A 288,358-nucleotide genomic window follows, 5' to 3' on the forward strand; every position below is an offset into this window, starting at 1 on the left:
CAATATTACATTCAGTTTATTCGCTAACAATACGAAACCCTGACTACCAGTCTACCGCACATCAACAGCACTTTTCATTTCCGCAATATTTGCGGTGCAAGTTTTACGTGATTCACTCTTCGAAGCCTTTGAATCAAACGTCTATACGTAAAAGATCGCGTCGCTGGGAACATTTCCGATAATACGACGTTCATGTCAAACCAAATAATGACATGCTTACAGAAAATCATGTGAGCAATATCAAAAGAACCATTTCTGGAAAAGAATTTAATCAATCTTCGAAAGAACGCACAAACCAAGTCAGTCCGTTAATTATTGGCATGATGTGTTTAAAAAACGGAAGCTTCTGGTTAAGCATGTCCATCACAAAAAGAGCTGAACATGCCGCAAATGTATTATGCACGGTAAATAAAAACAAAAATCTCAAAATCACTTTTGTGCGTTTATTCCTAGACGAACTCAATATCTGAAAATATGATATGGAGCGTTTTCGTATCTGAGCTGTTCAGCGAACGTAATGAACAGAATATTCTTGTATTTTCAGAGAGACATCGTAGTATTTGCTGATGGCACAGAGTAATAACTGAGTAGTGTCACTAAACAGTAGTTCAGTTTTACATTATGCGATTGTTTCCTGAAAAACGTATGTACAGCTGTGTATTACTAATGTTTACTTTCGATTATTTTACAAACTTGACACATTTTGGTAAACAAGTGCGTAAGGAATATATAGCACAGCAACCGACATTATCACGTTTTAGTGGGAAAGGAAAATAAGTGTTTTTCACCTTAATGACAAAAAAAAATGTTCACGCGCCATATACAGATTGAGACGAAAGAGCGGAAAACCTACCGAAGGCTCAATGAGTTAAAACAAGAGTGCAGAAGAGGACACGGTGAATGCCATGTGAAGGACGAAGCGGAAGAAGAGAGGGAGAGTATCAGCGGGTAGAGGGAGAGAGGGAGGGAGTGAGTGAGAGAGAGAGAGAGAGAGAGAGAGAGAGAGAGAGAGAGAGAGGGGGGGGGGGGGAGAGAGAGAGAGAGAGAGAGAGGGATGGAGACGGAGAGCGACTGCGCTGAGACAGCCTTGTTGGGGTTCAGCGCACTAAACGCACGGAATTCAAAATGGCGGCTCATTTTATGCGAAATATGCCGCTCTAAAATGAATTTGCTCTCAACTGGTCGTTTTAAAATTTTGTTGTCTTGCATACCCACTAAATTATTTTAATTCTAGAACGAGGTATCATTCATAGAAGCAAAATAAATAAATTTCACCTACACAAGAATAATTTCTTACAATGTGTTTCAGTTCTGTGAATTGACGCAATTAAATAAAACGAATTAAGTAAGCATAGTGTAGTCATCCGCTCTGCTTCCCTGGAATGTTTATGTTCATACTGTTACGGTATTATATTGCAAGAAGTTCGACTATCAATACTTGTACTAATGACGTAATTAAGAAACTGTCTTAATCTGATTTCCGTAAGCAATGAAATATGTCACTGAACTTACCTGTCGCATTAATTGAATCCCAGTGATAAGATTTCATAATCTAAATCACACATATGCCGATCAATGGAGACGTTGACGCATTTTTTTACAATTACTCTCAAATGGCTTTTTATTTTCACGCAAAAGTCAGTATAGCAAAAGATTGTAGAAATCAGGAACCTTAAACTCAACCCACAAGATGTAAACATCACAGGGACCATTGCCTCTATATAACACGCAAGTGTTTCCAGTTGTTACATATCATAAGTTGTTTACATCATAAGTTGTTTGGATACAAGTATAATACCTAATGTCCATTATACCCCTAATGAAATCGAATAATCCGCTAACTGTAATTAATAACTCTGATGTAAGAGATTGTTAATCATATTGAGTCACCTACCTGGCTGAGGTTGTTCCGGCACGCTGAAAAGACATCTAGAAAGCCACGAAATGCTATATCAGTGAGGAGGAATCTGATTTCGTTGTGAAAACAGAAGCCTCGATAAGCGCGCGTTGCCCCAGCTAGGCCTAAAATTTGTCGCTGCCGCCCGCCGTACGTTCACACGGCTACTACAGCTGCGTTACGAATTTTTGCCTATAAAGTGCTAAGATACATCCAGTACTTAGTTTCACGCTTTTGCTAAGTCTTACTGAGACATGGAATGTCTCTCTGTTAGTCGTCATTACGGAACTGATACCGCAAAATAGTGGCGCCGTTTTCCTTCCAGCTGCCCTATGCAGCACAAAAATTTCATATTCCTGCCACACTCGTTGCAGTATGTTCTGTTCAACACATAAGTAAATATCGAGATGAATAACTTCACCGAAATCGATTTATCGCGTAAGAATGATAATGACATAATAGGTAGAACGAGGAACAAATAAAGGAAACAGAATTGAAGAATGATTTGCCGCGGGAGGTAATTGGACACACAGTCTATGGATTATTAAATAAATCAAAGGAGAAATAAAAAGAAAACAATTGAACACAAGTCTCTCGTTAACACCGACAATGCAACATATCGTGGTAGTGTGTAAATTTATTATTGTAGGCGACGGTCGTGGACGGTCGGTTTTATTTCCTATGCAAAATATTTAATACTTTATGTGTGATAAGATCTTTGGTTAAAGATGTAAAATAAAGAAAACAGTGGCCACAAGAAAGCGAAAACAGGAGTTAGCTGATAACAGAGCGCAGGAGTTTATAATTATTGTAAAATATTCCCAAAGATTCTGTTAGAGACGATGCAGAGCGATGGATATAGTTGACATATGTTGATAAATATAATACTAATGAAGACGTTGACCAGTGAAAAATGTTGCAATAGCGCGTTTAAAGGTGCCTGAAAATTAATTATTACAAGACTAAAATAACGTATAGCGTGCATAGTGAGAAGAAAACAGTACAAATTAACAATTAAATAATAAAAACAGTTGGCGACATTTCATCGCAGTGACGTGACTGACAGTACAAGAAGGGCAAACAAGGCTAGGAGGAGTCTAGGAAAGCTAAATAGCGCATTTGAAATTAAGCATCTGGACCTTAGCATCCCTCACATTCGAAGAAATCAGACAAATAATCCGCAAGTTGAAAAATTAAAAGACATCTGGAGAATACGGAATAGTTTCCAAAGTGTTGGAAACAGATGGGCAGCCAACTCACTCTCAGTCTTACAGAATATTTGGTGAGTGAAAAAATCATCAGAGAATGAGAATGTGGATTAATTACATAAAAAGGAATTTCTTTACTTTCAGTCGGCTATAATATCCACAACATAAAAATTATCCTCCAAATTCGCAAAAGCAAACAAACAGTAATCATATTTGTCGGTTTCAAAATAGGCATATGATTTGGACAGACGAAAACTGTTTAACATCCTGAAGAATTCCAGGTTGGACTGATCAAGCAGTTTATGTTCAACACAACATCAAATGTTAAATTTTTGGGAGAACTTTTTTAACTGTTCGAAACTGAAACGGCGGCCATACAAGAAGATGAGTTATCGGCATTACTGTTCATTGTGGTTCTCGAAAAAGTGACCACGAAATGCAAAATGAAACTAAGAGTGTAAATATTGATAGAATTCTCCTAAATAATATTAATCTCCAGTGTCCAGCAGTAGTGATGACGTTCCATCTCTCTCCAATAACTGACCAGATGCGACCCATCCTGCAGACGAACTCTATGAAATAGAGCCAAAAACTGTGTCCCGTATTTCATAAGAGAAGACACACTGTAGGGAACGAATCATATCAAGATTCAGCAAGCAACATTGCACCAGTGTGAGGTACTAGCATGGCTGAACCATAGGTTGAGGACAGTAGGTTCTCTCTTTGACTTAGCACAAACTTGTGTCTGATTGTGTGGACAATGCAACACTTCTACTTAAAGCTCAACAAGAATTCACTTTGTACCTGGGTATCGGAGGCAGAAGGTTGTCCTCCAGACAGAGAAGAGGTCTGAATGTGACTGGGCACAAGTGAAGTGAGGTTAGGTTGTGTCAGAGTTCTGCTCTGGATCGATTATTTTTCTTGATGTACATCGATGAACCGCCACTAAACGTGACGTATGAATCAAATGTAGTTGCCTTTGCAGATCACGTAAGTGTTATTGTGTAAGACACGGGGCGTAATATAAACGATGTTGCTAACGGGGTAGTCAGTAATAGCAGCCCTTGTAAAAGTGAAGTTTAATTGTCCCAAGTTGATCAAACAGTCCTTGAAGTCTACCATTTTCATTTCTAAGGCCCGAGTGTAAACGGTTGGCTTACGCTTGGAAGTATCACATTGAAGATCATGTTGCAGAAACTGAATGCCGCTGTCTCCGCTACGAGTATGAACTCCATAGTCTACGAAACTGAAACACGAAGGCTTGTTTACGTTGCTTGCTTTCACTGTGTTGTCTTGTGTGTTCTTGTTTTTTGGGAAAACTCTGTGCACTCAGAAAGAATATTTTAAGCTCAGGAATAGCGGTTTCGCTGCTCTGTGCCCTTAGTACACTACACCGTTTAGGACGTCACTCACTTCTCTCAGGATTGTAGCATGTACTCCATCACTGGATTCGTTGTTAACAAACTGACTCATTCAGAGAAAACTACAGCATTCATTCTGTGTACGCTACACGGAAAAAGATAACTTGGATAACACTTCCTTAAGCAAGGTTGGCACTATTGATCAACTTTCACTTTCAGTAAGGTTCCAGCAGAACAGGAAAAGTTAAGTCACGAAACCCAAGTATTCAAATCCAACTTGAAATGTTCCCTTTTGGCGCAATCCTTCCATTATGTGCAAGAGTTCCTCGCTGTAATTGTAGTATGTTATTTATCTCTATACCATTTAACAATTTTTTTCCTGTTTTCCTAATTGCTTATGTCTTTTGCTTACAAATTTTCTACTGAGCATTCTGTAAACTATTTTCTGACTCGTTCCACGACTAGGTAGCTTTTCCTCGGATGGTCTCACGGAACCTCATTCTTCCATAAATAAATAAAATGAAATAAATCAACAGATCTGGAAAAATCTCCCATAAAGAAAGATTCAAGTATCTAGGAGAACCTGAAAAATTACGGGTCTAAATTGGAAAGCTAACAAAAAAAGCACTGAAAACTTACAAACAGCATACAAACTCACCAGTAATACGGACAAGAAATAATATACATCACAGAAGAGAAAAATTTGACATTATGAGACAGCTTTCAAAACACAAGACCTTTACACAACTGAAGCTGTGATAATTGGCGTCAGATCACAAATAAAAATCATTGAAAAACAAGAACAGGGAATTCTCGTCAAAATCTTAGCATTTAATTCCTAAAAGCAATCTGAATCAAAACGAAATTACTAAATCACAAACTTGCAGAAAAAGCACACCTGCTATCAGGAAACAGCTATTACTGTTTACGACCATCTGTGTCGTTAGCCTAATCGACGAAAACCAGAAAAACCCACAAGTGACTAGCAGAAGTTAATGAAGACTTAAATGAATTGACGAAGAAATCATTCAAGACAGAACTAGAACCCCATTTCACAAACACAAATTTGGTGAGAAACCCACCCAACAAAGTTCAGGGTAGACAAAAGAACGTAAAAAGAAATACAGTGCATTAATGAAAAGATACTGGAAAGGAAAGAAGAAAAAGCTGCTAAATTTGTTAAAATGCGTTTCTTAGTTGCAAAAAAAAAAAAAGAAAAAAACTTATAATGTGGAAAAATCTTATCAGGTGAAAGGAAGGGACACTTTCCCGTTCCGCATGTGTTAATATGTCCAGCACGAGCGAATGGTGCGGCAAAACTGAATGGTCGGATGAATATTGGAATTTGTATTATGATGGTTTCAATGGTGAGTATGAAGAGGCGTAAAGATCGTCACAAGACAGTAGTTAAAGACTTACTTGAATTGGGACTGATGACAGAAAATAATTATGTTATGCTTACTCCTACAGATTTTTACGCTTTGGCGTCGAGATGAGTAAATAAAGTCTCAGTGTTACTATGGTAACGGTCGTGAAAATGCGCAACCAGTATCTACGAAACTCAGAGTTGAAGAAAGATGAGAAATAAGAATTGAGAATCAAATGTTCAAAAAGCACGTTTGATGTTTGGTAGCAGCGGACAAAAGGTTTTCATGGAGGAATCACTGAGTAATCATCAGCTCCCTATGTGTACAGGGAGTGTGTAGACCACTTGCCTGCGAAAGGCAAAGGACACGAGTTCGAGTCTCGGTCCGGCACACAGTTTTAATCTGCCAGGAAGTTTCTCTATGTGTAGCTCACACAGGGACCTCGAAAATAGAAATAGACCAATAAGACAGTCATCTATCACCCAAGAAAGTGTGTGAAAAACTGTAATATACTTTCTGCCCAGTACTTTACACAGAATACCACTAATTCTGTTCTGTCAATCATTATTTTAGTTTCATTTTTTTGGACACTACACATTTCGAATGCATACACTCATCATATCTTTCGATGCTTATCGCGGCCGTTATATACAATTTATAATATTAAAATACTAAACTAAAGAGATACAGAAAGATAGAGAGGCTATGGGAGAAACACTGTTCTGAAGTTCATTGAAGAAAAAGTAGCATTCACCTACTCCTTAATCGTTAAGCAAAGAAATAAGTCCTTGCTTGGGGAAACAGTTGTTCACAAACTGCCGACATACATGTAGGATGATAGCAGTTAATGAAGATATTATCGTGCATGTGAATTGAAAGAACACTATTTGTCATATAACAGTAATGGTGAACGAAGGGTCAAATATGTCAATTGTGCCACGTCCAGGTGTGCCGAAGTATATTGTAATCATGCATTAGAAATGAATCTTTAATGCTCGTTAGTAAAAGTAACATACATTGGGTTTTCTTTTTAAAAAAATATAACATTTAAGGGACACAAAAAGATGAGCAATGAACAGAATTTAAGGATGAAGACTATTTCCAGTCGAAGAGTATTCTGTAAATGTGAACAATTTTAGAATTTATATTATCTTCAGCATTTAAATTTACGATGGTTTTGCAAAAGAAGCTCCTCGATGAATATTAACTACAAATGTTTTGTTACTTTTCCTCATTATAAAAGATTTGGTTGCTATTTTGCTGTAGGTGTGTGTCTCGTTATACGAGGTACAGCAGTGAAAAATCTTTTGTAATCTGTGGGATTCCGAAATGTCCTTTAAGTATTTTGCCATATTAGTAATAATTATCACACTAGAAAAATAAAAAGAGACCTACAGTAGGTATTCCTAATAAATGTTTTAAGCTCAGTGTTTACTGGTGAGTCGAATTAAACATATATGTGTCCATCACTGCTATTGTATGAAGTACATGCACGTCGTAGTCAGAAAAGGGGGAGGAGGTCAGTACAAGCTGTAACAAATCTGTTCATTGGACACTAAACTTTCTAAATGTAACCATTACTTCCATCTAAGATCGAGATAAACACATAGGTATTCTTTATTGTGCTCGATCTGTAGGTATGATGATGTTACAATACACTGACATCATATTTATACTGTACATGGAAACAATTTCATCCCACTGAAAAACATAACCGTAAATTATTTATTAGTATTAGGCAGTAGTAAACCTGAACTGAGTGAGGTGAAAGCAGTTGGTTCAAAGTACGTCGACCATATTGAAGGAATGTTCTAAGAGTTGTTTACAGTTACCAGTAAAGAGCGGACTGTACGATGGCTTCCTAATCTTTTGCATGGCGAGCTGTTATTCGTGCTTATGAACTTAATTTTAATGTGATGACTTTTTTTATATAGCTCTTACGTGAATTGTTTCACAACGGTTTGTAACCGATGTAACAAAAATAATTCCTGGGGCAAAAAACGTCAGTTGCGAACTATGAATTTTACAATGCTCGAAGATGGCTCAGAATATCATGTATGTGTTTAACATAGGAACATTAAACTCAGTGTTATCATTGATTAATGAGAGGCTATGTGTATTGGGTAATAAAGCCCTCTCCCGAGTGACAAGTGAGAGTAAAGATGATGTTCTGTCCATCATGAACGTCTTATTTTATGACATCCCTTCCTCAGTCTACAATAGTCCAAAGTTTACGGACATACCAGGAAACAAAAGTTTCCATCAGTTAAGGTCCTGAATGACAGACTCTGACGCACCTAATGAACATAACACAGACGTTCGTAAGTGACATCACCTTATAAACTAATCACTCCATAATTAAAACACAATTCCATTTGCAAGTCTACAAGGGTCTGTCTTCACATTACAGTTCCTCATATAAACTTGGAGAACTGAGGAAATACGCATAGTTGCAACACAGCTGAAACGTAAGCTACCAACATTATTTCAGTCGTCTATTCACCATTAACGGAAAAATGTTTTCGGCAGTTGATAGAATTTAGATTGAGATATCCCCTTAACTAAGAGAGAGTTTCGCATTAGGCCAGTACGTAGTTTTCCCTCTGAATGGCAGTATGCAAAATGGACCTTAGATATTACAAAGCTTCTTGTTGTTTGCGTGTCGCAGTTAAAAAAAAAGTAATCGGAAGAGCCTCCCCGTAACGCAATAGTAACGACACAGAGTCAGAGCCTCCACTACTATTAGTTTGTACATAGTTTTGTTCACCTACATGTTTAACAGCAAATGCAATTTGCAGTTATCAACGTACTGACAATAATCGATGTTCTCATGTTTGTAATCCGCTAAGAAAACGTATAGTTACTTACGCAGTAGCAATGCAACAGAACTATCTGATTTCTTACTAGCTGAGGAAACTTGTAACTATTTCTATAACATGGAACTTCCAACTGTTCGTCAGAAAGCAGTTAAAATCTTCATATTTCTTGACGTGTAAGGAAACTAACAAATGTTAGTGGGAATGCAGCAGACTCGTATTATTCCCCAAACCGATAACGCACCATCAACTATATAACAGGAATGCAAGAAAGTCCTCATTATATTATATTAATAGTTGTTCCATATATCATGAATACGACATTTCGTAATGATGTGGAACATGTTAGTTTAATGTAAGTTTTCTTTACGCAGTACATCTGTTTTTAGTTACTACTTCATAGCTAAAAATTCATCTATTGAGTGGAAGGAGTTGTCATTCATAAATTCTTTTAATTTGTTTTTAAATGTCGATTGGCTATCTGTCAGACTTTTTATCCTTTTTGGCGAATAACCAAAGATTTTTCTGGGAGCATAATTCACCCCTCCTGTGTCAAAAACACATTTAACAGAATAATGAAGATCATCCTTTTTTCTGGTGTTGTAGCTATGAAATTCACTAATATTTTGAACTGGGATGGATTATTAATAACCAATACAGTGAATGCTGCAGTGAATATCCCGAGTTCCTTAAATAAATGTCTGCGAGGTGATTATGGGAGGGCTCCAGTTATTATTCTGATTACGCGCTTTTGTGGAATGAATACTTTTTCTCTTAGTAATCTATTACCCCAAAATATGATGCCATTTGGGAGCAGTGAATGAAAACAGGCATAGTAGGCTAATTTACTGTTATGTTTATTACCAAAAGTTGCAAAACTGACTAGCATGTCACTGAACCTAACCGTTAAAGTAGATCATCAATGTGTTTCTTCTAATTCAATTTCTCATCAGTGCACACACACAGAAATTTTTAATATTCTGCCTTAGCAACAGACTTCTATTCGAAGTCCATATTCATCTTTGATGTTATGTCATTTCCTGTAGAGAAGTGTATGTACTGTGTTTTCTCGAAATGTAATGAGAGTCCGTTTGCAGAGAACCTCTTAACAATTTCCTGAAAGACATTATTTACAATTTCCTCAGCTGATTCTTGTTTGTTGGGTGTAATTAATATATTTGTATCATCAGCAAGAAGAACTAGCTTTGCATCGTGTATAGGGTGGCAAATCATTCATATATATTAAGAACAGTAAGAAACCCAAGACTTAACCTTGTAGGACATCTTTCTTCATACCCCACCAATTAGAGAAATGTGCTGAATTTTTAAGACTATCTATCCTGTTAATTTCAACCTTCTGCATTCTTCCAGATAACTATGAATAAATCATTTCATGTTTAACAACCTTTCACAAATATTGTATCTGTTATTCTGAAGTGAGTATGCGACAACATTAGCATCCACAGCATATTCAGCAAAAGTTTATAGTCTAATAATGGAGACTATTCACATGTACACAATGCAGCAACAGACTGTTAATACGTTGAGTCAACGGATTATTTTTACATTAAAAAATTAAGTCCCGTTTAAGTACGCTACCTTGATGTAAAGTACGACATTGTCACTTTACAACACGTGGAACTGTTATCCCAATCACCACCGTTGTTGACGATCAAACATTACACTGTAATACACTGAACACTTTCGGCACACTATGTGTGAGGTATGATTTTGTTTTACTTCACTAGACACACTGCACAGCACTATTCCTTCCGTCATTAGTATTTCAGATTTGGACTTTCCACTCACTACGTCTTTGCAGGTCCTAATGTGCCATGAGTCCTACCAACAATACACTCGACTTTCTGGTCACACTGTTATTTGCATGTATTATGTATAACTGGTGACAGCTTTGTAGTTATGGATCATCATGTGACACTCAACACCACTCCCTACCCTTGCTAGTTGGAGACGTAGATCCCTGTTTCCCTGCAAGCACTGACATACAACACTCTTGCATGCGTTCGTCTCTCACTAATTCACAGAAGTTATTCTATTGGTTATAAGTGCTCCAGGAATGATACGAGCCGCTTATCGCCATAAGATCTTGATGGAACCACACAATAGCACTTCGAACGATATGAGACAGCTTTCACGACGCACGCACTTCCACTGTGTGTTTGTCGTAAAACACCGCACTTCGTGTTTAGGGAACTCGTTAAGTCAGTCGTTTCTGTTCTTGATCCTCTTCTTTCTTCGTGACGTGATTCGGCGCTGCACCGAACATATTTCCTGGAAATGACATTGAGAAAGCATACAAACAAACATACTGTAGTCATATTACATTGGGTAAAGGAATAACAATTTTCAAACAGTGCCTTAATTTATAGTTAAATGTAAATATTTTTAACGGAGAGAATGTTGCGTCTAATGCCTCATTGAGACAAGAAAATCAGGACCACACTACTGTGACTGGGCCACACAGGTAGGCGTGGCTATTTCTTCTTGACATGCCAGCTTCTACTCACACGCGAAATATTCCCGTAGCCGTTTGATTGTTCATAGAAGAAAGCAGATCGTCGAAATTCCGTTGCGGGTCAGTATAGATCGCACAAATGGTGTGTGAAAATATGTTAGAGTGTTTGCTGCGATTTGTAAAGATTTTTACGTATGTACGTGTTTTGTGACTATAGTCTGTTCCTGATTTAGCAATATAGTACTGCACATTTCGGCAAAATTGTTGATGTTTGTGTTGTAGTGAGAATGGATGGTTAGGAAAGCTAAACCTTCCTTAGTGCATGTACACCATCACCAAAATGATCTATGGAAATTAACAATAAATTAAAAAAAAAACACACATCCTTTGGTGCAGATATGCCATCACTGGCGCCGGTCAGTGGATGTGTCAATACCAAACTATTAACGTTTCATCCAACAATAATACCATACGTCGCCATGAATATAATTATCGTTAGTTAATTATTGTTATTTTATACAGCTGTTCAAATTCTTCAAATGGCTCTGAGCACTATGGGACTTAACATCTGAGGTCATCAGTCCCCTTGAACTTAGAACTACTTAAACGTAACTAACCTAAGAACATCACACACATACATGCCCGAGGCAGGATTCGAACCTGCGACTATTAGCGATCGCGCGGTACCAGACTCACGCGCCTAGAACCGCTCGGCCACACCGGCCGGCTATACAGCTGTGCGGCTATGGTTGACAGGAGTGCAGCTATGATTGAATCTGTGAAGTTCTACCAACATCTTAGAGAGGAACGAGAAAACTCCAATTACTATTCTGTCTTCATGGACAGAGGAAAGTACGACTCACTTAGCAGCAAGGTTAAATAATTAAAATCTGGACGAAAGAGGCACGGAAACAATCACAAGTATTTGAAAAGGTATGAAATGAAGTGTTCGAGGTGAATGGAAAAAGTAAATAAATACAGTTACTAAAGAAGACAAGATTAAGTACTGTGTTTATGATGAAGAGCTGTATGATATTCTGCATAGTGCTGATGTAATGGCTGGCCACGATGGACGCAACCGATTGATAAAATGCTTAAAGTCAGATTACCATAATATGAGATAGACACATGTCCAGGTTTACCTCAGCTTATGTGAGCCTTGTTTACAAAAATAAAAAGGTCAGAAGAAAGGAACAGTAGTGAAGCCCATGCTGTTCAAAGAGTTAAGTTCCGGATGTCAAGTTGATCTCATGGATTTCCAGTCGCAACCAGATGAAGGCTATAAATTCATAGTGTTTTATCAGGACAATCTTGCGAAATTTGTTTTCTCTGGCCACTGAAGTCCAAAACAGATGAGGCGGTATGCGATAATATTATTGACATTTTCACATTGTTAGGTGCTCCCTCAGTCCGTTAGAAAAATAATGAGTAGCCTGAGCTATGCATTCCGGAACTGAAATGTTCCCGTACGAAGTGACGTTTGGATGCCCTCCTAAAAGTGGTTTGTCATTACTAAGTTTACCTCCTGGAGTACTGAGGGACGTTCCATCTGAGGATGACCTTGACAACTTAATTAATGAAGCGAGTGTTGTTAGTGAGAAAGCAAATGTCCAACAGGATAAATAACAACAGGAACAGAGGTTGAGAGGAGGAAGAATATGTGCCGGACAATTAAAAATACTGCCTGACTGATTTACACGACTCAACTTGAGATACAAAAATATACAGAACTGAGGAGTGCAAGTAATTAGAAGAAGAGCATAAAGAATGCAGCAATGCTGATATCGTCGTTTGCCAGCAGTGGAAAAGGGATGTATAGAGAGAGTTCCGGATTTGATCTTGGGTACTGTCTTCGAGACAACGCTTGGTGGCTTCTACCGAATGGGGACGAGAGATAGTATGCTGAGCCAGCTTTACAGAAGATAATAAAATGCAACTTCCTGTCAGATTAAAGCTGTGTGCCGGACCGAGACTCGAACTCGGGACCTTTGCCTTTCGCGGGCAAGTGCTTTGCCAACTGAGCTACCCAAGCACGAATCACGTCCCGTCATCACAGCTTTACTTCTGCCAGTATCTCGTCTCCTACCTTCCAAACTTAACAGAAGCTCTACTGCGAACCTGCCAGGAAGTTTCATATCAGCGCACACTCCGCTGCAGAATGAAGATCTCATTCTGAATAAAATGTTTTTAAATATTTCGGGAAGTGATAATATCATACGCGACTGCGACTACAGTTTAGCACTTGCCCCGTTAGAATAATCTCAGAGGAGGATGTTCCAGCAGAGTAGACTGTTACCCTGAGGACAGTTGAAACCTCTAGTCGACATGAAGCAGCCAAGGATTCTTCACATAGAACTTCCAGCACGAACGTCAGACTTTGAGACGATTTTGCAAAGAGAAAAACGTATTGTGGAATTATAAGTGTCATTGTGCACGTTCTTGCTGCAATAAACAAATTTTATATAATATGACTATGTTATCAAATTGCAGCTTTCTAAACATGACCACGTTTTGTTATAACAATCTTGGTTCACACTCCTTACCACGTGACTGTGGACGTTCACCTCCACTAGCGATGGTGAACTATCCATAGCGAATGTGTATCATTTGGCAAAACTGTAATCAGTAATCCACTTTCACTAAAGAGGTCACTGAAAGTGTACCATCACCAGAGATAGTGTACCATCCCTGAAACTTCCAGTTTCACTTTAACATACACATGTCATATTAACTTTGCAGTTGCATAATGTTGTTTGTTTACATCCTAAAAACTAGAGTAATTTCCAGTAAAATGAGCTGCATATTGATAATAACATCAAGTTTCAAGGGAATTTGTTTATTTTAGTTATTCATTTGCACCTTGACATGAAAAAGCAGACTAGAACACAATGTTTCTACAATGTCATATTTACGGATATTGTAAAGTTTGTTGTAGCTTCGAACTGTTTGTGACGTACATTTTCAGTGGAGTTTTCGTTAAGTTTTTTCCCGCTCTGACAATTTCTGCGTCTTCACACACGTGGCCATGGTTCAAAAGACTCCATTTAAGAAACTGGGACACATATTCGTATCAAAACTTCAGGTTTTAGTCTCTGTATGTCCATCTTTATTCAGACGCATAAAGGACCTCGTCTGTTCAGGACAAAATGGCGAATTAATACATTTTCAGCCATCTAAATATCCAGTTATTGTTTTATCTGTGCAACCAGTTTCAGTGCTACGTTAAACCATTTTCAGGCTTCTTGACCGTCATGTAGGAGCGATCCCACCTCTGGTCCAGCCAAAATAGGGTCCAGCATTCAATGACTGGTATCCCTGTATTTCTTAAGAAAGGGATCCCTTCGATCATCACTCGAGTCGACAAGTGGACGCTATTTTGACTGGAGAGAGCCTGAAGATGGCTTAAAGTAGCACTGACACTGGTTGCACAAATAAAACAATAACGGGACATTTAGATGGCTGAAGATGTATTAATTCGATATTTTGTATATTATTTTATTTTAATTTTTTTAATTTTCGTGTTCTTCACACATTGTTTTGCCTGTTTTATGTGCTGTGAAAAACGTCGCCAGTGTTGTGGAAGTTAGTTCATGTTGATAACACAAGAACAACAGCGATGTTTCTAAAGGAACTGTTTGTTTATTTGGCGTCTGTTGTCTCGTTTTATTTCTTGTTCATTGTTTATTTTAGAAAACGAATAGTAATATATTTGCTGCGGAAAAGGGCCGTACCATCAAACTTGATTTAATTTTCTCTCATCACGACCACTTTCTATGCTACAAAGATAAGCTGATCTCCCACGTGAATATCCACATCAGACAGTTTGAAAATATGAAGCTGGAACGACAGAAATTCGAATTCTGCGGGGAAAAAATGAGAAAAATAAGACAGCAGAAAAACGTAGTTAGGCGATACGTATTCGTTATGTTGCAGGACTAATGAAGCTAAAAGAAGGGAGACGAAATCCTACTGCTTATACTTTTGCCGTCTTATAATAAGGAAAGCATCCGAGAATAAAATAGAATAATTATGAATAGTAACTTAGAACACAAGCCAACATGCTTGTTCATACCGATGGTGTCATAGGCTGGAAGAGTCAAAACAAAGTGCACGAGTACCTTAAAATTCGAGCAAACACCTAAAAAGGAGATAAAGAGCTTGTACGTATGGAACAATGATATGTGGAAACTATTTTCGGCTGGTAAGGTGTTATTGTTAGACATTTTAGGCTAGAAAAAAGAATGAGAGATTTTTAGTAATTCACCATGGCGTGTTGTGACACGTTTCAGCGAGTTACTCTTTCATTCATTCATTTTCATTCTTTCAGTCATCCTTTCATTATGTTCTGCACATCCCGTAAGAAAAGATAATCCTTAGGAAACCTGTATGTGTCAAGGCATATATAAATAACGTGGATCAACTGTTCGAAACTGCATTGGTGTTTACGCAAGCTAAATTTAACATAGTAAAAATGCCTGGACTGGCGACCTTCGAAAAAGATGTCGTTTACGTAGTTCTACTGAGTAAGCGCTGTCTGTCTCCCTTGTGTAGCATAATGCCTATATGGGCTCACTGATGTTTATTATAAAACAGTTGTCATCTGTATGTCCTACAGCAGAATCGCGCGAATCGTCCGTGTAATGAGCATTGGTGTGTCTAAATGTCTTAACCTTGAATGTAGGTGACCAATAAATTTGTAGAAGTGAAGGCTAATGAGCTAAGTCTTAGATTTTCTCTCGTATTGGCGGGGTTTCCCTATTTACTGCTTTGCATCAGACGTATCACTCTTGAAGACCTTCTCACTAGAACACAGAACCCCACTCTGAACTGTAGATAATGAAGCAAAGTGTTCAGTATGTACTTGTTTGTCATTGTAGTAGCGATAAAACTGTGTGGGACTTAGAACACGTCTACATGATAATCAGGCATCTACTTCACCCAGAATTCTTACTGACTAAACATATTTTTTACAATATATGTACTGTACCAGAAGATAATTACGTAAGATTCTACGAGGGACGGCGTGTGTAACTATTTAAAATGAAGTACCAATCTAGTCTCTAAGTCGAAAAATTGGAAGGTACTTTAACGTGGTAAATATACTGAACTGAGTAACGCATTTCAAAGATATAATGAATTTGAGGTTTATCGTCATCTCTTTATGTGAATGCAAGTTTCCGGAACACTTTGTTATGTTATCCATTATGGTTTACGAGCACCGTGACTGTTTTCATTAAATATCACTAAAGACAAAATTGCGTCCAGCCAAGCTTTTTGAATTATGATTTATTTCGCCGTATTGTTACTTTCCGGCCTGATCGCATCGTTCGGTTGCAGCGAGAATTTCTCGCACAGTTTTGTAAGATACAGGGAAGGTAAGGACGCCCACGGGACAAACAACTTAAATAAATTAACTTTTGCTGCTCACATAGCCAAAAACGGAAGCACAACACGTTAACTATGTATGTTGCTTGCTAGGAGTGACTCAGCTACATCAAACTGATCGTACCAGCTTACACTCTTTTTAACCTTATCTCCTTGAACATAGGCGTTTATGACAAAAAAAGCTTTAGTTAACCTCACGATTAACTGGAACACTACTGCACTTAACTAGCCGTTGTGTCGTGGGTAGTTCGCACTTCCTAAACCCCTTCCCGAAGACTAACCAATTTAATTTACGCCAACGAGGAAATGAGGAGTTAAAACGGACTGCTTACTTCCCTCAAAGTTGCAAAATTATTTGGCTGATCGCTACTGATCATCTCAATCATTTCTAAACCGTAACTGAAATAAATTATCGTTTTAATAAATACAAGTTTACAGCATTTCCAGGACAGGCTGTGACATTAAATGGCAGTGAACAAAATTCAAGGAACATCGTAACTGGAAAATGAATCCTGAAATGCTGATTTTTCGTTCACTTAGCAGCTGCAAACTCTTCGCGACATTTCCTGCCTCTAACGTATTTTCAAGCAAATTATTCGCCATATACCACTTATAACAAATCTGTGTGTTGATTTGTGTAGTGTTGGACCGGTACTTCAATCAACTCGTTAAAACTGTGCCTAATACTAATCTCTAGTCTATTGATTACTAGTCTGTCTGAAATACGTTTGGCGTTGGATCTGAAGGAATATTGTGGGGCAGCCAGACATTCGTAGATAAAACGTCGCAATGTGATGTAATTTTATAAAATTATCGAAGCGATGTCGATCATGTCACCCAACAACAGTCTCTTTGAAACAAAAAAAAAAAAAAAATTATCAGGTGAATTCCGTTTACATATTTATGAAAATAGTACAATATTGATGATACTATTCACACAATACAATCCTTTCGAAATTGTATTTTAGGATTTCTGTAAGATAACCATATTTTGAATGTTGAAGCTAGTTTGAAACGGTACCCCGTATTTTGTTGCCATGAATCGAGCATCCGATAACTGGTAAAGATCTTAGCAGAATAATAGGTGTCATAGGATATCGACTCATTTTACTAATTTGAAAATTACTATCCCATATGAACAAAGGAAGACGTTGCGCAATATTCAAATTCAACTAAATGAGTGTTTTGAAAAGTATCGTTTATTGAGCAGATCCTGGAAGTTAAAAGATCTTTATTAAGACGTACAACTGTAATACATTCGTATCGGCTGAATTAATATTACTAGAATATAAATCTGATTATTAAGTCTTCAATAACATCGAAAATATCACAGGCTAGCAAACTGAAAGTGCTCTTTTGAAATCAAAAAGAAAGAGCGTTTAAGATGATGAACTTTATACGTAACTTCTGTTTCTTTAAATTTCCAAAACTTTTTGTTTATTTTATATTCCTAAGATAGTAGACAGGTTTCAGGATACAATAGTGGATTGAGGTATGGCTGCTATTACATTAATGTACATTCAAACAGATTTCATATCTAACAGCAAAATTCTAATTTTATTCTTCTTTAGAACAAGATACAGCTAGCCTTCAGGTAGCGTATTTGAGTTATTATATACCTCTGTGTACCTATTTTTGTGACATAACATGCGATAAACTGTCGGGTAAAATGTTACCTTTAAAACATTTTGTATGTTCAACAAGCGTCAATGTTGTGGTACGTCATGGAGATCTACAGTGCTTTTATTTTTGAGACCCAACCAAATGTAGGTTGGCAACAGTGTGGAAACGGGCAGGATGAAAGCCACGTGCTACTTCGATCAGCGGTTTAGAAGCTAAATGCTGAATTATGAAGGCATATTCTATTTATCAGTATTTATCTTCCATATAGCTATAAAACGCAATAGCACAGGTGAATTTCAGGATCAGAGATCTGGAATGAACTGCAGCCATCAAAGTCGTCGTGCTTAAATAATGAAACCCACAAGTTGGGTTTGCATCGCACTAGTGCTGTACCGGGCGGGCACTCAGTCTTATCAACCGAACCCACGCGTCGGTGACGTCACGGGCCGCTATTTAACTAAAATTATCCTTAATTTATGGTTCGACTAGTACGATCTATCTATAATTTCCAACGTCCTAAGTATGTTGGTTCTTTATTAGTAATCTTTCTACTTCTTACTCAGAGGAAACAAACATTTTCCGTAATGTCTTGTGTTCTGTTTTGTTTCTGTTACCTATTTGATGTCGTTGGGAAACGACAGCTAGGTTGTGCAGTGCCCTAGTCCAGCCTCTAGCAGGCTGTTCTACATCTCCGATTTCTCTCATTTCATTGCTCCCGCAAAGTGTTGTACAAAGCTGCCGATTCTTTGATACATTATGTCAAGACGTCTTCCCATACTTATTCACTATATTTTATCGATATCTGACACTTTTCAGGCTAATTTGCGAGAGAATTTTCTCAGAATTATTTCTTGCCTTTACTTAGTTTTTGAGGCGATTTCTCTCAAACACCGCTTTACTAGCAGAAAATTTCATTCAGACTACTTTTGCAGCAGTCCTGCCACTGTAGAAGAAGGAAACCTGTTATAGAAAGCGTTGCACAACTGTACATCACATCTTGTATTATAAAAACTCTGTAGATTACCCTTTGTCTCGTTTGTAATAAGCAGCGACCTACTTCATGCAACAGTAAAACTGCCTGTGTGCGAGGTTTAATGGTTATTTACACAGTCGAATAACCTTGGACTTTACTTGGAACAATGGTAAGGGACACCAGATTCTACCAACTGATGATACGTAGTATCACATTACTGAACATAGCATTTGGAAATAAGATAAATTATCACATAAACATTATCCCAGTTCTTGCTGTTGTCGTAGGAAGTGAATGTAATTTAATAACACGGAGTCACATTGATATGCTGCTTATGTTTCAGGAAACTTTCCACCTTCACGTGCCTAGGTTATTGTGCATTTATTAGAATACACCGTGTTAAAGTAAATCGGAAAATCATTTCAGTTGCATCCACAAAAGAAGAGTCACTATTTGTACAACTAAATAGCAAAAATAAACGTTGCTAATTTTGCCTTAAGTCACAAAAATCTGTAATTACAAGACATATCGTAACTAAGAGCTAACGATTACTATGACATGCGTAAACGATGGAACGAGAAGTAATAATACTTGAGTGCTACGTCATCTCACACCTTTAAAACCGAGCGAGGTGGCGCAGTGGTTAGCACACTGGACTCGCATTCGGGAGGACGACGGTTCAGTCCCATCTCCGGCCATCCTGATTTACGTTTTCCGTGATTTCCCTAAATCGTTTCAGGCAAATGCCGGGATGGTTCCTTTGAAAAGGGCACGGCCGATTTCCTTCCCAATCCTTCCCTAACCCGAGCTTGCGCTCCGTCTCTAATGACCTCGTTGTCGATGGGACGTTAAACACTAACCACCACCACCACCACCACCACACCTTGAAACGTGTTGAAGAGATATAAAGAAGTTCTTATATGTGTTACTGTATGTGCAGAGTTTGCTGCTAGAGTGTCTGTGATTTGGGGTGTATAGTATACTTGGACAAGTACCATATATTCAAGACTTTCCATTATGAATACTATTGGCTTTTATATGGACGAAGTGTATCATGTACAATCTTTGTGTACACCGTTGAAGTTCACCAGTCACTTAGATAAATGTGAAACTTCACCAGTGTTCATGTAACCTATCGATCACATTGATATTCACCCAGGGACGTTAGCCATTAACGTGAGATTAGATTATTACAGGAAACGATTTCAGTCTTTTCTATTAGAGACATCATTTGGAATTTTTATTGTGTTGTATGGTGGTGTTATTACTACAGTGACGTACTACAATGGCACAAATACTTAAAGCACCAGACGGCTCGATCTCTTGCGTACGGAATGTTTGTAACATTCGGTTGTTTGACCATAATCAGCCCTTTCTGTACTCAGGAGGGGAATACGGCAAGTGTCATCACCCAATTTTCCGGGAACTTTGTTCAGTGGTAGAAAAAAAAGAACATGTGTCACGGCCTATCCATAGATACTCGACCGTTTTTGAAAAGAAAACTATGGTCAAAGATTTCGACGTCTTTAAATGACCCTTTTACCGGGCGGTCTCCACAGCCGAAACGGTGGATTACTGGTTAACGAGCCGGCTTATTAATTTTGCGCCCCGTGTTAGAATCTCGAGTACTGTTTTTATTCATATTATTTTATATTGCTTTTATTGTTTTCATTTACAGGGTCACAATTATTGAACTATGTGAAATAAAAACGTTATAGCTTCTGAACGGTTAGGACGTGCAAACTGCACGGTTGGCCGCGGGGCATGATGGGAATTATATGGTTTAGTTTAGCGGCGAAGCCCACTTTCATTTGTATGGGTTCGTCAAAAAGTGATCCGGCGCATTTGGGGAACTGAGAATCCGCATTTCATGATCGAGAAGTTGGGAAGGAAAACATAGGTACAAAGAAGGTAGCTGCAAAGAAACCACGGGTAACAGAAGAAATACTTCAGTTGTTTGATGAAAGGAGGAAGTACAAACATGTTCCGGGAAAATCAGGACTACAGAAATACAAGTCGCTGAGGAATGAAATAAATAGGAAGTGCAGGGAAGCTAAGACGAAATGGCTGCAGGAAAAATGTGGAGACGTCGAAAAAGGTATGATTGTCGGAAGGACAGACTCAGCATACAGGAAAGTCAGAACAACCTTTGGTGGCATTAAAAGCAACGGTGGTAACATTAAGAGTGCAGCTGGAATTCCACTGTTAAATGCAGAGGAGAGAGCACATAGGTGGAAAGAATACATTGAAAGCCTCTATGAGGGTGAAGATTTGTCTGATGTGATAGAAGAAGAAACAGGAGTCAATTTAGAAGAGATGGGGGATCCAGTATTAGAATCGGAATTTAAAAGAGCTTTGGAGGACTTACGGTCAAATAAGGCAGAAGGGATAGATAACATTCCATCAGAATTTCTAAAATCATTAGGGGAAGTGGCAACAAAACGACTATTCACGTTGGTGTGTAGAATATATGTCAGGCGACATACCATCTGACTTTCGGAAAAGCATCATCCACACAATTCCGAAGACGGCAAGAGCTGACAAGTGCGAGAATTATCGCTCAATCAGCTTAACAGCTCATGCATATATTACAAGAATAATATACAGAAGAATGGAAAAGAAAATTGAGAATGCGCTAGGTGACGATCAGTTTGGCTTTAGCAAAGGTAAAGGCACGAGAGAGGCAATTCTCACGTTACGGCTAATAATGGAAGCAAGGCTAAAGAAAAATCAAGACACGTTCATCGGATTTGTCGACCTGGAAAAAGCATTCGACAATATAAAATGGTGCAAGCTGTTCGAGATTCTGAAAAAAGTAGGGGTAAGCTATAGGGAGAGACGTCATATACAATATGTGCAACAACCAAGAGGGAATAATAAGAGTGGACGATCAAGAATGAAGTGCTCATATTAAGAAGGGTGTATGTAAGACAAGGCTGTAGCCTTTCGCCCCTACTCTTCAATCTGTACATCGAGGAAGCAATGATGGAAATAAAAGAAAGGTTCAGGAGTGGAATTAAAATACAAGGTGAAAGGATATCAATGATACGATTAGCTGATGACATTGCTATCCTGAGTGAAACTGAAGAAGAATTAAATGATCTGCTGAACGGAATGAACAGTCTAATGAGTACACAGTATGGTTTGAGAGTAAATCGGAAAAAGACGAAGGTAATGAGAAGTAGTAGAAATGAGAACAGCGACAAACTTAACATCAGGATTGATGGTCACGAAGTCAATGAAGTTAAGGAAGTCTGCTACCTAGGCAGTAAAATAACCAATGATGGACGGAGCAAGGAGGACATCAAAAGCAGACTCGCTATGGCAAAAAAGGCGTTTCTGGCCAAGAGAAGCCCACTAATATCAAATACCGGCCTTAATTTGAGGAAGAAATTTCTGAGGATGTAGTCTGGAGTACAGCATTGTATGGTAGTGAAACATGGACTGTGAGAAAACCGGAACAGAAGAGAATCGAAGCATTTGAGATGTGGTGCTATAGACGAATGTTGAAAGTTAGGTGGACTGATAAGGTAAGGAATGAGGAGATTCTATGCAGAATAGGAGAGGAAAGGAATATGTGGAAAACACTGATAAGGAGAAGGGACAGGATGATAGGACATCTGCTAAGACATGAGGGAATGACTTCCATGGTACTAGAGGGAGCTGTAGAGGGCAAAAACTGTAGAGGAAGACAGAGATTGGAATACGTCAAGCAAATAATTGAGGACGTAGGTTGCAAGTGCTACTCTGAGATGAAGAGATTAGCACAGGAAAGGAATTCGTGGCGGGCCGCATCAAACCAGTCAGTAGACTGATGACCAAAAAAAAAAGTCTCTTCATCCTCTACAAGTGACCATGTCATGTGCGATCTCCATTTATGGAATAATCGGTGCGATATTCCTTGATGACATGGTAACTACAGAAATTTACGTGAAGGTTTTGGAAGATGATTTCATCCCAAGCGACCTTCAATTCCACAAGATGTGGTTCATGTGAGACGGAGCTCGCCTCCATTGAAGCAGCAGAGTGTTTGATATCCTGGATGAGTAATTTGGCCCTGGGGTACCCAGAGGCGACTGGTGTGGGCCTCGATTGGCTGACATATTCTCCCATCTGGACACATGCGACTCCTTTTTGTAGGGCTATATTAAAGGCAAGACGTATAGTAATAGCCTCAAAACCATTGCTGAGCTGAAAACAGCCATTCAGCAGGTCATCGACAGCATCAATGTCCTGGCACATCAACAGGTCATCAGAACTTCGTTATTCGTCTGCGCCACATCATCGTCAACGATAGCAGGCATATCGAAAGTGTCATAACCTAAATCTGAATATCTGTAGTGACCTTTACATGCTGAATAAGGTGTTTGCAAGCCATAGGGGAACTACTTTACATTCTTTTTGATATAGTTCAATAATTGTCACTCTGCATCTACCCATGTCCGTAGAAGGTTGCTACACAATGTTTCTTAACAAATTGTGGAATACAAGGATGTTATATTAATGGAAAAATTACAGCTATTTTTCACAATAAGTATCACATATTTACTATACAGTGTGTCCCATTCATCGTGACCACCCTAAATGTTTCCATCGTCTCTATGCTCGGCATCGTACAAGGTAATGCACCAAATCTTCCTGAAGGATAAATATCTGAATAAAATGTAAGGACTGAAGAATTGATATAAGAATGATATATCATAATATCAAAATTTAAAAACATTTTAGCCCATCAACATACCATACAAACATATATTAAACAGGGTGTTCCATTTATCTTGACCACCCTAAATAACTGGTGTCCAGATGCAAATTACAAATGTTTCAAGCAAATGTTCTTTAGCCGTCAAGGGGACATCAATCAGCATGATTGTCTTCGCTCTAGCTTTGTTTTTTTACAAATATATGAACAGCGGTATTACTTTTTTAAATGGCACCCTGTATTTTTTATTCGGGAATTCAGTTCCTCTCCTGAAGACCTATTCAAAAATATATCACAGTGTATCATTCACTGAAACAAAACGTTTTCAATTACATAACAGAACATTCACTTTGAGACCGAAATTACATACTCGCCCTCTTGCTGGAGTTGTCAGAAAAAAAATTAAAACCAAGAAAAACCCTACACAAAATTAACTTTGACTCTCCTGTATCATTTCCCAGGAGTAGAACATTCAAAGATGCTCAAAGTGATGACCCTGGTGACACTGGTGCACTCGTTGAATGAACGAATTATTTACTGTTTCCAGTGTTTCCTGCTGAAGAGAATTACAAGCAAGCACGATACGTTCCTGCATGTTCTCTGGAATTGTTGGAATATCGCGATGGAAAACGTCTCCAATGCTTCCCCAAAGAAAAAAAAGTCCAGAGGATTTAAATCAGGAGACCTAGCAGGCCAAGTAGCTGTTGCTCCTCGTCCAGTCCACCTGGCAGGACGCCTTCGGTTCAGAGCACGACGTGCACTCAAGGCTTTATGTGCTGGACATCCATCGTGTTAATACCACATAGGCATTCTGGTTCTTAGCGACACTTCATCCAGAAGAGGAGGAAGAATTCGTTTGAGGAAGTTGACATACGCTGTCCCGTTTAGACAAACATTGATGAAATAAAGGCCAATAATTGTAGTACGAGGCATCCCACACCAGACGTTAACTCTCCATTGACGCTGATCTTCTACCTGTTTAAGCCATCGTGGGTTGTCGCTGGACAAATAATGTATGTTCAATGTTTTACCTGTCCTCTGTTTGAGAAGGAACATTCATCGGTAAATAGAACTTTGGAGAAGTAGTTCTGGTTGGCGTGGATTTACTGCTAAGCCCACTGGCAGGACTGTACACGATTCTGGACATCATTCCTTTGCAACTCTTGATGTAGTAGGTGTACATGGTGAGGATGGAACCAGTGACGTGTAAGAATAGGATGTACACTGGTTTTAGGAATGCCAATCTCGTGTTCAAGCTGTCGTGTGCTCAGATGTGGATTCATAGCAACGGAAGCGAGAACAGCAACTTCGGTAGCTTCTTCTGTGCGAGTGCTACGACGACTGCGTTCTCGTGGTTTGAAAATTCCCGTTTCCTGAAGCGTCGCAAAAAGACGAGAAAACATCTGTCGGGTAGGTGGGTTCTTGTCAGAATATCGCTCCCTGTACAGTTCCGCTGCCTGTGTAGCATTTCGCCTACCTTCAACAGCAATCAAACAAACATTATGTCGATGCAGTTTCTAGGAAGGACAATCTTTACTGTATGCCTATTCTACACAACAGTATTTAAAAGGACTACACTACTGGACTAAATGTACCCTTACATAAGAAAACAGTATTGCAATTACTTTCCTCCTAACTTATATTCCGCATAGATGAGAAGCACTTCTACCTTCTCTCCGTTGGTGTACATTCCACTCACACGGCTCTCCAACTGACGATGGTTGACGGAATGACGGGTGTGCATTCTACTTATGTTTACATTTGTCTTCTGTCAACGTCAGCACGTGGATGTGTTCCATTACCCCGAGTACCTGCGCTAAGCGCAGGGAGCGTCAACGTCAGTTAATAACGTTGTGTTTCAGTGAATGGTACACAGTGATACATTTTTGACTAGGTCTTCAGGAGAGGACCTGAATTTCCGAATAAAAAATACAGGGTGCCATTTAAAAAAGTAATACCGCTGTTCATATATTTGTAAAAAACAAAGCTAGAGCGAAGACAATCATGATGATTGAAGTCCCCTTCACGGCTAAAGAACATTTGCTTGAAACATTTTGTAATTTGCATCTGGACACCAGTTATTTAGGGTGGTCAAGATAAATGGAGCACCCTGTATAATATATGTTTGTATGGTATGTTGATGGGCTACAATCTTTTTAAATTTTGATATTATGATATATCATTCTTATGTCAATTCTTCAGTCCTTACATTTTATTCATAAATTTATCCTTCAGGAAGATTTGGTGCATTCCCTTGTACGATGCCGATCGTAGAGACGATGGAAACACAGATATTCCGATCACGTGAAGGCAGGTTTGCGACAGTGACATTTCTTCGTATGAATCTCACCCGGGAAAGATTTGACGTTAACATTGCTGAAGATTTCACTTGTTGGCAATAAGTTCGCGGAAAACCTTGCGTAACAGGCCTCTTTCCTGACTGACACTTACAATTGATTATCAGGAATTTCACCGAAAAGAAATGAAAATAATTTACTCATTCTTTTTTCGTTTTTTTTTTTATTTCATTCATCTGACATACAATTAGCACACGAGTAGGGATAACTTTATGTCGTTATATACCAGCCGGGGTGGCCGAGCGGTTCTAGGCGTTACAGTCTGAAACCGCGCGACCGCTACGGTCGCAGGTTCGACTCCTGCCTCGGGTATGGATGTGTGTAGTGTCCTTAGGTTAGTTAGGTTTAAGTAGTTCTAAGTTCTAGGGGACTAATGACCTCAGATGTTAAGTCCCATAGTGCTCAGAGCCATTTTGAAAAATGAAAGTAAAAATAAGAATCTGGTTTCGAACACGGAGCTCAAAATCAAGAAGCCGCGACGATAACCACGTTGCCACCATTTTATCCGATGATATCAAGCTGCAAAAGACACGAAGTACCTCGAAAGTACCTCGAAAACTTTGACCGTCTTTTTTTTTTCAGAAATGGTCGAGTATCTACGGATAAGCCGAGGCACGTGTTGGTTTGTTTTTGGCTCCTCTTCCGCTGAGCGATGTTTCTTGGAAACCAGTTATGACATTTTCCGTGTTCTCCACGCCCGTTAGCGAGGATGCGAGCGATCAGAAGGGGCGGTTCTCACACGCTCTGTTTACTTCGTCGATTCCTTAGTCATTGGATTCTTCAGTACCTCTCATCATATACTAGGTATACGTGAAATGGAAGGGGGGGGGTGATGAATAAAAAGAAAGTGAAGGGATTACTGATGTCAGCGGCGTAGGGACATAACGCGGAATCAGTGGCTTTCAACCCAGGATCTCCTTCTTACTAGGCAGGTGCATTAACCATAGCCCCGTGTGTGTGTGTGTGTGTGTGTGTGTGTGTGTGTGTGTGTGTGTGTGTGTGTGTGCGCGCGCGCGTGCGTGTGTGTTAACAGAAATTATGATCTTCGTGGCCATCTTCAGGCCTGAAATCGAAAGTAATGTAAAAATACGACCCCTAAGCGGAGATATTGTCAACAGAAAATGTGGGTATATGAAGAAACGCTCCCCTTGGATGAATTTATAATAGGAAAATACCTACAGCTCTGAAAATTAGTAGTCTTGCATATAATGGTATTTTAGAAATGACCCACACTCCCACAGACCGCCACCTATCCGCAGTCCCTGTCAATTTCCTGCACGCCTTCTACCTGCAGAAGGTCGGACGTATCTGAGCATCCGCACTGAAGAAGGTGGATCCATTTCTCATCCAGGAGAATCAGTTATATGAGTACGTTGTGTCTGTTCTTTCGGACATGTCAAGAAAGAATACTTTTAATCTTGCATAACTACGGTGCCAGATCAGATACGTCCAGCTTCTTGGCTGTACCTTCGCGAAACACCACATATTTATCCATCTGCCCGGTAAACTACACCTCATCAAAAACAACTCTGCAACCACGAGAAAATTAAACATTACCTGTTATCGCCGGCGTAGCGTCCCTCTCGACACTGTTTCCGTTCAGCCTAACATGGAACCATTACGTATGTCACACTGTAAATTATCCATATTCTGTTTCTGATTAAATCTACATCTATACTCTGCAAGCCACCCTACGGTGTGTGGCAGATGGGTCACCGTGTACCAGAATCAGTCCCCCTTTTCGTCTTCCAGTCGCGAATGGTTCACAGCAGGAACGATTGCTAGCAAGCCCCTGTGTTATCCCCCTAATTTTATCTTCATAAATTTTTCCCAATATATACTCACGATAATGCACGATATTGAAGGAATATTGTAGAAGCGTATATTCTCGGAACTGTAACAGTAAACCACACAGTGGTGCAGACGGCCTCTCTTGCAGTTTCAGTCTATGGAGTTGGCTGCTCATCTCTGTGACGTTTTGCCACTTACTACCTGTAACGAAACGTGATGCTCTTCTTTGGATCTTCTCTATTTCCCCCATCAATCGTATCTTCTACGGATCTCATATTGACGAGCGATATTCAAGTATTGGTCGAACGAGTGTTTTGTAACTTGCATCCTTTCTTGATGGTTTAGATTTTCAGTTAGTCTGATATTCAGTACGTCCGTATTTTGTTCATTAGGCGGCTGTGCGGAAGTCAGTCGAACACCTTCCGGAAGTCTAGGAGCACAGCGTTTACCTGGGTGCCTTTATCTATTAGTGTCTAAGTTTCGTGGACGAAGAGAGCGAACTGTTTCACTTGATCGTTGTTTGAGGAACACAAGTGGATTCCAACAGAGAAGATTTTCAGTCTCCCGAAGTGGAGCAATACGAGAGCATAAAAAATGTTCCAAAACTCTGCAATAGACCGATTTCAATGATATAAGCCTAAAGTTCAGTGCGACTGCCCGACGGCACTTTTTGAAAATGGGAATGACTTATGCTTTTTTTCTAACCATTAAGCACGCGTCGCTCCTCCAGAGATCTACAGCACACTGCCACTAGAAAAGCCGCAGTTTTGTAGAATAAGGTTCAGAGGCCTTTCCTGTGTTGAGATTTCAGGTTGCTTTTCTATACTTTGACCCGTTAATTCAATATCTGTCATTTTTTCGTTCTTGTGACGATTTAAAAGAGCAACTATAGTGCGATATTTCTATGTTTCAGTTTTTTTGTGTGTCATCCAACGTTTTTTGTGCCAGTTTTACTTTCCTTCTCTGAGAGTGGTCTCTTTTCCCCTCATCAGACCGAGCTGTTCCGTTAGTCTTCGGTTTTCTTCCATGGAGTTGTCCAGCCGTGAATTTTATTCCCAAAAGTTCTCCTTTCTTGTGTATTAAGTTCTGTTATTCGTGCTTCTTTCACGTATTATTTTATGGCACCGTTCCATTTTACTGTTTCAGTTCTGGATTTACTGCGAGTTTTGAAGGATTCCATAACCACTCTAGTTAATCTGGTTGGTTCCATTCTTTTAATGTGCCCATATACTTTAACTCAACACTTTTTTATATATTCAAATATCGGCAGGTGTATTTTATAATTTCTTTATTACTTCTTGGTCTGTAGTTCCTTCTTCGGTTAACCTGGACATTAAATTTTTCTGATCACTTTTCGTCCTCTCTTTCACATTTCTCCTGTGTCTCTCTATGTGTTTACAGTTGGTATCACAGTCCTATAGTGACGTTCCAGATTGCTGAACGTGTTTAAGTGCTTCAGTTTGGGGCATTTTCAGAAGCCTTTTTGTGTTGATAAGATAACCTATGAGAATGCAGCCGGTTGCATTTTTTCATTTTTTTCATTCCCTTGCGCATAGCTTGCTTGCGGCAGGTTTGTCTTGAAAATGACAGGTGGACACCAGTCGAAATATTGGCAGTAGTCGATGACGTCACGCGACTGCATTCCCGTAAGTTATTTCAGCGTTGTATACACCGGGAGAGACTCTGGTCTGACGTTTTTTGTTGTTGTAGATATTGGTGAAAGCTGCTTCCGTTCTGCGTCAACGATTTTCCGAACCAGTCTATTCCAGGCCAGTTTTTTGAATGCCTTCACCGAAATATTTGAATTGCGATTCTTTCTCGATTTACCCGTGTTTGGTTTCCAGAACTTTTGGTACCAGGTTGTGCCTCGCTATGTATTTTGTTTTTGCAGATGACATTTGCAGCCTTACTCTGTCTGCCGTTTCTTCAAGAATTTAAGTTTGTTTTTGTGCTGTTTAAATGCTCTGACAACGAACTGTCAGGTCGCCTGCGAAAGCTTAGTAGCCTGTCCTAACACTTGCTCTTTCTTATTTGATGGTTTGTCAGTTTCTTGCTCTGATTTTCGTTTTAGTCACTCTTGGATTACTTTTTATAACACAGTTGAAAAGTAACGAAGCGAGTTCATTTCTTTGTGTCAAACCAGATTTAACAGCAAAATGTTCCGCATTTTGTCCCCTTATTTCACACTGGATTTTGTGTCATTTAATTTTTCACTGATAACTCCAAGGGCATTGAGGACCAGACTACATTGTTTAATAATTTTAATTCGAGAGTTACGTTTCATTGTGTTATACGTCCTAGTGTATTTTTTTTAAGTTACGAGTTCATTGTTATCATTTATTGTTCATGTAATTAATTTCGAAGTTATTTTGCAGTTTCTGGGGATATATTACATGCAATTTCTGATTTGTTACTACTGTACATTTTGAATGACTTGAGTGGTTGTTGTGGCGCTTGTTCACAATCTTCTCTCTACTACGGATGTTTTTTCCGCCTTTGTAAAGGAACTTGGTTTTGCACAGTTTTAAAGCGCCTGTGTTTTGAAGTTGTTCTCAATTCTGTGTCTGCGTTTTGTCGACTTCGTCTGCCAATAGTAGTAACTGGCATCAAATTTAGGAAAATTTAACATCAGATGACCTTCTGGGGCTTTAAATGTACTTTCACTTGAGTTAGATAGTAATCTGTGTCAATATACTCTCCTTCGGGCATCTGAATATTTAATGCCTTATTATTATAATTACAAATTGGACATGTATTATACAGACTGACCTGATTCGCTAAGGATGTCTGTGTCGTTGTATCGAAAGGCACAGATTTCCTACATTTCCCAATATAAATAAATGCATAAATGAATAAATAAATGGCATTAAAAAGCTTGAAAAAAAAAACATGTTTCGAAATTGAGAAAAGTAGATTTAACTAGATTAAATCTTTAATTTTGAGGGGGAGGAGCGCAGTTATATAACGATACTGAAGGGAAAATACGTTGAAACAAAGGATAAGATTGTAAATGTATGATCGGACAGACATTTAAACTTAAAAGAATGATCTGAAATATCAGCTAGAAAAGATACAAATGATTAGTTATTATCGCATAAGGAGAACTGAAAAACAGATTTACCTGCTTGACCATTTAGAAACGTCACGTATTGTTAACTAAAAATATTTGTATGACGTCGCTCAGGGCAATTGGGACTCATCTTGTAGTCAAAAGCTACTACATATGTTAGTTTCTTGAAGTACGGCACAGTTTTGGTTTTCCAACATATGAAGATTGCCGCAGGTCGCCGCAGTATGACAACTGGTTTAGAATTACAGCACATAACGGTGCCTTTTGTGAAGAAACTGAATTTTAGTCCCATGTTATCGGTCAGATTTTTAACTTTCAGTGTGCAAATACACATCCCTGGGACAAAGCCGAAGCTATTTTCATGTTGATGGCACTCTGCATATAACTGTCATGAAATCGAAAATACAGTCAGGTATCTCTATTTCAAATTGACTGTATGGCACTCATAATAAATATTTTGGAAACTCAATGACAGGGTAATCCAACTAATTAATACTATTTATATTCTCCGGGATGTATTTTGTGAAGAGCGTGGTTTCTGCATGGTTGGTTTCCAGCACTGAAATTTATTACTTGTACGAATACTTCAGCTAGTAACAGAGCAATGATTACTACGAACTTTCGTTGGGAACTATCCACGTTTCCCACTGTTGGTACGCCGTGACTCCCCACCGCTTACTGTGGACTAAACCAATTAGTGGAAAATGGTTCAAATGGCTCTGAGCACTATGGGACTCAACTGCTGTGGTCATTAGTCCCCTAGAACTTAGAACTACTTAAACCTAACTAACCTAAGGACATCACACACATCCATGCCCGAGGCAGGATTCGAACCTGCGACCGTAGCAGTCGCACGGCTCCGGACTGCGCGCCTAGAACCGCGAGACCACCGCGGCCGGCAATTAGTGGAAAACAGAGGGTTCTCTATAATGGACAGTATAGCAAGTTGTAGAGTTTTGAGGAAAGCACATGTAAGAGATTTGCGAAGTTGTGGCTGTTAAACAGTTTTTGTTCCGATAGTCTAGAACAGAAGGACCTGCAGATTTTGCATTCGCTAAGAGATATTTATGTTCAACTGATTTGTGGTACATTATGTTTGACAATAGTCATTTCTCATTCATAGACCTAGATCTGAATCAGAATCATTTCACAGTAAGCTTTTTAAAATATCTTGTGTTGATGGTGATAATATCATTGGGTCTGAAGTAGATTAAACGTAATTTACTTTCATACAAAGAGCTTTAACGACGTTTACAAGTGATTTTAATTTGCTTGTTAATGTCACGGAGTGTTTTTCATTTATCTGATGAATTACGTTTATCAGGAAACAAATCCTGGACAAAGGCGATATCAAACTCTGTTCACACTGTCTCTTGCTTGAAACGAAAAAAATAGTACTCTGGAAGACGATTTATGTAACTGGCCGGAACAGTGAACAAACAGAAAGTCGCAATCATGGACTATCAGTGACTAAATTTTGACCCAAACTAATACTAATCAAGAACGACTACGCTGACATTTAGAAATAGAGTGATTTTCTATTATCATTTACAAAAATCTTAGGATACTTGTTCCTGTCATAAATAAAACGCTAAAAGGTCTAAAGAAACGTCATATACGGACATAATTCAGCACGAGAGTGTCAAGACCGTACTAGGTGAAGTCCTGGTCCCTTGTTGATTAGGTTAGCGCCTCCTCAGGTTATGTGGAACAACAAACAGCAGTTAATACGTAGCTTGGAGAATTATTCCTCAAAGTGCGATGCTTACATAGAGAGAATTTTAGAAACTAGCTGATGAGGAAGAAAAACAACGAAGAAAATGATGCTGAATATACACATGCGGTTCTTGGTAAGTGAAATGCACGCCTGGTCGAGATTTCGGCAGCATGATGGTTGACACCATAAATAAGTTCAGCACTGGATTTCGAACCTTGTATGTGCTGAGTACGTCTGTGATCTTATTGGAACAGCCGCTTTAAATATTAGACAAAACAGTTCTTCATTGAGGACAGTCTCTCCTGTGCCAGACTCTTCATCTCAGAGCATTTGATGGATATATTTAGATCTCTGTCTTCCCCTACAATGTTTGCCCTCTACTCTTCCATTCAGTGGCACGAAAATTATGCCTTCGGTATCAGAGAGCATTACTCCTGGAGGTCAGTGGTCTGACAAAAAGTGCTAAAAAAAGTAAAGATAAGGTTGACGTTCATGGAATTACAACATCCGCTCTATTCACGACCACCGCCTACCATCTTGGTATGAAGTCTGAAGATGGTCAAAAACTAACAGGAACCGATTACCACTAAATAATTTTTTTTTAATTTCGCGGTCGAGACTGTCTGTGTCCATTTTTAAAGCATTATCTTTATGTCTTAACAAGTGCTGTACCACCTTGTACCGCGTATGTCTCGCATGGAGTGTGGCCATGTGGAACAATTGTTGTAATGTGTTTGTCCTTAAGCGCTCTTCGACAGTTTGGATCCTAGGGGTTCTGTTACGAGCTGCTCATTTGTTGTTGTTGTTGTTGTTGCGATCTTCAGTCCAAAGGCTGGTTTGATGCAGCTCTACTCTATCTTCTGTAGCCTCTTCATCTTCGAATAACTACTGTAACCCACATCTATTCGAATCTGCTTACTGTATTCGTCTGTGCAATTTTTACCTCCTACAATTCCCTTCGAATAGTTGACGATTCCTTGATGTGTCAAAATATGTCCCATCAACCGGTCCCACTTTTATTTAGTTAAGTTACGCCACAAATTTAGTTTCTCCACAGTTTTGTTCAGTGTCTCCTTATTAGTTACGCTATCTACTCATCTAATCTTCAGCATTCGTCCGAACCACGACTTTCTCTTCTTGTCTAAATAACTTTTCGTTAACGTTTCACTTCCGACAAGACTTCCTGAAAAATACCCTCGGAAAAGGCCTCCTAACGCTTAATTTTACATCCGACATTAACACATTTTTGTTCTTCAGCAAAGCTTTTTTTGCCATTACAAGTCTACATTTTATATCGTCTCTACTTTGACCGTCGCCAGTACAACACTCACCTAATAATTTGTGTCACATCTCCTAATCTAATTCCCTCATCATCGCCTGATTTAATTCGACTATGTTCAATTAGCTTTGTTTTGCTTTTTTATGTTCATCTTATATCTTCCATTCGAAACGTTGTCCATTCCATTCAACCATTCTTCCAAGTCCTTTACGTCGCCGACAGAATCATACTGTCATCAATAAACTTCAAAACTTTTATTTCTTCTCCTTGAACGTTGATTCCATGTCCATGTTTTTTTTTGCTACCTTTACTGCTTGCTCCATGTAACAGACTGAATAACATCGGAAATAGGCTACATCTTGTCTCACTCCCTTCTCAACCATTGCTTACGTTTCGTGGCCTTCCTCTCTTAAAACTTCTGTCTAGTTTCCGTAAGAGTTACAAATAGCCTTTCGCTCCCTGTATTTTACCTACGCTACCTTCAGAATTTCAAATAGTGTGTTCCAGTGAACACTGTAAAAATCTGTCTCTAGGTCAACGAATGCCACAAACGTAAGTTTGCCCTTGTTTAATATATCTCCGGAGATAAGTCAATACTTTCTTGAGTGTTCCATCATTTCTCCTGGACACAAACTCATACTGCCTCTGAATCTCTCATCAGCCTCTGGTTCTTTCAACGTGTCGAGATCTCATCTCGTTAATTTCCGGCCTTTTTTGCAATTTCTTCGGTTTTAATATACAATTCATAACCAATAAATTATCGTCGAACTCCTCCTTTGCTTCTGGAAATGTCTTTAAAAATATCTAGTTCTGAAATTCCTGTCTCGCCATTATATTATAAATCTGAAATCTTCCATTGTCTCATTCTTTTATTAGTCTCAACACAAATATTAGCGAGGATTAAATTATGCTTTGTGCAAAATTCTACCAGGCGACTTTATGTTTCACCCTTTCCCAAGTACATATTATCCTACCATTTTTACTTCTCTTCCTTTTCCTTTTATAGGATTCCAGGCACCTATCACAGTTAAATTTTCCTATCCTCCAATTATTTGAATAACTTCTTGTATCTCATCGTACGTTATTTCTATCTCATCATCATGTGCGGAGCTAGATGTCATATAAACTTATGCTTTTGCGGAGGATGTAGACTTCGTGTCTATCTTGGCTACGATCAAGCGTTCACTACGCTGTTTGCAGTAGCTTAACTGCATTTTCTTGTTCATTATATGATCTACTTCTGGATTATCCCAGTTTATAATCCTGTACTCCCCTGACCAGAATTCCTGTTGCTCCTACCAGCGAACTTCACTTATTCGCACGATATCAAACTTCAACCTACCCATTCCCTTTCTAAATTTTTTAACCTACCTACCCGATTAAGGGATCTAACATGCCAAGCTCCCATCCAAATTATGCCAATTTTCTTTTTTTCCTGATGATGCGATCCTCATGACGACTCCCCGCCCAGAGATCTGAATGGCGTACTTTTTACCTCCTGAATATTTTACCCAAGACGGTGCCATCATCATTTGACCTTCCGGTGAGCAGCGTGCCTTCGAGAAGAATAATGTAGTTTCCGTTTGGTTTTAACTGTTCGCCGTACAAGTACAGCAAGGCCATATTGGCTGATCTTATAAGGCCCCAACATCCAATTACCAAGACTGTTCCCCTGTAACTCCTGGAAAGGTTGCTGCCCCTCTTCAGGACCCACGCGTTGATCTGGTCTCAGCACAGATACCCCTCAGCTGCGGTTGCACCTGTGATACTGATAGCTGAATCATTGAGGCACGCAGTCCACACCATCTCGGCAAGGTCCGTGGTTCGCCATGTACTTAGTCGTATCAGGGGACCGTTTGTTTATAGACCTAAGTTTCATTGTCCTCTACTCGCACTTTTGTTTGAAACTGTAATAGTCAAACAGCTTGTATAGAACGGTTTGCGTCACAGTAGCTTTCATAGCATTGGGTAATTTACAGCCTTCAAACATGTATTAGAAGTACAAAACAGTTTTCTCCTAGTGGCACACCATTCCTTCCGTATTCCAAGGAACATTTTTTGACCATGAATGGCTGGTAGAGAGCCACAGTAATCTGCTGAATAGGACGTTAAAGGTCTAACTGTTGCTGTTAGGAGAGAGTTCGATAGATACACTCACTCTAAAGACTTCACAACAATGATAATGTGTAATACAAAAATAGGAAAACAGTCATTGGCACTACTGTAACAAGATCGAGGAGCAAGCCCAGTTTTCTGTGATATTTCACAAGGATCAGCAAGTAACTACACACTTTCACGAATTATCGACAACTCTGGAAAAGCGATAAACGACAGGCAAATGAAGTAAGGATGGAACGAAATATTTCATACTTGTTTGTCACATTCCGTGACGGCCACGAGAAAGACATATAGGACTCTCTACGTTGGTCGCAGCGGTAATGTATAAGATGAATTGGTTGCAGCTTCAATTTTACTACTGAGTAAGATTAAACGAATTTTTTCCTAGTTAGAGGGCACGCTGCATATTTCGGCAATGACAGTAGAGTGCAATTGACGATGAATGTGAGAGGACACTTGTCTATCAATGAAAATAGCCAGAATTGCTCAAGTCGAATAAAAATATTTTTAAAATTCGGACACACTATCTGTTCAACCAGTCATCACGTTTATTCGTCTATAAAACTATTGTGTACGATCGGTGTTTAAAGGTTTACCAGAATAAAGACAACAGAAGAACAAATATTATGTCTAGGTGATGTTTTACAGCTTTAATGATGGTTGAAAATTTGCATTATGAAACACAGTTGGATCGGTATTTTTTATTAAAGACGATGGATCTCGTTCTAGGTTCAGACCATCACCGGTTCCATTGGACCAAAGAAGAAAAGACACAAATAATATTGTCAGTGATATGCTGCGTGACTACTGGTTCGTATTAGCTTAAACAGATAATCAGACAATATAGTAACACTGTGGATTGGGTGAGGTTAATCAGATCAGACAGTGATAATTATTAAATTATGGAATATGTGTGAGAATAAGCCTATGTCGTCTCCTTAGACAATTTCTTTTTTATTAAAAAAAACAAATATTAAAAAGATTAATTAGGTCGATGCTATATAGGACGACGATGTTATACAGTATGACTAGTGTCTTTATTGCTTTCATTGAATTAATTGTTTAGGTATACCTCACAATGTTTTTGTCGATGTTATGCAGTGGCCACAAAATAAAAATGGTCTGTTATTTAATTAAAAATGTTGTAAAGACTAGTGCGCTCACTTAGTAGTTGAATTAGGTGTATTATTGGTATCTGTGATATACTGACAACAGTTTTAATCAGTAATCATTGTGTCTCCGCAATGTTTTCATTAAATGATGTTTGAGCCATTGGGGTTCAGGATATGATAACGAAAACAAAAGGGTCTTTGAGGTTGACAAAACATATTTGTGACGCATATATATCCACTATTAGTAATGGAACAGTCTGCGACTTACAAGCGCTATACCAGTCGTGTAAATGAATAGCAAAGATGTTTTTGTACGTTCTGTGTGATGTGACACATGTGACACATGTAATGTCTGTTTAAGTAATAGCTATGTTTTGTAATGCTACAAGCTTCTTTTTTAATTTATTTCTCTTCTTTGGTACCATGAACCCGTTGATGATCTGATCCTAGACTGAAACCTATCGTCGTTAATAAAAAATACTGATACAGCTGTGTATTTCAGAAGACCAAATCGCTTGAGAAACAATAGTGCATAACAGAGAACTATGACCGGCAGATTCGCAAGAGGTATAAATGAGTTACTAGCTAGTGGAAAATTAAACATTTGATTGAAACAAAATGTGTTAACACGAGCAGTATTTAAAGAACAATTTTCCCAAAATAGAAGTTTATTTTTTGCGCATTATTCCTTTATTCGTCGTCGAAAATGCAAATGTTATCTGTGAGGTGATCAAAACAGCGGAACGCCACATTATGTACACATGACAAACGACCACTTATGGACAAGCTACAAGATTTTTGGTGTATCCACGCTGCAGCGGTACGTGTCGAAGGCGCAGTGATAACGCTGAACAGGGTGGTTCTGTTCCTCGATCTTTATGAAATTGGCAATCTCTTCTTCAAAACAATTACCCGACATTTGCCTCCAGGTAATGGAAACGACGGCAAACCTTAACGTGAACGGCAAAGTATGGTTGCGGAGGTCAAATTTGCCTGACAGGATGTAGTATCGTTGCCAGTAAAAACGCCCTTCCAATCGCGGGAGAATCGCATTGCGTCAGGACTGGTGAATCACCAGATACGTTGCCGAACCAAAACGTGGGAGTATGTTCCAAAAGTATATGACTGCAGTTGATAGCGATTCCACAAAACACTGATTTTGTACCTCTAATGGTACAGTACTTGTTTACAGTTCAACAGCTCGTTTGTACAGGTGGTAGTAAATTAGTGCACATCTTGGTTGACAAACGTCTGTTACAGTCTCTCTAGTCAATGCAGTTTCTTCGCTTTCAAAGAATTTTGGGCCGTTTCAACCGTCCCGACTCCGATAAATACCATCTCATTCTTAGTACTGTGACGCTCCTTCAACCCACCGACTTGCAGTTGCGAACAATGTTCAACATTCTGCTATTTAAATACTCCTCCCATTTCATTTTCCCCAGCTTTTATTTTTTATTTATCCTAAATCCTTAAGCTCTTGCCTATATCTTTTGTGTTTTTGATAATTACGTATATTTCGCTTCCATAAAGATTTATTGCCGTAGATACCATTTTTAAAGGTTGAATTTTGGTCCCAGTCTAGTTTTCTCTTTCAGATTATCTTTAATTGTCGTAATATGTACATCTTTATCTCTACATCGTTCTCATTGTTGTCGTATCCGAAATAGATGAAATGAGAAATTTGTTCCACTTGTTTATAATCAATAACTACTTTTACCTACAAGGGCATTTCCAATGAATGCCATCACTTTTATTTTACTTTTTGAGAGCAGACGATTCAGTTTATTAATAATGAATTGCAGCCAGTATCGCCTACAACTAAAATATTGTATGCAAAAATTAGCACTTGTAGTATCCTGCTGTCATCAAATTTTACACGTTTCGTTTTAAATAACCCTTCCGTGTCCACATGTTAACTCGACGATTCGTCAATTATGATTCTAGTGGGCACGGGACCTTCAGGATTAGACCGTCGATCAATGGAAACGTGTCGGTTCTCTGGGTGAAGCACATTTTTGCTACACTACTATGATGGTCGTCTCCACAAACGGCGTCATAGAGGTGGATGGCGGCTCGAAATGTGCAGTGCGCCACGGACGCAGGCTGGTGGATGCAGTACTATGCTGTGGGAAAATTTCTCCTACGCTTGCATGGGACCTGTGTTTGTAATCGAGGACGCGCTGACAGCTGCATCCCTTCAGGCTTGATATCTTTCACGACGGCGATGTGGTCTTTGAACAGTATAACAGTCCATGTCTCGGAGCCATAACTGTGCTACAATGGTTTGAGGAGAATTATAGTGAACTCATGTTCATGTGTCGGCAACCAGATTCGACCAATGTAAATCCTATGCAACTCATCTGGTTCGCAATCGGATGACATCACAGATTACGCAGATCAGCGGCCCGTTAGTTAGGCGAATCACACGAACTGTGCGTACATGTCTAATGCCACAAATCTCCACAAACTTACCAAAAAAGCTGCCGAATACCTGACAAACAGAATCAGTGTTGTATTTTTATTCCAAAGGCGAACAGACAAATTATTAATCAGGTAGTCATAATGTTTAGGCTAAGCTCTGCATTTCTTAAAAACGTAGGTGATAGGTTCCAGCCTTGTCGGACACCTTTATTCGTAATCATTTGTTTATCACTTGATTTTTGCCGATGTTAACTGTTAGCCGTAATCTGTGGAACAGAGAACAAATTGGCTTCGTCATTACTATACTTCCTTCGCTCCAGAACTGAAAATATGCTGCAGCGTTGTCTAGCCCTGATGTTCAGAAAGCACAAAAATCTCAATTAGGGCTCCTCTTCAGTTACACCAGTTCGTGGCTCTATGCGTACCAAAATGTGTTTCCATCTGGAGGCGCCGAGTTCTCATTGGTACACGCGGCTCCGTCTGCCCACGTGTTTCCCGTGGCGTGATCGGTCGCGGCGTCCAGAAACAGCTCGTTTTAATCGATGCAGGACACGCGCACCGAGATGCAAGTCTGTAGTGAAAGCGGACTTCTATAGACCATTGACGTCATCAGTTTGGAAATCAGAAGGGCATATATGAACAATTCATTTTCAGACATCAGGTCGTTGCGTTTTTCACCTGCATATAATCCTTATTCTAAATCTTTTCAGCTCGTTTTTGACAGTACCGTATGTTTCTTCCTCGTGGCTTACAAATGTACGTAAAATGTTTTTATTTTTTATTTACACACCTAGTTTCTTAGGACAAAATTGAAGAGCAAACCTCCAAGTTCATGGAAGGCGTCAGTACATGAAATTACAACATAAAAGTAATAACAGATCAAAATAAAATGTTTATGAACCCAAAAAACGAAACTGAGCGCATGCTACGGTCGCAGGTTCGAATCCTGCCTCGAGAATGGACGTGTGTGATGTTCTTAGGTTAGTTAGGTTTGCGTAGTTCTAAGTCTAGGTGACTGATGACCTCAGATGTTAAGTCCAATACTGCTTCGAGCCATTTGAACCATTTGAACCCAAAAAAGGCAAGTCATAAGTATAAGTAAACGCAATCAAGAATACAAGAAGAATCAGCTTATTTTTTCAAGGAATACCTCGACAGAATAGATGATCCATGAGGAAACGCTTCAGTTTCGATTTTAAAGCGCGTGGATTACCGCTAAGATTTTTGAATTCTTGTGCCAGCTTACTGAAAGTGGATGTAGCAGTATACTGCATACCTTTCTGCACAAGAGTTATGGAAGACCAATCCAAGTTGATTTCTGCTAACAAGAAATGCCAGTAAAGAATATATATATATATATATATATATATATATATATATATATATATATATATATATATATCGAGAGGCCAATGTTAAAGAACCCAGAAAAGTGAACACAGGTCGACAAGAGGTAGGTGGAGCTCTCCTCAGTCAAGACTTCGTAGCAGCTGAGGAGAGCTCCACCTACCATCCTAAGGGAGCCATGGGGCTGAGGATGGTTATGTAAAAATAACCTAAACCGGATACCTATGCCCTTGTAACATAAATGGTGTGATCAAGACTGAACTTTAGTCAAAATATAATAATCTATTGATCACTGTATTCCAAAAATGTTTACCAGATTTCCTTATGTTTTTCCTGTCAATTCCTCCTACCACCCTTCAAAAATTTTCGACTGCACGAATTATTTCCCGCGCTCCATCCTATCTGGTCTTCATATTCCGGCCTTATTACGCTACCGGCTTAGTCGAGCAATTATAAATTGTAAAATTGACGTTTCAGTGAATTTTACCCAACAATTTTTTGAATTTTAATAGCATAAAAGGAACAGTTATATCGTGAGACCTCGGTTTCTCCTGGTGTACACGTTGATCAAATCACTTAGGGCAATGCAGCCGAGCGACATCATCGGTACCAGTCATTATTTCGGCAGGACCACACATGCCATTTTGAAAACAGAACTGCAGCAAGTAAACACTGTGCAGGGGAATTTCAAACCGCGGTTTCCAGGGAAGCTCCGGAAACATATTACTCACACACAGTGTAAACACTGGCGCCATCACAAACGAAAGATGACCGACGTCAGAAGCTATAGATGGTGAAGTCAATAATCAACGGCTCAGGTAGCATAAACTCTGCCCCTCTGTTGTCTGACATGACGGACAGCAGGATTCCCCGCAGAATTTAAACAAAAACCACCATTTCCAAGTTTACTTGCTAATTAAATTTCAGCAGCACCCTTTGTAACACTATCCCAATAGCTGGAACTGCATGCAAAATCTCCGTATTGTGTTGTTATATTCCGTACATTTCCTCGGCAGTTATGCTTAGTACATCGGTCCTGCACAGCCCTGGTAGTATGACCAGCACTTGATCTGTCAGAACTGCAAGGAATACTGTGAACAGCCAGCTTACGTAAACCAAGATCAGCCTCTACGGATACTAAAAGGACCCTGATCTTAGATGGTGGTCGAAAGACACGCTTCACCTCATATTTCCGCTAAATACGACCGATACAGTTCGAAATGCTCGCTGCGTAAGACGAAAGGCCTTAGACGTTGGTGTCACCTAGGTATTATCATTACCCACCCACTGCAGAGTTGGGCGACAGCGCAACGCACGTCTAATCTGTCCTTCACTATAACCAGTCTGACGACAGGTGACTTCGAGATGGGGTAACTGAACTGGAAAAATTTGAGCGTCTAAGACGACATCTACCCTGTGAACCAAGGTACTAAGTACCCTGTCATGTTGAGACGGATAGTAACTAGTATCAGCTTTCAGATACAAGTTAGTGTGAGCTGCTGTGCTATAAACCTCACATCCCAACATACCATTAACCTTCCTCTTGATCAACTCATCAAGAAAGGGAAGACAGCCAGTCTTCTCCACCTCCACCGTGAAACAAATATTCGGGTGGACGGAATTCAGCTTTTGTAAAAAGTTGTTCAATTTGTCACCGCTACTGAACAAAACAGTCCACTCAGGTTTCAAAGCCGCAGAGTCCAAGGCACGTTCCTCGAAGTCTTTACTGACAATAGCAGGTGACAACAGGTTTCCCATCACAACTCCACCTGTCTGATCTAGTACTGGTAGTTGAATAAAATGTAAGCGAAAGTCAACACATATCGAAACAGATTCCTTAATTCGTCACCAAACCAAATATCAATCAACCATAGCTAAGAGGAACACGTTCGAAGAGAGAAACTACATCAAAACTCACTAGAATATCAGTCATTCAAACTAATTCCCCGTAATCTAAGTAAGAAATCCGTCGAGTTCTTACATCGTGCTCACACTGACGTGCTATAGGGCTCAACACAGTAGCATGGTGTTTTGCTAAACGATATGTCGGAGCACCAACGTTACTCACAATCGGACGAAGAGGAACCCCTTCCTTGTGAACTTTTGAAAGGCCATATAACCTACGTGGAACATAACAATAAGAATTAAGACTCTTTATTGTCTTCTGCGATAAGGAATTTTTCTTCAGGAGGCTGTTAGCCTTTCTCTCAATCCTTTTTGTGGGGTCAGCACTGATCATGCGATACGCTGAATCAGACAATAAACACTCCATCTCTTAAAAGTAATAGTGCATGTCCAGAACGACGATAGCATCGCCTTTGTCCACAGATAAAATAACAATAACCGGATCAACTCTAAGGGAAAGTAAAGCAGCGTTTTCTGCTGTTGAGATGTTACTCTATGGTGGACTTACCTCAGTCAACACCCGACCTGCCTCCCTCCTAGCCACCTCTGCAACATCAGCATGTTAAACAGAAGTAATAAAAACAACCACTAACTGAAGCTTGGAGTTGTGCAAAATTTAATTCTTTCCCAAGTGCTGATAAAGCTGCGTTGTCAAAAGCTTTATCAAAGAGGGTTGAGATGTAGTATCAGACTCCGAGCCACGGAAACGTTCAGACTTCGCCAAATGCTGGGCAGTTATAGAGCAAAATTCCCCTGTCCGACTGCGACAATGAAGAACCACCCAGCCAAAACCAATAAAAAACCAAAATTTTTGAAGCAGTCATTAAATGAAGCCGAAACAAATCCTTGGAAACAAAATCCAAATGTGTACAAGTGTAATGGATCCTTTCACGGACAGAGGCTAGGCCAGCGCGCTATATGACGCGATTGGAAAAAGGAGAATTAATATCTTGCACAACTTTGGCAAATGTTGGAACAATATTTTGGTCACAACACCTCAGCAAAAATGAAAACGCACACTGCAGTCTCACTCTGATACTGCGAAGTTTATGCAGCATCCGCAAGTCACGTTTCGTCAGAATGGTTACAGTGAAAGACAGATCAGACGTGCCTTGCGCTTTCGACAAACTGTGTACTGAGTGGCTGATGATAGTACCAAGGTGGCACCATAGTCTACGGGATTTATTCCTTACGCAAGGAGGATTTCGAAAGGGATTGGTCATATTTTCCGGAAATATGATCTGAAGTGTGTTTTTCGACCATCTAAGATCAGGGTCCTTTTAAGTTCCATTAAAGATGATCTTTGTTTGCGTAAGCAGGGTGTCTACCATATTCCTTACATTTATAACACTTCATATATTGGTCAGATTATTAGGCTGTGGAGGTCCTGTGTAGAGAGCATAAGCGGCATACACGCTTGCAACAGCAGAGGAAATCCGCCATTGCAGAACATTGTCCTGGCACCGGTGAGTCTACGGAATATAACAGCAACGAGTTTCGGGCATGCACTTTCTGCTATTGTGATAGTGTTGTTAAGGGAGATGTTGAAATTAAATTGGCAAGTGACCTTATAAATAGAGATGGTGGTCTTTGTTTAAATTCTTGTTAAAAAGCAGAGCGACAGAGTAAATGCTACGTCACCCCGCTGATTATTAATTTCACTATCGATAACTTCTGAAGTCGGACATCTTTGGTTTGTGCTAGTGTTTATACTGTGTGTAAGTGTTATCTTTCCGGAATTTCTCTGAAAGCTAAGTGTAGTGTTGGCAGAAGAGCCAACACCGTGTTACGAGAGGAGGCCGAAATGCACGCGTCTTACCTCACGCAGGCTGGCGTGAGTTGGGAAGAACTATACTGACGTGACGTCTGGAACGTGACAAGGAATAAGTATTCAGAAAGCGGACGTAATTAATTTGATACTTAACTTTAATCCATTAATGATGAACGTCGCTGTTGACGGTACATGATTCATAATATTATCAGTTCAGAATACATTCTTGAAGAACATGGCGCCTTGCTAGGTCGTAGAAAATGACGTAGCTGAAGGCTAAACTGTCGTCTCTGCAAATGAGAGCGTATGTAGGCAGTGAACCATCGCTGGCAAAGTCGGCTGTACAACTGGGGCGAGTGCTAGGGAGTCTCTCTAGACTGGGCCTGACGTATGGCGGCACTCGGTCTGCAATCACTGATAGTGGCGACACGCGGGTCCGACGTATACTAACGGACCGCGGCCGATTGAAAGGCTACCACCTAGCAAGTGTGGTGTCTGGCGGTGACACCACACTAAAGTTTTAAAATCCTTTGCACAGCGCTCACTTGATGTTGTTATGCCGTGAAAATGGCAGGATGTGCTCCTGTCGAAATATCGGCCGTTGCGAATGACACCATCCGGCTGCATTCGTGTAAGTCATTTGAACAACAAGTATAAAACCACTGTACTTCAAAGAGTTAAATTTGGATTAGATTGTCAACGTAATTAACTTTAGTGTAACATTACAAAAAATTTATTTCAGTTCCCTCACGGGTACCTTTAAATTAATGATATTAAAGAAATAGCCGCGCGGGATTAGGCGAGCGGTCTAAGGCGCTGCAGTCATGAACTGTGCGGCTGGTCGCGGCGGAAGTTCGAGTCCTCCCTCGGGCATGGGTGTGTGTGTGTTTGTCCTTAGGATAATTTAGTTTAAGAAGTGTGTAGGCTTAGGGACTGATGACCTTAGCAGTTAAATCCCATAAGATTTCACACACATTTGAACATTAAAGAAATAGACGACTATGATGGTGGCGTAAAAGCTCATTCAATAAACAGGAGCCGGCCGCAGTGGCCGAGGGGTTCTAGGCGCTTCAGTCTGGAACCGCGCGACCGCTACGGTTGCAGGTTCTAGTCCTGTATCTGACATGGATGTGTGTGATGTCCTTAGGTTAGTTAGGATTAAGTAGTTCTATGTTCTTAGGGGACTGGTGACCTCAGATGTTAAGTCCCATAGTGCTCAGAGCCATTTGAACCAATAAACAGCAAAAACAAATCGAATATCGGGGATCGTTCGTGTAGTCCCAACGTTTTTCAGAGTGCAAGGGGGAAGTGGCACGAACAACAGACTAAAAATATTGTCTGGTAAGGAATGAATGCGTGGAAGGAGGTGCATTTGACAATAATTTTTTAAGCGTCTGAAAGTCAATTATACGCAGGTCTGAGGAAACCAGCGCCACTTAAACTTACCATGCTCAGTAACTAGATCAACAGGGATCACGGAGTACATATCAAAGCTAACACGGTAGTAAATACGGATTTGCACGCTGTCAAAACCTAGTGGGACTACGACTTGTATATTAAATTTGTAATCTGAGTGAGTTACGCTTACCCTCTGTCGTAGCAATCGTCGAACAAAGGAAAGAAGAAAAGGATGAGCGCATCTGTGAGTGCTACTCGATGTAAACAGCACTAAGACCAGGAACTCACCTCGCTCAGGCACGTCCTTCCAAGAGCGACAGCAGCCTCATGTCGAGATGCAGGCGATGCGGTGTTTTCGACAGTACTACGACCGTTCTACTGCCTCCTCACAACGCACGCCTCAGCCCCAAATACATTCGGACCTGCTGCCGAAGGTGCAAAGTCCTCATGACGAGGTAAGTTTTGGCGAGCGCGTTCACCTCGGCCAGGTTCGTCACGTCACGCAACCGTTGCACGCTGCTTAGTCACTGGACTTGCGTTAGCCACAGCCGGCTCGCAGCACGGCCGTTACAAGGTCGCACGTGCTCTTCCCACAACCTGAGGCTGCATCCTTTCATGTGTAGGCCTATCAGCTCCACCAAAGGCATGAGCGTCCGCTGTAATTTATCCCGCGAGGAACGGGCTGGGGGAGAAGACTAAAACTGCCATTTATTGTACAAATGAGTTGATCAGTTTCGATAAGCGCAGTGTTACAATTGGCTCTTGGAAAATCACCTCTAGTCTCGTATGAGAATTCTGTATTACAGATTCCCGGGGGTGGCAGGGGTGGGGAGGGTAGGGGAAGTATTCCCTCGTCCCCCCCCCCTCTCGTCTTATGTACTGCTGAACATGTTCATTCAAATGGCTCTGAGCACTATGAGACTTAACATTGGAGGTCATCAGTCCCCTAGAACTTAGAACTACTTAAACCTAACTAACCTAAGGACGTCACACACATCCATGCCCGAGGCAGGATTCGAACCTGCGACCATAGCATTTTCGCGGTTCCGGACTTAAGCGCCTAGAACCGCTCGCCTACAACGGCCGGCGAACATGTTCATCAATGAAGGTAAAACTTCCTAGGCTGTCAGGCAACGAAACGCTCCTTTTCAAATTTCTTCTCTCCCAATTGACGCTCGACATCTCTTTTGGCATTTTCTTCAGGATCTTCTTAGATTCTGAACACTACCAACCACCAATGCCGCCTTCACTTATAAAAGGAAGTTTTCCTGCACTTCTTTTGAAGAAGTGAGGTTCTTGGATGAAGTTTATTCGCGGTGAAGATCGGATTTTGGAATCGCCCCTTCTGTTTAGCGCGCCTTCTATCTGCAAGTGTGTCCCACTTCAAACTTTTTATGAGATTTGCAACGCTCTCGCGATGGCTAAATGTACCAGTCACGAATCTTGTCGCTCTTCTTTGGACCTTCTCAATCTCTTGAATCAGACCCAATTGGTAACGGTCCCATACAGACGAACAATACTCCAAGACTGGACGAACTAACGTATTGTAAGCTATTTCCTCTGTTGACGGACTGCATCGCTTCAGGATTCTACCAATAAACCGCAATCTAGAGTTCGTCTTACCAGTTACTTGTGTAATCAGATGATTCCATTTGAGATCATTTCGAATAGTCACACCCAGATGACGGATGTCCGCTTCAGAAGACTGGGCATTTATTTTGTACTCGTACATTAAAGGGGATTTTCGCCTTGTTATACGTAGTAGGTTACACGTACTAATATTGAGAGATAACTGCCAGTCATTACACCACGTATTTATTTTCTGCAAATCCTCATTCATTTGTTCACAACTTTCGTGTGATACTACTTTCCTGTAGACTACAGCATCATCGGCAAACGGTCTAAGGCCGCTGTCAATACAATCAACCAGATCGTTTATGTAAATCGTAAAAAGCAGAGAACCTATTACGCTACCCTGTGGCACACCTGAAGTTACTCTTGTTTCTGTAGAAGTTACCGCGTTCAGGACGACGTACTGCTACCTGTCTGTTAGAAAACTTTCTATCCAATCGCATATGTCATCGGATAGACCGTAAGCGCGCACTTTTTGTAGCAAGCGACAGTGCGGAACTGAGTCGAACGCCTTTCGAAAGTCGAGAAATATGGCATCAAACTGGGAGCCGGTATCTAGAGCCCTTTGTATATCATGCAGAAAGAGGACCAGCTGTGTCTCGCGTTACGGCTGTTTCCTAAAACCGAGCTGGTTTCTGCAGAAGAGCTTCTCGGAGTCTAGAAAGGTCATTGTGTCTGAACACAAAATATGTTCCATGATTCTACAACAAATCGATGTCAGTAAAATTGGCTGGTAATTGTTTATCCGATTTTCTACCCTCTTTACAGATTGCTATGACCTGGGCCTTCTTCCAGCTCCGTGGAACTTTCCGCTGTTCCAATGGTAGATGACGGATAAGAATGGTGCTATATCTGTAGCATAGTCATCATAAAATCTTACGGGGAAACCGTCTGGACCAGATGCCTTCCTGCCGTCTAAGGATCTTAACTGTTTAACAATCCCAGACACACTAAACACTATGTCAGTCACCCTTTCGTTTGTTCGATAATTGAAAGGGGGAATGGTACTGCAGTGCTCTACCACAAACGAGGTTTTGAAAGCTAGGTTTAGAATTTCGTCCTTCTGTTTATCATCATCATCAGTTACATTACCCGCGCTGTCAGCAAGAGCCGGTATTGAATTATTTGTAGCGTCGATAGATTTTACGTACGACAAAAATTTTTTGGGGTTACTTTTAGAATCTGCAGATAAAATATTGCTTTCAAATTCGTTAAAAGAATCTCTTATTGTCCTTCTGGCAGCTGCTTTCATTTCGCATAATTTCCGTTTATCACTGGATATGTAGCGATAACAGCCCGAGGACGAGAGTGGTAGTTTTTACTAAAATACAGTGTAATTTTGAAGTCTTCCAAACATAAAAAAGAAATCGTTAGAGGTAAATGGCTAAACGTAACTTAACAAATGAATGCCAAGTCTCGAAGTTTCTTGTGAACGTGGATAATTTATAAAACCATCCCCAAGGGCGACACCGATTGTAGTTGCTGAAAATGGCGGCTACCCTGGCAAAAAAAGGCGTTTTGAATGCTAGAACATATCCGTTGCCAATCGGTAGTGAGTACTGATGTTGCAAAGTCCCGTGAAGTCTAGCTATCCAACCAGTGCGCAATTAAATATCCCTCAGGCAACAGTGTAGAAAGTCCTTCGTAAGTGATTAAGAATGAAGCAACACACACATCCAGCTCCTGCAAGCCATGACAAATTGCGCCGTCTGCAGTTCTGCGTTGATGCGCAGAAACGATTTGAAAATAACGACTCCGCAAAAAATTAATCTTCGGTTAGGAAGCCCCTTTTGATCTGTCGGTAAAGGTCTGCCGACATAGTACTCAAACATGCGGGACAGGGAATCCACACGTAACAGTCGAACACGTCCCGGATTCTATGCCGTGTCCAACAAGACAGCCAAAGGACTATTATTAGTCGCTGACAGAACTCTCAGTGGTATCACATACATCGACATGCTGCAGTTGTAGCTCATGCCACAGCTTGACACCGATAGCAGGGATTTCATCTACCAACGAGACGGCGCCCCTCCACATTTGCACGACTGTGTTTGAGATAACCTGCGCTAGACGTCTCCACGTCGTTGGATGGGCCGTCTTCGTACCACGACCCGACGGCCACCAGGGCCTCCGAACTTGACGCTTTGCCATTTTTTTTCTTTTGGGGTTACATCTAGGAGAGTGTCTATGTTCTATCTCTGTCAAGCAGCTCGAAGACATGCGAAGCCACATTGCAGCACACGTTCTTGCGCTACTCTTGATATACTGAATCGTCCAGAGTTGCGTGACACGACGGGTGGACACACAGAAAATTTATATTCTTTCGTTGTTCTTTGTCATTTATCTGTACAGATTTTTTGAAATATTTCATGGACTTTACAATTACACTGTATTTGTCATGCGGTAGATTATGCTCCATAATAGTCTGAGAATTTTATTAGAGGACATTTTCTATATACCATGAGCTGCACTAGAAATGTTTTGCCAAACCGATTTCGGGTTTATAATCCATCATCAGTGACATGTATACAGAAGAAAAAAACAACCGTATGTACATCGATTTCTACAAAATGATAACTGTGCATGTATTGTAGCAGTAATACAAGTCTGCTTAAGCCTACGCTATGTATCTCTATAGCAGCGGTATGAGTGTCAGTTAATACAACACGCTCTGAAATCCATCCTAGCACATAGAATACAGCATGTCATGTAGGTTCCTTTGTCAAAACTCAAGCAATGACAATTCTACATCTACATTTTCATGGATACTCTGCAAATCACATTTAAGTGCCTGGCAGAGGGTTCATCGAACCACCTTCACAATTCTCTATTATTGCAATCTCGTATAGCGCGCGGAAAGAATGAACACCTGTATCTTTCCGTACGAGCTCTGATTTGCCTTATTTTATCTTGGTGATCGTTCCTCCCTATGTAGGTCGGTGTCAAAAAAATATTTTCGCATTCGGAGGAGAAAGTTGGTGATTGGAATTTCGTGAGAAGATTCCGTCGCAACGAAAAACGCCTTTCTTTTAATGATGTCCAGCCCAAATCCTGAATCATTTCTGTGACACTCTCTCTCATATTTTGCGATAATACGAAACTTTCTGCCTTTCTTACAACTTTTTCAATGTACTCCGTCAGTCCTACCTGGTAAGGAACCCACACAGCGCAGCAGTAGTCTAAAAGAGAATGGGCAAGCGTAGTGTAGGCTGTCTCCTTATTAGGTCTGTTACATTCTCTAAATGTCCTGCCAATAAAACGCAGTCTTTGGTTAGCCTTTCCCACATTTTCTATGTGTTCCTTCCAATTTAAGTTGTTCGTTATTGTAATACCTAGGTATTTAGCTCAATTTATGGCTTTTAGATTAGACTGACTTATAGTGTAACCGAAGTTTAACGACTTTATTAGTCGATAAACGACAGCGTCATATACAAACAACCGAAGACGGCTGCTCAGATTGTCTCCAAAATCGTTTATGTAGATGAGGAACAGCGAAGGGCCTGTAACACTACCTTGGGGAACGCCTAAAATCCATTCTGTTTTAGTCGATGACTATCCGTCAGTTACTACGGCCTGTGACCTCTGTGACAGGAAATCGCAAATCCAGTCACATAACTGAGACGATATTCCATAAGCACGCAGTTTCACTACGAGCCGCTTGTGTGGTACCGTGTCAAAAGCCTTCCGGAAATCCAGAAATACGGAATCGATCTGAAATCCGAAATCCGTTGTCAATAGCGCTCAATACTTCATGTGAATAAAGAAATAGTTGTGTTTCACAGGAACGATGTTTTCTAAACCCATTTGATTGTGTGTCAACAGACCGTTTTCTTCTAGGTAATTCATAATGTTCGAACACAATATATGTTCTAAAATCCTGCTGCATATCGACGTTAACGATATGGGCCTGTAATTTAGTGAATTACTCCTACTACCTTTCTTGAATAGTGGTGTGACTTGTGCAACTTTCCAGTCTTTGGGACCTTTCGTCGAGCGAACGGTTGTATATGTTGTTAAGTATGGACCTAATGCATCAGCATACTCCGGAAGGAACCTAATTGGTATAAAGTCTGGACCGGAAGACTTGCTTTTATTAAGTGAGTTAATTGCTTCACTACTCTGAGGATATTTACTTCTGCGTTACTCATGTTGGCAGCTCTCCTCGATTCGAATTGTGGAATATTTACTTCGTCTTCTTTTGTGAAGGCATTTCGGATGGCATTCCTGACAACATTGGGCAAAACTGTCATATAGCGTAAGCACGGAACTGAAAGTTGAAGAAGTCTTTGTTATTTGGAGCTTTTTATATCGAAGATCATATTTATACGTATCTGTGACTTGCACTCATATATGTAAATTACAATTTTTTGACAGTTGATTTCTGAAGGTAGATTGCACAAGACGCATAAAATTGCAAAATAATCCAACATATCACGTCCAGTTTCGCTCTTTTACATTCAGGATATAGACTCCAAACCAAATTATTCGGTTGAAACACTGTTGAAATTTTGTGTACACATATTATTTTGTAGCTCTGTTTGTTCATTAGGTATGTTGTCTTTTTTTTATGTCATATGGGTATATATTTCGATTTCTTCGAGAATATTTAATAATCTGCCTTTCTCAGCTTTGTCAACAATGGTGATGTTTTTGTTGATGCCATTAGCAAAATGATTGTATTCTCTTAAACGAACATTGAATACTGAGAGTCTGGCTTCACTAACATCGATATGGACTCAAATGCTGTTTCGAAGTTTCTCCCTGTTCATCCAGCACAAAATTTTGATATTAAGTACATGTTATTTTATACACAATTCGCCCTTATCAATAGTGTGTACAGGACGTGAACTTACATTGTTCTCTCTCCTGACGCCAATTTGGAACCTAGTTTTTCGGAACAGCTGTTTGTTCCTTTGTATCAGATGCCACTGATAACTCGTTATACACCCGAAAAGCGGTTTTGGCAAATAAACATTCATATAACACCTCATGATGTATAGAATATGTCCTTTGATAAACATCTGAAAGCTATGGAGCACCAAGGATTCAAGATTTTTAAATCCGCGAAGTGGTTAACATTTTTAACAATGAAAGTAATTTCAATATAAATAACGGCTATGGGCTTCCAAATTTATGGCTTCTCGCCTTCGGGGAAGTGAATCCAGACAGATACCAGGAATCTACCTTTGCGCCACAATAGTAGTTGGTAAACATTCCCCCCCCCCCCCCCCCCTCTCTCTCTGCTTGTTATCGCTAAGTATCCATTGAAGATGGCTCACCAGTACTAGCCGGAAAAAAGTTTACCTAACAACCTAACTCCTTCAGGCAAAGCTGGGGAAAAGTCCCTTTCTGTAAGTGAAAGGGACACGTGTCCTCGGCAGTTTCAGCTAATCGGCGACACCAAGAGATTCTGAAGAAGGTCCCGGCAGGAAGGTCGAAACTTCGATTGCCCAAAAAGAAATTTGAAGAGGAACATGACGTGGCGTAATAACGTGAACATTTCATCTGCAGCGACAGTGGCTACAGAAGCCTGGACACTTAGAGCCTCATTAATTTCACTTATCACTGAACTGCATCTAACAGATGACACGACGATGGCTGAACCTTACAGTGTTCCATTTAAAACTACCAGACGCTTTTCTTGAATAGTTGGTGTGGAAAACACTCCATTTCGCCTCAAGACATCAAGTTACCTACTAATTCAGTACCATGTGCGCCTTCAAAATCCAACGTGCACTTAAAATACTTCCGCCCATGACAACTTAGAGAATGTTGTAAAGATCAGTCTGTTGGCTGTAGAGATTAATGACATAACTTAGTTTAGTTCTGCACCAGTCTCAGCGTTTTAGCAAGAAACATCTTGTACGACGGCGTACACAGGACCTCTGAGGTTTTGAGATTTTACGAGAAATTTCACTGCTTACACTAGATACAAGTCAATATCTATTACGTGTTCCTGCTTTCTTCAAACTTAGTATGAAATTCTGTTTGTCTGTGAGGGCTCGCTGTGGGCTCAGTATGTGGAAAAAATTTTCAGGGCTTACTAAATGAAACGGCGACTAAATGCACCGCTCTTCGTAAGACAGTACTCTATCTGTTCTGCTAACCCAATTTAGAAGGCGATGAATGCTCAAAACTATGTGCCACTTGTGTTTTGCGAGGAATTACATGTCCTTAAAACTCACACATCGAACCTAAGCCAGGAATTTGCTTTCCCTACCACTACTTTCGTATGGTCGAACCACTTGAGATACACTGTGCTCAATCAGATTTTGCTCTACTTTCTGTTACGGAGTAAAGTTAAGCGCCGCCACGTCCGTCGGGAACGACAGGTAAGAGAAGGCTGTAAGAAGAAGTCAGCCAGTCGCACACTGAGTGGACCTCCCTCCAGGACGACAACGCGACAGCAGCGGTCCCTATGCAAAGAGGACGTAAGCGCCGCGACCGACTGGTGAGAGCACAGTTCAATAGCAGCTTCACAATTTTGCGGCTTGGATAGCAGCGTCCACTCTAGTCACTTCCCTTGTACTTTCTATGTAGCACAGATTTGCGACTGACTGTACTGAAGAAGATTAATTATTTTGTAAGTCGCCCTTTGCTTGTGTAATTGTCAAAGTTAAGTACTGTACTTTTCTTTTTTGTAAAAAAATTCATTAATACGACTTGTTTGTCTAGCGAACCGAGTAAGCAGGCTTCCTAGACACTACCCTTTCGTTGCTAGAATACACTACTGGCCATTAAAATATGCTACACCACGAAGATGACGTGCTACGGGCGCGAAATTTAACCAACAGGAAGAAGATGCTGTGATATGCAAATGATTAGCTATTCAGAGCATTCACACAAGGTTGGCGCAGGTGGCGACACCTACAACGTGCTGCCATGAGGAAAGTTTCCAACCAATTTCTCATACACAAACAGCAGTTGACCGGCGTTGCCTGGTGAAACGTTGTTGTGATGCATCGTGTAAGGAGGAGAAATGCGTATCATCACGTTTCCGACTTTGATAAAGGTCGGATTGTAGCGTATCGCGATTGCGGTTTATCGTATCACGACATTGCTGCTCGCTTTTGCCGAGATCCAATGACTGTTAGGAGAATATGGAATCGGTGGGTTCAGGAGGGTAATATGGAACGTCGTGATGGATCCCAACGGCCTCGTATTACTAGCAGTCGAGATGACAGGCATCTTATCCGCATGGCTGTAACGGATCGTGCAGCCACGTCTCGATCCGTGAGTCAACAGATCGGGACGTTTGCAAGGCAACAACCACCTGCAGGAACAGTTCGACGACGTTTGCAGCAGCATGGACTATCAGCTCGCAGACCATGGCTGAGGTTACCCTTGACGCTGCATTACAGACAGATGCGCCTGCGATGGTGTACTCAACGACGAACCTGGGCGCACGAATGGCAAAACGTCATTTTCGGATGAATCCAGGTTCTGTTTACAGCATCATGATGGTAGCATCCGCAATTTGGCGACATCGCAGTTAACGCACATTGGAAGCGTGTATTCGTCATCGCCATACTGGCGTATCACCCGGCGTGATGGCATGGGGTGCCATTGGATACAAGTCTCGATCACCTCTTGTTCGCATTGACGGCACTAGTGATCACCGAACGTTACACCTCAGATGCGATCCCTGCGAAACCCTACATTTCAGCAGGATAATGTACGACCGCATATTGCATATCCTGTACAGGCCTTTCTGGATACAGAAAATGTTCGACTGCTGCCCTAGCCAGGACATTCTCCAGATGTCTCACCAACTGAAAACGTCTGGTCAATGGTGGCCGAGCAACTGGCTCGTCACAATACGCCAGTGACTACTCTTGATGAACTTTGATATCGTGTTGAAGCTGTACCTGTACACGACATCCAAGCTCTGTTTCACTCAATTCCCAGGCGTATCAAGGCCTTTGTGACGGCCAGAGGTGGTTGTTCTGGGTACTGATTTCTCAGGATCTATGCACCCAAACTGCGTGAAAATTTAATCACGTCAGTTCTAGTGTAATATACAATCCTGGAAATTGAAATAAGAACACCGTGAATTCATTGTCGCAGGAAGGGGAAACTTTATTGACACATTCCTGGGGTCAGATACATCACATGATCACACTGACAGAACCACAGGCACATAGACACAGGCAACAGAGCATGCACAATGTCGGCACTAGTACAGTGTATATCCACCTTTCGCAGCAATGCAGGCTGCTATTCTCCCATGGAGACGATCGTAGAGATGCTGGATGTAGTCCTGTGGAACGGCTTGCTATGCCATTTCCACCTGGCGCCTCAGTTGGACCAGCGTTCGTGCTGGACGTGCAGACCGCGTGAGACGACGCTTCATCCAGTCCCAAACATGCTCAATGGGGGACAGATCCGGAGATATTGCTGGCCAGGGTAGTTGACTTACACCTTCTAGAGCACGTTGGGTGGCACAGGATACATGCGGACGTGCATTGTCCTGTTGGAACAGCAAGTTCCCTTGCCGGTCTAGGAATGGTAGAACGATGGGTTCGATGACGGTTTGGATGTACCGTGCACTATTCAGTGTCCCCTCGACGATCACCAGAGGTGTACGGCCAGTGTAGGAGATCGCTCCCCACACCATGATGCCGGGTGTTGGCCCTGTGTGCGTCGGTCGTATGCAGTCCTGATTGTGCCGCTCACCTGCACGGCGCCAAACACGCATACGACCATCATTGGCACCAAGGCAGAAGCGACTCTCATCGTTGAAGACGACACGTCTCCATTCGTCCCTCCATTCACGCCTGTCGCGACAGCACTGGAGGCGGATTGCACGATGTTGGGGCGTGAGTGGAAGACGGCCTAACGGTGTGCAGGACCGTAGCCCAGCTTCATGGAGACGGTAGCGAATGGTCCTCGCCGATACCCCAGGAGCAACAGTGTCCCTAATTTGCTGGGAAGTGGCGGTGCGGTCCCCTATGGCACTGCGTAGGATCCTACGGTCTTGGCGTGCATCCGTGCGTCGCTGCGGTCCGGTCCCAGGTCGACGGGCACGTGCACCTTCCGCCGACCACTGGCGACAACATCGATGTACTGTGGAGACCTCACGCCCCACGTGTTGAACAATTCGGCGGTACGTCCACCCGGCCTCCCGCATGCCCACTATACGCCCTCGTTCAAAGTCCGTCAACTGCACATACGGTTCACGTCCACGCTGTCGCGGCATGCTACCAGTGTTCAAGACTGCGATGGAGCTTCGTATGCCACGGCAAACTGGCTGACACTGACGGCGGCGGTGCACAAATGCTGCGCAGCTAGCGCCATTCGACGGCCAACACCGCGGTTCCTGGTGTGTCCGCTGTGCCGTGCGTGTGATCATTGTTTGTACAGCCCTCTCGCAGTGTCCGGAGCAAGTATGGTGGGTCTGACACACCGGTGTCAATGTGTTCTTTTTTCCATTTCCAGGAGTGTATTTTACCAATGAATACCCGTTTATCATCTGCATTTCTTCTTGGCGTAGCAATTTTAATGGCCAGTAGTATAGTTCGTGACAGCTTGCAAACCACATAACCAACACTAAAATGTGAATTTATCTTTGGTAAATCCCACGGTTTAATGCTTGAACTATGTGATATTACCTACATCTACACTCCGAACGCCACCATTCGGTGTGTGGCGGAGGGCACTTTGCGTACCAGTGTCAGTTTCCTCTTTTTTCCTGTTCCAGCAGCGCATGGTTCGCGGGAAGAACGATTGGTCGCAGGCCTCTCTGCTTTCATCGTCTTCGCCTTTTCGCGAGATACAGCGTCTGCCCCTGGAGTCGACAGAGAATTTCCGGGACGCTTTCGCGCTAACGAATTGAAACTATAACGAAATCTGCGGCTCTCCTTTGGTTCTTTTCTATTCCCTACGTCAGTTCCATCTGGTACGTATCCCGTACTCTCGAGCAGTCTTGAACTATTAGTCGAGCGAGTGTTTCATACGCTGCTGCCTTTTTTGATGCACTACATATCCTGGGAATCTTCTGATGAATCTCAGATTAGCATCTGCCTCACCCGCGATTAATTTTATGTGATTGTTCCACTTCACATCGCTTTTCACGCGCTCTCCTAGGCATTTTATGGTAGTAGCTGCTTCCAGTGACTGTTCTGCAGTTGTGTAATCATACAATAAAGGGCATTTCTATGTGTTCGTTATGCGCTACATTTGTTTATGTCGAGGGTGCACTACCGTTCGCTGTACGAACATTCGATTCTCTGTTCGTCTTCCTGTATTTCACTACAGTTTTCCGGCGTTGCGACTTCTCTCTATACAACACCGTCATCCGCAAGAAACCTAATGGAACTTCGGATGTTATGGATTAACTCATTTATACGAGGGTGAGTCTAATGAAAATGTTAAATTCGTAGTAACAAATCGAAATTTCGCGCCTTTATTCTGTAAGTTGGTAAGCGTGCTACAAACAGCGTGCAGAATGGCCTGTAGGTGGCAGCATAGTGCAGATGCACACATACCGTCGCAGTATCTGTATAAAGATGGCTGTCCCACTTGCGACTTGCACCAGGGAAGAACAGCGTTCTGTTATCCGGTTTTGCGTAGTAAAATTGTGAAATCTATCGAAATTCATCGACGAATGAAGGTTCAGTACGATGATGCATGTTTGTCACAGCAGCAAGTCTACGAACGCAGTAGAAGTTCGCAAATGGTGTGACTTCAGTGGAAGATGCTCCTCGTCCATGTCAGGCACAACGAGTTGTGACTCCACAGAACATTGCAGCAGTTGAAGCCATAGTGAAGGAAAACAGCCGAGTGACACTGAATGACATTGCAGCATGTTTACAGATTAGTCATGGGTCAGCACACCACATTGTGCATGATGTGCTCCAGTTTCACAAAGTGTTTGCAAGATGGGTGCCACAGCAGCTGACTCCTGAAATGAGAGAACGACGTGCCGATGCTTGTGAAGAACTTCTTATGCGCCTTCAAAGAGAAGGTGATGGCTTCCTTGCAAGAATCGTTACTGCGAACGAAACCTGGGTTCACTTCCACCAACCGGAAACGAAGAGAGCGAGCAAGGAATGGGACGAAAAAGGCGTCATTTTGGAGCGTTACACGCCTAGAGGGACCACTGTCACCAGTGCATCATACACAGATCTCCTAAAAATCATCTGCGACCTGCAATCAAATGAAAGTGACGTGTATTGCTGTCAGCAGGTGTCCGTTTGCAACATGACAATGCAAGACCCCACACTGCCCGTACAACAGTTGCAACTATCACAGACCTGCATTTTGAGTGTCTTCCTCATCCACCATACTCACCAGACCTTGCCCCAAGTGATTTCCATATGTTTGGACCACTCAAAGACGTAATGGGAGAAAAGAAGTTCCGTTCTGATGAAGAGGCACGCTACACGGTGCACGAGTGGTTGCGCGGACTACCAAATGAATTTTTTCCTAAAGGAATTTAAACACTTTGTAAGCGCTGGAGGACTTGCATTGAGCGTGGGGGAGATTATGTTGAAAAGTGATACAGATTTGTACAACTTCTGCACAATAAATAATATTTAAAAAAATTTAAGGTTTTCATTTGACTCACCCTAGTACAGATTTTCAAACGTCACGGGCCTATAACATTGCCTTGGGGTACACCCGAAGTTATTTTTACTTCTAAGGACTTCTCTCATTTACGGATACTGTCAAAACTAACCCTTGGAATACCCCCGAAGTTATTTTTACTTCTGAAGATTTATCTCCGTTCAGAATGACATGCTGTATTATGTTTGCTAGAAACTATTCGATTGCGTACGCTTGTTTATTACGTGGCAGCACGGAACTGCAGATGAAGTCTCCCCTTAGTTAAGGACCACGGCGGCTACCTGGGTACCAGTACCTCCATCTTTCTGGGTCTTGTGGACTAACAGAGTTCCTAAGGTTTCACACTATAACCGGCCGGTGTCGCCGTGCGGTTCTAGGCGCTACAGTAGGGCGCCGAGCGACCGCTACGGTCGCAGGTTCGAATTCTGCCTCGGGCATGGATGTGTGTGATATCCTTAGGTTAGTTAGGTTTAATTAGTTCGAAGTTCTAGGCGACTGATGAGCTCAGAAGTTAAGGCGCATAGTGCTCATAGCCATTTGAACCATTTCACACGATAGTTGTTTACCGAACCCATGTTGATTCCTACACAGGAAATTCTCAGTCTCCGAAAATTTTATAATGCACGAGCATAAAACATGTTCCATAATTCTATAACAAGCCGACGCCAGGGATATAGGCCTATAATTCTGTGCGTCTGATCGACGACCCTTCTTGAAAGCGGGAGTGACCTGTGCTTCCTTTTTCCAACCCGTAGGAATGCTTCGCTCCTCTAGAGATCTACGGTACACTGCTGTTAGGACAGCAGAAAGTTCTTTCGCATACTCGTGCAGAATCGAACTGGCATCCCGTCAGATACAGTGGCTTAGTCAACGATTACAGTTGCTTCCCTATCCCTTGCTCACGTATTTCTACAGAGCTCATTTTGTCAGTAATGTGAATATTTAAAGGAGGAACTACAGTGCGATCTTCCTCTGTGAAATATTTTTACAAAATACGTCTAGTATTTCGGTCTTTTCTGTGCCATCCCTTGCCTGCGTTCCTTAATGGTCACCGAGTGTCTAGACAGGTGCCCTTTAAACGTTTTCTGGTTTAATGTAAGACCGAAACAGTTAAGGATCTTCTCTCAAGTTGACAGACAAAATGTAGCTTTCCACTCCGTCGAACCCTTCGAGTATAGCCCTCCTTATGCTAATTTTGGTCTCATTTGGGGTTTGTTTGTCTGTGAAGCTTTGACTATGTCTGAATTTGCAGTGAAAATCTCTTTGCTCTCGTAGCACCTTTCTAAGCGGTTATCGAACCACGGGGGGTCTTTTCCATCCCTTACCAGTTTGCTTGACACGTGTTTGTCGTAATCGTATTGTACGACGCTCTTAACTGTGTTCATTGATGTTCAACGTTGTCAGTGCTGAAGATGAAATTTTACCTGTCATATAATCTAAAGACTTATGTAGATTCGTAGTCTTCTATGGACAGTGTCACTTTGAATAAAATAATTTTGGATGTTAGGCTGCATCACTGAAAACACAAGAGCACTAAAGCAACTAAAGAACCAACTTTTCGACGACTAACATCCAAAATTATTTTATTCAAAATCTGAAATCTGTCTCTTGTCGCTCTTCTAAAGAGAAAGATCTTCATACCTTTCTTTCTATTCTTACTTACAAACGTATTCAATGATGCAGTGACGGCCCTATGATAATTGAATCCCAGTCCTACGCTAACTGAATCGAAAAGTTTGGGTCTCTTTGTCACCAGCAGGTCCAATATGTTATCTTCGTGGGTCGGTTACCTGATAAACTGCTCAGGGTAATTTTCGGATAAGGTACTTAGAACAATTTCACACGATTCTTTATCCTTACTACCGTCCTAATCACTTGAGTCTTCCTGTCTGTAGCTAACAAGTTAAAATCTCCACTTAAAAGTATAAGACGACCACGAAATTCAAGCGAAAAATTTTCCAAGTTGCCTCCCACACGTTTCGCTACTACTACTGCTTAGGTAGGGATCCATAAAAGCATCCAGTGACCACGTTCAATCTACCTTTAACACTTATCTTCACCAAATTTATTTCACATTCTGAATCTGTACTAATCTGCTCAACAATTCTGTAATAATATCATGTGACTACATCCACGTCCACATACATACTTTGAAAAGCCACTTTAATGTCCTTGGCAGAGGCAACTTACTGATGTATCACATACATGAGGGTATCCCCTTAAATGCCTCTGTGTGCACTGTAATTAGTCTGGACTTGTCTTCGCGGTCCCTGCGACAGCGATACGCAGTAAGTTGTAGTACAGTCCTAGATCTCTACTTAATACTGGTGGTCCTATTTCGTAAGCAGGCTTTCATGGCGAGCATTGGCGTCTATCTTCCCACCAGTTCAGGTCTTCAGCATTTCCGTGATGCAGTCCAATAAGCAAAATAAACCTAAGACAATATGGCCGCCGTTTTTCGTGTAACGGCTCTGAGCACTATGGGACTTAACATCTATGGTCATCTGTCCCCTAGAACTTAGAACTACTTAAACCTAACTAACCTAAAGGTCATCACACAACACCCAGCCATTACGAGGCAGAGAAAACCCCTGACCCCGCCGGGAATCGAACCCGCGCGAACGCTACCGCACGACCACGAGATGCGGGCTTCCGTGTAATTTCAGTATACATGTCAGTCTCATTTGATAAGGACACCACACACTTGAGTAGTGTTGTGACTGCATTCTGCAGTATCCGAGCAATGAACCGTAGTTTGCCACCTGTTTTATATATAATTAAGTCTCTGCGATGATTGCTCTCTAGATCCCCGCCGTTAGTCATAGAGTCTTTATGGTTTTATTGTGGTTTTCATTCGCAAGACAGTTTTGATCCAGCTCTGCACGCAAATCTGTTCTGTCCAAATCTCTTCATCTCTGCACGGCCAATGCAGCCTACATTCATTTGTTACCTGCTTCCTGTATTCGAGCCCTGCTCTCCCTTCAAAATATTTACACACCAAGCTTTCTTCAATTGCTAAATTACGATTTACTTTATATCTGAGAATGTTTCTTGATAGAAACGATCCCTTCTCTTAGACAGGCTGTGCCACAAATTTCTTTTCTCCTCAGTTCGAATCAGCGCCTCCTGATCAGTTACTCCACAGATTCATCAGATTTTCGGAATTCTTCTATAAGAGCAAACTTCATTGTCTGAACTGTTATCGTTCACCTTTCGCTTGGTTCAAGGGTACGCTCCAGGCAGAAACAATGGAAAAAAAATTTCTAACCTCTTAGCCACAAACAATCCAAAGCTGATAGAGAGCATCATGACTGATACAGGGATTAGTGATCACAAGGTCGTTGTAGCTAGACTCAATACCGTTTCTTCCAAATCCACCAGAAACAAACGCAAAATAATTTTATTTAAAAAAGCGGATAAAGTGTCACTAGAAGCCTTCCTAAGCACAATCTCCATTCCTTCCGAACTGACTATGCAAATGTAGAAGAGATGTGGCTCAAATTTAAAGATATGGTAGCAATAGCAATTGAGAGATTCATACCTCATAAATTGGTAAGAGATGGAACTGATCCCCCGTGGTACACAAAACAGGTCCGAACGCTGTTGCAGAGGCAACGGAAAAAGCTTGCGAAGTTCAGAAGAACGCGAAAGCCCGAAGATTTGCTAAAATTTAGAGACGCGCGGAATTTGGCACGGACTTCAATGCGAGATGCCTTTAATAGGTACCACAACGAAACATTGTCTCGAAATTTGGTAGAAAATCCGAAGAAATTCTGGTCGTATGTAAAGTACACAAGCGGAAAGACGCAGTCAATACCTTCGCTGCGCAGTGCCGATGGTACTGTTATCGACGACTGTGCCGCTAAAGCGGACTTATTGAACGCAGTTTTCCGAAATTCCTTCACCAAGGAAGACGAATGGAATATTCCAGAATTTGAAACACGAACAGCTGCTAGCATGAGTTTCTTTGAAGTAGATACCTTAGCGGTTGTGGAACAACTCAAATCGCTTGATACAGGCAAGTCTTCAGGTCCACATTGTATACCGATTAAGTTCCTTTCAGATTACGCTGATACAATAGCTCCCTACTTAGCACTCATATACAACCGCTCGCTCACCGATAGATCTGTACCTACAGATTGGAAAATTGCGCAGGTCGCACCAGTGTTTAAGAAGGGTAGTAGGAGTAATCCATCTAACTACAGACCTATATCATTGACGTCGGTTTGCAGTAGGGTTTTGGAGCATATACTGTATTCAAACATTATAAATCACCTCGAAGGAAACGATCTATTGATACGTAATCAGCAAGGTTTCAGAAAACATCGCTCTTGTGCAACGCAGCTAGCTCTTTATTCACATGAAGTAATAGCCGCTATCGACAGGGAATCTCAAGTTGATTCCGCATTTCTAGATTTCCAGAAAGCTTTTGACACCGTTCCTCACAAGCGACTTCTAATCAAGCTGCGGGCCTATGGGGTATCGTCTCAATTGGGCGACTAGATTCGTGATTTCCTGTCAGGATGGTCGCAGTTCGTAATAATAGACGGCAATCATCGAGTAAAACTTAAGTGATATCAGGTGTTCCCCAGGGAAGCGCCCTGGGACCTCTGCTGTTCCTGATCTATATAAATGACAATCTCAGCACTTATCTTAGGTTGTTAGCAGATAATGCTGTAATTTACCATCTAGTAAGGTCATCCGAAGACCAGTATCAGTTGCAAAGCGATTTAGAAAAGATTGCTGTATGGTGTGTCAGGTGGCAGTTGACGCTAAATAACGAAAAGTGTGAGGTGATCCACATGAGTTCCAAAAGAAATCCGTTGGAATTCGATTACTCGATAAATAGTACAATTCTCAAGGCTGTCATTTCAACTAAGTACCTGGGTGTTAAAATTACGAACAATTGGAAAGACCACATAGATAATATTGTAGGGAAGGCGAGCCAAAGGTTGCGTTTCATTGGCAGGACACTTAGAAGATGCAACAAGTCCACTAAAGAGACAGCTTACACTACACTCGTTCGTCCTCTGTTAGAATATTGCTGCGCGGTGTGGGATCCTTACCAGGTGGGATTGACGGAGCACATCGAAAGGGTGCAAAAATGGCAGCTCGTTTTGTTTTATCACGTAATAGGGGAGAGAGTGTGGCAGATATGATACGCGAATTGGGATGGAAGTCATTACAGCAAAGACGTTTTTCGTCGCGGCGAGATCTTTTTAAGAAATTTCAGTCACCAACTTTCTCTTCCAAATGCGAAAATATTTTGTTGAGCCCAACCTACATAGGTAGGAATGATCATCAAAATAAAATACGAGAAATCAGAGCTCGAACAGAAAGGTTTAGGTGTTCGTTTTTTCCCGCGTGCTGTTAGGAAGTGGAATGATAGAGAGATAGTATGATTGTGGTTCGACGAACCCTCTGCCAAGCACTTAAATGTCAATTGTAGAGTAGTCATGTAGATGTAGATGTAGAAATGTACATTCGATGTCAACAGATTTGTTGGTGAAGATCGCAGCCAGCTACAAATACTTTTAAAAAGCTTTATTTTAATTTCATTGTCTGTTGCACGCAATCCGGCCTACCTTCAGATGGCTAACGTTTCCATTCATAGTAATATATTCTTCAGAAGTATACCTTCCATTCCAGCACTACACAAGAATATTTGTATATATTTAGGGCATATGTAGGTGCTGTGTGGATCGCAAGAGACATGTGAGAAGATATGGATTTGTGAACACTTGCACATGTTCAAGTTGACGACGTTTAATTTGGTCCTTATGCTTATTCAGGATGCTGAACAAAGTGTTGCAGTCTATACAGCACACATATTCTTCATAAATCTTTTTCTGAAATGATTTTTTTACTATTGGCCGTCCATTTTCAGTTATTTGATTTCCTAATCTAGCTAATTCAACATTGCTGGTTTAATAACACTACATCTCATTATCCTTGTTTTACTTTTGTTGATGTTAACTTTATGACCTGTTTTCAAGAAATGTCCTTTTCATTGAACTGTCCTTTCAGGTCTTTTATTATGACATTTCCACCTTTATTATAGTCTTGCCTGACTACAATGTTGATCCGGTCATTAATCCTAAGCTTCGTTTAATGTAGGTCTATTGCCTGCCAACTATCATTATCTTCGTTTCAGCATAGCTAAGGTATAACAAATTCTAGACGATTTGCATTATGTAATCGTATCTAGACTTGTCCTTGCGACTCGTTTCGTATATCATCCTCCCAGCTACTGTTTTCAACAACGACAACCACCACATTTCACTAGTGCAATGTCCCATTCAGCTGCATAGAGTTTGATTGTTCCTCACATCCTCTCTTCAAGTACCTTGTCATTTACCGTTAGTTATCAGTTCATCAAAACGTCTTTCTCCTAACCACCAACCTGTGACAGGTTTCTTGTACCATTATAAACTATATGTCACAATCATACTGTGCACCACTGTCTTTCGAGCAGGTGAGTGTTCGTGAGTTCCGCGCCATTCCTCGGCAGCTCGTTCAATAACTGAACCCTGTGAGCGGCAAATACTACTCTGCAAAGTCTGATGACTGATTCGTATAGAATATTTAAAGTTCTTGCTGTCGTTAAGATTGAATTTCTTCTGTCTGCCAAAACCATGAGTGGGATCTGAGCTTCTCTGCCGTCACATTAGAATAAGATGATTGACCTTAGACGCCTCTAACCTATATAAAATCTGTTTTAAGAAATGTGGAAACCTGTGAACCTCTACAATCATTGCGTATTGCAACTCATTTAATTCTCCTCGTTCGCCCTCTTTGACGAGAAGTGTGCCTATTATGTTGAAGTTGTGTTACTACATTATTATATCCCAGTATGTAGAACTTAAGCAGGCAACGCAAAGCGTTCGACGGAATTTCACTAAATTTCTACACTCTCAGATTATGTTTGGCTCATCCCAGAACAAACAAATTTTTATGTGTAAAATTTTTGATCTACCACTGACGTTCATGGAAATGCAAATACGCACTATACATCCCCTACTTATCATAGTCATCATCACCATAATCAGCCATTGCAAATCCATTGTTGACTAAAGGCCTCCTTTTGTCTCACTCAGTAGTTATAATTTTTATCTATGTACATTCACGTTTGTTCTATATTTTACCCAAACCACTCCAAACAACTTCGACATTTTTCTGTCGTCTAGTCAGTATATCAGCTGTCATAAATCCAAAAACCCGAGAAATAGGTCTATGACTTAATTCGTCATTTCTAGTTCATTCAAATGTACATGACTAGTTAACAATTCACGCTTAAGATGTTTGGCAGAAAATTCATAGAAGCACTTCCACACCAATAATTTTTAAGTCATCTCAATCTCTCGAATATCACACGAGAATAGTGAGCACTTAAGTTTTTCCTTGCGAGCTCTAGTTTCTCTTAGTTTATTATGATTGTCATTTCTCCCTATGTGGTTGGACGTCAACAAAATATTTCGGAATTCGCAGAAGAAATCCGGCTATCAAAATTTCGTAAAAAGATAGCGTCGTAACGAATTACGCCTTTGTTTTAATTTAATGCCCGTTTCCTCTACACGCTTATCAGATCAGTGATATTCCGTCCCCCATTTCAAGACAGTACAAAACTAGCTGCCCTGTTTTGAACATTTTCAAGATTATCTATCAGTCGAATCTCTTAAGTATCCCTTACCGCGCATCATCACTACGGAAGAGGATAGACAAGCGTATTTTAGGCCGTCTTCTTAGCAGATCTGTGGCACTTTCTATGAGATCTGTCAATATATTTTTTGTGTAATGTTTTCAACTTAAATTGTTCGTTATTGTGATAGTTAGTTATTTTGTGGAATGCAAGGAACTAAGACTTTTAATTGAAAAGGATCAACAGCCACTTGTAACACCATATGGATATGTTGTCTAAATCACTTTACATTTAATTTTGATCTTCTGATGCCTTTGCTAGGGGCTAAACGACGGAATCATCTGCAAAGAGTTTTCAGAGAGCTGCTCAGTTTGCCCCCTAAATCGTCTATATATATAAGGAATGGCAGAGGATCTATAACAATTGCTCGGGGGACAGAATTTCTGTGGCGCTTCTGTTCCACTAGATGTCATTCCGTTGGTTCTACATATACATCTACATGGATATTCTGCTAATCACATTTAGGTGGCTGGCAGAGGGTTCATCGAACCATCTTCACAATTCGCTATTATTCCAATCTCGTATAGCGCTCTGATTTCCCTTAATTTATCATGGTGATGGTTTCTCCCTATGTATGCCGGTGGCAACAAAATATTTTCGCATTCGGAGGAGAAATTTGGTGACTGGAATTTCGGGAGAAGATTCCACCGCAGCGAAAAATGCCTTTGTTATAATGCTGTCCACCCCAAAGCCTGTATCATTTTAATGACACTCTCCCCCCTATTTCGCGATAATACATAATGTGCTACCCTTCTTTGAAATTTTTCGATGTACTCCCTCAATCCAATCTGGTAAGGATCCCACCCCGCACAGCAGTATTCTAAAAGAGGACGAACAAACGCAGTGTAGGCCGTCTCCTTAGCAGATCTGTTACATTTTCCAAGTTTCCTGCCAGTAAAGTGCAGTTTTTGGATACCCTTCCCCACAACTTTTTCTGTGTGTTCCTTCCAATTTAAGTTGTTCGTAATTGTAATTCTAAGGCATTTAGTTGAATCTACGGCCCTTAGATTTGACTGATTTATTGTGTACTCGATGTTTAACGGATTCCTTTTATCTCTCATGTGGCTGACATGGGACTTTTCGTTACTTACGGTCTATTGATAATTTTCTAAATAGTTTTGAAATTTCTTTTGATCTTCTGATGAATTTATTAGTCGATAAACGACAGCGTCATCTTTAAACAACCTAGGACGGCTTTATATATATAAGGAACAGCAAAGGGCCTATAACACAACCTTGGGGAAAGTGAGAAATCCTTTTTGTTTTACTCGATGACTTTCCGTCAATTACTACGATCTGTGTCCTCTCTGTGAGAAAATCATGAATCCAATCACATAACTAAGACGATAATGCATAAGAATGCAATTTCACTACAAGCCGCTTCTTGAATACTGATGTGACCTGTGAAACTTTCCAGTCTTTGGGTACGGATCTTTCGTCGAGCGAACGGTTGCATATAATTACTAAGTATGGTGATATTGCATGGATATATGGTGATAATCTGAAAGGAACCTAACGGGTATAAAATCTGAACCTGAGGTTTCCTTTAGTTTACGTCTATGGTCAGAAACTTTTTGTTAACAGGTTACCGGTTTCGGACTATAATGACCATCATCAGATCTGCAGCAAAAAATGGAAAAAAACATAAGTACACTCGCAGATTATCTACAGCTTAAAAACAATAAATAGACCATAATGAAAAGTACTACTGACAAATATATGCTTTTCTGCGCTTTAAGTATGAAGACGTATGCCTGTTTTATAAAAACAAAGATTTAAAGAACACTCACAGTCACGGAACAGAACTGCTTTGGGACAGCATTTATCTGAAATTGGCCATTCCATAGGGAGCATTGATAATTGTATGCGTATTCTCCACAGAGTAGTAAAAATCCGTGCTCTTAACTTATTAGAGGAACTCGAAATTAGTAAAGCGCAAAAGAAGGAACCAACAAAACTGATTTAATAGCAAAGCGACTTTGTACCTCATTCCTACCTTGCTTTGTTTGACAATATTGCTTTGTTTGACAATATTTCACTTTAATCACTGAACGCCTCTATTATATACAGTTTGTTGATAGTTTCACCTAGTATTGAGTGCCTCACATATTTACTTCGTTTTTGTACGTTTTACGCATTACTCTAGTATTTTCTTGTTCCTTCTCTATTCATTTCATAGATTGCGTTAACTGTATAATGTGGGTCATGCACTGTTACGGAAGTTTATTATTCTTTTCTTGCAACGGAGTGCCGCAGGATACGAGGTGCCCTCTGCCGGTCACGTTCCTCCAACCACTTCTCGCTTATGCACAATTCCGGAGTTAGCGATAACAGAGGGCGCTGGTTATGTGCAGCACTATGTTTTCTTTCATTGTGGCTTTTATTAAGTGATTTAAATTGTTTCACTACTCCAAGGATATTTACTTCTACGTCACTCATGTTGGCAGCCGTTCTTGATTCGAATCTTGGAATATTTACTTCGTCTGCTTTTGTGAAGGCATTTAGGAAGCCTGTGTTTAGTAACTCTGCTTTGGCAGCACTATCTTCGATAGTATCTTCATTGCTATCGCGCAGAGACGGCATTGATTGTGTCTTGCCGCCAGCATACTTCATATACGACAAGAATCTCTTTGGATATTCTGCAAGGTTTTGAGACAAAGTTTCGTTGTGGAAACTCTTATAAGCATATCGCATTGAAGTCAACGCTAATTTTCGAGCTTCTGTAAATGATCTTGGGGATTTTCGTTGTGTTTAAATTTGGTTGTCTGTTTCGTTGGCCCTGCAACAGACTTCTGAACAGTTTTGTGTACCAAGGAGAATCAGCTCCGTCGTTTGTGAATTTATTTGGTATAAATCTCTCAATTGCTGCCAATACTATTTCTTTGAATTCAAGCCACATCCGGTCTACACCTATATTGTAAGTTTGGAAGGAGATTGTCTCTCAGGAAGGGGTCAAGTAAATTTTTATCTCCTTTTTTCAATAGGTATATTTTTCGTAATTCAGTCTCGCTACGATAACCCTGTATTCACTAATCCCTGTACCTGTTTCGAAATGTGCCCTTTAGAATCATTTATGCAAATATTTCTACAAATCACGAAATAGGGAATCAACTTGATATCCTCTGTCGAGATGACAAATTCCCACCTTTTCTTGTTCGATTTGTCCGTTATACACTACTTTTCATTTTTTAAAATTGCACATGTTTTCCTGTACCAGAGGCAAATATCGACAAACCGCAGGTGACAGAGTATGTACCACTGACACGTATACCTCTTTCATTTCACCAGGTTAAGGATCTGAAGTTTTCTTACAGGTTTCATGAGAATAGTTGGGTGATATAGACTCTTCTTTCAGATATGAACTTCTCTTTGTCCTGATGAACCTAGCGTGACTCAGTGCATAATTCCTCAAGGCCTGTTAGTAGAGTTCTTTGTGAGTCCGAGTCGAAAGCTTCCACAAAAATATGCTGAGTCCTCTGTTTATAATGTCGTTCATAACTTTCTAATGATTAATTATGCTGCAGACACCTGTAAAGCTAAATTACTCTTGGCCGTATTGAAATCCAAGGCCTTTTCCTTTGCCTCAAACATGCACAATCAGAACCTTCATCATTACTTTTTCACGTCCACATTGCAAAAATAAGATCGTTCGGTATGTTGAGCATGACGCAATTAAATGGTGATACCAAAATAATTCTTATACAAATATAATTGCAATAAGACCCCATACAACGTGAAAGTAATTTTCGACGTCTATGTTCCGAATTAGTTGTACACATTTCGTCACTTATATTCACTTTGAACTATGTGCTCGTTTCTGCATACTTACCTCCATGAATTACAACAACGAGGATACATTTGCAATAAATATGTTTCTACTTCCCCATGTGATTTTTCAGTCTGCTATTCTACGCATATGTCCCTATCAAAAGTTAACTATGACTCTGGTTAATTTGTTAAACTTCCACAAAATTAGCTGCAACTAGTTTATTCCTTGCTGTTTTGGAATAGACTCAAGGCAAGCCTGTTTTGGAATCAGGACAATTTTCAAGTGTTTCTGTTGACATTTCATTTATAAAACATTTTACTTGTCGATGTAAGAATACTATGTGTTTTTTAATCTTATATTTACATCTAGATGGAGTACGCATGTGAAATATTTTGGAACATAATATTTTTTATTTACTAGGTTGTTAATGTTGGGCATGTATTTACCTTTTGCAGAAAGTTCGTGTTCATACAGTTCTACTGACACATTGTGTTTACAAGTAAATTATATCAGAGGTTGTTTTTGTTTTTACAAAGATACTTTGCATTATGTGATATGCGAACTTAATCTTGTCTGTTGTTTTTTGTTTATTGTATTGTGTTCATTCCTTTCCTTTTTCTATTGTTAACAAAAATTTTCCAGGTAGTTTTTATGTCTGAGCTCCATTTGTTTGTTTAGGACGTCACTCGGGTATCTATCTGTGGGTGTACAAATTTCTAGTTCATCCAAAATTGTTCGTTTCATCTTTTTGCATCCTTCATAGAATTTTCAGTGCGATTTCGGTTGTGTCCAGTATGGTTTTTATTTTTTAAATGTAGGTAAAAACTTGATAGTTGTTTTTGCAGTCTCTTTTGAGTTCTTTGAATCTTATACTAAAATTTCGTCCTCTTTGTCCTACTGCAATCATCTCAGAAAATTTTGTCTATACTTGGATTAGAAAAGATAGGGACGTCGCTTTTTCCTGATCTCAGCTTTCTTTCTAAATTATTAGTTGTGGAAGTTTTAGCTGAATTTTTGTATTCTTTAACAGTTCGTTTATTTCGTGTGATATATCACACGAAATCAAATAATACGAAAATTCAGCTAACGCTTCCACAACCAATAATTTACAAAGAAAGCGGAGATCAAGAAAACTACTCAAAACTTACAAACAAAACCGAGAACAAGAAAAACCGACGTCCCTGTCATTTCTAACCCACGTACATACAAAATTTCCTGTGACGACTGCAATAAGAGAAAAACAATGAAGATTTAGTATACGATTTAAAGAACACGTGAGAGGCTGCCTAATCAAGTTTTTCCTACACTTAAAAAATAAAAAAAACCATAGATTGGACACAACCGAAACATATTCGAAAATTCTACTTAGGATGAAATAGGTCAAACGATGGACAATTTTGGAAGAACTAGAAAGTCATACTCACACGAATAGATATTCTAATAACATCCTAAACGAACAAATACACCTCGAACATAAAAAGAAAAGGGATGAATACAACACGCCAAACAAAAAATAATACACAACATTAAGATAGTACATTTATGTGACGCACAATATCTCTGGCAAAAAAATGCGAGTCTACCTAAGATATTATTTACTTGAAACATAATCCATCAACGGAACAGTTTGTATTATTTGACAACTGCCAAATGTAACATGAAATTTCTACAGAAGATAACCACATCAGCTTTATTAGCAGCCTAGTAGAATAAAGAAATTACGATCAAAGATTTTTGTGGATGTCACTTCATCTAGACATAAGTAAAACATAAAAATCTCGTAGTATTGTCATACAGAGCAGGAATAAAATGATTTATAAATGTAACGTCAACAAGAACACTTGAAAATGGCACAGATGCTGAAACAAGTTGTCGTAAGCCTATGCAAAAGCAATAAGGAATAAACTATTTGGAGCTAATTTTATAGAAGTATAAAGAAGATGTCGTGTTATAACCTTATGCAAGCTGTGGAACCAGCAGAGAAGAAGTTATTTAGTATCTGGTGACTTTATATAACTTTATTATATTTATTTATATTTTTGGTATTCCTGGTTCGAAATTTCTTTTGCTTCCATCACTGATTGCTAAGAATAGTAGTTTTTGAGAAAGAGGTATGGAACTATTTGAAGGTGCTATTTTTCCTCTAATATCATTGGTGCCTATTTTGTGAATGATTCAATATAATTCGTTTATTTATATAAAATAGAGTTTCAGTTCTGATGTGTGTATGTTAATGAGCCTATTGGAAAATTCGCCCATGTTAGTCAATATCTTACATCAGTTCTTGATTTTTTAATTAGTTCTTTTAGTGTTACATTGATTATTGCCTTTAAAGACATTGACCATTTTTAAGCACTTAAACACACTCATAATCCAGCATCTCGTGGACTTTTCTTTCACTTCAGGGAATCGAATAAAAAAATTAACTACTTACATTTTGTTTCGTGAAATACACAGTTTTATTTGTAATGTACAATTTGAGCTAGTATGTCACTGACATTCACATTTCACATCGCTTACAGTGAAGCTGAATCTTCTTTCAGAAACAGTGCAACGAACTTCGAACAGACGATGTTAGTTTCCTTGCGTTGTATGTTGTTTTCTCAGTTAACAGGCCAGCCTACAGCTCCCTAGGTAAGCACTGCCTATCTTTTCGAACATTAGGGCTGTTCGTGTCCAAGTTGCTTTGAAAGACTACTTCTCATAGTATGTTCATGAACAGTTTCGATATTCGTGATTATTTGATTCAACGTCTCCTTTTCCCGAATTTTGTTACAAGAGAGGTTTTCAACATCACTAGGGACTTTTCAGTCATTGAGTGGAAAGGACAAATGTTCTATAGCAATTTATTGTAAAATATCCAGGAACATCGTTCCCTTTCAGCTTCAATTTCGCTTACCACTTCTATTTTCTCATATATTGATAAAAAAAAGACAAGTCCAGAGTCGTTACATTAGAAAACTCAATAGACAGTCCTCAGTCTGTAGTTTCTCAGCAATATTACTTGAAGGACTTTAGTTTTTCACGAGAATTAAGGCAAAACACAATTCAAATATCATTTTAGTGAAACATGAACATCTTACCTGAGACAAGGGCGCTCGCAAGTGAGACATATTTTTTTTTTGTACTGATCGCTTTTCGTCAAAAATAAAAGTAACAGACTTTCAATGTTACACAAGTCTTACTATGGCCGTTATCAGTTTATTATTTTTTCCACAAGTAACAGTTGCCTCTTATGTAAGACTTTCAGCTTCCCACTGAATTCATAGCAACGTCTTTTCTCTGCGTTCCATGGATTAAAAAATTGTTTTTCGCTGCCTGGTGTGATGCCACATTTGCTGGATTCGAAGTTGGCTCTGTCTTCTGATTAGTTTGATGCAGCCCGTCACGAGTTCTACTGCTCCAACCTTTTCATCCTAGAGTAGCACTTGCGGCATGCGTCCTCAGTTATTTTCTGGGTGTATTTCAGTCTCTCCGTTGCCCTGCAGTTTTACCGTCTACAGTTCCCTCTAGTACCATGGAAGTCATTCCCTGATGTCTTAACAGCTGTCCTATCATCCTGTCCCTTCTTCTTGTCAGTGTTTTCCATATTTTCCTTCCCTCGCCCATTCTGCGAAGAACCTCCTCATTCTTTACCTTATCAGAACACCTAATTTTCAACGTTATTTTGTAGCATCACGTCTCAGCTGCTTCGACTCTCTTCTGTCGCGGTCTTGCTACAGTCCATGTCATTTAACTAAATAAGTAAAAACTGAACCTTATAGGATCAGTTTGTTGTCCGTCTACCCAGCTCTTAAAAACAAGTAGAAGTAACAAGTCGAAATTCATGTCAAAAATTAATGTGTATCCTTTGACAGTGTACAAAATTGAAGCTTGAGAGTCAAAGCAATCGAACGATGCAGGCATTTAAGTCCCATATTTCTGTACTCATTACACTTGTGGGATACTTCCCGTTGACCTAGAATCAAGAATTTTGGTAAGACAGTACAGTAAAGGAAAAAAACACATAAAATTGTTAGTTTGGAATTATATCACACGAAAAACATATTTCTTTCGCCATTTTTTATCCGACTTCACACTTAAAACAATCTCGAAAGGCTTGGAACTCCCAGGACCGATACCTTGCCAGTATCAATATCGATAACAGGCAAAATTCGGCGATTCCTTGGATGGATTAACTGTGTATGTAAGTAATTAAATTTGTACGGAACCGTCACTGCGCGATTCCCACTCACACTTGGCCAATTTTTGCTTCATTCACCAATCATTCCTATTACCTTAAATTAGTGTTTAAGTTAACATTATCCCGGATATTCCTACATGTGTTCCATTTCTTTCTGCATTTGATACTTTTATTTTTTTTCATTATTCAGCTTTCTGCCAAGTGGCCCTAAGATGTACAACAACATTAATTTTCAACGCTTTCTTTCAGATTTCCTTTGTGCTCACATTGCTCTCGCTCTATCACAATGCGCTCTTTTCTTCTCATCAGATCTATATTTTCCGGTCTTATTGAGTTTTTCTTGCAGGACAGCTGTCCAGTTGAGAATTTTCTGCCAATTTTTTTCATTTCGTTAGGTATATTACGTAGTGTTACTACTGCTCCCTTCACATCTTCGTTTACTCTACCAATCCGTTTTACTGTTTCAGTTTTACCTTTACTGAGGTTTCGGAGAATTCGAAAACTTATCTGATTAATCTGGTCCGTCCTGTCCTTTTAAAGTGGCCATAAAATTTTAGCGTGTGTTTTCTCGTATGTGAATAATTGTTGATATACTTTTCAATTGCTTTATTTGTGTATGTGTGTGTGTGTGTGTGTGTGTGTGTGTGTGTGTTCCTTCTTCAGTAAAACTAGGACCTAAAATTTTCCTGATTAATTTTCACTCCATCTTTAGGATTTATTTAACTTCTCTCTTTTTCTTTTAAATGTGTGTTTCAATTCTGTAAAGATACTCTGGTTTGATGACTGTGTTCAGGTGTGTCAGTCTCAACATTTTGAAACGCATTTTTTTTTACAGATGTCTTTTGTGAGACTGAAAACAGTTTTTATTTTAGAGCAGTGAAATAAGTAAACAGTGTACCACAGGCCAGTTTTCTGAATGACTTCGTTTAAATATCTGAACTGAGAAACTCTCTCCATTTTCCCATATTTCATTTTCAGAATTTTGGGTGGCAGGTTGTTGTTAGACATGTATTTTTTCCAAATATATTTACAGGTCTCCTCTTTCTACTGTTTCTGACAGAATTACTATTAATTTCTGCGCTGCTTTAATCTACTCACATCGAATCAACAGCACGTCTGCAAAATCTAAGCAGTCTCTTCTTAATTTCTTTGGTTCACCTATTCTGAACTCTGATTTCAGTTTTAGATACTCTTTGATTACTTCCTCAAAGGCCAGTCGAAAAGAAATATGGAGAATCCTTTCTTTGTCTCACTTCTGCTTAAACTGCAAAATGTTCCGAATTTTCTCCGCGAATTTTACCCTGGATTTTGTACCATTTAATGTTTAACAGGGTTGTACCCTATCCCTGATGTTATTCAATCTGTATATTGAGCAAGCGGTAGGAATTAAAATCCATGGACCATTAATAAAAACTTTGAGGTTCGCCGATGACATTGTAATCTTGTCAGGGACAGCAAAGGACCTGGCAAGCAGTTGAACGGAATGGACAGTGCCTTGAAAGGAGGATATAAGATGAACATCAACAAAAGCAAAACGAAGATAATGGAATGTAGTCAATTTAAGTCGGGTGATGCTGCGGGAATTAGATTAGGAAATGAGACTCTTAAAGTAGTAAAGGAGTTTTGCTATTTGGGGAGCAAAATAACTGATGATGGTAGAAGTAGAGAGGATATAAAATGTAGAATGACAATGGCAAGCAAAGTGTTTCTGAAGAAGAGAAATTTGTTAAAATCGAGTTTTGATTTAAATGTGAGGAAGCCGTTTCTGAAAGTATTTGTATAGAGTGTAGCCATGTATGGAAGAGAAACGTGGACGATAAATAGTTTAGACAAGTAGAGAATAAATGCTTTCGAAATGTGGTGCTACAGAAGAATGCTGACGATTAGACGGATAGATCACATAACTAATGAGGAGGTATAGAACAGAATTGGAGAGAAGAGAAATTTCTGGCTCTAGAAGACGGGATCGGTTGGTAGGGTATATTCTGAGGCATAAAGGGATCACCAATCTGGCATTGGAGGGAAGCATGGAGGGTAAAAATCATAGAGGGAGACCAAGAGATGAATATACTAAACAGATTCAGAAGGATGTAGGTTGCAGTAGGTAATGGGAGATGAAGAACCTTGCACAGGATAGAGTAGCATGGAGAACTGCATCAAACTAGTCTCCGGACTGAAGACCACAGCAACTACCATGTTTAACTAATAACTGCAGTATGTTTGAGACCCAGACATTGTTCTTTCAAAATCTAGAAAAAGGCCTAACGGTCTACTGAGTCATGAGCTTGTTATTAAAATCTACGAAGTCAGACGCTACTACCTTGTTATTGATTTTTTGAAGCCTTAGAATTACTGTTGGAACCAAAAATTTGTTCTTGGCAAGATCTATGTGGTCTGAAATCTGCTTGATATTCACCAGCTAGTCTTTCAGTTTGTTTTCGTAATAGGTTCACGGCACAATGAGATAAAATTTTCTGTGGGACGGGCATATGGTAAATGCCTCTGTAATTATTGAAATCCGTTCTCTCTTACTTTTAATGTAATGGTTGTATCAATGCAGTTGTCAATCATCTAGAATTTCTCAGTCGTTTTGCATTTATTATAAGGTATTTGGGCCAACTGATTTCAGGATTTCTGCAACAGTTACACCTTCCCCGGAGCTTTGTTACTTTTTAACCTTTTAACTTCTCTAACAATTTCCTCTTCATTTGGTACTAGTGAATCAGGATTCACTTTAAGCAGACTTTGTAGTACAAAACTTTCTGTGGGATCAAAGCTATTTAGCAGTTTTTCAAATATAGGCAAGGTACTCTGAATTTTTCTTGGTTTTTAAGTTTTTCTTCTTGAAGCAGAGATTTTGGGGCTAGTACCCGTTAAGCTTCGTTTGAAAAGTTTTATAAAAAGTCTGACGCTGATTTTGTGAAATACTTCTTCAATTCCGCGGGAAAGACCTGATGTTGATGTTGTGGAATTCTTTCTCAATTTTACGGAGTTACCTGCTGTTTTGTCCAATTAATTGTGAATGTTGTCTTATAGTGGCTAGGAACAACTCAGGTGCATGTTGTGACTTTTATTATTCCATATTTTGAATGCCTAAAGTCGATATACTTGACAGAAACGTGGGACATGTGCATATTCGTACTGACAGTTGCAGCCCCCAAAATAAAAATCACAGCGTGGTGCAGTATCCCTAAACACAAGCTTTCAGTGGATCATTCATTACAATAATTCATGCATTTCCTGTTCTCCGTTAAAGCTTTTTATCTGTGACCGCAGCTTTGGGTTACTTGGAAAGGAAAGCACAATGTACTTATTAACGTTCCAGGCTAGGACTTTTATTAGGATATCCTCCTTTTTTGTAATTCTTAGACTCCTCATAATACCCAGTTTCCGTGAAGATCTTATATGTTTCTCCAATTACCTGTTTAGTCATTTGACGTCATATTCATGAAATTGTTTTGGTGCAGGAGAAACAAAGGCCAATTTAGTATAATTCAATTAATATCATAATAAATCTTTGGTTAGTCATGTAATAAGATATTACGGTGCGAAGGTGACTTAAATAAATGCAACAACAATTAAAAACTTTGGCAGGTTGTGAAGAGTTCTATGTGCTTTACTCGAAATCACGTAAACGTGACTTATCTGGTCACTGTACCAACTCCTTCGATTACGAATGGCCCCAGGAGCACACAATACGACACACGCGAGTAAACGGCACCAGTCATTCCAACACTGATGAGGCAGAACGGTAGGAGCTTTTACTCCACTGTAACTTGCGTCACCACGTAAGAGGCCCACTCCATCAAAAACCAACAATAGTTCAGAGCAGGTGCTCTGGAATTTCTCACGACTCTGTATCGTTGTATAAAGTTTTACTTTCAGAATTGCTCATACTGTCGACTTTCAAAATGAGTCTGTCACCTCCTGAAACATCCCATATCAACGACAAAAGACGATTACAAACACACACACACACACACAAAGAAACAGAAGATTGTTCAAGACAACAATTTCGTTTGTGAAGAGAATGTATTCGCATGGATGAAAAACTCCTGCTCGAAATTAAACTCATCCTTTAGATTTCAATATACTCAGACCTCGCATAACAGTCATTAATCTGTGAATGTCGGTTTCTACACGTAAACAGAAAACTGAAAGTGCATTTAGCTGTTGAAAATTACAAGATCCCCGAGGGCTGTTAAGCACTAACCATTATTGACATATCGTACTAGCATATTCGTTTTTAGGCGAATACGTAGTGTAATAAGACTGCAGTCGTAAAGTCAGGTCGCTGGTTTGTGTCTAACCATTTTCCATTCCACAAGTTAAATTAACTGCATAACGTTCATAAGATAACAATACCAGTTACATTAAGGAAAGGTCGAATCTGGATAGTAGCATATTTTCACTTTTATTTAAATTCCACAATTAATAATTATCGAAAATGTTGCTAAACAAACATTGAGTCGCACAGTTTTAATAAAAATAACGTTTTTTTAAATTTTATTACTATAGGTATAAAAATGCGAGTATTCACAATAAATTAAAATTTAGTTAAAAAGTGTGAAACATCAAATAATAAATATTTTTTTTACTTCTAGGTTGTGGACAGACCATTGATATGTGTATGATTCTTTTAGTTTCAAAAAATAATCAGTCCCCATGTCTGCATGTAATTTTAATTTATTTTCGTATGACAAATAATTAAATATAAAAATACGTTATTGTTATTTAAAATTATAATTCAGTATTCATTAAATTGACACTTCCATTTGTTAATAAGTATGGAATTTGAATGAAAGTGAAAGACAACATGCTACTAGCGAGATTTGAACCAGCCACTTTCCAGTTCCTATTTTATTACACTATGCATTCACTTACCGATGAACACATCAATAGGCAAATAATGTTCTATGTAAATCTTGTAATATCCCAACCCTATATGTATGAACTTTTTGAGAATTGTGTCGCAATGCTTCAGCAAGTTTGTCTGAAAGCTGGCTTCCAAATCCGAAAACTATGAATAAAACTGAAGACGGCCATCTTGTAAGCTGCACCAAACATATTCAAATGCCTTTGTGCAAACACTCTACAGTTACACGGTACACACTCTAGAAATATCAGGTAACTTGGTAAGATGATGTTTATCTTCTTCCGCCTGAAGAAGGATACAGTTGAAGCCCAAGGTTAGCTAATAATCTGCGGAGAATCTATGTTGACATTAGTATGCAGAAGCAGCTTACGAAAACGTCACTGTGGAACCTCTTTTAACATTCTTTTCGCCTGTTTCAACACAATACAACTTATTTGAGAGCTCTAATCAAACACGAAAACTTGAAGGGAGACGAACAAGAACTTACTTTGAATAAAATACCTAGTCCTTAGATAGTGATCCTGATCTCTCCCTTCAAATAAACAAATATGTGTGACCAGTGCACATTAGTTCTTTTGTGAACTCAATAGCTACATGTGTTGGATACATTTCAGTTTCGTCTAACTTCACATTGAAGTTCCTGACAAGTTTGTAAAGTAAATCTAGGGCAACCTCTTTACGGAATGTGTTAGTGGATGAATGGAAAATTCACAACTAATTGTACAGATAAAATTAAGCAATTCAATAATGTTCTGAAGATCTGGCTAAAATTGTATTATCCTCCTGTGCTATTGGTGAATATGAGATATCTCTCTGATTTTCTTACAAATGTCATTTCATGAGAAGTATTTTGGGGACTTCATATGTTTATGGGTCTTCTTAAAACTTATGACATTACAGTTTTAATTAAAAACATATCCGCTTAACCTCATAACTGTTTTTAGCAAGTTCACCTGAGTTGGATCACGAATGCTCATTGCTCACGGTCTGAATATGTGGTCCAGAGAAAAATCTTCCTCCTTTAGTGGCTAAAAAAATCGAAGTGACAATTCCACAATTTCTCTTATCCGATAAGTATTAGCCATGGATCATGATATTTAGTAGGAGCTGAAATGGAACGTGGTGGGTTTAGACAGGTCGTTTTGTTAAATCACTCAAGACAAATAAGAATGTGGTATTAAATTCATGAACATTCTTTCAACAAAACGTGCTAAATACAGGCAATCATCTGTAATTGTCTGCCTCAAGACAAGGCGGCTATTTGTCTCAATAATAATAATAATTTTATGCCTATATAACTGAAATAATATTGATGATAACATCTTTGCAGAGCACTGTTGTGTGGGGATCTACACGTAAATTCTTAGGAAGACTTCGCTTTTACTATTTTTATTTTCACAATTTTTACTGTTCTTGTTAAGTATAAAAGTGCTCCACACTTCGGCAATACGATATGGAGGAATACGGCACCTTGTCACCAATATAACGGCTTCCTTTCATGCAAGTTTGGTGGAGAACTGCACATATGAAACAGAAAGGCAATGTGAGAGATGTCTAATATTTTTATTGTAATGGCTATTTGCGGGCTAATTACGACTTTTTCACATCTAAAATTCCAAAATACTGGTAGCTATCAACTAATTCAGTCTATGGACGTCGGAAGAACATCTGTTTCACCTCGACAGATTCTATGTAAAATTCCATTTCATACCCCCACAACTTGTAGTTACGCACAGGTATTTGTATGAGTTGACTAATACCTATTGCTAGATAAATGCTATAGTCACTGCAGTTTGTGGAAAACACAGTTTTACGCTCCTGAATATTTAAAGCACGCTACTTTATCTTTACATGACACTGAAATCTTCTCAGTATCTGACTGTATATTTGTGTAGCTGCTCTCAGATAGTACTTCCTTATACATATCGGCATCATATGCAAGTCGTCAGAGATTTCGTGATCCATACACAGTGTTTCCGTACACATTCCCTATATAGGTACCTAATCTCGCTGGATTAAGTGTGATATATGTGCTGTCCATTTACCGAGGAATCCGTGAGCAGGTATGTTCAACGAAATGAGTTATGTAAAACAGGGTCTGATACTCCACGTGTGGTGTTTCAATGATCTCAACATTTTCAGATCTATAGAGTGGGCATATCCTGGACATGTACTTTGTTGAATGAAACATAGACGTACAGAATCTTGTCATCTGCTACCAGTTTTACCATTACTAGTGCATCTTCGACAGCAGTATGTGGTCATCCAACGAGAAAATAATTATTGTGACTTCGAAGTACGGAAGTTGCTCAAAAAGAATACTGAAAAACATCAGGAGTTGAGAAGTAATTACAACAGATTATACTCGGAAACCTCGTGCAAGAACTCTGCACAATATCGTATATATACGGCGATAGATATGCCAGACGAGCAACAAGTATTGTCGTCTTCACCGGTGCATATCTCGCCAGTGGATGCAGAGCCATAAATAACACCACACTTTAAAAAAAATTAACAATACCCTTTAATTTAAAAGATAGGAAACACAAGTGATAGCATAACAGAAAACGAAACTAATTACCTACGGCGATAGCTGAAACACGTAAAATAAAAGAGAGGTAGTACTGACTATTACCAAAGCTATCGTTAAAAAGTAATTAACAAAATCACAGAAAATGCAATTGCCTGTCTCGAGTAATATGGTCCACTGACAGCTCTGTGTGTCTAGAGAGCGAAGTCCAACATGTTTAGTAGTAGTGATCAGTTAGTAATATAACTAACACTCTAAATGGGCTGCCAGAAATGGTTTCATGTCAGCAATCTGAGGGAGCGTCTATATTAGCTCGAAAGATTTTCGTATCATTTATGCAATACATAGAGGTGAAAATCTTCATACTGTATTAACATGACTTGTTTTTATACGTTAAAGAGCTTGCAAGCAAGCATATTTAAGTACATACTAAAGCTACTACAGCGATTTAAGTTTTACGATGCTATCTTCGGCTGCAGATAGTGGATGGCAGAGTGATTTCTCTACTGTTGAGTCTATTCTTTGCCACCTTCCCTTCAAAAGTTCAGTCTGACCATCAGCTCATTGCCTATTGAACTTAAAACCAAGTGGACTTGTAAATGAAATGGGCTTTGAAAAGACTATCCTTCTAAGTTATTAATTTTATGGGTGACATACATTACTAATTTGATTATAATACATTTGTCCCATATAGAGTAGATTCATTGATAGTGAGACAGTCGTTGCGCGACAGGAGTCCTGAAAAAATTGTAAAATCATTATATCTAAATTTATGCTCGTGATTATCAAAGTTTTTGTTCGTGCTTTGAGCTGAAATGATACATACCAAAAGGAATCAATGACCCTCAAAGTACCAGGATATCTGTAACAAGGAGAATTTGCAAACCTAACATTAAAACATCTCCACCTTTACGTCATGGCGATGGTAACTTCATCTTCGGTAGAGCATTGGACCATTGTAAACATTCATACTAATCACACTCTGAAGATTAGATTTAACGTGAGATACAAAATTAGTATCAGGAATCTAAACAAGATGTACCTTCATTATCTGAGTAGTCTTTGAACAGAATTTAAGTCTCGTTTGTTTCAGACGTCTACGAGTCACAGCTGAAGCACAAAACTAGCTGCATATTTGGCGCAACGTAACAAAAGTCACTTCACAACAAAGCTTGTCATTCTTTCACATGCGACTATTAGTTTTCCAAAGAGCAACCACGTTTTCAGTCTTCTCTTTGAGACGCGTGTACCTACAACACACACACTTAAGAAGAAATTTCTTGGACACCACAGTTCGCACTGTCGTTAACACGTTCACTGATCGGTAACTCCCACATTCTTCTACCGCTGCACTTCTTTCTGTCCTTTGTTACGGTGGTTCGCTCATAACATCGTGGACCTCCTAGTCGCATTCCGCTGCCATAGACCTGGAAAGAAAGAAACTTGTATCAACCTCTTGTTATTGTTTGCTCAAAATTCGTACACTTGCTACAAAAAAGGAAAAATAATTAAAGGAATGACGGAAGATTGTGTCTGAGATGCCGAATGTGGATCGTTAAAAGAAAGCTCAAGGACTGCGTACACACTTTTAACATTACAGTTTTTTCATGACCCTAACTGGCTAATTGCTGTATTTACTGAAATTTACTCTACCACCTGTATTTTGGATAAAATATTATCTACAGCGTCAGTGAAGCATTGCGGCTATGTCGATTCAGGATCATTTTGCAGATAAGTGAGTTACTGAAGTATGTGCTACCACATCCGTCAAAACCCAAGATGGCATCCACTTCACCTTGAAAAGTGCAAGTGTTACTGTTGGTCGTCTATATGTAGGGGTAGGGGCTAGCCTATATGCAGGTGTAGATGTCATCAAGAAATAAGTGTGGGAAATATGAAGAATAGTGGGCAATTTAAAAAAAAACAAATTACAGATGCTGTGGCTGATAAATTTAAACAAACACAAAACACACACACACACACACACACACACACACACACACACACACACACACACACACACATACATACATACATACTGCATAGCGCACCACTTCCCTCCCATCTCCCCTCCTCCCATCAGAGCCTAGTGCTTTAGCCACCATTGAAATGAAAATGGTAATTACAGTGTAGGCCCATCTGGCTTGTGTTCAGAAGTTTCTGAACGACCTGATTTATTTGACAAAAATACGTCACACACTTCCTTCTACTCTACTCTCGTCTGATCAGAGCTTGTAAAAAAAAAAATCACACTTAAATTATCTGAATGGTGTAACAAGACTAAAATGTCTGTACTCAGTTTTCATTACTGACTTCAAAAATTGTATATTGTTCTTTGGAATATTAAAACAAATCTAAAACATAGTCTTTATAAACTACAAAAAACTAACATTTGATTATGGAATGAAATTAACTAATTTATAATATATAGTTGTTGAACATCAGTTTCACTTTAAATACTACTGTGAAAAACTTCAGAAAAGCGAAATAATCAACTACTGCTTTTAGCTTCTCATTACCTACAGATGGTGACATCTGATCTGATATCCGCACTTAGCTTATGACACAACAAAACCTCAAATTAATTATTTTCCTCATCTAGAATTCTTGTCAAGTGTCGCAATGTTATTTCTGTCTAAAATGTCTGCAAAAATACGTCAGAAACGAAAAAAAATCACAATGTTTACATCAAGTATCGCAATGTTATTTTTCACATACACACGTATTCGTGAAATTAGTGCCAAAAACACGATTTTCAACTTCAGAGTGAATACACCAGTGGTGATTCATCGACTAATGCGTTACAAATTACATAAGAAACTAACAGTTTCGATTGGTATCGTAAACTAACCTGACCCAGCTTATGACTGCACATAATACATGTTAGATAAAATACTGCACTAAGCACGCAAGCACAGATTTCCAGACAAGCAAATATTTCCATGTCTAAATTCTTCTCAAGAGCCATTGAAGGAGGAATAAAGATAATGCATCATGTTATACATTAAAAAATATAGTAGATAATACTGATTGGTAATTATTGCTTTTATTACAAATGGCTCTAACTTACTAGAGCTACGGGAGATTATCAATAATAACTTTAGATGAAGGATCAATATATTTAAAATTCGGATATGTGTTGCAAAGGCTCTATAAACATTTGTAGACCGTATTTCCTATATATAAATATTAAATAACACCAACATATAAGAAAAATACACGATGTGGAAACACATACAATATCGTTAAATGAGAAACAAAGTGAGCAAACACCGTATTAGGAAGTGAAGGGGAAGATGTTTTGACGATTTTATAGTGATGTTGCACTTCGACCTCTTCGTAAAACACTATGAGAACATTGCTTATGTTTAGACACATATCACAATCAAAATGATGGGAGTACTGAAATATCCCCAAAGAAGGTGGTGCAACAAGACAGAGACGAATCCCAGAGTAGACTCTATAGTAAAAGTATTTATCATTTAGCAACTGCAAAAGCACACCCACATGCGACTTGCATGCTTATCTTGACACGTAAGTGTAATTAAAGTCTCTACAAAAATTCAAGCAAAAATTTTATTACTTCTCAAAATATGTATGATTTCTGAATCTTTGCAAGCTGTATGTACCCTCTAATTAAATATTTCTGCATCTAAGTCTCCCACATTATTTGTTAAAATACTTAAAATACACACAGCACACTCATTAACGCTATTTCAATAAATTATAATTTAGTAGACGACTGATGTTATGTCTTTGTCCCACACATTAATTCCGTCTCAACACATAAAAATTGTTTGTGTGAACATGTACATGAGCGCTACTCCAGACCTAATTTAGAGCCCACAGCACACTGAGAATTATCTAATAAATATACTCTTCACTTGACTTTGTCTACCAATAAAATTCAGGTGGACATTTGTTATTTGGTCTCTTATGCTCTTTTCTTAAAATACGTAGGTTTAACGAGCAACAGAACAAATTCCACGAGATCCCTTTCTCCGCTTGGTTATTTCTCATTTACGGGGTACATTGAGAACATAATACTTAACTCAGCTGTCGCAAATCAACCGTTGTTTCGAAGTAATTACATTCCATCACATACCTCTTCTGCAGGCAAAATATCTGCTACAGTTAATGCCAGCGATCTGTGAACTACGAGTTTATGGGCATTGTACGGTTGAAGTATAAGGTATGGTCTGAGGATACCGGCCTGTGGCTGCCACTGTAGTGGTGTGTAGCACAGACGCACTTGATTTGAATCCTTCTGCAGGAATAAATGTTTGTCACCAGAATTCTGGAGGAAAATGAGAGGGAGGTGGCGCCACCAAGTGCCTAACCACCCCACTACCCACCAGTACCCTGCGTTAAATTCCAAACCTCTCTGCAGTGTGTTGTATGATAATGCTGATGGCGATCTATTAATCTGAACGACCCTGCCGATGAAACTGGAGAGGAATAATCCAGTGGTCACAGTTCCTCTGGGGACGACTATGCTGCCATAATGTCTAGATTTTCGATTCATGCCAGGAATTTAGATGTCGAGAATCTAGATGTTTCACACTGGTTCAGACAGGCCCTCCTGAGAAAATTTGGTCTTTCACTGTGTCGGCTCCATACCAGGGCGAAGAAACAGTGGAGAAGCTGAAGCTAGTACCGCTTTAGCGGGGCGTTCTATAGCAGTGCGGAGAGTCACCCAGACTTACATACCACCGAAGGTGGGAGGTGTTACAGGGCACACCTGTTGGCTTCTGCCGGTCCCATATCATCTGTAAGACATGAAAGGGACATGATGTGGTGTGGATAGGAGGATCTCGAGACATAGAACAAATACAATCGAATGGAGCTATGCTGAACTTGAGTATTTGTAGTTGTACAGATCAACTCCAGAAAGATACAGAGTTATGGTCTTCATTCGACAGGTTATGATCGAGGCCAACACAGAATGAAATGAAACTAGATTCCAAGATGGCCGCCGAGTGAGATCACAGGTATTTTCTTCGTCCGCTAAAATAACTTATTTAAGAGGAAATAGTGCCAAGTTTAAATATTCTTTGTTTTTATTACTTGCTGTAGTGTCCGTTCTTGTCACACAACTGAATATTAGCGTCCAAGCAGAGCTTATTCTTGAAAAAACTTGTTCTTTAGCTGAGGTCCCGATAATCGCGACATAACCCGTAATTTTGCGTGACATAAACACAACAAATTCTATTCAAGTTTTCTTGATAGTGCAAAAATCGTTTAAAAAAGACAGCTACTAGTTTCATCAGTGTCTATTGTCGCAATAAAAGTGTAATTAAACATTTCTAAATCGTATTTAACTAACACATTTCGTATTGTTTACTAGTTAGATAGACGCGATCTAGGTCTAAATTTTCCGAGTTATAAACGTTTAAAAACCTGACCAAACACGCCTGATAACTTAAATTCTCTAAAGCAAAGTAATTACAAATTCATTCTTCTGTTTTTGCATCTCTAAATCAGTAGAAAAACAACAAACACCGCACATAAGATCTTTGTGTCGTTTTTTTTTTGCTTGCAGACATACAATCTCGCGACCTTGACAAATTTAAAACATTCTTTAAACTTAACTATTCTTTCGAAACTGACCATGAGTGAGAAATGTGGGAGCTGTTATAGGGTAGTGAGTAGAGGGATTTGTTGCCAATCTTGTAGGAAATATTTTCACTGGGGGGGATGCAGTGGGGAGAATGTTGGGAGAACAGAAGAGGCTCTCTCCTGGAACTGCAGAGTATGCAGTAGGAACATTTTGATTGGGGAGCAGGAAAGGAAAATCTGTGCCCTTCAGGCACAGTTGGAGGAAGCAAGGAAGGAACTGATAAGGATCAAGGGAAATAGGGGGGAGGAGGGTGGTTGGGAACTGGCAGCTGGTAGGAGGATAGGAAGAAAGAGAACGCGATCTGATAGTTTTATCATCAACACCAAAAACAGGTATCTGCCACTGCCAGAGTTAAGTGGAGAAGAGCCTCAGGTAGAACGAGGAGCAGGAAATGTGCAGCACACTTCAACCGAGGCCAAGAAGCCTAGGAATGTACAAAGTGTTAGGAAGAAGAAAGTGCTGCTGCTAGGTAGTAGCCATGGGCGAGGTGTAGGCCCTCAGTTACAGGAAAGTTTAGGGGCAGCGTACCAGGCCACCAGTATCTTCAAACCAAATGCAGGGCTAAGTCATGTGATAGAGGACCTAGGGTCTTTATGTAAGGATTTTACAAAAGAGGACCATGTAGTGATAGTGGGTGGGGCGGGAAACAGTTTGGACAGGGATGGGGCATATGAAATAGGTGGTGACCTGGACAAGATAGCTTCCCTGACTCATGGCACCAATGTACACTTTGTTGAGCTGTTCCGGCGTCATGATCAGCCACGCCTTGATGGAGCTGTGAGGCGAATCAATGTGGGGCTGGGGATGGCTCTGAGGACGGCCAACTTTGCTCATGTTTCTCTGGTGCCCGTCGGGACTATCAACAGATGGGGTTTCACTAGGCATGGCCTACACCTAAACAGGACTGGGAAGGGAAGATTGGTACAGCTGATTCATGAAAGTATAGGGGGTGGATCTCGGGCCACACATGGTCAAATACCTGTTGTCATAGGTAGGAAAAGTAGGTCTTTTTTAGGATAAATCCAGACAACAGGTTCCCCTGCCTAAAGAGTATCTCTAGCAGTTCAAAAAATACTGAAACAATCACTCACAAGACAGATTATAACACTCCAAAAATCACACATACCAGATGTCACAAAGAAAAACAAACCATCGGAAAGAGTAACATGGGGCATTTCACAGACTTAACAATCCTCCATCAAAACATGCAATCAATAAAAAATAAAATACAAGCATTAGAAGTTGAGCTCCAATCTTTGAACTGCACAGTAGTTTGTATTACTGAGCACTGGTGTAGAGACACAGAAATCCAACATGTAGTATTATCATTGTATGAAAGGGCAAACTCTTACTGCAGAACTACTTCAAGGGGTGGAGGATCATGCATTTATATCAGAAAAGGAACACAGTTCAAATCTAGACATGACCTCAGTACAGTAAGTGAAGACAAACACATTGAAATATCAGCTATTGAATTATCAGGGCTCGATATCACCAAGAAATTAATTATTTTGTGTGTGTATAGATCTCCCAGTGGTAGTGTGGACACTTTTTTCAATAAATTAACAGAAGTTCTAGATAAAGTCTCAAGTACAAAGGTCAACATAATTCTGTGTGGGGACATAAACATCAACACTAATATCATAAATGAATCCAGCAGCACCTTCATAAATATCCTTCAAAGTTTTGGCATGTCCCTATTGGTCAATAGTGCAACAAGGGTTACTACAATGACTGCATCAGTAATTGACCATGTGGCCACAAATATAGACAGGGAAAAATGTGATGTAGCTGTAAAAGATCTCGGACTATCAGACCATCTCTGTCAAATAACAACAGTAAAATCAGGCATCGAATCATTCCCTAAACTACAAGCCTATAAACGACATCTATCAGAAATCAAAATAAAATATTTTTCAAAAGAACTAGAAAAACAAAGCTGGGATGAAGTGTATAAGGAAACCAATGTGAATATGAAATTCTCCAAATTCTCCACATTGTTTAAATTGAACTTTGAAACAGCATTTCCAAAAGTATGCATGACTGTATCAACATCTCACAAAAACAGATGGATAACAGCAGGTATTAAGAAGTCCTCCCAAACACTTAAACACCTCAGTTCCATGAAAAAGATTCACAATGATCCAGAATTCTTAAATTTCTATCATAGATACAAAAAGATTTATAGGAAGGTGCTGATCGCTGCAAAAAAGTCATTTAATGACAAAATAATATATAATGCAGAGAATAAAAGCAAAGCAGTCTGGGATGTTATAAAAAAGGAAACGGGGAGAGGCAAACAAACGCAGAATAACATACTGCTAAGGGAGGGGGATAAGGTAATAAATGATCCACAACACTTAGCAAACTATGTAAACGAGCATTTTTCAAGTATTGCAGAGAAGTTACAGCAAAAATTCCCCAAAACAAATATAACACCTGCAAAAATTGTTGCACTAGATACAATGATGTTACTTCCAACCACAGAGAATGAAGTCAATAAAACTGTTCAAAAGCTAAAAAATAAAAAGTCAGAAGGCTTAGATGATGTACCAATGTGTGTACTGAAACAATGCATAGGGATTATACAAGGCCCATTAACAAATATAATAAATGAATCCTTCACATCAGGGACATTTCCAGAGCAGCTAAAACAGGCAAGAGTTGTACCTTTGCTTAAGAAAGGTAATGCAGAAGACATAGAAAATTACCGGCCCATTTCCCTGCTGTCAGCATTCTCAAAAATAATAGAAGCAATTATGAAAGACAGATTAATGAATTATCTGAATAAATACAATCTTTTAAGCAAATCACAGTTTGGTTTTCGAAGTGGCAAAAATACGGAGTCAGCCATAGTAGAATTCACAAAAGTTGTACTTAATGCTCTTGATAAAGATGAGTGTGTCACAGGCATATTTTTGGATCTTTCTAAGGCTTTTGATACAGTCGACCACAAGATTCTATTAAATAAATTAGAAGCATTAGGAATAAGAGGGGTAGCTAATGACTGGTTTCGATCATACCTAACAGATAGGGTACAAAGAGTAGAGATAACACATACTTCAAATAGATCTAAACATTTAGTAAAATACTTATCAGAACCAAAACATATTAATATAGGGGTTCCACAAGGTAGCATATTAGGACCAATACTATTCCTGATATACATCAATGACTTTCCCTGTAGTGTTACTCATGGTGAGAAAATTCTCTTCGCTGATGACAGCAATATTATAGTCACTGAGAGAACAAGAGAACTCCTTACCGAGAAAGCAAATGAAACTCTCAAGGAAGTTTACGATTGGTCAATAAGCAACAAATTGACATTAAACATAAAGAAAACTAATGCCATGAACTTCAGTTTGAAGAGGAAAAATGACAATGTTAAATTAAATGTAGATGGCACCTCTATAGACTGTGTAACAAATGCAAAATTTCTAGGAATGAATATTGACTCTCAGCTGAAGTGGTGCGAACACACAAAGGTACTTGCAAACAGAATGTCATCAGCATGTTATGCCCTTAGAATTCTATCATCTGTGTGTAACATGCAGTGTCTTTTAGTTACATATTATTCATATGTACACTCAATTCTTAGCTATGGCATTCTTTTTTGGGGAACAAATCCACAAAATATGAACACAATTTTCAAACTCCAGAAAAGAGCCATAAGAATAATAACCAGAAATAGTAGTCGAGCTCATTGTAAAGATCTGTTCAAAACACTGGGAATTTTAACTGCTCCATGTGAACACATTTACCAGTCAGTTGTACACATCAAAAGCAACATTGGCAATTACTGCACAAACAGCTCTGTCCATGACCATGCAACAAGAGATAGACTCAACTTACATTTACCAAGAAAAAATAAACATAAAACACAAAACAGCATTTTCTACCAAGGAATAAAACTGTACAATAAATTACCAAAAGAGATTAAAGAAATTTCAAAAATACACTTATTTAAGAAGGCAGCTAAAAAGTACCTGTTATGCAATACATTTTATACATTGAAGGATTACTTAGATAAAGCAGAGTAGGGGTTTGATAAAAAAATGTTATACAAACAAATAATAATAATAATGATGATTATAAAACATCCAATATTCCACATAACACCTTCACTTTATTATTTTTCTTCTTTTTTCCTTTCTAGAGACACTCTCCCCTCAAGCTATGCATAGCACAATACTAACACCTCTTCCTCTTTCTGAGCTCAACATCTCACTCATTATGAAGGGATGCTGACTCAGTTTTTCAGGATAGCAAATGGGAACTTGCAGTACAGAAAATGGCCCAAGGATCACCTGTGTGTGTGTGTGTGTGTGTGTGTGTGTGTGTGTGTGTGTGTGTGTGTGTGTGTGTATGTAGTGAGTGAAGTGCTATGAAACAATGTGTGTATAGTGTGTGCAGTGACTGATAGGGAAATATGAGTGAATAGTGTGGCATTACATTATTTAATGTGTTATTTGTAAATAAATTATTGTATACCAGGAGTAAAATCTAATGATTGTCTCTACCTAGAAGTCTGTAAATATATGTGTATACGAATTAGCTTATTGTAAATTGATCTAAGCTTGTAAATACTTTGACATGTCCTATATCCTTGTAAAAAGAGATCTACGGATGAATAAAACTACTACTACTACTACTACTAGATTCACATTCAGGAGGATTGTGATTCAGACCTGTGTGTAGGCTTCCAGAGTTATATTTTCTAAAATTACTTTAAGCGCATGTTTTGATGCTTGTTTTAAGTAGGCCAGTTTTGACTTCATCTTTGTCCAACTAAGGTTAAGATGACTCTCCAATCATCCCAATGTTTTTGGGAAGATACTCAGACTTTTCTTCCTGCTTTCCCATTTCCTCAAATCCTTCCTTCCTTCCTGGTCAATGAAAAGGCTGCCTATCTGATTCAGTCCTGCATATGTTCAATGTAAAATAATTCTCGAGACAAAATAAATGTACATTCAATACTCATTTATAACAAAACTCAGTACATCGCACAAGCCCTCAGCCTATTCATCCACACAACTTATGTATATACATATGATTTACTACACTAAGGGTAACTGAAGGATCTCACCACAGATCCCAGTGTACGACAAATACACATCAAAATATGACATAACTTTCAGGTATAACAAACGATATCATATGCAGTGAGTTGAAGATATGATGGCATAAAAATCTTGCTCCAAATAAACATTATTCCCGGTAAACATTCATCTGTACAGGAAGAGGAACTTATATTCTGTTTGTGACTCTAACAAGTTTCCACGCAGCTGCTTCTTCATTAGTGTTCTTTTCTCTGCAGAATCTGCCCAACGGTGGATCACTTACAATAATTACTCATGATTCCTTATTTCCAGTGTAGTTCTTATTTTTTTCTAATTTTTTAATTATTTCACTCTGCTATTCCTCTGTTCCAGCAGCTACTTCTTGTCTTTCTATTGAAAATACTTGAAGGTTTTAGTATTGATTCTGAAATTTTTGTGTTCTTTTATATTTTCTTCAGAAACATTAATTTGTTCTACTTCCTTTAAAGTTTCAGTGATACAGCTGTTTTTATTCTTTTGGCTCATTCCTTTTACTTCTCTAAAGAAACTAGCACATTTAATTTTGATTTGTGCCTGAAAGGTCTTGGAGTTTCGTGTAACATGTTTCTTTGCACCATCATTTTCAATTTTCAAATGTTTTGTCCCCATAATTTTTCAGTTGGTTCTATCCATTTTTCCCACATTCAGTTAAGGAACGGATTCTACTGCATAGAGTGCTTGTTGCAATGTATAATGTCTTCATCGAGGTCATTTATTTATTGGAGAAGTTCCTTTCAGAATTTGTAGGCATTCTCAATATTTTTGGCTACATTCAATTTGTTTCTTTATTTCATCCACTAGTTTAAATAATTTCTTCGAGATATTTGGAACGAATAATTTTTTTACTAAATGTGTTCGAGAGGTACAAAATTACATGTCTACTCCAATTACACACCTTACACAGTATTAAATGTATCATTTGTCCCTATCTTCAGATCCGAAATAAGCACAATTGGTACTAAATACCCCATTACGAGTAGAAAATCTCTTTATCATTATAAAATGTCCATAATATGAAGTTTCTTGGCTTCCACTATCAAAAGGAGCCACTTTTTCAGAGCATATACAGACACCACACCCAATTTATTGTATAGCCAGATATTCCTAGTCCGTTGTGTGATCTTAAAGTGGGCGCTCACCTGTCTCATCAGAGTAAGCTCTCCAATAGGAGATCAATTCTTTCGTTTTGTTGGTACTTCTTCCTCCTTCGCCTTGATACAAATGGCTGACATGAGGGATGATATGATTTTACTTAAGCGACCTCCAAGTTGAATAAGCGGAGGGGCAAGGAATAAGGAAGGGTTAAATACTTAGGATAATGTGGGGCAGAACGACAGTAATGTTGAAGGTTCGTACAGAGGTATGAAGGAGTTTGGTTCGTGAGGCGGGTGGGAGGAACTATTTTGGGGAGAGAGCCACATCTGGTGTTAAATAATAGAAATGGTAGGTAAATAACTATGATGCTGTTGATAGAGAATTTCAGATTTTGTTATATCTGGAATGACAGGCGTCACACAATATTACTCTCATATAATAGCTTTTGTTCCTCAAGTGGCTGTAATGTGGGACGCATAGCTCGACGTCTTGATATCTGTCGTTATGTTCCTCAAGGATACCATCTGGGTACTCTTGAAGAGACTGAAATTGTTGCAGATAAAGAGAAAACCACCCACAGTAGTTGCCAAAGTACAAGCGATTCTGGAACAAAGATTTCTTTTGGGATATTTTCTGATCTGTTACAGTGTCTCGTGTGCTTGTTTTTCCCTTCGCTGGAAACCTTTTTTCTGGCGTTTCGTCGTTGTTTGGTAATAACTTGTCTAACAGTATCTAATACTTGATGCCTCGTGTGCACTCGCGACAGACGGCAAACAGTTAGCCGTTCGCTGATCGTTCCCATAGCTACTTTAAAATTGTAAGCACTTACTAGAAAGCACATAAACAGAGTCTTCAACTCCGTTAATAAGACAGAAGATGTATTTGCATTATTCATCACTTACCTCGAGTAATTAATTGATATTTGATAATGTTTGCTCTCAGCAAAATATGGCCTACCACACATGACGTGAAGTTACATGACAAATGCAAAACCAAGCAAAATAAAACTGTCCCAGGAAATATTTCATTCGCCTTAAGATAGGTGATGTAAGTGAGGTTGACTATCTGATGGTGCAGCAAATACTGTCTGGGACAGTTTTATTTTTCGCCTTATGAATAAAATATGCTTCAAGAACTTACTTTATCTTATGTTCGAATGGGAGGAGAGCTAGATAAGGGTATTTGATAAGCACTTATGGATCCGTGTTTAATGTGGATGAGGGAGGGGGGGGGGGGGGGTCACAGATGTGGTAAACGTGAGGCTGAATGGTTTAGGTTGGTTAGTTATAGTTACATATTCCATGGATCATTTTCCACAATAGCTCGTAATGATGTAGAACAATTCATTTTACATTCACATCACACATTAATCTGTACATATGGTTACATTATGAACATTTCTAAATGTGTGTTTTGAAAAATGGGAAGAAGTATGTACTTATGTGAGTTAGTAATTCTTATGCAGCACCTTTTGCAACATACAGTAATAGAAATTCTTTTAGGGAATTGAAGGAATTATCAGTTTGTATTCAAATTTTACTTTGCTGTCTGTCAGACATTTTACATCATTGACTAAGTGATCAAATATTTTTTTTGCAGCATTGTACACTCCTTTCTGTGCTAAAGACAACCCTAAAACGGAGTAATTAATATCATTTTCCATGTAAATCATTTTACGTTTTGAACTATAGGGGATTATTTACAACAAAGTTCATGAGGGAATGACAGTACTGCGAAGCAGTAGTCAAAACGCCCAACTCCTTGAACTGATGTCTACAAGATGATTGTGGGTGAGAATCACATATTACTCATACAGCACGTTTTTACACAATGAAAGCTTTCTTCCTTAAAGATGAGTTACCTGAGAACATCATTCCATTACATTAGTGAACGAGAATATCCAAAATTCACTGATTCTAAGTGCAAGTTTTGCTGAACTAAGTTATTTTAGGAGTTTGAAAATGACCTTTTTCCAGTTTAAATTCTCATTAAAATGGACACCTAAGAACTTTTAAGGTCCAATCCTATTTATTATTACCTCACCATGTGTTATGCTTATTATTGGTGTAGTATCCCTAGATTTACAGAACTGAATACCTTGTGTCTCTTTAAAATTGAGCATTAGACAGTTCATAGAAAAACATTCAATGCTGCTTTCAAGAACTTTGTTTACCATTTCTTCTGTTTCTGTAGGTATGTTTGGATTTCTGCTTGTTGTGTGTTAGAGGTATGATCGTTTAAATATATGAGGAACAGTAGTGGACCTAAGATTGAGACCTGGAACACGCCCCAAAATGATTTCTTCCCAGTCAGAATTATGTCCCTGGACTATAATAGTTGCATTACTAACGACAACTTTCTGCATTCGTTTGGCCAGATACGACATTATCCATTGGTTGGCTATTCCATCAAACCTATAAAACTTCAATTTATGTAGCAGAATACTGTGGTTCACACAGTTAAAGGGCTTAGATAAGTCGCAGAAAATAGCAAGTGGCGCTATTTTATTATTTTATGCTTATAAAACCTGATGAGTGAATATGTAAATAGCGTTCTCAGTAGAACAATCCATCTGAAATCCAAACTGTGATTATTGAGGATATTATAGTTGCTAATGTGAGATGTTGTTGTTGTTGTGGTCTTCAGTCCAGAGACTGGTTTGATACAGCTCTCCATGCTACCCTATCCTATGCTAGTTTCTTCATCTCCCAGTACCTACTGCAACCTACATCCTTCTGAATCTGCTTAGTGTATTCATCTCTTTGTCTCCCCCTATGTTTTTTACCCTCCATTGCTAAATTTGTGAACCCCTGATGCCTCAGAATATGTCCTACCAACCAGTCCCTTCTTCTCGTCAAGTAGTGCCACAAACTCATCCCCAATTCTATTCAATACCTCCTCATTAGCTATGTGATCTACCCATGTCCAAACTATTTATCGTCCATGTTTCACTTCCATACATGGCTACACTCCATACAAATACTTTCAGAAAAGACTTCCTGGCACTTAAATCATTACTCGATGTTAACAAATTTCTCTTCTTCAGAAACGCTACATTTTACATCTTCTCTACTTCGACCATCATCAGTTATTTAGCTCCGCAAAGAGCAAAACTCCTTTACTACTTTAAGTGTCTCATTTCCTAATCTAATTCCCTCAGCATCACTCTACTTAATTCGACTACATTCCATTATCCTCGTTTTGCTTTTGTTGATGATCAACTTATACCCTCCTTTCAAGACACTCTCCATTCCGTTCAACAGCTCTTCCAAGTCCTTTGCTGTCTCTGACAGAATTACAATGTCATCTGCGCCCCTTATAGTTTTTATTTCTTCTCCATGGATTTTAATACCTACTCTGAATTTTTCTTTTGTTTCCTTTACTGCTTGCTCAATATACAGATTGAATAACATTGGGGACAGGCTACAACCCAGTCTCACTCCCTTCCCAACCACTGCTTTCCTTTCATACCCCTCGACTTTTATAACTGCCATCTGGTTTCTGTACAAATTGTAAATAGCCTTTCGCTCTCTGTATTTTGCCCCTGTCACCTTTAGAATTTGAAAACGAGTACTCCAGTCAACCTTATCAAAAGCTTTCTCTAAGTCTACAAATGCTAGAAACGTAGGTTTGCGTTTCCTTAATCTTTCTTCTAAGATAAGTCGTAAGGTCAGTATTGCCTCACGTGTTCCAATATTTCTACGGAATCCAAACTGATCTTCCCCGAGGTCGGTTTCTACCAGATTTTCCATTCGTCTGTAAAGAATTCGCATTAGTATTTTGCAGCCGTGACTTATTAAACTGATAGTTCGATAATTTTCACATCTGTCAACACCGGCTTTCTTTGTGTTGGATTTATTATATTCTTCTTGAAGTCTGAGAGTACTTCGCCTGTCTCATACATCTTGCTCACCAGATGGTAGAGTTTTGTCAGGACTGGATCTCCCAAGGCCGTTAGTGGTTCTAGTGGAATATTGTCTACTCCGGGGGCCTTGTTTCGGCTCAGGTCTTTCAGTGCTCTGTCAAACTCTTCACGCAGTGTCGTATCTCCCATTTCATCTTCATCTACATTCGCTTCCATTTCCATAATATTGTCCTCAAGAACATCGCCCCTGTATAGATCCCCTGTATCCTATCCTTCCACCTTTCTGCTTTCCCTTCTTTGCTTAGAACTGGGTTTCCATCTGAGCTCTTGATATTCATGCAAGTGGTTCTCTTTTCTCCAAAGGTCTCTAGTCTGTAGGCAGTATCTATCTTACCCCTCGTGAGATAAGCCTCTACATCCTTACATTTGTCCTCTAGCCATCCCTGCTTAGCCATTTTGCATTTCCTGTCGATCTCATTTTTGAGAAGTTTGTATTACTTTTTGCCTGCTTCCCTTACTGCATTTTTATATTTTCTCCTTTCATCAATTAAATTCAATATTTCTTCTGTTACCCAAGAATTTCTACTAGCCCTCGTCTTTTTACCTACTTGATCCTCTGCTGCCTTCACTACTTCGTCCCTCAGAGCTACCCATTCTTCTTCTACTGTACTTTTTTCCCCCACTGCTGTCAATTGTTCCCTTATGCTCTCCCTGAAACCCTGTACAACCTCCAGGTACCATGTCCTTAAATTCTCACCTTTTTGCAGTTTCTTCAATTTTAATCTGCAGTTCATAACCAATAGATTGTGGTCAGAGTCCACATCTGCCCCTGGAAATGTCTTACAATTTAAAACCTGGTTCCTAAATCTCTGTTTACCATTATATAATCTATCTGATATCTTTTAGTATCTCCGGGATTCTTCCATGTATACAACCTTCTTTTATGATTCTTAAACCAAGTGTTAGCTATGATTAAGTTAAGCTAATGTGAGATATAGCTCTAGAATACGCACCCTTCTCACGCGTGATTTTCAGTCTGCCCCTTTTTTTTTACGCTACCGGCTTAGTCGACTATTTCGTTATCATCATTAATTAAAACTTTACTGTAAAGGTAATGAAAAAATACTTTTGAAAACATTATTCAAGAAGTATGTTAAGAGTTCGATCTAAATTTAACCTTTACAAGCACAGTATTTTGGTCGTAAGGAGATAAGTTAAACTAAACAATTTAATGACTAATTTTATGCTGTCAAATTCACAGTATTTTGAGGTAATATATACACAGTCTTGAATTTTGGATTTTGTAAGTGCCAGAACAGAGAACTTTTAGTACTAATCAACGATTTTTGTCAGAACATCGTGCGGCTCGCATGTGCGGTAGCTTAAACTTTTGCTGGCCAAATTCAGACTTGACACATGTACTGTATGAATCCGTTCGTTTGGACTTTCGGCTACACCCGTGTGGTACGCTGTAAACAGTGATCGTTTACTTCCTGTAGACAGAAATGGGTAACATGCAGTGTGTAGCAGAATCATGAGAGATCAGTAAGACCGAGAGGGAACGACTCAGACCGAGAAGAACGGGAGGCAGGGATGTACTCTTTCTCCTCTACTGTTCGATATGTACATAGAGGAGCCAATGACGGAAATAAAAGAAACGTTCATTAGGACGTCAGTGATAAGATTCAGTGATGACTTTTCTGTTGTCTGTGGAATTGAAGAAGAAACTTTTGACTGTAATGAATAGTCTATTGAGCACAGATTACATAAAACAAAGAGAGACAAAAGTAATGATGAGTAGCAGAAATGAGATTTATATGAGGATGGAGGATGATGTAGCAGACGAAGTATTTCTGCTACCTCGTTCGCATAGAAAGCATGACAGATGAAGAACGAAGGATGTAAGACGTGGACTAGCATAGACGAAGATAACACTGTCGTCAAATGATGCCTTCTGGTACGCAACGCAGTCCTTAACTTGAGAGTGAAATTTTTGAGAATGTACTCGTATGTGTGGAATACAGAACAATATGGCAATTCCCTTTCATATACATAGAGAATTAGAAGACGAAACTTGACCTACTAAAAGCGCTCGAATTTTTAATCCAATACGACAGATTTAACAGCGTCCTTAACGTACATGACATGAATAATAAAACATGTCTGGAAAATTTTTCAAGCAGCTCAAGATAGGCAAACCAACTTACATCATACACTCCAAGCGTGGACAATATAAGCTGGGTTGCCTGTCATAAGGTTAATGAAATACACCCCACGACACAATTATAGGATCATTTCTTCGAAATGCGCTAGTTCACTCCCACTGCCACTTAGAAGTTTGAAATTTGGCTCAAAGGTGCCTACATCCGTCCTCTGTAATGGCACAAAAGCGTGGCGCACTAAGGCATCACCCTGGGTTTCCGCGACGTTTCAAACAGCAAGATGTCCACGCATCCGAAAAAGCAGACCAGAGCTCAGAAGTTCATGTGGGAAGTAAGGTGCGTTAATGATGTAAAGTCGGCACCAAATTTCAGCACCATAGACGTGTCACACAATGGGAAGGTCGTCACACGCCCTCTTACACACGTTTCCCCGCTTCCTTCGACGCCTCTCCGATGGCGCCCAGCGTTCGAAGTCGAGGAAAACATTTCAGACACACTTCCGTTCAGAATCGACACTTTCAGGCCTCAGGTGGTGGCGTAAGGGGCGTTAATGAAACCACCCCTTTCTTTGGGATGTTGATTACCACACATTACAAGGCCGAAAACGGCATTTCGCAGTGTGATCAGCAAGAGGACGACGTACTTGAGAACTTTTCTTACTGCTCACAACCCCTGGAGCGCTCAACCCATTTCGAAACACATCGTGGATCTTTAACCCCACTGAATATGGTCGTACCCATTGGGAGTGCAGTGCGGTGGCAGTCTTTGCTATGGGGTACAGGGTGCAACACTAGGATCGTTTCAAACCCATTCGACGAAATTTATATGGGATCCAAAACAGCAAAGAGTGGTTATTGTTTTTCAGCCGGACGCTACGTTGACATATGCGTGAATAAAACGCAAAGGGTCCCTCTAAGAGCCTCTCCCCCTCCCGCCACCCAGTTCGCCAACACTCTCAGTGCCATTCGGCCGCCTTTTCTGAACACTTTAAAAATGTACCTGAACACAGACACTCTGTGATGAGAATCCTGGCCAGCTGCAGGCAGGCTGGCAGCTGCTCTTGCGCCTGCTCGTGGGCATGCGGAATCGGATGGACGTCAACAGGTTGGCTGTCTGCAACCGTCTATGTCTCCATCACACAACAGCAGATAAAATTAGTGCCCCATAAGGCAAATTGTAAATTTCTTTAACTGCCCAAGAATTGAATAAGGTTATACCAGATTATTATACATTCACAAAGAGACACATGCCAGGAAATGCAACAGAGTTTGTATATTTACCCATCATACTGTAATTCCAGACAAGACTAAATTCCTTTTATTAGATGTGACTAATTTTATACAAACGTACCAATTGATGAAACAACTTCTTTTGACACTTGGAAGATAGGTAACCATCAGATTGTAGAGACAGTTCACGGTTTAGTTCTATCTCAGACATATTAGTCACCCAGTGGGTTCTTTTACAAACATCAAAATGGCTTATACATGGGAAACTGCCTAGTGCTAACATTAGCAAACATCTTTATGGATTATGTAGACAACAATTTTTTCACTGAGCAACATACAACGTTGTCAGTTACAAGAGGTATGCCGATAAAATTCGTATTCTGTTCAAAGGGACAATAGTAGACATCCAAATTTTAGATTTGAGGTACACCCCAATATCATTTTCGCATTTGAAATACAAGAAAATAGCTCTATCAGTTTTCTTCTTCGTAATATGGAGAAGTGGGAAACTCAAACTGAAAGAAGCGATCAGACAACAAGCGATCACACTGCAGAGCATTACAGGCAGGGAAAACTTCAGACTTACAAGCTTTCCATATTTACCAAAAGTTTCAGACAAAATAGGCCAGATCTTCATAATCAGTACTGTATAAAAGTGAGACATGCGGTAGAGAATTAGCCTGTATGTGGTAAGTCGCACGCTCGTAAGATTATCTGTGACACATTTAACCAGACATATATAGAGCAAACTGAAAGGTAACTTAAGATGAGGTTAAGTGAACATTGTAATCCCAATCGCAGATCTGTTTGAGTGTACAATAGGCAACATAAAGAAAAAATATGAAATTGATACATAGGAAAGTGTTTTTAAACGAATCTCCAAGAAGAAGTAAAGATATATATGCTATTCTTAAAGTTGACCCTGATTAGATACTTAACACGTTCACGCTGGCTGGCGCTGCAAATTGTGTTTCTTGTTGTGGAGCAGCACGTGTAGTCATGCTTTCCTCCATCTGGTGGTACCGCTTTCCCTCTTTCTTGCTTTGAAGCTGCAGTCATATTCAAACGCCCTAGGCTATTATTTTACTATATCCTGAACTTTTGTTTTTAAAACAACACAAGATCACATAAAGTAATTTTACACTAAATTAATCACAAATAATGTGAGAGAAGTTCAGAGAAGTTGGGAAGCAGAATTAGGACAAATTACATGGGAAGAAATGGAAAAAGCTGTGAAGAAGATGGATGGGGGGAAAACCCTAGGACCTGATGAAGTATCAGTGGATGTGATAAGAGCAGCAGGTCCAGTGGGAATGCAGTGGCTGTATAGAGTACTACTAAGCGTGTGGAGAAATAGTACAATACCTGACTATTGGAGAACAGGAGACATTTTTCCCATCTTCAAGAAAGGCAATAAAAGACTTTTTAAAAACTACTGAGGAATAACCCTTATGAGTCATACAGCCAAACTTTTTGAAAGAATTTTACTAAATCGAATAAGTGAAAAGATAGAAAAGGAGCATGGGTTTAGGAAAGGAAGAAGCACGATCGATCTGATAATTTCTATCTGTCAACTGATGGAAGAAAGTTGGGAGTATAACAAAAGGGTGATAGACATAGAAAAGACAAATGACTCAGTTAACAGGGAAAGACTCTGGGAAGAAATGAAGATGATAGATATAGAAGATGGATACATTAATGTAATAAAGACAATGTACAGAGGACACAATTGTTGAATTAGAGCACCATTGGGGAACTCTGAATACTCTAAATAAGACGAGGACTTAAGCAAGGAAGTATTCTATCCCCTGCGATTTTTAATGTTGTGATGGAGGGAATGAATAGGGCAGTTATAGTAAAAGAAAAAGACAAGAAGATGATTTTTGCAGATGATATAGTAATGTGGGGTGATAAAGAGGTAGATGTACAGTTACAGCTTGATGCGTGGAAGGAAATAATGGAAAGGTATGGATTAAAAATAAATAAAAATAAAAGTGAAGTAATGGTATTTTGAAGAGAGAAAGGAATCAATGGAAATATTACCTTGAATGGAGAACCCCTCAAAGTGGTAGAAAGTTTCACTTATTTAGGGAGTGAAATATCTAGGGAGGGAAGAATAACTAACGAATTTAACAGGAGGTTACAGAAGGGAGACAATTTCTACCAAACAATAAAACACCTGATTTGGAACAATGAGGTTTCAGAAAGAGCAAAACTCCTTATGTATAAGAATTATTACATCCCTATTGTCACCTCTAGTGGAGAAACATGGACAATGACAGAAAGGGACTGGAGCAGACAGCAAGCAGGGGAAATGAAAATTCTCATAGCAGTTAAGGGAAAAACAAGAATGGACAGAGCAAGGAATGTAGAGATTAGAAAGGACCTTAAACAAGAAAGTATGACAGAAGAAATTGAAAAAAAGAGATTAAGATGTTATGGACATGTTAAGAGGATGCATGGGCAGAGACTCCCCAAAATTATTGAACTAAAGATGGATGGGAAAAGACCTAGAGGGCGCCCAAGGACATGGTGGAAATGGGAGTGAGAATATCTGTAGAAAGGAGAGGTGTGACGTGGCAGCAAGTGGAGGCAGAAAAGTGGTGGGAGGACCGAGCCAAATGGAGAGGACTTGTCAGCACCCAGAGCCGGCAGTAGCTGGAGCGGGATTCGGATATAGACAGATAGGATGTGATAGAATTCTCTCGTTTAAGGGCACACGAGTTGGTGCACACAGCTGTTCATTACGTCTGGCTGACACGCAATAAATTACACGCTATTGTATTGCTGATAGCATAATTGGTACCGTAGAGTATGAACCGCCAGCCGCACAGCCCATCCGATGGCAGCATCTAGCGTGAATCACCAGTGGTTCGGGCCACCCGATGGCAGGTCTAGTGCGAATCTCCGGTGGTACACTGCGGCGTGAAAGTGTTAATGTATAACACAACCTCAAGAGTACTACATATTAAATGTGTAGAATAATAACAGTTACCAGTCAGAACAGAAGACGATTTTATTTAAATCACGAATGATTTTGGGGTTGCGCCCATCTTCAGGTGGTTTATATTCATTTCCATGTCTCTGTACTCAGTTTTACTGTTCACTGTTTAAACAAAAAATAAATCTTGTGATGATGACTAAATAGAAACAATTGAAGTAACTGTCAGTGGCTATGCGACATATTTTGAAAAATCGATATGGATGCGACAGCATGCGTGAGATACCTAATATGTTGTAAACACCTTCTAGGGCTCATACAACAGACTCTGCCTTACTCTAGGTAAGGTCAAGTGTTTTAGACAGCTCTTGGGCTAGGGACCATTGGTAAATCCCAGCAGAAGGATAGTCTTAGTGTCACTATCGTACAGTGCAAGATCGAAGTATGAATATTATATACTTCCTCCAGCTTAGGCAAATAGAGCATATCGTTTTGTTATTTTTGCATTTAATGATACTGGTATACAATGGGCCTTAGGGGCTTATGAAAACTCCTTTATTTCAAGGGCGGCTCATTAGAAAGCCTCAACAAAAGAGGATTTTTACCATTTTTTCGTACCAAAACCGAGCCGCGGATTCCAAGATGGCAATCCGCAACAAATACATGAAATTTTTACTACATATTCCTAAGATCCTAATCTCGAACAATCTTGAAAATTTTCTTGATATTTTTACCCGTTTCCGAGATCCGGAGCTTCAAAGTTATCCTACTTATACACGTAAAATATGCATGTAAAATTCGGTATGAGGCGAAATCTAAATTTAAAAAAACGCAGTAAATTCCTCAAATTCTATCGATATTTCTCTAGACATTTATACATAAGTGCCATCTTCCCGTTTTCAAAAATCTTTATTGGTTCATGGACGGTTCCTCAGAAAAAATAAATATTTTTTACCGTTTTTTCGTACCAAAACCGAGCCACGGTTTCCAGGACAGTTATGAATAACAAAAGGGTGAAATTTTTACGACATGTTTCTATGTCCGAGATGCATAGGTTCAAGGTTACCTTGCAGGTATGAGTATATCAAAAATTTACCGATACATAAAGTGTTTTCATGAGTGACATAGAGAAGTGAAACAGCGAAGCACAAAAAATGGGAGTGTGGTCCTGTTAAAAAAACTCTGACTGAGAAGTGGGGTACCAGCTGCATCATTCTACCTTCCTTAGTACGCTTAAAAAAGTTCCCAAAAATTTTGGCATGTGAACGTAGTCGCGTTTTTTTTATTCTGATAGAGAAGGAGACGGTGGGTATGACGCAGGTAAGTAATAAATACTGGAAGATAGTTGTTATGTAGAAAGAGCGAAGCAGACAATGCCATTTGCAAGATTTTAAATCTCCTCTCTTTTACCATTGTACAAGATAATCGTATTGTTAACAAACTTTTTGTAGCAAGTTATTTTATTTTTAAATAAACATTCTGACCAGGGCTGAGGAGACTGAAAAACGTACAAATGCTCTCAGTATTGTGAACAATAACATTAACTTCACTGTAGAACATCATGTAGATACTGTCTCTAATGTAAATAACAAGTACGCCTTTCAAATCCACAGCAAACACATCATCAGTGATGGTGCCATTAACAATTCCTTCTTTCACCCAATACAGCAAACAATGACGTTTTTAGGTCTACACTTCATTATATAAACAAATTCCCACTTATACCTCTTCATGAAAGAAAATTACTTTATCAATGGAATTTTACACAGGAATGGATACGATAAACTTCACAAAAAGAAACAGATTGACAAGAACGAATACATACATTTGCACACATGCCCTTTATAGGAAAGACTTCGTACCAAGTTGCTAACCTTCATAAAAGTGGTATTCCAAAAACCTACAGCTCATACAATAAGGTACAACAGCACATCATTCTCTGCACCAAGACAAATAGTGTGACAGCAAATTAGGGTTTTAAAAATCTTTTATGTGACAACTGTTCACAATTCGATATAGAGCAGACAGATGGGAGAGCCACTATAAGATTAAGATACGAAGAATGTGTAGATGCCTTCTGGCTAAACAACTTTGATAAATTCACTTTTGTAAAACATCTGTATGAACATGAACACTCAACCGTTACATATAACATGCAGATACTACACAATCTCAGCAAACAAAAGAAAATGAATCTTGAAGAGTTTGAAATTTACTCCATAGTTCCGATTCATCAGACCTAATTCTAAATGAACAAGTAGACCTTACAGAAAAGCTTCTTGTCCCCTCACAATCAGTAACTTAAAAATTAACATTGACTATTTATCCTTATGTAGTCTGCCAGCAACCATTCTATGTATTATAAATGATGCTTTGGTTCTACAATCATACAACAATTTCATTTTCATAATTTGTTTTATCCGTCACGTTTTTGTATGAGTAAAATCTCTTACGTCTTAGATCTAAGCTTTTGGACCATAACCTCTGTTTTCTAATATAAACACATTGTATGTTGTGAGTGAATAAGCTGCTGAAGTTACTAACATCTGTAGTGTCACTATCACAGACAGAAAATGGAAGTACCAATAATTACCACAGTGGTTAATAATAATGTTAATGTATGAAAATGGAAATATTTCTGTAAAAAATGTGATCCATGTAATGTGGACACGATGTGCATACTCCTGCTATATGTAAATACTGTGATGTTCTTCAACACATGTTGCTGAGCCACTTTCAGTACTTACAACTGACTGTACTAGGTCATTATGAAATTATTTTTTTATTGAAACAGTGACCTCCAAGACTGAGTATAGAATTCTGGTAGTTTTTTAAAATAAAATCATCATCTTTTATGACCAATAGGTGTTATTATTTTGCAGCCTATGAACAGTCACGGATTTCAATTGTATCCATTACGGATAAAATACACTTAATTTCTATGAAGTTCTTGCATTACTGGAAATGTAATTATGTTCAACAACAGTAAACAGTTTTATGTCTACTAACACAATGAAGTTGATGACAATGGTTGCATTCCCTGTTTAATTTATAATATGGAAACTTTTGTTGTTTTACAGGATAAGGTTACAACTTGTGAGGATACGTATATGGTCTCATTGTTGCAAACAGTGTCATACGAGTGACCGGATGTTGACGCAGAAGGTGTTTTAGCAGTTTGAAGCAGATTGACATTGTAATTGTAGGTTATTGGCATCAGCACATCTTAAAAATATTTACATTATTTTCAAAAATATGTATACAGTTGTCCTGTAGGAACAAATACTTTCATATATTTGTTACCTTGTAAATTCGTAAGTAGCGATTTTATTTTATTAGTATTAATCATGTTACTTTTATTGATGTTAACCAATGATCTTAAAATATAATTAATGTTAATAAGTGAATAATTCCTCCCCCCATGAACCATGGACCTTGCCGTTGGTGGGGAGGCTTGCGTGCCTCAGCGATACAGATGGCCGTACCGTAGGTGCAACCACAACGGAGGGGTATCTGTTGAGAGGCCAGACAAACGTGTGGTTCCAGAAGAGGGGCAGCAGCCTTTTCAGTACTTGCAGGGGCAACAGTCTGGATGATTGACTGATCTGGCCTTGCAACATTAACCAAATCGGCCTTGCTGTGCTGGTACTGCGAACGGCTGAAAGCAAGGGGAAACTACAGCTGTAATTTTTCCCGAGGACATGCAGCTTTACTGTATGATTAAATGATGATGGCATCCTCTTGGGTAAAATATTCCGGAGGTAAAATAGTCCCCCATTCGGATCTCCGGACGGGGACTACTCAGGAGGATGTCGTTATCAGGAGAAAGAAAACTGGCGTTCTACGGATCGGAGCGTGGAATGTCAGATCCCTTAATCGGGCAGGTAGGTTAGAAAATTTAAAAAGGGAAATGGATAGGTTAAAGTTAGATATAGTGGGAATTAGTGAAGTTCGGTGGCAGGAGGAACAAGACTTCTGGTCAGGTGACTACAGGGTTATAAACACAAAATCAAATAGGGGTAATGCAGGAGTAGGTTTAATAATGAATAGGAAAATAAGAATGCGGGTAAGCTACTACAAACAACATAGTGAACGCATTATTGTGGCCAAGATAGATACGAAGCCCACACCTACTACAGTAGTACAAGTTTATATGCCAACTAGCTCTGCAGATGATGAAGAAATTGAAGAAATGTACGATGAAATAAAAGAAATTATTCAGATAGTGAAGGGAGACGAAAATTTAATAGTAATGGGTGACTGGAATTCGGTTGTGGGAAAAGGGAGAGAAGGAAACATAGTAGGTGAATATGGATTGGGGCTAAGAAATGAAAGAGGAAGCCGCCTAGTAGAATTTTGCACAGAGCACAACTTAATCATAGCTAACACTTGGTTTAAGAATCATGAAAGAAGGTTGTATACGTGGAAGACCCCTGGAGATACTAAAAGGTATCAGATAGATTATATAATGGTAAGACAGAGATTTAGGAACCAGGTTTTAAGTTGTAAGACATTTCCAGGGGCAGACGTGGACTCTGACCACAATCTATTGGTTATGACCTGCAGATTAAAACTGAAGAAACTGCAAAAATGTGGGAAATTAAGGAGATGGGACCTGGATAAACTGAAAGAACCAGCGGTTGTAGAGAGTTTCAGAGAGAGCATAAGGGAACAATTGACAGGGATAGGGGAAAGAAATACAGTAGAAGAAGAATGGGTAGCTCTGAGGGATGTAGTAGTGAAGGCAGCAGAAGATAAAGTAGGTACAAAGACGAGGGCTGCTAGAAATCCTTGGGTAACAGAAGAAATATTGAATTTAATTGATGAAAGGAGAAAATATAAAAATGCAGTAAAAGAAGCAGGCAAAAAGGAATACAGACGTCTCAAAAATGAGATCGAAAGGAAGTGCAAAATGGCTAAACAGGGATGGCTAGAGGACAAATGTAAGGATGTAGAAGCTTATCTCACTAGGGGTAAGATAGATACTGCCTACAGGAAAATTAAAGAGACCTTTGGAGAGAAGAGAACCACGTGTATGAATATCAAGAGCTCAGATGGCAGCCCAGTTCTAAGCAAAGAAGGGAAGGCAGAAAGGTGGAAGGAGTATATAGAAGGTTTATACAAGGGCGATGTACTTGAGGACAATATTATGGAAATAGAAGAGGATGTAGATGAAGACGAAATGGGAGATACGATACTGCGTGAAGAGTTTGACAGAGCACTGAAAGACCTGAGTCGAAACAAGGCCCCCGGAGTAGACAACATTCCATTAGAACTACTGACAGCCTTGGGAGAGCCAGTCATGACAAAACTCTACCAGCTGGTGAGCAAGATGTATGAGACAGGCGAAATACCCTCAGACTTCAAGAAGAATATAATAATTCCAATCCCAAAGAAAGCAGGTGCTGACAGATGTGAAAATTACCGAACTATCAGTTTAATAAGCCACGGCTGCAAAATACTAACGCGAATTCTTTACAGACGAATGGAAAAACTGGTAGATGCAGACCTCGGGGAGGATCAGTTTGGATTCCGTCGAAATGTTGGAACACGTGAGGCAATACTGACCTTACGACTTATCTTAGAAGAAAGATTAAGAAAAGGCAAACCTACGTTTCTAGCATTTGTAGACTTAGAGAAAGCTTTTGACAATGTTGACTGGAATACTTTTTTTCAAATTCTAAAGGTAGCAGGGGTAAAATACAGGTAGCGAAAGGCTATTTACAATTTGTACAGAAACCAGATGGCAGTAATAAGAGTCGAGGGGCATGAAAGGGAAGCAGTGGTTGGGAAAGGAGTGAGACAGGGTTGTAGCCTATCCCCGATGTTATTCAATCTGTATATTGAGCAAGCAGTAAAGGAAACAAAAGAAAAATTTGGAGTAGGTATTAAAATTCATGGAGACGAAGTAAAAACTTTGAGGTTCGCCGATGACATTGTAATTCTGTCAGAGACGGCAAAGGACTTGGAAGAGCAGTTGAACGGAATGGACAGTGTCTTGAAAGGAGGATATAAGATGAACATTAACAAAAGCAAAACGAGGATAATGGAATGTAGTCAAATTAAATCGGGTGATGCTGAGGGAATTAGATTAGGAAATGAGACACTTAAAGTAGTAAAGGAGTTTTGCTATTTAGGAAGTAAAATAACTGATGATGGTCGAAGTAGAGAGGATATAAAATGTAGACTGGCAATGGCAAGGAAAGCATTTCTGAAGAAGAGAAATTTGTTAACATCGAATATAGATTTATGTATCAGGAAGTCGTTTCTGAAAGTATTTGTTTGGAGCGTAGCCATGTATGGAAGTGAAACATGGACGATAACTAGTTTGGACAAGAAGAGAATAGAAGCTTTCGAAATGTGGTGCTACAGAAGAATACTGAAGATAAGGTGGATAGATCACGTAACTAATGAGGAGGTATTGAATAGGATTGGGGAGAAGAGAAGTTTGTGGCACAACTTGACTAGTAGAAGGGATCGGTTGGTAGGACATGTTTTGAGGCATCAAGGGATCACAAATTTAGCACTGGAGGGCAGCGTGGAGGGTAAAAATCGTAGAGGGAGACCGAGAGATGAGTACACTAAGGAGATTCAGAAGGATGTAGGTTGCAGTAGGTACTGGGAGATGAAGCAGCTTGCACAGGATAGAGTAGCATGGAGAGCTGCATCAAACCAGTCTCAGGACTGAAGACAACAACACAACAAGTGAATAATTAATAATGCAAAGCTTGTGGCACACAATCATTAGTCGAATTATCCAGCATTATTGCCATTTTTGATATGTTGACAGACTGATTAAAACTATACTTATTAAATCGCTGGAATGTTAGGGTTTCTGTCATAAGGTCTTTGACCTCTTTAGTTCAAAATGTGGTAATAGGGTCGACTTCTATAATGTTATAAGGACGTAATTATTACTCATAGAGAGTTAATAATTGTAATGGAACATTCTATAAGTTTTGGTGTTGCAACTGGGCCAGTGCATAGCCGAGTTGCTTTTTTTAAGTACCTTCCTGTGATAAGGCCTGATGATCTATGTGTAATGTATATACACTTGATGTTTATGAATTAGTATTGTACATATTTGTTATCTAGTTTCCTCTTTTTGGTGCAGGAAAGTCGAAGATAGTCCGAAGTTGGCCTGAAATCGCTTGTCTTTAACAACAGTAATTGTACGACTGTGTTTTTTTACAATGTAGTAGATTTGTTACCTTTTTAAGTTGTCTGCCATTAAAAGACAGTCTACGTGATGGTTTTAATTTAAATTGTTTGCACCTGTAATCTTTATGTATTTAGTTATAACGACAAACGCTAAATTTGTGTGGTTTATCTGGTAACTGAAATTTGATGAAATGTTTTGGTACTACGTGGAGGAATCAATTTTTTATGTTGTTTCGGGTCAATTGCCACCTTTCACGTCACATTTATTCATAAGAAGTAGTGAGTGGTATCGAATGAAGATTTGAAATTCATTCAGTGTTTGTAGGTTTCTCGAAGGCTTTTGATACCGCTCCTCATAAACTACGTCTAATAAAGTTACGTGTGTATGGAGACTGGGTTCCTCAATTTCTGTCAGAAAATGTCACAGTTTGAAGTAATTGTTGGTATCCAGTAAAACTGAAGTGATATGTGGGGTTCCCCGAAGATGTGTTACAGACTTTCTGCTATTCTTAATCAGTACAAACGACTTAGGGGACAATGTGAGCATCCCTCTTGCGTTGTATGCAGTTAATGCTGCAGCTGACCTTCGAGTAAACTCATCAAACGATCAAAGCGAATTGCAAAATGATTTAGAAAATGAATCAGTATGGTGAGAAAAGTGGCCATTGACTCTAAGCAATAAATAGAATGAAGATATCGAAAAAATTGAAAGAATGGCCGTTATGTTGTATTATCGTGAAGTAGAAGGTAGAGTGTCCCGGATATCATAAAGTAGTTGGGCAGCATTCTTTAAAACAAAGATGCTTTTCGTTACCACAAGACCTTTTCACGAATTTTGAGATATCACTTTCTCCTGTGAAAACAAAACAAACAAAAATTGTTGACTCCAACATACTCAGAGAGGAATGATTATTGCAGTAAAACGAGAGAAAACAGAGACCGCTCAGAAAGTTTTAGGTACCCGCTTAGCGAAGTGTTATTCGAGAGTGGAATAGTCTAGAAATGGTCTGTAAGTAGTTCTGTGATTCGTCTGCCTAGCACTTAAGTGTGAGTTTCAGAATAATCATTGAGACCTAGATGTCGACAGGCACTTTCCGATGTCAGTTTTCACGTGCTCCGTTGTACTTTTTGTGTTAAGAACGAGTCGCTTGTAGTTCATCGCTGGGGCTGTTGTCGGATCGCACAGTGACCAGCTGCAGCGTGGTTGCATTGGACTCGTAGCTGCTACAGCTCGCGGCGGTCGCAGAGGCGGCAGTCGGGGGCGGCCGAATTTAGGCCTAGCGGCGCCGCCCCCATCGCACGCGGGGGCGGCGACGGGTTACTGCACGCACACGGCGGAGGGCCGGGTCGAGTGTCAGAAGAGCTTCTATGCGTGTTGTGTGACTCGAATGACTATACACTGCGTTCACAACACGTCCAAATAAAACAAAGCACAATAAGTACGACTGTTAGGCAGCTAATCGCTGTGGGAATAAGTTTTTTTTTCTCGGCAAAAAACACGGACATAATACAATACCATCACTTTAACTGGAGTGAACACAGATCTGCAGTCTGTACGAAATGTTAGGATCTCTCCGTGCGCTGCACAAACGTAAAAATGTTTAGCATTTTGAGCACAAAAAGAAACTTGTAGAATCCGTGGCATTACCAACTGTAGATTATGGTGATGCTATTATTCAACAAATCTACGAAGATATGGATGTAGCAAGGATAAAATACAGGGAGCGAACACTTATTGACTACATGTACAAAAATCAGACTGCAGTTACAAGAGTACAAGGACATGAAACTGAAGTAGTGGTTCAGAACGGATTATAGTGTATCCACGATTTTATGAAATCTGTACATTAAGTAGGCAATACAGGAAACCAAAGATAAATTCCGAGAACTAATTCAAGATTACGGCGAAGAAATTAAAACTTGGAGATTTGCCGATAACATTGCAGTTTTGTCAGAGACGTCTAACGATTTGGAAGAGTAGTTGAACGGAATAGTGAGTGTCTGGAAAATAGATTATATGAGGAGTATTAACATAAGTGAAATAAGGGTATGGAAGTAGCCAAATAAATGAAGTGATGCAGAAGGAATTATATTAGGAAATGAATCATTAAAAGTAGTAGATGAGGTCATTTGCTATTTGTGCAGCAAACTAACACATGATAGCAGAAGTAGAGTGGGTATAAAATGCAGCCTGGCTGAAGCAGAAAAGGCATATCTGAAAAAAAGGAATTTCTTAATCTATATTTATATACAAGGTGAGTCACTAACTACTGCCCCCAAGAATAACCCCGGCAGTATGACAACAGCTAAAAACTTTGTGGGACAAAAGTTGGATGGGACAACGAGGGCCATAATATGACGTTGGTTTTTTGTTGCTAGTTGGGATTGCTTCGGAGATATGGTCAACTTTTTTAAATGGGATGCTATAGTTTGATACTTATTTTCTGATAGCGGCTGTTGAGACTAATCCAATGATGTGTAACACTAAGGTCTTTGAAGGTCAACGAAGGTCAAAAAGGTGGCATGAACGTCCATTTACAGAATGTGTTCGGAGTGATGACCATTGGTGTCAATGCAGTGCTGATATCTTATTGTCATGGATTGAGTGGTATTCCTTATCACATTGGCACTTATTGTTTGGATAAGATATATGCAAAATGAAAAAAAGCATAAGGAATAAAAAAGAACAACCCTAATAAAATTTGTATAAATCGAGAAATATAAAAATAGCACAGCAGTGAAACCAGGATTCCTCTGCACAAGTGAAAGCCTAGCATTGAATTATAATTTAGACGAATTAGAAGTACTGGAAAGAAAAATTGCGAACAAAATTTTGGTTCAATAAGAAATACACAACCTGGAAATTAAAAATTAATGATGAAGTATAACAAAACATAAAAAATATCAGAAATAAAAGAAAAATACATGTGCCTCAGTTACATCTGGGACACGAGATTAATAAAAAGTTAGATATGAGAAATCAAAAAATACAAATCATAAAAAAGAAACTGAAAAAAATGTTCCCAAACGAGAAATTTTAAAATTATCAGTATTCTAAGGTAGAAGTGCTAATAGAGCAGGTATTAAGAACTCTGAAGAAATAGAAACATAACATAGTGACAAGAGGGCTGAGTCTTCTGGAAAAACAAAATATGTAAAGGAATTTAACAATGGCTTATGGGCATTAGCTGGCTATAGAGATAATAAAAAAAGAAAAGTTAATGTCTAATACAAAAGCCTTATTCCTCTGTTTTTCTTTGAAATGTTTTGACTACACTTTTGACGCTGTAAATCGAAATGCCTTCAATAATTTTAAGTTATTCCATTAAAAGGTGACCAGTGTCATTACAGGTAAAAGGCATTCATTCAAGGCAGTAGAAAAGTCATGGAGACTTTGGACCACAGGTTTATTCTGGTCATTTCATGGACTTTGGTAGTTGGCGAACTAAACAAGTTAGTCGAGTTTTTTTGTGCTAGTTGTCTCTGATAAATGTAACAGTTTTCAGACTTGGTGTAAGTTCTATCAGTTACACGATAACTCACAAAAAACTACTGTGTCTCAATTATACTTCTTGTGCTTCTGGTTTTGTGATCTCCAGTACTGAAGTAATCAACATAACCTGTAACCTTCTCGCTTCTCGTGTGTTGGGTTTGTTTTTATACAGAAGTCTGTCACCAGAGATAAGAGAGAAGTTGCAAGGTGTAATTCATGCTTGCAGCATGTTTAGAGACAGTTCTCTCGCCAGGTTGCATACCTGTGTTCGTGGCCGTTAGTGGGATACGTAGATACAACTTCTGAAATTTTGTCACCAAGTGGGGTACGAAGAATGAAGAAGGAGAACAATGGAGAAGAGTAGTGTTCAGAGATACAGCTTTCACAGTAAATGGCTATTCTGCGCTACGTAGTACGAACCAACCGAGCAGAATGGCAACTCTGTGTTAAGCAGAACGGACGACGAGAAAAAGATGGTGAAGCGGGGCTCAGAGATTTTAGCACTGAAGTGGGGTTCAAAGAGCTAACTCGATTAGTAACATCTTTGCATTAGTGCAGTCGAACTTCTGAGGGCACGGTGCCAACAGGAGTACAAAGAATGAACCATTGTTCATAGACTTGTAGCCTCTGACCCTCCCCTGGCTGTCTTGAATGTATCTTTGATGGTGCTGATGCAGCAGTCGAACTTTTCGGTTGGTGCTAAGTGAGATTACTTTTTAAAAACCCATTTTGAGTAATCCACTTTCATCTACTTTTTAGGATCACCATCTACATTTGTAGATTATCATAAATAGGCGACTTTTTAAAGTTGTTTTAAATTGTTAACTAATAAAAAACAGATGTCCTTGTTCAAAATGGTTATAAAGTTATGCATCATATACATTTACTCATAGATAACAACTCTTACTTTATGCTTATTTGGTGCAGTTCTTATAGCATCCAGGTTAAGTTTTTAATTATAATTTAAGTCTACATCCGAATCACCTAGTTCTTTCTCCAACCAGGAAATTGGAAAGAAAGAAGGTATGTCGTCAATTACCAATACATATGCAATTTTTCTCTGTGAACTACTTGTTGTATACCGTTAGGCCACACCTCACTGTCTAGTGGTTGGTATCACTGCCTCTAAATCACAGGACCCAAGGTTCGATTCCTTGTCAGGTTGAATATTTTCTTCAGTGACTGAGTATTTTTGTTATCTTCAGCATTTCGTCTCATCTTCATCGACACGCAAGTTGGGTAAAGCATAAAGACTTGCTCCAGGTGGCCGAACAACCCCTGTTGGTATCTCTTCGCCAACAAATACGAACATTACAATTTTTTGCTTAGACTTAACACCATTCCTTTTGTCTAGCTAAAAGTATTCGGGGATTAAACATTCTTTCGGCATTCCACATTCTTTCGGCCATGAGTTGCTAACTTTTTCTCATACTCAGTTATATTTCCGTATAGATCTCTAAATTTACCAGTTTACCAAACAACAGCAGTTAAATGTTGTTATTTCATCAGTTTTAAATAAAAAAATCGGCTTTTCTATTGTACAATGTAACCATTCTTTGTAAGTAGACCAAAATGGGAACGGATGTTTAAAAAGATTTTTTTACCTCCTCTGATATAGCAAGTGTCCTGAAATCCATTCTTTTCTGCGAGTGCAACAATGTGTCGCAGTTAATGCTGAGGCCTTGTATTCCACAGTTATAACCAGATTTACGTAATTCTGCAGGCTTTCGTGGCCGTTGTCACAATAGTTCTGGTTTATTAGGCCACGTCATATTTCTACTAAAAGTACCGCCGTTTCTATCTCTTTGCTAGAATCTTCCTCAATATCCTCTGTTGTCCACTACTGCAGAATATAAATATTTTACAAATGACGTAGGGTCCCACGAGTAATGTTATTGTGCAAGTCTTAAGCAAAAGAGCAAGTACATCACATAGACTTGAACTATTCCCTATTACAGAAATTAGTTCCTTAAAAAGCAGTTAACGTATTGTGTGTACAAAACAGAGAACTGGAGATGGAATACGTCAAAGTTAAAAAGACGCAAACTGGCATACCTGGTAAAATAAATTCCCAAATAGGAAGAACATAAACTACTATTGGAAAACAGGAAGCCATTAACGACCTGCAATCAATGCTTAAAAATTCCTTTAAACACATTGTATGGACAAATATGTATGTTGTAGTTAGTATCTTCCGAGTTATTAGACCGCGTCATATTTCTACTAAAATGATCGACATTTCGGCCCCTCTGCTGGGATCTTCTTCAAGATCCTCTGGTGTCCACTACTGCTCTTATTTTATCATTGTGATCGTTTCTCCCTTTCTCGGCTCAACAAAATATTTCGCATTCGGAGGAGAAAATTGGTGATTGGAATTTCGTGAGAATATCGCCCCGCAATGAAAAACGCCTTTGTTTTAATGATTTCCATCCCAAATCCTGTATCATTTCAGTGACACTCTCTCCCCTACTTCGCGGTAATACAGAACGTTCTGCCCTTCTCCGTCAATCCTATCTGGTGAGAATCCCACACCACGCAGCAGTATTCTAAAAGAGGATGGACAAGCATAGTGTAGGCAGTCTCCTAAGTGTCCTGCCAATAAATCGGTCTTTGGTTAGCCTTCCCCATAACATTTTCTTTGTGTTCATTCCAATGTAAGTTGTTCGTAATTGTAATTCCTAGGTACTTAGTTGGATTTTGTTGGATTTACGGTCTTTAGATTAGAATGATTTATCCTGTAACCGAAGTTTAATGGATTCCTTTTAGCACTAATGTGGATGACCTCACACTTTTCGTTATTTAGGGTCAACTGCCAATTTCGCACCATCCGAATATCTTTTCTAATTCGTTTTGCAATTTGTTTTGATCTTATGATGACTTTATTAGTCGATAAACGACAGCGTCATCTGCAAACATCCTAAGACTGCTGCTCAGATTGTCTCCCAAATCGTTTATATCGATTAGAATCAGAAAAGGGCCTATAACATTCCCTTGGGAAACGCCAGAAATCACTTCTGTCTTATTCGAAGACTTTCCGTCAGTTACTGCGAACTGTGACTTCTCTGATAGGAAATCACGAATCCAGTCACAGAACAGAGATGATATTCCATAAGCACGCAATTTCACTGCAAGTGTCAGTGTCAAAAGCGTTCCGGAAATCCAGAAATATCGTATCAGTTTGAAAGCTCTTGTCAACAGCACTCAACATTTCACGTGAGTAAAGAGCTAGTTGTATTTTACAAGAACGATGTTTTCTAAATCCGTATTGACTGTATATCAATAGACCGCTTTCTTCGAGGTAATTAACAATGTTCGAACACAATATATGTTGCAAAATCCTGCTGCATATCGACGTTAATGATATGAGTGTGTAATTTCGTAGATTACTCCTACTACTTTTCTTGAATACTGATGTGTTTTGTGCCACTTTCCAGTCTTTGGGTACGGATCTTTCGTCGAGTGAACTGTTGTATATTATTGTTAAGTATGGAGCTATTGCATCAGCATACTCTGAATAAAGTCTGGACCAGATGACTTGCTTTTGTTAAGTGATTTAACTTGCTTCACTACTCCGCGGATATTTAGCTTTACGTTACTCATGTTGGCAGGTGTACTTGATTCGAATTGTGGAATATTTACTTCGTATTCTTTTGTGAAGGCATTTCGGAAGGCTGTGTTTAGTAACACTGCTTTGGCAGCACTGTTTTCGGTAGTATCTCCATTGCTATCGCGGAGAGAAGGCATTGATTGTTTCTTGCCGCTAAAATACTTCACATATGACCAGAATCTCTTTGGATTTTCTGCCATGTTTCGAGACAACGTTTCGTTGTAGAAACTATTATAACCATCTCGCATTGAAGTCAGCGCTACATTTCGAGCTTGTATAAAAGATCACTCATCTTGGAGATTTTGCTTCTGTTTAAATTTGGCATGTTTATTTTGTCGTTTCTGCAACTGTGTTCTGACCTGTTTTGTATACCAAGGAGAATCATCACCGTCGTTTGTTAATTTATTTGGTTCAAATCTCCCAAATGCTGCCGACACTATTTATTTGAATTCGCTACATCTGGTCTATACTTACATTACTCTGGAAGGAGCTGAGATTGTCTCTCAGTAAGGCATCAAGTGAATTCTGCTTTTTGAATATGTACATTTTTCGTTTAGTTTTGGAGAATTTTGGGGTTACAATATTCAATCTCGGCTGCGACAACCCTGTGTTCACTAAGCCGTGTGTCCGCTTTGACGCTCTTTATTAACTCAGGAAGATTTGTTGCCAAGACGTCAAGTGCGTTTTCACAACAGTTTATTATTCGCGTGGGCTTCTGAAATAACTGCTCTAAATAATTTTCAGAGAATGAGTTTAGCACAATTTCGGATGATGTTTTATGCGTACCTTCAGAATCAAACATATCGAGGGTTAATTAAAATCACCACAAACTATAACCGTGAGAGTCGGGTACGTGTTTTAAATCAAAGTTTTCTTTGAACCTTTCAGCAACTGTGTCATCTGAATTGGGAGGTCTGTAAAGCGATCCAATTTTTATTTTATTCCGATTGCCAACAATGACCTCTGCCCATACTAATTCATAGGGAATATCTACTTCAATTTCACGACAAGATAAACCACTTGTAACAGCAACAAACACGCCACCGCCAACCGTGTTTAGCCTATCCTTTCGGAAAACCGTTAGGTTCTTCGCAAAAATTTATGTTGAGCTTATCTCCTGCTTTATCCAGCTTTCAGTGCCTATAACGATTTGAGCAGTGCTTTCTATTAGTGCTTGGAGCAGACGGAACGTAGTTTATTATTTTTTCTCAGCACCCAGCGTCTGGGAATTTCACATGTACACCATTCAACTTTTGTATATTAGTATTGTCTAAGTAGACAAATTATAAAATATAGCGAAACATATCACAGAAGCTGTTCTTAAGCCGTCCGACTGTTGTTAGCATTTAATGCACTTAGATAGCCTTTCACTGGGTCAAACACACTACCCATTCTGTAGTCATAAATTGTAGCTTCCAGTTTAGTAATACCATCTTCTTGTCGCAGGGAAAATGTAAAAGTTTATTATAGACACATATACAGTCACTTTACAAAATCGGTACGACGGTTACCAATATCTCTGTTGACTCCTGGCTTTTGATATGACACATTAATTTGTCATATATCTTTTCAGAAAACTGGAACTGACCATCGTTAAACAGTCTGCTCCAACTGTCTTATCGTTGTTCATAATTATATTAGTGTTTCCTTGATGGTCTTCCTGCACATGAAGTCGTGGTTTGATGTTAGGCAGTCATACATCTCCAATTTGTTAAAACCTCAGAACAATTTTGGTTTATATCCAGGTCCATAAGGCAATAATCATGTGCATGGAATTGCTGCAATATCACAGGCAGCCCGTGTATTACTAAAAATATTTTAATGTCAGCCCGTTCCACATTATATGATAGTCACAGGACTTTTATATTCAGTTATGAAAAGGATAGATTGCTACTCAGCATAAAGATGACACACCTTGGGTTGCAGACAGGACCAACGAAAAAACTGTTAAACATGTAACTTTCGGCCAAGGCCTTCTTTAAATAAGGAAGAGAAAGGTTTTGGCCAAAATCTCTTTGCGTAACAATATTTTTGTTGTGACTGTCTGCAGGTGAACGTGTTATCTTTACCGTGAGTAGCAATCTATCCTTTTCACAAGTGTTGATAGTCCAACCTGAAATTTGAATTGGTTAGATTCCCATATTTCCTCGAAATGGTTTCCAGTGCTCCCTTGTTACCCTGCATTCGGGAGCTACACATGGTGATACAAAGTGACAAAGCTAATTGCGACCATTAAGATCCGTTGTGAAATAAACAAATATTAGTAGAAGAAAATCGAAATATGTTTGCTTTTGAATCGTAACATTGAAAATGATCTATCCATAAGTGATCGAACAACCGATAAATATGACTTTGCTAGATGGGAAACAACAGCATCGTCCGCCAACAAACTAAGAGTGCTGCTAACATTGTCTTCTGGGTCTTTTATATGGATTAAGAACCGAAGAGGGTCCATGACACATCTCTGGGAACCCGAAATATTACTTCGGTTTCAAAACGCGAGTATCCGTCAGTTACCCCGAAATACATTCTTTGTATCGGGAATTTGTGAATCCAAAAGCACAGTTAAGACAGGACTCCATGGGCACAGAGTTTGGTTAGAAGCCGCTTGGAAGGAAGGGTGTAAAAGCCTTCTGGAAACCTTGAAATTTAAAATCAGACTGATATACCTTGTCGATAGTACTCATTATTTCTTGAGTTTCACAAGACTCTGAATCCGTGCTGGTTGTATGCCAATAGGTAGTTTCCTTAGAGGTTTTTATTAATGTTGGAACACTTTAAACGTTTCAAAATACAGTTAAAATCATTATTTCTTTAATTATGTTTTTTTAATTGTTTTAACTTGTGCAACTCTCGAGCCCTTCGGTACGGATCTCTCATGTTTTGAGCAGTTGTACATGGCTGCCAAAATTGTGACCACTTCGTCACAGTACTCCAAAACAGACCTAACTGACATACAGTATGGACTAAAAACTTTACCTTTATTACGTGACTCGAGTTGTGTCACTCTTAGCTCTCCCTGTTCTCAGTAGCATCGTGATCATCCCATCTGACCATAAAGAGAGGTAATGCTTGCGGACTACTGATATTTTTAATAATATCGGGTATCCGATATATCTATATTTGAGAAAGACGTCATTAACTGAACTCGATATATAGAAGAAATGTAACGATATATCGACGTAAAAAAATATCGATCTACCACCCTATAAAAATATAGGCTCCGTCATTCGGTTTTGTCACGTATCAGATTTGTCTGGATCAGTTCATACCGGCTTTCGTGTTGTTTCTCATTTCCGCAGACGTCAGCGGCCTACCACTTGTAGTGTCAAAACTGCATGGCGAATCTAAACGTTGGACTTTCTGTCGGTAATGTGGACCGCTGATTACGTCAACATTTCCCCTCATACGTCTCCGCCCACACCAAAAAGGCCAGTCTTGTCATTTAGATTATGGTCATCTTTTTCAGCAACTGGTTTTCAAAAATTCCGATGTGAAGAAACAGCACACTAGTTGCCATAAAAATTGTTTTTGGTGTGCTGTTTCTCCACATCGGAAATCTTATTCCATTCACACCGCCACCCTACATTGCAATTGGACTTCTTTGTGCCATATATACTTGGTTCACACAGTCAAAGAGAGAGACTGGACGTGATGGGAGCTCAAAAAGTAGTAAGACTCCTTCACACAGTGAAAGTAAAATTATGTTCAACTTCAATTTCAAAAGAATAATTTCATTATATTATATTAGTATATTAAAATACAATATGAAACAAAAATATCGGTGCTCTATATTGCCATCTAGATATCGATTTATCAATGTATCAGGGTAAAATATATGGCCGATATATATTTTTTGGAAAAAATATCGACACATCGATGTATGAATAGTCTATCAGCGGCCCTAGGATGATGGTGAAGACGTGGGGTAAGCTGTTGCCGTAGCAGACCTGCTGAAGGCAAATGGGGTACAGGTGAATTATTGTGTCATGTTATAAAAATTTTAAACATGCTATAATCCCCCACGTTAAGTGGGCTAACGCAGAAATTAACTGTAGCAAAAGTTTCTTAATACCAAGCAAAGTACAGGCGAACACGTGGCTACTGAACTGCACTCCAATTCCCACGACGTCGTGTGAAACAAGAAGTGTATCTGTGTACTACAGAAGCGAAAAACGGTGCTGTTAGACTTAGGTTTAGTTATGGCAACGCACTGGATGTGCACTAGGTGGAAGCGCCGTGCAGATGCAGAAACTTCGGCCGAATAAGAGGGTGTGAATAAATCAGTGACAGGCTAAAAGACCTCTCTGTTTTCCGGATTCTGCTTGAGGAACGTGTGAGGAGGATTCAAGTTCATCACCGAACGAAGATCTATTATGGTGCAGCATGTTTACCACAGCTCCGGGGCCACAAATGGAGTCAGAAGTTTGCCTATGGTGAAACTTCATGGTCAGCGTTCCTCCTTCGAATGGGGGAATTCTTGTTCATCCTCCAGAAAAAGATTGCAGCCAGTGATGGAGACGTCACTGTGGGTAACTGGCCATTGATAATGTGAAAGTAGTAGTAGTTTTATTCATCCACTGTTCACTTTTACAAAGTCGCCGTCTTCCGGGTGCCGACTGTTTCAAATACATATGTGTATGTCTCATACCTTTGTGCTCTTGAAAATGAGCGACAGCTCTGAACCGGACAGTACTGCTTACCAATAAAATACATATTTAAATATACAAAAACACACTCCGAAAGTCAACGTGTGGTGTATGGTGGAGGGTACCTTCTGTCACTAACAGTCGTTTCCTTTCGTGTTCCACTCGCAAATGGAGCCAGGGAAAAACGACTATCTATTAGCTTCCGCACGAGACCGAATTTCTCTTACCCTGCCTTCACAGTTGTTAACCAAAATTTGGCAGGGGCAGTATAGTTCCACAGTCTGACGCAAATTTCTGTTCTCAAAATTCTCGCAGTGCTCTTTCGTGAAAAGAATGTCGTCTTCCCTACGGCGATTTCCACCTGAGCACACGGAAGATCTCCGTAATACTCGCGTGCTGATCAAACTTACCAGTAGCCAAACTAGCAGCTCTGATGTCTTCCTTGAAGCCTGCCCGCTGGAGATCCCAAACACTCAACCATCACGCTGGAATGGAACACACTAGTGTTTCATACGCGGTCTACTATCCAGATGAACCACACTTCCCTAAAATTCACCCAGTAAAACGAAGTCGATCACTTGTTTTCGATACTTTAATGCTCGCTCCATTTCATTCCGCTTTTCAGCGCTGTTGTTGTTGTTCTTGTGGTCTTCAGTCCAGAGACTGGTTTGATGCAGCTCTCCATGATACACTATCCTGTGCAAACTTCTTCATCTCCCAGTACCTACTGCAACCTACATCCTTCTGAATCTGCTTTGTATAATCATCTCTTGGTCCTACAAACCGATCCCTTCTTCTAGTAAAGTTGTGCCACAAATTTCTCTTCTCCCCAATTCTACTCAATACCTCCTCATTAGTTATGTGATCTACTCATCTAATCTTCAGCGTTCTTCTGTAGCGCCACATTTCGAAAGCTTCTATTCTCTTTTTATCGAAACTATTTATTGTCTACGTTTCAGTTCCACACACAGCTACACTCCATACAAATACCTTCAGAAAATACTTCCTGACACCTAAATCAATGCTAGATGATAACAAATTTCTCTTCTTCAGAAACGCCTTCCTTGCCATAGCCAGTCTACATTTTATATCTTCTCTACTTCGACCAGCAGCAGTTATTTTGGTCCCCAAACAGCAGAAAGCATTTACTACTTTAAGCGTCCCATTTCCTAATCTAATAGCCTCAGCATCACCTGATTTAATACGACTACATTCCATTATCCTCGTTCTGCTTTTGTGGATGTTCATCTTATATCTTTATATCTTTTCAGTGTAATACCTAGATATTTAATCGACGTAACAGTGTCAAGCAACACACTTCTAATGCTGTGTTCGAATATTATGAGATTGGTTGCCCTACTCAACTGTATTAACATACATGTATCTACTTTTAGGACAAGATGTCTTCATCACACCAATCAGAAATTTTGTTCAAAATGGCTCTGAGCTCTATGGGACTTAACTGCAGTGGTCATCAGTCTCCTAGAACTTAGAACTACCTAAACCTAACTAACCTAAGGACATCACAAACATCCATGCCCGAGGCAGGATTCGAACCTGCCACCGTAGCGGTTACGCGGTTCCAGACTGTAGCGCCTAGAACCGCTCGGCCACTCCGGTCGGCAGAAATTTTGTCTAAGTCATCTTATATCCTCCTATACCCAACGACGATACCATCCAGTACACCACAGCATCATCAGCAAGCTGCCGCAGATTATTGCTCATTCCGTCTCTCTGAACAGTTATGTGCGTAGAGAATGAGAGCAGTCCTGTCACACTTGCTTGCACTCCACACGCTACTCGTATCTGTGATAAATACTCACCGTCGAGGACAACGTTATGGCTTCTATTACTTAAAAAGTATTAAAGTAACTCACATATCTGGGGAACTATTGCGTATCCTGGGCTCTTCGTTAACAGTATGCTGTGGGACACTGTGTCAACTGTTTCTGGAAATCTAGGAATATCGAATCCGCCTGTTGCGCTTCATCCATGGTTTGCAGGGTGGCATGTGAGAAAAGGACGAGTTGAGTTTCTGAATCCATGCTAACTTGTTGACAGAAGCTTTTCCGTACCAAGGAAAATTATCATATTATGTTATGGAATTCTGTAGCAAACGGATGTTAATGATATTAGTCCGTTTTATGCGCGTCCATTCTTTCAACTACCTTACACAAGGGAGTGACATGCGCTTTTTTCAGTCGCTCGGGACTTTGCGCTGGGCTATATGTTGGTAATAACTGCAGGCTAAGTGAGGTATCAATTTTCTGTAATACCAAACTGCTATTCCATCCGGCTCTGACGACTTATTTGTTTCCAAATCTTTCAGTTGCTTTTGTAACGCCAGAGATACCTATTAATGAGCCTTCAATATGGGAGTCTGTGTGACGATCGAACGAAGCTAAGTGTATCGACATTGTGTACAGACGAACAAACGGGGATAATTTCGTCCTCAGAAATCTTACCGTTGTCATTTCGCTGTCAGTCATTCATGTCTTTAAAACTTATCTGTGAGCATCTTGGTATGTTTATAAATGCTTCAACAACTAATTCGACAGCAATTTTCCCAACAATTCTCCTTTACCTATATCCATATACTGGATTTAACTTTTGGTACTTGGAAACTGTCACCTACTGTCTTTTTGGTGTCTTTTTACACCGTTAACAAACGAGGGCAACACAGTACTGCGCAACTAAATGCTTGATTTTTAACTGAAATTTTGCCACGATCTGGCGTTTGGTTGCATTTAAATTAATGATTACCGTCTTCTTGCATTGTTGCTGTCGTTACAGCCGTAGTATGAGCTACTGAGTAGTTAGTGCAAAAGAGAAAAAACATAGAAACGGGCCAGCTAGCCGGACTGAAGGGGGCTGGACAAACTAGGTTCGCTGTAAATACTTAGCATGAGGCTAGTTTGACAAAGATAGGAGAAGTTGTCGACTGTGACCTTATAGTAGAAACCATGTCGGCATTTGTCTTAAGTACAAGAGAGTACAGAAAAGTAATGCGTCGAGTTTCTTATGTGAAAATTCTTCAGCATTTAAGGGACTCTGGAAAGATTCAAAATCATGAAATGTTCAATTTTCACTTCTTTGGGTTTTAAAAATGTACAGACTTCCACCTTTCAGTTGATATGTTGTTCATTTCAGAAGATTACAACTCTTTTTAAAATATTTTTGAATACGTTCTGTGAGGGGATGACCCACTGTGCCACTGTCCAACTGCTGTCAAATTTGTATTCACGAATCTACATACTCACCATGTACATTTAAGTGATGTGAGAGAAAATAAGTGTTCAAAATAAGTGTTGCGGCTAACCTATGATAGATATATATCGGTCGCTCGATTGTCGATTGTTTCATGTTTACTTACTCTTTTGTAACCCTGAAAATATTCGTAGTGAATTCCGTTCACTGAAGTCTCTGTTTTATTGAAGGCTAATCATCGGTAAACGTAAAGTGACTAGAAATCCTCTGAAGGCTTTCGAGGAAAGGACAAATGTTGGACGTAAAAGGTAGGTGCTATTACCGTAAACAATGAAGAGGGTAATCAAGTGTGTGAACCGAACCTTGCCGGTGCACTTGTTCACTGCAGTGAAAGTGAGAGAAAAAGTACCTCGCAGAGGAAGCTTGGTTCAGTTAGCGAAAAGTATGAATGTTTTATGGGTGAATGGGATGTGAACGAAATATTTCGTGTGTCAGTTCTCAATGGAATTTTTGCAAACTGTGTATGATTTATTCAGTGTAGTGAAGTCAGTCTGGCACTCCCTACTAAAAATTACGTAGCTTGCGTCAGTAAAATACGACTGAAGTGTAGTAAGTGTTCATACACGACCACCTTTTGGAACAGATGAGTATTTGCAAGTAATAACACAAAACGTGAAATAAATTTAATAGATTATCAAGTAAATAAATTTTAATAAAAAATTGTACAAAATACCAATCAGCTTAAAAATGACCATACTTCTAGTATGAATATATCGGTATGAAACACAAACATTTTTTCTCATTAGAGGGGTGCAACAGGTGACTGTAGCTAGCTACTGATAGTGTTTTAGTTATTTTTACAATTTTTAGGTACTTTGGAGCACATATATTGCATTTGAGTATAGCATAGATACAGAAATTTTTATTTAGACATTTTCCAAGAGTGTAGTAGAATTTAGAAAATATTTTCACAAAACTGTCCACACGCACACTTCACAATTCTTAATGTCATACTCCTTGTTTGTATGTAGTCACAAGGATTTTTGTCAGGCGTGGTTGAACCTCCCACTGTCATCTCGCAAACTTCTGCAGTTTAGAAGTTTGATAATAATCTGATCTAAATTTAATATTTTCCTTTGGAACCACGTACAATGCTGATAATGTTTCTTTGATTTCCAGAAATGGAATTTAGAATAACCTGCAATGGATTGTTTCTACTTCTTCTCAACCCGTCGGCTAACACACCTGAACTAACAACAAGCAAATAAAGTGCCCTGTAACCTCACAATTCCGCAATACGCGACTAGAAATTTTGTACAACAATTCAACGTTATTCTGCATGTTAGATGGCTCTTTCTTATGGTGGCGCCCCCCCCCCCCCCTCCCCGATGGGTGAATAGCTATTGATAATTGGAAAATGAAAAGAAATAAACTGTCAGGAAGACAAAGCTCCTCTCAGAGTACGCTGATACAGTAGCTCCATATTTAGCAGTTATATACAACCGCTTGCTCACAGAAAGATCCGTACCTTAAGACTGGAAAATTGCTCAAGTCACACCTATACCCAAAACGGGAACAGGGCCATATGATTGACGTCGATTTGCAGTAGGGTTGTAGAGCATATACTGTATTCGAACATAATGAAGTACCTAGAAGAAAACGACTTGTTGACACATAGTCAGCACGGATTCAGAAAATATCGTGCTTGCGAAACACAACTAGCTTTTTATACTCATGAAATAATGAGTGCTATCGACAGAGGATGTCAAATTGATGCAATATTTTTAGATTTCCAGAAGGCTTTCTACACCGTTCTTCACAAGCGTCTTCTAACCAAACTGCGTACCTATGGAATATCGCCTCAGTTGTGAGACTGGATTCGTGATCTTCTGTCCGAAAGGTCACAGTTCATAATAACAGAGGGAAAGTCACCGAGTAAAACAGAAGTAATATCCGGCATGCCCCAAGGAAGTGTTATAGGCCCTCTGTTGTTCCTGGTCTAGATTAACGACGTAGGAGACAATCTGAGTAATCGTCTTAGATTGTTTGCTGTCATTTACCGTCTTGTAAAGTCATCAGATGATCAAAGTGAATTGCAAAATGTTTTAGATGAGATATCTGTATGGTGCGAACAGTGTCAATTGACCCTGAATAAAGAAAAGTGTAAAGTAATTCACATGAGTACTAAAAGAAATCCACTAAATTTCCATTACGCGATAAGTCACACAAATCTGAATGCTGTAAATTGAACTAAATACTTAGTTCCAATTTAGATTACTTGTAATTGTAATTCCTATCACATAGATAATATTGTGAGTAGAGACTGCGACTCATTGCCAGAACACTTAGAAGGTGCAACAGGTCTACTAAAGAGACTGCTGGCACCACGCTTTTCCGCCCTATTCTGGAGCCATTGCTGTGCCGTGTGGGATCCGCATCAGGTGGGACTGACGGACGACATCGAAAAAGTACAAAGAAGGGTAGCTCGTTTTGTACTATCGCGAAGTAGGGGAGATAGACATGTTACGTGAATTGGAGTGGCAATTATTGAAACAAAATCATTTTTCGTTGCGGCGGGTTCTTCTGATGAAATTTCAATCGTTTTCTCCTCCGATTCCGAAAAAATTCCGTTGGCACCCAACTACATTGGGAGAAATGATCATCACTATAAAATAAGAGAAATCAGGGCTCGCACAGAAAAATTTAAGTGCTCGTATTTCCCGCTCGCCGTTCGAGAGTGGAACGGTGAAGAGACAGCTTGAAGGTGGTTCATTGAACCCTCTGCCAGGCACTTTATTGTGAATAGCAGAGTAATCACGTAGGTGTAGATGTAGATATGGTTCAGACCTCAATAGTTCCGTTCATTTACGTATCAGAAAACATTATTTTCGCTTATTGTGGATCCCTGTCATATTCTCTCATCTTGTGAATAAATTGGAGTTAAATCACATGGTTTTTCTATGAATTTTACTAACTTATTCATTCAATCGAAAGGATATGAAATGTGCATCACTCGCATTAAAAGGCATTATGCAGAAATATTTATTAGTACTACTCAACTTAAAACGCAATTTAAGACTGTAGACATAAAATTAAGAAGGGACTATTCTCTTGGGAGGATGCCCTTAACAGAAGCGTCACTTGCGGAGCCTGTTGCGTATGTACGGGTGTCGCAGGCGGCAGATCGATGGTTGTAGCCAACCAGGCCGTGGCCGCTACAAGCCTCCTAGCGTGGCGAGTTTTGGGACCAGAGCTATCGAACATTAAAGGAATCTAGTAATGTCAACGCCTTTCCTTTTGTCTTACGACTAACTTCAGTAAACAGCCACTCTGTAACATTTAGGGCCACGAACTAAATACTTCAAGACTTTGTTGAGAGTTTATTTACTATTAGTTAATAGCCACCGAGCACTTTGTGTTAATAAAAAATTATTGGACCTCAAGACCATTTCTTTTTTGCAGTCCTTTAATTAACACTTTCGGCATGTATGTGGCACTTTCACGAGTATTTACGGACCCTTGCAGAGGAGCCGGACAAAGTGTTCCTCACAATGCCCTTTCTTTGCTCTTATCCTGTCCTGTTTCCCATCTCTTGTCTTCGGAGATACGGACTTCGTTAGCAGTGGCATACCATCCGTATAGGAGAAGGACAACTCCAAACTGAGACCCGGAATTGGCACTTCCGTTAGGCGCAAGTACGGTCCAACCGGAAATGAGCGGCAATTGCCTGCAGCCAACCTGACTCCGCACGTCGCGTAGTTTCGCTCCTATGGATCCAGTCAGCTAGGCCGTGATGGTGACACGAGTAGTGGCAAGCTTGCCGTCACCTAAAATCTGCGTCTAAGGCGCAGTAGCATCCACGGAGAGGACGCTCCATCCATGTGAAAACAACACTGGTAGCCGCAGTTACCGGTCATAAGCTCGCTCTAACGGGTTTAGAAGCGGGCGCCAGGGGTCGCTATTGACAGTGGGAGGGCCCATCGTAGGTCCACAGGCCAGTCGCCGCCTGCTTCAAGCTGGGCAGCCCCCTCTCACTTAGGTTCTGGACCGTCCTTGTGCCGAATGTTCCAGTGGGTGTATGGCGCCCTAGCAGCATCGGTACACAGGATATCCGCACTATGCTGCAAGGCTTCCCGGACACCTGTGGAAGCTCACAAGAGCTACGCAGAACGGCTGCTACCGACTTAGAGGCTCAATATCGCTATAACAGCACTGCATGAAACCAGGCTACCAGAAGAGGGCTCAATACGGGGAAAAAACCATTTTTTTCTGGAAGGGCAAAGATGTTTCTAGCCCCAGACAGCACAGAATCGGTTTTGCTGTCCACAGTGACTTCCTGTGTTGTACCGAAAACCCGATTGGGATCTCAAAACGCATTATGACTCTGCGTTTCACAGACAATAGAGGACCACTGACGCTGATATCTGTATATGCACCAACACTTACCTCAGCTGTAGATGCCAAGGATCAGTTTGTGAACAGCTCGGTGATGTGGTACAAGGAGTGCACTCTGGGGACCGTCTATGCATCCTTGGTGGTTTCATCGGTCGTATTGGTAGTGATTTTGCCACTTGGCCTGACTGCCTAGGTAAACACGGAGTGGGCAAGTTGAACGAAAATGGTCTAGAGTTGCTTGAATTCTGTGCGAAGTATCAGTTGTGTGTCACCAATACATACTTTAAAGGCAAACTGAACCACTAGGTTTCCTGAATGTATTCCCGCTCATAACACTGGCACCAATTAGATCTTATTCTAACTAAAAGGAAAGATCTGCATTACTTTCTCCATACACGTTCTTTCCTTCGTGCAGACGGTGACACGAATCATGCACCTGTAGCGAGAAAAGAGCGCTTCGTGACTAAAAAGTTTTACACTGCCAGAACACCATGCAAAACAAAAATTAATCTTTGCCAAACGAGAAACACTGCTCCAGTAGAAGTATTTAGCGACGAGATACGAAAAGAGGTGGATCCCTGGGACACAGCCGCTCCTGTTTATGAAGACTGGCAGAAGATAAAATCGCTTCTTACACTTAGGACTGGAAATGTATTCTGTAATCTGGAAGCAAAATCTCAGGATTGCTTCATCGAGAACGTAGATGTCCTGAAACCTTTCCTTGAGGCTAAGCGTCAGGCCACTGTCATCTGGCATAAAAACCCATGATATTATACACGCAACGATCTAAGCAAAGCAAAAGCAGCCGTTCAATGCACTGTCCGTAACAGCATCAATTCGCATTGGGAGCAAATTTGCACTGGCATATAGGAGTTTTCAATGCTGGCGTCATTGGTGGTATGTACTCGGGCACAAACGGGTCATTGGACCCATTCCAAAGAAGAGCGTTCCACTCAAGAAAATAGATGGAAAAGACGTCACAGATCTAAATCATCAATTACACCGTTAGGCAGAACATTACTCCAGCCTCTACTCATATCCCATCAGCATTAGTCCGAAAGTAATGAATGAAATTCCTCAGGTGACACCTTAATGACGTGGGTGTCACGCCTACTACGGAGGAGCTCCAAAAAGCAATTTCACAGCTTAAATGTGGGAAGTGCCCTGGCAAAGACAACATCTCCACAGAAATTGTAAAACTTAAGCCAGTTTTTGCGCTGCTTTCCAACCTCTTACTGAAATATTGGGCTGAGGGTACTGTGCCGCAAGACATGCGCGATGCCAATATTGTTACTTTATACAAAGGTACAGGTGACCGAGGCGATTGCAATTGTCAGCGTGGAATCTCGCTTCTGAGTATACCTGGAAAAACATTTGCCAGTGTGGTGTTGGGCAGACTTCAGAAACTTGCCGAGCGCATATACCCTGAGGAACAATGTGGGTTTTGTCCCTAACGATTTAGAGTTGATATGATCTTCACACTCCGGCAAATTCAGGAAAAGTGCAGCGAGCAGAAAATCCCTCTGTTCACTGCCTTTATCGACCTAAACAAGGCTTTCGACACAGTCAGCAGAGAAGGACTGTATGCAATACTTTTTTAGGATTGGGTGTCCTCCAAAGCGCTTAAAGATGATCATGGCTTTTCACGAAGATACGGAAGTACTGTGGCCTTCGACGGAATCACTTCTGACTGGGTTTGCTGTGAAAAGAGGGGTTAAAAAATGGCTCTGAGCACTATGGGACTTAACATCTGAGGTCATCAGTCCCCTAGAACTTAGAACTACTTAAACCTAACTAACCTAAGGACATCTCACACAAGCATGCCCGAGGCAGGATTCGAACCTGCGACCGTAGCGGTCGCGCGGTTCCAGACTGAAGCGCCTAGAACCGCTCGGCCACTCCGGACGGCATGAGGGGTTCGTCAAGGCTGCGTATTCTCTCCCATTCTGTTCAATATTTTTTTCTCAGCACTGCTGAAAGTTGCTTTTGGTGAAACTAACCTGGGCATTCACTTATATACCAGAGTTGATAGGAAGCTCTCAAAATTTCTTTAATCAGATCCAACCGCTTCCGAGAAGACTTGCTTGTAAATAGCCTTTTATTTGCTGACTATGCTGCATTTGTAGCGCATATTCAAGACGATCTGCAAGAGCTTATGGATAAACTCTCTACTGCATGCAAGCTCTTCTCCATGTCTAAAACGTAAAGAAGACGGTTGATATGGCACATGGATACACAGATCCGCCTGTCATCAAACTGGGCGACTCCTTGCTGAAGGCAATCGATAAATTCTGCTATTTTGGTTCAATAATGACATAAGATCTCTCCCTAGATGACGAGATAAATGCACGAATAGGAAAGGCTGCCAGCACTTAGTTCCGCACACGAGCATGGGACATCAAACATCTTATACTGTTGTGTATCAATCATGTGTGCTGAGTGCTCTCCTGTATGAAGCTGAGACTTGGACGTCGTATGCCAAACAGGAACGAAAGCTCAACGCCTTTCACCTGCGGTGCTTGCGCAGCATCTTGGAAATATCATGGAAAGATTATGTGACAAACTACATGGTTCTGCAAACTGCAAAACAACAGAGTATCACTACCACGGTCAAGAAACGTCGGTTACGACATCTGCACCGTATGGACCACTCACGTCTGCCCCGGGCGCACATTACTCACTGAAATAGCAGGAGCAAAGAGATCTCATGAAAGGCCTTCACTGCGCTTTAGGGATTGCGTCAAGCGTGATTTGTGCGCATTTAACATTGTCAGTGACAAGTTGGAGCAACTCTCTGACGATCACAGCAATTGGAGGAAACTGACTGCAGATGGAAGCAAGATGCACGACCAAGTATGGCTTAACAACTTAGCTGCAAAACGATCGCGCAGACATGAGTTTATAACTAACTCTCCTGCTGGAGTGACTCATATTTGCATCGCTTGTGGGCGCCAAGTTGGCTCTCGCATCGGACTTCTGAACCACCAGCAAAAATGTCTCCAGGATGCCACTTGAATCTTCCAACAGGAAGCACCCGGCACTGTGATGAAACTGCACATTGATTCGATCCTCTGGATACGATATGTATTTGTTAGTACCGTGTGACACCATTGTTTGTTTCGAGTCACCAGTCTTATGTCTGATATGACACGGCCCGCCACGAATGCCTCTCCTGTGTAAACCTCTTTATCTAGAGTAGCACTTGCAATCTTTGTCCTCAATTATTTGCTGGATATTTTCCAACCTCTGTCTTCCTCTACAGTTGTTACCCTCTGCAGCTCCCTCTAGTACCGTATGAGTTATTTCGTGATGTCTTAACAGACGCCCTACCATCCTGTCCCTCCTTCCTGTCAGTGTTTTCCATATATTATTTTCTTCGTCGATTCTGCAGAGAGCCTCCTCATCCCTTACCTTAACAGTCCACCTAACTTTCAACATTCTGCTTTAGGACCATATCCCAAATGCTTCGATTCTCTTCTTTTCGGTTTTTCCACAGTCCATGCTTCACTATCATGCAATGATGTGATCCAAACGTACATTCTGACATGTTGATACTTTTAGACATCCATTCGCTAGGAATGCCCTTTTTTGCCAGCGCTAGTCTGCTTTTGATGTTCTTCTTGCTCCGTACATCATGGTATATTTTGCTGCCTAGGTAGCAGAATTCCTTAAGTTCAGTTACTTCGTGCTCACCAATTCTGATGTAAAGTTCTCGCTGTTCTGCTAGTTCTCGTTGCTTTCGTCTTCCTTGGATTTACTATCAATGCATATTCTGTACTCATTACCATGTTCTTTCTATTCTACAGACCCTGTAATTCTTCACTTTCCCTGAGGATAGCAATGTCCCAAGCGAATCTTATCAATTTCATCCTTTCACCTTAAATTTGAATCCTATTCTTGAAACTTCTTTTTATTTCCGTCATAGCTTCTTCGATGTGTAGATTGAACAGTAGAATACCTTCCTGTCTCACACCCTTTCTTATCCGAGCACTTCGATCTTGGGCTGCCAGTATTATTGTTCCCTCTTGCTTCTTGTACAAATTGTACATTAACCCGTCTTTCCTTATAGCTTATCCCTATTTTTCTCAGAATTCCGAACACTTTGCGCCATTTAACATTGTCTCACGCTTTTTGTAGGTCGACAGGTCAGAACCGACTGTCCAGTACCTTTAACTCTCCTAATTCCAAATTGATCGTCGTCTAATAGATCCACAGCTTTACTTTTTTTTAAATTATCATTATTCTCGTCATGGACTTGGATGCATGAGCTGTTAAGCTCATTGTGCGGTAGTTCTCACACTTATCTGTCCTATCTATCTACGGAATTATGTAGATTATATTTTTCGAAAGTTTTATGGTAAGCTGCCAGTCTCACACATCCTGCAAACCAACGGGAATAGTCGTGTTATTGCCACTTGCCCAATGATTTCAAACTTTATTTGCTCTCAGGTCGGCCACAGCTCTTTTAAATTTTGATTACCATCCTGCATCCCCTATTTCTTTCTTCCTGCAAGTCTCGCAGAGGTCTGCGCTGCAAAATGTGGTTATTCAGGCTTTTGACAGATGGTCACGCTAATGTGACCAGATAGCGTACTTTCGACAGCTAAATTCAACAAGTAGTATGCTATCAAAGAATTTTTACTCACGTCTTCTTTATTCATCTCTCAAAAGCTATAATTTATCTTACGTTGTGTTCACTTGCCTTGTCTCATTAAGAAATGCTCTAATGCTTCCTTCCAAAGACTTTGGTACTGTCATTAATACCAATTTTTATGTAACTATCGTTACGTCGACAGATGCATGGGACTTTACAGGATCATTACAGTTACCAGTATATAAATATCTAGTTCCTTGAGAGTTTTTGCAGACGATGCTGTTGTGGTGCTAACGTCATAGGAGTATACATAATGAACGAAGCGCTGCGGAGGATGGATAATAGATGCAGAGACTGGTAGTTGACCCAGACCGTAAATAGGCGAACAGATCAATTACGTTCTACTAGGCTATTGGTGAAAACTCTCAAGAAACAGTAACAACCGTAAAGTGCCTAGCAGTAACCGTAAAGTGGAATGAGCACATTGTAGATAAAACAGTGGGTCTAGGTTGCAGGGATGCATTTACTATTTATTTACCAATAACGCGTTTCGCCTAATTCAGGCGTCTTCGGATGGGCTGAATATTAGGTGGTGTCAGGTACATGGGATACGAAAGGCGCTCCTGTCCTGGACCGTATCCTCTCGTCTAATAACACATTACAAGACGATGAGTTCCGGGGAGCCAATTGCTCCATTTCACAAGTTTTTGTGGTGTGTTGTATTTTCGGTAAGTAGCCGGGATATAGAGTATGTCCGGACTGGTAGTGTATAGCTAGTATAGTGTATAGTGTATAGCTATAGCTATGTCTTCCTTTTATGTTAGGAAGGAACTGGTAAGTTCTTCCTGCTATTTTCTCATGTCCCAGTTTTTTTACCATTCTCTGTCAATGCATGGCTTTATTTCCTTATTCGATGTAGCTACTGTGGCTAGTGTCTCCTTTACCTTGTTGAGCCAGTATTGTGCACCTCCCTTTCTTACGGCTAGTCCCAGAGGTAGCAAACCTAGAGTCACCAGCAACGCCGTAGACGGTGTTGTTCTATACGCACCTGTCAGCTGCAGGAGTACCCTTCTCTATGTTCACCGAAGAGTGAGGCGTGGTAAAAGTTGCTGTTTTGAAGAGCGCGCCGCAGCGCGTAGTATGAAGCAGTGGCCCTCCGTTTCTGACGGTGGCGCCGCTGTGGCAATCGCAGCTTTGGTGACTCCCTCTGGTGAGAAAGGGGAAACGTTACCTGTTCACGTGCATTTAAGGGGCGCTATGAGCTCGTCAGTCTGTCAATCAGGGGTCAGTCTGGAGTCAGTCTGGGTCAGTCTCTGGTCCCCAGCTTGCTAGTCTGTCTCTCGTCCGAATTTGTGAGGCAGTTAGTGTCTGTCTGTCGCCCGGAGTGCTAGTATGTCTTTCGTTCGCATCAATCTTTAAAGCCGGATAAATGAGTCTTTCCACTCCGCCAGTAAGAGAACTCAGCGAGTGGTCGCCCGGTCGGGTCTTAGTTCCTGCATCTGAGTCTGCGCGTTAGGCCGCCAGTCTGCTCGAGTTGCTCAGGCAATGGTCAATGACGGTTGGATCGATCGATTGGTCGGTAGCGCACTGAGACACAAGATGACTTGTCCGCCTTGAGCGCGGCGCATGTGAGGTCGCCACGTGAGTCCAGTGGGCCGCGGCGTATAGCGAGGGGTAGTGGCTTCGAGGTCGACACGAGAGCAACAGGAGTCAACCCACGACATCGGTCTGGCCGGTGCGAGCCGGGACGCCGTGGTGTAACTGGTTCTCCGAGCGCTTCTGGGCCCCTTCAGTTACCATCTTGTGGAGCTTCGTTCGGTCCTTTCCTGGTGTAGGGATGTTGTTTTGCCAGTGGGCGCGTTTCCTGTGCATGGTTGAGTCCGAGCCAGTATTTCCGCCGTCGTGTGTCTGGAAGTGAGTGGGAGATGCACCAGCAGTGCAGTCGCGACGGAGCAGCGGGCAGTCTGGCGGTTGGTCCGGACCAGGAATGACGGGAGATCGGCGCGCCTTCCCGCGTCCGTTTAAGCGGCTGGCAGCGGACGGTTCGGGAGAGCGATTTTGGGGTGCTGCGCCAGATCTTCTCGAGAAATCGCAGTTATTAGAAGTGATTTGTGATATGTTGTGTGATTTACTCTTGTTAAATTTTACTTGTTTTCTTGGATTGTCTCTCGTCCCCAGCTTGCTCGTCTGTCTCTCGTCCGCATTTGTTAGGCAATTAGTGTCTGTCTGTCGTTCGGAGCTGCCTCTGTCATGTTGTCGGCTTAATTCCTGAAATATGTTTTTATCTTGCCTATCATCTTGAGGGGCGGTATATGTGTATTGTAGAGCATCTTAACTCGTTTGGCCAGACTTGTATAATGTTATATAAGATTGCATTTCAAGGGCTTTTATTTAAATGGTAATTTTAGTATATAAAGTTGCCAACCTTCCACTGTAAGACTTTTCTTAGAAGTTAAAATCAAGTTGCACTTTCGGTGGCAAAGTTAATATTTTAATTTTTAGTGTTTTGTACCAATTCCATCCCTCCTTTGGGGGTGCATAGTTTGTGTGCTTGTGTAAATTGTTAAAAACTTTCAGTTTAAAGTAATCTGGTGTGTTGCAGGTTTTCACCATTGTAGTCTTTCAGAGGCTGTTGTGAGCGGTCGTAACTATAGCCGTGTCAAAAGGGAGCGGCAAGGTTCTCTGCCCGAAAGCTCATACAGTCAAAACTTGTCTCTTTCTGCCTCTGAATAAATTGTAACTTGATATTTAGAGGGTGCTTTCTGCTTATAATTTTAAATCTGTTTCGTTAAAAAAAAGCCTTTAGGAATAAAGTTCCAATTTGTTAAAAGCAATTTGATTTTGATTTCATAGTTACTCCCTGGCAACTACTTCCACGCTCACATAGTGTGATTAAATGTGTTAATGTTCTTGATGAATCGCTAGTAAATAAAATAAATTCTAAAGTATATTCTTTGAAAATAAATTCACTGCTCAAAGAGCCTCTACTGTCCTTACCTGTATGTCTGTATGAATCCAAACACTCGACCCATAGCCCACAACATCGACTCATAGCTCACAATAACAAAATTGCGTTGTTATACGTTCTTATTGCACTTATTGGCAGCTGAAAAATTCTTTGGTCAGTTGTTGCCATTTTATTAAGGATTTAACACCTATTTGCCAGAGGATCTCTACATGTGTATGAAAGTATCCATTTCGTCGATGTTAATACCATGTTACCTACATACTTCCTTTTCTTTTCACAGGATGGTCATTTATTCTGATTCTGGAATTTATTTTCTCAATAATATTACTTTTAGTAACTTATAAAGCGTTTTGAGTGAATGTTGACTGATGGTGGCAGAAGTACAATACAGGGAGCGAAAGGCTATTTACAATTTGTATAGTGTAGCCATGTATGGAAGTGAGACGTGGACGGTAGATATTTTATACAAGAAGAGAATAGAAGCTTTCGAAATGTGGTGCTACAGAAGAATGCTGAAGATTAGATGGGTAGATCACATAACTAATGTGGAGGTAATGAATAGAATTGGGGAGAAGAGAAGTTTGTTGCACGACTAGAAGAAGGGATCGATTGGTAGGACATGCCTTGAGGCATCAAGGGATCACCAATTTAGTATTGGAGGGCAGCGTGGAGGGTAAAAATCGTAGAGGGAGATGAAGAAGCTTGCACAGCTGTATCAAACCAGACTCTGGACTGAACGACACAACAACAACAACATCGTTAGTCTGCACCAGTTCTTAGTCTTTCAAGAACTACCCGATCGAACTAAGAGATTAAAAAGTCATGATTGCAAAATACTGATACGAATTATTTACTGAATAATGAAGAAATTGACAGACTCGGTGGGAACACAGTTTCGGTTCCGTAGAAATACAGGAATACACGAGGCAACACTGACCCTACGACTTATCTTAGAAGAAACATAAACCTACGTTTATACCACGTATAGACTTAGAGAAAGCTTTTGACAATGTTGGCCGGAATACCCGTTTTGTCTTTCTGAATTTAGCAGGGATAAAAAATGAAGCGAATCTTTATTTACAACTTGTTCAGAAACCATATTGCAGTCATAAGAACCGAAGGATAAAAAAGATGGTGCTTACAGGCGGTCGACAGCGAGGTAATCAGCGGCAAGGAAGAGAAGCAGTAGTTGAGAAGAAAGGGATATAAGTTTGTAACCTATAGCCGATGGTATTCAAACTGTAATTTGAAAAATCAATAAGGGAAACCAAGGAGAACACTGGAAGTTGACTTACAGTGCAGAGAGTAAATAAAAAAAGGTCGAAGCTTACCGACGGCATCGTAAATCTTTCAGAGCCGACGAAGCATCTGGAAGAGCAGTTGGACGCAATGGATAGTGTCTTGAAAAGAAATTTAAGACGAATATCAACAAAGCTAAAACATAGATAGTGGAATGTAGTCTAATTCAGTCAGGCGATGCTGAGGAAATTAGACTGATAAACAAGACACTGAAAGTAGTCTACGTGTTTTTGTATTTTTCCAGCAATGAAACTGATGATAGCCGATGTATAAAGGATATAATATGCACACTGGCAGTAGCTAGAAAAGCATTTCTGAAAAATAGAAATTTGTTGACGCTGAATATAAATTTAACTGCTAGAAAGTCTTTTCTGGAGGTATTTGTCTGGATTCTAGCTTTATACTGAAATGACGTGTCGATACTAAACAGTTAAAACAATAACTGAATAGAAGATTTTGAATTGTGGTCTTACAGAAGAATGCTGATAATTGAATCAATGGATCGAGTAGCTAATGAGAAGATGCTGAATTGATTTGATAAAGACAGAAATTTATGACACAGCTTGTCTAAAAGAAGTGATCGGTCGACATGATGTATCCTGAGGTATCGAGGAATTGTCAGTTTCGGTAAATTAATGAAGTGTGAGGCGTTAAAAGTTTTAGAGGGAGGCCATTGCCTGAATACAGAAGGAAAGTTCCAATCGATTTAGTTGGCCGTGGTTATGTAGAGATGCAGAGACTTATACAGGACAGATTAGCGTGGGAAGCTGCGTCAAATCATTCCCTGTACTGATTACTACAAGAATAACGTGTAAACTGTCATTGTGGTTGTTCCAAATAGCCAGCTTTCCTTTCATTTCGACACAATATAGGTCTTTAAGTATAAATTTCCGTCTTACCAACAAAAGACTACACATCAGCATCTGAAGCAAAATCAAGCTGTAGAGATATTACATCGAAAATTCCCGCGAAGCCTGCATCAAATAATTGAGAAGAACATCGCTCGAGCCCAACACCTCATTTGGTAAGGAGCAAATGACAGTGTACCTTTAGCCAATCACTGGAAGCGTTTAAAATCAGTGGGATTAAATAAAAAATAACCTTAATGTTATCATTACACAAAAAATGTGTTGTAGAATCAAAACTGGACAATATTTATCACTTGCACGTCAAGTTACAAATGTATTAAGTTACGAACTTGCGTTTCACACAGGTGACATAAAGTATACACAGAAGAAATTCTACGGTATTGGAAAATTAAAATGTATAAATATAGCCTATGCAGTAAATGATAATACAGCATACTCATTACAGTTTGCAAATGAAAATATGATTGTAGCCGAAATCTATGACACTACAGAGTATATCACCATAAAATATATAAAAGAACGCCAAGAAGTAGGTTTCAGATACTAAAAAAAATTATAGACTGATTGAAGAACCACTGACAATTCCTCTTAGATCAATGCAGGAACTAACTCAAAATCCCACAGCCAACTTTGTCTACACTAAGTTAACTGCAGTTCAATCACGTAGACTAAACTACTGTAACATAAAACCCTCAGATGTTTGTCACCCGCTTCTGTACCACGCGAACGTTGCTAATGATGGGGGCTGTGCAAGTTAAAACGTCTGGTTCTAGAACTCTGCTGTCCATCACTATACATCCATACAAATTTTACTAGAAGATTGAAATTTAAATCTTAAGTTAGTAATAAGGAAAGCGAAAACTGTTAGTTGTTTAGCGATTTCCTAAAAGTGCTCCATATACTGGGAAGGTAGCAGCGCAGTGCAGATGCATAAACACCGCGAATGGGCCAGTCTAAAGATGACTGCCCCACTACTGACTTGCCCCAGGGACGAGCAGCGTTTCTACACGGTTTCTGCGCACTGAAGGAGTTAAACCTATTGCAATTCTTGGCAGGATTTAGATCCAGAATGCTGATTAATATCTGCAAGTCTACGAAAGGAGCCAGATGTTTGCAAATAAGCGTCACGTCTACGACCGATGTTACACGTTTGGAGAACCGGCATTTGAAGCTGATTGCCGAACGATTCTACTGCCACCAGCATAAATTGCGCATGAGGACCACGAAGATAAGATACGAGAAATCAGGGCTCAAACGGAGGCGTATAGATAGTCGTTTTTCCCTCGCTCTATTTGCAAGTGGAACAGGATTGGAAATGACAAGTAGGAGATACCCTCCGCCACGCACATTACGGTGGTTTGCAGAGTATCTATGTAGATGCAGATGTAGATCTGGCTCAAGTAGCGAGTCCACAATATATTCCAGCCACTGGCTCCATTGTGATGGGAAAACTTTGGAAAACTCTGGATAAGATTGCAGCAACTCTAAACATTACCCATCATTCACCATACCACACTGCCCGTGATGTGCTCCAATTTAACAGAATATCGCTAAGACAAAGCCCTGACGGCTGACTCCCGATCAGAGAACGACCAATTTCTTCGATGTGTTTAGCAACCAGGTGATACCTTACGTGTAAGAATTGTCACTGGGAACGAAATCTGGCTCCACTTCTACGAACCAGAAACGAGGAGAAAAAGTGAGTAACGGCGACATTCCTCGTCAACCAAACCAAACAAGTACTTAACACAACTACGAACAGAGAAGGTCGTTTTACGAAAAAAAAAAGAAAGCAAAAGGTTCAAATGGCTCTAAGCACTATGGGAATTACCAGCTGAGGTCATCAATTCCCTAGACTTAAAACTACTTAAACCTAACTAACCTAAGGACATTACATACATCCATGCCCGAGGCAGGATTCGAACCTGCGACCGTAGCAGCAGCACGGTTCCGGACTGAAGCGCCTAGAACCACTCGTTTACGAAAAAAGAAGGAAGACTGCAATATGTCCTCGCGTCGCGAACTTGATTATTAGACTCTGATTGGACCAGAAGGGGAAAGGAAAACAGTCGTGTCATTTTTCGGGAAACCGTCCAATCTTTTGCCTCCAGCGATTTAGGAAGAGACGCAAAAAAAATTGGGTGGGAGTCACGCGGGGATTTCGAGCGCTGTCCTCTCGAATACGAGTCATATCTTACCAGTCCATCATGTCGTTCGGTTTTGGGACGAAAAACGCGAGATCTTGGAACATTTCATGTCGTAACTTAACCACTGTCGCTACGAAAGAATTTTTGTAATTTCACCTGTTGCTGTAGTCCGATTCGCCCCATTTTTTCGTTGTTGTGTTGGTCAACATCTGTGACACCTATCTTTACAGTGTTAGCCCCAGCTGGTATTTAGTCAGTTGTCAGCAGTCAAGAGGGCTACATGTGTTCAATACTGCTGATCATTTCATGTATATAAAATGGATCAGAGACTTTTGTATTAAAGCTCGATAGATAGAAAAAGGGAAAGAACTTAAATACTGCTTGTAGTGAGTTCATCAGTGGAATAAGTGCTTGTAAGAAGGCGGTGGAGACGGTGAGACCATGAGCACCCCGAAAGCTCCAACTCATCATCATCCAATGAAATTGTGGGAAAAAAAGGAGAAACTATTATTAACGAACACCGAATCACAATCAGAGATGTAGCTGATGACGTTGACACATCAGATGGCTCATGCCGTGAAATTTTTCCCATGTTTTGGGTACAAAACGTGTGATGGAAAACTTGTTCAAAAATTGTTAAATTTTGAACATCGGATAATGCAAGTAGCTCAGGTTTCGGTCACCAGCAATGAAGAATTACTGAAACGTGTGACGAAAGATAGGTTTACGGGTATGACGGAGAAACTGAGGTGGAATCGATGCAGAGGAAGCATTCTGGACCGCCAGGATCGAAAGAATCTCGAAGAGCGCGTTCAAATCTGTTGTTCGATGTTTGCTTGGTGCAGCGTGAGTTCTTGCTACAAGAGAGATCGATCAACAAGGAGTCCTACTTATAGCTCCAACGAGGTTTCTATAGACCAATCCGAAAGAAAAAAAAGCCCAGATTTCTGGCGAACCGACTCATGGCTTTGCAGCGCGATAATTCACATCCTTTTACTTCGTTCTTGTTCGTGAACTTTTGAGGAAAACATCGGTACTCTTCTGATGCCCTATCTTCCATATTCGAAAGACAGTATCCCGTGTAACTTTCGTTTGTTCTCCAAAATAAATATAACCTTACAGGACTATCGTATTAGAAGAATGGATGAGATTAAAAACGAAGCGACAACAAATCAAAAAGTTCGAGTTCGGGGATTCGAAACAGCGCTGTCTCTAATGGAGGCTAGTTTGAAGGGGATAACTGTGTAGACGAATAAATGATACAATTTCTAACTAACAACATTTCGTCTTATTTTTTTAACATCCCTGCTATCTTCTCAAAGTTATATTATTCTACGAAAGTCCGGAAGTGGAAGATTTGTATCAAGGCTATGTTTCGAGATTAGTCCACATATGGTTGCCAATGGCACTTATTTCATCTTTCAATGAAAGAAATGCGATTAGCCCTTAACGTCAGTCATTGCTCGTTTAAAGTTTACTTGGAGTCAACTGATATGCAAGAAGCTGGAGTAGGAAATCTTACCGATTCGACCTTCCTTATTCTTGCAACGTCAATGCCACAACATCGATTCCCTACACCAGTACGAAGCAGTTAAAAAAATGAATTCCTATCACTTTTAAGTACAAACATTTGCATCATAAACAAAGAAACGATGGCTGCTGAATCCTATTTGGTAAACAAAATGAAGTGTCAAGATAGGTTTGTTTAAAACAAATGGCTATCAGAAAACTCTTGAATTAGCGAGGTCTTTGGTCAGTTATTGCCCAATATCTTTCTGTTTTCGCTAATAAATTCTGCATTTATTATCAGATGGAAACGTTAATTAACAAATATTGAATCATAAGTTTTTAATAAGTGAATACCATTTTAATTTTTACTAAAAATCAATTAAAATTGAATGCAGATATGCTGAGTGTCGTAGTGTTAAATGAAAAAATCGTATACATAAATAATACTGTTCAATTTCTAGACAAAAAAATTATTTTATTTTGTGTTTGATGTTTCACATTTCAATTTTAAACTATTTCGAAAACTTGCATTTTTCGTGTCAAATAGGTAATAAAAATTAAAAATATTATTAGATATTTATAATAAATAAAAATAAAAATAAAGCTACTAACAAGAATAGAACAAAACTTCTTGTGAATACAAAACTTAGACTGCACATTTTTAACTTAAAATCTCTTATTTTGCTGAAATGCTATCAATTTCAGCGTTGTAGTAATAGTGAAACGAAACTTAACCACTACCAACACACCCCTCAAATTATTTCAGTAATCAGAGCATTACTTTTGAAAACTTTTTGGACACATAAGAAAATAACGCAGACAGTACCAGTGTGCATTTGTATCCACAATAATTTAATTTTCTTAACAACATTCGGTTATAACAAATCAACTTTTTTAATTGGGTCGTAATGGCTTGGGAAAGGTCATCCTGAAATCTAAATCCTGAAACCAAGAAAAAATCGTGAACAGTATTCCGTATGGGTCTAAAATATGGACAGTTGGGAGGACAGATTGAAAGTACCGGAGGCCTTCGAAATGTGGTGACACGGGAGGCTGTTGAAGGTCAACTTGTGTGATCTCGTCCTGCTCCGACACAACGAGAAATACGTCTAATAAAGAACTAATGAAACGAAGAGGTAAAATATTTCCTCATATAGCATGACGTGAGTTCTTTCTAGAACCTGTAGCTGGTAGTATCTGTGGGACAGGACTAAATGTGAGCAGATAGGGCAGATGTGGGATGCAGGAGCTATGCTGAAATGAAGATAGTAGCTGCAAGTGATGGAGTAGGATATCAGCATCAAACCAAACTTAGGGTTGAACACCAGATTCACAACTTGGGTATCGAATGGGAATGCAGGTTTCCTCATCGAATTTCGCTGAGGCAACCTTCTCAGGTGAGTCGCCTGTCTACACAAAAACATGAGTCCACGGCTCTTCTTATAAACCGAGAAGGTTACATCAACTTGGTATCAAATGTTTTCCAATAGCCAGCGAGAAAGAGTATTTTTCCGTGACGAAGTTTGTGACCAGTTGGATAGGACGATGGAAAAACTAGAGCAGCGCGTTCTGCTTTTTAAAACGCAAATGCAATAAGCCTGCTGAGGCCACGGAAACTCGTGTTAGTAGCGCCGGTCACGCAAGCCGCTTCGACCCCACTGATTTCAGTGAGGCGATTGGCGGAGTCGAAGCAAAACGCAGTGATGCCAGAGGCAAACATTAATGCTACATGACGAATGATATATTCTCCTTTCTCTGTGAGGTACTGGATGGGTTAAACGAAAGGTTTCGAACGCTAGGAATATTTTTTGATTTAACTTAGGCCTCTGATTGTGCTGATCACAAAATACTGCTCCAGAAATTGGACCATTACAGAATACGGAGAATACCTCACAATTGCTTCACTTCTTACTCTAGCAACAGACAGCAAAAGGTCATTATTTACAGTGTTGATAATGGCTGTGATGTGGGGTCTGAGTGGGGTCTTAGGGGGGGTATGGTAAAGTGGAGGGGGGGGGGGTGCCCCAGGGATGAGTGTTGGGGCCACTCCCGTTCCTCATCTATATAAATGATATGTCCTCCAGTATTACGTATAAGTCTAAAATATTTCTGTTTGCTGATGACAATAGCTTGGTAATAAATGATATTGTGTGCAACAGTCACTCGGTTTCAGATAGTGCAGTTCATGACATAAGTTCATGGCTGGTGGAAAATAAACTAACGATAAATCACAGTAAGACTCAGTTTGTACAGTTTCTAACAAGAAATTCAACAAAATCAGACGTTTTAATTCCACAGAATGGTCTTATGATTAGTGAAACTGGTTCAGATTTCTAGGTGTTCAGATAGATACTAAACTGCCGTGGAAAGCCCACGTTCAGGATCTTTTTCAGAGATTTAATACTGCCGTTTTTACTATTCAAACGCTATCTGAAGTGAGTGATCTTTCAATACGAAAATTAGTCTACTTTGCTTATCTTCATTTGCTTATGCCGTGTTCTATTATATTTCGGGGTAACTCTTCCCATTCTAAAAGGATAGTTTTGGCTCAGAAACGGGAGGTTCGGGGAATAAGTGGTGTGAGTTCACGAACCTCTTGTCGATCCCTTTTCACGAGACTGCGTATTTTGACATTCACCTCTCAATATATAAATTCCTTACTGTCTTTTCTTGTTAACATATTAGCTTATTCCAAAGAATAAGCATCTTTCACTCGCTTAATACTCGGCAGAAATCTAATCTGCATTAACTCTTGCGCAAAAAGGTGTGCTGCATTAATTTTCAATAAGTTACCACTAAAATTCAAAAATCTTAGCAGTAATCCACGCCCTTTCAAATTTAAACTGAAGAGTTTCCTCATGGGTCACTCCTTCTATTATGTTGAGGAATCCCTTGAAAAATTAAGCTGGATCCTGCGTTATATTGTTGACTGAGTTTACTTAAACTTATGGCTTGACTTTTTTCGGTTTCATAAACATTTTATTTTTGTAATTTCATGTACTGACACGCTGCATGATCGTGGAGATTTACTCCCCAGTTTGGTCCTAAGGAACTTGTTAAGGAACTTGACGTAAATATATATATATATTGGTCCTACGGAACTTGACGTATATATATATATATATATATATATATATATATATATATATATATATATATATATATATATATATTGTCAAGAACGCCCTGATGCTCACCGCATTGAGAACTGTCGTTTTCGACCGCGAAACGTGGACGAACCAACCCCTCAAGGAAATAAGTGGTTTAATTTACGCCCTTGAGGCCACATTGTGTGACCTTTTGGCGTTGATTCTGTCTAGACGGTGTGTCTGAAATATTTTCCTCTGCCACCCATAAGAAAACTGCGTGGTTTCAACCCTGCGTGTCGCCGTTCTGACCCCCAACCGTACAGGTGTCCAAAGAAAGGGTGAAATGTAAGAGGGAATGTGACGACCTTTCCATCGTGTAACACGTCCGCAGCGGCGTTGGGCAGAATTGTGGTGAAATTCAATGCCAATGTGGCATCATTAACCCATCCTACATGCCATTTGAACTTCCGAGTTGTGGACTCCTCTTCGCATGTGTCAACACATCGCTATTTGAGGCGTTGCCGAGCCCTTGGGTAACGTCGCAGGGCGCCACCCTTTTGCACAAGCACAAATGAAGGTTGCAGGCACCTTTGAGCCAAATTTCAAACATCTCTGTGGAAAACAGTTTCAGGGCTTAGAAAAAGTAATCCTTTGACCCTGTTGTGCAGTGTATTGGTCTATAATAGAGCCAAGAGGTGCTGTGCATACACCTATCGGATTTCAGTTTGGTATTATTTCTTGTCAAAAAACATTTCTGGTCGTTTGTAAGTAAAGCGCACCGCTAAGGCATTGTGGGCATGTTGTACAATACACAATAGCTCGTAGTTAGTTCTTGATAATTTTTCAGGATAGCAGTAGGTCGTCGCTTACTACTGTAGGATTTGTGTACACAGGACTGAAAACAGCCGCATCTGAAAACTCATATTGATGTTAGCACACTTCCATAGTGTGGCCGCATGGAGAACAGAAATTGATGGAGTTTTTACTGAATCTTAACTTTGTGTTTAAGAACATCCACTTCAGTACTTATACAGAAAACTCAGGTTGTTTGCAATTCCTGTACGTTCTGATCAGAGGAAACCTGGGCCTATAGAGCACTCACACCCAAACTGATTGTTATTTACAGACGTAAGATGTATCCACCAGTTATAAGCTACGTGTAGGCTAAAAACACTTCTGAAGAGAGCACACACTGTTTCCGATTCTGGAAGCTCGCCCACCGAAAAAAGTGGTAAGCGAAACAGGGAACTACCAGCTTAAAGCAAAACGGCAGCCATTGGATACCGAGAACAGGACGCTGGCAAAATCCACAGTTTTCTTTCGTATGTTGGCCACTTTGATATGAGATAGCCATGATCTTTTGGAAATTTCAAGTTTTGATCTTTTCCATCCAACGTATAAGAATGCAGACAAACTAGGACAATCGAAAATCATGTTGCACCACCGTCGATTCCTGTGAAAACTTTTATTACTGCTACTAGTTCTATCATCGTTAGTCATAATAAATTTTCAAATTACAGTATCTGCGTGGATACATACGTGAATTCCATCCCAGTCGACACAGTCAAAATACGAACTGGACAAGAGAACTCAATGCACAGAATTTAAACATTACTGAGACGATCGCATATGTCAATAACAGTACAACGTATCCAACATCTGGAGACATGTAAACCCTTGGGAAACATCTCTGTCACCGTCTGAACACCGACTGCCCACGTATGTATCTATATAGATACGATAATTGAAATGACGAAATAAATCTCGGGTGAACAGTCTGGTATGAGTGTGCATAGGACACAATATTTCGGCAATCGACCACGTTGCTTTTCTGTAGAAATACAAAAACACGCGAACAGTTTGAACAAGAAAGAGGAAAGCCTTAACGTCAACGGATCCTGGCTTCCCGTATTGCAGCGAACGACCGTTGCAGGTAGCAAGCGGAGAACCGCACCGGAAATGACCGCGGAGAAGCTCTCGGACGTTGGCGCGCCAGGTACATATAGTCTGCGGCCGCGAGCTCGGCTCCAGTTCACCTCCGGCAATGGAGGGTGAAGCTTTGACAATGCCAGCCACTCGTGCTGGCGAAACTTCAGAAAAATCATTACATGAACGTCGGCCGAAGAACCCGAGACAGAAGCCAATTGGCAGTTTGTCAACAAGTGGCCACGAAAGCCTTAACGATTTTGTTCTTAGGTTAGTTAGGTTTAAGTAGTTCTAAGTTCTAGGGGACTGATGACCATAGATGTTAAGTCCCATAGTGCTCAGAGCCATTCTTTCGTAAGGAATGGTTTACTACTGCGAATGGACAGAGAATCTAAAATAATTCGATGTACTTAGGCCGGAGCGTACGCACCGTGGAAGTGGATTAGAATAGACATGGACACAGATGCTACACACATCCATATTCTATTCCTTTTTCAGCTAGTTATTTGAGGCGGAGTATTATCTACGCGTGATCTAGCAGTCACATACACACTCTGCTCTTCCAAATCTTCTACCTATTCTATTCTTCGCGCATCATTCATTCGCACAGCTAGTGAGGGTCTCGGTCCTCACATGAATGTTTTTGGTTGCAATTAATTATTTACTAATTCAATTTAAAGTTGACAGATGGTCGCAAACATAAGAAAAAGGCTATCCTGACGTGCCACAGAGTGTCGCGTAAGGGCGGTGTCTAGTTGGGATTGTGTTGTTTAGGGAAGGAGACCAAATAGCGAGGTTATCGGTCTCATCAGATTAGGGAAGGATGGAAGGAAGTCGGACGCGCCATTTCAAAGGAATCATCCCAGCATTTGCCTGAAGCGATTTAAGAAAATCTCGGAAACCCTAAATGAGAACGGCTGGGCGTGGGATTGAACCGTCGTCGTCACGAATACGAGTCCAGTGGGGTAACGACTGCGCCACCTCGCTCGGTGCGGTGTCTAGTTCGCTTGCCGATACGGACCTAGGAAGACGTGTCTCTTGCCTTGCTCTTATGGTAAGTTGTTCGACCTAAATGTCCCGTGTGTTATAGTTTTATAAAATTTGCACCACATCGCAAATATTTGCGTAATGTTCTCATTTGCGCAATTCCTGAAATAGGTAAGTAATAAAATGCAGTTGTTACTCATTCAAATTTAGATTTTTTTCACAAAGCCGTTTCGAGGCATCCTGTAAGCTTAATAACAGTTACCAACAGAATGAGAGGAGTCCATAAGCTAGATAATCCCTAGCGGCCACATACAATGCGACCTACGGAAGATGCCAAAGTTATCCCGCTGTTGTTTCTCAAAACATTTATTTTTCATGCACTGAACTTAGATACAAAACTAGGCATTTCAAATGACTTTATTTTCGATTCATACAGCATTTTCAGATTCCTGCGAGCACTTCCAATACCACGAAAGGGAATACTGGACCACATTAAGGGTATTCATCCATGATGCTACGCTTTGTTGTTTTTCATACTTGTACTTTCTCACTTCAGCTCTGTTGCTGTTGTGTGTCGTTCGCTTGCTTCTTACTTTGTGGTAGTTTATAGTTAATTACATAGAGGCAACCTCTAGTTTCTGTTAAAAGACTACTTTAATATTTTATCCAGTTTTCTATACCAATGACAGTTACTATCTCCACTGTATTCGCATTAGATTTTAGTCTGATGTTGTTGTCTATATGAAAGTTTCGCCAACGGGTGATTAAAGCAAAAGCATAACGACTTACGCGGTATTTATATTTAGTGTACCGAATGCAATCTCTGTTGCAATGGCGATAAATGCTGGTAAATGCAAGAAAATACCCACAGGAAGGAAGAACGAGACGGTCTCCGACTGCAAGCCTAGTGGACAACTTGTGGGGATGTCACATCGCTTACATGTCTATAGGCCACATTGTTATCAAATTACATCAACACTCGTAATCAGCAGCGGAGAAAGCGCATGGAAGATTTAAATCGTTGGGTACAAAATGAGGTGCATTTTCAAACACAACCGCATACAAGACGATTTTGTAAGTTCCCCTAGAGCACTGTCCCAGCATTTTGAATCGTTATCAGGTAGACGAAGAAAAATCTTAATGGTACCAAAGAACTGGATGGGTACATGATGATTTGTAATTGTGTTATACAAGATTTACGGGCGAAAGTTCGGATAGCTGCATTTATTTCCTAAAGCTAGAAACCGAGAAACGACGGTTCATCAATGAGGGCAAAATAATCAAAGACTACCTCAGTACAGTGCGACACAAAGAAACAGGAAGTTTTCAAACACTCAATAAATATTTTAATAGAAACACAACAAAAAACGTTTCGTTGACAACATTTACACCAGTACACCGTACCTTATAAGAGACAGTATTTTTGTTTTGTTTTGTTTTTTCGTTACGGCCTGCTATGGATCACGAAGATTTTTATCTCTTTCCTGATTGTAGTTTCCTCTTTTGCCAGTAGATTTTCATTTTGGCTCACTGTGCTTCTTTTCTCTGTTTTGACCATTTGCAGGCAGGACGTGGAACTGGCGTAGTAAGCGAAATAAAGTATTTAGGAATTTTGAATTTTTCTCAGAAAACTTCTCGATCCTGAATGTCATCAAATCCTTTTTAACTTGGCTTACCCATTTTGAATACTATTTTGTTTTTCAAATTGATGAATGTATGCGATGAGTAAGTCTTTGCGGGTTCATTCTTTCCAGATGACCAAAAAACATCATTCTCCGCTTCCTCACGCTGGTAACAATGTCTTCTGTATGTTCGTGTAATTCACAGTTGTGTCTTCGGCGGAATTATCCGTTTTCTTTGATAGGGCCAAGAATTTTCCTCAAAATTTTCCCGTCTTTTATTCCAAGTTTTCGCAGTGGTCCTTTCTTCTCATGTTTAAACATTCTGATGCGTACAAAGCTGACGGTCTAATTACGGTGTTAGAATGACGAAGTTTTAGGTTCAAAGACAGGCTTATGCTTTTGTATAGGTCTTTGTATAGATGAAAACCACATTCTAGTTTAGAACACCTACTTTCTACAGCTGCATTTTCTGAACCGTCAGGTGTAATTATTTATCCAAGATATTTAAATTTCTTCGACTGCTTTATTTTCTCTTGTTGTATTTCAATATGAGGAGGAGCATGTTTGATGTTTGTGATGAATTCAGTTTTGTTAATAAGAGACTGTTATTCAAATTATGGCGTCCTCTAGTACGTACGCATAGTTCGAATCTTCTCTTGAGATTCCTCATTGGATGCTGCAGCATCTGAGATAGGATACCGTGAATTGAATATTGTAGTGCAAGAAAAGATTACAATATCTCAACATACCGATCCGAAGTTATAATCACTGTGATCATCTCTTCATTTTCGAAAAAGTGGGGACCGATGACCCCATGTCACGAAAATGTACACCATACTGTCACCTTGCTGACAAGTAAGGGGCGTCGATGAATTTCATTACGGCTGCTGTCTGCTCGGTAACGATAGTTCTGCTTATTCACGTTACCTCTGACATGAGAGTTGGCCTCGCTTGACATGCTAAACTGATCCAGAAACCCATAATTTGCTGATGGAATCCTAATCGCAGCTGGAAATTATTCTTCATCAGTTGATGCACCGTCTGCAGCTTCCACGGGTGAAATTTTAAATACACACATCAAAAAATGTCTTGCATCACCTCGGTTCCGAGAGTTCCGGACCTGTACAGAAAATTTGAATAGAGATCAACATAAACATCATTTCCGCCCTTTTTATTGCTCATGGAAACCCCACATTGCATGTTGTGCCACCATACAGAGATAGTGGTCCACATTGCTGTACACACCGGTACCCAGTAGAACGTCCTCTTGTATTGATGCATGCCTGTATTCGTCGTGGAATACTATCCACAAGTTCATCAAGGCACAGTTGGTCCAGATTGTCCCACTCATCAACGGCGTTTCGGCGTAGACCACGTCGTCCATAAACAGTCCTTTTCAATCTCTCCCAGGCATGTTGGATAGGGTTCATATCTGAAGAACATGCTGGCCGCTCTCGGCGAGTGATGTTATCCTGAAGGGTCATTCACAAGATGTGCACGATGGGGCGCGAATTGTCGTCCATGAAGACGAATTCCTCGCCAATATGCTGCCGATATGATTGCACTATCGGTCGGAGGATGGTATTCACGTATCGTACAGCCGTTACGGCGCCTTCCATGATCACCAGCGGCGCACGTCAGTCCCACATAATGCCACCCCTCCACCTTGCTGTACACCCTGGACAGTGTGCCTAAGGCATTCAACCTGACCGGGTTGCCTCCAAACACGTCTACGACAGTTGCCTGATTGAAGGCATTTGCGATACTCATCGGTGAAGAGTAAGTGATGCCAATTCTTAGAGGTCCATTCAGCATGTTGTTGGGCCTATCTCTCTGGCGCTGCATGGTGTCCTCGTTGCAAAGGTGGACCTCGTCATGGACGTCGAGAGTGAAGTTGTGCATCATGTAGCCTATTGCGCACAATGTGAGTCGTAACACGACGTCCTGTGGCTGCACGAAAACCAATATTCAACATGACGGCTTTGCTGTCAGGGTTCCTTCGAGCCATCATCCGTGGATTGCGGTCATCCACTGCAGAATAGCCCTTGGGCGGCCTGAGGGGCGCATGTCAATGACAGTTCCTGTCTCTCTGTATCTCCACATTGCTTTGGTTCACTCTGAGACGCCTGGACACTTCCCTTGTTGAGAGCCCTTCCTGGCACAAAGTAACAACGCGGACGCGATCGAACCGCGGTATTGACCGTCTAGGCTTGGTTGAACTACAGACAACACGAGCCGTGTACCTCCTTCCTGGTGGAATGACTGGAACTGATCGGCTGCCGGAACCCCTCCGTGTAATAGGCGCTGTTGATGCATAGTTGTTTACTTCTTTGGCTGGGTTTAGTGACATCTCTGAAAAGTCAAAAGGACTGTGTCTGTGATACAATATCCACAGTCAACGTCTATCTTCAGGAGTTCTGGGAACCGGGAGACGCAAAAGATTTTTTGGTTTGTGCAGTAACGGAAAACTCGGCGAACATTCTGTCGGGTCACCCTGCCGGCAACTGCTACCTAACGGACTGGACGCCGTGGACTCCGCGAGAATGGTGTTCTGTGGAATACGGCCAGTTCTCGGTCATACTGCTTCTTATTTTATAGAGCAGATCCAGTCTTTTCAAATACTTCAGTCCATGTTTTTGTAGCGTTTTTCGAGGCGAGGAAACCTTACTATGACGCCCGGAGTTTACGTCGGAACTCCCTCTGCGTACTTTCCTAGCTGTCATTATTTTTGTAAAGCTTTTTATGGCAAAAGCATGCGTTTGACCTTCCAGTGACACAGGATTACTAAATGATGTGACCGTTTGCAGATCAAGGTCCCTGTTCCGCAGTGCTGCCAATGCGTGTGCCTGCCAAAACGCATTTCAAAAGTCCTCGTTTTTCTGTGACACCCTATATAGTAGACGTACACGCTCCCGAAAAGGGCAAAAGAGAACATACCGAAAAATTCTATAAGCAGTTGCTATCGAAGATTGATGCAACTATTAAACCAAAAATTGGCCATGTACGAGTGGGACTGGGGCACTGAGGGTTCCGTACAAACAAACTTACTTATATGTAATTCACCTATCCTGGAAATCGAGAATCTTAATGATTTTTGGCGGTTATGGACAACGATATGGCAACACCGTATCAAGATCTCTAAAGTAGCTCCTCAGACCATCCTGGATATACAAAAAGAATAGAGCAGGAGACTTCAGTTGCTATAAGCAGAGAGAGAGAAGATTTAATGAAATATTTGTTTATTTACTTACTGGGATCTGTTTGCATGCAGTAATGTTCGTCTATTATGCTTTTGACGGATGATGAAAGAAATGTATATACAAACGGCAAAAAGAGATTTTGTGCGTGATATAATAACAATTTAACAATTTTCAAAACAGGAGATGAAAAGGAACAGATTAGATGCCCTCTGTTTGTGTGAAATGAGATGGGGAGAGAATGGGGAGATAGAAAGTGGAGATTATAAACTCTTTTACTCAGGGGAAATCAAGAGTGGTGAAAATGGAGTAGGAATACTGATAGGGCAAAAGTTGAAAAATAAGGTAATGAAGGTACAATATATCGATGTAAGATCGATGAAGATACGACTGAAGGGTAGTTCAAAAGATTTGATATTAATACAGATATATATGCCAACCAGCCAGCACAGAGATAAGGAAGTGGAAGAAATTTTGAGAAAATACAAGAACTCATCGAGAAAGAAAATAGAAATGCCTGCATTATTATCATGGGGGACAGGAATGCAGTCGTGGGTGAAGGAAGAGATGAAGATACAGTAGGAAAATTTGGATTAGGAATAAGAAATGAGAGAGGTGAACGACTAATTAGTTTCTGTAAAGAAAATTCATTAGTAGTGGGTAACACATTATTTGAACACCACAAAAGGAGACGTTACACATCGATATCAAATTTGAATAGGAAAAGACATCAGCTGGACTACATCCTGATACAAAAAAGGTTTAGGAACTGTTTGAAGAATGCTAAAGCTTATCCAGGAGAGGATATAAATTAAGACCACAACCTAGTGATGAGAGAAATACAAGTGAAGTTGAAAAAAGTCTGGAGAGGTAAAGCAAAGGAAAGACTAAACATAGAAAGACTCAAACAGGTCGGAAAGGCATCAGATTTGGAGAACAGATTTATGGAAAAATGGTAAAGAGGTTGTGTTGATGAAAGTGTTAATGACAAGTGAATAAAAATGAGGGAAGGACTCATGGACTCTGCCAAAGAAGTACTAGGAGTATCCCAAAGCAGCAGGAAAGAATGTATAACAGAAAACATATTGAAAAAGATGGAAGAGCGCAGAAAGTGGAAAACTGTAGAAACTAAAGAAGGCAAAAAGAGGTACAGGAAACTGAATAATGAATTAAGAAGAGACTGAAGAAGCAAGAGAAAAAAAGGATGAAACAGAAATGCGACGAAATAGAGAAAATGGAGAGAGAGGGAAAGTATGAAATTATGTATAGACTGGCTAGTGAGATAGTTTTTGAACGTAAAAGAAAGAGGAATAACATGGAACTAGAAAGAGCGGATGGTACTCTAGCAAAAGAACCACAGGAGGTTTTGAACAGATGGCAAGAATATATTGAATGTCTGTATAAAGGGGATAAAATGCAAAGCGAAATTAAGGTTGAAGAGGAGCAATATGTGCCGGAAGATGGAGAGGGATTTACCATCTTGGAAGCAGCAGTAGAAAAGGCGCTGAAAGAGATGAAGAATAAGAAGGCATGTGGAGTAGATGATTTGTCAGCAGAACTGTTGAAGAGTCTTGGAAACAAGGCAAGAAAAGAAACAATCTACCGCTGTAACGAGATATATGACAAACGGGAATGGCCTGAGGACTTCGCTGCAACAGTTATGATACCGATAGAGAAAAAGAGAAATACTAAAAAATGTGAAGAGCACCGGACCATCAGTCTAATTTCTCATGCAGCTAAAGTCTTGCTGAGAGTGTTGAACAGAAGGTTATATGGCAAGCTAGATAGAGGGATTGCAGAGGAGCAGCTCGGATTTAGAAGAGGAAAAGGCTCAAGAGATGCTAACGGCCTGCTAAGAACTATAGGGGAAATATATATGGAAAAGGGTAGAGAAACCTTTGATGTCTTCATAGATTTAGAAAAGGCTTTTGACAGAGTTCAGTGGAACAAGCTGATGGATATCTTGAAGAGGAAAGGAGTAGATTGGAAAGAGAGACAACTGATACAGAATCTATATTTACACCAGAAAGTAAGGATATGGATTGGAAATTAAATGTCAGAAGGAAGCAGCATTGGACAAGGTGTTAGACAAGGTTGTTGCCTTTCCCCACTGTTGTTTAATGTATATCTTGAAGAGATTATTGCGAAAAGTTTAGATCGGAAAAGAGGAATATGTATTGGTGGAAAGAGAATAGAATGTACAAGATTTGCTGATGACATGGTATTAGTGGCAGAAAGTGCGCGGACAGTGAATAACATGCTCAAAGATCTTCAGCATGTGGAATATGGGATGCAAATAAACACAGCAAAAACAAAGAGTATGGTCATCAGTACAAGACGCAGACTGTCCAGTATCAAAATAGGACAATTTACCATTAGCCAAGTAAGTCAATTTAAATATCTCGGAAGCACAATAACTGAAGACCTGAGATGTCACCAGGAGGTGAAAACTCGAATTTCCATAGCAAAGGAGGCATTCAACAGAAAGAGGAGACTCTTATGTGGCAAAATTAGATAAAGGACTAAGGAAAAGGCTTGGCAAATGTTTTGTCTGGAGTGTGGCACTATATGGGTCAGAAACATGGACACTGAGACGAGAGGATGAAAAAAGGTTAGAAGCATTTGAGATGTGGATGTGGAGGAGAATGGAGAGAATAAGCTGGATGGAAAGAGTGAGTAATGAAAGAGTATTGTAAAGGGTTGGTGAGAGAAGGTCGTAAGAGAAAGGAAAAAGAACTGGTTGGGACATTCATTGAGAAGGGGGTGCTTGCTAGTAGATGCTTTGGAAGGATTGGTTTGTGGGAGAAGACTGAGAGGAAGAAGGAGATACAAGGTGATAGACGATATAAAGGGAAGAGGAAATTATGCAGACCTGAAGAGGATGGCAGAAGACCGGACAGCCTGGAGAACTATCATGTGAAAACCTGCCTTTAGGCAGAACACTGATGATGATGATCAGGTTTTTAAATTTATTGGTACTGTGAAATCTTGATTCTCGTCGAATTTCATGAGTATACGTCAACGTGAAGCATGCTATTGGTTTCGATGAGCGAGTTTACGAACATCAAAATATATGACATAAATGGTCTTGTCTTATGACTGAATTTAAATTGAAACTTAAAATTTTTATACTTCAGAGGGACCATTGTCCTAAAATGTAACGTAAATGTTAACTTGATATGTCCACTCATTCCCGATAAAAACGGTTCTTAATAGTCGGACAGACAGTCAGACAGACAACAAACCGCTTCTATAAGGGTTCCGTTTTTACAGCCTGAGGCACAGGACCCTAAAAATGAATGCCTAATAATATGTGGAAATTTTAATGCAAGAGTAGATATCTTACCAGCACGAGCGGTAGCCGGATTACTTGGAGGGAAACATTGTAATAATAATGATAATCAGCTCAATAATTTACTTCCATAAAGCATTTAAAAAGCTGCCGGCCGGTGTGGCCGTGCGGTTCTAGGTGCTTCAGTCTGGAACCGCGTGACTGCTACGGTCGCAGGTTCGAATCCTGCCTCGGGCATGGATGTGTGTGATGTCTTTAGGTTAGTTAGGTTTAAGTAGTTCTACGTTCTAGGGGACTGATGACCTCAGATGTTACGTCCCATAGTGCTCAGAGCCATTTGAACGATAAAAAGCTCGAAAACATGTTTCAAGAGGAAAAAAATGATATTTTTTATGAATATACGTGGTGTGCACGAGAACATAAGTGAATAATAGAGTATTTAGTAATAAATGTCAAGACTTCAGTCCAAAGATGTACAGGTCTTCAGACAATGCTATATTATCTGATATCACTAAATACTAACAGCAAAGTGTGACCTGTGAAAAATACCTCATCACGTGGTCTACCAGATGAACTGCACAGAGTGCACTTATTACAAAAAGAACTGAAACAATATACGTTAGAAGCACAAAATAACCTGGCGATAAGTGGCAGAATGTTCGGAAAAAGCAACAAGAGAAGCTCTTTGGAAAAAAGAACAAAGCAGAAAGGAAAAGAGGTCCAAACATTTGAAATGAGGATATCGACGAAGTCGTAAAAATTAACTTGTCACTTAGATACAACATTTGAAACAAATCTCGTATAATAGTAAAGAAAGATGTAAAAGAAAAGAAATTCTGCTAAGAAAATAAGTAGAGAAGCACGACGACAGTCTTGAGTCAAATTTATTAATTAAATTGAGAATGGCATTCACGGAAGGAAGAATTTTTCATATAAAATGTTAAGACACCTGATCAGGACTGAGGAGGACATAGTACGAACAGATGTGATAGACAAGGAACGATGGGTTCATACTACGAAGACCTATGGTGCCAGCAGAGAGAACAAGAAGATAAGTCTGGAGTAGAAGAAGAAAAAGAAGGAGAGGACAGTGAACCTAAAGAAGTTGACGCCATTACAGTACAAGAGTTTCAGAAGTTCTTAAAAGAAAAACTGTAAAGTAACTGGAATGGATAAAATATACACAGAGAAACTAAAATATGGAGACGTGAGGCTGTTGCAGATATTTAACCAATTCTGGCACACAAGTAAAATACCTCAGTCACGGAAAATAGCAAAAATAATGACTCTGTTCAAGAAAGTTGTCCGGTATGATTGTAAAACTCAGTCAACTTAAAAAATTTAGGAAATTCTCATTAGTGAAGAACAGACTTGATTCAGTAAAGTAAGATCAATCACCGAAAATGTATTTGTTCTGGAAGAAATAATACAGAAAAGACTAGAATGTAACCTACAGACACACGTAACATTTATGAGATTGTTTAAAGCATTTGACTCTGTGAACACAATGTGGATTATAATGGGAAGCAATGGATATCCCAGAAAATTAGTAAGGGCCATAAGGAGTCTATACAAATATCACAAACTATAATAAATACGGGAGAAACAGGAACAGAAGATATTTTAATAAATGAAGGATTACGGCATGAATGCCCAATACTACCTACTCTTTTTGATATGCATAATATTCACATTATCTTAAACTGATTACAACGGTTAAAAAAAGGAATTAAAATGTCAAATGATCTCATGTCAAATATTTTATTTTATGCAGATCGTACCTTGATATTGCACTGTACCACCTTAATCACCTTTGTAAACAATGAGATATTGACATATCTAAGACCAAGATTGACAATATTGTTTTTCTGCGGTTAAGATTTGGTCTGATCCGAAATCATTGCGGATAATGTGATTTTTGAAGAACTATAGTCCTTCATTTATTTTCAGTGTAAAATTTTCCAAGACACTAATAAACATCCAGATGTAAAGTTGACTTGGAAAAATATGTACCACCACACGAAATAAATACAAAAATCAGGAGACATAAGAATTGAGAATAAAAGCTTAGAACATTTTGGATTCTCTAGCACTTCTTCATGGTATTAAATGCTGGAAATCTACACAAGGAACATTACGTAATATATAAAGAGCAGAAGAAACGGATACTCAAGCATGAAAAACATGAACAGTGCGACAAAAACTAAAAGAAGAGATAACTGAAAGCAGAATAACGAGATACAAAAAATCTGGTACGAACGCGTGCAGATAATGGACTGTAATCGACTAACCTTAGATTATAAACCGTTAGGAAAAAGAGATGTTAGAAGACATAAAATGTGACGGACAGAAATTTTGGAAATACGGGTCACGTTATGTCTAATCCACGAACTGTAGAAGAAAAAGAATGATGACATGGAACAATTTTAGAGACTGCAATGCGTCAGCATAGCGCAAACTAATGCCCAGGTAGCTGAAAATGAGTATCCGCCGAAGACACGCAACACTGTTCTCGCAAAACTCACTAGGTTCAATTCAGAGAACCGAAAATGTAGGTAGATATGTGTGACAGTTCTGATACCTCTATGATATATCCATTGTAGATACCTAAAGATTAAGACAAAGAGAGGTCCGGATACTATTGCAAGCGTACTGGCAATAAAGCTGAAAATCGATAATTGTGGTACAAAATACCCTCCGCAATGCACTGCGGAATATATAAAGCTATCGTTATGTTTTTTTTAATTGTAAGTAAATACAGAGTGCTTAAAAAAGAGGCGCAATTTCAAATACAGTGGGTACTGGTATCAAAACTAAAAGAAGAGTACCTGTAAGAACATATCCGGAGGCCAACACCTACTGAGATATCGGCCAATCCGTCTTATCATTCCCATCTATTTGTTACGTAGAAGTTGACACTCTAGGCACTACTGCATGTGGTTCAGATACAGTGGATCACGCGCTCTTTCGAATGCACATGGCTCCATTCGGATTGCAGCACAGAGATTAGTCGCACCTTCCAGTAACGCCTGCACATTGTCAGTGGCCCAACATACGTCAATGCCGTTAAATGGACCCATAATCAAAAATCCAATGGGTTCAGGTCCAGTGATCGGCGAGGCAATGCTAGCAGTCCGCTTTGACCGATCCATCGCCCATGAAACGTTGTGATCAGATACTGTAGTACGATCCGTACAAGATGGTGCGTGTTCCGTCGTGCCTAAGCAACAGCCGTAGTTCACTTGCAGAGGTAACGTTCTCCAACAGCGTTTTTAATTCGCACACAGTGAACTGCTACAGTATGATGGTGTACTCCACCAAATGCTACACATTACTCGTCACAACTAAAACGGTCCATATTTAACAGGTGGTGGTTTCAGGGCACATAATTATTTGAACTTTAATTCTAGTTTCGACCAATACTACCTGCTGCCGGCCGGTGTGACCGAGCGGCTCTACACTGAGTAGTGCAGTTTTCTTTTAATGTCAAATGTACACCTTAGCCATTGTTATATGCTTCATTTGTCATTTGTAGTCGACAACTATTAAATTATGATGCTTACAGCGCCATCTATTGCTACATTTTGTAACTATTTATTTTTTATTTGAAATACGTTATCCCCTTTCTCCGATAATATTCCGTTGCAATTTGACGTTATTCTGACGCGTGGTTTTATTTCTACATCGTTCTGAAAGTTTAATTATAATCACACTGTATATAAACGATACAGGGCGCAATCTGTGATGCCCTCTTAAATTGTTTGCAGACGAAGCCGTAGTGCACTGTTAGTTAAGTCACAAGAAGATAAGAAGACCAAAACCAGATCAGAAAATATCCATTACTAACTTTCTCTTCCGAATGAGAAAATGTTTCGTTGATTCCCACTTACATAGGGAGAGACGACTATCGTAATAAAGTAAGACATCACAGAGTTCAAAAAAGGGTTCAAATGGCTCTGAGCACTATGGGACTTAGCTTCTGAGGTCATCAGTCCCCTAGAACTTAGAACTACTTAAACCTAAATGACCTAAGAATATCACACACATCCATGCCCGAGGCAGGATTCGAATCTGTGACCGCAGCGGTCGGGCGGTTCCAGACTGTAGTGCCTAGAACCGCTCCGTCACTTCGGCCGGCAACTCAGAGTTCTCTCGGAAATATTTAGGTGTTCATTTTTCCGACGTGCTGTTCGAAAGGGAACAGCCGCGTAATAATCTGAAAGTGGTTCTATGAACCCTGTGTCAAACAGTTTGCTGTGAACTGCACAGTAATGATGTCGTTGCAAGCACATTAGAAGTTTTGTTTAATGTATTATTTGGAAGTGAAATAATACATCCAGAAAAAATGTGAGTACGTTTTGTTTAGTAGAAGTCCCCCGCAGTTCATTAGAGCTAGGAGGACGGAGAAATCACCACTGGAAAGAAGATTCCAGTCAAAAGTACTGCGTGTGAACCTTGTGTGCAAAGAGGCTGCACCGCCGGAGTGAACTATGACAGCACCACACCGTATCGTTTGAAACTCTAAATGCGAGGGTTAAGTATTACATGCTCTTAACCAATGAAAAACTGTGGCTAGGGTTCGGGTGCAAAAGAAGACCACGACTATTCCCCCATTTCCCGTCCCCCCTGTCAACCAAGTACAAGTCATTTAAATTTCTTACATCACACGTTACCTTTGGGACGATGTAGGTCAATATAGCAGGTATGCCAGTAAAGATAGAAGTAACGTATTATATTTAGAAAACAGCCGAGGATGTCTGGATATTGAGGCAAATTACACCAATTGGTGTTGAAGACAGACTGTAAAAAACAATAAAGTGTTCTAACATGAGTCCTGTGTTGTATACCGAAAAGAAAATGACGGGAACGAAAACTCTGGAAGTAATGTGAAAAACATTGCTGTAGAATACAAAGGCTATGAGTTGTTTGACCACCACTCTCCTTTGAAAGCCATGAAAGCGTAGAAGAAGTACTAAACTGGGCGGGCAGGGTACCTGCAACATGAAACGTAAATAAATTACAGGAAAATATTGTGAAAAATAGCGGAAAGGAGGGAAAAAATCTGCTCAATGTACGACTTGAGAAAGATGCAGCGGAAAGAGTACAAATATTATTCTTTTTGCAAAGAAAAACTGTACTACTTGGCAGAAGCAGGAATTTGTGGAGAGAACACAGGCAGCACGAACCGATATTTGTGTCGCTCTTATAACAGTAGTCGAGAATTCAGGAAGACGCACGCTGTGCCATGGAAGGGGAGCAGCTGATTTTAATGCAGCAAACGGATGCCGCTGATTTCGATGCAAATGATCGTGCTTTGGACTCATGAAATGCGATTAATTTCGTTCTCAGTGCCTGAGGAGATTGGTTGTGTTGTGTTGACTGAGAGTAGCGTTCAATTTTTTTAAAATATTCTTGCAAGTATTGTGCCAAATTATGACTTTTTGAAGTAATTTAGTAGCTATGAATCAATGCCTCCTCAAAATAATAACTATAAATTCCGGTTGTTGGGTACCCAGCTCTCAAAAGAGCGCGATTTTAAAATTTCTGGCCCATACAATGATACAACAATGCTACAACTTTTTATTTTTATTTATGATAGTATTAGTTACATACCTAGCCGGCAACAGCTAATTCACCAGGCACGCTAACGTCACATCAGAACGCGCATCCAAATCTCTTACAACGGCAATTCTCACGACGCGGTTAAGAACACACTAAACGCTCTCGGTTTATTTGTTTATCTGGTAGCTTCCGTGTGACCGTGCGAGCCACAGCTACTTGATCGTGGAACGAGTCAGTGCGTAGTTAACAGAATGCTGATTAGAATATTTATAAATAAAAGAAATAAATAATAATTATAATATTAATTAATAATAACACTCATAAAATTGTGACCAGTAAATAAGACATTGCAGAAGAATGTTCTCGGCTACGGAGAGGGACACGTGTACAGAAGAGCCGGGCTGAGTCACAAGAAAACCTTTTAACTTCGATTTGAATACTTGTAGTTTATCATTCCATTTTTTTCAGTTTTGTAGGAAATCTATTGAAAATGAAACCTGTCGATTACTGCAAGTCTTTCTGTGCAGTGCTCAAGAATGTGCTCTACAAGTGCATATAGTATTTCCGTCTAGTGCACACAGAGTGAATGTTACAGTTTCTACTCAGTCGGTCAGTTTTGCAACGACGAATCCCATGATGGAATACGTAGGGTGTCAGTATTCAGGGATATGACAGGAATAACCACTCGAAGCAAAAGCGTCCCGTAAGTATGGCCACTATAGTGAGTACCGCAAGAGCCACGAGTACTTTGCTCTTCGTCGCTTCTGTGGAACACGTCTCTTGAACAGCGATAGCAAAGTTAGAATTCCAAGGCACCTGAACAGCCTGCTACACACAGTTTGGGAACTGACACGGCAGGTCACCATTACCGCCCTGTCCTGGTCTAAGAATGTTCTTGGCGAGCACACGGAGTTCTCTCAAAATTCCAGTGTTCAGGCTATAGATTACACAAACAAGTGCTTATAGTGAAAGAACTCGACATTATATGTTGTTGGATAAATACACAATGGTTAGAGAGACACTCTCCCAAATGTGCCACTAGCCATTTCATGAACAGCGCCGAGTCAATGACGGGGCACAATGCAGTTCCACAGACGCCTCCCTACGTCATTTTCCACTAGGATACTGCCCCACCCCACTATCATGAGTATGTCATCACGTTTCTCGACAAGACGTTTCCTGTGATTTGTATCGGAGGGGGGAGGGTCCAATTGCCTGACCTCCTTCGCTGGATTTCAGTGCACGCTGGTTTATCAAAGACATTGCTTACAAAACAAAGGTTCGAGATCTTGTAGAGATCTGAGACAACGCTGAAGGGGCCATAACATTTACTTACGAACGTGGGGCGAGAATTGTGGTAGCGTTCCGATATCTCTGGAGTTGCAAACAGTGCCCACATTGAACTGTACCGACATGCATAGAACTGTTTTAGTCCTATGTTCATAGTGGACATTGTGGTATCACATTTCGATACCACCCCTCGGGGTTCGTAGAAATGGCACTGCAAGTTTCTGTAAGACGGTGACAGAGGTCAGGCGGAATCTGGGATCTGGAGGACCCTATAGTGCACAGCCACTGAGCCGCGCCTCCAGCAGCTCTGCGCCACGAGCGAACTCTGCTGCCGCGATATACGAGGGTTACTCCAAAAGAAATACACACTATATTTGTAAAAATACAGGTTTCATTCTGCATGTGTGAAAGTTTTACAGTGTGTAGATACATCCTTCCCGATTGTTTTCACATTTAGTTCAACCTGTTCCCGTGAGTGGCGCCGTCACAGCGTGGCTTCAAGATGGCTGCTACACTTGACGTTCGTCGGAAGCAACGTGCTGTCATAGAATTCCTGTGCTGTGAAAACGAGACAGTGGGAAACATCCAATAGAGGTTGAAAAAGGTGTATGGGGATGCTGCTGTCGATCGCAGGACAGTTAACCGGTGGGCACTCAGGTTACGTGATGAAAGCGAATACGGCAGTATTGAAGATTGTCCTCGCAGTGGCAGGCCTCGTACTGCACACACTGCAGACAATGTGTAGAGAGTTAACGAACTGGTGACTGCTGACAGATGCATCACAGTGAACGAATTGTCACGGTACGTTGGTGTAGGGGAAGGTAGTGTTCGCAGAATACTGAAAGTGTTGGCCTTAAAAAAGGTTTGTGCCAGGATGTTGACAGTGGCTCAAAAAGAAACAAGAAGAACGGTATGCAGCGAACTTTTGGAACAGTACGAGAATGGTGGAGATGAATTTCTTGGAAGAATTGTGACAGGTGATGAAACATGGCTCCATAATTTTTCAGCGGAGACGAAGAGGCAATCAATGGAGTGGCATCATGCAAATTCACCCAAGGAAAAAAAATGCAAAACCGCAGCTTCTGCTGGAAAAGTTATGGCTACGGTGTTTTTCGATTCAGAAGGACTCTTGCTTGTGGACATCATGCCAGTTGGTACCACCATAAATTCTGATGCATATGTGACGGCACTGAAGAAACATCTAGCTCGACTGAGTCGTGTTAGACCACCTCGGCAAAAGCAGGATGTTCTGCTGTTTCACCACAATGCACGGCCACATGTCAGTCAAAAAACCGTGGAAGCGATCACAAAACTCGGATGCACAACACTGAAACACCCGCCTTACAGTCCTGACCTGGTTCCATGTGACCACCATCTCTTTGGGAAACTGAAAGACTCTTTTCGTGGAACAAGGTTTGAATATGATGATTCCCTTGTGAACGCTGCCAAACAGTGGCTCCAACAGGTTGGTCCAGAATTTTACCGTGCAGGTATACAGGCGCTGGTTCCGAGATGGCGTAAGGCAGTTGAGAGAGATGGAAATTATGAGGATATACGTAAGTACTATTCCTAAATGATGTATCTACACACTGTAAAACTTTCAAACGTGTAGAACAAAAGATGGATTTAAAAAAAGCTGTGTGCATTTCGATTGGAGTGACCCTCGTAGGACGGCCGGCAGCAGCGCCTCGCCCTACTCGCGCCTGGATCCGCTTCGCCTTGGGCCACTACGCAGAAGGCTCATATTCGTCGTTACTGTTATGGCAGTTGGGCTCCATTTCTTGTTGCGGCGACGATTTCAGCGGGAATTTAAAAGTATTGGGTCTGTTGTAGGTTTTGTTCCAGAAATGAGGACCATGCATTAACGAAAATGTTCTGAAAGATGAAGTCGCCAAACTTTCGATCAGTGCAGTGAAGTTTTTTTGAGCGAGTAGCGAGTGTACTTCTGTTTCCTGAACGACTATTCTTGATTCGCTGAAGATTAGACAGGAAAATCGGATAACTAATGAACAGATTATGAGTAAAAATTAGGAAACATGTGAACTTAAAGAATGGGCAGATTGGTTGGACACGCCTTAAGTCATCAATAAATAGTAAGTTTGGTGATGGGAAGACTTGAATGGGGTAAAAATTGCAGAGACAGAACCTATACTTTAACATAGCAAGTAGATTTAAGTGGACAACGGCTGGTAAAGATATAGATATGAAACGATATGGCAGCGGAGACGGTAGGACAAATACTGCATTACGTATGTTTCGTTGCTGATGGTGAGTGGAGCGTACACGGAGAGCTTAATATTCTGTGGGAAGAAAGGGAATTTGACGTGACTAACTAGTTGAAAGAGTGGGGATTACGAAAAGCAGATAGACAGATCAACAAACTATACATTCTCAATTTTTATATGTTGGCAGCGTTTCCACGAAATACCTGCGGATGCAGATAAAACGGATATTTAGTATTTCATAGGGAAGTATTACATATGAACGTTCTATCTCACACACAAATGTGCTATTTTGTTTAAGTATTCTTATACGGTGTGTAGCCAAAATACGTGGCATGAAATAAGTCAATAAATCCTGACCTAATTTTTCATGTCTGAACTTTTGGGTTAGTGATTAATCTGCCAACTTGTGCTCTACTTCAAATGTTCTGTCGTCGCTGACCTTTTGCAGTGACCCTTCTGACCTTCTGCAGTGCTATCCGATACCCAAACAATAGTAACAATCGTGCATTCGCTGCTAGGGTGAAATATGCCGTGATTCAGTTCACAAATAACACTGCGAGAACACTGAGCACCTCTCTATAAGTTCACATGTAGAAGCTTATCCGTACAGCTGTATGACACCAACAGAGTACGTTACTAAGGGTGACCTTTACAATGTCGTGCAATGTGTATATAATAAATATACTGTATGAACCTCCGTTGCACACGAGTGTCTTTCGGCTCGCTATGCAATTGCAGTGATCTAATGAAATAAGGTGCTGAATAATTTGAAAGTTCCTGTTTCAAACTTTTAAAGGATAAATATTAACCCAGTATTAACTGTATTTGCTGCACGCAAAAGTGTTGAAAATGTTGGTCGATGAAGACAACTGGAAGCGGAATATAATTCTACATATGGAAGAGAGAAATCGAGACGTTTCAACGCTGCTGGAAGTTCAGTGTTGTATGTGCGTGTAACGATCAAGATAAAGATTAGAAGATTTGAAACCTGTGTTGTGCCAATGTATAGTGGAATGTGACGCAAGTGAAGCCACAGTGGCTCAGTGCCACCGCTGAAAATGTGTAAGACGAATAAAGAAGGCCTCCTGAACTGTCTCATTACGATAGCCGAATATTAGATTCACTTTTACGACCACAAAACAGAAAGGAACAAATTAATTACTCAGACAAGGGAGTGAGTTGTGTGATTGTAGCTGTGAGATAAGAATTTCACAAAATTTCTTAGAGTGTAATAGGTGACGTAGAGTTCTATAGGGTGTTACATCTGGCAGAATAATATAGCATATTAAGCACCTGTATTGTTTAAGGCTACTCCTATGTAATCCGTAATGTTATAACAATTTATTGAGAAACATACTACAAGATATTAAACTGAAAATACATTATTTGAAGGGAATGCACGATGTTGTCGGATTTCGGTCCAAAGACTGATTTGATGCAGGTCTCCAGGCTAGCCTATCCTGTGCAAGCCTCTTTATTTGTGCATAAGTAAGCCAACCTACATCCATTTTAAACTTCTTGTTTCAGCCAAACATTGTACAACGTTGACACCCGCCAAGTTCGCTCATTATAGAAGTTACTATTCTTTGATGCCTCAATGTGCTCCTTTTACTGAAGTTATGCGATACAATTATTTTCTGCCCAGTTCGATAGACTCTACCCAACTTATCCTCAACATTCTCCTGTTGTACCATAGTTCAAAAACTTATATTCTCTTTTGGTCTGAACTGTTTATTGTAAACTTTCACTTTTGTACAAGGCTACACTCCAGACAAATACTTTCAGAATATCTTCCCTAACACTTACTTGTATATCAAATGTTACAATATTTAACTTTACTTCTTTTCTTCCTCTCGCCAGTCTGCATTTTATATTGTCTCTACTTCTGACATCGTCTGTTACTTTAACGTCCAAATAGCAAAATTCATCAGCCATTTGTAGAACTTCAGTACCTAATATTATTCCCTCGGCATCGCCCGATTCTTTTACAATTTTTTCCTTTCGTTGCTATTCTTCTTACAACCTCTTTTCATGGCACTATCTGTTCCATCCACCTTATCTTCCTTTTCTGTCTTTGACAGATTCACAATGTCATAGGCAAACATCTATGTTTTTATTTTTCTCCATTAATTTTAATTACCCATCCCGTTTCTCCTTGTTTCTTTTACTGCTTTTTCACGGTACAGACCTAATACCATCCGAGATAGGTTATAATCGTGACTCACCCTCATCTCAACTACTGTTTCCCTTTCATGCCTTTCGACTCTTGTAACTTCAGACTGGTTTCTGTTCAGACAGGAGATACACTATTGCTTCTTGTATTTTACCTTTGTTATCTTCAAAATGTCAACGAATAAATTCTGTCTACATTCTCAACAGATTTTTATAAGTATAAAAATTCTACAAAAGTAGTATTGTCTTTCTTTATTTTCTGAGATAAGTCGTAGAGTCATTATTGCCTCGCGTACTGCTACATTTCTCTATCACTCAAACAGAACTTCTCTGAGGTCGGTTTCTACCAGTCATTCCATTTTTATATAAATAACTCATGAACTGACTTCTTTGGAATTATAATTATTTTATTCTTTCTAAGTCTAAGGGTATTTCGCCTGTCTCATCTTTTTTGTGCACCAAATGCAATAGTTTTGTCACAGTCGTTTCTCACAACGATCTCCATAATTCTCAGCGAACACAGTATACTCCAGGTGCCTTATTTCGTGTTTAGTATTTCAGAGCTCTGTCAAAATCATCTCGCAGCACAGCATATTCCATCTCATCTTCATCCATTTCCTCTTCTCGTTCCGCTATATTGTCTTGTGGTCCCTTCCATTTGTTCTATAACTGTATTCCATTCACCTTTCAGCTTCCTTCATTTTGCTTAGTCGTAACTTGTTATCTGAAATCTTAACAATCCTACTGATACTTCTATTTTCTGCAGAAGTTTCTTTAACTTTGCGAAGTTGGCATCTATCTTTCTCACAATCATACATGCTTCTACAGTTTTGAATTTCGGTCCTAGCCATTCCACTTTATGTCAGTCTCATTCTTAGACCTCTATATTCCCTTGCATATGATTCATTTCCTACATTTTATATTCCCGTCTCGTCAATTAACTTCAGTATCTCGAAAGTTATTCATGGGTCTCTACTGGGTTTTGTCTTTTCGTCTAGCTGTTCCTCTGCTGTCTTTACTATTCTGTATATCACAGCTATTCACTCTTCTATTGCGTTTCTTTCACCTCATCCAATCAATTAATGCCTATTCCTGTCTTTGAGACTCTAAAGAACCTACGGTTCTTTCAACTTATCCAGGTGCAATGCCATTAAGTTTGTTTCTGCAGTTTCTTTACTTTTAATTTTCATAATCAATGCATTATCGTCAGAGCTCAGTTTGGCCCCTGGAAATGTTTTGTAATTTAAAATCTGACTTCGAAATCTCTGTCTTAACATTATATCATTTATCTGAAACCTCTTCGTGTATTTAGATCCCTTGTCTGTATAAACCTTATTGCACGAGTCTTTCACCATGTGTTAGCAAGTTATCAAACCGAGCTCTTTACAACACTCTGCTAAACAGCTTCTCCTTTCATTACTTTCCCCCAGTCCATGTTCTCTTCTATTTATCCTTTCTGTAGAATTCGAATGCGTTATTCTCACAATTAAAGTTTCGTTTGTCTTAACAATCTGAACAATTTGATTTCTCATAGTATGCAGAATGAATCATCTCAAATATTGCGAAAGTGGAAAGTGCTATTGATATGCGTTTTTCACAGAACGGGTTGGTAGTCAGGAGGTCGTATTTTTAGCCAATAAACAGGTTGCAATAATACTTAGAAAGTGTATTTTTGTACAAACATACATTTTAAAATGGAACAATGCCTATTGACTTTAACAAACTAAAAGTAAGATAAATTAGAATGTCGGTGATGTTTGTTGCAAGTTGTTTCCGAGATATCATATTTTGAGAATTTTCCACTCTGGCACTTATGTCTGCCATTCAACATGCGAGATTGCTAGGTACGATATTTGTTTACGGTGTACCTGCGTGTTGGTTGAGTGCGTTTGGATTTGCTACTCAGTGTGTGACAGTCTAAGCAGTAGGGCGTAAGTGGACGATGGGATTTACCAGTGCAGAAAGAACACACACTCTCCAATGGTATGGAGAGAGTAGGAGAGTAGGTAGAATGCAATTCGTTCCTGTATAGTGCACGCGGCAAAATATCAACTAGATGTCAATCATCTCGGCAATTATTTATCAGCCTCTTCAATTAGTGATAGCGTAACACCTAGACAATGAAACAGAAGGAACAAGTGACTATATAAGATGGGTAATTTAATGTTCTTACTGCAACACTTGCTTCTATTGCAGTTGATCCTCACATTAGATCCGCGCATTAGCACGAGGAAGTGGCATGAGTCAAGCAAGTGTTCTATGCATTCTCCATCGGCATAGGTTCCATCCCTACCACATCTCGCTCCAACAATAGCTGCATGGAAATAATTATGAGAATCATCTTAACTTCTGTACAATGGCATTACGACGGGATGCTCCAGATGTAACATGTATCTTGTTTACTGTTGAAGCCACATTTACCAATCATGGCCAGGTAAACCACCGAAAAATGCACTATTGGTCTGCTGACAACCCCCATTGACTTCTTCAGTTGGAACTTGTCCACGGAGTGTAAACATGTGATTTTGTACAGCGTACCATCAGCTCATAGGCTCATTTTCATTGGCGAAACACTGAAAGCGCAGAAGTGTCTTAGCCTCGTAACAGACCATTTTGCTCGGATGCTAGAAGATGTTCCTCTGTAGACTAGAAGGGACCTTTAGCATCAACATGATGGCTGTGGAGCCCACAGTGCACGATGTACTACAGCACGTCTTCGCGAATTGTTTCCAAACAGCTGGACTGGACGCAGAGGAGCCGTACCTCGGCCAGCCCGTTCCTCTGATTTGACGCCTGTGGACGTTTTCTGTGCGGAAAGCTGAAAGACGCACTCTGCATGAACATACCAACTACACATGATGATCAGCATCGATGTACTACTGCAACCTGCTTGGAAATTTCTGCACGTGTGCAGCAGGCGTTCCATACCAGGCTGCCGGTGGTCATTTTGGACACAATATGTGATATACTACTGTCTCGTAACTGGTCCGATTCTACATGACTAGTGTATGAATTGTATCGTCCTTTAGCGTATCCTACCATAGGTACTGAACAAGTGTCGCTGTGAGAACTTCTCAAAATACGGTATCTCGGAAATGACGCACAGCAGAATCCTGCAAATGACATCACTGACGTTCAGATTTACCCTAATTTTAGTTTCTTAACGTCAATATGCATTATTCCATTTAAAAGTGTATATTTGCACAAAAAATACACTAAGTATTACTACAATATGTTGAATGGCTAATAAGGCGAGTCCCTGACCACAAATACATTCTGTGAAAACATCACGTCAGTAGCAATTTCCATTCCTTTTCCATTTTCTTAGTGTTTTGGGTGCAAGTTTTAGATGATTCACCCTGTATTCTAAGAATGCCTGAATCATCTGTGGTGCTAGTGTACATATTTGTACTAACGTGGTGGTGCGGTTTTTTTTTTCTTTGGTCTGAAAAACTGTATCCACAATCCTGTTCACAGTAGCTCCCCAGCACTCCTCTTTTCTGATTAATTAATAGACCATCCCATGCATTACCCGTATTTGGTTTTTCATAGTTAACTTTGTTCGGACCAGGCCAGAAGTCATGATCTTCGTGCCAACTCACTCCGGTAATTCACACTACATGTGAATTCAATCTCTCCATTTCTAGTTTTAAAATTTTCTATCCTACTTACACGATTAAGAGATCTAACATGCCACAATCCAATCCACAGAACGTCAGCTTTGTTTTTCCTGATGACATTTTCCTGACTAGAGCTTGTCTGGAGATAAGAAGAAATACTACGTTACCTCTGAGATATTATACTCAAAAGGATCCCATAATCATTAAATCATGCAGGATAGGTACACATCCTCCAGAAATATAACGACTGCATTTTCTCTAGCTTTCAGCCAATAGCGTTAGCATCATAGCAAGCCATGTTGGCAAATATTACAAGACCGGATCAGTCAAACATCCATATTGTTGAACCTTCCTGGCAGATTTCATTCTGGATCAATATTGTTGCCCCTGCAACGTTTTTCATGACCTGCTCGCAGTGGACTATGAGTCTAGCAGTGTAACTTTTGTTTCCAAAGAAAAGAAAAGAACTCGGGTATTCCCCAGACAAGACATTGGGTATTTGATAGCTTATTCGTCATATGGAGGATACACTAACGTAATTATTTCTTTACAAAGTTTAATAATGACCCACTTGTACCCTAGTCTAGGACTCAGAATTAACGATGAGAACTATCTCTCTTTGATAGTTTACTTTCTGCAAGGCACTAAAAGTTCCAGATGGTCCAGTAACATGGAATATAAAAGTTGGTAACATGTTTTTCAAAAACATATTCCCAGTCTCTTGTACACTTTGTGTCGCATGGAATGTGGAACAGCTTTCACCCACCATACAATTGCATTCTGGCAGGAGCGTCCTTTCCGACAACAGGTGGATGGTCAGGATGTTCTGCTTGATTCGTGTCCATCTTACACTATAGGTCTATGAAGTTGTAAACGTTTTGTTTGCTCGAAGAGAGATACCTGAACAAATACGCAACCAAAAATGTTTATTGTGATATACGTATTCCTGTGGAAACAGAGAGAGCGTATCCTGTTATGGGTTATTTGGAAGTTAGAACCAGTGGAGAATTTAACCTCAAACTACTAGGCCCATTTCATGTATCTTTATTGTTGATGGCCGCTTGGCAATCAACATTAAGGCCCAATAAGGCCCTGTAAATCAGACTTGCGGATATATGTTTACCAATAACAAGCACGAGACCAACACACAATGGCATATACGCTCCATGCTCATCTCGTCCATCAGTCACGCCTATGTAGCGGTTGTGAATGACTGATGTGAATACGGTCATTCACAAGCCACTTTGGAGTATCAGGAAGGTACCCCACAGTACACTGACAGGTGATACTGACAGGAGATAATACTAGCAGGGGATACTGGTAGAGAATGTCGGGGGGTACGTACAGGGTGTAGTTATAGGGAATCGTTACATGGATTACTGACAAGGGATACTGACAAGGATTCCAATGAGGCCTACTGAAGGAGGATTCCGACGGTAGATACCTATGGGGTATACTAATGAGGGATACCGACAGGGAATACCAACAGGGGATACTAATAAGGGTACTGATAGTGGATACTGACAGGGGATACTGAGGGGGTATACCGATGGAGCATAGAAGATTCAAGTGGGGAGGAATACCAAGGGAGGATATCAATGGACGATACTGATGGGGTTACTGAAGGGGATAGATAGCCTCGTTGGAACTTCAGCTGACCTCTCCCTCATTCACACGCTTCCAGCTGCATGCCACTATCAATTGCTGAAGAAATGTCGTGCAGTAGCAATTTCCAGCATCCTTTCAGAACAGATAACTGCGAAATTACCTTGATACCACTGTCTGTAGTTACTTGATATGTAATTTTGCAAACAGATCTCGATCCATAATCAAACTAAAATAATTCTTTCTTTACGTTCCCTGCTAATTTTACCATATCCTGTGTGGTTTTATCCCTGAAAATGCTGCGTAGAATTAGAGTCCCAGAAATACTTCTGGTCCTTTTTGTATTTAGTGTTTATCTTCTGCACGTAGCTAACAAACATTTCCATCATTATTCCCCATATCTCTTATCTGTCACCTTCCACGAGCTGGGCACAAAGAAACTGTCCCAGAAAATATTCCTTTTCCTTTGGGTCATCAGTCTTCTGACTGATTTGATACGACCCGCCACGAATTCCTCTCCTGTGCCAACCTCTTCATCTCAGAGTAGCACTTGCAACCTACGTCCTCAATTATTTGCTGGATGTATTCGAATCTCTGTCTTCCTCTACAGTTTTTACCCTCTACAGCTCACTCTAGTACCAAGGAAGCCATTCCCTGAAGTCTTAACGGATGTCCTATCATCCTCTCCCTTTTCCTTGTCAGTGTTTTCCACATAGTCTTTCCTTCTCCGATTCTGCGCAGAACCTCGTCATTTGTTACCTTACCACTCCACCTAATTTTCAACATTCGTCGGTAGCAGCACATCTCAAATGCTTCGATTCTCTTCTGCTCCGGTTTTCCACAGCCTATGTTTCATTGTCATACAATGCTGTGCTCCAAACATACATTCTGAGCAATTTCTTCCTCAAATTAAGGCCTATGTTAGATACTTGTACACTTCCCTTGGCCAGGAACGCCCTTTTTACCAGTGCTAATCTACTTTTGATGTCCTCCTTACTCCGTCCGTCTCTGGTTATTTTGCTGCCTAGGTAGTAGTATTCCTTAACTTCATCTATTTCGAGACCATCAATATTGATGTTAAGTTTGGCGCTGTTATCATTACTACTATTTCTCATTACATTCATCTTTCTTCGATTTACTATACTCATCAGCCTGTTCACTCCGTTCAGCAGATCCTGTAACTCTTCCACATTTCCACTCAGGATAGCAATGTCATCAGCGAATCTTTTCATTGATATCCTTTCTCCTTGAATTTTAATTCCTCTCGTGAACCTTTCTTTTATTTCCATCATTGCTTCTTCGTTGTACAGATTGAACAGTAGGGGCTAAAGACTACATCCCTGCCTTACACACTTTTAATCCGAGCATTTCGTTCTTGGTCATCCACTCTTATTATTCCCTCTTGACTCTTATACATATTATATATTATCCGTCTCTACCTATTGTTTACCCCCATTTTTCTAAGGATTACGAACATCCTGTACCATTTTACTTTGTCGAACGCTTTTTCCAGATCGACAAATCGTGCGAACATGTATTTATTTTCTTTAGTCTTGGTTTCATTATCAATCGGTGTCAGAGTTGCCTCTTGGCGGCTCTACCTTTCCTGAAACCAAACTGAACGTCATCTAACACATTCCCAAATTTCTTCTCAATTTTCCTGTATATTATTCTTGTGAGCAACTTGGATGCATGAGCTGTTATCGCACTTGTCAGCTCTTGCAGTCTTTGGAACTGTTTGGATGATATTTTTCCAAAAGTCAGATGGTATTTACACTAATCTGCTCTTTGTGGCTATTTCATACAGAGTCTATAATGCAGTCTCACAAGGAATTAGTTTTGTTGCAAGTAAACTGAAAATTATAGTGTATACGTTATTAGGCCATGCACAGTTCTACGCTTCTTTCTTAATGCACTTGTGAAGAAGCAGAAAAAATATCTGGCAGTGATATGACAACTTTAAACTAATAAATGGTGCAGATTTCGTAAGTTTGGATGATTTACAGTTCTGGTTGTATTGCAGTACTGCCTACTATTCTGACACTTGACTTGCATCCCGAATCAAATATTCAAACAAAAGACATCTGTTACCTAATGTTTTATCCTTTAGTTTATTCTCATTCTCCAACATTACCCCATTACTCAGAAACTACAAATATTACTTTCAGTATTGATATTGTAATTAATGATGATAATAATAATGATAAAAATAATAGTTTTGAGGCGGTCCTTACAAAATATAGCAAAGGAACTAATTTTACTCTTTGACGAAATCTAGAAAACAGAAAAATTCTCAGAGGAGTTGCCTTGATACATCTACTACACGAAAAAGATAATATACAGGATGTAAACAACCACAGAGGAATCTGTTTATTAACAGTAGTGTATCAAGTATTTTACACGATTTTATTAAGCAGTATAGAAACAACACTAGACAGTCATCTTCGTGAATATCAAGGTGGTTTTAGACAAGGAAGGTCATGCTCAGATTAAATATTTAATTTCAAGTCATTAATTGGCCAAATATTACTTAATTTAAAGGACATTGTAGTTATGCTTTTGGATTTCAAAAATGCTTTTGGTTCTGTTAACAGATAAACTATAGACAAAATAACTCGAGAATTTGGTGTAAAGTCTAAATTGTCAAACACAATCCGCGAAAAACTTGTAGGTACAGCCTGTAAAATAAAATTTATGGGAGAAATTTCACACCCTTTCAAAATAAAAACTGTTGTCCGACAAGATGATGGCCTATCCACAATTGTTTTTACTAGTGTGTTAGAGGAAAAAATGACAATTTGAAACGAAAATCTCATTGAACTCAACATGTCGCCTATAAGGTTAGGAAGAGGAAGTAAAACGATTGAAATCAATAGTCTTCCATTTGCAGATGATTTTTCTATACTTTCCGAAAATGTGGCATCTGGTATAACACAAATAAATCTCCTGGAAGAAATAGCCAGCAGAACCGGCTTAATAGTTTCTGCCGAAAGACAAATTTTTAACAAATGTTAAGCATGCTCCAGAATTCCTGAAAACAGATATTGACCAAATAGACAGAATAAATAATTTTGAATATCTAGGGGAGATAACCAAAGAAAATGCTTTACAAAACTCTGCAATAGACGAAAGGATGCTTAAAATGGGAAGAGCATATAGTATCACCAAAGACCTCTGCAATGAAAAGTGCCTATCCAAAAATGCAAAAGTAAGACATTAAAACGCAGTAGTGAATAGAAAACCCCTATATGCAAGCGAATTCCTGGCATTAAACTAAAATTTAGATAATTTAGAAGTACTAGAAAGGCGAATGATAAGGAAAATGTTAGGACCACAAAACACAGCAGAAGTTTGGAAATTACAAAGTAATGCTAAAATATACCAAAATGTAGAAAATAATTTAAATGTAAAAAGAAAAAGAAGACTCATGTTTTTTGGAGACTTATTTCTAATGCAAGACAATAAGGTTTTCAAATATTTGTGGGGTAAGTAGTCCACTATAAGCTGGGTCAACGAAGTCAAAAAGAACTTAGAAAGAAACAACATAGAAATGGAAGATATAAACAACAGAGAAGCCTTTGGTGAAAAATTATTGAAAGTGGAAGGATTTTAAGACAGGGTAGCTAAAAAGCTGGTTCAAAATGGTCTGAAGACAGAAAGGAGAAATATTGTGAACAGATGAAGGATACTAGAAGAAAAGGAAAGAACAAAGAATGAACTGAAATTGGAATGTGGTCGTCAGATGCCCTATTCACAGTAAAAAAAAAAAATAATAATAATGTCTTGTACTTCACTATACGATACGTGCGTTACCTGATCAAAAGTATCTGAACAACTCTACGCAATGCAGAATAAACCACTAGATGCCACAAGAGGAGTACATGCCGGTATAAAACGCGATGGGGAATGCTGTGTTGCCCATACAGTAGCAGCACCAGCAGAATGGGTTGGTCAGGAGAGCTGCTGACTGCAAAAGTGGTCATTCGATGTCACCTGAGTAGCAAATGCATCAAGGGCATCGAAACACTTGTGGAGGTACCCAAGGTGGTGACGTGACTGCGAAGTGGTAACGCGAAGGAAGAACCACAACTAAACCAAGAAACGGCAGACGTCATACTCTGACGGAACGTCAAGCATCTCGCGGAGTGGTTGTAGAAACCGCTTGAAACCAGCACAAGGTAACACGCGTGAGTTTCAGAGTGCCACCACCAGTCCAATTAGAACAACGACTAAGCGTAAGGAGCTAAACAAAACGGGGTACAGTGTCGAGCTGCTGCTCATAAGCCATGTTGTGTTCAGCGTTAATCGAGGCTTCAGATGGGGTAAATAGAGACGCCACTGGCCATTGGATGACTGGAAAACAGTAGATTGTTGTGTTGAATCACGCTATACCCTGTGGCAGTGCGATCAAGGGCTTTGTGTTTGTCGAGCACCAGGAGAACGTCACGTGCCATAACGTCTAGTACCACCAGGGAAGGATGGAGGATGTGGGGTTAGAGTACGATGGTGGTTTTCGTGGTTAGGGTACTATCACCTTATTTCGCTTAAGAAAAGGCTAAATACGGAAGACTGTGAGCATATTTTATATCATTATTTTTTGCCTAGAGCAAATGACTAATTGGAGACGATGGCTGTATCAACATTTGCTGTGATCCCTGTCATAAAGCAGCATCAGCGAAACGGTGGTTTGTGGACATTCACATCGCTGAAATGGATTTGACTGCTATGAATCTCCCGCCCTGAACCCAATGGACAACCTTTGGGATGAGTTAGAAGGCCGACCTCTCTCCAAGCCGCAGAGTGCAAAATCACTACCTCCTGTGGTTCTTCCAGAAGAATGGGCTGCCATTCCTCCACACACATTGAAACACATCATTTCCCCGAGGAGCGTTCAAGCCGAAGGGTGAACACACCCCACGTTAATGTGCAAAAAGGCCAAGGAACGCCCAACGGTATCGACTGACCGCTTTGTCATCTTCAGCCGGTAGGCGTAACTGGATGCGGATGTGGAGGGACATGTAGTCAGCACACCGCACTCCCAGCCGTTGTCAGTTTTTGTGATCGGAGCAGCTACTTCTCAACCAAGTAGTTCCTCAGTTGGCCTCACAAGGGCTGAGTGGACCCACTTGCCAACAGCGCTAGGCAGACCTGGACGGTCACCCATCCAAGTGCTAGCCAAGCCCGACAGAGATCTGACGGGAAGCGGTTTTATCACTGCGGCAAGGTCGTTGGCAATGTCCGATAATACGTGTCAGAATATTTTTGATGAGATAGTGCATACGGTATAGTACTATGTAGAATGACTAGAATCTCTTAAGTTTCAGGGCCTACGCTTCATGAAGCTGATTTGACAATACCAAACAATGTAATCTACGTTGTGAAAAAATAAAGAACACAATAATAATAACAACGCATTTCACTGTCAAGTTCATACGTTACACTCATTTTCTCTTCGTGCTCTGTCTGCAGAACAACACCATTTATATATATTTATATAACTCCAGTTTTATGATAATAACATAATCTACTTGTATTTTTATGTTTCACTGTACATCGCTGCACTGAAGACGTTCGGAGTGTTCCCTCAAACTTAGCGTTCAATTCATTTCTGTATGTAGCACAATTTAGGCCTCATTCAGAAGACAAGCAGAATTTCCACTAGTTTCGTAACAAACTTCCCGCATCAGCATAATAACACGTACAACACCATAGTAGCCAACACGCCATCAAGAAACAGATCACATCTTTCTTTCTGAAAATGATTGATATGCAGAGGCACAAATATAAATCGGGTTCATGATGGTGGAGGAATAGTTATAACTTCTTCCTAAAGCTGTCAGTTACTGACACACATCAAAAATGCAGAAAATGTTACATCATTCTTTAAGTATCTATCAGGGGCTTTTTTAAAGCAGCTTATAACCTTACAGCTTGTCAGGAAACTTTATAAGTCCAACTGTAACTCAGAATTCAATTACGTCAACATTTAACTTCTCCATATCGAAATCTGTTTGCACTCTTATAGCCCTTATTTCATCACTGTTCAAGTGAGCTTATTCAGAGACCTGCTTCAACGCCAACAACTATATGTCCAGTTTCTAGGATGGCAGACACCGAATAGAGGCAAATAAATCACTGTGATAGAGAAACGAACTAATTACGATAGAAATATGTACATACATACCACTTCATTTCGTAATTCGTCCGACGTTTTTTCACTTACAATTACATCAAAGACATGCATTGCAATTGAATTCCTGCCGCATTTTTTCTGATATTATTAATTTTCCCATAAAAACTTTTATGTCCTTTGGTGCTTTCGGTTCCCCTCTGTTGAGGTAGTGCAGCGCTGCAGTATTGTTGGATTACCTCCCAATGAAGAACACACAGTGAAAACCTTTCTTTCGGGAATCACTTTCCTATACAAGCTTAGGTATTCTCTTCAGCTGTAAGTTAGTGCGAATGCTACGAAATTGATTTATGTTGACCCAGTCTAATAATTTAAGTAGTTAGATTTTTCCTTTTTAAAGGAAGAGGTAACACTTGTGGAGTTTGAAGACCCATTACCATTGTGTCTCATTACTGACCTCAGTCGAATTCTTATTGCCAGTGATGATGATAAGTAATTCTAGTCCAGAGTATATTACCATCAGCTGCCATTCGTTATGCACTGTGTCATCTCTCATATGCAATAAAATGAAGCAGCATTCTACTTGTTAGAATTTTATAAGCTGCTTGTCATTTTCCAAAATCTACTGCGGAATCCAGTTCTCACCTAAGTCACGATAAATAAAGAAATTACTTTTCGACAGAAGTATGCTGAATATTCCAGTCTGTTTAACGCTGGAGTATAATTATATGGGAGTCAATCACGTCATCTGAGTACCAAGGCTCTTTTCCACTGCTCCTCAGGGAGACGTTATTTTGAAATCTATGATGATACCTCAAAGTGAAAGCGTACCAGTACCTAAGATATTGTAAATTCACAAAAAATCAAGTGATTGTGTGTGTTTTAAATTAATCATCATTGGCTGTAGAGGAAGAAGACGATACACAGTTTTTATGCTACAACTTTTGTCGTGCTGGTGCATTATGCTTTCTCATTCATTTATCACTTTCAAGAAATGCTTCCTTAGCAACGATTGAATTCGCCACCTAAGTTGCATTATTGCTGAATTTAATATTTATTGTGAATTTTGGTACCTTAATTTTCCAGGTACAACGCATGGTCTTGATCTCGATACTGAACAGTTTACTTCTTTGGGTTCAGCTGCGTCGCTCACCTAAGTCCAGTAACAGCGTATTCAGAAGAATGACGTATTTGATAATAAGTGGGACCTATTAGCCAATCACCTAATATCTCGCTACTTTGTATTATTTACTCATTTTCTGACAAATATTATATTCAGTGCTATTTAAGATGGCAACCAAAAACGAGCAAGAGATAAAGTGTTAGCTAATAACCAGGCATGTTATCATGGTTTTGTAAGCATAGTGTTTCCACTTCACATCTTTTTAGCAGCGGGTCTCAACAGAAACAGTCACTGCCTGGGTGGTGGCTGGAACGAGTTTAGGCCTAAAATCTGTGCCCTGTCCCGTGGCGTTGGTGACGAGCTCTCGGGGGACGTTAAACTGCTTGATGTTGTCCTCATTACTGTCTCTCAACATACACCTTATTATGAAAAAATTAACGAGAAGTTTTCGTAAATAGTTATAGTTTATTATCACCCGGAATGTATTTTTGTTTTACACAAATCAAATAATCCACTTTCGATAAATTAAATACTGAAATTTATCAGTATAAGGTAATACCGTGATCACGATTCGAAAATTTTATAGAATGGTGCATGAATTCATTTGATTCGAGTACACTAGACAAACAACTACCTATATCTCGCCGCGTACGTGTTAGATACTATTGTTTTACGGCATCATTTTGCTTCATAATAGAATGAAACATGTTTACTGTCATTCATGCTATACCTTTCGCGAGGAAAAGCACACAGATATGAGGTAAGCAATGACTCATAGAAAAAAACTGAATATAGCTGTTACTGGTTTTCAGTAAAAAAAAGAAGATAAATGTTGAAGGCCCGCTGTCATCACATAGCATTTATGGATCTTACATTTGGTTTTTTTGATGGAAATATTCCTCGCAGTTCTCGATTTTTGAACATTTTTAAACTTGGTCTGTCATTGAAAAACAAAACTTATGTCCACATGTCCACAAGAGTGTCCACATGGAGATCCAAGAAGAGAAATTACAGCTAAAGAACACCATTTGCGCCACAAAATTTTATTATTGGCTTTCTTAGGGGACATCGCATGACCAGCACGACGCAGATGGAGCTCTGGACGTCTAAGTTACTACCAGTGAAGTGCTGATACATCTGGAGGTTTCTGTAGTTCAGTAACTCCACGTAGAACACAGTATTGAGTTTTTACTTTTTCCACCGCGATGGCAGTCGAAAAACATGGAGGGACAATAAAGACCGCTGAACTGTTACAGAAATGTACAAAATTTTACTTCCTGTTATTACAGTGACAAATTCATTACGAGTCATCTACTAAGTGGCACTGGATAAACACTTTGTTATCTGATACATAAATGTCAGGGTAAAGTCGAGTTCACAGTTGTTGCTCTCAGTGTTTAGAATGTTGACTGAAAATAATAACTAAATATAATGACTAAAAACATAATAAATAGGTGCATTCCTACTTTCCTGTTGAGGAGAGACATTACAAATAAACAGAAACTATAGCCAGTTTTAGCATATCATTGCGCTGCTTAGAGCAGAGTTGTATGCTACTAATCATTGAAAGAAAATTTCAAGCATTAATGTAAAGAAGGTTTCTTTGAACGCCAGCGCAGAAAGTAAAGAAGTTATTTTAATCAAATGACAAGGTGCGTGTCGTGGCTGAACAGAGAATAAATACTGGGTGTCCCAGAATCATGTAAATGCTTTTTGAAACCGAATATCTCTTTAATTAAAGTAGATGGAAAAATTTGTTAATGTGGTATAGTTTTAATTGTAACTCAAGATGGAACATGCTCCTAATGACGACCTTCAGCACAATGCATTGTCAGCAGGTAATTAGAACAGAGTGACAAACCGGTTGTATTGTTTCTAATCAAATAGCATTGCAGGCTTGGGCAATTTGTTCTCTTAGATCGTCCCGTATTTGTGGTTTTGCTTCGTACGCTGTTTCCTTGACAGTGCCTTAGATATAATGTCTAAAGGCCTTAAATCCTGTGACCGAGTTGGATACTGCGCAGCGCTTCCTCTTCGTCCAACCCATGTCGAAGGAAATGTGCGACTGTGGAATTCCCTCACATCAAGCTGAAAGTAAGGTGGCGCCCCATTCTGTTGAAAGTAACATTCTTCATTGTCAAATATAGCGTTAAGACCTGGAGCTATATAGTGCAATGTTTCTAGTAGGAGTCACCTGCGACAGTGTCTTCAAAGAAGTACGACCCGAGTAACACTCTGCACGACAGACCACACCAGATTGATACTCCAGGTAAATTACTACTCCATTCTCATTCTTCAGTTACGAGTGCAGTTTACTTAGCCGCGAACATGCAATTATAGTTCACAGTTCGTTAAATTTGAAGGTCGTTTCACTTGGCCAATTTGGAAAGGTTCATCTTCTTCACATATGTTGATGAGCCACTCAAGAAATTCAGCTCGGCTATCGGGATCATCCTTGTTCAGAATATGGAGAAGTATCGAAATATAAGGCTCTCACTTCTAAGTCCATACAATTCTGTGAACAGTGATTTTGTTGAGTCTCCCGAGAACATCCCTTCAGAGTGCTTTCTGCGACTGTGTGTACGCCTGAATTCTGGCATAAACACGTTCGTAGTCTGTTGAACATCTCTTCCCTCCAATATGTCTCCTCTTCCATAGACTCCAAACTTCTCTCATATATTTGTAATTATTAACTGTGAATGTGGTGGTGCTTCAAATTCAAATCTTCAACATCTATGAAACTCACTCACGTTTTGTTTTTCCAGTAACACTTTAGCACCCACTTCCGTTCTTCAAATGATAACGTAATGTTCGTTTCCACCCTGCAACAAATGGAAGCGTTGTTAAATTTTCCATTGACTCCTGAATTATTACCCACAAAAAATAATTTCTATCTGCTTTATTTAGAGAGAGATTCAGTTTCAAAACGTGACTACGTTGTTCTGAAATACCCTGTATTTAACAAGTTAAATGAAAAGGTCTAGACTTATTCTAGTGTCTCCCCAAACACAATGGCCAAAAGTGGAAAACTTTATGGACAGTTTTCACGTCGTTCCATGTCATATGGGCGTACATGATTCGCTGCAAAGTTAAGTATCACGATGCAAATTAATAGATGGATTCACTGTGTACTTCCTAATCAGTGTCAACTGATGCGGAGACAATCTTTTAATGCTTTCATAACATTAATATTTAGAAACAGATTTTTTTCCTGTTTTCATTAGTCCTGAAGGATCGCTTGTAAATATGAACGTTTTCTTGTTCGGTATCGTGACGCAGGTTCAAACGTCTCCCACGAGTTCCTCTGTTTTCTTATTTCGTTGCCATATCTGTTGTTGACTCACTGATGTTGCAAAATGGCTCTGAGCACCATGGGACTTAACTTCTGAGGTCATCAGTTCCCTAGAACGTAGAACTACTTAAACCTAACTAACCTAAGGACATCACACACATCCATGCCCGATGCAGGATTCGAACCTGCGGCCGTAGCGGTCGCGCGGTTCCAGACTGTTGCGCCTAGAACCGCTCGGCCGGCACTGGTGTTGCAATGAATGTTCAGTTTTATATGCCTGAAACTTAAATACTCCACTGAAACCTAATTTTTTAAAGCGGTTAGTATGACGTCCAGCTGACAAGTTGAGCAAGAATTGGTCACAAGTGCTTAAATCCTGACGTACACAATAGCTGTCATCGTAACTGATCACAAATGTGAAAAATGAGTTTTCAGCTCTTCATCAGTAGCCTTAAAATCGTCAATAAGGATATAGCGGGACAAATTTATGGTTGTAGTGTATTAATAAGTCTGCAGTAAAAGAAGCAGCAGAATTCGAATAGTGTGATCAATATGTAACATGTGCACTGTGCGAAATCGGAAACGTCAGTCGTCGAAATATTTTGACAACTACTTCCTTTTAATAGCTGAGAACTCACATCCAAAGTCAGATAGCCATCCAGAACTTTTACTATCCAATGTTGTAACACAGTTATGTCACATTCATACAGTAAATACGCAAGAAGAGCACCGACACACATTAGTATCATGAAGACTACTGCACCATCTTTAGTGCTGTATTTAGATATATTGAAATAGTCGTCGGTAACACCATTTCACTAAGGGAGTAGAAGATATTGCGGAGATACAGATCGAGTATCTTACTACGAGCATTTTCAAATGTTTTTAGAGAGCCAGTAATAAGCAAATAGGTGCTTACAGGTATTGCACCGAACCGTCAACTTAATCAGTGCTGAAAGCAAAGTCTTAAAACTAATTATATACAAGTTAGTGGAAGAACCAGTAGAGGTTCAGGGAAAGATTATTTTGGTTTCGGGAGAAATTCAGCAACATAACTGGCGATGTCTGAGTAAAGAAGATACAGACTGCGCACAGGCAACGGCCAGAAAAATTTTTGGGAACGAGAAATTCATTGGCGCCTAATATAAAAAGCCTTTTCTGGAATTATTTCCTGGCATCTGAACTTGTATGGAAGAGAAGCGAGGATTAAAGCAGCTTTTGAAATGTGGTTTTATATGAGAACGCTGAAGATGAGGTGAGTAGATCGAATAACTGATGAAAGGGTACTACATCGTACGGATAGAAAAAAGCTGCCTAGTACAGCTTGCCTAAGGAGGGAATAGTTTGCCAGAACACATACTAAGGCTTGCCTAAGGAGGGAATAGTTTGCCAGAACACATACTAAGGCTCAACGAATGGCTAATTTGGTAATGAAGGTAACTGTGGCGGTTGGGGAAGGAGTGGAAAAATTGAAGGAGGAGACCAAGGGATAAATACGATAAGGATGGATGTAGGCACCAGTGGTTTTGCAGATATGAAGAATCTTGCACATGAGGGACTAAAGTAGAGCGTCGTATCAAACCAGCCTGCAGAATGAAGACCACAACAGCAACAGTTATAAAAGAGGAGTGAAATATCTCATGGCACAATTCTTATACATCTGCAGTTTGGCTCCAGAATGGACCATAAGGAGATAATTCAAAATATTCGTTAATCTGTGACACAGTGATATGGCTCAATGACAAGTTGGAGCTTTAAATACCTTCTTTGAATCATTAAAACATTAATTTTTTATGTTGTTGGTAAATCGTATTACGGAACAAAAGGTACAGCTTATCAGTTGATCCTTGCAAAAGTAGGAGCGTTGTTCGGGGCTGGTGATTGTTAGAATTGGTAGTGAATAACAACGAACTGCTGCATTTACTCAGTTAACACTAGACAGAAATACTGTTGTGGTTGTTGTGGTCCATGCTACTCTACCCTGTGCAAGCTTCTTCATCTTCCAGTACCCACTGCAGCCCCACATCCCCTCTCCATGCTACTCTACCCTGTGCAAGCTTCTTCATCACCCAGTACCCACTGCAGCCCACATCCCTCTGAATCTGCTTAGTGTATTCATCTCTTGGTCTCCCTCTTCGATTTTTACCCTCCACACTGCCCTCAAATACTAAACTGGTGATCCCTTGATGCCTCAGAACATGTCCTACCATCCAATCCCTTCTTCAAGTTGTGCCGCAAACTTCTCCCCAATTCTATTCAATACCTCCTCATTAGTTATGTGATCTACCCATCTAATCTTCAGCATTCTTCTGTAGCACCACATTTCGAAAGCTTCTATTCTCTTCTTATCTCAACTATTTATCGTCCACGTTTCACTTCCATACATGGCTACACTCCACACAAATACTTTAAGAAACGACTTCCTGACACTTAAATCTATACTCGTTGTTAACAAATTTATCTTTTTCAGAAACGCTTTCCTTGCCACTGTCAGTCTACATTTTATATCCTCTCTACTTCGACCATCATCAGTTATTTTGCTTCCCAAATAGCAAAACTGCTATACTGCTTTAAGTGTCTCATTTCCTAATCTAATTCCCACAGCATCACTCGACTTAATCCAACTACATTCCATTATCCTCGTGTTGATTTTGTTGATGTTCATCTTATACCCTCCTTTCAAGACCCTCTCCATTCCGTTCAGCAGTTCTTCCAAGTCCTTTGCTGTCTCTGACAGAATTACAATGTCATCGGCGAACCTCAAAGTTTCTTTTCTTCTCCATGGATTTTAATACCTACTCCGAACTTTTGTTTCCTTTATTGCCTGCTCAATATACAGATTGAATAACTTCGGGGATAGGCTACAACCCTGTCTCACTCCCTTCCCAACCGCTACTTCCCTTTCATGCCCCTCGACTCTTATAACTGCCATCTGGTTTCTGTATAAATTGTAAATAGCATTTCGCACACTGTATTTTACCCCTGCCGCCTTCAGAATTTGAAAGAGAGTATTCCAGTCAACATTGTCGAAAGCTTTCTCTAGGTACAAATGCTAGAAACGTAAGTTTGCCTTCCCTTAATCTTTCTTCTAAGATACGTCGTAGGGTCAGTATTGCCTCACGTGTTCCAACATTTCTACGGAATCCAAACTGATCTTCCCCGAGGTCGGCTTCTATCAGTATTTCCATTCGTCTGTAAAGAATTCGCGTTAGTGTTTTGCAGCCGTGACTTATTAAACTGATACTTCAGTAATTTTCACACCTGTCAACACCTGCTTTCTTTGGGATTAGAATTATTATATTCTTCTTGAAGTCTGGGGGTATTTCTCCTGTCTCATACATCTTGCTCACCAGATGGTAGAGTTTAGTCAGGACTGGCTCTCCCAAGGCTGTCAGTAGTTCTAATGGAATGTTGTGTACTCCGGGGGCCTTGTTTCGACTCAGGTCTTTCAGTGCTCTGTCAAACTCTTCACGCAGTATCATATCTCTCATTTCATCTTCATCTACATCCTCTTCCATTTCCATAATATTGTCTTCAAGTACATAACCCTTGTATAGACCCTCTATATACTCCTTCCACCTTTCAGCTTTCCCTTCTTTGGTTATAACTGGGTTTCTATCAAAGCACTTGATATTCGTGCAAGTGGTTCTCCTTTCTCCAAAGGTCTCTTTAATTTTCCTGTAGGCAGTATCTATCTTACCATTAGTGAGGTAAGCCTCTACATACTTACATTTGTCCTCTAGCCATCCCTGCTTAGCCAGTTTGCACTTCCTGTCGCTCTCATTTTTGAGACGTTTGTATTCCTTTTTGCCTGCTTTATTTACTGCATTTTTATATTTTCTCCATTCATCAATTAAGTTCAATATTTCTTCTGTTACCCAAGGGTTTCTACTAGCCCTCGTCTTTTTACCTATTGGATCCTCTGCTGCCTTCACTATTTCATCCCTCAAAGCTACCCATCCTTCTTCTACTGTATTTCTTTCCCCCATTCCTGTCAATTGTTCCCTTATGCTCTCCCTGAAACTCTGTACAACCTCTGGTTCTTTCAGTTTATCCAGGTCCCATCTCCTTAAATTTCCACCTTTTTTGCAGTTTCCATTGCAGCTAAAAAAACGTCTTCAGTCGTTGAAAAGAGGGGGTTCAACTGTTTTGCTGTCTCAATTTTCAATAAACTCCCAAGAGATATGAAAAATATGAGTGATGAATATATTTTTTAGTGTAAGTTGACTGCCTGCTTGTGGTTCATTCATTTGAAATTCCATGCAATACTTTACAGCAATTTGCTGCGTCTCACGAAGCTGTATTACTTTTCGGATTTCTGTTTTTTTTCTGTCAATCAGATTGTCTTGGACTACACATGCAATGATTTCCCAATGACATGAATCACAAAGAAACCGAGAAAAAAAATTTTCCGCAGTATAGTCCCTTAAGCAGTTAGACCTGCTACCTAAGACTTGTACTTCTCATGTTACACGATTGTTATTCATAATTTTAATTTAGAAGACGTGAAAACCTCGTGAGCCAAAATTATTCGCAACAACTTGCTATGTTCGCTACCACTGAACGATTCGTTACAGCGCGTCTGTCAATGGGATCGATATTTCCAGGTCCCTTAATTAAAACATAGTCATGCAGACCGTCAAAAAAATCCGTGTTTAATTTTCTTTCTGTCTGTTCTACCTACTCTGAATACAGAAGGAACTATTGAATTACAAATACCATTATTAAACACATACATGATGTTAGTAGATGGCATAATAGTAATAACAAAAATAATATTAACATAATAACAATTTTTAAAGCTAATGTATGGAAAGAACGCCGGTGGCGCTGTTTCAGTTAATGGTCGCTGTTTTATTCTTTCGTATATGAAACCATTGATTCTTAATTGAATCCTTCGGGAAGTGATCTAAGAATTTAGGAGCAAGTTAAGAGTGTAGGTGAAGAATTAGACAACATTAAGAAGATAGAGTTTCAAAATAATCTTTATAGCATTTGTTGGTTGAATGGCGATACCAAGAGACGACACAGAAAGTGATAGGTTACAGGCAGAAGTGTTTCATGGTATCGTTGAAATGACGGGGCAACACATTTACTGTGAAAAGCTGTAATTATTTGAGAAACAAAATATGGACAATGACTATGGCATGACCATAAATACTAATTGCGAAACAACTGAAGAGAGCATATATTTAAGTATCTTGGGCAGTAAATAACAACAATCGTGTACCTGTGAAAGAATCACGGGGATATGTACAAAACATAGGAACAGTCTTCTAATTTTTCCGAACAGCTTGGGCTTGTCACTAATGCATTGTGTTAGAATACAGAAATCGAGATTGCACAAAACATTTGACATCTTCCACATATTTGAGTCAGCGGAATTGTTAAGTCAAGTTTCGTAAAGAGAGATGTTAGTTATAGTTCTCACAACTGATTGTGTGTCCAGAACAACTGTGTGTTGAATTCACTGGCCGAGAGTGAACAAACAATCCTTTGCAAAATCTCAGCAGACATTGTATAAAGCAACTGAACACCACACCTCTACTAACACAGCAGAAATAAGAGAAAACAAGTTAAATTTTGAGGTTTCCCCTTCGTAAGAGATTATTTGGTCAGTCTTGCAAAAAATAGATGTCTAATAGACGAACGTAAAAATTAGCGATGTTTCGGAAATAGTAGCGATTACTTTGAAGCAGTAACGGCCAAGGGCTGCGACCCAACCGAATTAATGCTGGTCTGCGCTCAGTATTCGCCATAAATGTAAACTCTCTTTCTTAGTTTTCACAGTAGGTACTTGCAACACCTCTAGGGCATGAAGTGATATGTCGAATGAAAATATATTCACGTCCATGTGGAGAAACACAAATTTGGTGGAGAAAATCAGAAAGTTGAGAAAAACGATATTGTTTCAATTGTTTTCCATATACTTGAATCCACATCCATCAAATACTCGTTAAATGAAGATATGTTTCCGACGAGGCCATAACTTTATATAAGGCTGTTACTTGATATGGGTCAGTTTCAGCCTCATTATCAGAGTCAAACATTGTCATGTAAGTGGTCATTCGTCTCAACAGTAGACTGTAAACTGAGATGACAAAAGTCATGGGATACCTCCTAACGTCGTGTCGGAATTCCTTTTGCTCGGTGTAGCGCAACAACTCGACATGACATGAACTGAAGAAATCGTTCGAAGTCCCAAAAAATAAAAAATAAATGGCTCTGAGCACTATGGGACATCTAAGGTCATCAGTCCCCTAGAACTTAGAACTACTTATACCTAACTAACCTGAGGACATCACACACACCCACGCCAGAGGCAGGATTCGAACCTGTGACCGCAGACTGAACCGCCTAGAACCGCTCGGCCACACAGGCCGGCTCGAAGTCCCCTCCCAGAAATATTGAGCCATGCTGCCCCTATAGCCGCCCATAATTGCGAAAGTGTTGCCGGTGCAGGATTTTGAGCACCAACTGATGTCTGGGTTATCTCCCATAAATGTTCAGTAGAGGCCAAATAATTCCCTTAAATCGTCCACAATGTCTTTCAGACCAGTCGCGAGCAGCTGTGGACAGGTGAAGTGGCACATTGACATTCACGAAAACACAATGGTGTTTGGGAACATGAAGTAAATGAGTGGCTACAAATGGTCTCCAAATAGCTGAACGTAATCATTTCTAGTCAATGACAGATTCAGTTTGTCCAAACGACGCAGTCTATTCTATGTAAACACAGTCAACACCATTATGAATCCACCACTAGCTTGTACAGTGCCTTATTGATAACTTGGGTCCATGGCTTCGTGCGGTCTGCGCCACACTCGATCCCTACCATCAGCTCTCACCAACTGGAATCGGGACTCACCTGTCCGGGCCACAATTTTCCAGCCGTTTAGATCCCAACCGATATGGTCACGAGCCCAGCAGACGCGCAATAGACCATGTTGTGGTATTAGCAAAGGCACCCGCGTCGGTCGTCTGCTGTCACAGCCCGTTAACGCCAAATTTCACCGCACTGTCCAAACGGATGCTGTCGTCGTACGTCCCATATTGATTTCTCCGCCTATTCGCGCAGTGTGGCTCGCCTGTTAGCACTCACAGTTCTACGCAAACGCCGCTGCTCTCGGTCGTTGAGTGAAGGCCTTCGGCCACTGAGTTGTCCACGGTGTGAGATACAGCCTGAAATTTGGTATTCTCGGCACACTCTTTGACGCTATGGATCTCGGAATATAGAATTCCCTAACGATTTCCGAAATGGAACGTCTCGTACATCTAGCACCAACTACCATTCCGCGTCCCCAGTCTGTTAATTCCCGTCGTGCGGCCATAATCTCTTCCGAAACATTTTCACGAGTATCACTTGAGCACAAATGTTAGCTCCGCCAATGCACTGCCCTTTTATACCCTGAATACGCGATGCTACCGCCATCTGTCATACTCCTATCCCACGTCTTATGTCACTTCAGTGTATAATGACCATACCAAAGAAAAATAATACCTAAAATGACAACGTCGTTAGAAACATGTCTTCATTTAAGCGGTACTGCGTAATAAATGATGTCATATCTCCAAAAACACACATTACTCAGAAAATTTTCAGTTCGAAAATACAAATTATTTCAAATATAGTTCACTCTTCGCACATGAAAAAAACACGTAGGGGGCTACAATAATTACGTAAACTTCGTATGTTAGCTCAACGGTTCCGTTAAACGGGAACATTAGAATATGAAAGATACATTACAGGCCATTAAAATTGCTACTCCAAGCAGGAATGCAGATGATATACAACTATTCATTGGACAAATATATCATACTAGAACTGACATATCATTACATTTTCACGCAATTTGAGTGCATAGATCCAGAGAAATCAGTACCCAGAACAACCAACTCTGGCCGTAATAACTGCCTTGATACTCCTGGGCATTGAGCCAAACAGAGCTTGGATGGCGTGTACAGGTACAGTTGCCCATGCAGCTTCAACACGATACTAAAGTTCATCAAGAGTAGTCACTGGCGTACTGGGTCGAGCCAGTTGCTCGGCCACCATAGACCAGACGTTTTAAATTGGCGAGAGATCTGGAGAATGTGCTGGCCAGGGCAGCAGTCGAATATTTTCTGTATCCAGAAAGGCCCATACAGGACCTGCAACATGCGGGTCGTGCATTATCTTGCTGAAGTGTAGGGTTTCGCAGTGATCGAATGAAGGGTAGAGCCACAGTCGTAACACATCTGAAATGTAACGTCCACTGTTCAAAGTGCCGTCAATGCGAACAAGAGGTAACCGGGACGTGTAACCAATACCATCACGTCAGGTGATGCGCCAGTATGGCGATGACGAATACACGCTTCCAAATTGCGTTCACCGAGATGTCGCCAAACACGGATGCGACCATCATGATGCTGTAAACAGAGCTTAGAGTCATCCGAAAAAATGACGTTTTGCCATTCGTGCACCCAGATTCGTCGTTGAGTACACCATCGCAGGCGCTCCTGTCTGTGATGCAGCGTCAAGGGTAACCACAGCCATGGTCTCCTAGCTGATAGTCCATGCTGCTGCAAACGTCGTCGAACTGTTCGTGCAGATGGTTTTGGTCTTGCAAACGTCCCCATATGTTGACGCAGGGTTCGAGATGTGGCTGCACGATCCGTTACAGCCATGCGGATAAGATGCCTGTCATCTCGACTGCTAGTGATATGAAGCCGTTGGGATCCAGCACGGCGTTCCGTATTACCCTCCTGAACTCACCGATTCCGTATTCTGCTAACAGTCATTGGATCTCGACCAACGCGAGCAGATATGTCACGATACGATAAACCGGAATCGCGATAGACTACAAAACGACCTTTATCAAAGACGGAAACGTGATGGTACGCATTTTTACTCCTTACACAAGGCATCACAACAACGTTTCACCAGGAAACGCCGGTCAACTGCTGTTTGTGTATGAGAAATCGGTTGGAAACTTTCCTCATGTCAGCACGTTGTAGGAGTCGCCACCGGCGTCAATCTTGTGTGAATGCTCTGAAAAGCTAATCATTTGCATATAACAGCATCTTCTTCCTGTAGGTTAAATTTCGGGTCTGTAGCACGTCATCTTTGTGGTGTAGCAATTGTAATGGCCAGTGGTGTATGTTGGCGTATTTCACTTTATATGAGCATTTGCCACGTTACAGGAAATGAGCTCCACCAACCGGAAAACTCCGATTATTCCGAGAGTGATCTATGAACCAATTCTATAGCATCATCTTAAGAAATGATAAAAAACTTCTTGCTAACTTTTTCTTTAAGTGTCTCGGATCATACTGTCGAATTACAGCTGAATTAGAACTGCATATTTTCTTCCTTTTCTGAAATGGATTAGACCTTGGCGCTTTTCCTTTGCAAAGATAGTTTGTATGTCTCTTCTTAGTTCTTCCTGAGTATATTTTACGTTCATTCTTGTACGTTGATCTCAATTTGGCAAGACGTATTTAGTGTAAGTGTTACTATCAGCAGTTGGAGTGTTTAATTATTCTACATTTCTGTTCTTATTACCTCCATTTTGTGTGTCTCATGTTCTGCATTCGAATCTTATCCGCTCTCACGAAGAAACGCTGACAGAGCTGTGAGTTGAAAGAATCTTACTCTTTTTTTCAGTAAAATATTACTGTTTTGTATTGTGTTGCCCTTATAACTTTTATATTTATTTCGTAGGTCAAGTTGGCAGCCAAAACGGCTAGGGGGCAATAGAGGTTCTAAAATCATGTCTGTTTCGGGATGGAGTTTTTCCAGACCAAGCTATCACTTTAATCTTAATTTCAAAGACCTTTAAGAACTTCTCTAACAAATTATCTAGCTGTTATGCAAGCTGAAGGTTCAAATACCTCATATTTTGATAAATTCTGAAACGTATTCAGCAGTATAATTTTATGTAGTTTTTAAAAAGATAGTAACACGATGCAAAAAATTTAGGCCTTAAAATTTTACTTTAAAAACTGTCATTTGATGCTGGTAGCACCTTGTTTGCGCTCATTTGCTGATATGTAGTACGACGATCGAAAACAATGCGCAAGCAATGTATTTCAGTTTTGCGAAGATGTGTCTCGATAGTTCGAAAACAAGCTTCCAGTTTCCGCAGACAGTTTGTGCGTAAAACAATACGTACGATAATTGGTCTTCCAAACTGATTGAAGCTTAATATTATGGTGGCCTTTTCAGTTATTGTCTTGTCAGCTTCCTTCCTCATTTTTAAAGGTACGGCTTCGTTTCGTATCGATGAGGTAAAAATTCACACTTAATTAATGATTAGAATTTTCAAATATTTCCATCACTTTTGTCGAAATGAAAACAAACATCGAAGTCTGACATCCGCAGCGTGATTAGATTACCGTCTTTCCAACAAATGTAGTTCCCAGCAGGATTTGGCCGGAGCTGGCGTCCTCGTTCCGCAGCCGGCGGCATCGCTGCCTGGCACGTTGCCTAGCAACCAGCGCCTCTGGCAGACGCCAGCGCCACCACCTCTGGCGCACACTTGGGCACCTCTGGCTACGACGCTAAAATTACTGCTGCAGGCTGAGTGACACTTTACATCGAATCCTGTTGCCTTACAACCGCAGGACTTTACAGCGTAATTGCCATCGTAATGGATGTGGATAGGAGATACTTGCAAGTGTCGCAGGCAAAGCTCAAAATCAGGCACGATTATTGTCCAATGAAGCAGCAAGGCTTGTTTGTAGTCGTCAGCGAAAGGACTGCCTCGCTGTTCGGCAGTATCGTAAGATAACTGTATAACTGTGATGTCCACCGGAACAATGCGAACATTGTACCACAGATAGTAGAAAAGAAGGTGGTTTAAATCCCCAAATCCCCCCGAAGAAGTGTCCGGGCTATGATATGAGACTGTAATTTAAATATACATGTACGTATGATGTGAATTATCACAGTAAAATTTCCAAAAAAGCAACTGTGAAGTTGTAAATGGTTCGTTAAGTAGCGAGGATAACGTCTCTAAATACCAGTGTTTCTTGCAATTATTGTTTCTTGCATTTGTTGCTATATTTATAACACACATTTTCAAGTATAAAAGTTATTTGTCTTGTCGGCTTTAACAACTTAACCATCTGAAAAGAAATGTGATTTACAACAAACCCGCGTTAGAGATGCATTATCGCTGTATTTATTGTTGCGAGTCACATTTCCTAACATTATTTAGCTGTTATTGCCAGACAGGCTTTCAAATGGCTCTGAGCACTATGGGACTCAACTTCTGAGGTCATAAGTCCCCTAGAACTTAGAACTAGTTAAACCTAACTAACCTAAGGACATCACACGCATCCATGCGGGAGGCAGGATTCGAACCTGCGACCGTAGCGGTCTCGCGGTTCCAGACTGCAGCGCCTAGAACCGCACGGCCATTTCGGCCCGCGATAGGCTTTCCTTGCTCTCGATGATCTCACTGAAGTGATTAGTAGAAGCGCTGCAATGTTTACTTAAACGATATTTCAGCGCTATAGGCTTCAAAATAGCCCGGTTCGTAGGTACAATAATTGTTATGAGAAACATCCTAATGAGTTTGGCAGCAGGGTAACTTTAACGTTTACTCACATTCACCTGTTCTGTAAATTGAGTTAATCCTTTCTATTCCACAAATCTTTTCTTCGCCAGTGATCAGGATGCCTTTTTGAAGATATGCAGCATCCTAACCAAAGAGAAGTCAGAACAAACTGAATTGTTACAAAAAAAATTCATAATCTTTGTGTCACGGAAAGCAGCATTCATGCTTGCACGCTTTATGTTATGGTATTGTCTGTTATTACAATTACAACTATTTAGCAGCTCCCATATTTACATGGTTTCGTTACGACATAATTTATAACATACACAAGCTGCTTTTCTGTGGACTAGCAGCTAACAGAAACATCTTTTACGTACTTCGTTTACAAGTAGCTGTTACCTCTTTAAGAGATGTCAGATAATAATTACTGGAGAAGTAAAGACTTGTTTCTTACGTTTCATTTTTGTCTCCTGGTGGCTACATGCACTTCACTCATGACGACTTGATATCTTAATGCTGTTATATGAATGAGGAGGATGCCACTTTCGGTGTAGATCCAAACTTTTGTGCAACTGTTAAAGCAGGAGAAGGTACCTAATACGATAACTCGATTTACACCACGCACTGTAGTATTATGAACAAAGTGCTCGTGTGTGTGTGTGTGTGTGTGTGTGTGTGTGTGTGTGTGTGTGTGTGTGTGTGTGTGTGTGTGTGTATGTGTATGTGCCTGTGTATGTGTCTGTGTTCGGAAAATTTCTTCTTTAACGAAGTATTTCACTCCTTTTGCTCTGTTGGCGTCACATGTAACAGCAGCCAATCGATGAGAAACAGGAGAGATCTGAATTAGATGTAAACACTGGCGCCTCAGTCATCGCAGCTTTCTATTGATTCGTCTCACCACATGACACAAGTTAACAACTAAAATAACAATATTTTATGCGATTTTCATACTCTTTCGGAACACGCAGAGCGCGAAACTACAGCATTTAACTAATAAAACGTGCTTCAAAACTACACTCCTTAGAGTTCTTTCTATTAAAAGAAGCATAGCATATTCTGTTGTCATGTGGAATTATCCGTGTCAAAAAGTTCGACAACTTGCTGGTGCAGACTGACAGAGTAAAGTACGGTAGGGAACGAACATAGTGTTCCCTGTTCCTAACGACAGGTAATACCTGACCTTCAGAAACTGACACATGCAAATCGAATATTGAACGCTTCATAAATTATCTAAACAGTATGGAAGCTCTGCTGTTTCACTAAAATCTGCACATTTAGCCCACTGATCACTGTAACGTAAATGTACAGCTGCTATTAATTATTTAGAATGCATGAGAAAGTAAGCTTTCATGGGGAGGAATTAGGAAGACATAAAGGCGAATGCATTGACCACACTTATAATACGTGCAGTGTAGTAAGAAGAACGGAATGAGATTGTTTAAGAAAATAGGAAAACCCTGCAAGTTAGATCGTTATTAGTGTATCAAATAATTAAAACCTATACGAAACGCCAATGGTAGTAATGTTTTTGTATACTATTATCTTACACGTAACATGTTTGTACAAGCAACTATGATAACAAAAACCACCGACATTAACAAACTTTAGAAAAAACTCAAGCAGAACACTGTAATAACAGTCCAATTTCTGTCTCCCCATTGTGCCACTATGGCCACATGGAAAACATGCACCCATTCCATTAAAAACGGAAGAGGCAGCAGAACTAATGTACAACTGTTGCTGATGTGTGAACGAAATTCAGCTGACTTTCTTTACAGGTGTGGTGCTTTCGTCCAGTACTACCTACTCTTAAAGATTCTCACATAATGTGACGCACACTTTAATAATCTCTTAAACAGCACTTGGACAACCACGAGCACTGAAATAACATTCCCTCCTCCACTACCCACCAATTAATTTTGTTTTTATACAATAGTTACAGTATCATAAACAGTCAGAAAAGAAATATTTAAGAGTAGCATGTTTCATATTTTATGGAATTATTCATTCAAGAGGAAAAATTTATAAACTCGCAAGTCATTCTCGAAACGTGGTAAACCGAAGCCTTTTTCGATTGAAAGCGACAGAATTACTATAGGCATCTGTTTGTGATCAGTGAGGTACAACAGTGTGAAAATAATTTTCGATTGTTCACTTTAAAACTCGAAGAGTTAGAATAGTGAAGCGAGCCGACTTCCAACTGGCACCCCCCTTCCCTCGCCTCCTCCTCTCACACTACATGCAAGCCATTTCTTGATAAACAAACACGCGTAGAAACAATTTCGAAAGTTATGGAACTCATCTGACAGGAATTTTCCCATTCCAGATATAAGAATAAAGTACAGGTGTATTGTCCTTTAGTTGAGTATTGCAGCTGAATAACTGTTTTGGTAATTTTCCTCTACACCATAAATTGTGCAATAATGATTTTACTCATTATGGTTTATGTTTTGAGTTCTGCAGCTGTTGACTGAAGCGGATAAACATAGAATTCTGCGTCAGTCTCGAAGCTTTTACGTAATCCATTCTCATCATCAAACTGTTTCAAGTACCAAGCAGCAGCGATTTGTTGCCTCAGCTTGTGAGCTGTCCATGAAGTTAGACCGCGACTTACATTGTCTAGACGAGCAGTATCTCAGCTGCATTCTGAAGTCGCATATTTCATTGCACATCAAACACACAATGCTGTGATTACATTTTTCGCAAGAAAATATTTGCGACCCAGTACATTACAACATTGCTTGATTGAGGTACAATGAGAATAGTACTCGATTTTCGGCTTCAGTATATCCTCACAGCCACCTCATATGCTGTTACAAAAAATAGCACATGATGATGAATATTTACCTGTCGAAATGGATGAAATGAAAGCTTTGTGACTGATACCAAATTACATGATGTTTATTGAGGAATAGCACATGGTCATGAATGTTTACCTGTTGAAATGGACGAAGTGAACACTTTGTAACTGATACGAAATTATATGATTTATATCATAATATATGTAAGTAAGAAAGTTATTATTCCTGTGTAACTTACTCAGCCGTTCTGTGATAAACAAGCAGGTGATTAAGAGGTGGTACAAGTGATGTAATCTGTCTGACAGGAAAGTTGGATTATGAAATCGAAAAAGATAAATAGATTATACATATAACCATCCCACCCTCTCCTCTCTCCTGCCAAGTTATTTCATAATAAACACGCAAACAATAATGTTGCAAATTTCGAACACTCTAGAATTAATTTGACAGGAGGTTTTCCACTGTAAAGGTAGGATCTGAAGGAGAAATGCCCGTTTTTCTTCTATTTGATATAACATTCTGCTAAAAATTTCGATAACTTCCCCACCAGCATGAACCACGGGACAAATTTGTCTCTTTCTACCCATAAAGCCATTTTTAACAAACAAATTGCTGATTTAAAGAGTGTTAAAAGTCATAGAAATGAATCTGAAGAAGAAAGAGACGACTAAAAGAGAAGTAGAGTAGCTGTGGTGTAAACAAATAGGCGTGCATCGGAAGATACCGGCGGTACTCACCGCCGTCGTCTGCGCCGCGTGCGGCGACGCCGAGGCACAGGTGAGGCTGTTGTTGCGGTTGAGTGTGCGCGTCGGCGGCAACAGAGCGCGCGGCACAGCACGGCGGCCAGAGGCCACGGAAGGGCGCAGCGGTGCGCGGCTCACGCCTAGCGCGACGCGTGCCGCGGGACAGACTAACCGCCAGGCGCGGCGCGGCACTGAATAGCGGCGCTCGCACTCAATGGGAGCCGCCTGCCATTGGCCGGCGCCGCCGCTGACGTCAGAGCATTGATTGTCATATCCGCCCCTCCCCTCCCTGCCCCGCGCTCTGACGCCTCTCCGCTCTCCCGCCCCCATCTCACCTCCCCTCCCCCTCCCACCCCCGCCTGCAGTTGGTGTGCGGTGCGGCGCGCCGCGGCGGGGTGGAATGACTTCCAGCGTAGGGGCGGCGGGGGTAAAAACAGAGAGAGAGGGAGAAGGGGAGAGAGGAGTGAAATGAGATAGAAAGAGAGAGAGAGAAGCGCCGATCGACAGAGTAGAAAGGTGAGACAGACGTGGAGCGGGACAGAAATAGAGGGTGAGGAAGGCAGATAGGGAGACTGGGAGAGAGAGACAAAGAAAACTGAGCGATAGAGAGATGAGAGGCTGCGAGAGAGAGGCCCCGGAAAGACGGCGAAACTACAAGAGAGGGGCGTGTGTGCGAGCACTACCGGAAAGGTGATGTTGCTCCTTCTTTCGTCTCCGAGAGAGTTATTCCTAGCGAGTCTCATTATTATTGTTTATAATACTTTGTGTACGTTACAGAGCATGAAGGGGATGTTTTACACGGAAACTCATCGAAGCTCTCGCCAGTGTCACAGATATGTGACCTACTTCTGTCCGTCGCAGTGAATGACTGGTTGGCAACCGATAAACTGACCACTGCCGCTCTCTTCTCGAGGAACTGGAACGCAATGCATTTGGCAAATGGGCGATGTTACCAAATACTTCCGTTGGCTCTATTACTTCTTCAAATGCATATCAGGAAGTACGATTTAGAGGTTATGTGGTTTCCATAAATCTATTATGTCAATCCAGGATTCGTTCCTTGAAGGAACCTACACTCTATTTCCGGTACCTTGCAAAGACAACGTCGTCCACGTTGTCGTAGACTTCATAAATGCATGCAGTACAATTACATACTGCCACCAAGTAAATAAAAATACTATCTTACACAGTTGAAAATGGCTCTGAGCACTATGCGACTTAACTTCTGATGTCATCAGTCGCCTATATCTATTTAAACCTAACTAACCTAAGGACATCACACACATCCAGGCCAGAGGCAGGATTCGAACCTGCGACCGTAGAGGTCGCTCGCTTCCAGACTGTAGCGCCTAGAACTGCACGGCCACTCCGGCCGGCTATCTTACACAGTATTTGGCTGGATTTGTTATTGGATTCAGGACTGCTTAGTTGACAGAACTGAATCCATGTTTCACGATGGATATATATAATCAGGCGTAAAACTACCTTCGACTGTACCCCAATGGTCGCCTTTACCGTTCGCAATATATGCTGGAGTATTTAAAAGAAAGAGTTTCATTTTCTCACAGGAGACGGCCCTTATTAAAAATAGAAAAAAAGAAGTCCTATGCAGACCAGCTGTCTGTCGACGACACAGGAGCTGCTCAATGTAGTTACCACTCAGTTATGGAAGTCATTTTGCCCTTCTTTTCAAATAATCAAGAACGCCCGTGAAGACATTGGCTGCCCTTGGATTTCGTCAGACACGTAGTAATCTGCCAAGTTCTTGGGAGTATGACCCCACTTGGCAGTATAACATTACACTCAGTCTGGCCTTGATACAAGCACCAATTCGGCTGGGAAACTTGTGGCCGAATATTGACACTGCGACGGAGTTACCGTCCGAAATGGCCCCACACATGTCCTAGTGGCAACACATTTTGGGATCGTGTTGGCGATAGGAATGCCTCTACATCACGCGGACGCTTCATAGAGGCATGTGACATACACTGATGAGCCACAATATTATGGCCACCTGCTTAATATCTTGTTTGTCCTTTTTTGGAGCTAAATACATCACTGATTTAGCGTATCAGGGATCCGATGTTTCCATTGATCGGCGGTCGAATCTCAATGGTCCCGTACCCACTTCATTCGTAATTCACGATGTCGTTGGGGTAACATGTGAACCGTAGGGGTGGCTTGCTGCGGAGCTCCGCGTTTATCATTGTATGATTAACGCTGCGCTCCGAAACACTTGTGCGAGCGCCAGCATTGTGCCCTTTCAGTGGACATGTCTCGGATCACCATCTACGCTACTGTACAGAGCAGACAAGCCTCCAATCCCCACGTTTAGTACCTAATCGTAATTACGCTGTCTTCCTATCTCTTTCCGTAGATGATCACGACAGAAGCACGTGAACATTCGACCAGCTTAGCCGTTTTCGAAATACTTGTCACAGGCTCTGCATAACAATACACCGCGATCCAAAGAAACACCTACCTAATACCGTGTAGGGTCCCCCGAGAACAAACGGGAGTGCCACACTTGGCATGGGCTCGAATAATGTCTGAATTAGTGCTGGAGCGAACTGAAACCATGAGCTCTGCATGGCTGTGCATAAATCCGTAAGAGTACGAGGGGGTGGAGATCTCTTCTGAATAGCACGCTAGGCATCCCAGATGTGCTCAGTGAATTTCATCTCTGTAGCAATTATGGGGTGTCGCATTATCCTGCTGGAATTGCCAAAGTCCGTCGGAATGCACAATGGACATGAATGCATGTAGATCAGATAGGATCTGTGTCACCTGTCACAGTCATACTAGACTTGTCAGAGGTCCCGTATCCCTCCAGCTGCACTCGCCCTACACAATTACAGAGCCTCACCAATTTGAACAGTTCCCTGCTGGCGTGCATGGTCGATGGATTCATGAGGTTGTCTCCATACCTCTCCATGTCCATCCGCTCAATACAATTTGAGTCTAGACGCATCCGACCAGGCAACATGTTTCCAGTCATCAAGAGTGCTATGTCGGTGTTGACGGGCGAGGCACAAAGCTTTGTGTCATGCAGTCATCAAGTGTAGATGACTGTGCCTTCAGCTCCGAAAGCCCATATCGGTTACGTTTCGTTGAATGGTTCGCAAGCTGATACTTGTTGATGGCCCAGCACTGAAAACTGCAGCAATTTTCGAAAGGACTGCACTTCTGTCATGGTGAACGATTATCTTCAGTCGTCGATGTTCCCTTTCTTGCAGTGTCTCTTTCCGACCGCAGTGATGTCAGAGATTCGATGTTTTACCAGATTCCTTATATTCATGGTACTCTCATGAAATGGTCGTATGGGAAAATCGCCACTTCATAGCTACCTCGGAGATGCGCTTGTGTGCCGAATACAACATCAAGTTCAAACTCACATATAAATCTTAATAACCTGCCATTGTAGCAGCAGTAACCGATCTGACAACTGCGCCAGACACTTGTTGTCTTATATGGGCGTTGCAGAGCGTAGCGCCGTATCCCGCCTGTTTACAAATCTCTGTATTTGAATCCTCACGCCTGTACCAGTTTCTTTGGCGCTTCAGTGTATTTACCCGATTATCTCAATGGATTTTTCCCAATTTGCAGCCCATATCTCCGATACGGTGATCCCCGTGCGTGCCCGCTCCACCTACATACTTTTGCTACCGCGTCACGTGCCCGAAACGCCATCACGCAGCATCCAACGTCGCGGTGGGCGTTGGTCATGTTCTGGCTTATTAGTGTATGTATGCGAGCATTGTCATGTTGAAGAAGGTATCACCAGAGTATCGTATGAGACGTAACACATGAGTACGCAGTGAGTCTTATCATCTTAATGCTTAAATTCTTTCTGTATTTTTGGGAGCCTGCAAAGTTTACTTCTTAAATTCATTGGGTGTTTTTGTATTTGAGAGGCATAGCAACTCATTTTAGCAAGTGTCACTCCTACACTCGCACGCTCGTCGTTTGTTCATTGTTTTTAAACGGTCAATCAACGTCGATCACAGCTCAGTCAGTTACTAGCCTCCTTCGTTGTAGCACCAGTAGACTATTGAGTCTTATATTTGCCTTATCCTGTTCGTTTTCACAGTTCAATTCTGAATTTACTAGTAATTGGATGGATAGTGTGTGTGTGTGTGTGTGTGTATGTATGTGTGTGTGTGTGTGTGTGTGTGTGTGTGTGTGTGTGTGTATGTGTGTGCTGTGTACAGACGCAGGAGGAGCTGGTCGCAGTTTGCGAACAGCTGAAGATGCCTCTTGCCGCAGTCACCCGTCTGCAAGCCGCAGCCTCGGGGTGTGGCGGCACCAGAAAAGTAGCGCGGCCCATATTACATCTCAGGTGTTGCTTATTTCGCCCGACCGAGCAGACACACGGCTGGAAGGGTTTACTAGTTATCAAGAGCTCTAGGGTTGGACGTGTTATTGATTGTCTTAGGGAAGTAACGTCCAGGAATGGTAAGAATTTCAATATGCCTGTGTATCTACCAGATGACTCATCCGATTTGTGTATAAGGCCGTGCTTGCGGTTATCGAGGGCGCAGAGTGCAGTGGTCGGCCATAATGATGCCTGTCGCTTGTGTTCTGAGGCCATCCTCAGTCCCTACTGGCGGCTATCGGCTGTAGTGAAGACTGTTGGCCTAGCCTGCGGGTTGCAAACAGGACTCACAATTTACAGCATCATACCTAGAGTCGATTGAGCACCTTTGGTTTGCTGCCGAGTGAATGGTAATCAGAGGCTGGGTCTATTCTGTGACGGTCTGCATGTGCGTTGCAGGGTACAGAGTTGTTGGACTCCTCTGTCAGGGGGTCCTATACAAATGAAGCGACTTAGACGATGAATGGACACCTATAGTAAAACGGACGTAGAGAGATTACGGACAAAGTTAAAAAATGAGTGTAAAATGCGCTTTGCAGTCGTACCTGCCAAGTGAGAGGATTAGGGATGGAAACAATCCTCCGTGGTTTCATAACTAAATTCGGAAAGTGCTGTATTGTCGGTTATAAGAGCGAACATATGGCCACCAGAAAAAGTTAGTAGAAATTCGAGCGCCCTTAAGAAGAGTAGTGCGTGAAGCATACAAAACCTTCCGCCGTCATTCCCTAGCGAAAGAGAACCCGAGAAAATTCTGGTAGTACGTAAAATCACTACGCGGGTCGAAGGCCTTATCCAGTCACTCGTCGACCATTCAGGGTGGCAATATAAAGTAGGAAAAGAAAAACTGAAATCAGGCACGCAAGAGGACCGTTCAAGCATACTGTCGTTTAACCGTCGTACAGACTTTCGCATGGAGGACATATACTGAGGAGCTAAAGAAATTCTGTCGGGCCGGTGTGGCCGAACGATTCTAGGCGTTTCAGTGTGCAACCGCGCGACCGCTACGGTCACAGGTTCGAATCCTGCCTCGGGCATGGATGTGTGTGATGTCCTTAGGTTAGTTAGGTTTAAGTAGTTCTAAGTTCTAGGGGACTGATGACCTCAGATGTTAAGTCCCATAGTGCTCAGAGCCATTTAAATATCGTGTAGCCCACCCTTCCCCCCCCCCTCCCCGCCCCCCGGGTGATCATGCAGACGTGCCGCAACACGACCTGGCATGGACTCGACTAATGTCTGAAGTAGTGCTGGAGGGAACTGACACCATGAATACTGCAGGGATCTCCATAAACGCGTAAGAGCACGAGGGGGTAGAGCTCTCCTCTGAACGTCACGCTACAAGGCATCCCAGATATGCTCAGTAATGTTCATTTCTGGGTAGGCTGGTGGGCAGGGGAAGTGCTTAAGCTCAGAAGAGTGTTCCTGGAGCCACACTGGACGTGTGTGGTGTCGCGTCGTCCTGCTCGAATTGCTCACGTCCGTCGAAATGTACAATGGTCATGAATGGATGCAGGTGATCAGAAAGGATGCTTACGAACGTCTCACCTGGCAGAGTCGTATCGAGATGTACCACAGCTCCCATATCACTCCAACTGCACACTCCCCTCACCATTACAGAACCTCCACCAGCTTGAACAGTCCCCTGCTGACATGCAGGGTCTATGGATTCATAAGATTGTCTCCATACCCGTACACGTCTATCTGCCCAATAAAATTTGAAAGGAGACTCGTCCAACCAAGCAACCAGTAAACAACAGTCCACTGTCGGTGTTAACGGGCCCAGGCAAAAACCTTTGTGTCGTGCAGTCATCAAGGGTACACGAGTGGTCCTTCGACTCCGAAAGCCCATATCGATGACGTTTCGTTGAATGGTTCGCACGCTGACACTTGTTGATGGCGTAGCATTGAAATCTGCAGCAATTTGACGAAAGTTTGCACTTCTTTCACGTTGAACGATTCTCTTCAATCGTCTTTGGTCCCGTTCTTGCAGGATCTTTCTCCGGCCGTAACGATGTCGGAGATTTTATGTTTTACCGTAATCCTGATATTAACAGTACACTCGTTAAATGGTTGTACGGAAAAATCCCCACTTCACCGCTACCTCGGAGATGCCGTGTCCCATCGATCGTGCGCTGACTGTAACACCATGTTCAGACTCACTTAAATCTTGATTATCTACCGTTGTAGCAGCAGTAACTGATCCAACAACTGTGCCAGACACTTGTCGTCTTTTAAAGCCGTTTCCGACCGCAGTGCCGTATTCTGCCTGCTTACATACCTCTGTATTTGAATACACAGGCGTATAACAGTTTCTTTGGTGCTTCAGTGTAGACGTAGTTGCTGTTTCCTTTCGCCTTGACTCTGATCAGGAGTGTGGCATCGTCTGCTCGTGGAGAGAAATGGGAAAACATATAAAGCAAACAGTCGTGGACGATTCATACTCTGAGATAAATGTCTATTTAGGAAATGTTGGTCTAGTCGGCCAACGTATGTGAGGAATCCCCTCATAGGGGTGGGTCCCAGTTGGAAGCGTTAGTGGAGGAGGCCACTGGCGAAGCCTTCCTGTCCTCCGACCTTAATCCCTCTTCCCTTTGGACCGTTATGGAACTAAAGATTCATTTTATTAATTGCACAATCTAAAGCTGATTATTAAAATTATTGATAGATAGATTTTCGAAATAATGACATATTTTAGCGAAATTTCTTCTTTGGTGAAGAAAGTTTTTAAACTCTTTTGCTATGTAGACTCTCTAGAAATTGTGAGTACGAGAGAATCTAAGGAGTGGTGCTCATGCCTCTCATGGAAATGGACGTTTTCTAAGTTTTTTACCAACAGCGTAATTATTGTTCTTTTTGAATGTGGAAAATGTAAAAAACGGTGTGATGTTGAAAGATGTGACAAAGAATAAAATTCAAGAATAATACAGGCAAATCTTCATCAGTTATTTAGTCATCAAGAACCTACAAAACTGAAATTTCAGCTGCAAGAATGTACTCCTAGACAAGACTTTGAGGCATCGACAAAAACAACGAGATAATTAAGGTAAGTAAAAAGTTTTTCTTTTGTACATATTACGTCTCTCGAAGCTTTCAAAATTTGTGAAAAGAATGAGAATTTTAATGGTGATGTGTGGGAGGGTGAGACTACAAACTCCACACTCCGTAACTCATGGACCACCAAAACGATCATCTTCGACACTGTTACTGTGATCATTGCGTGTTACCTCCTCTCGTCGTATCAGGATACAATCAGCACTGTCAAACATGACCGCTTTGGTGGTCCAGGTGTTATGGTGTGTGGAGGCATAATGTTGAATTGGTGTACTGATCTCCAGGTCTTTGAACACGCTACATTTACCCGACACTCTGCTAGTAACTCATGTGCGACTTTTCAGTGGTGCACTCGGCCCTGGCTTCATTTTAATGGATGACAATGCGTGACCGCATCGAAATACGCTGGTGGAGGCGCTCTCAGAACACGATGATGTTCGGAGAGTGAAATATGTAGGCCGTCCCCCCCCCCCTCCCCCACCGACTTAAACCCGTCGACCCCGTAGTGGATGCATTGGGGGGAAGTACTGCGACACGTCCACGTGCACCAACGAAACGACCATACAGCAGTCTTCAACCGCACTGGTGGAGCAACACGACGCTCTATCGCAAGAAGTCCATGCCAATCTCGCTGCCACCACGGGAGCTTGCTTTGCCGTCAGTGGTGATCACACACCTTATTAAGAACCCTGTCACGCCTTTTAAATGTCCAGGAGATTATCATCAAACGCGGTGACCTGAATGCAGATACTGTCTTTGAATAAATGTGTCTCATTGTGTATTTCTTCAAGTCACTTTCTGTACTGTACTGTACCGTAGCAGTGGAATTTCACTGGTCAAGATATGTTACTTGCCAGGGACACATCAAGCGAAAGTAACTTTCATCTTTAAGTTTTGCACGCCAGTCTAAAACCCGGCCTATTAACCACATTTTGTAGATGAATTACAGTCTTTCGTATGAATAGTTCTGGACATTTGTCTGCCACACGCTTTGCCGTCTCATCTCTGAACTAGGTCTGATCTATGGTTGCACGCTTTATGTGCAGTGCATATCAACACCTTCTTGCTTCACTCATAACAGCCTCTCTGTAGAGTTAAGACCGAACTGCTAACTGCCTGCATAGTAGCAACGTGTGCTGTTCGTACTATTCAACACAGCGTTCTTTATTACTGCTTACACATGCCATGGAAAGGGCTGACATTATTTTCAGGGAGAAGTATCACAGAACCTAGTTGCCCTTCCACTATATTACTGGTTTTCTTGTGAGCAGCGTACAACCTTACAGGGGATCTGTGTTTCATTTCTCTGTGAACAGAGCGACATCCGCTGGAGGACAACGGTTCATGTCCCCACACGGCTGTCCAAATTTAAGTTTCCCGTGGTCTCGCTTAAAGCGAACGCTGGGATGGTTACTCTAAAGGGAAACGGACACGCTCAAACTCCTTCGCCATTCTTTCCCAATCCGAGATTGTGGTCCCGTGTCTAGTGGACATGCCAGCAGCGGTGTGTCTGACCATTTCCTTTGTCCTGTTCCCTATCCCAATTTGTACTTCATGGCCCCCATGCAATTGTGTGAGATTTTCACAGTAGTTTCTTCTAGTAGTTCCCAGAAGTTGTCTACTTTTTGGTTTCTTCTTTGCAAGAATCAACTTGTCAAAAATTACTTATTGACATCATAATACTGTGGTTTTAGAATTGCTTTTCGGTTTTTGGATACAAATCTGTTATGCACACCCAGAGAATCATTGTTTTTTTTTTCAGTTTTCGTGACAAACATCAGATTGGGCACTTAGAACGTTTTCTTTTTCCTCCTTCGCAAATAATTAAGATAACTGAAAACTTAACTTCATAGATCATTTAAATTTTTGACTACATGAATGTCGACTCTCTTTCGAAAAGCCCAACCCAAATACAGAATCAGAATTTCCACTTTCGCACGGTCGGCATGGTTTTTGGGTTTGACAAGGTTAATTTAAGGGGTAGCCGGATGCCTTTCCTATCGCCACCCTGGTCCCCAGTGGATGAGATGATGAGGAAGACAACACAACACGATTACGAGGACGAGGACAACATAACACAACACAACACAACACAATACCCAGTCCCTGAACGGATAAAAATCCCCGACCCAGCCGGGAATCGAACCCGAGTCCGGAAGCGCGGCATTCCGTCGCGCTGACCACTTTTCTTTATTTATTTACTTTATTTTTATTTCTTTCAAACTGACGAACGGTATTCTATCAGGCGACCAACTACCAACGATTACGGGGCTTGGACCCTAGCCACTCAGCTATCAGGGCGGAGTATCCACCGTATCAGAATAAACGAGATAAACCTGACAAATGCTGTTGTGGTCTTCACACCGAAGACTGCCCCGACGCAGTTCTCCAAGCCAGTCTATTCTGGGCAGTTCTCTTCATCTCCGAATAACTACCTTAGCCGCCATCACTCTGAACCCATTTACTACCCTCCAAACGTCGGATGTCTCCTGCTTCCCTCATGATCAAACTTGGAATTCTTTTAACACTACGGATAGTCTGATCAATCGAGACCTTCTTTTAGTCAAGTTGCGCAGTTGTTTCTCCAATTTGATTCAGTACCTCCTCATTAGTTATCAGATCTACCTGACTGATTCTGTACATTCTTCTATAGCACCACATTTCAAAAGCTTATACTCAATTTTTGTCTGAAGTGTTTATCTTCCAAAAAGACTACACTCCCAACAAATACCCCCAGAAAAGACTAACATGTAAATTAATATTTACTCTTAATAATTGTCTCTTTTTAAGAAACTATTTTTTTTACTATCACGAGTTTGCGTTTCGTATCCCCATTACTTTTGCTATTGTTGGGTACTTTGCTACCCAAATAGCAAAAATAATCGACTACATTTAGTGGCCCATTTCCTACATCTAATTCTATCGGTACCCCCCTGATTTACTTCGACTAAATTCCATTACGATACTCTTCTTAAATAATAATTTTTCAAGATATTTTCCATCTCGTTCATCTTCACTTTCAAGTCCTTTCCAGTTCCTGATAGAATGACAATGTCTTCAGCAAACCTCAAAGTTATTATTTCATCTCCCTGAACCTCAACGTCCAACTCAAACTTGTCCCCTGTTTCTTCTAGTCCTTCGTCACTGTACAGCTTGAATAACACCAGCAATGAGCTACAACTGTGTTTCACCCACTTCTCAATTAATGCTTTCCTTCAGTGCCCTTCCACTCTTGAAACGTCCGTCAGGGAAGCTGAAAATTACCTTTCGCTTCCTGTAGCTTATCCTTGCTACCATTCACAACTTGAAACAGTTCATTCTAGTCAATTTTGCAAAAGCTTCCTGCAACTGCACACAAATGCTGAAAAGTAAGATTTCGATTCTTCAGTCCACCTTACATTGAGGTGACAAAAGTCATGGAATACCTCCTAATATCGTGTCGGACCTCCCCATGCCCAAGGTAGTAACCTCAAGTGGCAAGGGATCCACAAGTCATTGGAAGTCGCTTGCAGAAGTACTGACTCATGCTGCCTCTATAGCTGTCCATAATGACGAAAGTGTTGCCGGTACAAGATTTTGTGCACTAACTGAACTCCCGCTTATGCCCCATAAATGTTTGATAGGTTTCATGCCGGGCGATCTGGGTAGCCACAGAATTTGCTCGAATTGTCCAAAATATTCTTCAAGCCAATCGCGAACAATTGTGGCCCTGTGATGTGGCGCAGTGTCATCCGTAAAAATTCCATCGTTGTTTGGGAACACGAAGGCCTCAAAGCTACCGAACGTAGCGAAGGACCCAGTCCATTCCATGTGAGCACTGCTTGCACCATTAGGGAGCCATCACCAACTTGCCCAGTGCCTTGTTAACAACCCGCGTCCAAGCTCTGTGGGGCCTGCGCCACACTCGAATCCTACCATCCGTTCTTACCAGCTCAAAGCTGGACTTGTGTAACGAGGCCACTGTTTTCCAGTCGTCTAGGGTCCAACTGATATGGACACGAGCCCACGACAGGCTTTAAGGCGATGTCGTGCTGTTAGCTAAGGCACTTGCGTCGGTCGTCTGTTGCCGTAGCGTATTAACGTCAAATTTTGCCGCAATGTCCTAACTGATTCGTTCATAGTACGTAATGCCTGGAATCTGGTATATTCCGCACACTTTTGACACGGAGCATCCCGGAATACTGAAGTGCAAATGGCAGCTCCGCCAGTGCATTGCCCTTTTATTCCTCTTGTATCTACACATATATGCGTGTATCACTATTCCATGTCTTTTTCCACCTCAGTGTTTAAGATGCGTCATAGGGGATATATTTAGTCGCTAAATCTCTCTGGAACCTGAAGTGATATTCCCTGAGGTCTACCAGTTTTCCAAACGTCTCTAAATAATTCGTGTCAGTATTTTCCGAGCGCTACATATTAAAATGATGGTTCGGTAATATTCAGATCTATCAAGTAATGTCTTCTTTGGAATAAGAATTACTACATTCTTCTTTAAGTGCCACAGCATTTCATCTGTCTCGTGTATCTTACAAAACAGTCGGGTCTGAAGTATAATCTAAACCTTTCAGTGCTGTGTCAGATTTATCTCTCATCTTTTCGTCATCAACTTCCTCCTCCCTTATACTACTGTCCGCAACTTAACTATATACACTACTGGCCATTAAAATTGCTACACCACGAAGATGATGTGCTACAGACGCGAAATGTAACCGACAGGAAGAAGATACTGTGATATGCAAATGATTAGCTTTTCAGACCATTCACACAAGGTTGGCGACGGTGGCGACACCTACAACGTGGTGACATGAGGAAAGTATCCAACCGATTTCTCATACACAAACAGCAGTTGACCGGCGTTGCCTGGTGAAACATTGTTTTGGTGACTTGTGTAAAGAGGAGAAATGTGTACCATCACGTTTCCGACTTCACCAAAGCGGATTGTAGTCTATCACTATTGCGATATCTTATCACGACATTGCTATTCGCGTTGGTCGAGATCCAATGACTGTCAGCAGAATATGGACTCGGTGGGTTCAGGCGGGTAATACGAAATGGTGTGCTGGATCCCAACGGCCCGTATCACTAGAAGTCGAGATGAAAGGCATCTTATCCGCATGGATGTAATGCATCGTGCAGCCACGTCTCGATCCCTGAGTCAACAGATGGGTACGTTTGCAAGACAACAACCATCTGCACGAGCAGTTCGACGACGTTTGCAGCAGCATGGACTATCAGCTCGGAGACCATGGATGCGGTTACCCTTGACGCTGCATCACAGACAGGAGCGCCTGCAATGGTCTACTCAACGACGAACCTGGGTGCACGAATGGCAAAACGTCGTTTTTTCGGATGAATCGAAGTTCTCTTTACAGCATCATGATGGCCGCATCCGTGTTTGGTGACATCGCGGTGAACGCACATTGGAAGCGTGTATTCGTCATCGCCATACTGGTGTATCACCCGGTATGATTGGTTACAGGTCTCGGTCACCTCTTGTTCGCAGTGACGACACTTTGAACAGTAGACGTCACATTTCAGATGTGTTACGACCCGTGGCTCTACCCTTCATTCGATCCCTGCGAAACCCTACATTTCAGAAGGATAATGAACGACCGCATGTAGCAGGGTCTTTCTGGATACAGAAAATGTTCGCCTGCCGCCCTGGCCAGCACATTTCCAGATCTCTCACCAACTGAAAACTTCCAGTCAATGGTCGGCGAGCATCTGGCTCGTCACAATACGCCAGTGACTACTCTTGATGAACTGTGGTAACGTGTTGAAGCTGCATGGGCAGCTGTACCTGGACACGCCATCCAGGCTCTGTTTGACTCAATGCTCAAGCGTATCAAAGCCGTTATTACGGCCAGAGGTGGTTGTTTTGGGTATTGATTTCTCAGGATCTATGCACCAAATTGCGTGAAAATGCATTCACATGTCAGTTCTGGTATAAGATATTTGTCCAATGAATAGCCGTTTATCATCTGCATTTCTTCTTGGTGTAGCAGTTTTAATGGCCAGTAGTGTATTCTGTGGTATCGACGGTTTCTATGTCCACCGCACTCGCCGCGCAGCCGCGCGTCTCAGTTGCCCATATCTCCGCGGAAAGCGTGTCATTTAAACACGCCTTTCATTAATTAAATGTTTGAATGTGTCACATTTTGACCTGCCACTTCATATCAACTATGAACACCACATACTCCTTCCACCCTTCACTTCCCTTCTTTGCTCAGCGCTGGCTTTCCATCTGAGCTCTTTTTGATCATAAAGCTCTTTCTGTTTTAGAGAAAGATTTCTTTTATTTTACTACGGCAGCGTCTATCTTTCCCCTAATCGAGCATGCTTCTACTGCCTCACATTCGTTCCCTAGCCATTCCTGCTTATCCATTTGGTAAATTCTGACAATCTCATTTTTCAGGTGTCTGTGTTCACTCTTGCCTGCTTCGCTTCCTGCCTGCTTATAATTTCTCATTTCCATAGTTCATATCAATGTGTCGGGGTTTTTCTAATGATTGATACTGGTACCTTCGTTATTTCTTCGTCCATCTCTTTCGCCAGTTTCAGTCAGTCGCTGCTTAATGCTTCTTTTGAAACTCCCAACAACCTCTGGTTCTTTCAAATTATGCTAGTTCTATCCCCATAATTTCCCATCATTCTGCAATTTCTTCACTTTTTCTCTGCAGTTCATAACCAATAAATTATAGTCAGAGCACTCATCTGCGCCTGGAAGTGTTTCGCAATTTAAAATACGGTTTCTAAACCTCTATTGCGACATTATATAATCAATCTGAAACCTTTCGGGGTCTTCAGGTCTCTCCATGTACACAACTTTAATCCGTGATAAGTAAACCAAGTAGCAACGATTGTATTACGCTCTTCGCAGAATTGTACTAGGTAGCTTCCTTCCCCTACTTTCGAGTTCTACTCCACCATCGCATTTAAATTCTCATCTCCTTTACGGATGTGAATAATTTGTTTTATCTCATCTTTTACCGAGTGAGGTGGCGCTGTAGATAGCACACAGGACTCGCATTCGGAAGGACGACAGTCAGACCGGCGTCCGGCCATTCTGATCTGGGTTTTCCGTGATAACCTTAAATCGCTACAGGCAAATGCCGGATTGGTTCCTTCGAAAAGGCTCGGCCGGCTTCTTTCCCCAACTCTGCCTAATCCGATGGGACCGATGACGTCGCTGTTTGGTCCCCTAGCCCAAAAATTAAAAAAAAAATACATCTTACATTCTTTGAAATTCTTCATCGCCTGCGGACCTAGTATAGATACTGCCAGTATTAACTTCATTAATTCATAGTCAGTATTATTTACTCACATTGCCACTTCAGACGCCCAAGTCATTTAAATGCTATTCGTCATATTAATATTGTTATTTCTTAGGTGACTACGTAAAGAAGATACCGTTTGACTGATCTGACGTAACAGAGCTCAGTTCAAGTCAGATAACTTCGTGCCTATCTTACAATCGTCCGTTCACTATGTTCTTTATAGTAGCTTACACGCTTTCCTAGTTTCTTATTCATTATGAGACCTAGTTTAGCATTACCAACGTTTCATTTTGTATTTATAGTCCTGTTCTCAGCTGTGTTCTTCCTGCCACTATATCTAACTCAACTAACCATTTTCCGTTTTAAATTCTCTAACCTACCGATATGATTAAGGGGTGTAACATTCCATGCTACGTCCTGTAGCATGCCAGTTTTGTGTTTCCTGATGTCAGCATCCTTCCGGACGTATGTATCTCTATACTGTACTCTTCTTCCCTCTAGTGAGCACAGGTTCTAGTAATATGTGAAATAACATGTTCCCCAAGTTTATTCCTTTCTCTGTCCTACAAAAGATTTTACGGTGGCAGTATGCACAAACGTGTCGTCAATTTGAGGAAATAAAGTGCAATCTAGTCAGACAATTTTTGTATAAATTACAGGAAATCGACAAGAAAATAAAACTTATTTGCTCTATTAGGTCATCGCATATGAACTAAAATAACGTCATTAGACTAAAGCTAAATAGTTAAGTCAATTGGTGTTCAAAACAGACTTTTTGGTAAAAAAATAATTGCGAAAATTTTTTCGACGGTTCTATACAATTATTTTGGTGCTGAATCCGAGTGCCATGCTTCCTGCCTTGTAGGAAATCGGCTTCACAACAAAAAGTGCAAGAAACTTCAACAGTTTCGCAGTTTTTTCAGTTTTTCTTGCATATCTCTAAAACTAAAGCGTTTTTTCGAAGATGACAACTCTACAGAAAATGAAAAGCAGACAAAATTTCGTACATAATTCGCTAGTCAGAATTCATTTTGTGGCGAGCGGTATTGGCTATAGAACGCATTGAAAAGCAGCGAGTTTTTTGGCCCCTCTGAGAAAACGTCAGAAACGTCCACCCCCACCCCATACATCTCGAAAAATTTTCATGTTGTCAACAATAACCTCTACACCACGTAAAAGGACGTTAAATTTCCTATAAGAGACGTCAATACATTTAATTTTCGTGTAAGGAGGGAGGGAGCAAAGCGAAAATTACGAAAAATGCCTTCTGCGCCCTCCAGCCAAACGATCCCTGCCGTCTGTCTATTTCTCATCAGCACTTTACTTGGGGTGTATTATGCTTTCAAAAGATTGTTTTGAATTAATTGATGGGAAACAACATTTAATGGAAACATTAACTATATTTACGATATATTAGGTACATGAGAGGGAACAGGAAGATGGATATGAAAGCATGTAGCAACGCACATGTGTCACTGAATGAGTGGATGTCGAGCCCAGCGTTGGGTCATCACTTCGAGTAGGTTCTCTGTCTGGAAAAGAAATACTAGTGATAGAATATCCATAGAAAAGATAGGTAAGATGTATAGTGAACTATCGATCTTTGAAGAAATACCTGTACTGGCGTCATGTATGCACCTTTTTTACTCGTCTCCCTCTGCCTATTGTTGGAGCTAAAGGGTCCAGGTAAAGGGTCCTGGGCACTTGAAAGTCAAGGGAAAGCGTCAAGTACTGCGGAAGTCCCGAACCGTACAGTCATTCGTTGCTTTTCGTCAACTAAAAAAGTGTAATTAAATGACTAATGACACTAGTTAGCAAATTTAAACTTTTTTCCTGCATCTGGTTCGTAAATGGGTAGAGTTACCCAACTATGGGGTGCTGAATACACTGGTAAAATCAGTTTCTCTCTATGACGTCACATTTCCTAGATACACAGCAGAATAAAAAATTGTAACAGCGAAAATTGACACATATGTGTCAAACAACAATACACATTCAGAACGTTTGAAATCAATACTATTTTGTGTGTGTATATATGGGCATGATGCCAATAAAAGGTCGAAATTAGTTCAGAAGATATTTTCACCTTTAATCGTTTTTGATTTTGAAAAATGCGACGACGGAGCTCTTCTTTTGTTTGCCGTTTCATCACTCTCCCTAACAAGACGCCAGCAGTAGTCACCCATCATCGAAGGGTTCCAATGGCCTTAGTAACGGTGTTCCATGGTAAGAATGCCTTGGTGAAAGCGTTCACCATGCTCATGGCTTACGGCTCCCAAATTTTCCGGGAAGAATTCAAGGTGATAATGTAAAAAGTGAATTTTAATTGACATTCTACACCCCATGTTCTTATAGTTGTCCAACAGATCATTCGCAATGGTAACATAGTTTTTGTCTTTTCTCTTACCCAAAAAGACCTTCACAATTGCTGTTAAAAGAAGACCAAGCAGCTAATTGGATTCCTGTGAGTTTCGTATCAAAGGTTGGATCATTCAGCAATTTTCTTATTTGTGGTCCAACAAATATACCCTCTTTCAGCTTTGCCTCACTTAATTTGGGAAACTTTTCTTTTAAGTGATTTAAGGCCTCACCTTCTTTATACAGGGCTTTTACAAAGTTCTTGATAAGGCCCAACTTGATATGAAGGGGAGGCAAAATGACTTCATCGGGCTCATCCAGTGGGGCATTGTTCACATTTACGTTTCCCGGAACATGCCTTTCTCATAAGCCATTTCTTGACTGTATAGTGGTTCTTGGTGTCACGGCTGTACCAAAGGCACAAAAAGCAGCAGTATTTCGTGAACCCAGCCTGTAAACCTGTAAGGAGTGCAACAACTTTTCAATCGCTGCACAGCTGCCATTCATTATCCTTATATTTGATTGCCTCTAGCCATGGTTTTATAAGTTTCTTTCATGTCTATTGGGCAAACCTAAGGTACCGATTGAAATTCTTTGCCGTTATGCAATGGTACTGCTTTCAAGCTTGTTTTACTGGAGCAATAAATAGTCGCCACTCCTGTGGATTATGTTGTACACCTAGCTGCATTGTCAGACCATTGGCATGACTACATACACACATTGAATTCTGTATATCGAAATACTGAGCGAAGGAAACACCTCTTCGTCAGAAACAGGAAATTTTTATCTTTAGTGTTAGAAGGTTCCGTTGTTGCAGTCTCGACACCAAGAGTTCAGTTTGCTGTTTCGAAATATTTAGATCACGAACCAAATCGTTCAATTCCTTTTGGTTAAAGAGCTGATGCGAAGTGTCATGATATTGTGGCAGTACTCTTCTACATGTTCACTACTTCCTGATTCACTTGGCATGGTGTCTGGTTACGGGGCTTTCCAGTTACAGGAAACCGCTCATCATGAGGCACAGGCAAATGCACTCAAGATACATTTGAACACTTTATTTTATGCCTAGTTTTGCTTGAATGTCCCGAAATATTTATAAGATAGAAACAATAAGCTGAATAATGGCCCTCAGGCTCACACCGCTCCTCTGCAAACCAAAAACAAACGCCGGACGGGGTGTCCGAGCGGTTCTAGGCGCTACAGTCTGGAACCGCGCGACCACTACAGTCGCAGGTTCGAATCCTGCCTTGGACATGGATGTGTGTGATGTCCTTAGGTAGTTCTCAGTGTTAGAGGACTGATGACCTCTGATGTTAAGTTCCATAGTGCCCAGAGCCATTTGAACAACTTTGCTACTATCACACTCCGAACTACAAGCAATATTTCGCCGTCAGCTTGTGTGTTCAAGTTATTCCCTCAGCGACCAGCTTGTTAGTCAGGAGGTACCACACTGCCACTGTTATTCAACTTTCTCGTTCTGAAGGTGTTTCCAAAAAATTCTTACGGTGACTGTGAGTATTTTAGCTGCCACAGGAGACGCAGTCTTCATCGCGAGTTGTACCAGTTTTCTCCAACTCAGCCTGGCGTTCTCTGAGAACCTCAGAAACGGAAACCTCCGACAGCCAACTCATGCTGTACCTTATACGTTCTCTTCTTACAGCAGCCACGGAAAAAAATAATGATCTATAGTCGAATTTCTTCACAGATTTTTGTATTAGACAGGTAAAAATTTTTTAAATCAAAAGAGAGTTTAAATGCAGTGCCTGCCTTACCTGTGTCAAAGTCAAATTTCAAACGAGCTAATTAATTCTTTTTGGAGGTAGTAGTCTAATTGCACAAGGCAACGTTAAATATCTCAAGAACCTCTACAAACGTCCGAATTTGGAATCACATATTTCAAATTGACTGATCCTTCCGCACATCCAAAGGAAATAATAGCTGCTTGTCAGAAAATTCTAATTGCCCTTTATTGTAGTAATCGCCCAAACACAACACCCACCAAGCCAAGTTATAATTGACATCAGCCAACAAGGCACCAGCGAACACAGCTCCCATACCTGTCACTAAAGCAGCAGGTCAATAACACACATTAGAGTTTTCCATTATTTGCAACAGTGGATGGGAAACTACTTGAACCGCGTGCAGTGTGGAAAGTGACAACACATGGGTTTGTTCCTATTACTACACTGATATTCCCGGCTCTCTAGATGCTTCTTCAGCCTATATCTTACAAATTCTAGTCGGATTGTCAAGGTCGGTGTGGATACAAGCGAGTAGTACTGCTGTATACGAAACTGTGACAGCAATGTGGAGGGTCGTGCTGCAACATTGACGACGGTTTTGATGTATAAGAGAAAGACAACCTGGACGAGCCCCTTGCTGTACCACCTGAGGCTACAGAAGGAACTAATACATGTCATATTTAGCACCATTATGGATCTCTACTAATCAATTTTAACCTATCCTAACATTAAACATTCAATTAGAATTATTTTTTTTTTCAGTTGAAGAACAGCAGTAACTCACTGTTCATCCTCGACCCTCGACATCAACATTAAAAGGACACATACAGCATTCCGTCAAAATTCCTATTTACGAAAGCGTGCCATAGACTAGTGCTAGCTGCTTAATGTGGCAGTCGCCGAAAGATGACGCTAGGGCAAGGCTCTTTGCGAGTCTGAGTTCGAACGTCACATCTACAAAAATATGGCATATTTGTCCTACAGTCATATATCACATTCCTAGTACGTTTTAGTACTTAGGAATCTGACTAGGTACTGTGTATCGACACAGCTGGAGAAACAGCTAAGACAGGCGACCTAAAATATATCTATAACAAGTAAATCTCACAGTTTACTGGCGTGTACGAGAAATGTTTAACTCCTACTGTACCAAATGTAAGAAACAAGCATTCAGGGAAGTTTTGTGGGTCTACCTGTGGTATTGAAGTTTATCGGTCCATATTATTCTTTTGTAGCGATCAAACAACTTGCTGACGTTTGACTTTTACGATGTATAGTACCGTCGAACAAGTGAATATTGTTTTCTTTATGGAGAATGATGTCAAACTCTTTGAGCAGTGGAGCGGTTGTATGTTGCAAGCGACCCTGTCCATGCAAAAACTATGGATAAAGTGGGGAGTAGATTTATTGCGAAGTACAAAGGCAGCTTACAAGAGAGCATTAGAGACTGAGGAATATCTCGGACTGGGGTAGAGTAAAAATCGGGCTAGTTCTTTCCAAAATATTCAAACACGTAATGTACTAAAGAGTAGTTTCAAATTTTATGTAGAAACAATTGAGTTAGGATATCACAATTTTTATTTCACAAGCATTACTCAACTGAGACTGCTATTTACACATTGTCCTACCAAATGTTACAAGCCTTAAAAATAGAATATCGGCAGTTTGTATGTTGTTTGATCTTTCCAAGGCATTTGATTGCGTAGGTCATGATACACTCTTAGAAAAACTTTATATTTTACATTATGGAATTAAGTTTTATGGAATTGATGATTTTACATCAAGCTGGTTTGTCATACTTAGGAAACAGAAGGCAAAAATTTGTACTGTTTACTCATGCAGAGTTGGGGAGGTACAAAATTTGAGTGACTGTGGAGAAACCACATAGGACATACCACAGAGTTCAGTTTTGTGTGTACTTCTATTCCTTATTTATGTGAATGATCTTACAATAAGCAGAATTAGTGATATACCCAGATGATTCTAGATTTATCATGAAACATGACGTTTTACAAAGAATTACTAAATGGTCCTCTTAAAATAAACTATCCCGGAATTTCGAGCAAAACGCGTTATATTCAGTTCTGTACAACTAATAGAGTCATACCATTAAAAGATGTAGCGCATTGACAGCGGTCAGTAAATAGGGTGGAATGCTCCAAATTTTTGTTTGCAGATACTCATGAAAACTTGAACTGGAAGAAGCATCAAACAGTTTAGTTCAGCTACCTTTGCTCTTCGTATAATTACTGGTCTTGGAAGGAAACGATTCAACCTCCTAACATATTTTGCACATTTCCTGTCAAACACTTCCTGGGTAAATGATCGCTTATAAAGAACGTATTGATTGCAGGAAAGCGAACAGTAAGATTAATGTGGCGTTCACCTGCGTCTCTCATATAGGTACCTCTGCAATGAGATAAGAATTTTAACTGCACCACCTCTATACATCTATTACTTAATGAAAATCGCAATAAATAAACCATCACAATTTGAGAAGTGATAGCTATACCTATGACAATAACAGAAAAAATTACCTTTATTGTCCATTACCAAGACTGAGTGGCTCAGAAATTAGTTCAATGTACAACAACAAAAATGTTTGATGATATCCTCAATAACAGAAAATGTCGGACAACAAAGGAAATTTTATGTCCAACCTAAAATCATTTCTCTTGAATAAGTCCATTTATTTCCTGGACGAATTTCTGTTTGAAAACTGGTAGCTAGTCTTTCTTAAAAAATAACTGTTTTTAAGTGTTGTGCCACGTGTAAGGCTAAAAATACATGTGTTCATTAATGTTAACACCAAGTATGTATCATGGATATCTTCGTTGCGATAAAATAATAGTTCAAATGATCTTTGTAACTCGTAACTAACTACCTCACCTTAAGCGATATAGGGAAAACACTGAAAAGCTAAACCGGCGTTACACAAATAGTTCCCAAGTGGAGTTTCCTGTTTTAGTGGAACTATTTTTTTTCTAAAAGCAATTACAATGAACTAATTGTGAACCGTACAATTGGTGATGAAGTAAAGAATCCACACTGTTTTAAATTTGGAAGAGGGAAGATCAGTTTGGATTCCGTAGAAATGTTGCAACACGCGAGGCAATACTGACATTACGACTTATCTTAGAAAAATAGTAAGGAAAGGCAAACCTACGTTCCTAGCATTTGCAGACTTAGAGAAAGCTTTTGACAATGTTGACTCAAATACTCTCTTTCAAATTCTGAAGGTTTCAGGGGTTAAATACAGGGAGCGAAAGGCTATTTACAATTTGTACAGAAACCAGATGGCAGTTATAAGAGTCGAGGGGCATGAAAGGGAAGCAGTGGTTGGGAAGGGAGTGAGACGGGGTTGTAGCCTCTCCCCGATGTTATTCAATCTGTATATTGAGCAAGCAGTAAAGGAAGCAAAAGAAAAATTTGGAGTAGGTATTAAACTCCAGGGAGAAGAAGTAAAAAGTTTTAGGTTCGCCGATGACATTGTAATTCTGTCAGAGACAGCAAAGGACTTGGAATAGCAGTTGAACGGAATGGACAGTGTCTTGAAAGGAGGGTATAAGATGAACATCAACAAAAGCAAGCCGTGCATAATGGAATGTAGTCGGATTAAGTCAGGTGATGCTGAGGGAATTATATTAGGTAATGAGACACTTAAAGTAGTAAAGGAATTTAGCTATTTGGGGAGAAAAATAACTGATGATGGTCGAAGTAGAGAGGATATAAAATGTAGACTGGCAATGGCAAGGAAAGCGTTTCTGAAGAAGAGAAATTTGTTAACATCGAGTATAGATTTAAGTGACAGGAAGTCGTTTGTGAAAGTATTTGTATGGAGTGTAGCCATGTATGGAAGTGAAACATGGACGGTAAATAGTTTGAACAAGAATAGAAGCTTTCGAAATGTGATGCTACAGAAGAATGTTGAAGATTAGGTGGGTAGACCACGTAACTGATGAGGAGGTATTGAATAGTATTGGGGAGAAGAGAAGTTTGTGGCACAACTTGATTACAAGAAGGGATCGGTTGGCAGGACATGTCCTGAGGCATCAAGGGATCACAAATTTAGCATTGAAGAGCAGCGTGGTGGGTAAAAATCGTAGAGGGAGACCAAGAGATGAATACACTAAGCAGATTCAGAAGGATGTAGGTTGCAGTAGGTACTGGGAGATGACGGAGTTTGCACAGGATAGATTAGCATGGAGAGCTGCATCAAACCAGTCTCAGGACTGAAGACCACAACAACAACAACAACAACAACAACAAGTAGCAAGTACGATATCTTTATAAGGCAATCTCTATCTTTTGTCTGTAGTACTTCTTTTGTCAGTTCCTTCATAACTTTTCCTCTGCCTGGACTTGATCTTTTAACATGTATAATGCTGAAAGTTATTACAACTGAGAATAATTACTTATTACCATTCAAGCATTGACTCACGTTCTATTATTTTTTTATCTCTGATTTCTTTGATATGTTATTGAGTCGTTTCTAAGTGGAAGTGTTGGTGAGCCTTGCTGTGTGAACGGAAATAGCCGGCTTGCGCGATATCTGTTCAGCAGCAACTACAGCCATCTGACCGAGACAATTACGAATTGCAGTAATTACTTAGAGCCTGCTTGTAATTAAATTCTCGAAGTCCAATTGTTCAGTGCGAACAAAATTGACGCATTTAAGATATTCCGAATTTAGCGGTGGCAAAACTACGAAGCCAAGCCAGCCTATCCGAGAGCGCAGGCTTTGGGTCTTGTGAAATGTCAGTCTGTAGACTTTCCGTCAATTTATCTCACACACTGCAAAGAAGGGACAGTTAAAATGGCTACCGCTTTTGTAATTTTATTTCAACATATGTCTGTTTCATAAATGTTTGTTCCTTTACCATGTTTCTTCACATGTCGAACAAATACCGATCTATAATTTTCTGAAACCAGGAAAACGTTATCGATAAATGAAGGGAACTTAAACAAAACTAGTAAACTAAATGAAAACGGAAGAAGAAAATGTTGATAACTCCTTAAAAATACAATATTGTTAATGGCTAGAACACGAGACAGTATACCACTCATTCCGACTGCTTCTGCTTCACATAGACGTAAAATTTATTTCTTTGGGGCTTGTAGATTTAAAAAATTAGTCAAATGATAATTTTGCAATTATTATTTAATTACTGTACATTCTGTGAAAGAGCCCCAAGATAGCGGATAAACGTAGTTAACGGTGTGTAGCTTGTCGTAGTGATCTGTAGTTGTTTTAAAGAATTTTTTTTTATCTGTGATGATGCGCTATGCGCAAATATCATCTCTGAATTGCTTGCGTATATACTGTATTACGACAAACATTAGATTCGACAAACTGAGAAGCACGTTAGTGTTTGAAAATCCTGACAGCATTTCGCACCAATGGCTTCTTCATATCCAGAAACAATCTAATCACGTACCAGAGGGCGCATTCACCAGTGAAAATTTAAATAGCATGATAGCTGTGGCGAGTGATGTTACGTCGCCGGCTAGAAGCGGAACCATTGCTGAAGAATTTAAATGTGCAATAGGTGCTATGGATCAAAGGCAAGAAAGTAAGGCTAATGACTTGGCCATTATCAATCGGAAAGTAGCTAATATTGATCAAAGGAAAGAAAGTATGACTAATTATATGCTCACTGTGAATCACAGGCAAGATATTGCAATGATGAGAACTATCATTCGCAGGTATAACACTATGAAACAAGAAACTGGTTTGTTTTGTTGTGGTCTTCAGTCCTGAGACTGGTTTGATGCAGCTCTCCATGCTACTCTATCCTGTGCAAGCTTCTTCATCTCCCAGTACCTACTGCAGCCTACATCCCTCTGAATCTGCTTAGTGTATTCATCTCTTGGCCTCCCTCTACGATTTTTACCCTGCACGCTGCCCTCCAGTACCAAATTGGTGATCCCTTGATGCCTCAGAACATGTCCTACCTTCTTCTAGTCAAGTTGTGCCACAAACTACTCCCCAATTCTATTCAATACGTCCTCATTAGTTATGTGATCTACCCATCTAATCTTCAGCATTATTCTGTAGGACCACATTTCGAAAGCTTCTATTCTCTTCTTGTCTACACTATTCATCGTCCATGTTTCACTTCCATACATGGCTACACTCCATACATATACTTTCAGAAACGACTTCCTGACACTTAAATCAATTCTCGATGTTAAAAAATTTCTCTTCTTCTGAAACACATTCCTCTCTACTTCGACCATCATCAGTTATTTTGCGCCCCAAATAGCAAAATCCCTTTACTACTTTAAGTCTCTCATTTCCAAATCTAATTCCCTCAGCATCACCCGATTTTATTCGACTGCATTCCATTATCCTCGTTTTCCTTTCAAGACACTGTCCATTCCGTGCAACTGCTATTCCAATACCTTTGCTGTCTCTGACAGAATTACAATGTCATAGCAAACCTCAAAGTTTTTATTTCTCCTCCATGGATCTTAATACCTACTCCGAACTTTTCTTTTCTTTCCTTTACTGCTTGCTCAATATGCAGATTGAATAGCATCGGGAAGAGATTACAAACCTGTCTCACTCCCTTCCCAAACACTGCTTCCCTTTCATGTCCCTCGACTCTTATAACTGCCATCTGGTTTCTGTACAAATTGTAAATAGCCTTTCGCTCCCTGTATGTTACCGCTGGCCACTTTCAGAATTTGAAAGAGAGTATTCCAGTCAACATTGTCAAAAGCTTTCTCTAAGTCTACAAATGCTAGAAACGTAGGTTTGCCTTTCCTTAATGTTTCTTCTAAGATAAGTCGTAGGGTCAGTATTGCCTCACGTGTTCCAACATTTCTACGGAATCAAAACTGAATTCCCCCGAGGTCAGCTTCCACCAGTTTTTCCATTCGTCTGTAAAGAATTCGCGTTATTATTTTGCAGCTGTCACTTATTAAACCGAAAGTTCGGTATTTTTCACATCTGTCAACACCTGCTTTCTTTGGGATTGGAATTATTACCTTCTTCTTGAAGTCTGTGGGTATTTCGCCTGTCTCATACATATTGCTCACCAGATGGTGGAGTTTTGTCAGGACTGGCTCTCCCAAGGCTGTCAGTAGTTCTAATTGAATGTTGTGTACTCCCGGGGCCTTGTATCGACTTAGGTCTTTCAGCGCTCTGTCAAACTCTTCACGCAGTATCATATCTCCCATTTCATTTTCATCTACCTCCTCTTCCATTTCCATAACATTGTCCTCAAGAACATCGTCCCTGTATAGTCCCTCTGCATACTCCTTCCACCTTTCTGATTTCCCTTCTTTGCTTAGAACTGGGTTTCCATCTGAGCTCTTGATGTTCATACAAGTGGTTCTCTTATCTCCAAAGGTCTCTTTAATTTTCCTGTAGGTAGTATCTAACTTACCTTTAGTGAGGTAAGCCTCTACATACTTACATTTGTCCTCTAGCCATCCCTGCTTAGCCATTTTGCACTTCCTGTCGATCACATTTTTGAGACGTTTGTATTCCTTTTTGCCTGCTTCATTTACTGCATTTTTATATTTTCTCCTTTTATCAATTAAATTCAATATTTCTTCTGTTACCCAAGGATTTCTACTAGCCCTCGTCTTTTTACCTACTTGATCCTCTGCTGCCTTCACTATTTCTTTCCTCAAAGCTACCCATTCTTCTTCTACAGTATTTCTTTTCCCCATTCCTGTCAATTGTTCCCTTATGTTCTCCCTAAAACTCTGTACAACCTCTGGTTCTTTCAGTTTATCCAGGTCCCATCTCCTTAAATTCTCACTTTTTGCTGGTTCTTCAGTTTTAATCTACAGTTCATAACCAATAGATTGTGGTCAGAGTCCACATCTGCCCCTGGAAATGTCTTACAATTTAAAACCTGGTTCCTAAATCTCCGTCTTACCATTATAAAACCTATCTGAAACCTTTCAGTATATCCAGGCTTCTGCCATGTATACAACCTTCTTTTATGATTCTTGAACCAAGTGTCAGCTATGATTAAGTTGTGCTCTGAGCAAAATTTTACCAGGCGGCTTCCTCTTTCATTTGTTACCCCCAATACATGTTCACCTACTACGTTTCCTTCTCTTTCTTTTCCGACTATCGAATTGCAGTCACCCATGAGTATTAAATTTTCGTCTCCATTGACTATCTGAATAATTTCTTTTATCTCATCATACATTTCATCAATTTTTTCATCGTCTGCAGAGCTAGTTGGCATATAAACTTGTACTACTGTAGTAGGCGTCGGCTTCGTGTCTACCTTGGCCACAATAACGCGTTCACTATGCTGTTTGTAGTAGCTTACCCGCACTCCTATTTTTTTGTCGTTATTAAACCTACTCCTGCATTACCCCTATTTGATTTTGTATTTATAACCCTGTATTCACCTGACCAAAAGTCGTGTTCCTCCTGCCACTGAACTTCACTAATACCCACTATATCTACCTTTAACCAAACCATTTCCCTTTTTTAAATTTGCTAACCTACCTGCCCGATTAAGGGATCTGACATTCCACGCTCCAGAGTAGTCCCTGCCCGGAGATCCGAAATGGGAATATTTTACCCAAGAGGACGCCATCATCATTAAACCGTACAGTAAAGCTGCATGCCCTCGGGAAAAATTACGACTGTAGTTTCCCCTTGCTTTCAGCCGTTCGCAGTACCAGCACAGCAAGGCCGTTTTGGTTAGTGTTACAAGGTCAGATCAGTCACTCATCCAGACTGTTGCTCCTACAACTACTGAAAAGGCTGCTGCCCCTCTTCAGGAACCACACGTTTGTCGGGCCTCTCAACAGATACCCCTCCATTGTGGTTGCACCTACGGTACGGCTATCTGTATTGTTGAGGCACGCAAGTCGCCCCACCAACGGCAAGGTCAATGGTTCATGGGAGGAAAGAAACTGGTAGGCCTACTATAATTCAAAAACAAGTACACGTTATTGAAGAGGTTAAAGGTCAGACCGAGCAGTTAACTAAAGTGTATTCTGAATAGAGCACTCCAACAAAGAGCGTTAATAATGACTCATGACTCACACAAAATCCCTTGTCGCATGATTTGCCTAAATGACAAGAGAATGTTCATACTCACCTGAGACAATGACTCATCCCTGGCACGTCAGATAGCTAATACTTGCGATATTTGTCATATAGCGGTGCCCAATGAAACTGCTTCTGTTGATGAGATGCATTGTAGTAATTCGTTACGATAAAACCATACAAGTAGGAGTTCGGCGGCGAAAACCGCTTCTTCTATTACTTTGTTAGACAATAGTCTATTAAAACACAAACAGCTTCAAATTTTCACTTTTATGGCAGACAGCAATGATGACAAAGACAAAAATTGCAATAATAGTTGTGGTCTCATAAGCTCCAAACAAACATATGCAGTTGTGATGCGATTTATATATCGCAGATGCGTGTAAAGTTTTCTTGGCGCCCTACATCACCTGACGGAAACGTTAGTCCGGTGACGCAGTCGTTGGCATTGCCGCTGCATTACACCTGCCATGTAGAACGTGGCTCACCCTATGTATGTAAGACAAATTTTGACGAGAGCCCAGACGGTCACTGTTCTCTCAATTTAAGACTACGCCCTGATCATGACACGTTCATGGTACATAACATATTACACACAAACAGTGGATCACCAAAGGAGGTGTGTGCAGTTTAATTTCACTACCAAAATTATTAAAGAATTATATTCGCAGCGAAACCTCGAGAAATACTTTCCCCAACTACATGTAAGCCACTAAAAGACCTAAGGCAAAGGACAGGTTCAGTAATTGCACATTGTTATCTGCTCAGTTTGGCACCACTAAATACATTCAGACTATCAACTAGGGTAAAATACGCTCCTGGAATTTGAAATAAGAACACCGTGAATTCATTGTTCCAGGAAGGGGAAACTTTATTGACACATTCCTGGGGTCAGATACATCACATGATCACACTGACAGAACCACAGGCACATAGTCACAGGCAACAGAGCATGCACAATGTCGGCACTAGTACAGTGTATATCCACGTTTTGCAGCAATGCAGGCTGCTATTCACCCATGGAGACGATCGTAGAGATGCTGGATATAGTCCTGTGGAACGGCTTGCCATGCCATTTCCACCTGGCGCCTCAGTTGGACTAGCGTTCGTGCTGGACGTGCAGACCGCGTGAGACGACGCTTCATCCAGTCCCAAACATGCTCAATGGGGGACAGATCCGGAGATCTTGCTGGCCAGGGTAGTTGACTTACACCTTCTGGAGCACGTTGGGTGGCACGGGATACATGCGGACGTGCATTGTCCTGTTGGAACAGCAAGTTCCCTTGCCGGTCTAGGAATGGTAGAACGATGGGTTCGATGACGGTTTGGATGTACCGTGCACTATTCAGTGTCCCCTCGACGATCACCAGAGGTGTACGGCCAGTGTAGGAGATCGCTCCCCACACCATGATGCCGGGTGTTGGCCCTGTGTGCCTCGGTCGTATGCAGTCCTGATTGTGGCGCTCACCTGCACGGCGCCAAACACGCATACGACCATCAGTGGCACCAAGGCAGAAGCGACTCTCATCGCTGAAGACGACACGCCTCCATTCGTCCCTCCATTCACGCCTTTCACGACACCACTGGAGGCGGGCTGCACGATGTAGGGGCGTGAGCGGAAGACGGCCTAACGGTGTGTGGGACTGTAGCCCAGCTTCGTGGAGACGGTTGCGAATGGTCCTCGCCGATACCCCAGGAGCAACAGTGTCCCTAATTTGCTGGGAAGTGGCGGTGCGGTCCCCTACGGCACTGCGTAGGATCCTACGGTCTTGGCGTGCATCCGTGCGTCGCTGCGGTCCGGTCCCAGGTCGACGGGCACGTGCACCTTCCGCCGACCACTGGCGACAACATCGATGTACTGTGGAGACCTCACGCCCCACGTGTTGAGCAATTCGGCCGTACGTCCACCCGGCCTCCCGCATGCCCACTATACGCCCTCGCTCAAAGTCCGTCAACTGCACATACGGTTCACCTCCACGCTGTCGCGGCATGCTACCAGTGTTAAAGAATGCGATGGAGCTCCGTATGCCACGGCAAACTGGCTGATACTGACGGCGGCGGTGCACAAATGTTGCGCAGCAAGCGCCATTCGACGGCCAACACCGCGGTTCCTGGTGTGTCCGCTGTGCCGTGCGTGTGATCATTGCTTGTACAGCCCTCTCGCAGTGTCCGGAGCAAGTATGGTGGGTCTGACACACCGGTGTCAATGTGTTCTTTTTTCCATTTCTAGGAGTGTAAAAGAGAACAGCTATCTTCTTCCTGCCATGGAATGAATAACGACCTATTTTATCTCTAGAGTACTCTAGTTGTGTTTCACTATGTTATTATTACCGCTATTTTATAACTAGGATACATTAGTGGCTACTTGCTGTTGTTCACTAGATACGTACTTGTTGTAGTGAACAAAGACAGGAACTACGACCATTGTAATTTTAAGACAGATTCATGAAAGGGAATCAGAGTCGGCTGACACAGCCCAGATAAGTAATTAGATGCAGTTGCCCGCGAGAATGGAATTTTTGGAGGGTATGAAAGAATTATATAATGGTAAAACAGAGATTTAGGAACCAGGTTTTAAGTTGTAAGACATTTCCAGGGGCAGATGTGGACTCTGACCACAATCTATTGGTTATGACCTGTAGATTAAAACTGAAGAAACTGCAAAAATGTGGGAAATTAAGGAGATGGGACCTGGATAAACGGAAAGAACCAGAGGTTGTACAGAGTTTCAGAGAGAGCATAAGGGAACAGTTGATAGGAATAGGGGAAAGAAATACAGTAGAAGAAGAATGGGTAGCTCTGAGGGATGTAGTAGTGAAGGCAGCAGAGGATAAAGTAGGTACAAAGACGAGGGCTGCTAGAAATCCTTGGGTAACAGAAGAAATATTGAATTTAATTGATGGAAGGAGAAAATATAAAAATGCAGTAAATGAAGCAGGCAAAAAGGAATACAAACGTCTCAAAAATGAGATCGACAGGAAGTGCAAAATGGCTAAACAGGGATGGCTAGAGGACAAATGTAAGGATGTAGAAGCTTATCTCACTAGGGGTAAGATAGATACTGCCTACAGGAAAATTAAAGAGACCTTTGGAGAGAAGAGAACCACGTGTATGAATATCAACAGCTCAGATGGCAGCCCAGTTCTAAGCAAAGAAGGGAAGGCAGAAAGGTGGAAGGAGTATATAGAAGGTTTATACAAGGGCGATGTACTTGAGGACAATATTATGGAAATAGAAGAGGATGTAGATGAAGACGAAATGGGAGATATAATACTGCGTGAAGAGTTTGACAGAGCACTGAAAGACCTGAGTCGAAACAAGGCCCCCGGAGTAGACAACATTCCATTAGAACTACTGACGGCCTTGGGAGAGCCAATCATGACAAAACTCTACCAGCTGGTGAGCAAGATGTATGAGACAGGCGAAATACCCTCAGACTTCAAGAAGAATATAATAATTCCAATCCCAAAGAAAGCAGGTGCTGACAGATGTGAAAATTACCGAACTATCAGTTTAATAAGCCACGGCTGCAAAATACTAACGCGAATTCTTTACAGACGAATTGAAAAACTGGTAGATGCAGACCTCGGGGAGGATCAGTTTGGATTCCGTAGAAATGTTGGAACACGTGAGGCAATACTGACCTTACGACTTATCTTAGAAGAAAGATTAAGAAAAGGCAAACCTACGTTTCTAGCATTTGTAGACTTAGAGAAAGCTTTTGACAATGTTGACTGGAATACTCTTTTTCAAATTCTAAAGGTGGCAGGGGTAAAATACAGGGAGCGAAAGGCTATTTATAATTTGTACAGAAACCAGATGGCAGTAATAAGAGTCGAGGGGCATGAAAGGGAAGCAGTGGTTGGGAAAGGAGTGAGACAGGGTTGTAGCCTCTCCCCGATGTTATTCAATCTGTATATTGAGCAAGCAGTAAAGGAAACAAAAGAAAAATTTGGAGTAGGTATTAAAATTCATGGAGACGAAGTAAAAACTTTGAGGTTCGCCGATGACATTGTAATTCTGTCAGAGACGGCAAAGGACTTGGAAGAGCAGTTGAACGGAATGGACAGTGTCTTGAAAGGAGGATATAAGATGAACATTAACAAAAGCAAAACGAGGATAATGGAATGAAGTCAAATTAAATCGGGTGATGCTGAGGGAGTTAGATTAGGAAATGAGACACTTAAAGTAGTAAAGGAGTTTTGCTATTTAGGAAGTAAAATAACTGATGATGGTCGAAGTAGAGAGGATATAAAATGTAGACTGGCAATGGCAAGGAAAGCGTTTCTGAAGAAGAGAAATTTGTTAACATCGAATATAGATTTATGTATCAGGAAGTCGTTTCTGAAAGTATTTGTTTGGAGTGTAGCCATGTATGGAAGTGAAACATGGACGATAACTAGTTTGGACAAGAAGAGAATAGAAGCTTTCGAAATGTGGTGCTACAGAAGAATACTGAAGATAAGGTGGATAGATCACGTAACTAATGAGGAGGTATTGAATAGGATTGGGGAGAAGAGAAGTTTGTGGCACAACTTGACTAGAAGAAGGGATCGGTTGGTAGGACATGTTTTGAGGCATCAAGGGATCACAAATTTAGCATTGGAGGGCAGCGTGGAGGGTAAAAATCGTAGAGGGAGACCGAGAGATGAGTACACTAAGCAGATTCAGAAGGATGTAGGTTGCAGTAGGTACTGGGAGATGAAGCAGCTTGCACAGGATAGAGTAGCATGGAGAGCTGCATCAAACCAGTCTCAGGACTGAAGACAACAACAACAACAACATGAAAGAATCGACCTTCCATAAGAAATGGAATTTAACTAACGGGCAAGTAAAAAGGTGTGTAAGAATTTATGTAAGCTGAGAAAACAATGCACAGAGACACTGCATACTATGGCTGTGTTTGTTTATCCCGGGACAGATCAGTGAGTCATAAAGATAGTTTAAAAACTGTCTACAGTTTTGTGTAAATAAATTGTGCTAAAGCAAAGACTGTCAGTGTCCTACTATTATATGACGGCTACGTAATTATACTCATGAGAATTTCTTATAAATAAATTCTGATGCAAGGAAAAAAAAATGGTTCAAATGGCTCTGAGCACTATGGGACTGAACATCTATGGTCATCAGTCCTCTGGAACTTAGAACTACTTAAACCTAACTAACCTAAGGACATCACAAAACACCCAGCCATCACGAGGCAGAGAACATCCCTGCCCCCGCCGGGAATCGAACCCGGGAACCCGGGCGCGGGAAGCGAGAACGCTACCGTACGACCACGAGCTGCGGACTGATGCAAGTGACAACGATTATTATGAGACAAAAAGATGGTGGTGGTTAGTGTTTAACGTCCCGTCGACAACGAGGTCATTAGAGACTGCTGTTGCCTAACCGTATTCGGGCCTGTGACGAATCTGTATAGTCGCTGCGAGCAAACAAGGCATTTCGTAACAGCGCCTATGTCTATGATAGAGGGTGCGCTTTCTGCTTCATTTGTACACTGATCACCAGAACATTGTGACCACCTACCTAATAGCCGGTATGTCCACGATTGTCACGGATAACAGCGTGATGTGGAAGCTATTATGCCTTGGTAGGTGACTGGAGAGAGTCGGCTCCACATCTGCACACACAAGTCATCTAGTTCCCGTAAATCCAGGGAAGGGGTGGCGATGAGCTCTGACGCCTCGTTCAATCACATAACAGATGTGTTCGATCGTGTTCAGATCTGGCGAGTATGGGGGCCAGCACATCAACTGGAACTTGCCTCTGAGTTACTCGAACTACTCCATCAGACTCCGGGCCTTGAGACTTGGCGTACTATCTTTGTGGAAAATACCAGTGCCGTCGGAAAACATGATTGTCATGAAGAGGCGTACGATACTCCTTGGCCGTCATGGTGCCTCGCACGTGCTCGGCAGGACCCATGGACGCTCACGTGAATGCTCCCCAGAACACAATGGAGCTGCCTCCAGCTTGTCCTCGTCCCACGGAACAGGTGTCAACATCTGTTCTCCTAGAAGATGATTGAGCGAGGTGGCGCAGTGGTTAGCACACTGGACTCTCATTCGGGAGACTGACAGTTCAATCCCGCGTCCGGCCATTTTGATTTAGGTTTTCCGTGATTTCCCAAAATCTCTCCAGGCAAATGCCGGGATGGTTCCTTTGAAAGGGCGCGGCCGACTTCCTTCCCCGTCCTTCCCTAAACCGATGAGACCGATCACCTCGCTGTTTGATCTCTTCCCCCAAACAATCCACTCCAATCCTGGAAGATGGCGGATTCGTGACGTCCTATCAGCATGATGAAGAAAGCATCGAGATTCATCAGACGCGAAACACTCTGCCACTGCCCCAATGTCCAGTGCCGAAGGATACGTGCCGATTTCAGTCGTAGTTACCAATATCGTGGTGTTAACATTGTAACTTGGATGGATCGTCGTCTGTGGAGGCTCACCGTTAGGAGTGTTCAGTGCGGTGTGTGCACAGGCACACTTGTATTCTGCCCTGTATTAAAGTCGGATGTTAGTTCCGCCACAATTCGCCCCCTTCCTGTTTTACCGGTCTGCCCAGCCTACGATGTCTGATATCTGTAACGATGAGTGGCCGTTCAGCCTCACTTTCCGGATTTGGTTTCACCTTGGTTTCGTCAAGTGTTGAAGACACTCACCACAGCACTCAACACTCCTCGAACACCCGACAAGTCCTGCAGTTTACGAAATGCTCGTGCCGAGCCTTTGGGCCATCGCAACATGCCTTCGGTCAGACTCACTTAGATCGCGCGCCTTCCCCATTCTACACGCGGGCAGCAAGCTCACTGATACTACATGCGCCGGGTGTGTGTCTGACTAGCAGACATGCCTCGCCAGGTGACGCCGCTATCGCCTGGACGGGTTTGTATCGATAGTAGGTCGGTGGTCATAACGTTCTGGCTGATCTGTCTATGCCTGACAGCGAGTACATTTCGTGAATACAACAATACACAATCAACCAACAAGGTATCCACAATACAGAGCTCACGCAGTAAACAGACTATAAAAGATTCATTTATACGCAAAATTGTACATGTATGTACATGTACATCCATACTCTGCAAGCCACCAGACGGTGTGTGACGGAGTGTACTTTGAGTATTCCAGTCTCGTATTATTCGTGGAATAAAAGATTCTCGGTATGCCTCTGTGTGGGCTCTGATCTCTCTGATTTTATCCTCATGGTCTCTTCGCGAGATGTACGTATTAAGGAGCAATGACTCCTCGGTAAATGTATGTTATGAAACTTTAACAAAAACCCATACCGAGCTACTGAGCGACTCTCTTGCAGAGTCTTCCACTGGAGCTTTCGCGATTGCCAAATGATCCTGTAACGAAGCACGCTGCTCTCTGTTGGATCTTCTCTATCTCTTCTATCAACCCTATCTCTTCTATCAACCCTATCTGGTACGGATCCCACACCGGTGAGCAGAATTGAAGCAGTGCGCGAACAAGTGTACTGTAACCTACTTCCTTTGTTTTCAGATTGCTTTTCCTTATGATTCTTCCAATGAATTTACCGACGATTAATTTTATATAGTCATTCCATTTCAAATCACTCCTAATGCCTACTCCAAGATAATTTATGAAATCAACTGCTTCCAGTTGCTGACCTGTATTGTAGCTAAATGTTAAGGGACCTTTCTTTCTATGTACTCGCAGCCCATTACACTTGCCTACATTGAGATTCAATTGCCATTCCCTGCACCATGCGTCAATTCGTTGCAGATCCTCCTGCATTTCAGTACAATTTTCCATTGTTACAACCTCTCGATATACTACAGCATCATCCGCAAAAATCCTCAGTGATCTTCTGATGTTATCCACAAGGTCATTTATGGTGAATAGCAACGGTCCTACGACGCTCCCCTGCAGCACACCTAAAATCACTCTTACTTCGGAAGACTTCTATCCATTGACAATGACATGCTGCGTTCTGTTATCTACGAACTCTTCAATCCAATCACACAATTGGTCTGATACTCCTTATGCTCTTACTTTGTTCGTTAAAAGACTGTGAGGAACTGTATCAAACGCCTTGCGGAAGTCAAGAAACACGGCATCTACCTGGTAACCCGTGTCTATGGCCCTCTGGGTTTAGTAGACGAATAACGCGAGCTAGGTTTCACACGATCGTCTTTTTCGAAACCCATCCTGATTCCTACAGAGTAGATTTCTAGTCTCCAGAGAAGTCATTATACTCGAATATAATACGTGCTCCAAAATTCTACAACTGATCGAAGTTAGAGATATAGGTCTATAGTTCTGCACATCTGTTCGACGTCCCTTCTTGAAAGCGGAGATGACTGTGCCCTTTTCCAGTCCTTTGGAACGATACGCTCTTCTACAGACCTACGGTACACCGCTACAAGAAAGGGGGGGGGGGGCAAGTTCCTTCACGTACTCTGTGTAAAATTGGGGTAAGTCCTTCGTCTTTTCGCCTACGTGAAGCCCAATCATACTCTTCTAAGTTAATGTCGTCCAAACAAAACGAAGTAGACTACATTCTGAGAGTATTATCAGATAATTTACACGAGACTGTGAATTCGCAAAGCGTTGGGTTGTGGATAGGTATTTTTCTGTGTTTCACAGCCTTATGAGAATTCTGATTCTGCGGATGGGTCTGACGTATTCCAAGCAAGGTACTCGCACTTTTCATGTCAGTGGTTTTTGTTTCATTTCCTTGAACCCTACCTTTTACAGCTGTCACGGAACAAACACATTGACGTATTGCTGAGTTTCTCGGAACTGCCTCTTTCACGCGGAACAATACATAATATTTTAAATGACAGAGACAGAACCAGCGGTTATCAAAGCCGTAATCGCTTGTCATTGGTATAAAGAGAATTTGCAGCTACTATCCGATGGAACAAATTAATTTTATGAATTCGCGAGTGTGATACAGTTGAGGAACAAATAAAGAGAATGTAGTTTTATGAACCAGTCAGAAATAAGGTACATCATTTTAAGCACTTCCAAAAGGTTGAAGTAGAATGTACAAGGACTGTATAAAAAGCAATGTAATACATCATGCAAGAACTATAAATCTACACGCACACTATTGGCCATTAAAATTACTACACCAAGAAGAAATGTAGATGATAAACGGGTATTTATTGGACAAATATATTACACTAGAACTGATATGTGATTACATTTTCACGCAATTTGGGTCCATAGATCCTAGGAAATCAGTACCCAGAACAACCACCTCTGGCCATAATAACGGCCTTGATACGCCTGGGCATTGAGTCAAACAGAGCTTGGATGGCATGTGCAGCTACAGCTGCCCATGCAGTTTCAACACGATACCACAGTTCATGAAGAGTAGTCACTGGCGTATTGTGACGAGCCAGTTGCTCGGCCACCATTGACCAGACGTTTTCAGTTGCTGGAACATCTGGAGAATGTGCTGGCCAGGGCAGCAGTCGAACATCTTCTGCATCCAGAAAGGCCCGTACAGGACCTGAACTATGCGGTCGTGCATTATGTTGCTGAATGTAGGGTTTCGCAGGGATCGAATGAAGGGTAGACCCAGGAGTCGGGCCGGCCGTTGTGGCCGTGCGGTTCTAAGCGCTTCAGTTTGGAACCGCGTGACCGCTATGGTCGCAGGTTCGAATCCTGCCTCGGGCATGGATGTGTGTGATGTCCTTAGGTTAGTTGGGTTTAAGTAGATCTAAGTTCTAGGGGACTGATGACCTCAGGAGTTAAGTCCCATAGTGCTCAGAGCCATTTTGAACCCAGGAGTCGTACCACATCTGAAATATAACGTCCACTGTTCAAAGTGCTGTCAATGCAAACAAGAGGTGACCGAGAAGTGTAACCAATGGCACTCCATACCATCACGCCGGGTAATACGCCGGTATTGCGATGACGAATACACGCTTCCAATGTGCGTTCACCGCGATGTCGCCAAACACGGATGTGACCGTCATGACGCTGTAAACAGAACCTGGATTCATCCGAAAAAATGACGTTTTGCCATTCGTGCACCCAGGTTCGTCGTTGAGTACACCATCGCAGGCGCTCCTGTCTGTGATGCTGCGCCAAGGGTAACCACAGCCATGGTCTCCGAGCTGGTAGCCCAGGCCGCTGCAAATTTCGTCGTACTGTTCGTGCAGATGGTTGTGGTCTTGCGAACGTCCCCATCTGTTGACTCGGGGATCGAGACGTGGCTGCACGAACCGTTACAGCCATGCGGATAAGATGCCTGTCGTCTCGACTGCTAGTGATACGAGGCCGTTGGTATCCAGCACGGCGTTCCGTATTGCCCTCCTGAACCCACCAATTCCATATTCTACTAACAGTCATAGCATCTCGACCAACGCGAGCAGCAATGTCGCGATGTGATAAACCGCAATCGCGATAGGCTATAATCCGACCATTATCAAAGTCGGAAACGTGATGGTATGCACTTCTCCTGCTTACACGAGGCATCACAACAACTTTTCACCAGGTAACGCCGGTTTGTGTATGAGAAATCGGTTTGAAACTTTCCTCATGTCAGCACGTTGTAGGTGTCGCCACCGGCGCCAACCTTGTGTGAACGCTCTGAAAAGCTAATCATTTGCATATCACAGCATCTTCTTCCTGTTGGTTAAATTTTGCGTCTGTAGCACTTCGTCTTCGTGGTGTAGCAATTTTAATGGCCAGTAGTGTACGTTTGTACCCTGGAACCCCCCCATGTGGTCTGTGGATGAGAATACTTTGTGCAAAACTGTCACTTAATCGCGAATGTTCAGCAGAAAGAATGGTTGTTGATAAGCTTCCGTGCGAGTTCTAATCCTCTAATTTTATCTTCATGTTCTTTTGGCGAAATACACATAGGGAGCAATATGTTTTCAGACTCTTCTAGAATCTTTCACTGTCGGAATTTTAACGGTAGATCTCTCTGTAAAGCCCATCGGTTTTCTATAATCAGCTGCCAGTGGAGCTGCATGGGCACCTCCATGAAGTTCCCACACTTACTAAACCAACCTGTGAGGAAACGCGCTGCTCTTCTTTGTATCTTTTATACAGAATGAATATTAATAAAAGCGACAAACTGCAGGGACGGATTGGTGGCAGAAAATGGTGGAAAGAACGGTCTATGACCATGTTCCCGGAGATGCATCGATGCCACAGTAGATGGCACTGCGGAATGACAGTTCCTTTGGCCCCGTGCCGTGTGTTCCTAGTGTGTATCAGGCTGTCTGATTGACGCAGCGTACTGTAAGCCGCCGAATGGTCCGGTCTTGATGTCCGGAACAAGCCGATATGGTGAAACTTCCTGGCAGATTAAAACTGTGTGCCGGACCGAGACTCGAACTCGGGACCTTTGCCTGTTTTAATCTGCCAGAAAGTTTCATATCAGCGCACACTCCGCTGCAGAGTGAAAATCTCATTCTCATTCAAGCCGATATGGGGTTTCTGTGCGGCCATGCACATGCCGAGACTCATCACGGATATGCCAAAGCAAGTACCCTCTCAGTCACCAATCACATCAAAAAACATTTCGAGCCCTTCTCGGCGTTTATATCATCATGGATCCTTTCAGAGAGATGAACGTGCAAAGAGACGGCGGACTCTGCGTACATCAGATTTGGAGCTTGTACTATGGCTGGCCTTAGTATCCTGTGGAACCTGGTCCACCGTCTCGGCTTGTTCCCGAAATGAATTCCGGGCCAGTCCGCGTCTTACAGTACGCTGCGTCAGTCACACAGGAACACACGGCACGTGGTCAGAGGAGCTTTTACTCGTCAGCGCCATCTACCGAGGCGACAATGCATTTCCAGACACACGTTCAAAGGACCTTTCTTTCTCCATCTCCAGTCAGGAATCCGTCCTGCAGTTTGTCAGCTTTATTCATGTTATACATAGCGATTCAAAAGTCAAGTTTCAAAAGACAACGAGTCAACTGTTTGGCCCGTAGGACGAAGTCATAATTAGTGGAGGCAACGAAATTTCAAAGAGACGCCGGCCCTGAACCGTGCATCCCTCTCAGACTCATGCTCTGTCCCCCAAACACTTGTTGAATCACTGCAAGGATCTCCGTAGTACTTTTCCCGAGATTCGCACAGAATTTGATACACACGCGCTCTTCTGTTCACGTATCCATCGTAAAATCGCCACACATCAAACACAGAGTATTATGGAAATCACTGTGGACACGCAACAACCGCACACTGACTCATCAGATAAGTAGCCCTCGCCACCTAGCGGTGAAAAGATGGCAGCGCCAGTCCCGAAATTTTGGTTGGTTCAAATGGCTCTGAGCAGTATGGGACTTAACATCTGTGGTCATCAGTCCCCGAGAACTACTTAAACCTAACTAACCTAAGGACATCACATACATCATGCCCTAGGCAGGATTCGAACCTGCAACCGTGACGGTCAAGCGGTTCCAGACTGAAGCGCCTAGAACCGCACGGCCACACCGGCCGGCTCCGAAATTTTGGATTCCACCTCGTATCTAATGGTAAGTCAGTACTTAAATATACAACTTTAAAACTGACTGTACATTTACAATGTGCAGCCGATATATTTCTATGCCGGTACGTCGGTATATTTTCCGCCGATATTTCGATGTACGATATCATTTTCGATATATCGAAAGCAGGTCATGACACTGATTTAAATCTCAATATATCGGATTCCCGATATTTCTTAAAAGTAGCGAAAGTTCTAGTTCATGCGCCGTGTTACGTGGCTGCAAGTTGTACTCTATTAATCGGAGATACGCTGTACAGCCTCTCCCCATGAACCATGGACCTTGCCATAGGTGGGGAGGCTTGCGTGCCTCAGCGATACAGATAGCCGTACCGTAGGTGCAACCACAACGGAGGGGTATCTGTTGAGAGGCCAGACAAACGTGTGGTTCCTGAAGAGGGGCAGCAGCCTTTTCAGTAGTTGCAGGGGCAACAGTCTGGATGATTGACTGATCTGGCCTTGTAACAATAACCAAAACGGCCTTGCTGTGCTGGTACTGCGAACGGCTGAAAGCAAGGGGAAACTACGGCCGTAATCTTTCCCGATGGAATGCAGCTTTACTGTATGATTAAATGATGATGGCGTCCTTTTGGGTAAAATATTCCGGAGGTAAAATAGTCCCCCATTCGGATCTCCGGGCGGGGACTACTCAAGAGGATGTCGTTATCAGGAGAAAGAAACCTGGCGTTCTATGGATCGGAGCGTGGAATGTCAGATCCCTTAATCGGGCAGGAAGGTTAGAAAATTTAAAAAGGGAAATAGATAGGTTAAAGTTAGATATAGTGGGAATTAGTGAAGTTCGGTGGCAGGAGGAACAAGACTTTTGGTCAGGTGACTACGGGGTTATAAACACAAAAATAGGGGTAATGCAGGAGTAGGTTTAATAATGAATAGGAAAATAGGAATGCGGGTAAGCTACTACAAACATCATAGTGAACGCATTATTGTGGCCAAGATAGATACGAAACCCACAGCTACTACAGTAGTACAAGTTTATATGCCAACTAGCTCTGCAGATGACGAAGAAATTGAAGAAATGTATGATCAAATAAAAGAAATTATTCAGATAGTGAAGGCTGACGAAAATTTAATAGTCATGGGTGGCTGGAATTCGGTTGTGGGAAAAGGGAGAGAAGGAAACGAAATAGGTGAATATGGACTGGGGCAAAGAAATGAAAGAGGAAGCCGCCTGGTAGAATTTTGCACAGAGCACAACTGAATCATAGGTAACACTTGGTTCAAGAACCATACAAGAAGGCTGCATACATGGAAGAAGCCTGGAGATACTGACAGGTTTCAGATAGATTATATAATGGTAGGACAGAGATTTAGGAACCAGGTTTTAAATTGTAAGACATTTCCAGGGGCAGATGTGAACTCTGACCACAATCTATTGGTTATAACCTGTAGATTAAAACTAAAGAAACTCCAAAAAGGTGGGAATTTAAGGAGATGGGACCTGGATAAACTGAAAGAACCAGAGGTTGTACAGAGTTACAGGGAGAGCACAAGGGAGCAATTGACAGAAATGAGGGAAAGAAATACGGTAGAAGAAGAATGGGTAGCTTTGAGGGATGAAGTAGTGAAGGCAGCAGAGGGTCAAGTAAGTAAAAAGACGAAGGCTAGTAGAAATCCTTGGGTAACAGAAGAAGTATTGAATTTTATTGATGTGAGGAGAAAATATAAAAATGCAGTAAATGAAGCAGGCAAAAAGGAATACAAGCGTCTAAAAATGAGATAGACAGGAAGTGCAAAATGGCTAAGCAGGGATGGCTAGAGGACAAGTGTAAGGATGTAGAGGCTTATCTCACTAGGGGTAATATAGATACTGCCTACAGGAAAACTAAAGAGACCTTTGGAGATAAGAGAACCACTTGTATGAACATCAAGAGCTCAGATGGAAACCCAGTTCTAAGCAAAGAAGGGAAATCAGAAAGGTGGAAGGAGTATATATAGGGTCTATACAAGGGCGATTTACTTGAGGACAATATTATGGAAATGGAAGAGAATGTAGATGAAATGGGAGATACGATACTGCGTGAAAAGTTTGACAGAGCATTGAAAGATCTGAGTCGAAACAAGGCCCCCGGAGTAGACAACATTCCATTGGAACTAATGACGGCCTTGGGAGAGCCAGTCCTGACAAAACTCTACCATCTAGTGAGCAAGATGTATGAGACAGGCGAAATACCTGCAGACTTCAAGAAGAATACAATGCTTTTGACAATGTTGATTGGAATACTCTCTTTCAAATTCTGAAGGGGCAGAGGTAAAATACAGGAAGCGAAAGGCTATTTACAATTTGTACAGAAACCAGATGGCAGTTATAAGATTCGAGGGACATGAAAGGGAAGCAGTGGTTGGGAAGGGAGTGAGAAAGGGTTGTAGTCTCTCCCCGATGTTATTCAATCTGTATATTGAGCAAGCAGTGAAGGAAACAAAAGAAAAATTCGGAGTAGGTATTAAAATCCATGGAGAAGAAATAAAAACTTTGAGGTTCGCCGATGACATTGTAATTCTGTCAGAGACAGCAAAGGACTTGGAAGAGCTGTTGAACGGAATGGATAGTGTCTTGAAAGGAGGATATAAGATGAACATCAACAGAAGCAAGCCGTGCATAATGGAATGTAGTTGGATTAAGTCGGGTGATGCTGAGGGAATTAGATTAGGAAATGAGTCACTTAAAGTAGTAAACAAGTTTTGTTATTTGGGGAGCAAAATAACTGATGATGGTCGAAGTAGAGAGGATATAAAATGTAGACTGGCAATGGCAAGGAAAGCGTTTCTGAAGAAGAGAAATTTGTTAACATCGAGTATAGATTTAAGTGTCAGGAAGTCATTTCTGAAAGTATTTGTATGGCGTGTAGCCATGTATGGAAGTGAAACATGGACGACAGCTAGTTTGGACAAGAAGAGAATAGAAGCTTTCGAAATGTGGTGCTACAGAAGAATGCTGAAGATTAGATGGGTAGATCACATAACTAATGAGGAAGTATTGAATAGGATTGGGGAGAGGAGAAGTTTGTGGCACAACTTGACCAGAAGAAGCGATCGGTTGGTAGGACATGTTCTGAGGCATCAAGGGATCACCAATTTAGTGTTAGAGGGCAGCGTGGAGGGTAAAAATCGAAGAGGGAGACCAAGAGATGACTACACTAAGCAGATTCAGGTTGCAGTAGGTACTGGGAGATGGAGAAGCTTACACAGGATAGAGTAGCATGGAGAGCTGCATCAAACCAGTCTCAGGACTGAAGACCACAACAACAACAACGCTGTACAGTTCGCGCAGATACGTCAACAAATTTGGCAAGTTCACTGACAGTCTGCCGTAGGCGCGACGCAACAGGTTAACTCCTCTTCACCCTCGTGTCAGGTTCTTACGTTGACCCATCCGCACAGCCGAGTGAACCACACAGCACTCTTCACTGCCACGATTTTGGCCAGTAGCGACCAGTGTCCCTTTGGAAAGTGTGATTACTATTTTATCCGGCGAGATTGTCTGAAAAGAGCCCTCGCTCGGGGGAAGTCGGCGAGCGTAGGGAGATACCTCGCCGTCTCACAATGACCTCTGTTACCGGTTATTTATAGGGTATACCTGCTGCACGCGGTGACATTAGGGCGCGGTTAAAGGTCAGCAACTTTTGAAGGAGAGGCTGTCAGGAAGCGGATTAACAAGGAAAGTTGCGGGACGAGCACTTCGGCTGGCGGTGAGCGACGGTAAGGTCCCGATCCCGCAGCCCTTGTGGCCCCGCCTTTGGTGATTGCGCCAGCAGACCCGCGGCGCGCCGCGGCTGACCTTTGGCGGCCTCGGTCTCCTCGCGGAAGCGGCGCGCTCTCTTTGAAGCCGCCCGGCGCGTCATTCGCCAGCCGCCGGCAGCCGCCAGAGGAGCCAAATGTCACACCCACTGCACGTGACGCGGCTTCCTCCGGCTGCTGACGACTCGCGCGTCACAAACGAACGAACATATTCTTGATAAAATGTTCCCGACCTTATAGCCGTGCCAACTGGTTAGAAACTCACTATCTTTGGCCCACCGCTCTCTGTCCATTGTCAAATGGTGAATCTCCAGTGATTGCTGCAATCGTCCTTAGGGTGTAAATAGCCGTGCTGCCGCCTGTGATGTTGCTCGTTCCCGGACCAATGCCATGTAAGGGAATGTTCGATGTAAGTAAGACCTTGGTTTTCAGGAATACTTATCTCGACTTCTTCATTTATAACGCTATTCCAGACACCATTTGTCCTGTCTCGTCGAATTCCAGACACCGAACTGCATTCGACAAGCCCGTTCCACATTCGTATATACAAGTGTATGTACTGGCGTGAAAAAAAACTTAAAGGGGACCACACCGTGGTTCCGGCCGAAAAAAAAACGGTTTTCGGTTTTCATCATATTTAGATAGATTAAGGTTTTATTTAAGTACCCTGAAAAGGATTTTGCTGGAATATTCTTTTTTCGAGCATTTAAAGAGCATTTTCCTACCACGTGCGTTTATGTGCCACGCCCACTTTTCTGTTCAAAATGGTTCAAATGGCTCTGAGCACTACGGGACTTAACTTGTGAGGTCATCAGTCCCCTAGAACTTAGAACTACTTAAACCTAACTAACCTAAGGTCATCACACACATCCATAACTTAGGCAGGATTCGAACCTGCGACCGTAGCAGTCGCGCGGTTGCGGACTGAAGCGCCTAGAACCACTCGGCCACTACGGCCGGCGCCACTTTTCTGTCACCAATTTTTCTGCATATATTTTAGATCTTCATATCCCCTAATTTGCAAATTAGGGTTTTTTTAATTATTTTTTACTCCATAGTTTGTTGGCTACCTTTGGAATGCAACGGTCGGCATTCTTTTGTTTCTGCCATTTGTAAACAACACGCCTTCAAACACACGGTTAGTTTTGTTCAAGTGTGATTGCGAGTAGTTGTTATACTTACGTTTGCAGTGCTTGTTTAGTGTGTTTTGTTGTGTTTATTGAAGATGACGAAAAGTAAAGGCATTTTCAATATACGACAATTTAGAGGAAACAAGTTTAGAAAGCTTTTTGTACAAGAGATTATGTCTCCTGGAAACGATGTTTCTAGTTGTACCGGGTGATCAAAAAGTCAGTATAAATTTGAAACCTTAATAAACCACGGAATAATGTAGATAGAGAGGTAAAAATGACACATGCTTGGAATGACATAGAGTTTTATTAGAACAACAACAAATAAAGTATTGCTAGACGCTTGTAAGATCTCTTGCGTGCGTCGTTTGGTGATGATCGTGTGCTCAGCCGCCACTTTCGTCATGCTCGGCCTCCCAGGTCCCTAGACCTCAGTCCGTACGATTATTGGCTTTGGGGTTACCTGAAGTCGCAAGCGTATCGTGATCGAGCGACATCTCTAGGGATGTCGAAAGACAACATCCGACGCCAATTCCTCACCATAACTCCAGACATGTTTTACAGTGCTGTTAATAACATTATTGCTCGACTACAGCTATTATTGAGGAATGATGGTGGACATATTGAGCATTTCCTGTAAAGAACATCATCTTTGCTTTGTCTTACTCTGTAATGCTGATTATTGCTATTCTGATCAGATGAAGTGTCATCTGTCGGACATTTTTTGAACATTTGTAGTTTTTTAGTTCTAATAAAACCACACGTCATTCCAAGCATGTGTGTCGATTTGTACCTATCTATCTACATTATTCCGTGATTTATTCAGTTTTCAAACTTATACTGACTTTTTGATCACCCGGTACATAAAAAGAGCTGCTACAGTGCAGCACAGAAGGTAAAGGTTGACAATTATTAAACTATATGAAAAAAATTAATTAGTTACATACTTCGGCGTGCACATACTTCACACAGTATGTAAACGTCACTACAGATGTTCGGATGTAGGTTATGACATGTTCGAGATGCCTGCCATCGTTAGCGAAGTTTTGCATTACTCGCTGAAGTGTCGGAATATCGATGCTGTCGACGACCTCCTGAATGGCTATTTTTACCTCACCAGTGGTTTTGGGCTTATTGCTGTACACCTTGTCTTTAATATAGCCCCACGAAAAGGAGTTGCATGTGTTCGGATCCGGAGAACATGGTGGTCAATCGAGACCCATGACAGTGGTCTCTAGCCAGAGCCAGAATGCCGTCCCCAAAGTGCTCCTGCAGGACATCAAACACTTTCCTACTACGATGGGTCGAGATCCGTCTTGCATGAACCACATCTTGTCGAAATCAGGGTCACTTTGGATAATGGAAATGAAAAAATCCACGAAAACCTTCACGTACCGTTGAGTAGTGACAGTGCCATCAGAGAATATCCCACCGACTATTCCGTGACTAGACACTGCACGCCACACAATCACCCGTTGAGGTTGAAGAGACTTCTCGATCGCGTAATGCGGATTCTCAGTTCCCCAAATGCACCAATTTTGCTTATTGACGAACCCATCCAAATGCAAGTGGGCTTCGTCGCTAAACCAAACCATATTCGCATCAAAGTCCTGTTCATCAATTCTGTGCAGAACAGTGTCGGCGAAACACAACCGCTGTTCCACGCCCTGGGGCTTTGTGGCTGATGGGATTGAATGTCGCATGGGAAGAGATGCAGGTCTTCAACAATTATTTGTCGGAGTGTCTCCCAGTTGAATCCCACCTTCTGTGCAGCTCATCTGGTCGATTTCCTGGTTCTGGTTTGGAAGACAGCGCGTATCTTCGCGATGTTTTCGGGTGTTTTCACCCTTTTTGAACGACCGACATTGCCAACACTGTCATCACGAACAGTACTCGTCCTCTCAAACTTGCGAATCAAATTCTTGGTTGTCAGAACACTTGGACCGAGTGTTTTCAACTTGAATTCGGTCGAGAACTTCCTTTGAGCCGCAGTTGGGCTATTATTGCTCCCATAGCAGGCCTTAACGAGTGATACACTCTCAGGCACGCTGGACCTTGACATTTTCACGCGCAAATGGCTCTACATGTCAGGTTACGTAATGCACCCAGGGACTTCCGTTCTGTAGTTATACCACTCTTTACATTTCTCTGTATCTCTCCTCCTTCCCACTCTCACCATCCACGTCTTTCCTTTCTAAGTCCATCCCCCCCCCCCTCCCTCTACTGCCTACGTCTTCCCTCCCTCCCCCCCCCCCCCGCAATCCCATCCCTTAATTTCCCCTCTCTGCACTTTCTCTCACCATGACCAAGTTTCAACCCCCCATCCAAATAGCAGGCAGCTGATTCTTACTTCCAAATTTTTTCCATGTAGGAAGTAATATGTGCACCAAGTGTGGATGAGACCGATCCAGGAGTTTGAGAAGAGCTTTTTACCCGCGGCTTTGCCAGGATAAGCCCGTGTCATATTTATTTGGCACGTATTTAACACATTTCACATATGTTTCTTCTGTATCTGTAGCAAATTTCCCTTTTACGCAGCTCGATTGTTATTACGTCATATGCCGTACAAATGAAATTTTAAGCATACATGATACATGATATATCATACAATACACAGAAGCCTTCATACAGTGACATGCCCTAAAGTAAGGAACAGAAACGAATGCGACAAAGTCCATCATAAAATAAATTGATTGTTTTTCTATGACACAATAAAAATTCAGAGCAGACATTACTTTCTTTCCTCATGTGAGTGGAGTTTCAAATTGGCGGACAACAGAAGGAACAACACAGAGAAGACAACATGTAAAAAACAGTTTTCTGTAAAATTGCGTGTAAAAGAGAGAAGTGACTTAAATATTTTAATTGGTTTTCATCGCTCCTACGTCTCTAACTGTAAACAGGTTTCGTACTTGAACATATGACTGAGCTTAATGTCTCATACACTGAAACCTCTAACCCATCAGTTGAATATCGCCAGTATTTCACTCGTCTAGCAAGCAGAACCGTTTTACAAACGGATTCTTGAACTCGTTCCTCTTCGCCTTTATTTTTTTACAATTTGTTTTACAAGTTATGTTTCGGTATTCCTGTTGACACGATAGAACAAATCGTCGGAGCCTAGTGATTATTTCCAGTTTCAAACACATGAGATGTCTTACCACATCGACGTAAGGGTACTCGTAACGACCTTTGGAAACGAGAGATTATTTGGACCAAAACATTCAGCAAGTATCCACGAAACACTACTAACATTAATTAAGGAACGCATATACAGGCACTTCGATTTCACAAAATTTTGTCAATTGACCACGATTTCGATTGCACTAGGACAATCTTCGTCAGAATAAAAAGTTACATGGAGTACATGAAATCACACCATGGTTAGTCTGAGAGAAAGTGCTCTCGTCGAACAGAAATGTCATAGTAATAAAAACTAAAATGTAAAACTGTAACATAATTGTCAACCAGATAAAATTCTCGGTGGAATATAATGACAACCTCAAGGTCGGTTAGGGCCACCACGTGGCTGCCACGGTGTGTTAGCCGTTTAGTCTTGCGGCACCGTCTGTATTATGCCTCTCTTGGCCCTAAGCGACCTTGCTTTTATCATTATATTCCATGGAGAATTTTATCTGGTTGACAATTATGTTATAATTTTACATTTTAGTTTTTATTACTATGACATTTCTGTTCGAACCTGCGACCGTAGCGGTCGCGCGATTCCAGACTGTAGCGCCTAGAACCGCTCGGCCACTCCGGCCGGCCCTCTCACAGGAACCATCCCCTTATTTCCCTGGAGCGATATAAGGAAAACACGGAAAACTTTAATCAGGATGGCCGGACGCGGGTTTGAACCGTCGTCCTCCACAATGCGAGTGGTGTGTGCTGACCGCTGCGCCACCTCACTCGCTAGTTCTAGCTGGAGCTGGAGTTCTCTTGAAGCAGGGGAACTCTCCAGTAACCACGGACATCATAACAAGGGGTGGTCACGATGCTGTACGAGTCCCAGTGACGGCGTGCAGCCGGAGGCGGCTGTGGGACGGCGGCGGCGCCTCTGCTGCCGGCCCTTGCGTGACCTTTACCCCCGCGGTCAGCGCCGCCATGAGGGCCTAGCGCTACGTCACGTCACGTCAGCTGGCCGCCACAAATAGAGCCGCCCACGCACACCAGCTAATCACGATGCGTTTCCTGTTCCGCCCCCGCTGCCATTTCCCGCTTGTTATTAACCTGATTACGAGCACTACGAATACGCGCACGTGTTGTACGTGTTGTGATAGGCAATGGACAATGAACTAGAATGTCTGTTAATTCATGAAGTACCACATCTATATTTCTCCAACTTGTTTCGCACAAACTTTTATTTCTCTACAACGCAGATTAGAGGTTATTAGCCAAGGGCCTTACCTTAGTGGTAACACCGGTTCCCGTCTGATCACCGAAGTTAAGAGCAGTCGGGCTGGGCTGGTACTTTGATGGGTGACCATCCGGTCTGCCGAGCGCTGTTGGTAAACCGTGTGCACTCAGCCCTTGTGAGGCAAACTGAGGAGCTACTTGATTGAGAAGTGCCAGCTCCGGTCTCAGAAACTGCCGGTAAAGCGGTGTGCTCACCTCTCGCCCCTCCATATCCGCGTCCAGTGACGCCTGTAGGCTGAGGATGACACGGCGGCCGGTCGGTAACATTGGGCCTTGATGGCCTCTTCGGGAGGAGTTTAGTTTAGGTCTGATACAATAATACACGTAGGACATCGAAATGGGTGTAACACTTCCACGGCTTTGTTCCACCTATCTAGTTGTTACAGGCTCACAAGGGGATCGCTCCTAATCTACACCGCCGATTTCATCCAGATTTATGATACATCCAGAGATTGGCCAGAAGTTCAAGTGAGAGAAGATGGAGCTCCAGATGGCCAAAGCGTTTACAAACGGTATTAGTTTCGACGCGGCTCGGATGAGGTATGCGCCTTTTACTTAAGCGAAGTAGCGTAGTGTCGTAGCGGTTGGCGTAACGGGAAGATTAGATCGAAATCCGGGAGACGTGTGTTATACACCTTAGCCGGAAACTTCTTTTTATTTTCCATAATTACGTCACATACATTGCTAAGAAACCGAAATACTGCACACTCCGTCACATTTGTTAATATTTTCATAAAACAGCAAGTATAATAGACAGCCAATCAGTTGCAATAAACGGTGGTTTTCAAATAACCTTTACCATGGTTTCGACGGATTTAAACCCGTCTTCCTCAAAAGAACAAACAAACTTCACATTAGCCATCAGTCTGTGAAGCTGTCTCCACATGGCATATATCAGCAACGGTCTGTATGCCAATATATAAACGCCCCTAGAATCAGGTGCTCGTCGACATGTAACTACTAACATGGTCTATTATTTTAAGACATTGGTTTTACTGGTGTAACAAGCCCTTGTTCTAGAGGGCCTTAATTTTTACTTGTGGACATAAGACCGTTGCCGATACATGTCTTGTGGAGACAGCTCTACTGACTGATTGCTAATGTGAAGTTTGTCTTTCTGATGAAGAGGGATTTAAATGCGTCGAAACTATGGTAGAGGTTATTTGAAAACCACCGTTTATTGCAACTGATTGGCTGTCTATTATACCTACAGTCCTGGAACCGTTGCTGTAGTGCAACCGTGTTCAAAACACTGATTTTCATAAAAGCCATGAAAAGGAAAAGCAAAGGTAAACTTAGGATTACATTTACTCATTTATTTATTCTATGGCAATAGATATACAAATATTACAAAACTACTAAACATCAACATTTAAGCACAGCTGTTCAGCATATAATAACACAAGTAATAACAGCTACAAACGGATATCAAGCTCTTTTATGTGTTTTGAAACATCACTCGTCGCTGTGAGGAAGTCTTCGAAAGGACCCTCGTAGGCACGTGCGGGACGTGCCGATATAACATGAGCAACTGTCTGTCATTCCACACCACAAATACACGATAATGATGAAGATCTGTCCCACTTGTAGAAAGTGTAGAAAGTGTCTGTACATCGTCAATTCCCGTTCGGATGAGGTTCAAGCGAGTCCAAATTGCCTGAGGCATGGGGTTTCTTCTGGATGCAGGGCAGCGTCAGGAATTGTGGAGGTTTTCCTGCCAGCAGTATTTTCATTCATCTATGGCACTGAATTCACTTTCCATAAGAGTCCTGGCTGGTTGTAACGAGAGCGGGATGTCTTGCTATTAGTCTTTTTCGCTGCGCAAGGTATACGTCGGCCATTGCTGGAAGGTCGGTGGTATGGAAATCTTCTGGTATTCACGCAGTAGCTCGCTCTTCCGTCTGAGATCATGAGGGAAATGTGGTAGCCAGTAAGTGCCAGTAGACCGTACTGACCCACTAACAATGCACATGTCCTCACTAAGTTGTACGTCTATCATTTTTACGTGTGCACTATTAAACATTTAAAGTACCTAAAGGCAAGAAGCAGAGGCAGCCAGATAATCTCAAAGATCTCCTGGCTGAAATGAATTTGTTACAATATTTGGACTCACACGGTTCTTCTCACGACACTCCAGCTATATAATGTGGGATTGCAAATAAAATTCGATAAGTGATTGTAATCTCTAAAAGAGAACTTCGTCTACAGAACTGCATACATTTATTGTTTTACAGTTGGTGATCTACACCTGCTGATTAACATCGTAAAAACACGGGAAGCAGTGATTTTCAGGGAATCTTACACGCGTTGTAATTTACAATTACATGGTTGTTTAAACGTTTCTACAGAAAAGCAAACATTGGCTTATACCTGCTGATCAAAAGTCATTATAAATTTGAAAACCTAATAAGCCACGGAATGATGTAGATATAGAGGTAAAAATTGACACACGCGCTTGGAATGACATAGGGTTTTAGAGAACCAAAAACAAAAGTTCAAAATTGTTCGACAGTGGAGCTGGACAGGAAAACGTCAGTGACTGCGCATGACAATCACGTATAAAAGGAAATGTAATGAGAGAGAGAATCAGATGCGCCAGCAATCCCAGCATGTTGAAGTTACCTGAAATGGCGCCTTTAGTGAATCTGTATTATCAGAATGGGGAATGTGCTAGTTCAGCGTTACGATCCTATCGCCATAGGAAGGGAATTCGAACGGGTAAAGGTTCGTTGACAAATGAAGCTGTGGCGAGAATGATTTCGAAGTTCGAAGCCACGGGTTGTTTAGACGATAGACCACGTAGTGGCCGACCGAGCACAAGGCGTAATGCTGCTGAGACAGTTCAGGAAGAAATGGAGATTCTACCGGATTAGTCTATGCACGGGAAAGTTAGTGCTCGTGCAGTCAAACGTCGCATCGGCACACCATACACTAATGTTTGCTTGACACTTAGGCATTCCCTCCGATGCTATCCGTACAAAATCCATCAGCATCATGAACTGCTACCTGGCGATTTATTGAAGCGGAGGGCATTTGCGGTGTGGGCGTTTCAAAAGATGGCTGGAGATGACGATTGGTAGAGTAACGTGTTGTGGACTGACGAAGCTCATTTCACGCTCCGAGGGTCTGTCAACGCCCTCAACTGCACAATTTGGGCAACCGAAAATCCTAGAACTGTCGTGGAAACTGCATTGCACGATGAGAAAGTCACGGTATGGGTTGGATTTACCACCTCTACCGTTATCGGGCCTTTATTCTTCGAGGAAATGCGTGATTCTGGTTTTGTAACTGCTACCGTGACGGGTGAGAGGTACGCTGATGTGTTACAAAATCACATCATCCCCAGCCTGGTTGATAAACACCTGCTGGAACGTACGATGTTTATGCAGGATGGCGCTCCACCCCATATTACTAGACGCGTGAAAGAGCTCTTGCGCGCGTCGTTTGGTGATGATCGTGTGCTCAGCCGCCACTTTCGTCATGCTTGGCCTCCCAGGTCCCCAGACGTCAGTCCGTACGATTATTGGCATTGTGGTTACCTGAAGTCAAAATTGTATCGTAATCGACCGACATCTCTAGGGATGCTGAAAGACAACATCCAACGCCAATGCCTCACCAAAACTCCAGACATGCTTCACAGTGCTGTTCACAACATTATTCGTCGACTACAACAATTGTTGAGGAATGATGGCGGACATATTGAGCATTTCCTGTAAAGAACATCATCTTTGCTTTGTCTTACTTTGTTATGCTAATTATTGCTATTCTGATCAGATGAAGCGCCATCTGTCGGACATTTTTGAACTTTTGAATTTTTTGGGTTCTAATAAAACCCCATGTCGTTCTAAACATCTGTGTCAATTTTTACCTACCTACATTATTCCGTGATTTATTCAGTTTTCAAATTTATACTGACTTTTTGATCACCCGGTAATTAAAAAAGGTGCTCTCTCTTCGAACAGTCTGACTGTAAAATTTCGCCAAATATTGGCAAGGGTAGCTGGCGATGTATTTTGATGCAGTCTTCTCCAAGATCTAAACGGAACTAACGCAATACGAAGTTCTGGACGCTTTATTTACAACCCCTTTTGGAAATTTTATATGCAGAGTCCTCGTGGACGCTGTAATCCAAACTTTCCTTCACCGTTCCATTTCATGCCTCTTAACAATAATAGCAATAATAAATATAATATTGTGGGCATTATTTCTGTTTATTTGCGGTATAGGTAATGTAAAAATTTGAAATTAAAAAAAATTGAAAAATGTTTCCGCATACGTACTCGATCCCACAGCCCTCCAATTACCATCTTGTAATTTTTCTGCAGCGCTGGCCGCTACCTGGCAAGTGCCCTGACATAAGTGGCTCTTGCCTCGCCCTGTCCGCCCCAAAAATGCTACTTCTCTCTAAACTCCCGGCCACGAGGAGCTCCCATATGTGTCACTTTCATTTGTGGTCAAGCCTTGCATACACCACAAACTTGGACGAAGTCAGGGATGAATCTCTTGCCCCAATATCCTTAACATCGGTTTCTTGCAGGATTCTCGAGCATATTCTGTTCGAATATAATGAATTTCCTTGAGACAGAGAAGTTGCTGTTCATACATCAGCACGGTTTTAGAAAACATCGCTCCTGCGAAACGCAACTGGCTCTTTTTTCACATATCTTGCAAACCATGGATGAAGGGTATCAGACGGATGCCACATTCCTTGACTTCCGGAAAGCGTTTGACTCGGTGCCTCACTGCAGACTCCTAACTAAGGTACGAGCATATGGGATTGGTTGCCAAGTTTGAGTGCCTCGAAGACTTCTTAAGTAATAGAACGCAGTAAGTTGTCCTCGATGGTGAGTGTATCATCTGGAATGCCCCAGTGAAGTGTGGTAGTTCAGCTGTTGTTTTCTATTTACATAAATGATCTTTTGGATAGGGTGGACAGCAATGTGCGGCTGTTTGCTGATGATGTTGTGGTGTACGGGAAGGTGTCGCAGTTGAGTGACTGTAGGAGGATACAAGATGACTTGGACAGGGTTTGTGATTGGTGTAAAGAGTGGGGTCAGGGACTTTCTCTGCCTCGTGATGGCTGGGTGTTGTGTGATGTCCTTAGGTTAGTTAGGTTTAAGTAGTTCTAAGTTCCAGGGGACTGATGATCATATATGTTAAGTCCCATAGTGCTCAGAGCCATTTGAACCATTTTGCAAAGAGTGGCAGCTAACTCTAAATACAGATAAATGTAAATTAATGTAGATGAATAGGAAAAAGAAAGCAATAATGTTTGAATACTCCAACAGTAGTGTAGCGCTTGACACAGTCACGTCGATTAAATATTTGGGCGAAACATTGCAGAGCGATATGAAGTGGGGGCAACCATGTAATGGCAGTTGTGGGGAAGGCGGATAGTCGTCTTCGGTTCATTGGTAGAATTTTGAGAAGATGTGGTTCATCTGTAAAGGAGACCGCTTATAAAACACTAATATGACCTATTCTTGAGTACTGCTCGAGTGTTTGGGATCCTTATCAGGTCGGATTGAGGGAGGACACAGAAGCAATTCAGAGGTGGCCTGCTAGATTTGTTACTGGTTGGTTTGATCATCACGCGAGTGTTACGGAAATCCTTCAGTAACTCGGGTGGGAGTCTCTGGAGGAAAGGATGCGTTCTTTTCGTGAATCGCTACTGAGGAAATTTAGAGAACAAGCATTTGAGGCTGATTGCAGTACAATTTTACTGCCGCCAACTTATATTTCGCGGAAAGACCACAAAGATAAGATATGAGAGATCAGGGCTGATACAGAGGCACATAGGCAGTCATTTTTCCCTCGTTCTGTTTGGAAGTGGAAAAGGGAGAGATGCTAGTTCTGGTACGAGGTACCCACCGCCACGCACCGTATGGTGGATTGCGGAGTATGTATGTAGATTTAGATAATGAGTAGGAGCGATCCGCTTGTTAGAAATGCAGGAATTCTTCAATCTTCAGCTCATGCGTGAAAAGCGGAACATAAAATAGAATCACTTCTGTAAGAAAATGAAACACCTACAGCCGTACTGATGATGTCTTTTGTTGTATGGCTACCAGTTTCGGTCTTCAGTACACCATCTTCAGGTATTAGTTGATGCCGAGAGCGTTAACGTCATCCGTAAACACGATGCATCAGAGAGACAACATTGCGGTTACAGGTCATCTGCGAAAACCACTTATAGATGTTGGCATCCGATACGTCGTATATACGGATGGTTTAACCCTCTCAGTATCAGCCAAGGCTTGAAGATGGTGCACTGAAGCACCGAAGCTAGTGGCCATACAATTTTCTTACATAAGTGAACGGCCGAAGGTATCCAGACCTCCAATCAGAAGAACAGACACACAAAACTTTTATTTTCTGTGTTAGACATACTCGAACGAGTAAAAATTTTCCAAAGAAAAGGATGCTCAGAGTTTGGAAATCGAAGAACAGTGCGACGGAAGGCCAGAATTCTCCAGTGTGAGGTTGGGACACACGGTTACAGGAAACGTGGGACAGTCGAAGGCCTTACAGGTGCCTGAGGAGGAGATTCAACGTCAAAAATGAATAAAAATACAATAATAATAGTTCGAGTCTCGGTCCGACACACAGTTTTAATCTGCCAGGAAGTTTCATATCAGCGCACACTCCGTTGCAGAGTGAAAATCTCATTCTGGACAATAATTCATTGTTTATAGAAATTTGAGAAATAACAGATAGCTAAAAATTGTAACTGGGAAGAAAACAACAGTACTAACTGTTCCGTTAGTGATCACGGTTTTTGCATGGTTTTCAATGTATTTTGTTACGAGTGTATTGAGAAATCCATTTTCGGATAATGGCAGATGAATATGATAAATTGGATATTGATATTTTTCTCTATTAATTTCGTCCCATTCCAGCTTTTTAAATTATAAAATCCTCTGTAATGTTGTCATAGATAGCTAACTGGTTGCTATAGTGATGTCTCAGTACTGTGTGTCAAAACGTTGTTTATCCTAACTATCTGTGTATAACGATATGGGTCCTATAACTAATAGGTACACATTTTTTTCAATACTTTGACTTTAATTCATAAATATATTATCGGTAAATTTCCTTTTACTTTGATGCAAACTTGTTGGAAAATTTCTGACTGAAATCGTATTTTATGACACAATACCAAAAAAGTCATATTTTCTCTCAGAGCAGTTTATAAAAAGTACACTGAAATCACCATACACCAGTATTTGCTTCTTTTTGTCTGTCAGATAGCATAACAAATAAACAAGCAAGGTGACTAGCACGCAGTTTAACAGTGGGGATCTACACTCACGCTCATAAATTAAGGATAATTGCAGAATGTGGTGCCACACAACGTGGCACTACACAAATCTGGCGCTAATAGCATAGGCACATAGGGAACACACACGACACAGATATATAAGTCCACGGTATTGGTGATAAGTTGAGAAAACCGTCCCGAAACGCATGTGCTACAGAACGCCGCTGTTTCCTGCGCATGTACCCCAATATCAATATGGGATATGATCACCATGCACACGTACACAGGCCTCACAACTGGTTGGCCTACTCTGGATAGAGTGGTCGAGCAGCTGCTGGTGTATAGTCTCCAATTCTTACACCAGTACCTGTCAGAGCTCCTGAAGTGTCCTAGGGGTTGGAAGACGTGCAGCGATACGTCGTTCGAGAGTATCCTAGACGTTCTCGATGGGGGTTAGGTTTGGAGATCAGGCAGACCACTACATTCGCCTGATTTCTTCTGTTTCAAGGTCTGCTCGACGATGGCATCTTGGTGGGGCCGTGCATTATCATCCATCAGGAGGAATGTGGGGTCGGACGCGGTGGCCAAGAGGTTCTAGGCGCTTCAGTCCGTAACCGTGCGACTGCTACTGTCGCAGGTTCGAATCCTGCCTCGGGCATGGACGTGTGTGATGTCCTTAGGTTAGTTAGGTTTAAGTAGTTCTAAGTTCTAGGGAACTGATGACCTCAGATGTTAAGTCCCATACTGCTCAGAACCATTTGTTGAGTAAGGTGGGACCCACTGCACCCCTGAAAAGGCGGACATACTGGTGCAAAATGAAGTCCCGATACACCTAACCTGTTACAGTTCCTCTGTCAAAGACATGCAGGGGTGTACGTGCACTAGCCATAATCCCACCCCACACCATCAAACCATGACCTCCATACAGGTCTCTTTCAAGGACGTTAAGGAGTTGGTATCTGGTTCCAGGTTCATGGCAGATGAAAACCCGGCGAGAATCACTGTTTAGACTCGTCCGTGAACATAACATGGGACCACTGTTACAATGACCACGTACTGTGTTCTTGGCACCAGGCTTTACAGGCTTTCCTATGACCAGTGGTTAGTGGAATGCACCTTGCAGGTCTCCGTCCGAATAAATCATGTCTGTTCAGTCGTCTGTAGACTGTGTCTCTGGAGACAACTGTTCCAGTGGCTGCAGTAAGGTTCCGAACAAGGCTTCCTCCAGTACTCCATGGCCGTCTGCCGGGACTGATGGTGAGATATCGGTCTTCTTGTGGTGTTGAACACTGTAGACGTCCCGTACTGTAGCGCCTGGACACGTTTCCTGTCTGCTGGAATCGTTGCCATAATCTTGAGATCACACTTTGTGGCACACAGAGGGCCCGTGCTACGACCTGCTGTGTTTGACCAACCTCCAGTCGCCCTAGTATTCTACCCCTCATAACGTCATCTATATGTGTTCTTTGAGCCATTTTCAACACACAGTCACCATTAACACGTCTGCACACTTACTCGCTGCAGCGTACTCTGACATGCTCCAACACACCTCCGCGTATGTGGACTGCTGCCAGCGCCACCGTGCGACTACTGCAGGTCAAATGCACCGCATGGTCATACCCCGAGGTGATTTAAACCCTCAAAGTGCTCACCAGAGCGGTGTTTCACCATGTATCAGCACTATCCTTACTTTATGAGTATGAGTGTATGTGAACGAGTCAAGATGGGTAATAAGCAGTTTCCCAGTGGGGGTCTGTATACATTTACACTTAAACAAGACAAATTTTTTAATCTCAGACCCACGTAATTCTTTGTTATGACTTCCTCACAATCTACTCGTTATAATTTATCCACACAAACGGCCTGATTTATTTATGTGAGAACTACTCCCTTTTCCACATCTAATCGATAAAAGTGAGTTGCTGTTATTAACTTATTGTATTCACTTTTCTGTCTGTGGTTACGTTGTTTTTAAACAGCCACTTAGCACTCATATTTTCATGACTTTGTAAACCATCCGATGAGACACGAAGGTCATCTGACTTATTTCTTAATCCACTGATATTTTCATGCTAATCTATGTAGTATGTTGCAATCACAGAGGAAGACTGCACTGCAGTTCCTTCTCTAAATCCTCGCACAAACGAAAAAATGGCTGACATCGAAATAAGTGTCTAAGGAATAGAAAAGCAACTGAAATCACTCAACAGAGGAAAGTCCACTGGACCTGACGGAATACCAATTCGATTCTACACAGAGTACGCGAAAGAACCTGCCCCCCTTCTAACAGCCGTGTACCGCAAGTCTCTAGAGGAACGGAAGGTTCCAAATGATTGGAAAAGAGCACAGGTAGTCCCAGTCTTCAAAAAGGGTCGTCGAGCAGATACGAAAAACTATAGACCTATATCTCTGACGTCGATCTGTTGTAGAATTTTAGAACATGTTTTTTGCTCGAGTATCATGTCGTTTTTGGAAACGCAGAATCTACTCTGTAGGAATCAACATGGATTCCGGAAACAGCGATCGTGTGAGACCCAACTCGCTTTATTTGTGCATGAGACCCAGAAATTATTAGATACAGGCTCCCAGGTAGATGCTATTTTCCTAGACTTCCGGAAGGCGTTCGATACAGTTCCGCACTGTCGCCTGATAAATAAAGTAAGAGCCTACGGAATATCAGACCAGCTGTGTGGCGGGATTGAAGAGTTTTTAGCAAACAGAACACAGCATGTTGTTATCAATGGAGAGACGTCTACAGACGTTAAAGTAACCTCTGGCGTGCCACAGGGGAGTGTTATGGGACCATAGTGTCGGAAGTTCCATGATGCTGTAGTATACACAGAAGTTACAGCAATAGAAAATTGTAGCGAAATGCAGGAAGATCTGCAGCGGATAGGTCCTTAACATAGACAAATGTAATGTATTGCGAGTACATAGAAAGAAGGATCCTTTATTGTATGATTATATGATAGCGGAACAAACACTGGTAGCAGTTACTTCTGTTAAATATCTGGGAGTATGCGTGCGGAACGATTTGAAATGGAATGATCATATAAAATTAATTGTTGGTAAGGCGGGTACCAGGTTTAGATTCATTGGGAGAGTCCTTAGAAAATGTAGTCCATCAACAAAGTAGGTGGCTTACAAAACACTCGTTCGACCTATACTTGAGTATTGCTCATCAGTGTGGGATCCGTACCAGATCGGGTTCACGGAGGAGATAGAGAAGATCCAAAGAAGAGCGGCGCGTTTCGTTACAGGGTTATTTGGTAACCGTGATAGCGTTACGGAGATGTTTAGCAAACTCAAGTGGCAGACTCTGCAAGAGAGGCACTCTGCATCGCGGTGTAGCTTGCTCGCCAGGTTTCGAGAGGGTGCGTTTCTGGATGAGGTATCGAATATACTGCTTCCCCCTACTTATACCTCCCGTGGAGATCACGAATGTAAAATTAGAGAGATTCGAGCGCGCACGGAGGCTTTCAGAGAGTCGATCTTCCCGCGAACCATACGCGACTGGAACAGAAAAGGGAGGTAATGACAGTGGCACGTAAAGTGCCCTCCGCCACACACCGTTGGGTGGCTTGCGGAGTATGAATGTAGATGTAGATGTAGAATCTCCTGCCATTGCATCGTCTTTTAAACCTGATCGATATTTACATTCACTTAATACTGAAGTTAACATTATAGGTGCTAACTTTGTGCTCTTCGTCCTTTTATTTAGGAATAAAAGGGAATGTATAAATAAATTTTAAGGCGAAAAAAATATACAGGTCTGCAAAACTTAAAAATGAAAGTAACTTTCACATCATGTGGATTTCCGGAAGGCTTTTGACACTGTACCACACAAGCGGCTCGTAGTGAAATTACGTGCTTATGGAATATCGTCTCAGTTATGTGACTGGATTTGCGATTTCCTGTCGGAGAGGTCACAGTTCGTAGTAATTGTAGGAAAATCATCGAGTAAAACAGAAGTGATTTCTGGCTTTTCTCAAGGTAGTGTTTATAGTCCCTTTGCTGTTCCTTATCTATATAAACAATTTTGGACACAATCTGAGCAGCCGTCTTCGGTTGTTTGCAGAAGATGCTGTCGTTTATCGACTAATAAAGTCATCAGAAGATCAAAACAAACTGCAAAACTATTTAGAAAAAATATCTGAGTGGTGCGAAAAGTGGCAGTTGACCCTAAATAACGAAAATTGTGAGATCATCCACATGAGTGCTAAAAGGAATTCGTTAAATTTCGCTTACACGATAAATCAGTCTAATCTAAAAGCCGTAAATTCAACTAAATGCCTAGGTATTACAATTACGAACAACTTAACTTGGAAGGAACACACAGAAAATGTTGTGAGGAAGGCTAACCAAAGAGTACGTTTTATTGACAGGACACTTCGAAAATGTAACAGACTGCCTACACTACGCTTGTCGGTCGTCTTTTAGAATACTGCTGCTCGGTGCGGGATCCTTACCAGTTAGGACTGACGGAGTGCATCGAAAAAGTTCAAAGAAAGGCAGCACGTTTTGTAGTATCGCGAAATATGGAAGAGAGTGTCAGAGAAATGATACAGGATTTGGGCTGTAAATCATTAAAAGAAAGGCGTTTTTCGTTGCGACGGAATCCTCTCACGAAATTTCAATCACAAAACTTCTCCTGCGAATGCGAAAATATTTTGTTGACACCGACCTACATAGGGAGAAACGATCACCACGATAAAATAAGGGAAATCAGAGCTCGTACGGAAAGATATAGGTGTTCATTCTTTCCACGCGCTATACGAGATTGGAATAATAGAGAATTGTGAAGGTGGTTCCATGAACCCTCTGCCAGGCACTTGAATGTGATTTGCAGAGTATCCATGTAGATGTAGATGTAGAAAATACGCACGTGGGGAAGGGTTACAGTGCCAAAGTAGCTTTGACTGTACCGTATTCAAAGATCTGTAACCGATGCAACATTATGCCTTCGATCAACATAACAATTCGACAACCGAAATGATACTGTTCGACAATAGACGTGCCTACCAGTGGCAAGAAGTGGAAACACGTAATACACCCAGGAACATTGTCGAACACGATAGTTATGTTGTTTCAGGTGTTATGGTGAGTGGAGGCCTAATACTGCATGGCCGTACTTGTACACGCCACACCTCCGATCAACGTTATTGTGACACTGTACACCTTCGCGATGTGCATCTCTCCAGGGATGCATTCATCCCCGAGTTCACATTTATGGAAGATAATGCGCAGTCGCATCGAATGACGCAGTTGGGAGAACCTTTGAACGAGAGGACATTCGGCGAATGTTCTGGTCTGTCCGTTCTGCCAGCTTAAATTCGATCGAGCACCTGTGGGATGCGTTGTGGAGACGTATTGCAGGCCATCTGCGTCCACATGGCACCAAGCAGTTGTCAGTCGCACTTGTGAAGGAATGGAAAGCCCTGCCACAAAAACTGCTTACCAACCTCCTGGCGATCAATGCACACGTAACTGTGGCTGATGATCACACACCCTACTCACCACCATATCCAGCCTTTTGTAAATATCTAGGGGACCATCATCAATACCCATGACTTCAGTTTAATTATTGTCCCTGCATAAAGGTGCACTACTGTGTCTTCTTGCGTGTTTCTTTCAGTTACCTTCTCTGCTATACTACAGCAGATCTTTCTACATATAGTGTAAGTTTCATCGACCTAAGTCACTTGGCACTGACACATATTGCAGAAGTTCATTTCGTCCTTACGTTTTCACACCAGCGTATATTAAAGATAGCTTCACACGAGTTTTGTGGTATAATATGCTGAGCCGTGTGTGGCTTGTGTTCGTGCCATATCTCATTTGACATCCTGTTTTTACTGTACTACCACCTAGTAATGTTAATTTCAATTGCTGGTGTCACTGAGTTGCTTGCCCGTGAGCGGCAGCAGCGGCGCTTATAGATATAAACCCTGGCGTATTATCTTTCCTGACTGCTATTACTTCCCAGTTGTCGTGTATTCAGAGGAGTTCGTATCTGACAGTGAGTTGGGAGGCGCTAGCACTGCAGTTCAGACCTGGCAGTGTTTGACTTAAGACGCGGCAGAAGTTCAGTCTGGCCCGGCTGCAGTGAGGTCCGGACAGCCATGACTCGCCCGACGGTTGCCGATACATATCACTTGAGAGCGGACCACCTTGCTTGGTCTTTGGTCGGTCGTCTTGTCTCACGACGTGTATGTTGGCCGGCGATCGCTTATGGGTTGCCTGCGTGTGCCGACTCGTGATTCGTCCTTGTTATTGCACAGTTGCTGCCGTTAGTACTGTCTAGTCCCTCGTGCAAGTGTTCGTGAAACTGTGTGTAGCTTGTGATGTCGACTGCTCAGTTATTTTCGTGCTGTCTCCGTGCTGATGTGTGGCAGTCGGTCGTCTGGCGTGGAGCAGTGAGGAAATCTGTGCGGGCATAGTCTGGCGGGCCCGCTGGCGGTCTCTACACAGTGTAGGAGAGTGTGGCGCTGTTCCCATTGCTACAAGGTCCGTGGCCTACCGACCGTGGACACTATACTTGTGTTTCCATTTAATCTACCAGCAAGTCAAGACTTTTCACATTGTGCCATTTCGTTCTCGTTGTTGGCTCTTGGGACATTCCTGCGAGCAACAACGTGTGCGTTCGAGTTGGCACAGGTTTAGCCACCATGCGGTGGAGTCTAACTGTATTTGGTTATTTGCAATTGAAGTGCACCAGCGGAATTTTCTCCCTTGTGGCCATTAACGACCCGATTACCTGCCCTGACCGTTGACGTAAATTTAGGCAGTGTCCTTTCCTCACCGTGCGTTCACGGTGTGTAGTTCGACAGCTTCATGTGTGCTTGGTTGTGTATGCTTGGTTGTGGGCGTCCACGCCTTTTACGTTTGCATTGAAGTCCCGGTTGTGTGCTGGTCGAGTGGAGTGCAAGTTATCTTTTCGGTGGGTCCGTTGACTGTCTGTTGATTGGGTTGTCGTCGGATCGAGAATGGTTGGGCCAAAGACTAATCACACCTAGGTGAACGTTACTATTTCAAGTGATGGCCGACCCCCGAAACTTCTGAGCGCCGTTAGCTGCACTGCCTTTTCTTATTTTCTGTTGTGTGTATTTTTATGGCTCATAGCCGATGGTTTTGAATTCAAATTGAATTGTCTTAAAAATAGTGGTGTTTTGAGTCATGTGCCTTCAGCCGTTTCAAAATTAAAATTGCTTGCTTGTCAAGTGTTAGATTGTTTGGGACCTTCAGCCTAATTTAAGGCTTTGTTGTTTAAATTTATTTTACCTTGAGTTTTAAGTCATCGGGGCGTTCAGCAGTTTTTAAATTAAGGATCTTTTTTTTCTTTTGAGCATCAGACTGTTTGGCGCCTTCAGCCCAATAGAAGATAAGGCCTTCTGCCTTGTGTTTTTTATTTAATTTTACCTTGAGTCTTAAATCATCTACCTTCAGCCGTCTTTAAAATAAGGTTTTTGCTTTTCAAGTGTTAGATTTTTGTGCCTTCAGCCAAATTATAGAACTTACTTGAGGCCTTCTGCCTTCTAAATATTCGTTTTGGCGTCTGAATTTTGAGTTAATGGCTTTCTTTTTAAATTAATGTGGTTGTGCCCTTAAGGCAAAAGATAGTGTGGCGTGTTCAGCCGATAACTAAGTTCAAAAATTTGTACTGTAATATATGGTCAAATAAAAAAAAGTTAAATGTGTTCGAGTGTAACTGACAGCCGCTCATTTCTGCCACTACCTGTCCTGTCCTGCGGGTTTAGCAGGGCGTTTCATACACCGAGGTAACAAGTAATGGGATACACGCTAGTATTATGTCGGACCTCTTTTTCTCCGGCGTACTGCGACAATTCGACGTGTGGTGGACTCAAAAAGTCGTAGGAAGGCCACTGCAGAAATATTGAGCCATGTTGCATCTATAGCCGTCCATAATTGCCAAAGTGTTGTCGGTGTAGTGTTTTGTGCACGAACTCAGCTCTCGATTACGCTCATAAATATTCGATGGGATTCATCTCGGGCGATGTGTGTGATCCAATCAAACAGTCGAACTGTCCAGAATGTTCTTCAAACCAATCATCAACAACTGTAGCCCCGTGCCTGGATGGCTGAATGGCTGCAAATGTTCTCCAGGTAGAATAACATAACCATTTCCAGTCGCTGATCCGTTCAGTTGGACCAGAGGACGCAGCCCATTCGATGTAAACACAGCCCACACCAATTGGAGCCGCCACCAGCTTTCGCAGCCCTTGTTGATAACTTAGATGCATGGCTTCGCGGGGTCTACGCCACGCTTATATCCTACCATCACTTCTTACCAACTGAAATCTGATTCGCCTGACTAGTCCACGGTTTTCCAGCCGTCTAGTGTCCAAGCGACATGGTCACGAGTCCAGGACAGGAGCTGCAGGCAATGTCGTGCTGTTAGCAAAGGCACTCGCGTCGGTCATCTGCTGGCATAAGCCTTTAACACCAGATTTTTCCGGATGAATGTGTTCATCGTATGTCTCACATTGATTTATAAGGTTATTCCACGCAGTATTGCTTGTCTATCAGCACTGAAATCTCTACGCGAACGCGGCTGCTCTCGGTCTTTAAGTGAAGTTCATCGGCCACTGCGTTCTACGTGGTGAGAGGTACTGCCTAAAATCCGGTAATCTCGGCACATTGTTGACACTGTGAATCATGAAACATTGAATTCCGAAATGGAATGTCCCATCCACGTTCAAAGTCTGTTACACTACTGGCCATTAAAATTGCTACACCACGAAGATGACGTGCTACAGACGCGAAATTTAACCATCAGGAAGAAGATGCCGGTGGCGACACCTACAACGTGCTGACGTGAGGAAAGTTTCCAACCCATTTCTCATACACAAACAGCAGTTGACCGGCGTTGCCTGGTGAAACGTTGTTGTGGTGCCTCGGGTAAGGAGGAGAAATGCGTACCATCACGTTTCAGACTTTGATAAGGGTCATATTGTAGCCTATCGCGATTGCGGTTTATCGTATCACGACATTGCTGCTCGCGTTGGTCGAGATCCAATGTTAGCAAAATATGGAATCGGTGGGTTCAGGAGGGTAATACGGAACGCCGTGCTGGATCCCAACGCCCTCGTATCACTAGCAGTCGAGATGACAGGCATCTTATCCGCATGGCTGTAACGGATCGTGCAGCCACATCTCGATCCCTGAATCGACAGACGGAGACGTTTGCAGGACAACAACCATCTGCACGAACAGTTCGAAGAACGTTTGCAGCAGCATGGACTACCAGCTCGGAGACGATGGCTCCGGTTACCCTTGACGCGCCATCACAGACAAGAGCGCCTGTGATGGTGTACTCAACGACGAACCTGGGTGCACGAATGGCAAAACGTCATTTTTTCAGATGAATCCAGGTTCTGTTCACAGCATCATGATGGTCGCATCCGTGTTTGGTGACATCGCGGTGAACGCACATTGGAAGCGTGTATTCGTCATCGGCATACTGGCATATTACCCGGCGTGATTCTATGGGGTGCCATTGGTTACACGTCACCTCTTGTTCGCATTGACGGCACTTTTAACAGTGGACGTTAAATTTCAGATGTGTTACGACCCGTGGCTCTACCCTTCTTTCGATCCCTGCGAAACCCTACATTTCAGCAGGTTAATGCACGACCGCATGTTGCATGTTCTGTACGGGTCTTTCTGGATACAGAAAATGTTCGACTGCCGCCCTGGTCAGCACATCCTCCAGATCTCTCACCAATTGGAAACGTCTGGTCAATGATGGCCGAGCAACTGGCTCGTCACTACTCTTGATGAACTGTGGTATCGTGTTGAAACTGCATGCGCAGCTGTACCTGTGCACGCCATCCAAGCTGTGTTTGACTCAATGCCCAGGCGCATGAACGCCGTTATTACGGCCAGAGGTGGTTGTTCTGGATACTGATTTCTCAGGATGTATGCACCCAAACTGCGTGAAAATGTAATCACATGTCAGTTCCAATATAATGTATTTGTCCAATGAATACCCGTTTATCATATGCATTTGTTCTTGGTGTAGCAATTTTAATGGGCAGTATTGTGATTCCCGGCGTGGTCACAATCTCGTCGAACATTTCTTTATATGAATCATGTGTGTACAAATGACAGCTCCATCAATGTACTGCCCTTTTATACCTAGGGAACGTGATACAACCTCCATCTGAATATGTGCATATTGCTATCCCGTGACTTTTTCACTTCAGTGTCAGTTTTTTTTTTTAATTACATCTGTTACAGTTATATTTATCATTTAATACAATAATTTTTTTAATATATGAAATGTTATCTCGTGTTACGCATTGAGTGTCCAAACACATTATGTTTGTTATTATATGACCATGAGCTAAAATAGGCTCATATTTCATTTTGGTACAGATTCACATCCAAATTTTATTTTTTCTTGTTCTTCACGGAGCTAATATTCGGCTCCAAATACATATAGGGAGTCGTATTGTAGGGAAGCAGCCTACTCACGCCTTATAAATGTCACATCAGTCTTTCCATTCTGTACCAGCCTAGTCCGCTGTAACTAGCTCTGACGTCATAAATATTGCGCAACACTTTAAAAATCAAGTAAATAACCTGAAACGTTTCTAGCATGTCAGGAGTAATACAAAATCAATATGTGTTGGATATCAGTTGAATAACTTAACCATTTTCGAGATTTGGATGTTTTTCTTTAAAAATCATTGGCGCAACAGAAAAGAGAAGGAAACTTAAAAATTTATATTTAGATTCCTTCTGCATAATAATTTAGTAGAAACAGTATTCTGGATCTCACAAATTAAAATTTTTGTTTAAATTCATGATTTTCTGGTTTTTGTCTTAGAAATTAAGGAAGCAAGATAAATTAAGTAGGCGAATAAATAAAGCTAGGATGTTTAAATTTAAGTAGAAGGGAGATCCGCTCTAATCATAAAAATGTGAGAAGTATCAACAGAATAACTATAAAACTATAGCTATAGCGTATCTCCAAAGAGCAAGTTCAGAGCTCGTCTACTGCGTGTAGTGTAATTAAATTAATTCTCTCACCCAAAATATTTGACTAAGCCATGTCAGACTTTTGTTATGATTACTTACCTGTGTGCTGATTGCACATTTAAATTGAGAGCTTCATCGGCCATCAGCAAACGAAAAAATTATTTATTTGATAACTTAAAGTGGTGCATTACTAGCCCAGCGGCTAGTTGGAAGAGCAGATTTGATAAGGCGTTCCCCTAGCCGTCCGCACTGCGGCTTTATATGTAAGAACCTTGCGCAAGAAAGGAAGGCCCCAGTTCTCTCCAGACACTGATTAGCGCACCACCTGTGCCGGGAGTCGCGTCGCGTCTGTTTCGTTCATACAAACAGCCTCGGATGCAGTAATAAGTTACTCGGGATACGCGTAGCCATGAAATCGTTCTCGAGTGAAGTGTTAATTTTGCGATGACGTTAATGATCTATCTTTAGTTTGCGTATGTCGTATTTTCACGTGCTGCCGCAGGACAGACATTCTACCATTATTAGCGTGGCGTTTGATAAACATTATCATCAAATTATGGCGAGCATTCACTTAAACATTTAATTTGAACAGTTATAGTTGCATCAGCGCAGACTCTGAACTGCTCTGGTAGTTGGACTATGTGGATTCTTTTTGGTCTGTGACTTTCAGAATATAGTGAACATTTTAGAGAGAATGGGTTTTGATTATGAATCCCAGACAATCTCCTAATTCCTCAGAGCTATAAGCTGTAGCTATAAATGTATTACTCAGATGAAATGGGCACTAGGAATTCTAATTACAGGCTTCACGTTTTGCTAATCACTTTCTGGTTGCCAATATTGTAGTTAGAGAGCCAGTGTTGAGAATGGCAAACAGCATAAATACAAAACATTTATTCTATTATTCCACACAGTATGCAATGTTCCTTGATTGTAATTCCACTGGAAATCTTTGAGGTTTCCGTACAGTGAACCGAGTATGATGAAGGATTGTATCACTGCAGTTTGGTCGTGTACATCTACGTCTTCACTGAAATTTACATCTACATGTAGGCCATAGTCTGCAAGCCAGTATGAAGCGCGTGTCAGAGTGTGCTTTCCATTGTACCAGGTGTTAGATTTCCTTCCCATTTCATTCGCTTACGGGGTGGTGAAGGCATGGCTCCTTAACTGATTATATGTGCGCTGTGGAATTACTTCAATCTTGTCCTGGGCGTCCTTACGAGAGGTTCATTGGGAGGCTACAGTGTATTCGCAGAACCCTCACGTTCTGGAATCTTGGTAAATATGCGTTCGTGTGATAAATTGTTCAAATGGCTCAGAGCACTATGGGACTTAACATCTGAGGTCATCAGTCCCCTATAACTACTTAAACGTAACTAACCTAAGGATATCACAGACATCCATGCCCGAGGCAGGATTCGAACCTGAGACCGTAGCGGTCGCGCGGTTCCCGACTGAAGCGCCTAGAACCGCTCGGCCACACTGGCCGGCCATCGCGGGATAGTCCGCGTCAATTTCCAAGCGTCGTCTGTCCTTCTCAATATCCGTACAATACACCTTGTTACTGGCATCTGGTGTGGAAGTTGCACACTTCGAGCAATATTCAAGAACCGGTCGCAGGGGTATTTTGTAAGCTGTCTCCACTGTAGACTGGCTGCGTTTTCCTAGTAATCCACCAGGGCCTGCCACTGCTTTAACAACGGTGGAACCTATGTGATCAATCCCTTGCTTAGCCCCACAAGTTTCACTTGTGCTTAATTGATAATCCAGTCATCCGTGTCTTTGTTTGAGTTTTATACAGCAAGTTCAATACTCCATTCCAATTGTATGCTTTTGTATTTTTTCGGTTTATTCTGGAGGAATTCGTTATTTTTCGATTATGAGGTTGTCTTCGAATGATGTTAGTCTTACCGTCGTGTTTTAAGTTTGTCGCCTCTCAAGACTTCCTAATACCCACTGTTGTCCCGTTGGTTTCACTTCATTAGGCGACTAAGTAACACAGGTCTGTATTGCCACCTTGAAGGACGTAAGCGACGCGTTAGTAATCGTTATCTGTAGTTTTTGCGTTTTGCGAAGTGACCTTCTTTACATTTCTGAACATTTAAAACAAGTTGTTAATATTTACAACACTTCGAAATCTAATGAAAATTTCATTTGTCCCCCTCTTTTCATATACCTTAGGGTGTTTCAAAATGACTATATGGGTTTTAAAGCTTTGTATCATTTATTATATTCATCTTAGAATTATAAATAGTATATCAAATGAAAGACCATATCTTGCTGGTTTCAATGAGCACCATTCATCACACTTTGAGTCGATAGCCGATTTCTTTCCAAATCTTAATCAGAGTGTCTGGAACAATTGTTGCAATAATTCCCTTCTGGTAGATCAGCTAGTAGCGGGGACACATACATGTGATCCTTTATGACTCGCCAAAGGTTTAAATCGCATAGCATTAGATCGTGTGAGAACGTGAAAGTCATTCAAAACAAGCTCTTGTCATCTGCCACTTGCGGCCAATCCAGCGGTCGGGTACAACGTGGTTTAACGAATCGCGTACTGAGTTAAGCCAGTGAGACGGCGCACCATCTTGTTGCCAAACAAACTTTTGCGATTCAGCTTCTTCCAATTGAGAAAAGAGCTATAGTTCTAGCGCATAAAGATGAGAGGTAAAGATGAGAGGTAAAGCTGCTTCACAAAAAAGAAACGCCCCTAATCTTTGAGTCAGAATCTGGCGCAAAACGCATTCAATTTATGGTAATCTCGTTGCAGCTGTACCTTCTCGTAAGGATTTTCTAAACTCCAAATGCGCGCGTTATGTGTGTTCACATTTCCACTTACGTTAAATGTCGAATTCTCACTGAAGACGACATGATCCAGGAAATCTTCATCGTCTTGTTGCCATATTTCGTTTACAAAGTTGGCACGTAAGCCGTAGTTCTTTGAGACTTGTAACACGTGCAGGCAATAGGAACGTTGTTGTGTGTCTTTAAAGGTCTCCAGACAGACGCCACTCGAACTACTAAATCACGACAAGCCCTCCGAACTGACGTCTTGGGGCTCCGCTGAAAGACTCGCACTCGGTCCCTCACGTTCTTCAGTCACTCATGGTTGTTCTACACCCTTCTCTTTACGCACAGCTGTGCAGACAAAAACCTTTGAATTGCTCTTTCATTTGATGTATTATTTACACTCATTCGGAAATACGCTGTACTTCGTTATAGGTAACTTAACACTCTACGTAAAGTCTAATGTTGTTACTAATATAGCCTGCCAGTAAGGCTTACAACATATTTTACTATGGTACACCTACTGTTAATTCCACATCTGTTGATAAAATCGAGCTGCGTCCTCAATACAGTCACAAACTTTGTTAGCTACGTGTTAGTCGCTTTGGTGTGCTACTTAGTCAAATGCTTTTCAGATGTCTAGAAATATTGTATCCGACTGATTGCCTTGAGCCATGGCGTCGTGTGAGAAAAGTGCATAGCTTGTGGAATAGTTTTTTTTATCATTGATTCTCCCAAACGTTAATAGCTCAGAGAGAATGTCATCTACTTCAGGTGTCAAGTTTAGAGATAGGCCTTTCACTGCTCTGTCACATTTGTCTCTCAGTATCACATATACACTCTATCACAAATAAAAATTTACAGCACGGAGAAGTTATCGGAATGGCATACATTTAGGTATATGTGACGTACATGGATAAACAAACAAATGATTACAATTTCAGAAAAATTGTATGATTCATTAAAGAGAAAGAGCTTCACAAATTGAGAAATTCAATAACCTCTGGCCCTTATGCAAGCAGCTATTCAGCTTGGCGTTGGCTGATAGACTCGATGGATGTCCTGCTGCGTGATGTCCTGCCAAACTCTGTGCAATAGGCTCGTTACATCGCCCAAATCCCGAGGTGGTTGCAGGGCACTCTCCATAATGCTCCAAAAGTTCTCAGTTGTGGAGAGATCCGGCAATCTTGCTGACCAAAGTAGGGTTTAGCAGGGACGAAGGCAAGCGGCAGAAGAACTCGCCGGGAGCGGGCTGGCATTATCAGTTAGCTTTTATCCCATCGCTGTCTGGGGCGCCTCCATATACATCTTCGGCCTGGAATCGCATTGACTGAAGTAGAATTGTCTTTAGTGATGAGTCCCGCTTCGAACTAAGTCCCGACGACCAGTGGAAACGTGTTTGGAGACATCCAGGATAGCAGTGGGATACCAACCTGACTGTCACCCGTCATACGGCCCGACACCCAGGGGTGATGGTCAGGGGTGCCGTTTGTTTTTATGGCAGGACACCTTTGGTTGTCATCCACGACACCCCAGCAGCACAACGTCTATGATATTCTACGCCCCGTTTTGTTTCCGTTCATGGTAAAACACGCTGGGCTTACATTTCAGCAAGATATCTCTCAGGAGAACCACCGATAACTCTGTTAATCAACGTTTGCATAAGGACAGCAGGTGGACCAACGCATAACTGACTTGCTCAATTTATGAACCTCTTTTTCTTGAATAAATATTCCAGTCTTTTTGAAATTGTAATCATACGCACACCAAAAAGTTTCGCGTCACCTCGGTTCCGAGAGTTCCGGAACCTGTACAGAAAACTGGAACGGAGATCAACATAAACATCATTTCCGCCCTTTTTATTGCTCATGAAAACCACACAATGTATGTTGTACCACCACACAGCGAGACCTTCAGAGGTGGCGGTCCAAAATGTTGCACACACCGGTACCTCTAATACACAGTAGCACGTCTCTTACATTGATCCATGCCTGTATTCGTCGTGGCATGCTATCCAAAAGTTCATCAAGGCACGTTTGGTCCAGATTGCCCCATTTCTCAACGGCGATTCGGCGTAGATCCCTCAGAGTGGTTGGTGGGTCACGTCGTCCATAAACAGCCCTTTTGAATATATCCCAGGCATGTTCGAAACGGTTCATGTCTGGAGAACATACAGGCCACTCTAGTCGAGCGATTTCGTTATCCTGAAGGAAATCATTCACAAGATGTTCACGCTGTTGGCGCGAATTGCCCATGAAGACGAATGCCTCGCCAATATGCTGCCGATATGGTTGCACTATCGGTCAGAGGATGGCATTCACGTATCGTACAGCCGTTACGGCGCCTTCCATGACTACCAGCGGCGCACATCAGCCCAACACAATGCCACCCCAAAACAGCAGAGAACCTCCACCTTGCTGCACTCGCTAGACAGTGTGCCTAAGGCCTTCAGCCTGACCGGGTTGCCTCCAAACACGTCTCCAACGATTGCCTGATTGAAGGCATATGTGACCCTCATCGGTGAAGAGAATGTGATGCCAATCCTGAGCGATCGATTTGGCATGTTGTTGGGCCCATCTCTACCGTGCCGCATGGTGTCGTGGTTGCAAAAATGGATCTCGCCATGGACGCCACGAGTGAAGTTACGCATCATGCGGGTAGTTTGAGTCTTAACAAGACGTTCTGTGGCTCCAAGAAAAGCGTTATTCAACCTCGTGGCTTTGCTGTGAGGGTTCTTCTGAGCCATAATCCGTAGATATCGGTCATCCAATGCAGTAGTAGCCCTTGGGATGCCTGAGAAAAGCATGTCATCGACAGTTCCTGTCGCTCTGTATCTCCTCCATGTCCGAACAACAACGCTTTGGTTCACTCCGAGTGCCCCTCCTGGTACAAAGAAACAATGCGGACGCGATAGAACCACAGTATTGACCGTCTAGGCATGGTTGAACTACAGACAACACGAGCCGTGTACCTCCTTCCTGGTGGAATGACTGGAACTGATTGGCTGTCTAGCCCCTCCGTTTAACAGGCGCTGCTCTCATTCTTTGGGCGGGTTTAGTGACATCTCTGAACTGTCAAAGGAACTGCGTCTGTGATACAATATCCACAGTCAACGTCTATCTTCAGCAGTTCTGAGAACCGGGTTGATGCAACACTTTTTTTGATGTGTGTATATGTCTGTACATGTACGTCACACCTACCAATTTCCATCCCATTCGGATAATTCCTCAATAGAGCGTCTCATTTTTGTTAGAGTTCATTCCTTCCAACTTACAATCTGTCCTACTTTGCTTACTACTGACTTACAATCTGAGATTCTCAGCTTTTCATATTTAAACAAATGCTTCTCTTCCCACTTTTACTTTCTCACACACGTCTATTTTTCCCATAATCAAGCATGCTTTTACTCATCTGCATTTAACTTCTAGTCGTTCTTGCTTCATTCTTTGACGTCTAATTCATTTGCTACATTTTTATATTTTTACATTCTGTCGTTTAAATTTTATACCTCGTGCGTTATCCAATGATTTCCACTGAACATTGTCGTTTTGCTTTGTTGATCCTTTGCTCCTTTAATATTTGATGTCTCAAAGCTACCCATTCTTTTTCTGCTGTGTACCTTGTACATGTTTTAGGGAATAGTTCTCTAATCTTATCTTCGACGGTTCTAGGCGCTACAGTCTGGAACCGCGCGACCGCTACGGTCGCAGGTTCGAATCCTGCCTCGGTCATGGATGTGTGTGTTGTCCTCAGGTAAGTTAGGTTTAGGTAGTTCTAAGTTCTATGGGAGTGATGACCTCAGCAGTTAAGTCCCATAGTGCTGAGCCATTTGAATCATTATCTTTGAACTCTGAACGACTTCTGTTTCTTTCAGCTTATCAATGTTCCATCTCCTTAATCTCCTACCTTCTTCTAATTTGTTGGGTTTCAATCTTCACTTCTTTACCAACGAGTTATCGTCAGTCTCCATACTCCTCGAAATGTTTTCCAGTTTAAAATCGAGTTTCTATATCTCTGTCTTACCATTATATAATGTATTCTAGTGTGTCCAGTCTCTTCCGCGCATACAGTCTTCTTTCAAGATTCTAGAACCAAGTGTTTGCTATGATTAAATTATACTCCGTGCAAAAGTCTTCCAAGCGGCTTCTGCTTTCATTTCTTCACCCAGTTCATGTTCAACTAATTTTCCTTCTGTTCCTTTTCCTACTACCGAATTCCAGTCGCTCATGATAAATTCATTTTAGAATTCCTTAACAATGCGAATAAAATCGTTTATCTCGTTCTACATTCCTTCCGTCTGTTCATCAATTACGGAGCTGTTAGGGCGGCTCACAGTAGAGCCTTTTCGCCGCGCAACTGTCTAGTTTTTTCCACAGAGTCCGTACAATCATATGTAAGAGCGCACACGGAGCGTCGCGACAGCGACACAACTTTTCAGTTTCTCTGACCGCCGACAGAAGGGCGACGCAACTGTCTCCGTCCTGTCTCACCTCCCACAGGCTTTTTATTGTTTTTTTTAGTAAATGGGCGCGAAATGTGCCTCGATAAACGAAAGACTTCATCAGCAACCAAACAAAAAGGCATCGGTTTGCCTTCTGGATCGTTAGGCAATTTTCGGTCATTCGGTATGTTCATAAGGTTACGTGCAGCTTTTTGCCCATATTCGAATAATTACAAACTGAGGAATCACCTGCTGCTCCCTTTGCACCAAAATCTATAAAGACAAATTTATATTCGGCATCAACCCACGCCATCAACACCACAGAAAAGAATTTGTTATAATTAAAAAATTCTGAGCCAGCTGTTTGAGGTTGTATTACTCGAATATGTTTCCCGTCTATAGCATCTATGATGGGGAAATGGATATTTTTATAGAACTGCTCAGCAAAGTGCAACCACTCTTCTTCATATTTCTCCGGCAGTGTTTCAGCTTTATACCTGAACTCCTTTCCTGCAGTTTCAATCAATTGCTTTGGACATATTTTATACAAAATTACTGTTATGATCTGGTTTCCTCGAATACAGTTCAGAGAAAATTGGAGTCTCGTAACAAATAAATACCCCACTCATACGGTTATAGTTGGTGGGGACTTCAACCTACCCTCGGTATGCTGGCAAAAATACTTGTTCAAAACCGGTGGTAGGCAGAAAACGTCTTCCGAGATTGTCCTAAATGCATTCTCCGAAAATTATTTCGAGCAGTTAGTCCACGAACCCACGCGAATTGTAAATTGTTGCGAAAACACACTTGACCTCTTGGCCACAAACAATCCAGAGCTGATAGAGAGCATCATGACTGATACAGGGATTAGTGATCACAAGGTCATTGTAGCTAGGCTCAATACCATTTGTTCCAAATCCATCAGAAACAAACGCAAAATAATTTTATTTAAAAAAGCGGATAAAGTGCCACTAGAAGCCTTCCTAAAAGACAATTTCCATTCCTTCCGAACTGACTATGCGAATGTAGACGAGATGTGGCTCAAATTCAAAGATATAGTAGCAACAGCAATTGAGATATTCATACCTCATAAATTAGTAAGAGATGGAACGAATCCCCCGTGGTACACAAAAAAGGTCCGAACGCTGTTGCAGAGGCAACGGAAAAAGCATGCGAAGTTCAGAAGAACGCGAAATTCTGAAGATGGGCTAAAATTTACAGACGCGCGAAATTTGGCACGTACTTCGATGCGAGATGCCTTTAATAGGTTCCACAACGAAACATTGTCTCGAAATTTGGTAGAAAATCCGAAGAAATTCTGGTCGTATGTAAAGTACACAAGCGGCAAGACGCAGTCAATACCTTCGCTGCGCAGTGCCGATGGTACTGTTATCGACGACTGTGCCGTTAAAGCGGAGTTATTGAACGCAGTTTTCCGAAATTCTTTCACCAGGGAAGACGAATGGAATATTCCAGAATTTGAAACACGAACATCTGCTAGCATGAGTTTCTTAGAAGTAGATACCTTAGGGGTTGCGAAGCAACTCAAATCGCTTGATACGGGCAAGTCTTCAGGTCCAGATTGTATACCGATTAGGTTCCTTTCAGATTACGCTGATACTATAGCTCCCTACTTAGCACTCATATACAACCGCTCGCTCACCGATAGATCTGTACCTACAGATTGGAAAATTGCGCAGGTTGCACCAGTGTTCAAGAAGGGTGGTAGGAGTCATCCATTTAACTACAGACCTATATCATTGACATCGGTTTGCAGTAGGGTTTTGGAGCATATACTGTATTCAAACATTATGAATCACCTCGAAGGGAACGATCTATTGACACGTAATCAGCATGGCTTCAGAAAACATCGCTCTTGTGCAATGCAGCTAGCTCTTTATTCGCACGAAGTAATGGCCGCTATCGACAGGGGATCTCAAGTTGAATCCGTATTTCTAGATTTCCGGAAAGCTTTTGACACCGTTCCTCACAAGCGACTTCTAATCAAGCTGCGGAGCTATGGGGTATCGTCTCAGTTGTGCGACTGGATTCGTGATTTCCTGTCAGGAAGGTCGTAGTTCGTAGTAATAGACGGCAAATCATCGAGTAAAACTGAAGTGATATCAGGTGTTCCCCAGGGAAGCGTCCTGGGACCTCTACTGTTCCTGATCTATGTAAATGACCTGGGTGACAATCTGAGCAGTTCTCTTAGACTGTTCGCAGATGATGCTGTAATTTACCGTCTAGTAAGGTCATCCGAAGACCAGTATCAGCTTCAAAGCGATTTAGAAAAGATTCCTGTGTGGTGTGTCAGGTGGCAGTTGACGCTAAATAACGAAAAGTGTGAGATGATCCACATGAGTTCCAAAAGAAATCCGTTGGAATTCGATTACTCGATAAATTGTACAATTCTCAAGGCTGTCAATTCAACTAAGTACCTGGGTGTTAAAATTACGAACAACTTCAGTTGGAAGGACCACATAGATAATATTGTCGGGAAGGCGAGCCAAAGGTTGCGTTTCATTGGCAGGGCACTTAGAAGATGCAACAAGTCCACTAAAGAGACAGCTTACACTACACTCGTTCGTCCTCTGTTAGAATATTGTTGCGCGGTGTGGGATCCTTACCAGGTGGGATTGACGGAGGACATCGAAAGGGTGCAAAAAAGGGCAGCTCGTTTTGTATTATCGCGTTATAGGGGAGAGAGTGTGGCAGATATGATACACGAGTTGGGATGGAAGTTATTACAGCATAGACGTTTTTCGTCGCGGCGAGACCTTTTTACGAAATTTCAGTCACCAACTTTCTCTTCCGAATGCGAAAATATTTTGTTGAGCCCAACCTACATAGGTAGGAATGATCATCAAAATAAAATAAGAGAAATCAGAGCTCGAACAGAAAGGTTTAGGTGTTCGTTTTTCCCGCTCGCTGTTCGGGAGTGGATTAGTAGAGAGATAGTATGATTGTGGTTCGATGAACCCTCTGCCAAGCACTTAAATGTGAATTGCAGAGTAGTCATGTAGATGTAGATGTAGAATAGTAAATAATATCAAACAAAATAAAATATGTGTAATTTCATGCAGCCTATCTCAACGTAACACCGAGCCTCTCTTCTGGTGGAGTCTCCAGTCGGATATTTGTATTTTGGGAGGTGATGGCAGGTCTCACAATTGTGACTAGTGGCCGAGCGGTTCTAGCGCTTCAGTCCGGAACCGCGCTGCTGCTACGGTTGCAGGTTCGAATCCTGGCTCGGGCATGGATGTGTGTGATGTCTTTAGGTTACATAGGTTTAAACAGTTCTAAATCGAGGGGACTGATGACCTCAGATGTTAAGTCCCATAGTACTTAGAGCCAATTGTGACTAGCTCGTCAAATTACGTTACACTCATGCGGAAATCACAGAAGAATTTCTCTGGGTAACATCTTAGCTCCTGAAATATTAAAGTGAATTTCCCTTAACTTAGTTCCTTCAGACTTCGTTTTACGTTGTTTTGTCCTTTGTCGAATGATAAGAGCACAAACCACTCCAGTCTCAAAACGATTGATCTCTGTGCAGTGGTCGACTACACTACAAAAACCCTTGAAAATGGGTTTGCTGTCAGGAAGCAGTTGCTCATCATCTGAGCGATCTCGAAAACCGAAGCAACAGGAAAGCAACAAAGACGAAATGGTTGCGGGACGGTAAGTCTCCGTGTACGCCAGCCCTTAGGCACATACTGTGGTTTATTTAGGCTATGAGAGTGCGTGCATTATGTTGCTGGTAGTAGCTTACCCCAATTCCTGATTTCTCACCCATTATTGACCCAACTGCTGCCTTATTATATTTGATTTTGTATTGATTACCCTTTACTGGATGCCTGACTGGAAGTAATTCTTTCTGCCAACACCCTTCACTGATTCCCACAGTATCTAACTTCAGCTTATGAATTTCTCTTTTTAAATTGTCTGTCATACATATATTATTAAAGGACATTGCGCGCTCCGATATGTAGACCGACGATTTTTCTTTTCCTGGTGATAACATCCTGGTGAGTAGTCCCCGCCTGGAGATTCGAATGGGACACTTTTTTACACTGTGTTTATTTTACTGAAGAGGATTATAATTAAACCATACAGTAGACCTGCATGTCCTAGGAAAATGTAAGGACTGTTGTTTCTCTCTGCTTCCACCTTTCGCAGTACCAGCATAGTAGGGGCACGATGGCTTATGGTACAAGCCGAGATTATTCAGACGCTAGACTGTTTCTCGAAGCTTCGTTAAAAAGCGCTGGTGTAGCACTGAATCTTATGTACTTCGGAAGTTAAGAAATGTTGCATCCGCCTGACTGCCTTCTTGATCAACGTATTTCAGGATATCACATGAGACAAGCGCGATTTGGGTTACGCGTTCGTCTGAGGTCTCTCACGTAAACCAAGAAAAACTGAGCGGGAGTTTGAACTCCACGGTTCCTAGTGTCACAGCAGTAGTCCAACAGACTGGAGGAAATTATTAAATAAATCTTTAAATTATCACTTTCAACTATTTTTCTGACGTAATTCGTTCTGAAATTTCATCAGCAGCATTGTTCATAAAACCCACTATAAATGTTACGTGAAACTGCAATATTTTAGGGAATATAGCCTGGCGTAGGATATAATGATCCCACAAAGCTGTAGTAGCCTGCGAGAAACGAACGTAGTTTGAGTGATTAGAGACTATCAGACAAATGTGTAAGGTTATATTTTCTTCCAACGTATAACATAAAGGAATGTAAAATGTCGTGGGACTAGGGCCTCCCGTCGGGTAGACAGTTCGCCGGGTGCAAGTGTTTCGATTTGACGCCACTTCGGCGACTTGCGCATCGATGGGGATGGAATGATGATGATACTTAGGACACACAACACCCACTCCCTGAGCGGAGAAAATATCCGACCCAGCCGGGAACCGAACCTGGGCCCTTAAGATTGATATTCTGTCGCGCTGACCACTCAGCTACCGAGTGCGGACGTAAAGGCTAGTTGTTACCAGCAACTGAAATTCACTCGTTAGATGCTTCAGCATTACAACTCGACTATAAATGCGGCCTACTAGGAAACACTATGCTGCTGTTGACGGAGAATGCGGCGAGAACGATCGGAGATGATGTGTGCTAAAACACGCAGCAAGAAACAGCACAGTTGCCTCTAAATAAAGATTTTAAATTTAGTTTTCACCTGCGGCGCAATCAGTACGTGGCACGAACAGGTTCTTGACAGACGATGCGCACATCTAACGCAAAAACGAAAATCTCTGAAATCAAATGTAAATGACAATATAGCCGACCGCTAATTCACTACACTAACGCGCTATGATACAGTATTAATAGTAACCTCACAATTTTTGCTAGTAGCGTAGTTACCTTCCACGAAGGACAAACTGAAGAAAGCTTTATAAATATTCATATAAGATCTTGAAGAGGTTTGAAAGTCTTGTAAAGAGTGGCAACTTGCTGCAGAGGCCCGGGGAATGGCGGGTTGAGTTGAGGTGGTCGGTTGTTGTCAGGATGATAACCGACGGTTGCTCAGAGTGACGTGACTAGTAGTGACTTTTACTGAAGAACGAACTAAAACATCCCTGTCGAGACTATGCGCTGGCAGCGCCATCTGGTGCGCGTGTGAGGGCAGCGAGTGGGAAGGTGGCCCGCGGCCTGCTGTGACGTCAGCGGCTCACCAGAAATGCTGACGTGCGGTGTGTGTGGCGGCGCGCGTACCTTCTAGGCGCAGCTCCGCGGGGCCACAGGAAGGCGCAGCCGCTGCCGCGGTCCTCGTAAAGCAGGGAAGTCTTCAGCAGGAGGGTTCGCCCTTGTGAGTGGAAGCATAAAGCCACAGTATATTCGCCCTAAAAGAGGTGGTCGGGCGGCTGCACTTCCCTGGTCTCGAACAGCTGCCTTCCAGGGCAGCCGGCTGGTGTGACCGAGCGGTTCTAGGCGCTACATTCTGGAACCGAGCGGCCGCTCCGGTCGCAGGTTCGAATCCTGCCTCGGGCATTGATGTGTGTGGTCCTTAGGTTAGTTAGGTTTAAGTAGTTCTAAGTTCTAGGGGACTGATTACCACAGCAGTTAAATCCCATAGTGCTCAGAGCCATTTGAAACATTTGACCCTTCCAGGGCACATTGACTGGCAGTGGGTGGAAGTAAGTTCTCAGGTGACCATGAAGATGGAAGGCACAGCATCGGACTCACATCCAGCTGTAGATTCGCAGTTAGTGTAGGGTAAGTGACTTGGTGACTGCTTGTACAACAGTGTCGCATGGTGGATTGGCATAGACTTCTCCTCGTACATCGTGGCTGCCTGACTGCGATCCTTTTGAATAAAAGTGCGAGACATTTATACCGTCTCAATGAGCACTCGTTTTGTTACGGCACTGGATCTGGTCCAGGAGTAACAGCAATGGTGAAACAATCGGTTTTGGATTGTTCAGATTTTCCCATTCTCAATTTAACCTGACTGCGAAAATAACCTATTTTCTATTTTTTTGTTGCTATTATTTGCAGCAGTAAACGTAGGCTAGACTTCGAACAAAGACCGAAGAATTCCAAGACTCCCTTACGCTTTTGCATTACACTTTTCAAGATACGTAGCGAATCATATCAAATAAAATAGGGGAATAAAACATAGTCAGTCCGTCAACCGTTTCCTCCTGTTACCATGCTTTTCGTTTTCTTCTTGTTAATCTTCATTCCATATTCTTCTAATTTTGTGTTTGGATCACCTAACATTTCTTCCTTCTCTCTTGCACTCTCTGCCATCACAACCATGTCGTTTGCAAATCTTATGCACTCCATTCTCCGACCCCTTTACAAAATTCTCCCCTTCCATCCAAACTTTCATTAATAATTTCCTCCAGATAGATATTGAAGAGTGTTGATGATAAACAACAACCTTGTCTTACACCTCTTCCCAGTGCAATTTCTTCACTCTTCACACCTAATATTCTTACTCTTGCTCTCAGGTTCAAATATAAATTTCTAATTAGCAGTCTAACCCGCCAATCAACTCCATGTTTCCTTAGGATTTCATCAGTTTGTGCCATCTGACACAGTCAAAAGCCTTCTCAACATCAATGAACACAACATACACCTTCCCTTTGTTCTCCATGTACCTTTCCCCTATCACTCTCAGTAGCCAGATGGCAGTATATAGGACCAGTGTCAAATAGGAGTAACAGTGGTACACAGTGCATACAAAGAAGGACAGCACAAATGGTCACAGGTTTGCTAGACTAAGGGGCGAGCTCCACGGAGATGCTGAAAAATCTGAACTGGGGTTTCAAGTCAGACGCTGTCTCTCATAAACCTAGTGCAGGCCAGGGCAAGACATCGATCAGAAATATGCACGGATGCATTATCCTGTCGAAACATTACACTTTCGCCACCTAGGTTCGCATACATTCTAATCAATTCTGTCTCTAGCTTCTCAGTGTACTCGTGGAAGTTCATTCCAGTTTTCAGCCAAGCAAAGTTTGATTTACCTTCTGCGCAGAAGGCAAAACAAATCATAACACTTCAACTATCAAAATTGCTCCTCTCCTGCTGCTCTGTTGTCATTTTTTTCTGTCCGCAGCTCGTGGTCGTGTGGTAGCGTTCTCGCTTCCCACGCCCGGGTTCCCGGGTTCAATTCCCAGCGGGGTCAGGGATTTTCTCTGCCTCGTGATGACTGGGTGTTGTGTGCTGTCCTTAGGTTAGTTAGGTTTAAGTAGTTCTAGGTTCTAGGGATCTGATGACCATAGATGTTAAGTCCCATAGCGCTCAGAGTCATTTGAACCATTTTCATTTTTTTCTGCTCTGTTGTCAGACCATGCCAGTGATATTAAAATGGACCATCTAAATTAAACTTTTTTTCATCACTGAAGTCCTCTTTATCCCAGTCTGAAGTCCATGACATATGTTATTCAGCGAACTCCAATCTAACGTGTTTATATTTATGAGTTAGGGCAGTTTTCTGCAGTCATTTGTTGAATGTAAGATACTCGTCATGTAACAGAATTTGTCGTACGCGGTTGGCAGTTACTGCCAACTCTAACCAGCAACAAATTCTGAAGAATAAGAATTTGTGGCTCTCGGCTTGCGCGAAAGTAACAGTTTCAAAAATGGTTCAAATGGCTCTAAACACTATGGGACTTAACATCTGAGGTCATCAGTCCCCTAGACTTAGAACTACTTAAACCTAAGTAACCTAAAGACATTACACACATCCATGCCCGAGGCAGGATTCGAACCTACGACCGTAGCATCAGCGCAGTTCCGTTCTGAAGCGCCTAGAACCGCTCGGTCACAGCTGCCAGCAGTAACCGTTACGATGCCTAAAATAAGTCTCTACTTTGTCCATATTTTCGTTCACTCCACATTGTGCTCCAGATGTAACGAAATTATCAAACACTGTACTTGAACGGTTCGACGTCTTGGCGATTTGATGATTAGAGAGTCCCATTTCCTTGTGCGAACCCAGTTTTGCCGTTTCATTACATGATAACTATTTTCACCGTAGCATTGACAACAGAGGTTTATGTACATATCACGCGCTATCACTAACTGCGTCTGTTTCCTATCCGCAGCAAAGGCACTTACACACACAGTGACACCTCACAGATACGACTTCCTCCACCCTTTACCACTGAATTGTTGATGTCTGACTGTACTACTGACATGAAATGTGATATCATTAGACTATATTTGTTGGTATACAGCATCTCATACTACTGCATATATGCCGGCTGCGGTGGTCTCGCGGTTCTAGGTGCGCAGTCGGGAACCGTGCGACTGCTGCTGTCGCAGGTTCGAATCCTGCCTCGGGCATGGATGTCTGTGATGTTCTTAGGTTAGTTAGGTTTAATTAGTTCTAAGTCCTAGGGGAGTGATGACCACAGCAGTTGAGTCCCATAGTGCTCAGAGCCATTTGAACAATTTTTTTTTACTGCATATATACCGTGCACACCTATCCCAATGGACAATGTTAAATTTCCTAAAAATATCCATGCCTTCACACCGACTTCCACTACTGTAAGCACTTATGTATGTCCTACATGTCCCCCTAAATCATTCGGCCAATTCCAACTAAACTTGGTGCACATATCACTTAGCGCCTTGAAATATTGGCTGTGGCAATAAGAACCACATGCCTATCAACGGGCTGGGGGTGAAGTTTCAGTGCGCCGCGCGGGATTAGCCGAGCGGTCAGGGCGCTGCTGTCGTGAACTGCGCGGCTGCTCCCGGTGGAGGTTCGGGTCCTCCCTCGGGCATGGGTGCCTGTGTTTGTCCTTAGGATAATTTAGGTTAAGTAGTGTGTAAGCTTAGGGACTGATGACCTTAGCAGTTAAGTCCCATAAGATTTCACACACACACACACACACACACACACACACACGCACAAGTTTCAGTGTAGCACACGACATGAAAATACACGTTGGTTGGTTGATTTGCGGGAAGGGACCAAACAGCGAGGTCAAATGCCGCATAGGATTAGGGAAGAATGCGGAAGGAATTCGGCCGTACCCTTTCAAAGGAACCATCCCCGCATCTGCCTGGAGCGATTTAAGGAACTCATGAAAAACCCGTCGTCCTCCCGAAAGCGAGTCCAGCGTACCAGCCACTGCGCCACGTCGCTCAACGGGAATACCCGTAATTTAGTCATCCAGTCTTTGAAAACTGAAACGCTTAATGACTTACAGGAAACTATACACATAATTTTAAATTCTTATTAAACTTTTTATTGCCGACAACCACCGCACTAAACTTCTCTGTTCATGCAGTAAAACTGCCACATGACGCATGATGTTACTTCTTCACTACTAACTCTGTACGCAACACATTTTTCAGACACTATTCACGTATACCTCTGAACGCACCAACAAAATTATAAAATTGTATGGCCTATAGTTCAGGGGATATGACGCCATAAACACTGATATGCGTAAAGAATGGCCGCATCATGTATGACGTTTTAGTTTATTACTTCGTTGCCGGTATTTTTATTCCCAAAATGTTTGGCAGACACTATCCACATATCTCGCTAAATGTACCTACAAAAATATATCGTTGTACAGCATATAGTTCAGGAGATGCAACGTCATAAGCATTGAACTACGTCAACGTGAAACTACAGGGCGATTTCTCTACAGACATTAGTGAAATGTATCCTCAAATACGTGTGAAACATGTTAAATATATAAGAAATTTACGTGACATGCGCGTACAAGGATGAAGGCACGGGTAGAAAGCTCATTTAAACCCCAGGAACGATTTTAGTCAAATTTGGTAGACATATTAGTTACGATGTGGGAAAAAATATTGTAGGGCTAAAAACGACCTTTTCCCTCTTTGGTTGAATGTGATAACGTGAAGAGGGGGGAAGAAGAAAATGGGTGGAGGGAGGAGGAGATGGACAGACGGGGAGGGGAGCTGTGGAGGAGGAAGTGAACGAAGAGTGCGACTGGAGATGGACAGAGAGGAGGAGAAGAAGGAGACGGGCTAAGAGAAGACTGGAATAAATACACATCGGAGCAATGGCGAGTACCCAGCTAGTGTAGAAATATAACATATTCCTCTTCAACGACAGAATAATTGCTGAACGCACAGAGGTATTCGAGCACTGATTCTTCCCGTTCTCCATACAAGAACTGAAAGCGAAGAAGCTCTAATCTCTTGTACAATCGAAAGTACCCTCTCTGATACACTCCACAGTAGTTTGCGGTGTATAAATTTAGATGCAAATGTAAACAAAGCAGTATGAAGAGCCAATCAGTGGTTAATGAAATATGAAGAAGGAATTTCAGTACGTGCCATACATACTACAAGGATTGTCAAAATAGTGAAGCACTACTCATCGGCGGGAATGCATTAGTGATGTTCGTGCTCACTATTGTACCAGGCCTGTTGGCTTGTATAACGAGCGTGAACTGCGTGCTCACTGTGAAGAACAACGACATGACACGAACTCGCATGAAACGGCGTTGTTCGCACCTGATAAAACTTGAAAGAGGCCTCACTGCGGGTCATCATTTCGTCGGCTGGTCCAATCGTGTAATATCCACATTTGTGATACATTCGGGTGTGAACATGGCTTCATATTGGACTGCATGGAACACGAAAGCAAGGATATCGTCGTTAATATTGCGGTGGACCACGTGTGACCATCAGAAGGAGAGACCGCTGTATTGTGCAGCAAGCGCATTAAAAAAATGGTTCAAATGGCTATGAGCACTATGGGACTTAACTTCTGAGGTGATCAGTCCTCTAGAACTTAGAACAACTTAAACCTAACTAACTTAAGGACATCACACACATCCATGCCCGAGGCAGGATTCGAACCTGCGACCGCAGTGGTCGCGCGGTTCCAGACTGAAGCGTCTAGACCCGCTCGGCCACTCCGGCCGGCACAGCAGCAAGCGCATCGTGATTCTTATCTGTACCTGTCACCCGAGAACACGTAGAGCGCTTCGTTGTACTGGACGAAAGTACACTCTTTGTTACAACGATGGGTTCTTCGGTCTGCTCCAGGAGGAGCATAGATAAAAAGAAGTACTTAACGTTGTACAGTCCATTTCCACAGGAATGCCACGAGTTTTATGCGGACAGTATACCGTGACAGTCAGCCGCGCCTGTAAACAAACGGAACTTTGACTGGCCGAGGAGACAGGAGCGGTGCCGGGGGAATAAATCCCGCCTCACTCTCGTAGGGCTGCCATCGTACGTCCACGTTCTGTAGTTCCACGAAAGCAGAACTGACGTAACGGTCATAGCGATCGCTGATTCCTTTTCTTGTGGTGAGAATCTCATTCGAATCCTTTCAAGCAACGAAAAAAGAGTTGGAGCACAAGAAGAACTTGGTAGTGGCTACAGCGCAATTGTTTTCTGTGGTTGGTGCTGGTAGTGTAACGTCCCCATAGAAAAAAATATAGATGACTGTGCTAGTAAACCTCTTACGTTATTTGATTTGCAAACAGCTGAGCAAAACTGGACGTACTCAGAAAGTTCTCTCTTTACTTATTCTGATCATCACTAAACTGACACACAATATTTTTAGCTCAACGCAATCTGACTTTCAATAATCCCTAGGAAAGAATGGCCATGACTAACAATAACCTATACCTTTCATGAATCACTTAGCTCAGAAAAATCTTCGTTACTCGAACTACTGCAATACAGCGAGCGCCAACACTGCCAGGTAAATGAAAGATTCTAACTACTGATAGACATAGTTAGCAAATGAAAGATTTTGATAGAGAACAAGCAATGTATTTACTTTAATAGTGTTCAAACGTCTATATATAATGACTTTTGAATACATCCAGTCTTACAAATTTCCTTTTTCTGACGACAAACATCCAGATCGTCCGCTCTCAAAACTATGGCATCTATCTCCACACATCCACCACTGCTGGAGGCTCACCTCCAATGCTATGCGCTACTCACATCCAACTGCCCAACACTACACAAGCGAATATTCCAACAATGAGTCCAACCAGCCACAGACTGCACACAGCACAGTCAGTGATTTTCATACAAAGCGCTACGTGGCCTTACCAACATAAAAAGCTAAACAGCCTACTTACAATAGTTGAGCCCCGACCTCTATCGTATCTTTTGCAACCATAGGTCAGAATACTCCCCACGTAAAACTGCCTCGATATAGTGTCTGCATAATAAATGTCTTTGTACTTCGACGTATCACTTGATGCAGATAATATAAAAGTCTCTCATTCACAGTACATTTAACAGCAGCTTTCACGTAGAG

Source organism: Schistocerca gregaria, chromosome 3, assembly GCF_023897955.1.
Source record: "Schistocerca gregaria isolate iqSchGreg1 chromosome 3, iqSchGreg1.2, whole genome shotgun sequence".
Taxonomy (NCBI): Eukaryota; Metazoa; Arthropoda; class Insecta; order Orthoptera; family Acrididae; genus Schistocerca; species Schistocerca gregaria.